Raw genomic sequence first — 278,211 nt, 5'->3', positions numbered from 1 at the left:
AAGGCTTTATGTTAGTTTTAACCGAGATGAACCTTGAAAAAGGATTCTTAGGATTCTGGATTCTTAGGCAGGAGTAACGAATGAGTACATTTCAGGGCATGGAACTGACCTATATGAAGGCACAAGAAATGAGATGTCAAGTATAATAAACAGTTAATTTGACAACATGTGGAATGCTTACCTGGACGTTAGATGAAATGGGTCTAGAAAGGTAGATTCAAGCCAAATCATGGGGGACTTGAAATGCCAGACTGAGGATTTGCATTTTATCCTTGAAGCGTCAAGGAACATCCACTGATGCTTTTAACTATTGATTTGGCAGCTCTGTGGAAGATAGATTGAAGGGGGAAGAAACTCGAAGCCAGAGATCCCAATTAGGAAACCGTTGCAAAACAAGAAAGAATTAGGGTGCTGGCCAAGTGAGTGGAGAGAAAGGGAGAATTGAGAGTTATTTGGGGGGCAGATTGCACAAGGCTTCGCAATTAATTGGATATGGAAGAGAGAAGGATATTTGGGTGACATCTTCATAAGAAAGAAACCTGCAAAAATGGTGGATTTATGGGGAAAGATGACCAGTTCTTTTTTGGACATACTGAGTTTGAGATGTCCACGAAGGTGAAGATGTCCAGCAGACTGGTGGACTGGACTCCAGTTCAGGAGAGAGATTCGGGGTGTATACCGTGGATGATCATTTAACTCACAGGAATGGTTAAGCTCACCAAGAGAAGAGAGCTGTGGTATATCGTAAATAGAGCACTGCCCTTGGAGTCACCAAAACCCAAGTTCAAAACCTGTCTCAGGTACTAGCCATGGGACCCTGGGCAGGTCATATAATACCAACAATAACAATAGCCAGCATGTATCTAATGCTTTAAGGTTTGTAGGCCACTTAACATATGTTATCTCGAGTTCCAGTCAAGATGGCGGCTTAAAGCTAAAGTTCAGATCTCCGGAAACCCCTTCCTTACCGATCTCAAACTGTATGCTCCTAGGACACCGAAATTCAAAACAAACAACAGGATAGATACAGAGAACCCCCCTCCTGGACCTGGACCAGGATCAAAAGGTACAGCCCCCCAAAAGCCAGAACCCGAGATCACTCAGATCTAGCAGGAAGGTCCCAGGACCCATCCCCCCCAACCCAAAGCGCTGAGTCCGAGGCAGCAGTGGGAACCTAAGAGCCAGCAAAAGGACCCCAGGGCCAGCTATTCTGAAGGCCGCACCCTGAAGACAACCTGAGCCAGTCGTGGGGGCACCCAGATAGCAGGGAAACAGAGAGAGACAGAGGGGAGCCTGTAGCGCCCTGGCTGGTTCCTTCCATCTGAGTCTCAGGGGAGGTCCCTGCTTTAAGACACACTCAATCCAACCCAGGGGAAATTAATCCTATCAGGAGCTCTGGGAAGCCTTGGCCCCTTCCCCCTCAGAGTGCAGGGTCTTCTGAGACAACAGTAACCCTCAGGGCCGGCTATTCAGAAGGCCACATCCTGAAAACAACCTGAGCCAGTCACGGGAGCACCCAGACAGCAGGGAAACAGAGAGAGACAGAGGGGAGCCTGTAGCCCCCTGGCTGGATCCTTCCATCCGAGTCTCAGGGAAGGTCCCTGCTTTAAGACACACTCGATCCAACCCAACTGAAGTTAATCCTATCAGGAGCCCTCAGAGCTCCGGGAAGGCTTTCCCCCCACACACACACAGAATGCAGGCCTCTCTGGCCCACAAAGGCTGTGAGATACCTCGGGGACACTGCAAAGACAGGCTCAGAGCGTGGCAGTAAGGCAACGAAGAAGCATCGGGAGGGAACTGAGAGCAGTAACACCCACAAATGGACAATTTGCCTGGGGCTAAAGCCTCTGAACACCAGACAGAGATAAGAAAACCTACACCTCCCCACTCAGATAGAGATGGCAAACAGCACAGAAAAGCCTCAACACTCCAAGAAAAACAAGAAGGGGGTGACTTTGGACACATTTTATGGAGCAAAAATACAAAATACAGAGGGGATAGAAGAGGAAACACAAGCAAATGCTCCAAAACCTTCCAAAGGAAATGGAAACTCTCCACAAACCCATGAAGAATTTGAATCTGAAATGATAAAAAAGATGGAAGCCTTCTGGGAGGAAAAGTGGGAAATAATGCAAAAGAAATTCACGCATCTACAAAACCAGTTTGACCAAACTGAAAAGGAAAACCAGGCTTTAAAAGTCAGAATCAGCCAACTCGAAGAAAACAAGCAAGAATTAATAAAGCAAAGCCAAAAGACCAAGAAATTAGAAGAGAACATAAAATATCTCACTGACAAGGTGACAGATCTGGAAAATAGAGGGAGAAGAGACAATTTAAGAATAATTGGACTACCAGAAAAGCCAGAAATAAACAGCAAACTCGACATCGTAATACAAGAGATAATCAAAGAAAATTGCCCAGAGATACTAGAACAAGGGGGCAATACAGCCACTGACAGAGCTCACAGAACACCCTCTACACTAAATCCCCAAAAGACAACTCCCAGGAATGTAATTGCCAAATTCCAAAGCTTTCAAGCAAAAGAAAAAATCTTACAAGAAGCCAGAAAAAGACAATTCAGATATAAAGGAATGCCAATCAGGGTCACACAAGACCTTGCAAGTTCCGCTCTGAATGACCATAAGGCATGGAACATGATTTTCAGAAAGGCAAGAGATTCAACCAAGAATCAGCTACCCAGCAAAACTGACTATATACTTCCAAGGGAAAGTATGGGCATTCAACAAAATAGAAGATTTCCAAGTTTTTGCAAATAAAAGACTAGAGCTCTGTGGAAAGTTCGATATCGAAAAACAAAGAGCATGGAATACCTGAAAAGGTAAATATGAAGGAAAGGGAAAAGGAGAAAAATGTTACCTTTTTCTTTTATTCAAACTCTCTTCTGTAAGGACTATATTTATATCAATCTATGTATATTAATATGTGGGGGAAATGTAATGTGTAAATAGGGGGAAAAAAAGGCCAAATAGAATAATCTTCCTCACACAAAGATTCACATGGGAAGGGGAGGAGAAGAAAACCCCTATAAAAAGGAGAGGAAGAGAGTTTTTACTTAAACCTTACTCTCAGGGAAATCAACTCTGAGAGGGAAGAACATCCAGATCCATTGTGATCTTGAATTCTATCTTACCTAACAAAGGTAGGGAGAAAGGAAAACCAAGGGGGGGTAGGTGGGGAGGGAACATAAAAAAGGAGGGAAGAAGATTGGGGGGAGGGAACAAAAAGGGAGGGGCTAGAAAGGGAAATCTATCAAGGGAGGGGACAGGGGGACTGATTTAAAATAAATCACTGGATTAAAAAGTTAGAGCTGAAGAAGAAAGGTTAGAATTAGGGAAGGATATCAAAATGCCAGGGAGTCCACAAGTGACAATCATAACTTTGAACGTGAATGGGATGAACTCACCCATAAAACGTAGATGAATAGCAGAATGGATTAGAATCCAAAACCCTACCATATGTTGTCTCCAAGAAACACACATGAGGCGGGTAGACACCCAAAAGGTCACAATTAAAGGATGGAGTAAGACCTTCTGGGCCTCAACTGACAGAAAGAAGGCAGGAGTTGCAATCATGATATCTGATAAAGCCAAAGCAAAAATAGACCTGATTAAAAGGGATAGGGAAGGTAATTACATTCTGTTAAAAGGGACTTTAGATAATGAGGAAATATCACTAATCAACATATATGCACCAAATAATATAGCACCCAAATTTCTAATGGAGAAACTAGGAGAATTGAAGGAGGAAATAGACAGTAAAACCATATTAGTGGGAGACTTGAATCAACCATTATCAAATTTAGATAAATCAAAAAATAAATAAGAAAGAGGTAAAAGAAGTGAATGAAATCTTAGAAAAATTAGAATTAATAGACATATGGAGAAAAATAAATAGGGACAAAAAGGAATACACCTTCTTCTCAGCACCACATGGCACATTCACAAAGATTGACCATACACTAGGTCACAGAAACATGGCACATAAATGCAGAAAAGCAGAAATAATAAATGCAGCCTTTTCAGATCACAACGCAATAAAAATAATGATCAGTAATGGTACGTGGAAAACCAAATCAAAAACTAATTGGAAATTAAACAACATGATACTCCAAAATCGTTTAGTTAGAGAAGAAATCATAGAAACAATAATTTCATTGAGGAAAATGACAATGGTGAGACATCCTTTCAAACCTTTTGGGATGCAGCCAAAGCGGTAATCAGAGGTAAATTCATATCCCTGAGTGCATATATTAACAAACTAGGGAGAGCAGAGATCAATCAATTGGAAATGCAAATAAAAAAACTCAAAAGCGATCAAATTAAAAACCCCCAGCAGAAAACCAAACTAGAAATCCTAAAAATTAAGGAGAAATTAATAAAATCAAAAGTGATAGAACTATTGATTTAATAAATAAGACAAGAAGCTGGTACTTTGAAAAAACAAACAAAATAGACAAAGTACTGGTCAATCTAATTTAAAAAAGGAAAAAAGAAAAGCAAATTAACAGCATCAAAGATGAAAAGGGGGACATCACCTCCAATGAAGAGGAAATTAAGGCAATCATTAAAAATTACTTTGCCCAATTATATGGCAATAAATACACCAATTTAGGTGATATGGATGAATAGATACAAAAATACAAACTGCCTAGACTAACAGAAGAAGAAATAGAATTCTTAAATAATCCCATATCAGAAAATGAAATCCAACAGACCATCAAAGAACTCCCTAAGAAAAAATCTCCAGGGCCTGACGGATTCACAAGTGAATTCTATCAAACATTCAGAGAACAGTTAATCCCAATACTATACAAACTATTCAACATAATAAGCAAAAAGGGAGTTCTACCAAACTCCTTTTATGACACAAACATGGTACTGATTCCAAAACCAGGTAGGTCAAAAACAGAGAAAGAAAATTATAGGCCAATCTCCCTAATGAATATAGATGCAAAAATCTTAAACAGGATTCTAGCAAAAAGACTTCAGCAAGTGATCAGAAGGGTCATCCACCATGATCAAGTAGGATTTATACCAGGGATGCAGGGCTGGTTCAATATTAGGAAAACCATCCACATAATTGACCACATCAACAAGCAAACCAACAAGAACCACATGATTATCTCAATAGATGCAGAAAAAGCCTTTGATAAAATACAACACCCATTCCTATTAAAAACACTAGAAAGAATAGGAATAGAAGGATCGGTCCTAAAAATAATAAACAGTATATATCTAAAACCATCAGCTAATATCATCTGCAATGGGGATAAACTAGATGCATTCCCAATAAGATCAGGAGTGAAACAAGGATGCCCATTATCACCTCTACTATTTGACATTGTACTAGAAACACTAGCAGTAGCAATTAGAGAAGAAAAAGAAATTGAAGGCATCAAAATAGGCAAGGAGGAGACCGAGTTATCACTCTTTGCAGATGACATGATGGTCTACTTAAAGAATCCTAGAGATTCAACCAAGAAGCTAATTGAAATAATCAACAACTTTAGCAAAGTTGCAGGATACAAAATAAACCCACATAAGTCATCAGCATTTCTATATATCTCCAACACAGCTCAGCAGCAAAAACTAGAAAGATAAACCCCATTCAAAATCACCTTAGATAAAATAAAATATCTAGAAATCTATCTCCCGAGACAAACACAGGAACTATATGAATACAACTACAAAACACTCTCCACACAACTAAAACTAGACTTGAGCAATTGGAAAAACTATTAACTGCTCGTGCATAGGACGAGCCAATATAATACAAATGAACATCCTACCCAAACTTATTTATCTATTTAGTGCCATACCCATTGAACTCCCAAAAAATGTTTTTACTGATTTAGAAAAAAAACATAACAAAGTTCATTTGGAATAACAAAGGATCAAGGACATCCAGGGAAATAATGAAAAAAAAAACACAAATGAGGGGGGTCTTGCAGTCCCAGACCTCAAACTATATTACAAAGCAGCAGTCATCAAAACAATTTGGTACTGGCTAAGAGACAGAAAGGAGGATCAGTGGAATAGACTGGGGGAAAGCGACCTCAGCAAGACAGTATACAATAAACCCAAAGATCCCAGCTTTGGGGACAAAAATCCACTATTCGATAAAAACTGCTGGGGAAATTGGAAGACAGTGTGGGAGAGATTAGGAATTGATCAACACCTCACACCCTACACCAAGATAAATTCAAAATGGGTGAATGACTTAAACATAAAGAAGGAAACCATAAGTAAATTGGGTAAACACAGAATAGTATACATGTCAGACCTTTGGGAGGGGAAAGACTTTAAAACCAAGCAAGACATAGAAAGAATCACAAAATGTAAACTAAATAATTTCAACTACATCAAATTAAAAAGCTTTTGTACAAACAAAACCAATGTAACTAAAGTCAGAAGGGAAACAACAAATTAGGAAAAAATCTTCATAGAAACCTCTGACAAAGGTTTAATTACTCAAATTTATAAAGAGCTAAATCAATTGTACAAAAAATCAAGTCATTCTCCAATTGATAAATGGGCAAGGGACATGGATAGGCAGTTCTCAGATAAAAAAATCAAAACTATTAACAAACGCATGAAGAAGTGTTCTACATCTCTTATAATCAGAGAGATGCAAATCAAAACAACTCTGAGGTATCACCTCACACCTAGCAGATTGGCCAACATGACAGCAGAGGAAAGCAGTGAATGCTGGAGGGGATGTGGCAAAGTAGGGACATTAATTCATTGCTGGTGGAGTTGTGAACTGATCCAACCCTTCTGGAGGGCAATTTGGAACTATGCCCAAAGGCGATAAAAGAATGTCTGCCCTTTGATTCAGCCATAGCACTGCTGGGTTTGTACCCCAAAGAGATAATGGGGAAAAAGACTTGTACAAGAATATTCATAGCTGCACTCTTTGTGGTGGCCAAAAATTGGAAAACGAGGGGATGCCCTTCAATTGGAGAATGGCTGAACAAATTGTGGTATATGTTGGTGATGGAATACTATTGTGCTCAAAGGAATAATAAAGTGGAGGAATTCCATGGAGACTGGAACGACCTCCAAGAAGTGATGCAGAGCAAAAGGAGCAGAACCAGGAAAACATTGTACACAGAGACTGATACACTGTGGTACAATCGAATGTAATGGACTTCTCCATTAGTATCAATGCAATGTCCCTGAACAATCTGCAGGGATCTAAAAAACACTATCCACAAGCAGAAGACAAACTGTAGGAGTAGAAACACCAAGGAAAAGCAACTGCCTGACTACAGCGGTTGAGGGGACATGACAGAGGAGAGACTCTAAATGAACACTCTAATGCAAATACTAACAACATGGCAATGGGTTCAAATCAAGAACACATGTGATACTCAGTGGAATCGGGCGTCGGCTATGGGGGGTGAGGAGGAAAAGAAAATGATCTTTGTCTTTAATGAATAATGCTTGGAAATGATCAAATAAAATATTATTTAAAAAAAACATGTTATCTCATTTGATTATGTCACTTTCTCAGCCTCAGTTTCCGCAACTGCAAAATGGAGATCATTATAGCACCTGCTGGACAAAAGTTTTTGTGAGGATCAAATGAGCATTGCGTAAAGCACTACTACCATGTGTTTATCATCATGGTTATTAGTATATCAATATTATTGGAGAAAAGGAAACAAGGCAAAGCCTTCCAGGAAAGGAGCCTGAAGGGTGAAATAGGTAGAAGGAGTTCCAAAAGAGAGAATAGCACCCCTGAAGCCAAGGGGGGAAAGAGTAACACTTCCAAGTACCTGCAAAGAGAAGACAAAAAAAAAGCAATCAAAAATGATTGTGTGGAAGCATATGTGAAAAGTGTTTTCTCCAAGGTAAGAGAAAAGTACCAAATGGCCCACAGTGTGACTGGTCTAAGAGGTGTAAGCCCTCAGAACCCAACTTTCCTCCTCTGAAAAACTGAAGTGCTGCTGCATTACTTAGCCCTGGGGAATGTTGGGAGAAAAGTGCTTTGTGAAAGTGCTATACAAATGCTGGCTCTTTTGTTTCATGGGCCCCAGCCTGGGCTTTGGGGCTGATGGGGAGGAACAAAAGGAAGCCTTGACAGATTGTCTTCCATTTCTGTTTCTCAGGGCCAAGCCTGAGGTTAAGAATAGAGCTGTAGCTGGGCCCTGGGGCTCCTGCCAACCAGTGACTCAGGTCCTCCAGGCAGAATGGGAAATAAGGATCAGGTAACATCCCTGTCCATACTGAAGGATCTCAATCTTCCCCCGGGGAAGAGAAAAAGCCTGGCATCCAGATGAATTTTTTTTTCTGATTGCAAAGTCCGTGTTCCTCATCTGTAAAGATTTAGCATCCCTTTAGGGCACCAATATCTGGTTTAATCTCAGTTACCTATGTTACCTGCCATCTGCAGCATAAATAACTGTGGTCTTGTCTCAGTAGGGAAAAGCTTTTTCTAAGGACGTTTCTTTCTGTGTGGGAGGATCTGGAATCCTAGAAAGAATCTTGGCCTTGGGAATAAAGAAAGACCTCCAATGGAATCCTACCCCTAACATCTGAAAAATGGGGGGACAGAAACGAGAATTTGTTAAGGGACCATTTATTATATACCTGGCAAATATTATCTCATTTGGTCCTCACAACCATCCTGAGAGATAAGTACACTTTACAGTTGAGGAAACTGAGGCAACCTGAGGTTAAGGGATTTCACCCAGGTGCACACAAAGCAAGTGGCTGAGGCTGAATTCTTCCTGGCTCCAAGCCCTGTTCTGTATCCACAGAGCTCCCTAGCAGCCCCTGGGGATCCTAATATCTGCTGTATTTACCTGACTGGGGTTACCTGAGCTCCTATCTACCCAGATCACTCAGTAAACATTGGAAGAGCTCTGAGTGTCTGCTTCCCAATAAGACCATTATCACAAAATCACAAGACAGACAGTTGGAAGGGACCAGAGCATCTGAGCCAATTCTCTCCTTTATAGGTGAGGAAACTGTATCCGTACAATCGTTGGCGAGCTACGTGAGGCCAAGACAATTTGTTTATTTCCAGGCACTACAATTAATCTAAACAGAGAAGCCGTAACTCTAGTATGTAGAACATCCGACTGGTTGGTAGCAAGACTTCTCACTGACTAGCAAGACAAAAACTCACAGTTTTCTGCCTCCATTTTATTTACCCATTGTTACACCCAACATTAGTTCCCTCGGAGTATTTTAGGATAATGATGTGTCCATAGAGTCCACTGTGGGGTAACCACTTCCATTTATATAATGCTTTAAGATCTCCAAGTGCTTTTTACAAGTAGTCTCATTTGATCTATTTTTTTCCTGCCAACTTAATGATCAGCAAACACAAATATTTCCAGATACAAAGAACAAGAAAAAGAGTTGCATGAGAAACCGATACAGTCTATCTATGTAGGTATACATATATTAAGTCCATCTATATCTTACCAACTTCATCACAAAATTACTCTTTTTGGGTCCCCTTCTGTGCTTTTTCTTCCTTTTTTAAAAATTTAAGTATTTTTCCATGGTTATACAATTTGTGTTCTTTTCTAGAGCTGACGAGCAATTCCACTGGGTTATACACATATCATCACTCAATACCTATTTCCATGTTATTCACTTTTGTAATAATCTTTTAAAAACTAAAACTCCACATCCAATACCCATATAAACAAGTGAAAAACCAAATGTTTTCCTTCTTTGTTTCTGCTCCCACAGTTCTTTCTCTGGATGTGGATAGTGTTTTTTCTCATAAGTACCTCAGAATTGTCCTGGATCACTGCATTGCTATCAGTAGCAAAGTCAATTAATATGATCATCCCACAAAATTTCACTTTCTGTGTACAATGTTCTGGTTCTGCTCCTTTCACTCCGCATCAGTTCATGGAGGTCTTTCCAGCTCATATGGAATTCCTCCAGTTCATTATTCCTTTGAGCACAATAGTATTCCATCACCAACAGAAACCACAATTTGTTCAGCCATTCCCCAATTGAAGGGCATCCCTCATTTTCCAATTTTTGGCCACCACAAAAAGCGCAGCTATGAATATTCTTGTACAAGTCTTTTTCCTTATTATCTCTTTGGGGTACAAACCCAGCAGTGCTATGGCTGGACCAAAGGGGCATAGTTCCAAATTGCCCTCCAGAATGCTTGGATCAATTCACAACTCCACCAATAATGCATTAGTGTCCCAATTTTGCCACATCCCCTCCAGCATTCATTATTTTCCTTTAGTTTCATATTGGCCAATCTGCTAGTTGTGAGGTGGTACCTCAGAGTTGTTTTGATTTTGTGTCTTTTTCTTCATATTTTGTTAAAACCTTACCTTCCATCTTAGAATCAAAACTATGTATTGGCCCCAAGGCAGAAGAGCAGTAAGGACTATACAATGATGGTTAACCGATTTGCCTAGGGTCGCACAGTTAGGATGAGTATGAGGTCGATTTTGAACCCATTTGAACCCAGAACCTCCTATCTGTAGGTCTAGCTCTTAATCCACTGAGCTATCTAGCTGCCCCTTCTTTAGTGAATTTTAAAAAATATTTCCATTCCAGGAACCAGCTCTGATGCTTATTAGCCTTTAAGTTGGGCTGGTCACTGAATCTCTAAATTCCCCAGTCTTCCTCTATAAAATAAGGAGAATCAGGACAGCCAGGTTCAAATCTGACCTCAGACATTTCCTAGCTTTGTGACCTTAAGTCACTTAACCCTGTTTGCTTAGCCCTTGCCCTTCTGTCTTAGAGTTGTTACCAAGACAAAAAGGAAGGGTTAAAGAAAGAAAGAAAATTTTTAAAAAATTAAAAGATAAAATGAGGACAAATATCACTGTAACTGTTGTCAGGAGAGCATCTAGCAGACCTTATGGGGATAAATAAATGTGTGTTCTCATTTATTTTTTATTTATTTTTAAATCCTTACCTTCCATATTGGAGTCAATACTGTGTATTGGCTCTGAAGCAGAAGAGGGGTAAGGGCTAGGCAATGGGAGTTAAGTGACTTGCCCAGGGTCACACAGCTGGGAAGTGTCTGAGGTCAGATTTGAACCTAGGACCTCCCATCTCTAGCCCTGGTTCTCCATCCACTGAGCTACCCAGCTGCCCCCTCTCATTTATTTTTGTAGTCATTCTATGGGCAGCTTTAAGGTTGGGTCAAAGTTCTATATTTTAAAATGTTAAAATTAAATTATTTATGCCCCTCCCCTTATTTTGCAAATAAAGAAACTGAGAGACCCCAGGAACTGAAGTGAGTTGTCCAAGGTCACTGTGTTTGAGTTTTGATGTTTTGTTTTGTTTTGTTTTAAATTTCTGAATGTCAGCCAGATATAGACATTTTAGGAAGAACAGCCAGATCTCCCTCAGTCTGAGAATGCACTTACGGAAAGTGAGCTCTAATTTTTTTTTTTTAATTGTGACTATTGATTGCCTAGAGTCAAGGAGTCAGAAAGAAGGAGCTCTGCACTAATGGAGGTGGGGAGGATCCCACCATCCATCAGGAGGTCTGACAGCCCATAAATGACTATTCTTTTATTTTCTAAAGCCCAGAGGAGGGAAATGTGATCTTTAACTACGCTCCCAGCCTAGAGGAAAAAGTCAGTCATGTCAGGCAACGGCTAATGAGACAGAGAATCTCCAGGAGTTGGGTTCCTTCAGGCTGAGTTTGGGGCTTTTTTTGTTTTTATTTTTTCTTGGTTTAAGAAAATTTAAGTTCTAAGAAATATAACGTTTATTTGACTGATTGCATGGGAGAAACTAGAGCTGGTCCGGTTGTACATCACAGCCCAGGAAAAGGACAAAGCCATCAGGTTCTGTGTTCTAGGACCGGGGCTTTAGAGTGTTGCCGAAGTTAACAGAATCAAAAAATGTACCAATTGCCCATCCATAGGAAGGGCCATGCTGGAAGTGATTGTAAATGATGGGGACCTTTAGGTGCTTTCCTGACAGCAACCCTACCAGGCGAGCCACATAATTATTATTGTCCCCATTTCACAGATTAAGAAATTGTGGATCAGACACATTAAGTGACTGGCGTAGGGCTAATAAGAATCAGAGCTGAAAGTTCAGAGAGGTCACCTCCTTCAGCCCCCTCATTTTACAAAGGGGGAACTGAGACCCAGACAGGGTCACTTGGTCCAAGCTAATGAATGGCAGAGACAGGATTAGCACCTCCCCCAGACTTGGGTACCTCTTCCTCCCAGCCAAAATGATCACATTATTTCATAATATATAAATGGAGATTTTGAACTCTAGATTTCATTTCCCAGAAGTCCTTGGTATTTCCCAGAATTCTCTGTAATCTCGCTTGTGTCTCCATGTTGGTACCTTTAAATCAACCCATCTATAACATGTATTGAGCACCTACTATGGGCTATATTCTGGGTTTACAGAGAAAGCTTGAATGAGGCAATTTCTGCTCTTGGAGGGTGTACATTCTGCCAAGGGAGACAAGCTGTATGTGCATGAGAAGTATGTGCAGAATAAATTTAAAGTGAATGCCAGAGAGGGAGGGCGGGCGCTAGTGTTTGGGAAGATCAGGAAAGGCAGTGTAGAAGGGGCTACTTAAACTGGGTCTTTAAAAAAAAAAGGAAGGTTCTAGGAAGTGGAGATGAGAAGGGGATGTGTCCCAGGCACTGGGGATGGGCAGAACAAAGCCATGGAGACAGATGATGTCATGAGTGAAGAACAAAGAGAAAAAGCCCTTTCGGTGGATCAAAGAATACAAGAAAAGGAATATTGTATAATAAAGCCAAGAAAATAGGTTGGAGCCAAGATGCAAAGGGCGAAACAGGGGAGTTGAATCTTTGATGCCATTGGGAGCCACTGGAGTTGATAGAGCTGGGGCAAGAAGTGAGAGGTAGTCAGAAATGCTCAGGAAATTACTTGGTTAGCTTGTGAAAAATCAAATGGAATAGGAAAAAGACATAGCAAGGAGAAGAATTAGGTCACTGCAGTAGTTCAGGCAAGAAGTGATGAGAGACAGACCCCAGTCAGTGGCCGTGGGACTAGAGAGAAATATGAAGATAAACATAGCAAGATGTAGCCATTTAGGGGGTAGCTGGGTGGCTCAGTGTATTGAGAGTCAGGTCTAGAGACAGTAAGTCCTGAGTTCAAATCTGGCCTCAGATACTTCCTAGCTGTGTGACCCTGGGCAAGTCACTTGACCCCCATTGCCTAGCCCTTACCACTCTTCTGCCTTGGAACCAATACACAGTATTGACTCCAAGATGGAAGGTAAGGGTTTAAAAAAAAAAAAAGATCTAGGCATTTATTTTGCTCCATGGGGCAAAGAAGAGTGAGTTTGAGGATTCTGACAATGTTTCAAACCTGGAGAATCGTTAGAATGGTGGTACCCCTCCCTAATAAAAAAAGAGAAATTCCGCTCGGGACACGTCGCGTTGGAGCTCTCTCCAGGACATCCAGTTTGAATGATGCAGTTGGCATTTGAGGACCCAGACCTCAAGGAAGAGGTTGACAGGAATGAGAATTGTGCAAAGGACTTTGGGGTTAGTCATGAGATCACTGTTTCAGTGGAAGGGTGCAGCCAGATGCCAGGCGGCACAATGAGTTGAGGAATGAGCAAGAGAAAGAAGGGCAATAGATTATTCTAGGAGTTTGGCTAAGAAAGAGAGCACAGATAGAGGGCGACTGCTTGAGGGGATGAGAGGGTCAAGGGAAGATTTTGTAAAGGGTGATGAAGACTTGAAATAGCCTTCATTAAGGAAACAGGAAGAGGCGGAAGAGGAGAGGGGAGAGGGACGATTGAGGGAGTCATCTTCTGGAAAAGACTAGAGGGGATCCAGAAAGGGGGTTGGCCTCGCCTCATTATCAGAGACCAGGGGAAAGTGGGGGAGCATGGGGGACCCCACCAAATGCATGGGGGAAGGAATAGAAATGAAGAAGAGCGAGCGCTCAAAGAACAGCCTCAGCTTTTTTCAATAAAGTGAGAGAGGAGGTTCTCAGCAAAAAGAGTGAGGAGATGGGGGGCCGAGGGGGCTGGAGAAGCAAAGGTATAGATTCTGCGGGGAGTCGTAGGCTACAGGAGTGGAATAAAGGAACGGAATAAAGGGGGTGATTTCTGGGGAGTACCCACTGAAGTTGGACCAGCAGTGGGAGTCATCCAGGGCTAGGATTTCACAACAAATGAGGGGTCCAGGGATTCGAGAGTTCCTCATCTTTTTAGCCAGAGGGCCCAGGGCACAGTAGCCGAGGACACAGTGGATAAGTTCGAATCTGGCCTCAGACACTTGCTGCCTTTGGAACCTGGGCAAGTCATTACCCCCATTTGCCTCAGTTTTCTCATCTGTAAAAATAATTTGGAGAAGGAAATGGCAAATCATACTAGTATCTTTGCCAAGAAAACCCCCAATCATGAAGAGTTGGATTCAGCTGAATGACAACAGCTAGGGAATAGGGAACTGTGTGAGTATTTGTATACCTAACAGAGACACGTGGTCATGTTCCACAGAGAGGGGGGTGTGAGGCGTGCAGGGAGGACCAGCCCCTGTGGGGTGAGGACTTGCTGAGACTTTTTCAGGCTGCTTGTCCAGCTTGGGTGTCTACTTGTCACCTAACTCTCACCTGTGGCTCCAAGAAGCTGTAGCGTTTGCAGTGGCCATACCTGGTAAAACCAGCTGGATAGATGGGCTAACTCATGCTGAGGGTGACCAACAGGCCTCAGACTCATGGGTGAGTTAGGGGAATGTCTACTCCAGGAGTGTAGAGACTTTTTGGCAGAAGGGTAAGATGGTCAGGAGTTTTCTATTTTGGGGGGGGGGGGGCGGTTTAGGCAGATTTATTTACCATTGCTTTGAATCAGATGCAGAGTCAACTTTCTACATTTTTTTAAACCCTTACCTTCTGTCTTAGAATCAATACTGTGTGTTGGTTCTAAGGCAGAAGAGCGGTAAGGGCTAGGCAGTGGGAGTGAAGTGACTTGCCCAGGGTCACACAGCTGGGAAGTGTCTGAGGCCAGATTTGAACCCAGGACTGTTCATCTCTGGGCTTGGCTCTCTATCCACTGCTGCTCCAATTGCACCTAACTGCCCCAACTTTCTACTTTTGAACTGAATTATTGAGTCGAGTTCCCTATCCCTCACCAGAAAATCATCTGAATTTCATTTTGACTTGTATATCCCCAAATATACAACAGCCTTATCACACTAAGGCAGAGGCTTATTTTTTTTAGATCTAGTTTATCTTTGTAAAATTATACAAGTCTAGCCGCACTCTTTGTGGTGGCAAAAAGATGGAAAATGAGGGGATGCCCTTCAATTGGGGAATGACTGAACAAATTGTGGTATATGTTGGTGATGGAATACTATTGTGCTCAAAGGAAGAGTGAACTGGAGGGATTCTATGTGAACTAGAAAGACCTCCAAGAAGTGATGCAGAGTGAGAGGAGCAGAACCAGGAAAACATTGTACACAGAGACTGATACACTGTGGCATAATCAAAGGTAATGGACTGCTCTACTAGCAGCAATGCAATGATCTAGGACAATTCTGAGAGACTTATGAGAAATAACCTATCCACACTCAGAGGAAGAACTGTGGGAGTAGAAACACAAAAGAAAAACAACTGCTTGATCACATGGTTCAATGGGGATATGATTGGGGATGTAGACTCTAAACAATCACCCTAGTGCAAATATCAATAATATGGAAGTAGGTCTTGATCAATGAAACATGTAAAACCCAGTGGAATTGTGCATCAGCTATAGGAAGGGGGTTGGGGGGGGGGGAAGGGAGGGAAAGAACATGAATCTTGTAACCATGGAAAAATACTCTAAAATAATTAAATAAATTTTTCCAAATTAAAAAATAATAAAAAAATAAAATTCACACACTTAGTTTTCTGAATGTAAATAAAATAAAATAAAATTACACAAGTCTAAAAACATAAATCTGAAATGAATGTTTAAATCACAATTTGCTTTGCTATTTTGATTTGTCCTTTTTCTTTTTTAAATCCAGGAATTGTGGCAAAGATGAGATTATGACTTGGCTAAAATGACATAATTTATTGTCTTTCCCTTCATCTGAAAATTGAATTTTAACTGGATTTATTCCTAGGCCCCATTTTCTTACCCAGATGCATGTCTTTGGGTTAAACCAATTGGGACATTAATTAGAGAGAGGCCTAACCATTTTCCCTCTCAATCTTATTAGCCACCAGCCCCTTCCCATAGTCCTCCCCTCCATGCCCTTTCACCTTAGTTCCTTTAAACCTGCTGCTCCCTGATGAATTTCTAGGAACAGCTGATCAAGGGAAGGAATTGAATTTTGTGCTAAAACATTTCTTCATTACAGAGAAGCCTATATTAGCATTAGCTGGGCCCAAAGACCACCTGCTCTCTCTCCTCGGGGATAAAGGAGACAAGGATAAAGAGCATTGAGAGAAAGGAGGGAGAGCACAGGGGAATCACATCACCCCTGAGCTACAGCTGTGTGACTAATGAGATGACTTCTCTTTGGTCTGAGGCTTCAGGAATTTAAGGGATGCTGTGTAATGATAATGACGGTGCTTGTTCCCTCAAAAAGAGATGAAAAAATTCATCTTTTCCCATTCTTCTGCAGAGGTGAGGGGCCACAGGTTGCATCTAATGTGAGATGTGGCCTGTGTGTTGGTTAGTTTTCTTGAATTTCTTTTGCCCCTTTTGTTTGTAATAAAAGATGGCTGCCTGGTCAGGAAAAGGAAAAGGGATACGTTTTGATTTGTTTGTTTGTTTGTTTTTCCCATTTCATATTGGTCTATTTTTTTTTAAGGGATATATTTTGAAAGGAATGTGATGGGACAGCAAGGTGGCACAGGTTTGGTGTCAGGAGGACCTGGGTTCAAATCTGGTCTCAGCTACTTCCTATCTGTATGACCCTGAAGAAGTCACTTAACCCCATTGTCCTACTGTCTTAGAGTTGTTACTGAGACAGAAAATAAGGGTTTAAAGAAAAATGTTTTTTTTTTAAAGAAAGGAACATGATATCGAAACAAAAAAAATCTATAGAAACGTTTTCAAGATTAGTATTTTGTCTGTTCTTGAAAATAATTTTGTATTAAATAGACCGATTCAATTATATAACATTTAAATGCTTTTACAAGAACAAAATTAATTCAGAATAAAAGAAGTTACTGAGTAGGAAAAAAAATCACCAATAAAAGTTTGATTCCAAAAGTTTTGATATATCATTTTGTATATGCATAAATATGTCTAAATGGCTATGTAAATGTGTGTTTATACATGCATACTTTTACATGTGTGTATATTCACATACATGTATGTTACATGTGTGTGTTTTAGCTATATTTCTATATTTCCTTCCTAGCTCTGCTCCTAATTTTCTGGACTTCAAAACTAGGTCACAGCAGCATTTTGGGATTTTCCTTAGCACTTGGGACCTCCTTAGCTTGGAACATCTAACCACTTTTGTGGCCTTCAAGCCCTAGAATATCCTTCCATCAGGCCAATCCCCTCCCTCCCCCCCCCCATTAGCAAGTTCTTCTAACATTTTGTGGAGTGGCTCAAACTGGCCAATCTACGTCCGTCTCCTGGCTCTGCTTCTAACTTTCCAGAGTTCAAAACCAGCTTCCTTGCTGCTAGTTTCATTTCCCACTAACACCTCCTTACTTTTCAGTTCTCTTTTGTCTGTGAGCTTCTATGGAGTAGCTTCTTGGGAAGGGGAAGGGGAAGGGGGAGGGGGAGGGGGAGGGGAAGGGGAGGGGGAGGGGGAAAGGGAAAGAAGGGTTGTCCTGTTTTTCTTATATTTGAATCTCCAGAATTTAGCAGTGTCTGACGGACACACAATTAAATGCTTAATAAATGTTTGTTGCTTTTTTCCTACCTTTCTTCCTTCCTAAAGGGAATTTACACAAGTAGAACAATTCCCAAGAACAATTCCCCCATAGAGGAGAAGTCAAAGGATATGAACAAAGTTTTCAAAAAAGAACTCCAGACTATCAACAGGCTCATGAAAAAGCATGCTCTAAATCACACTCCCTAGCGGTGCCCAAACCAGGTTAAAATATAACTGGGGAATATATTTAACAAACTAAAGACATCATACAAATTAGATCATGTTAATTTAATCATGTTAATTTAATTAATCTTAATGTTAATTGTGGTTTTCTAAGTGAAAATGTGGTCCTTGGGAATATCTTTTTAAACGACAAAGTAAAAGAAATTCACTTTAAAACAATTTTAAGTTGGAAAGAGTCAGTGTTAGACAGGCTAGAGGAAGATATACACTGTTGGTGGAACTGTGAATTAAGATAGCTATTCCAGAAAAAGGTGTAATTTTGTGAAAAAAGTGACTACACTCTTTATACTTTTGACTCAGATATCACACTTCTAAGCAAATATCCCAAAGAGGTAAATGAAAGAAGAAGAAAAAAAGGAAGAAAGAAGGAAAGGGAAAGAAAGAAAAAGAAAGAGAGAAAGAGTCATAAAATGAGAGAAAGAAAGTAAGAGAGAAAAAAGAGAGAGACTAATATATATATATATATATATATATATATATATGAAAATATTCATGGCAACTTTTTTTGTGGTAACAAACATCTAGAAGCAAAGTAGAATTTATTAGAAAAGGTCTAAATTAACTATGGTATATTAATTTAATTAAATATTTTTATGCAAAATGAATAATATGGAAATAGGTATCAAATGACAACATTTGTACAACCCATTGGAATTGCTTGTTGGCTCTGGGAGGGGGAGAGGGAAGATGGGAGGGAAAGAAAATGTATCATATAAACATAGAAAAATATTTTAAATAAAAAGAAATATTTTTATACAAGAAGAAATTGGGGGTTGAGGGGATATCTGGGTGACTCAGTGGATTGAGAGCCAGGCCCAAAGATGGGAGTCCTGGGTTCAAATCAGGCCTCAGACACTTCCTGGGCAGGTCACTTAACCCCCCATTACTGCTCTTCTGCCTTGGATCCAACACATGGATATTGATTCCAAGATGGAAGGTAAGGGTTAAAATAATTAAAAATTTAAAAAAGAAGAAATAGGAGCAGCTAAGTAGCTGCTTAGCACCAGGCCTACAAGCAAGAGCTTCTGAGTTCAAATCTGGCCTCAGTTTCTTCCTAGCTATTTTGCCCTGGACGGATCATTTAACCCCCGTAGCCTAGCTCTTACAAGCTCTTTTGCCTTGGAAGGTAAGGGTTAAAAAAAAAAAGAAGAAATTATAAATATGAGACATTCAAGGAAACCGGAGTCAGGCTGTATGACTTGATATAGAGGATAAGCCGACCAGAAAAACAACATGCTAAATGGCAGTGTCAGTGAGGATGCCACAATGAATTATTTTAAATTGTTTAGTATTATATTTATATATTTATTATTATTATTATTATTAAAATCAATAGTAATAATTAAGCCTAACTAATTTTAGGGATCCCTCCCCATCCTAGAGAAAGAACACAATGAGTGCTTCATAAATGCTTGTCAGTTTCCACCATTTATTCTCTTTCATTCTGTCTGGCACCATAGAAACCCTTAAGAAATAGAAATCATTGAAATGACCCTGAACATGAGTAGCATTAAAATGGTAAAAGCTAAAAAAACATTCTCAAAGTCAGGGCTTCCAAAGGGAGAGGAAGGGGTTGGGGAGGAGTCCAGACCAGCAGGGTTTTTCCGGAGTGCCGGGACCCCTCGGAAAGCCCCGGTTCCTCGGCCCCTGGGGCTTGGCTGGGACGAGTGTCTGTGAGAATCAGCTCTGTTCACAGCAAAATCAGGCCTCGCGGTGACCCTGGGCGACCTCATTCATCGATCGCTGTCCCGGCTGGGTAGGCATCAGAGCCATAAATACGTGGCTCCATTATCTCCGAGGGCCGTCAGGAAGAGAAGCAGCTTCCTCTGTCTTCCAGAAAGCCATTTCTGTTTCTAATGGCATCTCCAATCTTTTGACTGGCAGATATTTTGGCGAATAAAAAATAAATTTCTTTCTGTCCCAATAGGGCCAATTCATGGGTGAAGGTCAGAGGCCCTCCGAGGGCTCGGGCCTCCCACGTCGTAGTTTCCTTGGTCAGTGTTGACGCACGTTTTGGAATATTCGGTCCCTGTACTTGCTGCCTCTGGAAGCTCCAAAAGGGGGATATTACAGAACTGGACGGGATTTGAGCCGTGGAGCCAGTGAGAAGCTGACCCAAATAGAGGACAGGGGCTCGTACTAGGGAGAGAAAAGGGTGAGAGGGCTGGGAACGAGCCGTTCCTTCAGGGTCAGGACCATCTGGTGTGATGGGCAGTGCTGGCTTTGGAGGCAGAGGACCTTTTAGGTTTGAACTCAAGCAGAAACATATCCTGTGACCTGGTGATTTGGGACCTTATTTTGTTTGAATAAAGCTCCCAGAGGCACCCATCTCTATTCCTGGAAAAACCTCCCAGAGGGACGTGACCACTTTATTCTCTCTTCTGTACCACCACTAACAGCTGAGTTGTCTTTATGTATAGACCTGTTAGGTCATTCGTAGCTTACATTCATTTAATTCAAATTCCTGGCCCCGCCCTGGCATCCTCTATAATTTGGGCCCTTTCCAGCCTCATCTTCCCTCCTTCCCCACCATAGATTCCAGATGGCAGCCAAGTCCCCAGACATACTGGGATGGACTCTTTATGGCCTGTGCCTTTGCTCCCTCAACCTCTTTATCATCTTCATTAAAAATGAATTTGAAGAGGGAAGCTGGGTAGTTCAGTGGATTGAGAGCCAGGCCTAGAGATGGGAGGCCCTGGGTTCAAATCCGACCTCAGACACTTTCCAGCTGTGTGACCTCGGGCAAATCACTAACCCCCCATTGCCTAGCCTTACTACTCTTCTGTCTTGTTTGTTTTGTTTGTTTTCTCAAAGTACCAGCTTCTAGTCTTATTCATTAGTTCAATAGTTCTATCACTTTCGATTTTATTAATTTCTCCCTTAGTTTTTAGGATCTCTAGTTTGGTTTTCTTCTGGGGGGTTTTAATTTCTTCTGTCTTATAACCAATACACAGTATTGATTTTAAGGCAGAAGGTAAGGATTAAAAAAAAACGATGAATTTGAGACATTTTTAATTAAGAATTTTGGTCTTGAGATCAAAAAGTTTGAGAAGCACGGCTAATATATAAAAGAATACTGAAAAGGGATGGGGGGCAGGGAGTAATTGGGGGTGTTGTGGTGGCATTCAGAGAGCCAGAAGCAGAGCCAGGAGAAGTATAAGGAATGGTGGGGTCTAGCCCCTTCCTCCAAATGGAGATTCAAAGAAGAATTCCCTCATAGCGTAGAGAGACAGCCTAGTATGGTCCCAGGCATCCACAGAACTTCCTGGATGAGAGCAGCTAAATTGTGGGGAAGTCTGGAGCAGAGTCTGGAGAAGAATCCCTAATAGATGGACTCTTTTTCAGTGGAGAGATTGTTCCTTGCCTAAGGTCCCTGTGACTCTGAGAGAATGTATGGATATGTATTGATAAAGGGAAATTCCTTATCAGATGCTTCCTGATGAAATCCCAGGTCCAACCAATAATAATATGATATATAAATATAAATATGCTTATATTTATTTTACATTATTTATTTATAATTTCTATATTTCTACATATTATTTTATATATTCCACTAATATATAAAATAATAAACAAAATAATAAAATTATATGGTCTGGAATGGCCCCAACTAGCCATGCAGCCTGTGGCTGTTCCCATGAGACCCCCAGCATATCCTTCGGTTTCCACAGGCCTCATCAACACGATTACTTCATTGGTTCCTATTTGGAGGTGGTCGGAGCACATGATGCTTTCATGTGACTCTCGAGGCAAGGATTAGGGGTGATGTTTTCTTCTCTTTCTGGGGAGCCAGCAGTTTTTCTTTTATTTTTATCTAAGCCACTTGCAGTAGATATTATGGCTGCTGGCAGAGCCATTTCCCCCATGAGCCACCAGTGCCCTGAACCTCTCAAGGAGAACTTTGCCCCTTCTACTGAGCTCCAGCGAGTAATGTGCCTTGCCAGCTACTTTCTAAATTAGATGGCAACCCCATAGCATGATGAATTGAGGTGAAAAGAAGGCCTGGGGATCTGAAAAGTACGGGACCCTTTAAGTGTGTCATGAAATCTTGCCTGGCAGGGGCCATCCTTCCCCATGGTTCCCTATTTCCAGAGGCAGAAATTATTACGCCCATAAAAGGGGTCAGGCATAGTAGCTAGAGAGCAGGTTTGGGAGTCCTGAAGACCTGAACCTAAGAGCCAGCTGATTCAAGGGACCCTGGACAAGATATATACCTGCTCATAGCCCCAGACTTTAAGATATAGAGTAGATTAGCCAAGGGAATTTCTTCCACTAATGGAATTAGAGGTCTAGACAAAAACAAACAAACAAACATATAACAATGATAATAATAACTAGTATTTATATAACTCCATAAGGTTTGCAAAATACAAATATTCTCTCATTCATCCTCACAACAAGGAAATGATGCAATGATGATACCCATTTTACAAATGGGGAAACAGAAGGAAAGAGAGGTGCAGGGGTTACACAGCTTGAAAGAGTCTTTACGCTTGTGTGGTAATACATAAGAGCACCTGAGTTTTTGTTTCTAGAAATGAAAGAACATGAATGGTATGTAGGAGAAAGGTCTAAGCAACCTGCCTCACTGTTGTAGGGTTGGGACTTGGGCAATCTGGTTGGACTCCCAGGACTCATGGATTAGAATCCTGAGACATCTCAGGGCATCTTTCCCGAACTACCGTTCTTGCATGTGTGCTGTCCATCCCCTGTTAGTATGGGAGCTCTATGAGGGCAGGAACTGCCTCATTTTGGCATTCGTTCAAGGATGTGTAGTAAATTTTATAAATACTATTTTTTCATTCATTCATTTGTCATTCATTATATGTTACTATCACATTACAATGGGTCATGAATCAAAAATAAGTTTATTTTCTATAATCACTGAACTTATAGGATAACTTTATTTCAAGAAACTCTGAGCTTTGTCCATGTATCATGCCACATAACTTCAAACCAGACTCTTTGGTAATAGGCATAGTTATGGGAGCATGTGTAGATGGAAAACACGAGGACTCCAAACACTTTTCACCCTCCAATATGGCCCTGGGAAGAAGAGAGCCTGAGCTCACAGATCAAATGGAAAATCATTGAAAATGAATTCCATCTCTTTCATTAGGCTTGGACCTGAGTTTTTTGTTGAGCCTAGAGCTATGGAATAATTCTTAAATGATTAAAGAGAAAACTCTTCTGCCCATTCTACCTAAAATAAGAAATTCTGTGGTTGAACTAAGGCAACTGTCTTTAAAGAAACTTGGACCAGGAATTTCATTTTGAGGAGTTTAGGTGGCTTGGTAGATGGAGTGTCAGGCCTGGAGTCAGGAAAACTGGGTTCACATTCATCCTCAAAGATGAATGGTGTGACACTGGGCAAGTCACTTAATTTGCCTCAGTTTCTTCAACTAAAAAATGGGGATAATGCTAGCATCTGCTTCACAAGGTTGTTATGAGGATCAAATGAGATAATATTTGTAAAGCCTTAGCACAATGATAGGCACACAGTAAATGCTATAAATATACTTATTCATTTACTTTCTTTCTCACAGCTAAAGCTAATATTTGCCTCTTGTACACATGTCTTTGCCTACCAAAATCACCAACAATAAAACAAATGGAGAACTTTATGATCTCTATTTTGTAACAAGCTTATTCCTAGTGGTTAATAAAGCTGTGCATCTCTTCTAACAGTCTCCAATTTTCCATTCTGATAAAGATAGATTAACCAGAATGCTCCTACTACTACACCGCCATCTTGGCTCTGCCAAAGATAGATTAAACAGAGAATAACCATAATAATAGTAATGATACTTACATAGCACTTTGGTTGGCATATATTATTCCATTTGATCATCAGAGCAACCCTGAGAGGTAGGTGCTATTATTATATGCATATTACAGTTGAGAAAATTGAAACAAATAAGTTAAGTGACTTGCCCAGAGACATTGAGCTAGTAAGTATCTGAAGAGGAATTTGAACTATTATCTTCCTGACTCCAAGGTTCAACACTCAATCCACTTGGCCCCTTAGAAGCTAGAAGGAAGGCCTTTTATTCCAATTCCTAATGGACTTTTCCCTTCCTAGATGTAATTTTTATTGTGTCTAGAATGTTTTGTGACCTAGTTTTAGTTCTAAATGTCAAGGCTGTTAATGATTTCTGGGAATAATTCTTCAAATTAGTTTCAACAGCCAGAGTTTCAAAACCAATTCTGTGTCTGGGGTACAGTTTCTCCCTATTTCATTGTCATTATCCAATAAAAATTTCCGAAGTCAAGGCTTGGATGAAATGCTGTTTCCATACATCTAGATTAAAGGTCATAGATTTTTTTATTAGCTGAAAGAAATCTTAAAGGCTTTCTAATCTAATCTCTTTTTAAATAGATATGGAAACAGAGGCTTCAAGAGGTAAATGACTTGCTTAAGGTCAACCAGGTAGTATTTTCTCTTACCAACAGTGTGGTTCAGTGGATAAAGCAGAGGATAAGAGCTCTCTCAGTTTGAATTTGGGCTCTGCTTCTATAATACTCTTAAGGAATTGTGAAATCCTCCTACTCATCCAGTTTTCATGGGAGCCAGACCTACCTCAGAGAAATGTCTGTGGGGATGTAACTGTCATTATCTAAGTCCCTCTGTGCATACAAATGAGAGGCCAACATCCAGGATCCTCTCCAAAGCCACAAATCCATTCACCATTGGAAAATCCTCAGATGTGAGCAGCTCTGTTTCCTCCATTATCAGGGCTTCACATGTTTTATTATTCACTCTCAGGAGCTTTCATTCTCTAAGATTTTGCCTGATATGTCTTGGGAAAGTGGCATCAGACTCAAGATTGCACAGATGGCTACTCTGGATTGCTGGGAAGTTAGTAGGATGCCCATCAGAGGCATGTGATGTCTCTTCTCAACGAACTAACGAAGTGGCCAATGTCATGGCTTAGTTGTGGGTGAGGGGATGGAAGGGGAGGGTTGGAAGCCACAGGTAAGTAGGAGGCTTTTTCCTCAATGTCTAGAGATCCTTAAAAGGGCTCCTGTACTATATTGAGAGTCCCAAGATGGGCAGTTAGGTAGCTCAGTGGACAGAAAGCCAGGCCTGAAGACAAAAAGTCCTGGGTTCAAAATTGGTCTCAGCCACTCCCTAACTGTGTGATCCAGGGTGAGTCGTTTAACCCTAATTGCCTAGCCCTTCCCACTCTTCTGCCTTGGAAGAGATACTTAGAGTTGATTGTAAGACAGAGGGGAAGAGTTGTTTTTTGGGTGTGAAAAAGACTGGATTTGGAGGTAGAGGTCTGATGAACCCAGCTGTTTTGGGGGTAACCTGCATTTTTGTACATTTGTAGACAGCTGAGAGGGAAAAGCAGAACCTTAGCATGGCACTTTCTTGATGGCACAGTGCCTCATCATTGTTGTTCTGTGTAGATCATAACCTGCCAGTGCTCTCCACGGTGTTTTCTTGGCAAAGCTACTTGGAGAGGTCTGCCATTTTTTCTTTTCTTTCTTTCTTTTTTCATTTTATTTAATTGATTAATTAAGAAAATTTTTCCATGGTTACATGATTTATGTTCTTTCTCTCCCCTCCTTCTACTTCCCTCCCATAGCCAAAACGCAATTCCACCACGAGGTTTTACATGTGTCGTTCATCAAGACCTATTTCCATATTATTGATATTTGCACTAGGGTGATTGGTTAGAGTTTACATCCCCAATCTTCCATTTTCTTCTTCAATGAATTAAGGCAAACAGAGGTAAAGTGACTTGCCCAGGGTCACATACAGCTAGGGAGTATCTCATGCTGGATTTGAACTCAAATCTTTTTGACTCTACTACACCACCTGTTAGCATCTTGAAAGTTCCAAAGGAGGGAACAATGTATACCAGAACTCAGATCTGAATCCAGATCCTCTTACTCCAAATTCACTGTTCTTTTTATGGTATTCCTTGTTAAAATGACTTCAGATGGAGGGGACTGCTAAATCAGAGAATTCACTTGATTAATCTTGCTAGAAGATTTATGACTACCTACTCTGAAAGTTTAGCATGGTGGTTTCCTTTTTTTATTCATCTTATAAGACTCAAATGATCTGTTGGATATGATGGAAAATCAGGGAGCTCTCTGGGAGCATGGAGGAAAACAGAATTCACCCCAAAATCCTAACAGATCTGAGGTGCTTTGCTGGGCAAGAAAGGAATCCTTTCCTGACATAGAAAGTCCTGGACATCCTAGAAAGCTGTTCTTACTGCATGGGTCAGCACAGGCAAGAGGGATCCATGTTCTAGAGAATATTATTTTCCTGAGGGGGGCCCATTAGCTCCAAATCACTATGCATCCAGTGTTTATTTAAATGCCTACTGTGTGCCACATTCTGTACTAATTAAGAGGAATAAAAGGGCAAACATTTTGAAGTTCTTATCCTCAAGGAACTTATATTCTACTGGGGCAGCCTAATGTACACATAGAAGTAAATAGTATTTTGCCTTCTCAGTGGGCAGAGAAGGGGAGGACAAAGGGAGAAAAATATTTGAAACTCAAAATTTAAAAAGAAGTTTAAAAAATGTTAACATGTAATTGGGAAATATTTAATTAATGAAATAAATAAAATATGTATATTTAAACTGGAAAAGATAAGTAAATACCATTCTTTATTTTCTATTTCTGTAAAATTATTATGCTGGGATAAAATAGTACTCTAGTTAAATTAAGCCTTGCCCCCTGTAAAGATGATTTTAGAGTTGTGACTTAAAATCTAGATTTAATTGGTCGCCGGGGAAAATCACAAATAAAATACCCAAGTCAGTCTGGAAATTTATGGTAATTTCCAGGTAACTTAAGGAGAAGGAAGGAAGAGGATATAGAATTCCTCCTGCCTGGCCTGTGCCAGAGGAAGTTTAAAATCCCCACCTCTAGGTCTCTGAAGAAGATTAGAAGCTTCTAAGGGGATAAAGTTGGAAAAGTAAAGGAGGAAACAGCCAGAAACTCACCACCAAACTGGACAAATAGCTTGTAGTCATGCTAAGATCCCAGAAGACTCAGCACACTCCTCTCAGCTAACTCTCCACTGCCAATAAGGTGCCAGAGAGAGTAAAAATCCCAACTATATAGAACTTTCACCCTTGTGTCACCTCCTCTAAATTTTCACATCTACCAATCATATCAAAAGCTTTTCTCCAGGACTGCCCATACTTTTAATTCTCATCTTCTTTGATTTGATTATATCTTTAGAGTTACTTAGCACTTCTTTAAGTTCACCTTTTGTGAGTTACTTGACCTTTTTGTGATTAATTTAACCTTTATAGTTACTTAACACCTTTTTGTATTAAGATCTAAAAATAGACTTAGCTTAAAGTTCTAGCTTCACTATAAGGTGAGAACTAAGTTCCTTCATTGTTCAATCAGGAGATTACAATTTTATCTTCCCCTAAAGTACGGTCTAAGTAGGGTGGAATAATTTAGAGTTCCCAAGACATTCCTGATTTTGTTAAACTAAGTATCTTCATTGTTACAAAACAGGAAATAGCTAAATCCAATCTTCACACCCCTACAACTTGAAATTAATAGGAAACATTTGTTAGTACTTATTACTTTTTTTAACTTCTAAGATGTTTTATTAGTGCTTCTCCCACCTGCTCCCCACCTCTCTGTATCTGTCCACAAGCCCACCTTCTCTCTTGCTCTTCTAACAAATGTGGGTAAGAAAGCAACAGAAATCAAGATACTAGTCATATGGGAGAAAATATATTTGATTCTCCATCTCTGGTTTGCTTTTCCCCCTGCCAAGAGCCACCAGGTGGGTTTCATCACTGGACTTTTGAATCTTTCAGAGTCGTTGCCCTTCATATTCAGGCCATACTGTGAATTGTTCCTGTTTCTGCTCACTTCACTCTGCACTAACTCATATGTGGCTTTCTATATTTCCCTAAATCTGTCAGAGTCCCCATTTCTTATGGTACAATCAAACTCCACTACAATAATATGCCACAATTTGTTCGCTTGCTTGCCAATCAGTGGGTACCTTCATTGTTTCAAGTTCTTTGCCACAACAAAAATGACTGCAATCCATGCTTTTCTCCATCTAGTTCCTGTCCTTGATCTCTTTGGGGTATGTTCCTTTTAGTAATGCCTAGAAACATCTGACTCAAAAGGCATGGAGAGTGTAGTGACCTTTTGAATATAGTTCCAGTGATTGTATCCATTCAGCAGTTCTTCCAATAGAATTCTGATATTCCCAGAGGAATTCCCAGGCAAGGGAATTCCCACTGTCATCTCTATGATCATTTTTAGCATCTTTGTTAATCTTATGGATACAGAGTAAAAATGAACTTATTTCAATTTGTTTTTCTCTTTTTCTCTTCTCTGTTGACAGCCAACATTTCTTAATTTGAGAACTTGTCCTTGAACCACTTATCTGTGAAGATTTTAACTTTCCCCTGCCCAATTTTAGATTTAATCACCAGAAGCATATACACCCCACTTACACATCAGTGGGGGAGGTCTGTGACGCATGTGTGTGATAATGGGTGACAAATCAGAATCTACTGACTGCCCCCTGAGTAGTCCTAAGCAAAGCTTTAGCTGTAATTGGTACACGTAAAATGGAAGGAAGTCACAGGAAGTGACGAAAAGAAATGGTCTTCAAAAATGCCAAGAACTTCCTGTGAAGGAGTCTTTGCAGTCTTTCACCTTCAACTTGACTTTGGAGGAGCTCTGACTGAGGATCTCTGACCACTTCTCCTTTCCTTAAAACTATCACATGGGAAGAGTGTAAAAGGCTGACTCCTTTCCTGGATTTTCTGAAGAGACTAGCCTCAGGAGAAACCTACCCTGTTGAGAGAGGCTTCCTGCATCCTCAGGTCCTCAGCTCAAGGCTAAGGCCCCTCAGACTAAGGGCTAATTAGACCTACCTGGGTTGAGCCAGGGGTCAGAGCAAAATAGTGCCTAAGCTAGATATCTTACCCTATCCTCTCTGATTTTACTTTCACCCTTTCTATATTTTATAAATAAAAATAAATTAAAAATGTCTTTGGAACTTTTTCCTGGCGGCCCTACTCTTAAATAATCTAGTCCAACCTTTTATATTAACCCCTTACATTCTGCCCCTTACATATCTATTGAGGAAAACCATATGTATTTACATATACTTAGAGATACATACACATATATACAAATATATAGACGCATACATGTATAGATAAATACAGGTTTAGATATATACAGATAGGCATAGATACAAAGAATATTCAACATTTGTCAAAGAAGTTCCCAATTGTTTCCCCTTTGATTCTAGCTACTCATACAGATCTTTTCAATTTTAGGCAATGAATTGTTCATTTGATCCTTTATGATCATCTCTATCCCATGTTTAAGTAAGAATTCTGCTCCAGTCCAATATGAATTATTATTGGCCCCAAATATTTGGGGCTTCTTTGTGAAACTGGTCTAAGGAAAGGATGACTGAGACTCGGGACTGTTGTCTTCTAGCTCATCCATTTCATGTGCTTCCCTCCTACTGTAATTATTGGTGATTAAATTAAGCTTAGATTAGGGAAATAGGGGGAAGGTGTGGTGGGAAATACAGCTGACTCTTAAAGGCAGTAGAGGAGCTATTAGCATAATGCTTTGCAGAATACTCATGTAATAAGTGGTTGCTGAAGGAATGAATGAATGAATGAATGAATGTTGAGAATGTCCCAGCTATGAAGGTATGGGGAGCATTTATACCATCCATCAAAACCAGTCTTGATCAAGTGGGACTAAATAGCTCCACCTAGTGGTATAACTCAGTTTTGTTTGTGTTCAAAATGATTTATAATGCTTAAGGCTAAGTGTATCAGGTGGCCTTGAAGCTAAACCAACCAACCCTCCAGTACATTTTGTGCTTTTCATTAAATATAAAAATACTAATCACAACCCCTCTTTGTTCAGGGAATGGTAATCTAATAAGAAGAGACGCCTTTCCCTAGATGACTGAAGCCTAAGAAAGTGTGGCTCTTACTGGTATGGAGATATGTCGCTTTTTCACAGTAGCCATCCATGCCTGGGGAGCTCTCTGGGCTTATACTCTCATCAAACCAAAATAAATCTGCATATAATTTTCCTGTGTTGTGTTTTATTTCAAGAAAATTCATTATGAAAACTGTTTAAGCCCTCTTTCTTTCATTTTTATTCTCGCTTCTGTTCCATTCTCCATAATGAGAATATATGTAGTTCACTGAAGAAATTATTTTTCTACAACTGTAAAATTATCACAGTAATTTGGGGGTTCATTGGGCCCCAGTTCCTGGCACTGCAATCATGGAAGAGTCTCTCCCAAAATCTCTTTGGCTCCTTCCCCTGCCTAAGAATTCCTCGGAGAACTTCAGAATTCCCATGGAATTGTGTCTGTCTCCAAAACACCCCAAGCTCTATTGTAATACTCAAGCTTATGAGATATTGGCTCTCTAACAGGTCCTATTAACCCCCCTCCCCCCCCCCCGAAAATGGTGGAATGGGCTCAGATGGGACTCTAGAGCAGTGGTGGTGAAGCCGTGTCACCCGTGCAGAGCGGGCACTCTGGGAGCCCCTCTGATCCTCCTCTGTGGGCTCACAGACAGCTTGAATTTGCCCTTTGGGGCAAGGCTTCTTTAGAGTCCTGAGAACTCCCTGCAACTTTCTCCTCTGGCACACAGGCTCCCTTTTCTCCTGAGCCACACTGACCACAGGCCAGGCAGGGCCTTGGGCTCCCAGGGCCCCTCCTTGAGGCCAGATCTTGAATCCCTTTTTTCTCATTCTTGTTAAGGCTCCATGGGCCACAGTTCCTTGGGTGGATGGGTTTCTCCACAGAGTCCAGATAGCAATATGAGATATAAGGAAATATGAAGGTATTTTTCTAGCTCTAAAAGCTGTAGTTCTATATCTCTATCCCTGCCTCTTTGGAAAGGAGGGAAACAAGCATGTATTAAGTAGCAACAGTGTGCCATGAGCTGTGTAAAGGCTTTAAAAATGTTCTCGTTTGATCCTCACAACAACCCTGGGATGTATGTGCTCATGTTAGCTTCATTTTACATTTGAGATAACTGAGGCAGACAGAGGTTAAGTAACTTGACCAATAGTCACACAGTAAGTGTTTGCATTCAAATCCATTTGAACTGAAGCCTTCAGGACTCCAGGCCCAGGACTTTATTTTTTTTTTAAACCCTTACCTTCTGTCTTAGAGTCAATACTGTGTATTGGCTCCAAGGCAGAAGAGTGGTAAGGGCTAGGCAATGGGGGTCAAGTGACTTGCCCAGGGTCACACAGCTAGGAAGTGTCTGAGGCCACATTTGAATCCAGGACCTCCAGTTTCTAGGCCTGGCTCTCAATCCACTGAGCTACCCAGCTACCCCCTGGGGCCCAGGGATTTAGAGCTGCCTCTAGGAGAAGGCCAAAGACCTGGTACCTCATCCCATTTTCCCCTTTCAGCTTCCTTTTTTTTTTAAACCATCATAGTATAAGCTCATAAGGTCCATGAGAATGGAGACTGTCTTTTAGCTTTTCTTTGTATACCAAACATTAAGCCCAGTGCCTGGCACTGTCAGTTTTTAATAAATGCTTATAGATTTGTCAGATTAACTCCTCTGAGTAAAATAATCTCTGTGGACATCTTACAGATCAATATATTTACCCCTAGTTTCTCTCCTGCACTACAGTCAGGAATCACAACCTCCTTATTGTGTATTTCCAGTTCTGTGCCCCGAGCATCTCACATTTCATGGGGCTGAACTTCCCCAATATTGTGGAAGGAACCATCACCTCAGGTTACCCAAGTTTACCCTCTAGCTGTCATCTTCAGCTCCTCACACTTGCTGCACAGAGCCATTCTGCTGCCAGATCTTATCACTTCTAGCTCTGTATTTGTCCTCTCACTTGCACAACCACCGGTCTAGTTTAGGCCCTTGTCACCTCTTACTGGATTATTGCAATCACTTTTTAAAAAACTTTTATCTTCTATCTTCGGGTAAACTTTAAGACAGGAGGGCAAAGGCTGGGCAGTGGGGGTTAATTCACCTGCTCATGGTCACATACCTAGGAAGAGGCTGAGGTCGAATTTGAACCCAAGTCCTCCTGAATCCAGGCCCAGTACTCTATTTACAGTGCCACCCAACTGCCCCAGCAATGGCCTTCTAACTGACCTCCTTGCCTCAAGCCTCTCACCATTCTAACCCATCTTTCTTTCCCAAAGCTGCCAAAGGGATTTTTTCCTCAAGTTCAGATCATGTCACTAAAAACTGGTGGCAAACCAAAATATAATCTTTTAAATTAAAATATAACCTCTTCTGTCCAGCATTTAAAACCCTTCACAAGCTGTCCCTTCTTATCTCTCTCTGATCTCCTGCATTCTCAATGGTCACATACCCTGTGTTCCCGTCTGGCTGGCTGCCCTCTCTCTGAAGCGCTCTCCTGCTCCCTTGAAGATGCAGCTCAGCTTCTCTTGGAGGCCTTTCTTGGTCGGGCTTGGTGATCTCCACTGCCTAGCAACTAGTAACCTTATTCTTATTTTGTAGATGCCTCCTATTTACCTATATATGCACTCGGGTTGCTTTTTTAATTAATTTAATAGATAATAATTTAATTAATTAATTTAAGATTAATTTAAAATGGATCTTGCTCTTTGATCCATTGAATATAGTGAAAGTATAAGAAAATAAAACCAACCCAAACAGCCTAAGAAGATACCTGAGGGCGGAGACTGTTTTCACCCTTCTTTGTAGTCCCTCAGCCCTGAGCGTTGGGTGCCCCAATAGAGTGCCATTCCTGGAGCCAGGAAGACTCCTCTTCCCAGGTTCAAATGTGGCCATAGATACTCCCTGGCTCTGTGACCCTGGCCAAGTCACTTTTCCCAATTTGCCTCAGTTCCTCATCTATAAAATAAGTTTGAGAAGGCCGTGGCAAAGCGTTCCAGTATCCCTGCCAAGAAAACTCCTACTGGGATCATAAAGAGTCAGGCACGACTGAAAAACACTGAACGACAAAGGCCTTGGTGAAGCGTCTGACTTCTAAGACGACTGATTAATTGTCCGCATTCCACGTGAGGGCAGAAGCCACATGAAGGCAGAAGTCACGTGAGGGCAGAAGTCACGTGAGGGCAGAAGTCACGTGAGGGCAGAAGTCACGTGCCTTCTCATTGGCTGGCCCTGGACTTCCCCAAATCATCTATAAAGGAGGCACCTGAGATATAGTAGGGAGTGGAAAATATCAATAGCAGCATTTGTTCTGCTAGGGGTCAGCCCTGAAGGTGGTAGGAGAAAGCCCTGGATTCCGCTGCTGGAGCCTACGTCCTTCCGATCCAATCTCCAGCACTTAGTAGCTGTCGCCTCTAAGCTCTAGCTTCCTCATTGCGCAGTATAGATAGTGAAACCTGTTGTAACTTTCTCAGAGAGTTGTTGGGAGGGTCAAATTAAATAGTTTTAATAAAATGCCACTTAGTGGGCAGCTGGGTGGTTCAGTGGATTGAGAGCCAGGTCCAGAGAGGGGAGGTCCTGGGTTCAAATTTGACCTCAGACACTTCCTAGCTGTGTGACCCTGAACAAGTCGCTTTGTCTAGCCCTTACTACTCTGTCTAGGAACCAATACACAGTATTCATAGCACCTACCTTAGAATGCACAAATGGGTACTTGTTGGGAGAAACAAATGAGATCAACACCTCAAATTCTGCAAACTTTAAAAGATTTTATAAATGTGTGCTAATTGTTATTTATGCCATTGTGAGTTTCCATTTAAACATGAATTTTAATAATTTTTTATATCCTGCCAAGTTCCTGGACTAGAGGCAATGGGAAGATAGGATGGGAAAATGTTAAAAAAGACTAACTTCACCCTTTCAGGCTCTTTCTTAGTCACAGCTACATCCACTCTAGTCTATCTATCTATCTATATATATCTATATCTATTAGTAGGCTGAAGGAAGAAAACGTTTATAATCAAAGGCTTTTAAAAAGCCCTTATGAATGCCAGATACAGCATACTAATGCTATTTTATAATAAAGATGATGCCATTAGCTTCTAGTCAGCCAATAAAGAGAAGAGATATTTTATCTAATGCCTTTCAGGATACAGATATAAATATGTGTGATTTATATTTATATATAAGCCTAGATGACTTTCCATAGGCAAAACGAAAATGGAAGGTGTCCTTGAAGTCAAAAAGTGCTGACTTCAAATATTTTCTTTGACACATACCAGGCTTATAACCATAGACAATCTTTTAACCTCCCAGTGCCTCAGACAACTTTCTGAGAGTGTACTTTACAACTGAATTGCTATGGATAAAGTCACAGACCAGGCCACATCACTTCATTACTCAAAAATCTTCTGTAACCTTTTATTGCCATTTAGGATCAAATGCTCACTTGGTGTTTACAATTATCAGTTATGTAGACCTCCCCATCTACCCTTCAGACTTTGGCCACAACACTTCTCTTCACCTACTCTGTGGTCCAATCAAACTAGTTTATTAGCTAGCTATTCCCTGCATTTGATAAGCTATCCTGCATCTCGATTCTTTTGCACATGCTATTCATCCTTTGGGAATCTTATCTCCATCCTCTCTTAAGTTCAGGACAGGAGGTCCATCATTGCAACGAGCTCTTGTAGTGAGCTTTCATTTCAGGGCATTGGAGACTTTAGTGCCATGTGCTTTCAGTTATGGAACTGTGAAGATTGGATTTGTCTCTCCCTGATAGTAACAATGAAGATACTTATCTCTTCCTTAATTATGAAGATTAAATTGTAATCCCCTGTCTATTTTTAGATTTAGTCCCCAAAGTGTAAAAACGGGACTTAAAATTGAGTATAGAGATCTGTCTATTTTTAGATTTAATCCCCAAAAGTGTAAACATCCTACTTAAAATTGAATGGGAAGATCTGCCTTTTTTTAGATTTAATCCCCATAAGTGTAAACATGGTACTTAAAAGTTGAGTATGGAGATCTGCCCATTTTTGGATTTAATCACAGAATCCACTAGAAAAGTACTGGCATTCACATGCTGAGCCTTTGCTTCAGGGACTCACCTGGAGCCATTAAAAGGACTCCTAAAGTTCCCATTGGTAACCCAGGTCCCCACTGCTTCTGGTCAGTTTTGGTTTGAATTGCTGTTTACTGTTCTGTCAGAGGTGGATGGATAGATAGGTAGATAGAGATGGTACAGCTATAGAACTATAGAGATGTAGAAATACATGGCTAGAGAAAGAAATCCAGCTACTTATCTACTTAGATATAGCTACCTATAGGTAGAAATGATAGAGATGATGGAGATATACAGAGATATATAGACATCTAAACATTTCTACCTATCTATATCTCTATAGCTATATGTCTATATCATCTCTGTCATTCTACAGAGATAGTTATATCCTTGTCTATATAGTTATCTATCTCTATAGCTATATGTCATTTCTCTTTATAAAGATATCTCTATTTGGACAAGTCTCTATCTGCCTGTCTCTCTGTCTGTCCATCTTTCTATGTCTGTCTGTCTCTCTATATTGATCTATCTATCTATATCTGTCTGTCAATCTCTGTTTATATGTATCTCTGTCTAGCTCTATCTGCCCATCTCTATCTACCTGTGTCTTTCTGTCTGTCTGTTTATGTCTGTCTGTCTATATCTATATGTCCATCTATATCTATCTATCTATCTATCTATCCATCCATCTATCTATCTATCCATCTATCTATCTGTCTATATCTGTCTACCTAGTTAGCTAGCTAGCTATCTTGACTATATTAGTGCTAACTTTATTTGTTGGGTTTTACGTAACTCATGGCTCAAGCCTGGGCATTTATAGTAGTCCCCTCACTGGTGAAGAGACTTATCATTGGATGCTCCATGCCTAACTGAGGAGAAGAGCTGGTAAGAGCTTGGGAGAAGGTAGTTCTTTTGCTGACTTTTGGCTTTGGAAAAGGACTGGAGTTCTAGGCTTCTTTGAATATAACTTTGGCCATTCTTTTCCTGTTAAGGAGTGAGGCATGAACCTGAAAATAATTTTCTCTAGATTGTCAGTCTTTAGAGGAGTAGATAATTCCAGACCAGTATCCCCTTCCTAAGAGAGCTGAATGGTCCAACTTCAGGCCTTTAATCTCTTGCTCCTTTCTTGACAGGAATCAAAGTCTCAATTATCAATAATGACACATACACACGCATGTATGTATTTGTGTATAGATAACAATATATAGTGTGTGCATATTTAAACATATACACACATACATATATATTTGTGTATAGCTAATGAAGGAATTTGTTTTAACTATTCACATTTGTTATAAGAAATTTGTTTTTCTTTTCCTCTCTTTTTTTTCTCCCATTGAAGTGGCAAGTAGAAGGAGAGAAGATATGTATCTTTTCATTTAATGGAGATGTAGAGAATACTATAGATTGTATCTCCAACTGTTTGTCATACATTGCAAACTGAATGCCCAGTAGTCATCTTAAATTCAGTATGTTTAGGGGGAAGCTGAGTGACTTAATAGATTGAGAACCAGGTCTCTAGATAGGAGGTCTTAGGTTCAAGTCTGGCCTCAGACTCTTCCTAGCTGTGTGACCCTGGGCAAATCACTTAACCCTCATTGCCTATTCCTTACTGCTCTTCTGTCTTGGAAGCAATACACAATATTGTTTCTAAGAGAGAAGGTAAGGGTTTAAAAATATATAAATAAATAAATAAAAATAAACTAAATATGTTCAAAACTGAACTGATTATCTTTCCCCCTAAAGCATTCCCCATTCCAAACTTCCCTCTACCATCTTCCCATTCCCACAGGTTCACAATTTGATCTCACTCTCTTACACCCATATCTAATCTGATGCCAAAGCCTATCAATTTTACCTTTGCAATATCTCTGCAAGTTGCAATAACGTGGTTAGACTTAGCTACCTATGCATGTGTCTTCATAACCACACTGTAATAAACTTTTTAAGATCAAGGGCATGCTTTTTGTCCTCTGCTCCTTCCCTCCCTCCTCTCCCCAGGCTGCTAGTCTGGAAGACTTGCTTTCAAATTCAGTCTCCAAGCTTTTGGGGCAAAAATCCACTATTTGACAAAAACTGCTGGGAAAATTGTAAAACAGTATGGGAGAGATTAGGTTTAGATCAACATCTCACACCCTACACCAAGATAAACTCAGAATGGGTGAATGACTACAATATAAAGAAGGAAACTATAAGTAAATTGTTAAGGGTAAAATTAGGGAGTGGTTGCCAGGGATTAATTCAATCCCAATAAAATGCTCAAGTCAGTTTGGGATTTTTATGGTGGTTTAATTACAATAGAGGGAAGGAATTAAGAAGAAGAGAAAGAGAAAAGGGTATAAGTTTTTCTCTGGCCTCGCCTAAGCCAAAGGAAGTTCAGAGAACTCAGCCATGAGGCCTCCTCAGAAGATTAAAACTAGTTCCACTTCCAGCCATGGGGAAGGTCTACTCCGAGATGAGGTGCCTCCTAAGAGGATAGTGCTTTAGGAGTTAAAGGAAAAAGGAATCAGCCTAAACCACTCACCAAGCACGCTAAGAACTTCTCCCAATCACCTCACCAGCAAGCCACAAACTGCCAAGATGCCAGGATGCCCAGCATACTGCCACGAGCCACACAAGTTAGAAAGAGAGCCACATCACTGCAAGAGAGACCAAAGGAAGTCATGCGAAATATATAGACTGTTCTTTACATCATTTCCTGTGTCTCACATGTACCAATGGTAGCTTAAGCTTGACTTAGGACAGCTCAGGGGGTCTGTCAGTTGTTTCTTATTTGTCACCTGCTAGCACATATCTGTCATAGGGCATCCTGCTCAACACAATTCTTAAGTAGGGCTGTATACATTTCTGGTTGCTAGGATTTTAAAGACTAATCAGGGGGGAGAAAATCTAAAATCCACAAAATTAGGTGAACACAAAATAGTACTTGTCAGATGTTTGGGAAAGTAAAGATTTCAAGAGGACTTCCGGGTAAGCATGGCAGCCAGCTAAATGTGGTTTACTCACTCTTCTCAATATACACCGACAAGGACTACCCCAAAAGACCTTAAGAATCATTTTCAGAGGAGCAGAAGAGCTGTAAAGTGGGACTCAGAATTGAAGGTGCGTGGGATCAGGGCTTTACCAGCCTATAAGAGGGTGAAAGGGCTTCCACCCAAAGCAAGCTGACCCAGCCTCCCCAACCCACACCTACAGGGCCAGAGACAGGGTCAGTGAATGCTGAGACGAACGAGCAAGGGGCACCTCTGAAATGAGGAGAGGACACATCTGCACCCTTGGGAGCTGACTAGGACAGCAGAGGACCCCCACCCCCCAAAGGCAGCTAGGCAGGAAACACCAACACATGAGAGAGCGCAGAGGTCAGGTACCTGGAGCCAGCGTGCCCGCCGCAGCCAGGGAGTGAGCCAGGAGTGCCTCTGGAACGAACAGGGAGCATTTTGGGGTCCTTGGAAACTGACTAGGACAAAAGGGGACCCACCCCCAAAAGCAGCTAAACCGGAAAACCAAGAAGGCAAGAGAGTGCAGACACTGAGTGCCCACTGGAGGGAGGTACCAAGAAAAGCCTCAAAGGACTGTGGAGAATAGAGAACCTGCCTTTGCTCCTTAACTCCATACACAAAGAACTTGCCCAGCTGACTCAGATTTCTGACTAAAGAGGGAACTGAGAACATCCAGAAAAAATGGCTAACTATGCACAGGAGCCTCCAAATCCCTCTAAGAAATCAAAAAAGAAAGCTGCCACCCTTGAAAATTTTTATGGAGGAAAAGACCAGGCTACAGAGGAAATATTGGATGAAATTCAAACAAAGGTAAAACTGAAAAAACCCGAAAATTGTCCACAAGCCCTGGAAGAGTCTCAAACGGAGCTCATCATCAGAAAGAGAGAAGCCCTCTGGAAAGACAAGTGAGAAATGGTTCAAAAAGAAAATCAACAAATTATTTTAGATAACCAAAAAATTACAGCTGAATGCCAAAGGATTAAAGCAGAAAACCAGGCCTTAAGGACCAGAATTGAGCAACTGGAAACTAATGATCTTGTAAAACAGCAAGAATTAATAAAGCAAAGTCAAAAGACTGATACAATAGAAGAAAGCATAAAATATCTCACTGACAAGGTGACAGATCAGGAAAACTGAGGAAGGAGAGACAATTTTAGAATCATTGGCCTACCTGAAAAGCCAGAAATAAACAGGAACCTTGACACCATACTACACAAGATCATCCAAGAAAACTGCCCTGAAATTCTTGAATAAGGGGGCAAAATCAACATTGAAAGAGTTCATAGAACACCCTCTACACTAAACCTCACAAAAATAACTCCCAGAAATGTAATTGCCAAATTCCAGAGCTTTCAAGCTAAGGAGAGAATCCTACAAGAAGCCAAAAAATAGAAGAGTTCCAAATATTTGTAAGGAAAAGACTAGAACTAAGTGGAAAGTTTGACATCCAAACACAAAGATCAAGAGAAACATGAAAAGGTAATTATGAAAGAAAGGGAAAAGGAGAAAAATGCTTCTCTTTTTTTCTCTTCTTTAAAATTTTTTTTATTCAAATCTCTTCCTTAAGGGTTACAATTAGACCAAATTATATATATTACTATATGGGGAAAATGTTATGTGTAACTCTCAAAAATGTTTTCATTATTGTAGTAAATAGAAGAATCATTCATAAGAAAAGATTGGGGCATTAAAATCTATATAATGATGAGGGGGGGAAAGGGTGAGGGGGGATCGATGGTACTAAGAGATACTTTAAGAAATAAAATAAATAGAATAATTTTTATCACACAAAGACACACATGGGAAGGGGAGGGGAAGAATACTCTTATAAGAGGGTGAGGGAGAGAGTGCTAATAGGTGATACCCGAATATTACTCCCAGTGAAATAAATTCTGAGAGGGAAGAACATCTAGACCCATTGTGATCTTAAAGTCTATCTTACCCTACAGGGTAAGGAAGAAGGGGAAACTAAGGGGAGGGGAGGGAGGAGGGTACTTAACAGACCCTAAACAACAAGAAGGGAACAAAAACGGAGGAGCCAGAAAGGGAAGCATATAAAGGGAAGGGAATAGGGGACTGACCAAAAGTAAACCACTGGATTAAAAGGATATAGCACAAGAAGAGAGGTAAGAACTAGGAGAGGATATCAAAATGCTAGGGAATTCAAAAGTGACAATCATAACTTTGAATGTGAATGGGAGGAACTCACCTATAAAACGTAGATGAATAGGAGAGTGGATTAGAATCCAAAATCCTACCATATGTTGTCTACAAGAGACACATATGAGGTGAGTAGATACTCACAAGGTCAAAATTAAAGAGTGGAGCAAGACCTATTGGGCCTCAACTGACAGAACATCATCTGCAATGGGGATAAACTAAATGTATTCCCAATAAGATCAGGAGTAAAACAAGGATGCCCCTAATCACCTTTATTATTCAACATTGTACTAGAAACACTAGCAGTAGCAAATAGAGAAGAAAAAGAAATTGGGGGTATTAAAATTGGCAATGAGGAGACTAAGCTATCACGCTTTGTGGATGACATGATGGTTTACTTAACAAATCCTAGAGACTCAACCAAAAAGCTAGTGGAAATAATCAACAATTTTAGCAAAGTTGCAGGATAGAAAATAAACCCACACAAGTCATCAACATTTCTACATATCTCTAACACATCTCAGCAGCAGGAATTAGAAAGAGAAATTCCATTCAAAATCACCTTAGACAGTATAAAATACTTAGGAATCTATTTGCTGAGACAAACAGAGGAATTATGAACACAACTACAAAACACTTTCCACACAGCTAAAACTAGATTTGAGTAATTAGAAAAATATTAACTAGTCATGAGTAGGACGAGCCAATATAATAAAAATGAACATCCTACCCAAACTTATCTACCTATTAGTGCCATACCCATTGAACTTCCAAAAAACTTTTTTTACTGAACTAGAAAAAACCATAACAAAGTTCATTTGGAAGAACAAAAGATCAAGGATATCCAGGGAAATGATGAAAAAAATGCAAAGGAAGATGGTCTTGTAGTCCTAGATCTCAAACTATATTATAAAGCAGTGGTCATCAAAACAATTTGATACTGGCTAAGAGACAGAAAGGAGGATCAGTGGAATAGACTCGGGGTAAGTGACCTCAGCAAGACAGTCTATGACAAACCCAAAGACCCTAGTTTTGGGGACAAAAATCCACTATTTTATAAAAACTGCTGGGAAAACTGGAAGACAGTGTGTGAGAGATTAGGATTGGATCAACGCCTCACACCCTACACCAAGATAAACTCAGAAAGGGTGAATGACTTGAACATAAAGAAGGAAACTATAAGTAAATTAGGTGAACACAGAATAGTATACATGTCAGACCCTTGGGAAGGGAAAGATTTTAAAACCAAGCAAGACTTAGAAAGAGTCACAACATGTAAAATAAATAATTTTGACTACATCAAATTAAAAAATTTTTGTACAAACAAAACCAATATGTAACTAAAATCAGAAGGGAAGCAACAAATTGGGAAACAATCTTCATAAAAACCTCTGACAAAGGTCTAATTACTCAAATTTATAAAGAGCTAAACCAGTTGTACAAAAAATCAAGCCATTCTCCAATTGAAAAATGGGCAAGGAACATGAATAGACAGTTTTCAGTTAAAGAAATCAAAACTATTAATCATCACATGAAAAAGTGCTCTAAATCTCTTATAATCAGAGAGATGCAAATCAAAACAACTCTGAAGTATTACCTCACACCTAGCAGATTGGCTAACATGACAGCAAAGGAAAGTACTGAATGCTGGAGGGGATGTGTCAAAGTTGGGACATTAATTCATTGCTGGTGGAGTTGTGAACTGATCCAACCATTCTGGAGGGCAATTTGGAACTATGCCCAAAGGGCGACAAAAGAATGTCTACCCTTTGATCCAGCCAAAGCACTGCTGGGTTTGTACCCCAAAGAGATAATGGGGAAAAAGACTTGTACAAGAATATTCATAGCTGCACTCTTTGTGGTGGCCAAAAATTGGAAAATGAGGGGATGCCCTTCAATTGGGGAATGGCTGAACAAACTGTGGTATATGTTGGTGATGGAATACTATTGTGCTAAAAGGAATAATAAAGTGGAGGAATTCCATGGAGATTGGAACAACCTCCAGGAAGTGATGCAGAGAAAAAGGAGCAGAACCAGGAGAACATTGTACACAGAGAGTGATACAATGTGGTTCAGTCAAACGTAATGGACTTCTCCACTAGTGTCAATTCAATGTCTCTGAACAATCTGCAGGGATCTATGAGGAAAAAAACACAATCCACAAGCAGAGAACAAACTGGGAGTAAAAACACCAAGGAAAGGCAACTGCTTCACTACAGGGGTTGAGGGAATAAGATTGAAGAGAGACTCTAAATGAACACCTTAATGCAGATACCAACAACATGGAAATGGGTTCCAATCAAGGACACATGTGACACCCAGTGGAATTGCGCATTGGCTATGGAGGGGAGGGGGGAAGGAAAAGAAAATGATCTTTGTTTCCAATTAATAATGTTTGAAAAGGACCAAATAAAATAATGTTTAAATAAAAAAAAGACTAAGCAAGAGTTAGAAAAAAATTACAAAATGTAAAATAAATAATTTTGATTATATTAAATGAAAAAGGTTTTATACAAACAAAACCAATGCAACCAAAATTAGAAAGGAAGCAACAAATTAGGAAAAAATCTTTATAACAAAAACCTCTGACAAAGATCTAATTACTCAAATATATAAGGAGCTAAATCAATTGTACAAAAAATAAAGCCATTCCCCAATTGATAAATGAGCAAGGGACATGAATAGGCAATTTTCAGATAAAGAAATCAAAACTATCAATAAGCATATGAAAAAGTGTATCTTATAATTAGTGAAATGCAAATCAAAACAATTCTGAGGTGCCACTTCACACTTAACAGATTGGCTAAAATCACAGCAAAGGAAAGTAATAAATGTTGAAGGAGATATAGTAAAATTGAGACATTAATGCATTGGTGGAGTTGTGAATTGATCCAACCATTCTAAATGGCAATTTGGAACTATGCCCAAAGGGCTTTAAAAGACTGCCTGCCCTTTGATTCAGCCATACCACTGCTGGATTTATACCCCAAAGAGATAATAAGGCAAAAGACTTATGCAAAAATATTTATAGTCAGGCCCTTTGTGGTGGTAAAAAATTAGAAAATGAGGGAATGTCCTTCGACTAGGGAATGACTAAACAAATTGTGGTATCTGTTGGTGATGGAATACTATTGTGCTAAAAGGAATAATGAACTGGAGGAATACTATGGGAACTGGAATGACTTCCAGGAATTGATACAGAGTGAAAGGAGCAGAACCAGGAGAACCTTATCCACAGAGATGGACACACTGTGGCACAATCAAATGTAATGGACTTCTCCATTAGTGGCAATGCAGTGATCCTAAACAACCTGGAGGAATCTACAAGAAAGAACACTATCCACATCTAGAGGAAGAACTGTGGGAGTAGAAACACAGAAGAAAAACAACTCTGTGATCACATAGTTCAATCAGGATATGATTGAGGATGTAGATTCTAAACAATCACTCTAGTGCAAACATCAATAATATGGAAATAGGTCTTGATCAATGTCAAGTGTAAAACCCAGTGGATTTGCACATTGGCTATGGGAGGGGTGTGAAAGGAGGGAAGGGAAAGAACATGAATCATGTAACCATGGAAAATTTTTCTTAAGTAATCAATTAAATCAAAATTTTTTAAAAATCTAACCTCAGAAACTTACTAGCTATGTGACCCTTGGCAAGTCACTTTACCTTTATTGACCTTAGTTTCTTTGATTGTAAAGTGACTACTACTACTAATATAATAATAGAACATACCCCAAAAGGTTGTGAGGATCAAGTAAAGGGCTTAGCAGAGTACGTAGCACAGAGTAGGCTGTTTCCTTCCTTCCCTCCCTTTTTTCTTCCTTTCTTCCTTATCCCTCTTGCCCTACCATTGCACCTACAATAATTTCTATAGTATAATGATGCATAAAGAAGATATTTTTAAAAAAAACTTGCATAAATAGTTATAAGTAGTTATAAATAGTATAAATTAAATAAAAATAAATGTTTATTCAAAGCACTGTGCTAGATACTAAAGAAGATATAAAAATGAAGATAATGTTCCTTTCTTCAAGGTGTTTATACAAATAAAACTGGAGCTAAACAACTGAGAAAATTAATTGCTCCTGGGTAGGACAAGCTAATATAATAAAAATGACAATCCTAACTAGATTAATTTACTTGTTCAGTGCCATACCTATCAAACTACCTCAAGGTGTTTATAATCTTGAGAGGTATACACAAATAGCTCTAAAGATAAATGGCACATACATAAGTATGTTAGTGATAGAGCTAGGGATTAGGCCTGTGATTTCATTGGTAAGTAACAGAAATTCCCAGGTGAGGAGACTCATCTACGAATGCAGATTGATGCCTCCCTTGCAATTTATAGTTTTAAAGAGCCTAGAAGCATTGAGAGGTTGAATGAATGTATGTCATACAGCCAGTATTTGAGAGGTAAAAATAAAGTACAATATAGTACAAATAAAATCAAGTATAAAATTCTGAGGAAGGATATCTGCTGATTGAATGATTCATTTTTGGAAAGGAGTTCATGAGAAAACAAGTTATTGAAGAAATTCAGTTGTTTCTGTATCATTTCATACTTGGTTCTCTTCTGCATTATGCTCCTTTTTATATGATTGCTCAAGGCACATTTCTTTGTCTTTGTCTACGAGCCATGTTTCAAAGTTCAGCTCTCCTGCTCATCACTGTTCTAGTCTTGCCTCAAGGAAATCTGTTACCCTTGAAAGATGCAAGTGGACACCAGGGAATCTGGTCCACTATCTCTAACCTTGCAGGTGGGCTCAAACAACAAGCATTTCTTAGTCATAGCAGTTCAGTTTCCCCTCTCGGTTAGCTAAAAGAAAACTTGTTATCTCTCATACCCTCAGTTCCTGGAAAATTGCAACACATCTGCTGGTTATCTTTGAAGGCCTCTCAAGTGACCTAGTACATTTCCACAAGATATGCTGTCCAGCCTCTCCTGTCCTTGACAAGTAAGGAGGGGCTCCTCTTCCACCTAGGAGTCAGGGAGTCGGCTCTTCTGGCCCACTGTCCATGGTTTTAGGATGCAGGTGGCTCCCATACATCTACCAAGCCTTCCTCCAAGTCAGAGAGGGATAGTTGCTAGCTTTACACAAGTGCTAGGCTGCTCTTCTCAATGTAACCAATTCATGCTATGATAACTGCCAACCCCGTGTATAATTCAGCCCCTTCCCAGTTCTTTCCTTTGTTCTGCGCTTATAAGAAGATGCTGTGCTAAGTCACTGGCCATTTGACCACTTCATTAACAGGTTCGTGCCCCACTAATAAATTGATAAAACTCAGAATTCTGCACCTCAATTTACCTTTATTAAATTCCATTTAATATATTTATTATATTATTATTATATGTATAATATATAATATAATAAAATAATATTAATATATGAATAAAATCCATTTAATAATAAAATTCCATTAAATTCCATTGGAGCATTATTATTAGGTACTTATTTTAAAAAGCACTTTCCCAAGCGCTAGTGTAGATTAAGCCCCATCCTCTTACTTTCCACATTAATTCTCATGGATTCAGGCTCAAAGGCACTAAAAAATTGTCATTGTTATAAAGATTGGTGAGGAGCCCCTTCAGAAAAGCTTTTCAACAAGAGCCCAAACAAAAAGGCATTCTTCTTTTGGAGCCCTGGCTTATCCTTATATTTCTCACTCTTTCCATCTGCTCAGATCTTACACGTCCTTCGCTTCAGGTGGTCCGGGAAACCTTCCAGGCCTAATGCAACCCACTCAATCGGAGAATTGGAAATAGTCTCCGATATTTGCATAGAAATAATTTCTACAACCTATTTAGTGCCGTCTTTGATTAAAGAATTCTAGTGAGGATGGTACACATTTACTCTACACTAAACCATTTTTTGTCCACCTCTAATTGTTAGGAGGTGCATGAATCTTTCTCCTGCAGAGCTCCAGGCTGAAATACATTTCCTCCTTTTATTTTTCCCATAAAAACTTTAGCTTCTTTTAATGTTCCACACTATCCTGATGGTTAGTTCTTTCCCTTCTCAAATTACATTAGATTACTTATCATGTTGTAAAACCCCCGTAGACTATAAAATCCTTGAAGGTAGAGACTGTTTTTTGGTTTTATATTCAGTTTGCAGAACAGTGCCTTTAAGGAACTTAATAAATATTTGTTGAATTGTCATTTCATTCCCATAATGCTTATTTTAGAGCTTTAATTATATGCATTATTTTATAATACCTTTAACTGTGTAGTGGGTAAGTATTCCGTCTTCCCAACAAAATCTAAAGTTGAAGATATTGCCTCCATGTCTGATCTATAACCCCAACTGGGCAAAGATTGAAGTGCCTACTAAGTGAAGACTTGGGAAAACTGTGAGAAATAGAATTTTGATAAGATCCCTGCTTATGGAGCTTACAATGTAGGAAGGGCATATAACCTCCTGTTAGGCTTCAGCAAAGCAGCAAACAAAATATCCCATGGTATCTTTTTGGACAAGATAGAGGCGGGGAAAGTAGCTGAGATTTTAAAAAATACATTTGTTTTTACCCCTTTAAATTTTCTTTTTTATTATAAACTTTAACCAAACTTTCCCCTAGAGAACAGAAGAAAACATGCAATTTTCTCTTTTCTTTGGAGAGGGAAACTAGGGTCTATTAGGACATTATAGGTTTTTGTTGATGTATTGATTAGTTTTGCTAATTTTGTTAACACAATATTTATTTTTCTTTTTTCAAACTTTGGTACAAGGAATGACTGATAGGATGGAGATAAAAGGGGGATATACTCAGATAATGAAGGTGAAGTAAAACCAAGATATTAAGTAGACTAGAAATGCAGAATAAGACATTTTTAGATGCAGCTAACGTATTAGGTGAATTTTTTTCTTGACTTACTGAGAAGGGCTTTGAAAGAGTTCACAAGTTCAGAAGCATTTTTTCTTTGTATACTGATCTCTTCATGTTCATTGAGTGCAAAGTTCATAATAAAAAAGAAAATGAAAAAAGATAAAAACAAATATTTTAAATTATATTTATGACTATAAGTGATTCAATTTTGTTGTTTTCCTTCCCTTTTATATTGTTGTCGTCATAGTGCATATTGGGTAGATTCTTAACTTATTGACTGAACATACCCAAAGAGTTGTTATTAATGATTTGTAGTTAACTTGGAGGAAAGTGGAGTGTCCCAGGGATCTATACATTTTGATCAATAATCTGGATAAATGAATAGATGGCATGACCATCAGATTTATGTATGACAAAGTTGGGAAGGAGAGCTCACGTGATGGATGATAAGAGTTCAGGGTTCAGGCTAGAAAAATAGTCCAACCTAAAGGATGAAGTTTGGCAGGGATCTGTGTAGAGTTCTCCACTTGCATTCAAATAATCATCTTCACAAATGCAAAATGGGGAAAGTATGGTTGCATAATAATCCACATGAAAAAAGCTCTCAGCATTTGAATAGATTGGAAGTTCAATGAGCCAACAATACAACTTGAGAGATAAAATAAAAATAAACCCTAAGTGAATCCAAGTGTGCACTGAAGAACACAGTGTCTAGGATTAGGGGAGTTATGCTGTACTTTGCCCCAGTCAGACCATCCACACCTTTAATAGCATATTCATTAGACATTTATTAACTTCCTGCTATGCACTAGCCTCTACCAAACTTGGGGGTTACTTTGTGTAGGAAGTTACAACTGAGGTATGCTTTGAAGGGAAGTGGGGATTTTATTTTATTTCTTTATTTGAAAATTTTTATTTAATTAATTTAGAATATTTTTCCATGGTTACATGAATCACGTTCTTGCCCTCCTCTCCTTCCACCCCATTCCTGTAGCCAACAAGCAATTTCACTGGGTTTTACATGTGTCCTTGATCAAGACTTATTTCCATATTATTGATATTTGCACTAGGGTGATCGTTTAGATTGGAAGTAGGGAATTTTAATAGCAAAGGAGAGATGGGAATGCATTGGCAGAGAGAAAGTTGAGGCGAGGGAAAGGCCAATAGACTAGAATGATTGAGATATACAGATGAGAAAGGTAGGTGAGCCCATATTATTTAGACACCAGGCTGAAGAGTTATTTTTTTCTAGAGGCAAAAGGGAGTCCCTGAAGATTTTTTAGAACGGTAGTAACATAGTCAAATCTGTGTTGGTGGGGGGTGGCCGATACCTCAGTTATTTTCATTTGCATTTCTCTAATCAATAGTCATTTAGAGGAGGCAACTAGATGGTTCAATGGATTGAGAGCCAGGCCTAGAGATGGAAGGACCAAGGTTCAAATACAACCTCACGTATTTCTTAGTTGTGTGACCCTGGGCACATCATTTAACCCCCATTGCCTAGCCTTAGCACTCTTCTACTATTGATTCTAAAACTGAAAGTAAGGATTTTTTAAAAATCATGATTTATAGCATTTTTTTTTCAAATGTCTATGGATAGTTTTGATTTCTTCTTCTGGAGGTGGTCTTTTTCATACTCTTTGACTATTTATTAAAGAATGATTTGGATTCTTACAAATTTGACTCCGTTCTCTTATATTTTTGAGAAATGAATCCTTTTTCTGAGAAACTTGCTGTAAAAATTTCCTTCCAGATTTCTGCTTTCTTTCTAATCCTGACAGCATTGGTTTTGCTCATGTAAAACTTTTTTTAAAATTTAATTTAATAAATAATCAAAATTATATTCATTTTACATTCCATAATGCCCTCTCTCCCTTGTTTGGCCATAAATTTTTTCTAAAATTCTCCACTGGTTCCTTAATTTGATTATATCAACCTTTTTGTACCCATTTGATTTTATCTTGGTATATGGTACATGATGTTTGATATATGCCTAGTTTCTGCCAAACTTTTTTCCAGTTTTTCCAGAAATTTATGTGAAATTGTGATTTCTTTTCCTCAAATCTTAGATCTTTAGATTTGTCAAACACCAGATTACTATGATAATTTACTATTGTATATTGAATAGCTATTCTATTCCACTGATTCACTGTTAATTTTTTTTAGTCAATAACAGGCTATTTTCATGATTATTGCTTTATAATACAGTTCAAGATCAGGTACTGCTAGGCCACTTTACTTCAAATTTTTTCATTGATTCCCTTAATATTCTTGACTTTTTTCTTACACATTAATTTTGTTACTGTTTTTTCTAGCATTATAAAACAATTTATTGGTAGTCTGATATGGAAGTAAGTAAATCAATTCAATTAGAATTGTCATTTTTTATTATATTGGCTCAACCTACCCACAAGCAATTTATATTTCTCCAGTTGTTTGGATCTGACTTTATTTGTGTGAAAAATGTTTTATAATTATATTTATATGGTTTCTGGGTTTGTCTTAACAGAGAGGCTCCAAAGTAATTCATATTATCTGCATTTATTTTAAAATGGAATTTCTCTTTCATACTGAGTTTTGTTGGTAAGATATAGCAATATTGATGATTTATGTGGATTTATTTTATATCCTTCAACTTTGCCAAAGTTGTTTGTAATTTTAACTAGTTTTTCAGTTGATTCTTTAGGATTCTCTTAAGTATACCATCATATCATCTGCAAAGAGTGATAGTTTTATTTCCTCATTGACCATTCTAACTCCTTCAATTTATTTTCTTCTCTTATTGGCATAGCTAGTATTTTCTGTACAATATTGAATAATAGTGGTGATGACAGGTGTTCTTGCTTCAGGCCTAAGTATACTGGGAAGGCTTCTTCCCCATGATAGATAGTACTTGCTGATGGTATTATTCTCCTTATCATTTTAAGGAATGCTTCATTTATTCCTATGCTTTCTAATGTTTTTTTTTTTTAATACAAGTAAGTGTTGTATTTTGTCAAAAGCTTTTTTCTCTGTCTATTAAAACAATCAACACTTATTAGAGAAATAAGCCTATAGTTTTCTTTCTCTATTTTTGCTCTTCCTGATTTAGGTAGCAACACCATATTTGTGTAATAAAAGACTCTTCCTTGGCCTATTTTTCCAAATAGTTTATAAAATATTTGTTTTAGTCATTCTTTAAATATTTGATAGAATTCCCTTGTGAATCCTACCCTTCTTGGGCAACTTATTAATGGCTTGTTCAATTTCTTTTTCCAAGATAGAATTATTTAAGTATTCTGTTTCCAGTTTTGTTAGTCTGGGCAATTTATATTTTTTAAATATTCATCCATTTCACTGATTGTCAGATTTTTTGACATATAATTGGACAGAACAGCTCCTAATAATTATTTTAATTTCCTTTTCCTTGGTAGTTGCATTCACCCTTTTCATTTTTGATATTACTCATTTGACTTTCTTCTTTCTTTCAATTAAGCAATGATTTAACTGTTTCATTTTTTTCATAAATTGTGACTGTGAAAATGTGGGTTTCAAGACTGAATTGCCAAAACTGTAAAAATAATTTTAGTGTCTTGATTTTTATCAAAAATAAGTGGTCGCCATGGGAAAAATTCCCAAATATGAAATACCCAAGTCAGCTGGGTTTTATGGAGATTTTAATTAATATGAATGAAGGAATTAAGGGAAGGGAGAGAGACAGAGTAAGAGGAAATAGTAGGAAAAGGCCTAAGCCTTAGCCTTAAGAGAGAATAGTCAGTCTTTAATCACTCACCACAAGGTCGTTCCAAGCCAAACTCTAGTGTTCAGAGAGACCCTCAAATTCAGCTTCCAAACTCAACTCCCTAAATTCAGAGAGCCAGCTCCTCCATACTAACTCCAAAAACTCGAACCACCCAGAACTCTCACTCTAACTTCAGAGAGACAGCTCCTCCAAACTAACTCCAAACTCCAAACTAAGTTCAGAGAGAGACCAGCTCCTTTTAAAGAGAAATTTCTCTTATGTCACCTCCCTTAAATTTTCACATCTACCAATCACAGTAGATATTTTCCACAGGACTGTCCATTCTTAATTCACATCTTCTTTTGTTATCACCTTCCCTGAGTAGACTAAAACTTCACACCTCTTGCTAAGCTTGTCCTTTGTAAGTTGCTTGACATTTTAGTGATTAATTTAACCTTTATAGGTACTTAGTACCCTTTTGTATTAGATCTAAAAATAGACCTAGCTTAAGGTTCTAGCTTTACTATAAGTATGAGTTAGGGACTTTTCATTGTTCCATTAGGAGTTTTACAACTTCATCTTCCCCTAAAGTATGCCTGAGTATGGGTGTAGTAATGTTAAAATTCCCAATACATTCCTGATCAAGTAGCTCCATTGTTTAAATGGGAAATAGTTTAACCAAATCTTCTAAGGTATAGTCGGAGCAGTTTTAAGATGCACAATCCCCCTGTAAAAATAGACTTGAATCCAGGACTCCAATCCCCCAAATCCTTTTCTCCACATGCCCAGAGTGCTTTGTAATCTCACTGAATTCTCAGGTGGGCCGAGATTGAGAAGGGATTTAATCTGATTGCAAAGGCTTTTGTGCTCTTTCTTGGACTTCCATTTTGGAGCAGACAGGGCACTTCCATGATGTGAGATTATCTTATCTAGGCCTCTCTAGCCTAGGCACGTGTTTCTTATCCTGTATTTTCTTTAATCTTTAATCTTTAATAAACCTCATAAAAATATAATACTCCTTACAGAGAGAAACTAATTTCTACCTGCCTCAGTCTCCCCTAAATTTTAATCTTTCCAGTTGGTGACCTAATGGGAGAAAATACTCTCAATTGTCTGATTCTTTTCTGATCTTAAGTTCATCTTTTAATAGCTAATGCCTAGAAATTTTTTTGATTCACGTTTCTCTGGATGAGTTTTTTTTTTTACCCTTACAAAGCTGCTGCTCGTTCCAGCCATTAGATAGCTCACAGTCTTGCTCTGGACCTGTTGAGTTTTTCACCCACCTGGTTCCTGGCTGCTTCTCCCTGCTTTCGTGCATTCCTGCCTGCAGCCCTGATCCAGACCTATTGTGTTTGCCACCCACCTGGCCCCTGGCTGCTAAGTTCTGCCTGCCTGTTTCTCCTGCTGCTGCTCCTGACCTCTCTCTCACTCACCGGGTCCCTGTTTAACCCAGATCTTGACCCCCCTGGTGACCTGCCTGCCCAACAAACCCAGATCCTTGGAGCAGATCACTCAGGACTCATTTCTACCAGCTGGTAACAAAACAGGGGGTATTGGCTCCATGTGGGCGGCCTGGGCTCCACGTGGACTGGGGCAGGAGGAGGTATCAGAAGAGGGGAGAGAGGGAAAAAAAGGGAGAAGAGAAGACTTTTTCAAGCAGGAACTTAAAAACAATGGCTATTTTACAAGGATATCTTTTAATTGCATTGATTCTTTCATTGACTTTACCTGCGTGCCAGGAGAAAGATTCAGCCCAAAGATTCAACTTTGAAGGGGCAAATGGGTGGCCCAGTGAACTGAGAGCCAGACCTAAAGACATGCGGTCCTGGGTTAAAAATCTGGCCTCAGATACTTCCCAGCTGTGGGGTCCTGAGCAGATCCCTTAACCCCCATTGCCTAGCCCTTACCACTCTGCCTTCTGACAATAGGCATCTAAATGGATAATTAAAAATAACAAACAACAACAACAACAACAACAACAACAAACCAACCCCAAAGAACTTTGAAGAGACTAGAGGCTATATTCTAAGGCATTTCAGACTCCAATGGTTTATACAAATCTCTGTATTCTATTGCATTTTTCCTGATTGTTTTGTTTAAGGTTTAACTTTGTGATTTTAAGTTCATATATTACTGGATTCAATATTATTCTGTTATATTGTTCATTTAATGTACTGAGTTTTAAAAATTCTATTGTTTTCCCCCTATAACTGTGCTGAACAAATATTATTGTAATTAAGCCCATATTAAAAAAAACAGCCTTTCTATTTTGACTTTGTAAATTGTCACATAGAGGATAGATGGACTTTAGGACTGGTTATAATTGCATAACAACCTTTGGAAAATTTAATGTGCTAAATATCTCAAATGATTTCAAGGGTTTTTTAAATATGATTTAAAGAATTTTTTTTAACAATCTCTGGTTATTTTGCCTGCCCCTACCACGAGGTGTAAGGCTCACTCTAGTAGCTGAAGTGAAATACATTTTATAACCCCCAACCTTCCCGCATTTCTAAATATATGAATGGAAGTTGGGGCAGTTAATCTCAGGGCATTTGTACCCCTAAAAAGCCTCCAAAAAAGGAGCACCCCTTTATTTATACTCTTCAGCTCACTATTTTACTTCCACCAGAAAAATATATAGATTTCTTGATTATGTTCTTAACCCAACATGAGTTTTACTCTGTTTCAAAATATGTTCAAATATCAAGGTTGAAAGATTTGCTATGATTGTAAAAAAATGTGACAAATATCCATCAATTCATAGGTTTTTTAAAATACCATACAGCAACTTATGTGAAATATGAAAGTGTGTTTGTTTGCTATTGTAATTAATTGTGCTATTGAGAATTTTGGGGATATTGATATCTACATATTTATACTACTATTCTTTATTTTTTAAAAATGTTACCTTGTTCAATTCATTTGCCTTATATTCACAGTGGAGCATGGCCAGAGATTAAGAAGAAATGGATCTCATTTTTGGTGAGAAAGCCTTGTATTCTATATTTTCTTATCTGACACAGAGTGCCAATGATTATAAGCTACATTTTTGAATTTGTCTAAAGCTCTTTTATTATTATATTTTTCTTGCATGTGCAATATACTTTTTCAGTTTTTTTTAAATTTTTCTCTCTTTTTTATATTTGAAGCACATGTCACCAGTATTAAGATTTTCTTTAACCTTTTGATTTTTCAGTACTACAAGTTTAAGATACATTTGCTAATGCATGCCCTAAAAAGCTTGTGACTATAAAACCGATGCCACTAATTATTTAAATAAACTATGGGACTTTGCTTAATGATTCTGTCTGATTCCAGGACAAGATATACACAAAACAGCCATTGCACAGGGCCAAAGAAAAGCCAATCCAGGATGGATTGATGCACTTCTAGGCCAATACAAAGGTTTTGAACATAGTGTGAGACTTGGGGTTGCGACACTTGACTTATGTTAAGATGTAGGCCTTCCTTGTGTCCACACTCACTCTGAAAAATACTCACAGACAAGTATCCCCAAAACCTTGGCTCCTATAATCTGGTCCCCTTTTCTGCCTCTCATAGTGTGGTGACTTTCTGTAGTCCTGGCTACTGACTGGGTAAATGCATTATTGCTTAGATCATTTTGATTGGGCCCTGATTCAAGGACCTGTTATAGATTTATTTTTCTTTTACTTAGAATTTTTTCACATAAGACTTTGATAGTCTATATTTTTATCCAGAGTTTTCTCTTTTTTTCTTTGGATTTTTCTGATATCTTTTTAATATCTCTTACCAATTGGTTCATATACCTCATACCTCAGCCATGCATCCCTAAGTGATCCTTTTTCAATCACCCACAACACGGGGAAATGTAAAAAATATTATTTTAAATTGCAAAGTTTAAATTCCTTTTTAGAAGAATTTTAGGTAAAGAAGATGCTACTTCTCTGAACCTGAAACTGAACTGTTGGAGAAGCCACTATGAAGAAGCCTCCAGACCACAAGCTGCACAAAAATGAACTTTGGGTGTAGTTGATTGACCATTTATTTGTATGTATACTTTCATGCCAAAGGGGACTGCCCCCTAACTGGCTTTCTGTCAATGCATCCAGCAATTATTGGTTTTGTTCTCTTATCCTCAAATTATTGTAATCTTTAAATTGATTATGTTTTCATGATCCTTTGGGAAAAAAATTATTTTTTTTCAAATGATCACACGGTGAAATGTAAGAATAGACTTGAATCCAGGGCTCCAATCCCCAGAATCCTTTTCTCCATGTGCCCAGAATGCTTTGTAATCTCACTGAATTCTCAGGTGGGCCGAGATTGAGAAGGGATTTAACCTGATTGCAAAGGCTTTTGTGCTCTTTCTTGGACTTCTGTTTTGGAGCAGACAGGGCTCTTCCATGATGTGAAATTATCTTGTCTAGGCCTCTCTAGCCTAGGCACGTGTCTCTTATCCTGTATTTTCTTTAATCCTTGATCTTTAATAAACCTCATAAAAATATAATACTCCTTACAGAGAGAAACTAATTTCTACCTGCCTTAGTCTCCCCTAAATTTTAACTGTTACACCCCCTGATGATCACTGGGAGACTAGTCTCCCCATTGATCATTTAACATAATCATCTTGTAGTCCTAAAGCACTTCTAACTACAGATGTATACAATATTCAATTTTTCTAAAAAGAAATTATAGTAGTTAGGGAGGAATAGAAAAAAAGAAAACAAAACCAATGTTTTTCTAGGCGCATTGACAGAAAGCCAAATTAGGGGCAGTCCTCTTGGCATAAAAGTGTACATTTACAATAAATGTTCAATCAAACTTCAGTTCAACCAACCACACCCAAAGTTCATTCTTGATCTTCTTGATGTAATGTAGGTTTTCCGGCATCTTTATGCAACAGTTCATTCTCAAGCTTCTTCCTTGAAGATCCTTCTCGAACAAAAATTCAAAATCTTGGATTTTTATAAAAATACAATCTCAAACAAAAAATCAAAAATCTTGGATTTTAAATTAAAATACAACCCCCCCTGAAGTAGGTGTTAAAAAACATCCAGTTCAGTTCAGGATGCAATGTTGAGTTATGGGGGTGTATGAGTCAATTATCAAAAGAAGAGAAAAACAACCAAAAACATAAGGAAAGGAAACAAAAATTCAAAATAGGCCCTTATTTGGGTTTAATAAATTTATAACAGGCCCTTATAAAGGTCCAATTTAAAGAAATTTCTATCCCAGAAGTCTGTAGGACAGAATGTAGTAATATTTCACTTACCCATTTGCAGCTAAGACTACAGGAAGTTCCTTTAAGAAGGAAAGGAACTAGAATTCTATTTTGATAGGGAAGTGTCATTCCCTCATCTAATTTTTTACATTCTCAGGGATATAGGGAGCTAGGATGATAGTCAAATTTTGTACTTGTATGAGTACTTCACAAAGAGTGTAGATACAAGGAAGTCCTACGACTTAACATATGTCAAGTGTCACAACCTCGAATCCACATTAATATTTCCTGTGTGCTCTTTTTGGCACTATTCAGGTTAAGTCTGTGCTCCTTGTTTTTATCCCATTTCCTGGAATCAGACATAAACATTATTCACAGTCCCATAACATTTATCAATAAATGGCAGGTTCCCATAGTTCAAAGCCTTTTGGGTATGCATTGATATTATAGCAAGTATATATATTAAACTTGTATTACTGCAGAAAAAATAATATTAATTATATGTACCTTTAGTACAAGAAATGAGGAAAAGGGGGAAAAATCAATTATTCTAATCAAAATAAAAGAAAAGGCAATAATAAAAACAAGGAAAAAATCAGGAATTCAATGTGTTCTCGAAAAACAGCATCCATTTGTTTATGGATTACTATCTCCAATGCATGTGATAGGGTAGAGTCAATCAGTCTCAACAGAAGATGCTCTCTTCACATGTGAGCAATGAATCCAAGAGTCCTTCTCTTCAACCTTTATGGATGTTGGAGTGGTTAATAATATTTGGAATGGTCCTTCCCAGGAAGGCTGAGTTGCTCCAGTACACTTGAAATTCTTAATATATACTTTGTCTCCTGGGTTCAGGTCATGAAGAGAAAAATCTAGTGGTCCGGCTTGTACCGCAGCTCTGGATTCATGAAGTTCACATAGTTTGTGCTGTAATTCCTGTATATAGGAAGCAATAGTAATATCTCCCCCTAATAGCGATGTATATGTCGGCGAGAAAGGCTTAGCCTATATATAGGTGGATGTCCAATAAGCATCTCAAATGGTGAGATGTGTAAGTCTCCTCTAGGCCTGCTTCTAAGATAAAATAGGACCAGAGGGAGAATTTCAGGCCATTTTAAATGTGTCTCAGTGCATAATTTTCCAATCATAGTTTTAAGTTCTTTGTTCATTCTTTCCTACTATTTGGAGGGGAGACAAAATTGAAAAAGGTTAATTAATATCAACAAAATCAATAGAGTCTAAGAAGAACCACCCTCATTATGTTTGGGACATTCCTTGGGCACCCCCCTGAAGGGCACCTCCCTGAGGGGCATTAGCACCTCGAGTATTTTTTGAACGAGCACTGTTTCTTATATATTGTTATTGGATATTATTTTCATCTTTTTGAGCATTGTCATTATTTTCCCAATTCCTATTTCTAAAATTTTGGTTTCTAAAGTTCTTATTTCTATAGTCATTATAGTTATTTCCATAATTTCTAAAATTCTGGTTTCTATGGTCATTATCATCATTTCTATAGTTATTTCTAAAGTTGTTATTAAACTGCGTGTTCCTTCCAATAATCTTGAGAAAAATTCTACATTCTATCATTTTGTGGCCCTTCTTCCCACAGAAGTGGCAGGTTACTGAGTTATCTGTGGATTCCTGCAAAGGGGCTATGATTTCTCCCTTATTTTTCAATTGTGTGATCCTGGGGCCCCATAATATTTGAATTATTTCTTTATGGTTGCTTCCAATATTTTTTCCTTGAGTGGGAAGCTCTGGAGTTTGGCTAAATCTTGGTACTTTTAATTTTGGAATCTCTTGCAGGGCATGATCAGTGAATTCTTAAAAAACAAATTTTTTATTCCAAATTTTACAAAACCAAACCAAACAGTAATTTCCATATACAATCAAAACAAGATAATATACAAGTGAAATCACAAATATCCTATGTGTTTAGCTTACTTTTCTTCATTTCTATGTAATAAATCTTGACCACAAGTGTCTCAGCTCTTCCCCATTCTCCCAGAACCACAAAAGATAGCACTCCTTGGGTATATTTTCTAGGCCAGTTATTTTTCCGGTTCAGTATTTCAATGTACATTATTATCACTAGACTGACAAAGGGGAGGGGTACACCTAAAAAATGGTTAAGAACCCTGCCCAGGGTTCTCAAAAGCAACTCTGTCAATCCAGAGAGCACAAACTCTAGAATATTTAATTATGATGAAAGTTCCATATATGGGCACAGGGACAGAATGTGCTGATGTCCATGCACGACAGAGCCTAAAATGAAAGGTCATTTCCTGATAGTCACCAAGAGAAACATTTGTTTTTCTCTTTTAGCAACTTTGTGCCTCTGGTATCTCCTTTTGCCTGCTTCCCCTCCCCCCCAAAGTATCCAATAGTCCACAAGAGATACCGGTGCTACAGAGGAAATGGTGCTGGAACTGGAGTCAAAAGACATCTGGTTGGGAATTTAGACTCTAAATGAACATCCTAGTGCAAACAACACCATTGAAATAGGTTCTGATCAAGGACACAAGTAATACCCAAAGAAATTGCGCATTGGCTGAGGGAAGGGTGGGTGGAGGGGAGGGAAATAAAGTGAGTATTGTAACAAAAAAAAAACAAATGGGGTCCCTGAGGGGGGGAAAAAAGACAAGGTTTTAAATCATGGCTGGGCCACATCCTACTTGTTTCATCTTGGGCAATCGATCCAATAGCATTTATTCAATGTCTCTTAAGTAGATCCAAAGAGAGAAATGAAAGAATCACTTCTCTCATGGAGTCTCCATTCTATCAAGTTATTAGATCTCGACTTCCCTATCTGCAAAAGAAGGGAATTGGTCAGACAACCTCCCTGCTAGGTATAAATTTATTATCTAGAATTAAAAAGATAAAAACCCTTCTCTTCAGTCTTAGAGTCGATACTTTTGGTTCCAAGAGCGGTTAGGGGGAGGCAGTGGCGGTTTAGTGACTTGCTGAGGGTCACACAGCTAGAGAAGTGTCTGAGGCTATTTTGAACCCAGGCCCTCCCTTCTCTAGGCCTGGCTCTTTATCCACAGAACCACCTAGCTGCCTCATGATCGAATATTTAGTAATTAAGTTTGGAAAAGGTTTTCACAAAATTTTCTCCTGGAGGGGTGAACCTCAGAGACCCCGGGGTCCCAGGTGGATAAATCTAAGAGCCTTCTAAATAAGCCCTCAGGGGTCTGGGTGTGGCCAGCCCGAGGGATGACCAGCCCTAGCTCTCGAGGACTCTAGTCCCAGGGGCAGTGCAGGGAGGCGAAAGAAGGCGGGGCCACAAACCAAACCATCGCCACCACGCGGTATCCGAGATAAGGCGGCCGCCTCTTTGACTACACCCACGTCAAAAGCCGTCGCGGTCAGGGCTCGCGCCTGGGGGCGGGGGCGGGTCTACGGCGCAGGCGCAGTCTGTCCTGCCAGAACTGTGCTGCCTGCTCCATTACTTGCTAGTCATGGAGACCGAAAAGAGGCCATATCACTTGGTGGTCTTTGGAGCCTCCGGCTTCACCGGCCAGTTCGTGGCCGAAGAGGTAGCCCGGCAGCAGATGAGCCCGGTGTTCCGAGGCTCCTCGCTACCCTGGGCTGTGGCCGGTCGGAGTCGGGAAAAGCTGGTGCAGGTGTTGAAGAAGGCAGCGGAGAAATTGGGTAAAATGGGGGTGGGGCTTTTGTTTGGGGAGTATGATTTCCCGAGGAATTGAGATCCTTCTCGGACCCTGTCTTTTTCCATCGTTACTCTCAATTCGGAGGACGCGCATGCTCCCTGCAGATGGTGGAGGTTCTCCCCCCACCCCAACCCTCCCACAAGCCGGGCTCTCCTCGGGTTTGCCAGAGGAGAGGGGGGGGGGAAATGGGATCTTTCCGGGGCTCAGGTTTCTAATCGTCTCATCATATCTGTGTCTTATAAGTTTCCCTCATCTTTTCTGAAAGGTCTGGGGCGTATTGCCTTAGTTTCCCCCATTGTCATACCCGTGTACTGATTAGTTAATGAATTCTACCCTTCCTGAGGATGTATGGTGGTTTTTCCTTTGGCAGGGAAGGACGCGAAAAGAAGCCAGGGCCAGCTAATTAACAAGCATTTATTAAGCTACCAGTAATACCAGGCACTGTGCCTGGTACTAAGAGAAAGGGAGAGGTAGAGAAGCAAATCGGACAAAACTACTCCTTGCACTCCAGGAGCAGGATCCCTTTGGGGTGATAACAGTGGGAAGGAAGCAAGATTAAGGAAGGTCAAAAAAGGATTCTTGCAGAGGGAATTGTATTTGTGACAGATGAGAAGGGAGAGAGTTTATGGCCTAGGGGACAGCCAATGAAACCCAAAATAAAATGCAAGTTTAGAAAAAGGGTTTTATTAAAAATTTAATCATAGGGGGAACGTAGTCAAACCCTAAATGCTAAACTGTTAAGTTTACTAAAAGGAGGAAATTTACATTTTAACCAAATATCTTTGTATTGTGAGGTATTCCCTAATGATGTCTTTTCTATCTGTATTTTTATTATCAGGCTTTGTATATTTTTATTAAGTGGTAGTCACCTTTTTCTTATGTGAAATTCATGACTTAAAATCTTTAAATATTTCCTTGTAATTTTTTATGGTACAGCCACAGTTTATTTGAGCCCTCTCCCAGATTATTGGGCATACCGTATTCTGGTTTTTCACTATTACAAATAAAGCTACAACACATTTTTTGGTATAACTAGGTTTTTATGGTTTTCCTTAACTTCCCCATATTCTGATGGGATCACTGGGTCAGAGGTCATGAGCATTGCACATAACTCTTCAGAATTGATTACATCAGTTCACATTCAGCAATAGAATATTTTTTCTGTTTACTCATAATTAGTCCAATATTTTAACACTTTGAACTCTTAAAGTATTTGAATATGAGAAGGTAGCAGGGGTTCTTGACTTAAAGGATCCTGGAAATAGAAAGATGTCATGGGGACTGTGAGATTGAGTAGAGAAAAAATTACATGCTTATTTCTAATGCAATTGATTTCCTTTATAATCCCATGTTTTATGCATTTAAAAACATTCTGAAAATTCCATAGAATTGAATAAACTAACCAAAAAAAGTAAACCCCCGCTTAACATTTTAATTTACACATTTCTGATGATTACAGTTTGTACAGTTCTTCCAGTGATTATTAGTCCTTTGTTTTTCTTCAGAACTTTGAAATGGTTAGTATCCTTTAACCATTCATCTATTGAGGAATAAATGGGTTTTACTCTTGTAAACAAATATGTTTACAATATGTCAGTTGTTTATCTGTGTGTTGAATTTTTATAAGGAATGTTTGGAAATATATACTTTGAGGTAAAAGTAAGACCTTGGTTTAGATTTTCTGCTCCAACTCAACATGTTGATTACATGTTGTAGATTTGTTTCCCTCTTTCCCAGTTAACTTGTAATAAGTTAAAAATCCCTCCCTCTCCTGTGTTGCTGAGCAGAGACTTTTTGTACACCCTATATTGTGGGGCAGGCTTCCTTGCATTAAATTTAGCTCTCATCTACATTGTCTTCTTCATTCTTTCTGTCTTTTTAAAAGTAAATTTTCAAGCAGAACTGTGTTCAGTTTTTTTAGTTGTTGATAGAAGAGATTGGAAATCAGTTTTAATTTTTGTTATGTAATTTCTCAGTGCCCCTAGGCAGCTCTCTAAGACTAAATTGCAGAGCAGGTGCTGATTTGCTAATTAGTTGAGCTCTCTAAACCAAAGAAATCTCAAATTTGGCCCAGCCCAAACCATTTTAGTCTCCTCCTCTCTCCCCAAACTGTGAAGACTTCTCTAAGTAGAAAGTTAATAGATCAATCTGCCCAGCCTCTTGACCTCTCCTGCAAAGTTGTTATTATTTAGGGTTATAGATTTTAGTTATGCTGGTGCATTTTTTAAATTAGTGGTTTTTAAAAATAATTTTCTTCCCATTTCTAGGAAGACCAACACTCCCAGCTGAAGTTGATATAATAACCTGTGATATCCTTAATCCAGCATCTCTTGATGAAATGGCTAAACAAGCAGTTATTGTTCTCAATTGTGTAGGACCAGTAAGTAATCGAGCCTTTCTATTTATTGAAACAAAGCTTTCTTTGCTTGGCAAAATTGCTACTTTGTATTCTAAAGGAACATAAGATTGGAAGAAGGGAGACAGGACAGTTAGCATGGAGAACCTTAACTCTGCATCACAAGTTTTATAAGCCCTGAGAAGGAATGATGAGGTCCCAGTCATTCTTTTCACTTCTCTGTATAGTATGGGTCCATGCCATTTAACTCCCTTTGACAGTAAGATTGCAGGCTTAATTCTCTTACTGTTCAGCAACATTAAAGACGGAATCCCTTTTTTGAGACTGTAGACTACCTGTAAGCTGGTCATTCATGTTCTCACAAAAGCAAGATTAGTGGTTATAAAGGGAATGAAGTGAAACTGTAGAGTGAAAACATATAATCACTGCTGTTGATATAATGCAAGAGCCTCAGCACTACAGATGGTATGCCATTAATGCTTTACTACAACATTGCATTAGATCATGATTATAGGATAGGCTTACTAACAAGAAGAGATGTTTCTTTTCCTCTAACAAAATTTCCATTGTTAGGCAAGATTGAAAGCATTTACTTTATTTTAACTGCCTAAGAAGATAATTTATGTGTTTTTTATTTCCTTAGTATCGCTTTTATGGAGAACCTGTGGTCAGAGCATGTGTTGAAAATGGAGCTAGCTGTATTGACATTTGTGGGGAACCACAGGTATGTAAAATATGAAAGGTCTAAAATAAGATGCAATTAGAATAATTTGTGAATGTTCAATATTGTTTATAATTTGGGAGGGAGTTGGGTCAAGAAGTATTTATTAAATACTTCCAAAGTTCCAGGCACTATGTTAAGCACTGAGAATACAAATAAATACAAGCAAAAAGAAAGAATTCTCTGCTCTTGGAGTTTATATTCTAATGGGGGAAAACAGCTCATAAAAGGGAGCTGAGTGGGCAGGTGGGTGGCTCAGTGGATTGAGAGTCAGGCACAGAGGCAGGAGGTCCTAAGTTAAATCTGACCTCAGATACTTCCTAGCTGTGTGACCCTGGGCAAGTCACTTAACCCTCATTGCCTAGCTCTTGCCACTCTTCTGCCTTGGAACCAATACACAGTATTCATTCTAAGATGGAAGGTAAAGATGTAAAATATTGATTCTAAGAAGGAAAGGGTTTTAAAAAATGGAGCTGAAAAGTGAGAATTTGAGGAGAGTCCTGAGTGAGCAGAGCTGCAGGAGGAATGGGCTTGGTTGGCCAGGACACTTCCTTCCTCTGGAGGATTTTGCAGGAACTCACCAGGAGAAGGAGGTGGAGGTTCAGAGCTAGTAGGGGGAGCTTCCATGTTGAAAATGCTTGCTTGAATGTGATGGTAAAGTCGAGAGAGTTCAGATCAGTTGGATCAATGAAGGTGTGAGGAAACAGGACTTTAACTCTTTTTTTTTCCAAATAGCATGATTAAATTTCATTAATCCAGTCAATCTCATTTAGTCCATTTGTAAACAATCATCACTTTAATAAAAAATTCACAATAGGCTTTATAGTTCTAATTGAAAACAGTTACAAAATGAACAGAAGTTAGAAAGGAATGCAACCAAGTCAGCTTTGAATGTTGATTTGTCCCCTCCCATGAAAAAAAGAGACAAAAATCCTTAGGAAGAAATAAGCATAGATAGCAAGACAAATGTATACACTTGTCATGTCAAAATATATGTCTTAATTTACATTTTGTGACCTTTATTCTTCTGCCAAGAGGTGAGTAATAGCATGCTTTATTATTGGTTCTCAGTAGTGGTTTGGTCATTGTTTTGATCAGATTTCTTAAGTCCTTCAGAGATTTTTCTTTATAATGTTATTACTGTATAAAATATTTTCTTTGTTCTGCTTACTTTACTCTCAATCAATTCATACAAGCCTTCCCAAACTTTTCTGGAACCAATCCTTCTGTCATTTCTTAAGGTATAATATATTTCATTACATTCATATACCATAATTTTTTTTTATCCAGTCTCCAATTGCTAAGCACCATCTTTATTTCTAGTTCTTTGCTACAACAAAAAGTTTAAGGATTTGACTTACAAGCCATGATGGCTTCATGGAAATCTGTGAAAGAAGCACCCAGCTATACCTTTCAATCAAAATAACAAGTATTATGTATATATAATAAGGCTTTTTAAAAAAGTAAACCTTAGAGGCAGCTGGGTAGCTCAGTGGATTGAGAGCCAGGCCTAGAGATGGGAGGTCCTAGGTTCAAATCTGGCCTCAGAGACTTCCTAGCTGTGTGACCCTGGGCAAGTCACTTAATCCCCATTCCTTAGCCTTTACCACTCTTCTGCCAAGACAGAAGGTAAGGGTTTAATTAAAAAAAAAAAAAGGGTAAACCTTATTAAAATGCCTGGGGTCAGTGCAAATAATTGTTAACTGTTAGATGAAAAGTAATTCATGTAATTGTTGTTATAACAGCAATAGAGGTAAATTTCCACCACTGAAGTTTTATTGGTTTTAAAACAGTTTCATTTTTAAAGCAGTTCCCTATCTATAACTGCTCAACAAAGTTAATACAGTCCTTTATGTTGACTATTATAATCAGATTTTTTTCCCCTGTATTTTTCAGTTTCTGGAAGAAATGTATTGGAAATATCATGAAAAAGCTGCAGAGAAAGGGCTGTATATCATTGGAAGCAGTGGTTTTGATTCCATTCCAGCTGATCTTGGTGTATTATTTACCAGAAATAAGTTGAAAGGTAATTATTGATAATTCATTTCAATAGCAAAGAAGTTTGATATATGTATTTTGTTTAGATTCAGGTATAATGAATTGTCAAAAATTGTCTTTCAATAATGAAGCAGAATTCATTACATGGTTTAATTATTATTAAAACTGTAAAATTTTGAAGCCATGATAACTTTTTTCTAATTGGGAGGAAGAATTGAATATCTGAGGAAAAATGCAAAAAATAGGCATTTTTTCCTGCCTAAGGTTTCTCAATTTAAATGCAAGAGGCACTGTAGTTTAGTGGATTGAGGACTAGCATTGGTGTTAGGAAGACATGGGTTCAAGTCCTCTTTTGTAGTTACCTATTCAAGGTCAAAATAACAATTGTGCTTCAAATAATTGTTATAAATTGCTGATCTGCATTAGTTGAGGGCATTTCTACCCCCGAGAATTCCCTACACCATTGAAATCATTGGTTTAGACAAAAAATATCCAAAGTTACTTTTATCTTCCACAAGAATTTTATTGATCTCCACATTCCTGAGCAGTATTTCCTTCAAATTTTTCAGGAATCTTGCTTTTTTCCCTCACATAGTTGCTTATATTATTAGTTTGGACAATGTTTGGAGATGATTCTTATATGATACAAGCTATGCCAAGAATAATGGAAAGATCATGACAGTGAATCCTGGCCTCTGAAGAGTGCATTATCAGCTATGGGACCTTGGACGTGTCTTATAAACTTGGTGGTGGGGGCTTTCGTTTCCTCATCTGTAAAATGAAGGGCTTGGACTGGATAATATACAAAGTTTAATGACTTTTGGGCCAAAAAGTATGTGTGCACTTTCTTTTCCATTTAACCTATAAATTATTTTAAAATTTCTTTAGGACACAATTTACATATAGATATGTTGGGTAATCCTAAGTAATACAGTGTTTGGAAATTAATTCTTTAGTTGATTGTATTTTGTACAAGCTACAGCATGTATAAGTGTTTAAATATATCAATTCAACTAACTGTGAATCTTTCCAGTGCCTTTTAATTCTGCAAGCCTTAACTTCCTCCTAAAGTTGAATAAGTGGGTGATAACTGACATTTGCATTGTTATTTAAAGTTTATAAAGCACATCATAGACATCTCTGTTTTACAAAGAGGATGTAGAATGATAAAGTGAATGAGACAGTTGACGTGGAATCAGGAAGACCAGTATTCAGACTCCATTTCTAGCACTTAACTCGCTGTGTGACCATAGGGAATGTGTAATTTTGCTCCAACCTCAGTTTCTTAATCAGAAAAACAGGAATCCCCTTCTGTTAGGATTGTTGCGAGGCTCAAATAAGATGCTAGATGTAAAGGTCTTTGCAAATGTTGGTCATTATTATAGATAAAGAAACTGAAACTTTGGTAGGCTAAATGACTTGCCATAGTCAGTTAGAGGTGGGATTTGAATACCAGAATCTTCCTGACTTGAAGTCCAGTACTATCCACTGTCTCATTTGGATAACTCTTAAATTCAAGGAAAGTGGATTAGTGATATTCTTTCTTGGCTTATATAGATATTAAAAACATTGCAAACTGACAAAAATATGGCTCATCACTCTTAATTTAGATACATTTAAACTTCTTTATTTCAATTTTAAAAAGAGCATTTTTAGCTCCTATGTTGATCTTGTCATTCAGCTAAAAAAGAGCCAGGCTTCAATGACCTTCAAATTCGCAAACCTTTAAACTTGTGTTTAGACTATTTTTCTATTGTCTTGTTTTAACAGTAATAATACTTTTGTGTAATGCATTTAATTTTTCAAAGCACTTTGTATCTGTGATCACAGCTCTTAAGAATTCTATAAGCTAAGTCAGGTTTTTTTTTTTTTAAACTCTTACCTTCCATCTTGGAGTCAGTACTGTGTATTGGCTCCAAGGTAGAAGAGTGGTAAGGGCTAGGCAAAGGGGGTCAAGTGACTTGCCCAGGGTCACACAGCTGGGAAGTGTCTGAGGCCAGATTTGAACCTAGGACCTCCCGTCTCTAGGCCTGGCTCTCAATCTACTGAGCTACCCAGCTGCCTCCGTGCTGTCAGGTTTTATTATTACTATTTTATTAATGATAATGACAAAAGCACAGAGCTTAAGGACTTCTTCTCCAAGACCATCTTGTCACTTTAAAATTATAGTATTCCTACCCCATCTACATGCAAAAAAAGATTTCCTAAGTCTTACAAAATTAAACAGTATAAAATTGGGGTAATTAAAAACAGAATGGGACTGTCAGAGAAATTGAGTTGAGTTAGTGAATGCAGTTAAGTACAGATTTTGGTCCTAAAATTCTTGGCACCAAAGGTGAAAATGGAGTTTTTTCAGGGAACTAAGGTAATATGGTCTCCATATGTTGTTTTCCTATCTAATACCAATAGAGAGTTTAAGGAATAAATGGTTCATGGATGGCACACATCTAGTAGGTGGCCATAGAGCAAGTGTCTCAAGTGACTCGTTGCTAAGTAAAATTTGTAGTCAGTTCAGGGCTGAATTCTTTTAATATCTAAGGTGCCGTGTCCTTTGCTGTTGTCTAAAAAGTGATCTAGGAGTGGGAGGTGGAGTTATTACTTGGTGGTGACCATGTAGGAGCCCGACTTCTGCAAAAGGTCATGCCCAAATGGAAGAGCTCATTTTATGGACGTGGGTCAAGGTGGAGCCTGCAGTTAGGGCTGATTCTTCCCCCAAAAAAGGTGTCTTAAGTACTCAGATAACATTTAATTGAGACTTGAGAGTTCCTTGTTATATAACACATAAGAGAACGTTTTGTTCCAAAAAAATGTAAAGGCAGGTGTTCTGCCTCAGCCATAAAAGGACCACAGAGTGTGTAGTCAGTAGAACTAATGATTTGAGTAGAACTGCCTACTAAAGTGGCCTCCAAGGCAAGTCAGCTACAGAGTAGACCCACAAATAGCTAAGTGGTGGGGCTTTTAGTATTGCCATTTAAATGCTGGAGAAATTATATACAGTTATTTTAACCTTACACAGAATTTATGCTGAACTGCTGACAAACCCATTCTTTGCTAAAGGTAATAAAACAGTAGCATCCGCAAGAGAGAATGTATGTTTTCTATTCTCACGTATTTAATTGGTTACATAGCTGAGACTAAGAGTCCAGGACTTCTGACTCAATCAAATCAAAGTGTTGATATTAAAAGTGGATCAAAGGTAAAGAGGGGAGTAAATGGGGAAATTGAATTTCTCATGAATTATTATATTTTATTCTTATGTTTTACCGTTTCCTCCATTTTTAAGGTACTTTGACTGCTGTTGAAAGTTTCCTGAAAGTAAATTCAGGACCTGAGGTGGGTATTCAAACTTTATTTAAAGTTTTTAAAAACATCCAGAGAAAGATTTTCTGTTCATGCTATCCTTTTTTTAATGGGCCTAGTGTTCTAAAAGTAACTCTGACCCTTCTCCACCCTTCTGTTGTGCTGTGCTCCTTTCCCCAGTTCTAATTTACTTGTTTCTCAATATGACGCTTCTTCATTCTGTTTCGCTGTCCTCCCTTCCCCAGCTCTAGTTTATTCATTTCTCAAAACACATTAATTTGATGGTGGAATTTCAGGTAATAAAGGTTGACATTTTGGGCCTTCTTTTTGGCTTTCTTCTCCTTCCTGATCTCGAGCACTGACAGCCTAATTTCTGACTTATCAGTATAAGGGGGATATTTCTGTCACAAAGAAAACATTCTGCACTCCCTTAAGTAAGGTATAGCTCCTAGCTCCAGTATTTAGCCCATCCTAATTCCTTTCCAAAACTTGGGAGCATGGGCACTTGCCAGCATAAGGATTCTGAATTATGAGAATTTGAGGAAGCTTAACTACTGAGATTCTTCTGGGTGACAAATCCAGGGGTCTTCAGAGGGAGAGGAGTGAGTAAAGGAGGTGAAACTTCAGGAAACAGAGGCTTGAGACTTAGTGAGTTTTTCTATCAGCTCCTTAATTAACCCTAGAAATGCTTTTCTAATCTTATTTTCTATAGGCCTTCTCTTTGCAGATCCAGCTGAAATCCTCATGTTTTTAAAAATATATTTTTTTCTGGAGGTCAAATGTTCCATAAAGGCTTAAGATTTATGTTTTCTAGACTTTTACTCAAATGAAGAGAGTCTAACTTTTTTTTTTAAACATTATTTTATTTGATCATTTCTGAGCATTATTCATTGGAGACAAAGATCATTTTCTCCCCCCACCCCACCTATCCCATAGCTAACACGCGATTCCACTGGGTATCACAAGTGTTCTTGATTCGAATCCATTTCCATGTTGTTGGTATTTGCACCAGAGTATTCATTTAGAGTCTCTCCTCAGTCATATCCCCTCAACCCCTGTAGTCTAGCAGTTGGTTTTCCTCGGTGTTTTTACTTCCACAGTTTGTCCTCTGCTTGTGGAAAGTGTTTTTTCTCCTAGATCCCTGCAGATTATTCAGGGACATTGCATTGCCACTAATGGAGAAGTCCATCACCTTCGATTGTACCACAATGTATCAGTCTCTGTGTACAATGTTTTCCTGATTCTGCTCCTCTCACTCTGCATCACTTCCTGGAGGTTGTTCCATTCTCCATGGAATTCCTCCAGTTCATTATTCCTTTTAGCACAATAGTATTCCATCACTAACATATACCACAATTTGTTCAGCCATTCCCCAATTGTAGGGCATCCCCTCATTTTCCAATCTTTGGCCACCACAAAGAGTGCAGCTATGAATATTATTGTACAAGTCTTTTTCCTTATTATCTCTTTGGGGTACAAACCCAGCAGTGCTATGGCTGGGTCAAAGGGCAGGCAGACTTTAGCGCCCTTTGGGCATAGTTCCAAATTGCCCTCCAGAATGGTTGGATCAGTTCACAAGAGGGTCTAACTTAAACCCTGGCAAAAACCATCTCTGATCCAACCATAGGCTGGGTAGTACTTCAGCAAACTATTAAACCTGTTTCTTGGTAGCTAGGATGGGAACACAATAGCTAGTTGTTGACTGGGCTGGCCCTGGGCAAAATTAGGAAATAGGTAAAGTTTATTTTGAAGTCTTCTGACTTCCAGTATTACTTACAACTAATTATGATTCAGTACAATATTAATTGAATCTTCATTCTCTGTCTTATATGTTACTATATTAACTTTGCTGTCAGTTTTATGTGATTAACTTGATATTACCAAACTGTGCCTTAGAGTGACTGTCCAATAACACTTTTTAATTTATAATTTTATGCAAGCATAATGGAACTAAAGTATTAAATTATTGTTCAGTAGGACCTAACAGACTTGATTGGTAATGTAGGAGGCTAAGTTGTTATTCCAATAATAATACCATTTTTCAAAAGTTTTAGAATTCTTTATTTCCCTTAGACCTCATTTCAAGCTAAACAAGAAAATATATTCATTACTTTATACTCAGGACTTTCATTCCAGTGTACTTATATTTTATGTTTGACTAAACTTCTAAATAACTTCTAACTATTTCCAAAAATCAAATCAAATTCTCCAGAGATGAAGACCAGCCACTCTTTTCAAAGTTATTTACTGTATAGGTTCTCAAGAAAATTCCAGAGGGGGCAGCTGGATTTCAGTGGGTTGAGAGCCAGGCTTAGAGACGGGAGGTCCTGGAGTCAAATCTGGCCTCAGACACTTCCCAGCTGTGTGACCCTGGGCAAGTCACTTGACCTCCATTGCCTAGCCCTTACCACTCTTCTGCCTTGGAGCCAATACCAATACATAGTATTGGCTTCAAGACAGAAGGTAAAAGAAAATTCCAGAAATGTTTTGTGTAATGACAACCTTTGTTGAAATATGCACATAGTCTTCTAAAGTAACTTGTACTTTGAAAACTAGTCACATTGGACACTTCTTGTTTTGTGTAAATGGACTGTTCTGCAGACCCCTTATGTAAAGTGATTTTTACATAATGAGTATTTGGCTGTGAGTGTGGGGAAGGGAGAGAGGGAAAGAGGCAGGTGGGGGCTGCTTGCCAATGGGAGGGAAGGGGTCCATGCATTGTTCTAGGACTTGGGAGCCTGGGGTCAAAGAAGGAGGATCACCCGGGGGCTGTGGCCTGCCATGTGGGGCTCTAGCTAGAACTAAGAAGAAAACAATTGGGGGCTAAATACAAGCATTTGACAGAAGACTAGTGAAACACAGAGACAGGGTACCTGATTTCAGAAGGAGATCCAATGTTCTGGGCTGGATACATAGGCAGGTGGGCAGAGCAAGGTAGAGGTTTCCTGTGTCAGTGTTGGAGGTTTCAGACAGAGCCCCTAATCTTGCAGCCACTGTAGTTTCTTGATGTGTTGGATCATGTTTTCACGGGGAGAGGATTTTCTAGGAGTTTTTTCTGTTTGTTTGGGAGGGAACAGGGGAGTAAATTAGACATACATTGTATAAAACTTTCATTGTTTATTGTTCAGATAACCTGACTGCTCAAAACTTAGGTCCCAAATACCTGGGGAGGAAGCAAGAGATCATAGACTCATCCTTTTCCGTACAATGTTAGCTTGGCCTCCATGCACCAAAGATGGTGGGAATAAAGCCACCCCCTGGAAGCATGAGGTGATGACTCGTTCTTAATAAGCATCAGAGGAGAGGAGCTCTCTGATTTGGGTTTTCTTCATGTGTTGGGCTGATGTTACTGTTCTAGTCATCTTTTTTGAAGATTGGGATAGTGGGGGCTATGGTTTTAGTAGTAGATGGAGGTCAGTGTTTGAAGTTCCTCAGTAAGGGTCTTTTTACCTTCAGCCAGCTGCAGGCCAAGAAGAGACAACTTGAATTTCTAGGACTTTAAGATCGAACTAGCGTCAAGTAGACTGTACTGGTTGAAATGAAATACAAATTGAGAAGTGGAAAGACTTTGTCTTTTCCTATCATGAGATTACTACATAAAATTAAAGATTGCCACCCCTTTAAAAGTGTTGTAATACAAAGTATGGGGAGGGTAGATAATTTGGTACTGAGTAAAGGGAACTAATAGATTAACATGTTACTAGAAAATAGGCAAGTAAATAGAATGTTCTTTAAGAAAGATTATGAAAACTTGTGGGGAAATGTCTGAAGAAAATTCCAGTTGGCAGTAGGCTTGGGCAATAGGTTTCACTTTTCAGGAAGGAATATAATTTGGTGATAAAGGGAAAGAGTGGTACAGGGTTCCTGGAAAGAACATAAGTAGAGGCTATGGAGGAAGCAGATGGGTTGTCCTATGTCAGAGAGGGAATATGACAGTAAATATAGGAAAACCAGTGAATTCTGGTGGAAACCAACCAAATGATGAAAGAGACTGCTTCTTTCTTAATCAACTCTCTCAAATGACAACTTGATTTCATGTTATTTGGAGAGGAGTGTATATACATGTGTAGGATTTAGCACTTCAGAAATATTTTATCATTTGATATATTTCATTAGGGAATGTGTATTCATGATGGCACTTGGAAGTCAGCTGTTCATGGTTTTGGTGACCAGAAGCGTTTAAAAAGCCTACGAAAACAGTCAAATATGAAACCTCTTCCAGTTGTTGGTGCAAAATTGAAAAGAAGGTATGTCATCTCAAGATCTATTGATTGGACATCTCTTATCCCAAGCATATTATTGTTCATGTGAACATTATTCACTATAATTTGTGTAGGAATGAATTACTGTGTACTAATTAAAGCAATTATAAAATGTATGGGATCTGTGAACAATTAAAGTCAAAAGATAAGAAGAGAAACTTGAAACTATAACTATAATCACTCTAAAAAAGAATCTTTTATGTATAATAATACATTTAGAGACAAGGAGTGAAAATAATTTTGTAACAACTTTTATGACCTAATATGAAGATTAAATGTGAATTAAAATTTGTGTTAGAACTCAACCCTCTTAACATATGATACTCTTGGCTACCTCATGTGTCTTGTTGGTAACTTTTTTGTTGTGGAAAAAAATTTCACCCAGAAGCTATAAAGCTTTGTTGGCACATGCCACCTAATACTCTGTGAGTTTGCCTTTTACACGTGTATTCTTTAATCTAGAATTTTTTTTTGTCTGCTTTCTGAGGCTGTTGACAAAAAGAAATGATGGCATAGATTTTTAGTCCCCATTATGCTCAGAGCACTGTCTTATTTATTCTAGAATTTCTCCTTGTGGAGAGAGTAAGGAGAGAGGGTAAAGCATAGCTGACCTGAGATCCCATCTTCATCACTGCTGCCACCATGAGAGGGTCACCACAGTTTTCCCTGATTGTTTTGTTTTTTTAAACAATGTCGTTTCTAAACTGTCACTGTAATGGGAGCAGGAATGAGGAAAGCTGCCCTCATTTTGGATTTCTCTTTCAGATGGCCTGTTTCTTACTGTAGTGAACTGCATGAATATTCTATTCCATTCATGGGAGCTGATGCCTCCGTTGTGAAACGGACACAACGGTTCTTGTATGAAAACTTGCAGGAAACACCAGTATGTTTATATGACTGAAGTTTGTTAATGAATGAGCACCCTCTAGTATATTTTCTCTGATTAATTTTTCCTAAATAGAAATCATGTATTTTTAAGTAATAAAACAAAAGAGCTAAGCAATGCACATTTTGTTATTTGAATACAAACTAGAATCTTTAGGTAGGACCAGATGGTTTCCACAAAACATAATTTGGATTTTTAAAAATTATTATTATTTTTAAACTCTTACATTTTTCTTAGAATCTATACTAAGTATTTGTTCCAAGGCAGAAAAGCAGTAAGGACGAGGCAGTTGGGGTTAAGTGACTCGCTCAGAATCACACTGCTAAGGAAGTGTCTGAACTCTGATTTGAATCACCCAAAACTTCCCATCTCCAGGGCTAGTGCTCTATTCACTGAGCTTCCTAGCTGCCCCTGGATTTTATTCTTTTGGTTAAAGCTTAGCTTTGTGGCTTTTGAGTCTACAGTATCACAGTAGTGATGATTGGCTACTTGTTCATTGCTGTAGCCATGGGAATAACCCTTTCCCATACCTGATACTCCTGGGCAGCTCTTCTGCATCTTGAGCCTTGGAGTCCCATGCCAGGGCTTCATTTGGGGGATGTTTCTGGTGCCCCAAATTGGACCTAGGAGCAAATTCACTTAGAAACAATGTTAGTAAAGGTAGTGCTTCATACGATTCTGCAATATGACTTAAAATGAGTTTTCCTGGGCTATCCTAGGAATTGAAACAGAATTTATAAAATTATTTCTACTGATTCTGCCACCCCATCCATATGTAAGGACTGAGTGAGTTATAAGTCCAAGTATTTGTGTAAATTAGCATGGCCAAGATGCAGAATGTCACAGTCTGTACTCTTTTATTTAGGTACAGTATGCTGCCTATGTAAATGTGGGAGGCCTCACTTCTATTATCAAGCTGATGTTTGCAGGACTTTTCTTTTTATTCTTTGTGAAGTTTAACTTCGGAAGACAGCTTCTGGTAAAAGTAAGTATGGCTATCCATGCTTAAGTCTTAAAGAAGCATTTCTCTAATTGTTCTCTTAAAATTCACTGCAGGTATTTGGTTTTTTTTTCTTTAGTTTCCATGGTTTTTCTCCTTTGGGTATTTCTCAGAACAAGGACCAACACAAAAACAGGTAATCTTCTGTTTATAAAACATTTTCTCAAAATTGTTATGGATTATCAAACTTAATGGTAAGAGGTATAATAACCCTTAGTTTTTTTCTCACACATTTGTAAGGCATCCTTCCCACTTTTCCCTACTCATTAAATAACAAAAAATGAAAAACCATAAACCCTCATATTAAACATTCAGTGGTTCCTTAGTTTTTGATTGTTTTAAAACATTTTTCCATCTCTGGTTTTGCATACTGAAAATACAGTGAGGTTTTTAAACTTGTTTATATGCACATATATAGGTGCACATTCATGTGTGTGGTCCATAAATATGTATATCTTTCTATCTAGCTATATAATGTTTAACTAGACTGTAAGGTCCTGGAGGAAAAGGGCCATGGCTTATATTTTCTTTGAATCTCAAAATCACTTTTCACCCATGCCCTCTACATATTGGTTGCTTGATGAATATATGTTGACTACTTTGGGGACACACGTCATTTTCTAACAAAGGAAGGAACAGTGTTGTTTTATAGAACTGTAGGAAATGTAGTGTGAGAATGGGATGAATGGTCTTTTAGGCATTTTTATTCTTTCTGAAATAAGAACTTAAGTAGATTTGAAGCATTTTGATGACTTACTACTAAGGAATTTTTACTTGGAGAATCACTTTGAAAATTGGAAATATCCAAGAAGTTAGATTTATTTTTCTTTCCTAAATGATTGATATGATTTATCAAGTTGAGTCTTGGTTTTCATGTCCTGAAAATGGGGATTTATGGATTAGAGGCTTTCCAATAGTCAGAGAGGAAATGATATATTATATGCATGTTTCTTTGTTTTCTCCTTTGTAGATGGATGATTCCTCATTTACATTTACATTCTTTGGTCAAGGATATAGCCAGGACCATACTACAAAACATGGCAAACCTAATATTAAAATTTGCACCCAAGTGAAAGGACCAGGTATTCTTATGGAATTGAGTACAATGAACATTTCCTCCTTTGGACTTGAAACATAAAAATATTGCAGCCATTTTAAAATAGAAGTTAATTTTTCTTTCAGATTCAGTGATATAAATTACAACCTCTCTCCACCATTAAAGAGTGTTGAAATATTTTTGACCAGGGCAGCTTGTTCCTTCTGTAGTGGCCAAATGCTTTGATGATGAGTCTTTGCAAATTTAGGGAGGCTCATCCCCAGATAACACCCATCTAGTTTGTTGCTAGACTTATATTCAAGGCTTTTCCCTGTTTGAGTTTATACTATACTTTCATCGCTTTGGGGAATCCAGGATCACTTCCAAAATGAAGTTTTGGATTTAAGTTAAGTGGAGAAGCTGAATCATATTAAAAACACATTTGAGTCCTGGCTGTGAAATCCCTGGACAGTTGCCTAACCCTTCCCACTCTTCTGCCTTGGGCTGATACTTAGTATCCATTCTAAGACAGAAGGTATAGGTGTAAAAACCTCACCAGATTTGTATAAATTACACGAGTGACAATGAAATGGGGGATGCTCAGAGAATAAATGCGTTACAATAAAGTATAATCTTGTTAGCAGTAGCCGTCACAAATGTTTTTTTTTTTTAGTAAGATCAATTATTTAGCTTTATTCCAATTTGGGAAAAGTTAGGGCTCAAGTTAGCACTTTCATTTGAAAAGAGATAGTCAGCTTATAAAAGCTGATTATAAGAAATAATCTGATTAGAGAGAGAGAACTACATAGCCAGAGTTGCACTTGTAAAAAGTGACAGCATGTGTGTAGCGATGTCAGATAAAATAGTTTTTTTGGTATCCACCAAGCCAATTGACTATAAATGGGCAACCTTTTTTGATTCCAAAATGATTTTGTAAGGTAGGTTGGTTTCTCAGGCTCATTAAATAACAGGTTACCACTGACTGCAGCTTGTAACTTTTGATGCTTTTTTTTTAAGGGGGGGAAGAGAGGGAGAAAAGCAGGTTTATGACTTTGTAGGTGTCGGGGTGGGGAATCATTGATTGTATATCCTGTTTGAAGGTTAATAGCTTTAGTGCTTTTCCATTTTGTTAGAAATGGAGAGATAGGGGCAGCTAAGTGGCTCAGTGGAGAGAGCCAGGATTGGACACAAGAGGTCCTGGGCTCAAATGTGACCTCAGACACTTCCCAGCTGTGTGACCCTGCAAGTCAACCCCCCAGTTGCCTAATCCTTTCCCCTCTTCTGCCTTGGAACCAATACTATTGATTCTAAGACAGAATTTCCTTAAAGAAAGAAATATAGGAATGGTTTGAATAACCAAGTTTTTGGAAGGAGAACTTTGAAAAGGTAGATAGTAGGCAGCTTAGTATGTGTGGAGTAGTGTAGAGAGAGAGGGCTGACCCTAGAGCTAAAAAGATATGTTCAAGGACTCTGAGACTCATTCATTGCTAATTTGTATCAGCAGAGGGAATTTCCAGATATCTATAAAATCAAAGGTCTCATTTTATCCCTTATTTACTTTTAAAAAAAATCAAAGGCCCAAGTCTAGGTTTTAGGCTTCATAAGTAAGTTAGGTTTTGAAAGTTCTTCATGCAAAGTGACAAATTTTTCTTTTCATTATATGCCCTCAAATAAATGCTCTAATTTTTTTTTTGTCTTTCAATAAAATGTCTTCTGCAGAGCCTGGCTATGTGGCTACACCCATAGCAATGGTTCAAGCAGCTGTGACTCTTTTAAAAGATACTTCTGATCTTCCTAAGGGGTGAGTTGGTTTTCCTATATTTAGTAGAAGAATTAGCCCATCTATGACTGTTAGACTATTGCTGGTTTTGTGATGATTTTCAGTATTTCCAGTTCCTTTGGTCCAAAAAGGGATATTAAAATTATTTCATCAACTGGTTAATTCTCCTAACTACTTGATTTTAAAAATGGACATGGATTCCCAGGTTAAGTGAACATCCCTAAAATAAAACAGGAGCCCATTAGTCAGTTCTGAACTACTTTCTGTTGATGCTAATGGGAGTATTTAAGAAGGAATGGTATATAGTTTGATTTGAGCTAGATATTCATTTATTGAAATATGGTACTAGAGAATTAAACTGTTAATGGAACTCTTAAGTCAGCCCTGCAAAGTCTAAAGGCCCAGAGCCTATAAAAATAAATTAGACATAGCCTAAAAGTGTGAACCAATAAGTATTTATTAAGTGCTAGGGGTTGGGATGTGACAGTGTACACATAAGTTAGTCCATAGAAGACAGCAGAGTTATTTGGAAGCGAGCCTTGGGGGTTGAATTGGGCCAGGAAGGTCCTCTTGGAGGAGATGGTGCTTAGCTGAACCTTAAAAGAGATTCTGTGTATCCAGCATCTCGGGGAAGAGCAGCAGGCACGCTAGGAGGACGGGACCACGGAGTGATGTGCCCGATGAGACTAGCCTGGGTGGTAAAGAACCTTTATGTGCCAAACAGCTGTCTCATTCTGATCCTAGAGGGAAACATCGAGGCAGCAGAGCTTAGTGTGCAGGAGAAAGACGAGGGCTGCATGGATTTGGTAACCGTCTTCTTAGACATTATCATTTAATCAGAGCAATCCCAAGGACAGTCAAGCAGATGCCCTTTCCAGAAGCAAAGTTTTAATTGGTTTAATTACTATGTGTTTGGTGGTGAGGGGGACGCAGGAGGATGGCTCCACCCTCAAGTGAGTCCCTAACCAGAAGAGATTAGGTCCCTGCGGGTTTGATGTAGGTTATTAACAGGTCTAGATGAGGAGAAGCCTGGTGGCAGGGCAGGTGACATCAGCTTTCTTTCAGTAGAATAGATTCTTGTTTAAATAATACTTGAGTGTAGAAATGATCATAAAAACAAAAAGTTGTATCCTTTAGAGTTTAAGAATTCTGATGTAATCTACATGTTTGTTGGAAGCAGGATGCAAGATAATTCTGCAGCATGTTTAAGGCATCAAGACCTGGACAGTCTGTCATAACATCCCAATTTATTTGTTTTCCAGAGGTGGCGTCTTTACCCCGGGAGCCGCTTTCTCCAAAACCAAGCTGATTGAAAGACTCAATGATTGTGGCATTGAATTTAGTGTCATTAGCAGCTCTGAAGTATAAAAATTATAAATATTTGCAAAAGTGATAAAATTGCATGAGTTAACAGCTTCACTATTTGATGCTAATTTAAATTCTTAAGATAATTTGATGTGATCAGGGCAGAAAGGCTTTCATAAAAACTAGTTTGTACCAGACCAGGTACACACATTTATTTGCTTAGTTCTTAACTGATTTCATTGCTTGTCACTAAAGTACTTAAAATATTTCCTTTGGTTCAATGGGAAGTGTGCCTGCTCAGGTGGGAAGAGTGATCTCTGCAACCCAGAAGGCAGCTTTCCAGGGAGTTTTGCTGCTGCTTGTATGTGCCTTTGCTATTTGAGCTTGGTTCTCATCACCCTCTAACCAGCTTGGGGCATTTAATGATTGAAGAATAAGTACAGATGCTGTCTAGATAATGAATGTCTGTGTGTGTCTTGGCCTGCCTCTCATATTTCCACACAAGTAGAACTGAATGTGCTTCTCATGCCCCAACTTAGCTGTTAATAATAGCTAGTGACCGAGTCATCTTCTGGATGTATTTGTAAAGACTATACATCAGTATGCTGATGCAGATTTTCCTTGATTGTAGTGCCCCAAATACGTTTTTTCCTCATTCACATTGACTTTTAGGTCAAAACTGGGTTCTCTGTTGAAGTGTATTGTCCCTCACCAAAACTATGCGTGTGTTTTTAAAAACACTCAAGTGCCATTTGGCCTTGGAGTCTATTCTAAAGATGGGAAACATCTTTGTGTCCGTGATGTCTGGCCCTGGTGAAGGCACCTCTCTGGCATGAAGTTGCATTCACTTGCAGGATGTGAGGGACAGACAAATCCATTTTGGTTTGTGTGTCTGTTAGTTGCTTTGAATATGTTCTAGTATTGGCTTTTAAGACCAAACACTTATCATGCTATCTTGTTCAGAATTAAAGTCTGAATACATATAAAAAAGAATAGTCTTCTTAAATGTCCTCAGTGTAGTCACTGAAAATAGCTTTTGCTTTTTATAAGTTTCTATAGCTAATTATACAAATGATGTACATAAAACTTGGTTTAAATAATAGCATATAAATAAAAAATTTAGGGTTTTAAGTCATTTACAGTTTGTTCTCTAAAACCTACAGATTTCATTTTCAAACTACAGAAAATGTTTTGATCAGTAACTAGTCTTATTTAACCTCTTTTATGAAACTTAAATATTTAGTAAGCCAGTGTTAATGTTTTCTTATCTTCCTAGGAATTTGAAATCTACAATTCAGCTGATAGGTGTAATTAATAAGCTAATCAAAGTGAATTTTAAATGTTTTATGGGAAGCTGGAGCCTCGATATTTGGTATGCACTAAACTCTCTCTCTTCTTCTTAACTATAAGAGCAACATCATTTTTCAATTTCCATAGGCTGTCTTCAAGTAGTTCACCAATGTCCTTTAAGAGATGTGACTGTCTTTGTGTAAAAGGACGTAACATTTGATCATCATCCTGAAAAATAAATGAACCAAAATGTAAGACTCAGTGAATGTGTCCTTTTTTGTAATAATTCTTAAGGAGGTCCTGGCTTTGTCACATGGGACTCTGCCTAGGACTGCATTTCAATAGCTCATTTCTACTGTTACCTACAGAAGTTACTCTTTACATTTTGGACAAGCAAAAGAAATTTAGTGACTAATGCCTTCCAGGATCCTGCTAAATGTGTTGGAAGGAAAATCCGTTTACTCATAGAAAATGGAAGTAGCCGGCTACTCACAGGAGGCCTATAATGCCTTAGCTTGAGAAACTGTCCTCTCACAATGTTCATTCTTTGGTAGAAGACCTTGAGAGCTTTGGCAAAGTCAGCATCGTGGCTGGTCCGAGGAGAACACATTTGGGGAACATCTTTATGTGATGCCAGCTGTGTGATTATCCTGGGTTTGTTGGATAGTTGATGATCTGAAATAGAATGGAGGTGGAGGAGGGGGTCCTGTTAATCCATTCAGTTCTGTAGGTATAGGATAATTAGTTGTGGAAAAGGGAAAAATGTGTTTGAAAAAATTTCACCATCCTGTTGGGGGGAAATTTAAATAAAAAGAAAACTCTTCTGCAGAAGAACAAATAGATTTCCTTCCAGGGCTTGGTAGCTAGAAGAGGAACATTCTAATGGAAAGTATATGATTGCTGTCTTAACACAATCGCAGTTTGAGTGGATCACTGACCTTGTCCAGTACCACATCCCCTCAATGAGTCCTTGAGAAGCATGTTCTCTTCTCGTAGGGCTCTGTTCATGCTTCGGAGCAGTTCTGTTTCCTGTTCTAACTTCAGCAGTTTCAAATAAACATCTGCCATTTGGTTTGATGTAGCCTATAAAGCAATTCCAGCAGGTAGTAAGTAACTTAGGCTCCCTGGCTGTAAAAATAGATTCGAATCCAGGACTTCAATCCCCAGAAGCCCTTGCTCCACTTCCCCAGAATGCCCTCTAATCTCTCTGAATTCTCACCTGGGCCAAGAGCGAGATGGAGTATTTAACCTGGTTGTGAATAGGCTCAGCCCTCTTTTCGACTTCCGTTTTGGAGCAGACACATCTCATGATGTGAGGTTATCTTGTCTAGGCCTCTCTGGCCTAGGCATGTGCTTTCTTAGTCTGTATGTTCTTTAATCCTTAACCCTTAATAAACCTCATAAAAATATAATACTCCTTGCAGAGAGAAACTAATTTCTACCCTGCCTCAGTTTCCCTAAATTTTAATCTTTAGCTCTCTTCTGGGGATTATCACTTAGCATGATGAGAGGGGAAATGGAAGGCACTTACCCAGCTGGCTGCCTGAGCTGGTGAGGTTTTCATGTTGTCCACCATCACATAGCCTTCCCATTTAATAAGGTCTTTCTGGGTACAATTCAGTTCAGCACAGCCTTCTGTGTGGTAGGATACATGGACAGTCAAAAAGGGTCTGAGTGCCCTAGAACTAGAACAGACTGCTGACACTGCCTAGACTAGTCAGTCTGGATTAGGAGCTAGAAAGTTCAGTGAATGTAATGAGACTTAAAAAGAGCCAGTCCTCCCCCGGTCTGAAAAAAGTGACTCTTCCCTCTACCACCAAGGTACACAGACTTTATCTTAAAAGAGAACTTCCCCACAAAACCCCAAAAGTTACCTTGAAGACCCCATAAGTCAACAATTAGGGCATTTTTCTGCAAGTAATTCAAGAATTCATGGGATGCATTCAAAGCCACAAAATGGACTGTCTCTTCAATTTTGGCATTCACGGTTTTCCAGACAGACTTTGTGTACAAAGTGGTTTGGAGATCGTAGATTTTGTAGCTGAAAAGAACCCGAAGTTAGCATTATGACCAGAGTTGTTTTCATGAACAAGGATGGTGCTATTTCCAAGATTTATGGCCGTGTTCACTCTGGCCTTGTGAATTAATGTCCACCCTGGCACTTAAGAGGCAACTAAAGGTTGCTACCGTAATCTCATTAAGGATGCCTTGAAATGATACATCTCTTGAAGAAATCATTGTTTTATGTTTGTTTCCTATTGAGAACTTAATTACTTTTTCTTGTAGATAGAAGTTTTACTCAATTAAAAAAAATAAATATAGGCCTTATGTGTTCATTAGGAAAAATACTACTTAGGTGATGCTGGTGATCATGTTTTTTCAAAATATTAGGATACCAGTACTTCCAATTTTCTATATTAGATTTGGCATATGCTACATAGTCCTTGGGGATATTTATGCTTAAAGAACCTAAGGAGAAAGAGCTCATGGCTGAGTTAAACTCTATGTAACTTTATGTGTTTGCATAAAGTGTATGAATATATGTGTTGACGTATCGTTGAAGAAAAAGAAGCTAAAGAAAACAATTAGAAACAGGAAGGGCCTCTACCAGGCTGACGAGGAACATAGTTATCCGGAATCAATGGAGCATAATACCCGATCTGTATGCCCCTCCTTGCATCTTCCTTGAGCCATTTCACACCCAGGCATTTCAAAATCTGAATCTGGAAATCAATCCTCCTGCCGAGCAGCTCCAAAGGGTTGATAACCATATCGTCCTCACTGCAGGCCCTGTAAAACAGGAGAGAGCAAGGCATCTTGGCGTTGTCTGTGGAGATGCAGACTGTTGTCCTGAGGCATGGGGGACAGAAGCCAAGACATGGTGGTGCGTAACAGAAAGCTAATTTCATTTATGGATGACAGAAGGGCTCTGAGGGGAAGAGAATATACCACCTGGTCTGCTGGAATACTTGTAAGTCACCAGCAACCTCAGGAGCAGGGCTCGCCAAATTCTTACTTGGCACAGGTTGGGTTACACAGTAAACAATAAATGTATCTTTGCCATTCAAATACATTCATAATTATAAATTGCATATATGCACTACATTGATCATTCTGTGCATTGTGAAACTTATTTTTTTTAATTTTATTTAATTAGATGATTTAGAATATTTTTCTATGGTTCCAAGAATGATGTTCCTTCCCTCCCCTCCCCCACTCCCTCCTGTATCTGACACACGATTCCACTGGGTTTTACATGTGTCATTGATCAAGACCCATTTCCTTATTATTAATATTTGCACTAGGGTGATCATTTAGAGTCCACTTTCCCAGTCATAGCCCCACTGACCCATGTGATCAAGCAGTTGTTTTTCTTCTGTGTTTCTACTCCCACAGTTCTTCCTCTAGATGTGGATAGTGTTCTTTCTCATATGTCCCTCCACATAGTTCTGGATCATTGCATTGCTGCTAGTAGAGAAGTCCATTACAGTTGATTTTACCCATTGTGAAACATTTTAAATGGATGAATGAAAGAAGAAAATAGTTCTTGATCCTTGAGGCAATAGAGAGCCACTGCACTTATTGAGTAGGGGAGTGATGTGATTGGATTCTGTTTTAGACCTGGTAGCTCTCATGGATTAGAATGGGAGAGACTCAAAGCAGAAAAACTCATTAGCAGCCTCTACTAGACTTGAGCAGGTGCTGAGGACCAGAACTAGTGTGGAGGCTGTGGGAGTAAAGAGAAGGAGATGGATAGAAGAGACAGAGGCAGCCTCCATAAGACTTGACAACTGACTGGCTATGGAAGGTGATGGTGAGACGTGGAGGACAGCGCCCAGGTGGCTGAGGGTGATGTCTGGAAGGCGAATATGCTCCGACAGGAGACAGGTGAGCCTGGGCTGGTGGTGGGATAATTTATTGAGAAGTGTGATGCAGATCCCTCCCCATCTTCTGCGCCAACCCCTGGGGAAATGAAAATAGGGACGAGGAGAGGGAAGAGGATTCCTCCTGGCCATTGCCCAGGGGTACAGAACCTTCCCAGCAGGCCATGTTAAGGAGCAAGGTGTGAATTTTGCATGCTGTGAGAAGGTAACTCTTGGGCACAAGGGGCTTGGTAAAAGCTTGCATAGCCACAGGAAGCTTTGCCCTGATCAACAAGGAGAAACTCAGTACAAAGAGACCTTAAAAGCAATTTATTATGTCAGGGTAGCAACGCGTGGACAGGCTGATCATTTGAGATCACAAATGGCTTCAACATGGGCTAGCTTTTATTGGTAACTTTTGTCATGAGATAGATAATCTGAATAAGTTCACATCAACACAAGAGGTTGGGCTCCTGCATCTCGGGTACATGATTAAGAGTGGGAATTGCGGGGCAGCTGGGTAGCTCAGTGGATTGAGAGCCAGTCCTAGAGACGGGAGGTCCTAGGTTCAAATCTGGCCTCAGCCACTCCCCAGCTGTGTGACCCTGGGCAAGTCACTTGACCCCCATTGCCTAGCCCTTACCACTCTTCTGCCTTGGAGCCAATACACAGTATTAACTCCAAGATGGAAGGTAAGGGTTTAAAAAAAAAAAGAGTGGGAATTGGCCAGCAGGGCCCAGAACAACAGGTCATTAACTCACCCTAACTTTCCAATACTATCTATCAACCAGTCACCCCTTGGGGTCACGCTATGGCCTTCGCAGGATGCAGTGCCCCCATTTTGTAGACAACCGAACTAGACCACCTAGTTGGCCCCATTCAGTAGGCCAAAACTGGTTACCAAAGACGACGTGTCAAAGACATGGTATAAAAGGCACCAAAGACAAGAATGTTTAGAAATAGAGATGGAATGATGGAAAACAATTAATTTGGCTAAATGCTACTATGGTTTCCCCAGAATACTAAAGGAGCCAGAAGAAAACCTCCATCACATTGGAAGGATCTTCTGCAAGTCATTCATAACAAAACCACCAAGAAGCTGATCTAGGGAGAAAAAAAAAAGAAGCTGATCTAGCATCAGGACTCAAAGCACGCCTATAGCCCTTGTTCCATCATGCCGTGGGTGTGCTTGGTGGCCACGAAGGAGAGTTCAATCTTTAGTTTCCTGGAATATTTGGTAATTGTTAGATTGCTACAGCTGTGTACACATAGAGCCACCCATGGCTTCTAAGTGTCATATGGCCACTGCCTTAACTGGACAAGCTCATAGCTGTGGTGTAAAAAAAAAAAAATCAATAAGAAAACACTATTTTGGATTTCTGTAAGCATTTTGGACGGCTCCTGCTAAGAAAACATCTCAAGCTTAATTGACCTTTCCTATCCATCAAACACATCAAATTGATAAGCAAATACAGTCCTACTTTTCTCTCTATTAACAAGGAAATGGAGGCATAGACATTATTTGACATATCCAAAGTCATCTAATAAGTGACTTATAACAAGCATTTATACTTCTTTGTATTCCCCAAAGTCTCTGGCTCAGGACCAGATGATCAGTGACCATCTATCATGAAACACAACTCTAAGTCTGGCATCTTTACCAGTAGGATGTATTGTTCCCTGAGAATTTTCCAGATACTATTAGAACAGTTTCAAAAAGAGGAACAAAGAGAAGGGTGGAGGAAACTTACTCCCCTGTGCTGGAACATGGGATTATGTTGATGAGAACAACGGCCTCTTCTAGCCCTTCAGAGTTCAAAAGTTCTGCCTGTTCTTCGAGTTTCATGCAGTAAGCCAGAGACTGGAGCCACACGTGAGCAGACCCTAAATGAATGGCCTCCACAGGATCCCAGAATGGATCATCTTCTTGAGCTACACTGATATTTTCTCCATCCAGAAAGTGCCGGTAAATTTCCTCCATTAGGTATTTCCTGTTAATGAACTTGGCTTTAGACCATATCCACACCTGGAAATGTAAAATAAGATCAATATATTAATGATTCCATTTAGTACTTGGTAGAGCCCTGCTCTACAAATTCCTCATGGATCAACGAACCGGTATGAGAAAAATGATTCTGGGATAATAGGAGGGCCGAACTGACAGACTGACACAGGAATCCTCTTGCTGACCAGTGGCAAAGTTTAATGATTTGGGGTACATATTTTATAGGGAAAAGGACATAGGCTGAGGTATTAGGTAAGCCTTTTGCAGGAACAGTAGTTAGTAACGATTTATAAGACAGAGACAATGGATTTAGATTACTTCAGTGGTTCTAAATAGAGTTTTCTATAGATGATAATTCAATATGTCAGTGTGTAACCATCTAACAGAGTTTCTTGTATAATTCCTGCATCAGTAATTTCTTGGCAGGATATTTAGTATTTGGGAAGGAAATGGATTAAGTTCTCATGGGGCGGGTGCTATGTATCTGACTACTTTTAAACTATGGCTGTGATTTTATTGGGACCTACTCTCACTACTGGGGGCTACAGTACTTGGGATCAAACTATTTTGATTCTAACTGGATGAATATTGTATTCTCAGGTAAATGAGACCTTGAGAGTAAAGCACAAATAATTCTCTTTGAATTTAGCATTGAAGAGCCCCTAAACAGCTTTGTTGTTAACTCCTGGGATCTATTACTTATTTTTTTTCACTTTTGAATAGCCCAGTTTATTAATTTCAGCTACAGCAGAATTCTCCTATCTGGGCTTCTTGTTTCTACTCACTCCGTTCCTCAGAAGTTGGAACTCTGATCCTTTGACCTAGCTTTCCAATATCATCAGCTCCAACTCTTTGAATCCACCTGCTTCAGCCCCTTCTTCCTCTCATATTGGTTGAACCTTTCTGGTCATGAAACCTGTCTTGTTGCTATCATTCCTACTCACTCCCATTTTGTGTCTTACATGGAAGAACCATTTGTTTTGGTTTTCTTCCATCTTTGCCTTTGGGAGAGGGACTTCATATCTGGCTACCATCTTGCCTGCCTACACTATGTCTTCTGGAAGGGAAACATACTTTCATGGCAGTTAGGTCAAGATGGCAAGAGAGCACTTAGTATTTGACCTATTACTTTATTATTTTTTTAATTTTCAAATTTTATTTTTGTATATAATAATATAATATACAAAATAGTGATAATACATATGGTTTGCTTAAATATGTGACCTATTACTTTATTTTTTTTTTAAAAACCTTACCTTCCATCTTAGAATCACTACTGTGTATTGGTTCTAAGGCAGAAGAGCAGTAATGGCTAGGTAATGGGGGTTAAGTGACTTGTCCAGGGTCACACACTGAGGAAGTATCTGAGGTCAGATTTGAACCTAGGATCCCTCTCTAGGTCTGACTCTCAATCCATTGAGCTATCCAGCTGCCCCCTTGACCTATTACTTTATTATAATTTTTTTCATTTGGAACAAAAACATATTTATGAAAGAATCAGGATACATTTGATAAGTGATGATAAAGCAATTTCCTGGTGACATGTTTTCTTGCAATAGTTTATAAGTACTAACACTTGTGGAAAATGCAGCTTTCAGCTTGGGATTTGACCTATTGCTTTATTTTTTAATGTGTCAATTTCTTTTCATTTATGGACAGAGGAGAAAAGTAAACATTTGTGTTCCCTAAAGCAAAAATATGTCATTTGTCCACTGAGTTAGTTTTCAGAAGTGTAGCTACATAAGAAAAATTAATCACTTTGGAACAGAGACCTGAAAGCACCCTTAGAGATCCCTTAGTCTACCCATCTTATTTTAGGGGTTAGGACACTGAAGGCAAAGGGAGGGAAAATGATAAACCTATCATTCCTGAGATTTAGTGGTAGAGCTGAGAAAGAAACTGGAGTTTTCTTATTCCCCATTGTACACTTGGTTGGTATTGACTTGGTTGGACAGAAGTAGCCATTTTCACTGGCCACCCAGTGATGCAAACTGAAACTGACTTATTACTTTAAAATGACATATAAGGCAGGCAGCGGGGTGGCTCAGTGGATGGAGAGTTGGACCTGGAGACCAAAGGTCTAGGACTTAAATCTGGTCTCAGACACTTTCTGTCTCTGGGACCCTGGGCAAGTCCCTTAACCCTCTTTGTCTACCCATTATGGTAAGGGTTTATTTAAAATAATAAAATAAAATAAAGGATATATTAGGTCAGAAGCGAACTTGTGAGAGATAATAAAAATTTTAGAAGATGGAACCTACAAGGAAAAGTTTAAGGGATTGGCATTATTTTCTAGAAGAAAAGTTCAGGGTACAACAAGTGTAAATGACTTGTTTAGGGTCAAAGAATCATAGAATTAAATTTAAGAGACTGGCAGTAGATTAATATTTTTATTAAACCAAAAGTAGGAAGAGGAAGACAATGGAAAAATAGGAGAGTGATACAGAGGTACTTCACTTTCTAATTTGTGGCTGCCATTTTGGGCCCCCAACCACACCAACAGGGGAGAGAGCAGTCACCAGAACACATGGAAATCCATAAAGTGTGAGCTCCCCTCCTGCCTCAGTTTATCCAGGCTAATCTCCACCCACTAATGTGACATCTCAGGAACCAATTACAGCCTTCCATTTGGTCCCTGCAGTCCAGGGAAGATCATCCTGCCCTCCTGGTCTCCTGACATCCTTGACTCCATTGCTCCATTTTTCTGGCTGTTCTACCCTCATGATTAAATTTATCCAATGAGTTCTCTGGCACAGTCTCACTCCAGGTCCACGTAGTGAAAAGTGGGGAGGAAAAATTTCCTTTTCACAGCATTTGAGAACTGGAAGGGACCTCAGAAGTCATTTAGTCTAATTGCTATTTGACATTTTTTTTTAACCCTTAGCTTTCATCTTACAATCATATGTATTGATTCCAAGGCAGAAGAGGGGTAAGGGCTAGGCAATGGGGGTCAAGTGATTTGCCCAGGGTCACACAGCTGGGAAGTGTCGGAGGCCAGACCTCCTGTCTCTAGGTCTGGCTCTCCATCCAGTGAGCTGCCCAGATGCCCCCCAATTCCTATTTGAAAGGAATCGCATACCTGACAAGTGGTTGTGATCCGAAACTAGACGTGTTACACATAAGAAGCAATTTCTGTATTTTTAATGTTGGAATGGGTTGACTGAGGAAATTGCTCAATTCCCTGCCATCCTCACCTTCTTTTCCTGCTCTGGATGTCGGTGTTTTACAACTAATGACAACCTTTCAAACAGACAAAAGGTGAGGAAATTTGCTCCCAGGGAATCCTTTCCTTTTTTCTTTTCTTTCTTTTTTTTTCAAGGATAGGGTGAGGGGTGGAAAGCTTTCTTTACTGTTCTTATTTCTGAGATCTGGAATAAATTCATGTTTTTACTCCTTGTAAATCTGTCCTATGTTCTGAATGTCTAAGAAATGAGTTCTTTTCCCTTTTTTTTTTAAACCCTTACCTTTTGTCTTAGAATCAATACTGGGTACTGGTTCTAGAGCAGAAGAGCAGCGGTAAGGACTAGGCAATGGAGGTTAAGTGACTTGTCCAGGGTCACACAGCTGGGAAGTGTCTGAGGCCAGATTTGAACCCAGGACCTCCCGTCTCTAGGCCTGGCTCTCAATCCACTGAACTACCCAGCCACACCCGCTCTTTCCCTTTTGAGTAGACTCTTGTTTGACCTTTTTGTTCCCTTAGGCTCGCCTCCATTGATTGGTTCTCTTATTCTATGTTTCCGTGAATGAGGAGGACGTGTTCAGATGGGCTCCTACAAATGAGTGTTCCCTCCCTCCCTGCGCAGCCTCACCTCCCGAGTCTCTTTGTGGGTCACCTTCACTATGACTTCCTTTTGCAGATCGTAACCTTTGGAATCCGATGATGTCAGATTCTTCACTTTGAGCTCCAGTGTAAGCCCCTGAAATAAGGAAACACTTTTCAGAAGTGTTTTTCTAACCTCATTGGGCTTCTATCATCTTATCTTTCCATGAGGAGCTAAGAAACAAGCTTTAAAATTTTTTAATTTTTAATATTTATTAATTTAGAATATTTTCCCCATGGTTACATGATTCATGTTCTTTCCCTCCTCTCCTCCCTCTCCCCTCCTGGAGCTGATATGCAATACCACTGGGTTTTACATGGGTCATTGATCAAAACCTATTTCCATATTATTAATATTTGCACTAGAGTGACTGTTTAGGGTCTACATCCCCAATCATATCCCCATTGAACCATGTGATCAAGCAGCTGCTTTTCTTCTGTGTTTCTACTCCCACAGTTCTTTCTCAGGATGTGGATAGCTTCTTTCTCATAAGTCCCTCAGAATTGTCCTGGATCATTGCATTGCTGCTGGTAGAGAAGTCAAGAAACCAGCATTTCCAAGTATGCTTGAGGAATTAAGGAGGGTCTATCTAAACATGACAAACCCAAATGACAGCAAATCATGAATGTGAGCATAATTAATAAAGATAGACCAGAAAGGGGGCAGCTGGGTGGCTCAGGAGATAAGAGAGCCAGGCCTGGAGATGGGAGGTCCTGGGTTAAAATTCAAGCTTTGATGCTTCCTAGCTGTGTGGTCCTGGACAAGTCATTTAATCTCCATTTGCTAGCCCTTACTGTTCTTCTGCCTTGGAACCAATACTCAGTATTGATTCTAAGATGGAAGGTAAGAGTTTAAGTTAGATAGATAGACAGAAAGACAGACAGACAAATAGAGAGACAGACAGACAGATAGACAGACAGATGGACATACAGACAGACAGACACAAATAGATAGATAGATACATAGATGGATAGATGGATGGCTAGATAGACAGATAAATAGATGGATGGATGGATAGATGGATGGATGGATGGATAGATGAATGGATAGACATAAACACATAAATAAATAAAATGAGAGATTTTATTAAATGACTGGGCATCCAGATGGTGCAGTGGATAAAGTGCCAGGACTGGAATAAGGAAGACCTGAGTTCTAATCTGGCCTCATATCTTTATCAGCTGTGTGTGACCCTACGCAAGTCTGTTATTTCTACCTCACTCTCCTCATCTGTAAAAGGAATTGGAGAAGGAAGTGGTAAATCACTCTAGTATCTCTGCCAAGAAAACCCCAAATGGGACTTATAAGAAAGAACATTGTCCACATCCAGAGAAAGAATTATGGGAGCAGAAACACAGAATAAAAACATATGATTGAACACATGGTTTGATGGGGACATGATTGGGGATGTTGATTTTGAATGATCGCTCTATTGAAAATAGTAATAATATGGAAACAGATTTTGAACAAGGATACATGTAAAACCTAGTGAAATTGCTCGTGGGTTCCAGGAGGGAAGAGGGAGGAGAGGAGGGAAAGAACATGAATCATGTAACCATGGAAAAATATTTTAAATTAATTAATCAATAAAAATTTATAAAAATTAAAAAACAAACAAACTGTAAATAGGTTCCCAAAGAGTTGGACACAACTGAAATGACTGAAGAGTAAATGATCCCTAAGGTCTCTGCCAGCTCTAAAAATAGGAAACCAAGGATGCTATTTTTATATATGTATATATACATATATATATATATATTTAAAATTCCAAAACGCTTACCTTCCATCTTAGAATCAATACTGTGTATTGGTTCCAAGGCAGAAGAGCAGTAAGGGCTAGGCAATGGGGGTTAAGTGACCTGCCCAGGGTCATACAACTAGGAAGTAGGTCTGGCTCTCAATCCACTGAACCATCCAGCTGCCCCCCTCTCCCTCCCCACCCAAGGATGCTATTTTAACAACAATTTTAATTTAATCTTATTTTTTGAGCCTCAGTTTCCCTATCTTACCCAAGTAGAAGTTGCAGCAACCCCTGAGCTGCCTAGCCCCAGTGCTGTTTGTCACTGAAGCTTGGTCCTCCCTTCCTGGTCTAAGCCAGTCCATCCATCCTCAGGGTCAGCCAGGCGCCCCTCACCCCCATTCCTGGTGTCGGACTTAGCCCCATGGCTCCTCAGAGCCCCACTGCCCAGCTCTGGATAAAGTCATGGGAAAGGGATCAGACTCAGCCATGGCTCATCTCTGGAGGGTCTGCTTCTCCAGGGACAGCGGCAGAGACTGTCTTCCTAGAAGTCAAGAGCCCCTGAATCTCTGAGGAGAGTTTCTATTTCTGCCACTGCCCCATACTCAGTTTTCTCTAGTCTGCGTGGCTTTGAGCTGGCCTCTTTTTGGAGAGAGGAATCTTTATGGAGATCACAGGATCACAGGTTTGGAGTCAGAAGAGGGTCTTGGAAGCAATTGAACTCAAACCCCTTCATTTTACACGAGAGAAAACGGGGGCTAGTCCAGGTTAGTGAAGTGAATCGTCCAGAGTCACCCAGCAAGTCACACTCAGAAGATGACTAACCAAATCAAAAGGATGGTGTATTTGAAGGGACGCAGAGGGGCCCTGGCCTCGTTCCACTGGCATTGCTAGATTACCTTCCTCAACTCTTTGCTCATTTGATTGGCTTCTGCAACCAACGGTATCAATTTAATATAATCCTGGAATACCGCCAGGACACTGGGATCCACTTTCCCATCTCTATTATTTCCAGCACCTTTAGGAAACAGAAATTAAATGGAAAGTAAATGAACTTTTATTTAGCAAATTTTCAGAGTTTAAAATCCTTTTTCATTCATTCATTTATTCAAGTATGCCAAGAGTACCTGCTGAGAAAGACTCTCTGCCCAGGTACTCTCTGGGAGACAAAAGATATTGGTCCCGTGCTCAAGGAGTCTATTGTTCAACAGCAATTTTTGGATCAAAATACCATCTATGTCCCTGGTTTTAATGAGTGTTGTAGCTTCTCAATAAACAAAAAAACAAAACAAAAAAACAGTCCTCACCCCCCACAAAAGTTTAAGTTCTGTTTAGAGAAAGGTAAGTAAATGTAAGATAATTCTAAGAGAGTGAGAGAGAGCATGAGCATTTATATATTTATTTTATTTAAGTATTTATTTTTATTTAATATTTTAAAAATTATTTTTCATTTTTAAAATTAAATTAAAATTAAGTTAAATTTTTAATTTTATTGTTACAATTATAATCAAATATTTAAGTATTTAAGCCTTCACTAATTCCCCTCAGTTCCTATAGTGGAGATGACACCAGAACTGAGCCTTGAATGAAGGATGGTATGAAGAGGGAATCAAATTTTCTTTATCTATCAATCAGCAACTTTAAAATTAATTAATCAAGAACTTAAAGTACCCTTGCCAGTCACTAAGTAGGAGAGTCCACAAATCACTCTCCAGAGTGGGTGACAATTCCAGAGGCCACTGATCACCCATTGGGCAGTGCTAGGCAAATTAAAAGACTGCAATTGGTTCCCGTAAAGTAGAGGAAGGGACCAAAAGTGAAGTGGAAAAAGGACTATAAAAAGTTCTGAGCTCCCTGTTCTTCAGCTTGAATCTTTGACTTGAACCTTAAGCTTGGATCTTGGGCTTAAATCTTCTCCTTTGGACTGCTCCTGAGACTTCACCTTGGCACCTTCTCTTTTTGGACTTCTCCCTGGATCCTGTGTCAGAGAGCTGGCTGAGTAGTGGGCCTTCCTTTCCTGGCTTCTGAAGAGATTGGTCCTGGAGAGATCCTCCTTTCCTGGCTTCTGGAGAGATCAGTTCCAGAGAGGCCTTCCTTTCCTGGAGGAGGCTGCATTGGTGGTACCTTTGCTGAAGACACCACCTGGTCCTCTGGCTGAAGATTATCGAGCCCTGCTGGGGCTGAGTGCCACACTGGAGCAGCACTTAGGGTGATAGGCTAGATAATTCTCTACCTTCTTCTTATATTTTCCCACTTTCACTCTTTCCACCTCTTTATAAAGAAATCTACTAAAAGTCATTTTGACTTAAATTATAGTATCTTTAAATTGGTGGCCACAATATTACTATAGAAATCTCACAGTAGCATAAAAACCTAAATTTTAAAATTCTTACAATGGTCAGAAGGAGAGGTCAGAAGGAAGAAGATGGCAGAAAGGGGATATTTAAGTCCATGGAACTGTAAGTAGCATAATTAGTATGCAAAATAAACATGTGGCCCCTTCGAAGCAAAGAAAAGCAGAAAAAAACAAATCAGATTATTTTGTGAAAGAAAGCCATTTAGACGTAGGAGGGGAAAATGACTTTGGATGATTTATGAATTTTCTTTATTTGGAAATCATCTTATCTCTTTTACTCATGAATATGGGTGGCTCCAATTTACCAGTCAAACCTAAGGCTGTTTGTCTTCTTTTACAAAAGAGAGGCAATTTAGGATACTATATAAAAAGTTTTGGATCTTAAGCGAGTATGTATTCAAATTCTGGCTTTAGTATCTACTTTTAGTGTGTCCGTAGACAACTCACTTTTCTGAGCCTCAGTTTCCTCATCTATAAAAAAAGAGGTTGGCCAGTGGAATTGCTTGTTGGCTCTGGGAGGGGAAAGGAAAGGGGAGGGAAAGAAAATTATCATGTAAACATGGGAAAATATTTTTTAAAAATAAAATAATTTAAAATAATAGTAATAATAAATTTAAAAGAGGCTGGACTAGATCAGGGCTATGGACCATTTCTCAGAATAATGTTTTTAAATGCATAAAATATAATTGAATGACAAAGAAATTAAAAATTGGTAAAAACAATGCTACTTTTTCCCCCATCCAAGATCCTGGACCCCCCAAAATCTAAAAAGCCTGTATATAGTGTACAAATCTGACCTCCATTCTGGAAGAGACACAATGGAGGGGATGCCATTACAAAGCAACTTTTGGAGAAGAGATGGGGATACTCCCCACACAGACAATCATTCTCAAGTCATCACATTGGAATCATCAAAAACAGGATCCTTACCCAGCTTATCCACGCTAACTCCCTCTGCTGCTGCGAGTTCAGACTGAAAAAAGTCATAATCAAACTTGGTCACATCGTCATTGCTACGCTCAGAAGGAAAGCCAATGTAGAGGTAGGCGCTGTTGGATCCCAAAATAACTCTGTCCTAGGGAAGAGATGGCAGGTTAAAGGATCCAGCCATTCCCTCCTCAGAGTAGACATCCCTGTTTTAAGAAGGGTTTCTATTTCTGCCACTGGCCTAGAATGGGGATGGAACTCCCAATTTGATTGCTGTGGGTTGGAAATTGGGGAAACACCCTTGACCGACCCAAGTCACCACTTTCTTGTAAATTCTAGTCTTAGAGAATTGCCTGGAGTACAGAAACATTAAATGATTTATCCAGTATATATATGTGGAGGAGAGGCAGAGTGGTATAAAGGATAGAGACCTGGCCTTAGAATCAGGAACACCTGGGTTCAAGTTTTGTCTCATATATACACACATACACATTTGTTGATGAGTGTTTAGTCATGTCCAATTCTTGGTGACCCCATTTTGAGTTTCTTTTTAGCAGAGATACTGGAGTGGTTTGCCATTTCCTTCTATAGACCATTTGACAGATGAGGAAACTGAGGCAAACAGGGTGAACTGACATAGCTAGTAAGTGCCCAAGGCCAGATTTGAACTCAAGTTTTCCTGATTCCAGGCCTAGATCTACTGTGCCACCTATAGTATATGTATAAAAAATATATATGTGCATATATTTGTTTTTCTATGTACATAAATATATAAACACAGTATATAAAGTTTATGTAGCTAGAAGTGAAAACAAGGTATAACTTACTTCAGAATTAAATTATAACATAATGCCAGTGTTATATAGGAGAATAAGAACAAACTTCCCACTAACTAAAAAGATAATAATAACATGACTAAGGATAGTTAAGGAAAAAGGAGGTCAGGTTGGACCTTTGTAAGAGTGTCCCACATAATCTCAGAAGACTCTGTGCTTCTAAAAATAAATCACATGTACATAGTACTAAAGTTTTGCAAAGCACTTCCTGGAATCTCTCTCTCTCTCTCTCTCTCTCTCTCTCTCTCTCCCCTCCCCTTTCTCTCTCCTCCTTTCTCCTGTCTATCTGTCTCTGTCTGTCTTTCTGTCTCTCTCCCTCTCTCCCTTCTTTCTCTCCCCTCCTTCCCCTCTCTGTCTCTGTCTCTGATTCTCTCTCTCCATCATATTTGAAGACATCTGAAGCATCCCAAAACTTGACTTGGAAGAAATTTCAAGAGCATCTAATCCAACTCCCTAATTTTACAACTAAGGCCTTTGAGCCTTAGTTGAGGAACTAAGCCCAGAGAGATGATGAGGAAAATGGAGAGTCATCCAATGAGGTGTTAGGAAATTCAGAATTAGAACGCCAATCCTCTTCCAAGATTTTCTACAGCATCACTTTGTCTCTTTTTAATTTCTCTTTTAACCTCTTCCTGTCCAGTTTTTGGACCTTATCATTCCACCGAAACTGCTCTCTCTCAAGTTACTAATGATCTTAGTTGCCAAATCCAAAATCCAGAGAGGAGGGACTGTCTTTTCCATCTTTTTTGTATCCTCAGTGCTTTTGACACATAGTTGGTGCTTAATAAATGTTTATCACTTGAATAACTGACAAGGAAAAGTACAAGTGGGTCAATAAGCCTTTATTCAGCACCTTCTAGGTGACAATTGCTCTCATGTTACAGCTAAGGAAAATGAAGCTCAGGTGGTAGCTGGCCTTATCCAAGATCACCTGAGGAGTAGGAAGAGGGAAAAACTCAGACCTCCTCATTTACATCAGGTCTACAAATAAGAATATCCCTAAGGATACTGGCACCTCACACTCCACTTTAAGAATTCCCTATATAAAGTTCATGACTTTTGCTCAAAGGAACAAAATTAATTCTCATTTGGTTAAGATCTTCCTTTGCTAATGTAAACCTCAAAATTTCTCAGACTTATGAATGTTAGGGGTTTCCCCCATTGGGAAATCTTCTACTTAAAAAAAAAATTCCCTAGCAGATGATGAGAACTCTACTTGAGTGTGGGGGCTCCTAGCTATGGGAGTGTCCCTGCTCCACCCTACTTAAGACTGCTTTAGGACAGAAAACTGCTTGATAAACAATGAAAGTACTTTGATCCATGCTTATGGAAGGGACAGGAAGTTCTTTGAGTCATGACTGCTTTTAGAATTGATACAATGGGATGCTAAGTGCCTATAAAGGTGGGGTAACTTGTAAACTACTTAAACCTAAAAGGGTGATAACTTATTCAGAGGTTTTTTCTTAATGAAATTTGTCGACACAGCAGCATTTTTTTCTGACTTACTAAAGAGATTAAAACTACTCAGCTGTGAATTCAAAATGGGCGGTCCTTTAGAAACATCTACAGTGATTGGTAGATGTAAGTACTTAGGGGAGGTGACAGAGGAAATTTTGCCCTTAAAAATAAGAGCTTGGATCTCATTCAGGATCTTGATTTCTGACTCTCATTCTGAAGGAGAGCTCCTTGAGGAGCTCCTCTGAGGGGCTCTGTCCCTCTGGGGTAGGAGCTCTGGAGGCTCTTGAGAGAGAGGCCCTTTGAAACAATCTCTGGCTGGAAGACTCTTTGAGGAAGGACGCTGGCCTGGTGTCACTAGTATCCTTGTTTAGTCAGACCTTGTGGTAAGTGTTAAAAAACTGACTGATTTCTCTTTTAAGACTCAGGTCTAGGCCATATTGGCTTGAGGCCCTTCATACTTATTCCTTTCTTACTCTCTCTTTCTTTGATTACTCATTGTATTGTTAATTAAAATCTCTATAAAACCCAATTGACTTGAATAATTGGGAATATTTCCCTGGCGACCACCTTATATTTGATTTAAAAACCCAAGACACTGTAGTGAAACATATTTCTGCGGTCAAATTTACTCACCCTCTCTTATATCTATCGCAATTTATATCTTCCACTATTTTAATCACTACAGTTTAAGACCTCAACCATTTTAAATATCACACTAAACAATATTTTATTTGTAAGAAAGGTTGTAGCTACAGGGGCCTCTAACTGTCACTTCTGCTTTTGGCTTCTCGTTTCTGAAACACAATCTCATCATTCAGACCCAAGTTTCTCAAGCACACTTTTCCTGTTTTTCAGAATGTAAGGATGAAACTTAGTCCTCTCCATTTATGCATCACCTCTGAAAGCCTTTCTAGAATAAGAGTTCTTAACCTGGAATCCATGAACTTCTCTCTACATGACCAGTGAATAGATTACATGGAGTTGGTGAATTTTTGTTTTTTGAAATATTTTTAAATTTTTTTAGCATAATTGGCTTCCTTTGAAATCTTATGTATTTTTATCTTATGCATCTAAACATGTTTTCTAACTATACACTTGACTAGACTCCTGAAGGGGTCCACAACACAAAAAAAGGTTAAGAATTGCTCTAAAAAAATTAAAACTTCTGGTTTTCCACACATTCCTCATAGAAGAACAGTTAAACTGTAATTGGTAAGGATCCAAATTCTCTTAAAGAGACAATAACAATTTTCTTTCTTGTAGGAGACACAGTGAAACTAGTGTTACGTATAACTGTGGGGCCCTTCTCCCTGGCGCTTCGTTTCTCATCAATGAAATGAGCCTTACGTCACCACCCACCTTAAGAAGCAAATATAATAAAATATACCTAAAACAATATTCTTAAATAATATGCCTAATAATATCTTGCCACTGGACTTGGATGAATCTACAAGAGAGAGTGAAGCTGATGGCTTTATACAACTCTGCCTCGCTTAAATCCAAGTCAAGCTTAAGTCAGGATATCACTCTGTGATGTCATCAGACCTCTTTAAAAACAAAGGATAAACAATAACTCCTAGTAATAGAATATACCTAAATAATATGCCTGAAAGTATACCTAAAAGACAACATAACTAAAATAGAAATACCAGAGAGATGAAAGTCATGTATACAGGGAAGCTAAGTGGCATAATGGATAACACTGGATTTGGAGTTAGGAAGACCTGCATTTGAAACCAGATTCAGATACTTATTAGCTGGGTGATCCTGGCAAGTTATTTAACTTCCTTCAGCCTCAGTGTCTTTATTTGTAAAATGGGGATCTACCTTCTGAGATTATTGGGAAAGATAAAATGAGATAACATTTGTAAAGTGCTTTGCAAACCTTGAAGCTGCTGCTCTTATACAACACATCTCTTATGAGGGGCAGAAAACATGGTAACCTGGAACCTTGTAGATTTAGGTTTGCTTATCTATCTATTAATTTATTTAGCTATCCATGTATTTATCTATCTATCTATTCATTTATCTACCCATCCAACCATACATCCATCTATCCATCCATCTAGCTATCTATCAATTTAGCTATCTAACCATCCATCCATCTATCTATCCATCCATCCATCTAGCTATCTATCCATTTATGTATCTCACCATCCATCCACCAACCCATCCATCCATCCATCCATCCATCCATCCATCCATCCATCCATCCATCCGTCTGTCCGTCCATCCATCCATCCATCCATCCATCCATCCATCCATCCATCCACCCATCCATCCATCTAGCTATCTATCCATTTATGTATCTCACCATCCATTCATCCATCCATCCATCCATCCATCCATCCATCTATCTATTTATCTATCTCACCATCCACCCATCCACCCACCCACCCATCCATCCATCCATCCATCCATCCATCCATCCATCCATCCATCCATCTATCCATTTATCTACAGGTAGATAGGTTACCAAATGCTGTAGCTTTGTCTTTGTAACTGTCGGCACACCATTGACAACAACTCTGCACTTGCTCTGTGGCATCACTGTGACTTCTCCATCTATGTTGGTGAATGTGGCATGTTTATCAGAAATTCTGCAAGGACAAAAGATTATGGATCATTAATGAGTTGTCAATAAAAAGCAAATGAAAGAGAATCTTTCTTTTCCATTCCCCAGAGCAAATAAAGCCTATATGTTAGGAAGAAAGGAAATGTAATCATTATAACAACAACAATAACAATAATGACAGCTACCATTTATATAGTAATTTAAGCTTTGCAAAGCACTTTACAAATATGATTTCATTTTATCCTCATCCCTATGGGAGTTAGGTACTGTTATTATCCTCACTTTACTAATGAGGAAACTGAGGCAGACAGAGAGAGATGACTTTGCCCAGAGTTACACAGTTGGAAAGGATTTCAGACCAGATTTGAACTTAGATCTTCCAGACTCCAGGTCCAACACTTCATCCATTGGGCCCTTTCCTTGCCTACAATATATTTATTCTGTGATTCCTAAGGGTAAAGGCTACCGCTTGCACATGTAGAATGACATGTACATACAAAGTGGAAGGTTAAACAGGCATTAGTGCCAAGTTTTCAGTTTTAAGAAAAGGGAGAGAAACATTATTCTACTCATGGATGTGGAAACTCAACTTGGGTTCTTAAAGAGTTTGCCAGACCACAGAGAGTTTTAGTGATGTGCCTGGGTCTACACAGCCAATCTGTGACAGAGATGGGGCTTGAACCAGGTCTTCCTGGCTTCGAGGATAGTTCTCTACTAGGTCACGCTGCCTGTCCTTGCTTGGATATTTCTATTCTAACTAAAATTTAGTCTGTTCAAGAGTGAGAATTCCAACCCTTTCGAGCTGGGTAGGAACTGTCTGTCATCACAGATGTAGCACAGCCTTTGACAACTGATGAGACCTCAGAGGACTTTTATGGAGAATCCATGTGTGCATGTGTATGTATATAGGATTAGTATTACTAGATGGTAATTAGCTTTTTCCATCATCCCTGAAGACAGATAAAACTCTATCAGGACGGACTCTTGTTGGAGAAAAAGAACAACTTCCTGGTAGTTTGGGTTGGTGACTGTGGGAATAGGTCATTAGGAAAGGATATTGTAAAAATTAAATTATATTTCTACTAATAAAAATATTATATTTTAAGAGTTTTATTAAGGATTATTAGAAATCAAGGAATAAATAAGATACAAATAAAAAAAGGCATGTGCCCATGGCTGATTAGCCCATTCAAAATCACCACGCTTAACTTAGCTTACCACTATATTTCCTACATCATTGTAATGGCAGAGAAGAGGAGAGTATGGGAGGCGTTACTGCCAGTTAAATACTAATTGTGATCTCACCCAGATGGAGACTCAGGTGAGATTATAGGGAATTCTGGGAAACACCAAGGACTTCTGGGTATTGAAGTCTAGGGTTCAAAATCTCCATTTTTACAGCATGCAATCTCCTCCTTTGCAATTGTCTAGAAGGGATGGGGTGGAAGCTTGCATGAGGGCAGGGAGAGAGTCAGGATGGCTTCTCAGAGCCCCAATCTAGACAGAGGGAAAAAATACCTTTAATCCTGAATAAAGGCACTGATTCTGAGAAACTTACCCCAATCCTTGAAGGATCATTTTATTTGAAGCCGCCTGACCAACATTAGATGAACCTGAAAAATACAAAAACATCTCATTTTAAAATAATAAGAATATTAAAAAATAAAGAAATCTCTGGGCCATCATTCTCAGATGAAGATCCAAACTTTAATGGTGGGAATAAAAGCGGGAGGTCTCACCATGCCCCAGCCTGTGGCAAAGACCTCCTTTAGATGCTCAACGGTGTGATTTAGCATCTTATGATGGTTATCATCAGGCATGAGGCAGAAGGTACGTAGTATGTTGAGGAACATGCTATAATGTTTGGTAAAAAGACTCTGTAACATGTGATACAAACGAATAGATTCTAGTACAAGGTTAAGATGAGAAAAAATTAATTCATCCTTTAATTACTAGTCCAGAAGTATCTGGGAAGTGTGAGCTCAAAGTAGCCTGTCTTGGCCATAATATTCTGTTGTCGTTGGCCCAGATCTTCACAGGATCAAATAACATTGGGACATGCCAAGGTTGTTTTCCTCTGAGCTCATCAGGTCAGCAATCGGACTCACCAGTCCAAATGAGCCCAGCTTGCTTCCTACTTCCCTAGATAATGACACGGATCTGAAGTCTTTATTTCTCCAGGAGAAGCTCTTCATCTAGTTAGTTGCTATAATATTCTACTACACCAAATGATAGCCTTTCCAATACTATGGTTAATATTCTATTTTAATAATTGACATCTCATATACAGTGTAATAATTGGGTCTAACTCTTTCTAAAAATCATAGTGGCAGTTACCTAGCTCAACGTTTATATGTGATTTGCTTGGTTTATGATCAATAATATAAAAGCAATTAAAAAAAACAATTTTCCTTTCAGGTGGAAAAGCACAGTGGATACAGTGTCAGGCCTGGAATTGGGAGAACCTGGGTTCAAATTTGGCCTCAGACACTTCCTTTGTGACCCTGGACAAATCACTTAACCTCAATTGCCTAGCCTTTGCCACTCTTCTGTCTTAGAATTGATACTAAGACAGAATTAAGGCATATTTTAAAAAACTGATTGGGAACAAAGCAAGACCAAAAGAACAACATGTACAGTGGGCACAACCATCGGAAAGAAGATGCCTTGAAATGGCAACAATATTCAAATAAGAGACAGCAATGGTATTTTTAAAAACCCACAATGAGTAGAAATGCAGAAGAAAAACATGATTTATCATGTGGTTCTATGGCTATATGATTGGGGGTTTTGGTTTTAAAAGATCACACTATTATAAATATGAATAATATGGAAATAGGTTTTGAGCACTAATACATGTATAACCTAGTGGAATTGCTTATCAGCTCTGGGAGGGGGGAGAGAAGAGGGGAGGGAGAAAAACATGAATCACGTAACCATGGGAAAATATTCTAAATAAATAAATAAAATTTAAAAATAAATAAAATTTTTAAAAAATAAAAAGCCTCATAACAAGTTGTAAAACAAGCACTTTGACAAAAACAGAATCACTAAGGAATAAGATAAATATAAACATATAAATAAGTAAATATAAAAAAATACCTTTTTATAATTCTGTACTAAACTGTCTTCAGGGATTGTAAATTGTGGGGGAATCAACAGGGATTATGCTGGTGGTTGTAGAATGCGTTGAAACAAAGTTTGTCGATAACATTTTATAAAAGTAAAAAGAGAACCTTATGGTATTGCTATTTTCTACATTTGTTTTAGATTTTTTTTCTAATAAGACTAAGTCTACCCAACTCACACAAGTGGGAAGTATAACAGTCTCTCATAGCCAGGTCTCAATACTGATGAGTTTGGGAACGTTAACCATAGGAAGCCTAGTGGCCCTTTCCTCCTGGGGACACACCATCTGGGTGCCAGACCATGTGGATTCCTGATAAGTTTTAGGCTTATGACTCCTGAACACAATTGATCTATCAGCCTCAACCTTCCAGCATTTGCGAATCCCCAGCATGTGCCCTCGGTCCTGGCTACTTTTTATATTTTAAAAGGTTTTATTGATGCTTTTTATTATTATTATCTTTTTATATCACAGTCATTTGGAACTTATCTCAGAAAACAGTGTGAGATGTTGGTCTGTATCTAGTTCCTGCCAGATTGCTTTCTGGTTTTTCTAGCATTTATCATTGAACAGTAAGTTTGTGTCCTACCTACTAGAATCATCAAGTTTATTAAAAACTAAGCTATTATGCTTGTTTGCCTCTATATATTGTATACCCAGTTTTTTCAACAGAGGGACATTAGTTAGTCAATAAACATTTATAAAGCACCACTGTGTTTCAGATGGGGCAGCTGGATGGTACAAAGGATAAAGTACTGAGCCTGGTATCAGGGTGATTCATCTTCCCAAGTTCACATTTGGCCTTAGCTGTATGACCCTAAGCAAGTCACTTAACTCTGTGTGCCTTGGCTTCTTCATCTGTAAAATGAGCTATAGAAGGAATGGTGAACCACTCTAAAATCTTTGCCAAGAAAGCACCAAAAGGGGTCATAAAGAGTTAGGATACAACTGTAAAATAACTCAACAACCATGTCAAGTGCTAAGATGCAAGGAGACAATCTTGGCTCTCATATAGCTCACAGTCAAATAAGAGTTACAACGTTCAAACAACTTATGTGTAGACAAGATAAACTGGACATAATCAGTGTTTCATTTTTTGATACTGACAAAGAGTTGATTGTCTTGGACTGTAGATTTTGGGCCTCACCAATGTGGGAATTTGTTTTGTATGAATATTGATATTTTTATAAGGTTTTAAAAAAAATCTTCTCTCCAGTGGGTTGGTGAGGTGGGAAGGTGAGTAAACAAATTTTTGTCAAGTGGATCGTTGGCAACTTTGTGGTGAGTAGTTTCTGTTGAATCATGAGGTCATAAGCAAGATGCAAAAGGTTTAGAAGCAAGGGAGAAGAGAGGAAGTGGAGGCATCTAGTCTAGGTAGGTTTCTCAAATTTATCTGAGAAGGAGAGGAGATTTTTCCAAGTCCTTCCCCTTCATATATCCCTCCTCAAACTATCTTTGAGATTCATATTATCCAGCTATAATAATCTGATCCAGATCCAGGATCCAGACTTCTTGCCTAGAGGAGTACCTAAATCACAGTGTGCCTCTATATCCTTACCCTCATGTTTTAGACTTTTAATATAAATGCTGATATAACTTCCAATATTATCAGTTCAGAGCCTCTTAGTTCATCAACTTCTTTAATTTTTACATTCTATATTTATATTCTCTCTAACTCAGCCATCCATAGGAATAATCATGCCTTTAAGATTTCATACTTTCCCATTACTTCAAACTCTGAAATGTACCTCAATGATCACAACTTTCCCTTCTTCCATCCCTTTTTGTCCTCACCATGACCGTTAATCATTCCATATCTCATTGTTTTCCCAATTCATCACTTTTGTTCTGGTCTCACTTTCTATTTCTTTACAGACTTAAACCTCTATTTGGCCAGCTCAGACATTATACTTTCTTCTTGAATCCTTTGATCCCTCTTCCTACAGTCTTTCATGTTGTACCAATCCTCACTCTTTGAAGATTATAACCATTCACTTTCTTCCAACTTATTTCCGAGTTGCTGAATGCAACTGGAGAAATCCAAAGAACTCTGTCAACCTGGCCCACTACAAACTCACATTATCTAATTTCAATCCCTTCTTCCTTGATTATTAGCAGATTAAATATCTCCTCCTCTTTCTTCTCAAAGCCCAAGGCTACACATATTCTCCCCCTCTCTCACACATTACCCCTCTTCTCTCTCAGAAAATACTCCACTTCCCAAAACTATCTTTACTGATGAAATCAAGGTTATCAGTTTTGAGCTTTTTTACCTTCCTTACATCACACCTCAAAAACCTGTTAAATTATGACTGAGTCTGAAGAACTGGTCTTTCTCCTCATCAAGGCCAAGGTCAAAATTTTTACTTCTGTCTTTGTTCCTATTTTCCTCCCATCTTTTCTGGAAATTTGCCTCTCAATCATTCCAGCCTCAACTTTTCTATTGCCTACAAATATGTCTAAGTCTCTTCTATCCATTTCTATCACTTTGGTCCTTAATTTCACTTAACTTCACCCAATTCAACCATTGACCCAAGCTTTTATTCTGTAAAAAGGAATTATTTAATTTAACAGGGGACTCTTACCCTAGAGATGTATAGGGATTAACCAGCCCACAGTGACAGGAAGTAGGAACTGGGGAACTCCCTGCTGAGCCATTGTCAATGACAGGTGGTCAGTTGCTGACAGTTGTTGGGTCAGGTGCTAAGAGATAGGGCTGGAGTTGTGGAGAAGTTGGCTGCTGAGCGTGAGTTGGTTGTTGGGGGTTAGCTGCTGGTAGTGTGGGTTGGCGTTTAGTTGCTGGAATATAAAGGTGGGCCTGAGCTTACTGAGAGGGCTTTTGGCTTTAGCCTTTAAAGGACTTTTTGCCTCTGGGATCTCTACAGTAGGAGGTCTGTCTCATAGGTAAGAATCTGCTGTAAGTTGCCTACTGACAGTTTGGGCTGTTATAGAAAATTGATTGAACGAGTGAGTGAGTAGTAGCTATCTATTATTTTAGGGAGTTAATTAGTTAGTGAATCATTTATAGATAGTGTAGGTTAGATGGGCCTGGTGTTTTCCAGGCCAGAATAAGCTGTCCTCAGAAGACAGTTAGAGGTAGTTATTAGGAATTTTAGTTATATTTATAGGGTATAAGATTAGTAATCTCTCCTCTTTTCTATCTTTCTATCTGTACTTCTTTCTTAAATTAAAAACTAAATTGTTAATTGTTAAAAGCTGCTAGAAGTTTTCTTTTCTCTGGCTTAAAGGGATAATTTTCATTTACAACTCTGCTATATTCTCATTAAAACTTAAATTATTAAAAGCTGCTCTCTTATTTTGTCAAAACTCCTATTTCTCCTTCATATCATTGCCAAGTCCTTAGAAAGAACTGCTTGCTTACTTCCTAAACTTCTCTATCACCTGCCAGGTTTTAATACCTAACAATCTGGATTCAGAACATACCACTTGACTGATCTCTCAAGATTGCCAAAGATCTCATAAATACCCAATCCAATGTCTTTTTCCCTCATACTCCTCTTTTTATCTGATTACACTTTTTTTGGATCACCAATCCTGCTAAGTATTCTCTTCCCTTGATTCCATTTCTTCCCTTGGTTCTCCTCTTACTTGTATTACAATGCCTTTTCAGATTTATTACCATTATTCTTTTTCCTAAATGTGGGTACTGGCCAAAGCCCTATCCTGGTCCCACTTCTATTCTCCTTCTATCCTTTCTCCTTTGCTAATCTCATCACAGAGCATCATTTGCCAGATAACTCCCAGATCTATAGATCCAATTCCAATCTCTCTCTTGTACTCTAGTCCTACCTAGAATCACAGAATTCTGTAAGTTTATTTAGAGGCAGTGGAGAACCATTTAAGGTTTTTAAACAGGTAGAAAGATTATTTTGTCAACTATAGGAAATTTGTATAAGTATAAGCCTAGTACTTAATACCTTCCACAGGTTGGTTGGTTCCAGCCCATTTTTCCATTATTTCTCATTGATCCCTTTTACGTATTCTGTGTTTCAGGCAAAATGGATACTTCTCAAAATTGATATTTCATCTCTACACCTCATTTACTAAACAAGAAGGGAATGGCTATGGTGGAGAGGAAGACTATAGGTCAAATACTAAACTCACTGATGAAGAATGAAATGAGTAAAGCAGGAGAATAATTATAACATAACCGTGTAAAAAACAAGAAATTTTATATATTTTTCTTTTCCTTGTTATTTTTCAGAACATGGCTAATGTGAAAAATGTGCTTTGTGTGACTTCATATGCATAATGGGTATCATATTTTTTGCCTTCTCAAAGACTGGGAGAGGGAGTGGAGTGAGAGAATTTGGATATGAAAATAAAAATTAAATTTTATAAAAAATAAAAATAAAACAAGCAGCTTTGAAAGGTGATAATCATTATCAATCAGAGGAACAATGCTATACATGAGAGAGAAGTGATGGATTTAAGATGTAGAATGAATATATATGTATATGTGTGTAAATCTATATACATACATGTACTTGTATGTACATATATGCATATTTATATATGCATGGTATGCCTTTGAGGTTGAGTGGATTTACTTTCCTTGACTATACATATTTGTTAACAGGAATTTTTTCCCCCAATGGAATGAGAAGGGAGAGAAAAATCTGTTCATTAAAAAAATAGAAAGGACAAATGACCTGAAATCAGCAATGAGGATATGGATGAGGTAATATCGACTTCAGCTAGTAACTAAATGAAAGAATGTAGTTATTATGAATTGAGGGTTCTGTGGGAGTGTAGTACACTTGGCACCACCAGAAGAATATAAGGTAAGTCAAATACCAGCTTGAATGAAGTGCTTGAGAACTCCTGTGAGCTGTGGGTCCTCATTGACATTGAAGAGGTAAGGGAAAGCCTTCATCATCTGCCGTTCCTAGAAAGGAAACCAGGGTTAGTGGTTTCATCAATAAAACATCAGAATCAGGCTTCCTTTTCCATCTACTTTACTTGAAAATTATATTACTTATTCACGTTAGAGAATACAGGTCAACACCACAATCTAACCAAATTGAGAAGACAGAATAGAAAAAAGGTAAAATTAAAAAAAAATAGGGGTTCTTCTGGATAAGGAAACAGCATTTTGTTAAGCAATGATTTTTCTTAGACCACAATAAAAATTCACACTCTATCTAAGTTCATGGGAATCACCCCTTTAGGGTTAGTTCCTTGTCTGTTTCAGACAATCAAGAGTGAACATTATTTGATCACTTGAGGTCATGGGCCAGCCTATTAAAACTCATCAAATTAGACAGAGATAAATGATCATCTAGACTTTCTTCAGACAGTATTTTTTATGGCAAGATAGAGAAGCTTTTGCTCAGAGTGTGAGAGTACTGGATAAGAAAGACATCACAGCTGAGCCATGGGTGAAAAATAGAAAAAAAAATAGGGAAAAAAATCTTAGGAAAGGGTGAACAAAGTCTTAGGACATTGATTCAGAAATGAATTTGTTTGGTCTGTAGGCCAAGTTTTGTTTTCAGTCTGGTTCCTTCTGTCAGGCAACTATCTTGGGTCGCTCACATCCTTTGTTCTGGGGACCCAGCAGACCTTTCCCTATCAAGCTCTTGTCTATTTTCTAGCTCAACCTTCCCCTTAGACTCCCATTAGAACACTCTCCTTTGACCTCCTTCCTTTGGGGTCCTGCTGATAAACTAGTTGTTAGATTCTGATAATGACTTGTTATATTTACTATATTACCCCAAAAACATTTTGAAAGGGACCTTCTAGGCCAGCTATTTTTAACCTAAGATCCATAAATCTGCTTGTTTGTTTATTAAGATGACTGAATTGCAATATAATTGGTTTCGATTTGATTTTAAATTGATTTTATTTTAAACATTTAAGCATCATTCTGAGAAGGTACATAGGTTTCACCAAACTGGCCAAAGAATCCATGATACAAAAAGGGTTAAGAAATTCTGCTCTAGACCATAACCCAATTGATTAATCTAGGAATTTAAGGTAGCTTGGCATATCAATGGGGGGGATATATTTTGGGGTAAAGGAATTAGAAGTATAAGTGCCCACTTCACTGAGAGGGAGCATGGCACAGTGGAAGCAATAGTCAAGAAGCCAGTTGGAATTCTGGCTCCACCACTGTATGGCCTAAGACCCAAGTGATCTTCCCTTTCTAGACTTTCATTTTCTCAACTACAAAATGAGGGGGTTGAGTCACTAAAGTCCCTTCTGGTTCTAAATCTATGCTCATATAAGCCTATCACCTAAGGCTTAAGTCCAGCTTTGCTCTGAGAAAATGTCCAAATAAAGATTTTCTCCCTCTCTTTCCCCAAATACAAAATCTGGGTTAGTTTAGTCCAGTCTTGGATTATCCATTCACATAGGGAAAAAAAAATTCACGTAGTAGTGGCTTGTGTGCAAGACCCAGGCAACTCAGCGGTCACTGGACTAAATGCAAAGTTAGGATGTTTCATGTCACCTCAGAAGCTCTTATCTTCCTTTCAGTTGTCTCTGGTTTGGCATTTTCTGCAACCTATTTTAATAGTCAGTCTATCAAGCTGAACAGGTTATGGAAACGAGGGCTGGAAGAGACTGTAGAGGTGAGTCAATCCTGCTACCTTGGCAGGGGTGGAAACTGGGTCTGGGAGAGAGGAACCGATTTGGCTTCACCATTCTGTGTGGGAATGTTGGCAAGTCTAGAGCAATTAAATCACTTGCCCAGAGTCACACAGTAAAATCAAGATTTGAACTCAGATCTTTTATGTCCAAATCTAATATTTTTAACACTAGGTTCTCCCCCTCCCCATGCTACAACCACAAGGTCACTCAATAACTCTGGGGCAGATCCAGCCCAAGAGTCTCAACCAACTGATTCTCACATTTACTGTTCTTTCTGCTTATTGTTTTTCAGTTATTTATAGATGTGTCCAACTCTACTTGGCCAAGATACTGCAGTGGTTTGCCATTTCCTTCTCTGGCTCTGAGGCAAACAGGGTGAAGTGGCTTGCCCAGGATTCTCTGCCCTGTGCCACCTTGCTGCCCCACTCTTTTCACTATATACTATGTTTTTCAGTGTATATTGAGCCAAGACTTTAGGCTTTACTTCCTCCATCCATCAATGAACACAAATTTCTTCCCACCCCATTGGTGCAATATCAATCAGCTGCCATGAAAGCAACCACTCCTAGCAGGATTGCTCCCGTCTGGGATGGAGAAAATCTTGATAGGACACAAGATTCTTTAGGCTCATGAAAGGTAACTCGAGGGAAAACCAATTCATTTGAAAGCTCTCAGGGCCTGAAGAAAGTTCACCTGTGTGATAGTGCTGTATTGTTCTTCCCACTCTTTCCGAGCCTCTTCCAACTGGTGTTCCCATGTAATCTGGATGGTCTGAAGGCGTGCTTGGTTTTTTGCCAATAAATGCTCCAGTTCCCCTGGAAGGAAGGCCAAGTTTTAAAGATCAGGCAGAGAGCTTCAAAGTCTTAGTACAAAGTAGCCCCTTCAAAGCATACTGAATATTGCATACTTATATGTGATGTTATATGAATATAATGCATATACAAATTCTATCCAGGAAAGATATCAGGAGAATTAACTTGTAAATGAATGACATTTACTGCCCTTTTAAAAAATTCCTCCAATGTATTTACTTACTTGACCTATTCACTCACTCAGGCTAACATCTAACTCACTTTGTGAGCCTCTTTTGTTACAGAGAGTGGCCCAAAGGGCCCAGGGAGAAGTGATTTTTTAAAAATTATTTAGACATTTTTTAAAGTTTTAAAATATTTTTCCATGTTTCCATGATTCCTTTTCTTTCCCTCCCCTCTTCCCTCCCTGCTCCCAGAGCCAACAAACAATTCCAATGGTTTGTACAAATGTTGTCACTTAATACATTTCCATATTATTCATTTTTGCTATAGAGCAATTTTTTAAAAGCCTAGACCCCAAATCACATACCCATATATACATGTGATAAGTGATGTCATGTCTTTTGCTTTTGCATTTCTATTCCCATAATTCTTTCTCTCAATGTAGATAGCATTCTTTCACAGGAATGTACTCCTTACCACTACTCTGCCTTGGAACCAGAGAGGATTGGAGGGAAAAAGGAAGAAAAGAAGGAAGAGAAGAAGGAAGGTAGGAAGGAAAGGAGGAAGGAAGGAATGAAGGAAGAAAGGAAAGAAGGAAGTAGGGAAGGAAGGAAGGAGGGAGGGAAGAAAGGAAGGAAAAAGGAAGGAAAAAAAGAAAGAAGGAAAAAGGAAGGAAAAAGGAAGGAAAGAAGGAAAGAAGGAAGGAAAAAGTAAGGAGGGAGGGAAGGAAAGAAGGAAGGAAGGAGGGAGGGAGGCAAGGAAGGAAGGAAAAAGGAAAGAAAAAGGAAGGAAAGAAGGAAAAAGGAAGGAAAGAAGGAAAGAAGGAAGGAGGGAGGGAGGAAAGGAAGGAAGGAAGGAAAGAATTAAAGAAGGAAAGAGGGAGGGAAGGAAGGAAACAAAGAAAGACAGACAGACAGACAGACGTTGGAAAAATATTTAAAAATAAATTAAAAAATATATTTTTACCAATTACATGTAATATTGATTATCCATCCAAGTTTTTCTAAGTTGAATGATCTCTATTTCCTTCCCTCCCTCCCTTCCTTCCTCTTCCTTTTCCTGGTGCTGGGTTATACATGTATTATCATGGAAAACATCTTTCCATAGTGCTCGTTTTTGTGAGTAGTCTTATAACACCAGAACCCAAATAAACAATGGAAAAATGGTATTGGTATTGATTGGAATTGACTCCAGCAGTTCTTTCTCTGGAGGTGGAGAGCATTGTTTGACCTCAATCCCTCTGATTTGTCCTAGATCACTGGATTGCTGAGAGCAGCTCAGTCTATCCCATTTGATCATCCCACAATATTGCTGCTGCTGTGTACCATGTTCTCCTGGTTCTGCTTATTTCTCCCTGCAGGTGTGCAGATCCCAGGAGCTGCGTCTTACATGGAAACCTACTCCAGCCTCATTAGCTCAGTGCCTGAGCCCATTCTGAAACAGAGTCCCCCGTCCTCAGTGCGGGAAGCAGGCAGAGGAAAGATAAATCTGCCCCCACCACGAGCAAGCCAGCCCCTCCCCAAGTCCTGCCCCAGCCCCCCCTCCCCCCCTGTCCTCTATGGGTTGGGGTCAGGTAGGTGTCCTAGGATGGGTTGGCTCTGCCTCACGTAGGGTCCCTGCTGCTTTGGGGCTAAGCTCTCAGACCCACTTCCTGCTTAGATGGCCCAACAGGACTTGGCTAGGTAGGCAACCCCCCCCTCCCGCCCCCATTTCCCCAACACTCCCTCAGAGCTGATGACACCTACTTGTTTTATCTGCTACTCTCCTCCCTGAATTTCCCAGTCCTGCAAGCCTGGACAAGAGTCTGTTGTTTTCCGCCTTCAGTTGTTTTATCAGCTTCTCTGTGGGGCTCGTATTGATCACGGCTTTGTTTTTAATCTTTTTGGTTCTTTCCCAAGCAGAGGCCAAAAAAAGAAGAACACAAAAAGTTCAGACTCTGCATCCTTTCACAGTAGCATTCAATGCCTCTTCCAAGCAGCGTCAGCAGAACCAGACCCAGGTCCAGCCAAACTCCAACAGATGCAGACCCCCTCTCTCTCCCCTGGAGGACCCCAAACTCAGCCCCTCAACATCTTAACCCCCTTTAAAATAAATGCCACCCTCATGAGCTGGGGGTTCCGGGACTGAGCTGGGCCAGTTGGATCTGACTCGGATTGTTTCCAGGGTTTTGTCAAATTGTTTTGTTGAAATACCAGTTTTAGATCCAGCCACAAACTATGCAGGAGTTTCTGAAAGACTCTATGATGTGGTTTCCGGGGGTCAGGAAGGGTTGGCAAACAAACCATTATTTTCATGATATTCGGAGGACACAGGGTTAAGCCAAAGACTCTAGGAGGTCAGTGTTTCCAGAGCTGGAGGCCCTGGATTCAGATTCCACCACTGGCGCTTAGTAGGGCAAGTCACTGAACTTCCTCCTCTAGAAAATGGGGGAGGGTCGGATTGGATGGGCTGAAGGTCTCTTGCAGCTCTAGATCTTTTTCTGTTTCTTAAGAGAAAATTCAAAAAAAGAAGGAAAATATGGATACAGCGCAGTGTACCGAGGACAGGCTACCCCTTTCATTCTGAAAGTTAGGATATTGGATTACTTCGATGGTGTCCACTAAGGGAACAGTAAACAGCGCAGAGCTGTATGATGTTCTACGGCATGAGAAAGGTTTCCCCATCACTTAGAGACATGACTTTAGGGAGAGTAACAAATAGGGCAGCGGGGAAGCACCAGGCCCGGAGTGGGGAAGACTTGGGTTTAAATCTGACCAGAGATATGTCTTAGCTGTGTGAGCCTGAGCAAGCCACTCAATCCCAAGTGGCTGGCCCTTGCGCCATGTCTGTCGCTCTTAGAAACTTACTTAGATTGTTCTATTGCAAAAATGAATGATATGGAAATGAGTTGTATAACTCAGTGGAATTGCTTGTTGGCTCCAGGAGGGGGGAGGAAAGATGAGAGGGAAAGAAAATGTATTATGGAAACACAGGGAAAATATTTTTTAAAAAATTAAATTTAATTTAATTTAAAAAAAAGAAACTTATTTGGTATTGATTCTAAGACAGAAGGTAAGGGTTTGGTTTTTTTTTTTTGCTGTTGTTCTGAAGTATAAATGACAAAACAATATTAAATTTCTAAAGCCTTTTGGGGCTTTGCATCTGATACTTAATAATAGTGCTGTGAAGCTGGTAACATAAGCATTATTAGCCCTATTTTACAGATGAGGAAATTAAGGCTTAAAGGCGATTAGCTATCTTATCCAAAGTTACTTCCTAGGAAATAGAACTTGAATCTAGGTTTTCTGATTCCAAGTTCAGGGTTCTGCCTTCCTACATAAATTATCTGGCTTGTGAATAGTTTCTTAATATTATACATTTACTTATTATAGCATGCAACAATATACTCTAAAAGAATTCTTTACTGTTTTGTATTATACATGTTTAATGGAGATAGCTGTGAACTGCCATGGTACTTGGGGAAAATATTTGGTAGGTTAGTAGATTATTATTATATTAAAACCCTTATCTTCTGTCTCAGTATCCATTCTAAGATAGAAAAGTGGTAAGGACTGGGCAATTGGAGTTAAGTGACTTGCCCAGGGTCACACAGCTAAGAAGTATCATTGGGCCAAATTTGAACCCAGGTCTTCCTGACTTAAGGCCTGGTATTCTATCCATTGGCTACCTAACTGCCCCTAATTAGTAGATTATTAACAAGTTCTTGGTTTAACCATTTATCACTCATGTAGCAAAGATGGCAGACAGCTCTTTCGAACCCCCTCACGGAATGGCCGATGCTTCTTACTCTTGGTAAAACTCAGGAACAATTCTTCTCTATCCCACCACTACCATTTCCTAGTATTTCAGGGAAAGAGTACTAATATTGTTTCACTGAAAGGCAGCCAACATCTGAATGAGTTGTTTCTCATCAAATAGTTTTGGCAATGGTCTAACCCACCACTTCCTATAGAATTTAGTAGACATTTCTCCTCCCAAATAGAGATCCTCATAGAGATCTATAATTAAAAATTAATTAAATCCAAATAGAGACCCATAATTAATGATGAATTAAACCCAACTAGAGACCCATAATTAAAGATGAATTAAACCCAACTAGAGACCCATAATTAAAGATTAAATGAGCAGTCTTAGATTTCCCTCTATCCCAGTTTTTTCCCCTCATCTCTACTTTTTCCTTTCCCCCTTGAAAACCTGCCTTTTCCTCTAAAAAAAAATAAGTTAACTTGAGAGTTGTGATGCTGCATGAACCTGTTTGATTTTTTTAATCTGGAAAAGGGTTCATAAAATTAAATGTTCATAAAATTACCTTTCAGCATATCTTAAAGTTGACAAAGTTTCTTCATAACAGATGTCAGCAGGACTTATAGCAGCAATCTGTAAATATAGTCACCAAAGTTTTAATTCCATCTATTGATTTTATAAAAAAGTCTTTGTGGGGCAGCTAGGTAGCATAGTACATAGACTGCCAGGTCTGATGTTGGGAAGACCTGAATTCAAATCTGACCCCAGACACATCCTCTCTGTTAACCCCAATTACCCACCTAAGTCTTACCACTCTTCTGCCTTTAAAACAATACTTAGTATTGATTCTAAGATAAAAGGTAAGGGTTTAATTTAATTTAATTTTTAATTGATTAATTAATTTAGAATATTTTTCCATGGTTACAAGATTCAGGTTCTTCAAGGGTTCAATTCTAAAAAGAAAAATTTTTTAAAGAAAAAAAAAGGGTCCTTGTGCCAGGAACTAGATTGAAAGGGATCTCAATAAGAACTAAATATAAAATTTTAGAGACTGAGAGGTAACATGATATTGTAGAAAGAGGACAAGGTTTGGATTTGAGGATCTGTTTTCAAATTCTGTGGCCAAGTCTGGATTAATGAAAATAAGGAATACCCTGAAGTGGTTGCATTACTCAAATTCATACAGTCTCTTTCCACTGGGTTGGAAACAGTTACCATGTTCTACCTAATTCTGACTTCCATCACAGAATCGGTCATTTAACAAGTGGCTAAGTGGTACAGGGGTACAGAGGCTGAACCTGGGGTCAGGAAGACCAGAATTCAGTTCCAGCCTCCGATACTTTATGACTGGGTGACTCTGGGAAGATCATTGAATTTCTATCGACGTCAACTTCCTCATTCATAAAATGGGAACAACACAGGGTTGTTGTACAGATCAAATGAGATAATATTTGTAAAGCACTTTTGCAAAACCTGAAGAGCAATACAAATGCCAGCTAGTAGCAGTAGTCAATCATTTTTCACCCTCTGTGTATCAGGCTTTGTGCTAAGAGGAATCAAAGGAAGACAGAAAAGTTCTGACCTTAAAGGAGAGACGACATAAAAACAACTATGTACAAACAAGATATATACAAGATAAATTGGAGATAATCCACAGTGGGAAGTGTATTCTTCTAGATCCGGGGGTGACCTCCTCTGCACTGTGATATCTTTGGAATGGACCCGGAGGGTGGGAGTTTTAGATAAATTACAGTTTAAAATCTAAGGAAAACTGATGAGAAAAAAATATATACTCAGCCCAAATTTCAGTCAGTAATAATGGAATAGAATTCAAGAGACAATGGAGCATCGCAGAACATCTTAGACCAGGAAATTTCTAGACAAAGAGAACTACATTTAAACTAAATTCCTCGAGTCTTATACTCCTCTTTAACAAACTATATTTTCAGGGGGCAGCTGGTTGGCTCAGTGGATTGAGAGCCAGATCTAGAGATGGGAGATTCTGGGTTCAGATCCGACCTCAGATACTTCCCAGCTTTGTGACCTTGGGCAAGTCATTTAACCCCAATTGCCTAACCCTTACTGCTCTTCTGCCTTGGACACCACCTTGAGCAAGTCACTTAACACCAATTGCCTAGCCCTTACACTCTTCTGCCTTGGAGCCAAGTATTGGCTCCAAGACAGAAGGTAAGGATTTAAAAAAAATTACCAAAAAAAAAAACAACCCAAACAAACTATATTTTGTCACACAACTGGATTTTGAAAAGCTTCAATGGAATGAACTGCCATTATATTATTTTAGAACACATACAACATTGATTTCAAGTCATTTTAAAATTGCCTAAGAAATAAGAGAACTTTAAGATGAATAAAAGTTTCAGTCTTAGAGTGGAAATCATTCAAGTCAGATGAGATGATAAATAATCAATTTGTTTTTTAAAGAAAAATCTTAGGGTATTGGGGGGGGGAGAGTAAATCTGGGTCTCAGTGACCTACCATTCTCTCCTGGCCATATCGATAGGTAAGTACCACCTGCATTTGGAAGGAGATCCAATGAAGAAACTCCTATCTCAACTCCCTTCTCTTTTTGTAGCTCTGGTGGCAAAGTATGTGAGAAGAGGGGCGATCTCGTTTTAATAGAATAGAATAGAAGCCTCTTGAGGGGAATGATGGTTTTAGTTTTGTCTTTTCATCCCCAGCCATGAGCACAATGCCCGATACACAAGGAGAGCTGAACAATTGTGGGATTGGATACTTTTTACAAGTAGACTAGTTCAGAAGCATCTCGTTGGCATTCCACAAATGGAAGACAGTGGGCATTTGCAAATGGATAATTGTGCCACGTTCATGCTAGGACAGCCCATTTCACCCAGGCTTTAGCTTCTGCATCTGGACTCATGTTAATGGCCCGTTTTTGACACCCAGATAATGGATAAGGGGAAATTGACCCTTCAAGGGAGACGAAGTGAAATTGTTTATTCTATAACTAAAGTGCCTCGGCTATTAGAGCCTGTCGTTCTCATGGTTGCATATAACCAATGTGACAAAGGGTAGTATGATACAAAATCGTCCAATAAAATACAGTATTTTACCATAATGGTCTTACTGTTCCCACCCAAGGCTGACTGGAGGAGTCTGGTCAGAACAGAGTCTCTGTAGGGAATGTGCAGAACTCTCTTCCCTGTGGCAACATCTGCAAGAGCACTACGATAAAAAGAATATACAATAGGAGAAAGCAAAATAAATCTCTTTGTGACACGACAAGGGAAAATATAACTACCATTTAATCTGAGGAGAAAAAGCCGAGAAGATTCTTTTTGATGAACTGATTGGTTTTTGCTGAATTTTTTTTCTTCCCCTTAAAAAAAACCCAAAAACTCCCATTTTTTTTTTTATGAAGGAAACTTCCCTGGGAAGAGTGAAGAAGATACAAAAGGCTATGTAAAAACTAATGGGATTCAAAAAATCCATTAAAAAACAACACAGTACTGTGTTCCTGTCATGGAGGGAACAATATTTACTTTGTCCTCATGGATCCAGAATAAAAATTCATTCATATGACAACCTATGTATGTATGTATCTATTGTGGCCCTGGAAGGTTCTCTCTCAAAGAATGACCAAACTGCAAGGAATATTTAAAAATAGAGGAATTTTATGGAGTGAGTGGTTGGGAGGCACGTGGCAGTTGCCAGGAGAGTCTGCCTCCCTGAGAAGAAGGGGTCCAGAATTTTTATACCATAAAGGAACAGAGACTATGGGACTGGGAACAGAAGGTGGGGAGGGGGACAAACAAGGAGGATTAGGGTGACATTCCCGTGGGGGGGTGCCTTGGTGTCTGGGAGAGAAGCACAAGTGTCCTGATCACAAAGGAGGGTGAGCTGCATATCTCAGAGAATGTATTGATATTTGATATGCAAATGGAAGGTGCCTATCTGTGTTCCTCAGAACACTAGGGAAAATGCACCTCCATTTATCTCTCAGAGACTCATTTGAGCATCCCTTTAGTTACATCTTTTAGCCAGCACTACAGGAGTGCAAGATTGGGAAAGTCCTCATATCCTCTTTGACCTGGAATTCCTCTAGAGACTTGGGGTGTCCAGGGGACCCTGTACCCCCTACCATCTCTCCTCAGGCAAAGTGAAGTGAACAGTTACCCAAATTATTGACATAAATGAGCCAAGAAAAAAAAAATCCTCCCACACTGAGCCATGGTTTCATGGATACCATTTTGGATTAGGACACAGAAAATGTTGGTTTAAGTTTTGACTGTCGCTTACTAGCTGCACAACTCTGGGCAAATCCAGATCTCAGTTTCCCAATGTAAAATGAGGGGCCAGACTAGATATTTTTCAAGATTCCTGCCATATTTCCATCTGGAATATTCTGTGATTTCTTTCTACATTTCTCCTCAAGCTTTCAAATGCCCAAAAGAAGTAAAAAGCAGAAGAAATAGCCAAGTTAGACTACAGAAGGGCCAAGGGAAAGTCAGAAATAGTTGGTCAAATCCCTTTGAGGAGTTCCAGGGATTCATTTGGGGACTCTGAATCAGGGCAAGAATTTCATAGGGGCATTTTCTGTTAGCTTGACCCTAGTTAACCAGGAAGTGGGAAGAGAAACACTTGCCCAAGGTCACTGGCATTTTTGAAGCATCAGCATATACTTTGCATACTTCCACTGTGACCTGCCATCTTGTGATGAATCAAATATGGGAGACAAGTATAAACAGAATATTTCTGGATTATCAGTCATTGGCTAGATGATCACAATCTAAAAACCAATGAAAACAATTGCTGGAGGGTCTTATGCTGACTGACAACAGACACTGGTGAAAATGGAAAAGGGTAAATACCTCCCTACATTTTTATGTACCCCATAATAAATAATTTTAATTTTTAAATTAAAAAATTTAAAGATCCATTAAATTAAAATTCCTGTCATAATCTTACTTTAAACTGACAGTGTATATGGATTGTCATTGTATATATAAAAATGACATTAATAGAATGGACATTATTCAAAATGAAAATTGAGGATCAAAAGCTTCACATCATCTGTTGCCAACATTGCTAATGCCAACATTCAACACAGAAGAATGGCTCAAATGATCTCTTCATTCCTAGAGTGCCTTCCTTCTTTATCTCCACTTGTTGGCTCCTCTGGATCCCCCCAAGATTCAGCTCAAATTTCATCTTCTGTAGGAAGCATTTTTCTAGTCTCATCCTTTTCAACTCACTTTCCTCAGTTCTACTCTATATAAATCTAGTATAGGTGAGTTTCCTGAAGGCAGGAATGGTGTTTTTGCCTTTATTTGTATTCCCAACACAGATATGTACCACATATCTTAACTCTGAAAGTCAACTTTAAGTTTGTTTTCCTAAAACAGTAGATTTCATTTGTATATTTTGCATAATCTATTCATATTGTTTATAAAACCTAATTCTAATGTTCAAAATAAGTGAATTTTCAAACATCTTTATAAGCCATCTTGAATATCATCTAAAATTTTGCTTTAAAAAATGTCAGAAAGATTCTTCCAAGAAGATTACATTACCTGATTACATTGCCCAGTGTGGTTAAACTTAAGTTAACACGTGACCCCTCTCTCAATCTGTCTCCTTCAGATCCAGAGGATTTTTGCCTTTCACTACCTGCTAAATCCACCAAATTAATAATAGATTGCTTGGTGAGGTCTCCATCGAGAAAAACCTATTTAAAAAATGAAGCATCACATTACTTAAAAATTGTAGAAGTTCATACATTAAGTCAATCAAACTTTCCATAAAAGCAGATCATGAAAAATATTGTTTCCAAGTGGATCTAAGATCTGAAATAAGAAAAGGAAATTGTCACTGTGTATGGAAATACTTGATTAATATAGTAGAGATCATTAAAAATGAAAACTGAAAAACAAAGCAAAGAGACAAATGTTTTCTATCCTGAAATTGACATTCCACAACTTCCACAATATTTAATTTAATTATTTAACTTAAAAACACTGGGGTTTGAGACTGGAGGTTCTGATTAACCTCTTGTGAAGATTAAATTGTAATCCCCTGTCTATTTATAGATTTTAATCCCCCAAAATGTAAGCACAGTACTTAAAGTTGAGTATGGAGATCTACCCATTTTGGATTTTAACCACAAAAAGGTATGAACACCCATTTCATACATTGAGTGGGAGGCCTGTGACCCACATGCGAAAGAGTGGGCAGTCCTGGAGTGGAGTGTTGGCTGTGATTGGTAGACATAAAAATTTAGGGGAAGTGACACAAGTGACAGAAGAAAAAGGTCTTTAAAAGTGGAAACAGAGACACACACAGATACTTAGAGTGAAGAGACACACTTGGAGTGGAGAAAGATACTTGGAGTGGAGAGACATACTTGGAGTGGAGACTCACACTTGGAGTGGAACCTCCTGTAAGAAGCATTTTTAATGGAGTTGAGACTGATAAAGAATTTGCTGATTGAACTGACATGTGGTGAGTGTAAAGGCTGACTTCCTTTCCTTTGTTTTTCTGGAGGTTCAGTCTCCAGAAAGGCCCATCATCTTGAGACTCCTTTCTCCTGGCTGGGACCTTTGAATTCCTACCTGGCTCAGAGGAAGCTGGAGTGTGTTCTCGTGTTCTTGTGTTCTTTCTCTCTCTCTCTCTCTCTCTCTCTCTCTCTCTCTCTCTCTCTCTCTCTCTCTCTCTCTCTCTCTCTCTCTCTCATTTTCTTCTCTTTCTTCCTTAATATTTTCCCTCTATTGTAAAATAAACTACCACAAATTCCATTCTGACTTTAGTAATTCATTTTTGGGATTTAGTAATTAAATCCCTGGTGACCAATTAAATATATTCAATCCACCAAAAATTTTCATTAGCTTTTAAATCCACAAACTTGGCATGGTTTCCCCTCACAGGAGTTCTGAACCTGGACTGTGTGCTGGTGGTTTGTTTTTTGAAAACTGTCAATATAATTGATTTCTTTTGAAATCTTGTGGGTTTTATTTTACATATTTGAAAACAGTCTAATTAGGGAACTTCACTAGATTGTCAATATATAAGGTTAAGAACCCCTAATTCAACCTTATTTTATAGGCTGAAGAATAGCAAAGAGATAAGAGACTTTCCAAGAGAGATATAAAACAGAATTCTGTCCCAGTTGACTTCAATTTGGAAATGAGAACAGGACAACTCAGTTCAACTTTTATAGTCACACAAAGGCTTCAGACCTCCTTTCCATACAGTGAACATGAGCATCATTCCATTCAATCCCTCCCCATATTTCCTCAATCTGTCCCTAAACCCCTTCCACCAGGAGCACATTTTACAATCGGCACCCCCAACTCTACTCCACAACTTTATATCTTAGCAGTACATAGAATTCTTTTCTTCTTCATTCTTTTCCTTTGGTTCTCCTGACCAGTTCATTCTGGTTCCAGATAATCTAGAATGTTGCTGCTCTCCCTATAAAACAAGGGCTGGGGAGAGAATGGAAGAACAATTCTCAAAACATATTGTAAGTTACCAAGTTCATTTTCAGAATCTGTCCCAGAACCTGAGCTGGTTCTTGCCCAGGTCTACTTTTTAACCATTTAGTCTCTTGGCTACTTATAATGATGAGAACAGCTCATGTTTGAATATCTCTTTAAGGTGTAACTAAGTTCTTTCCACCCAACTACCCTGGGAGGTGGACAGTGAAGCCTTTTTATGACTTTTTATAGATGATGAAACTAAGGTAAAGTGAAGGAAATGAATTATTAAATGTCCGAGCGAGGGATTGAACCCACATCTACTGAATGAAGTCTTAGCACCTTCCATACCACCACATTATTTCATATTCCTGCTTCCTCATCTGAACATGAAAAAACAAATTCTCGTGTTATTTACTGACATAATAACTCACAGGGTTATTTTCTAATCATTTTCTAATCTTCAAGTTGTTACTTAAATGGGAATTATGATTTTCCAAAGCCATTTTCCAGGAATACATTGGATTCTATTGGGTTCTTTAGTAAATTTTCAACAAATAGAATTATAGAGAGAACTCTTGCTAAATGTCCAGGTTAAATTACAAGTAAGCAGAGAGAGGTGCTAATTCTCTCTCCCATACTTTTCTCCAAAATAACACATGGCTTTTTTGGTGGTTACTTCCTTTTGGAACAGTATTCTTAATCCAGAATCCATGGACTAGCCAAAGATTTCAGAGAGATTAATGAACATGAATTAGAAAAAAATTACATTTTTATTTTTTAGAAAGAAAAGGAGAGCCCCCACCATTATCCCAAATAGTAACCTGGAAAATAAGAAAATGTCAAGATAAGGTGAATTGAGACAATAAGTAGATCAGTACAGTTGTTTGTTTGTTTGTGGAGTTTTTTTGGACAGATATCCAAAGAAGAGATGGATTCTAGGAAATGTAGCTAAGTAATAGCAAACTGGGGAAAAATTTCCAAATACTTTGTATGAAAAGTGATAGTAAAGATACTCTTTGTTATCAATCTTAATTGGAATAAGATGTTTTAGTTTATCAAATATTCTGGGTTTGGTAAGAAGTTATACTTTTTATAGAGCTAATAATATCCATAATAAGCTATAATCACATGATAGTTAAAGCATTTGTAATATTCAAAGTGATTAGTAATTTTCAAGGAATTAGAACACAATGATCTCTTGGTTCTCCACTCACTTCATATATGTCTTGCTATTTTTTTTTCTGCAACTATCCTGTCATCATTTCTTAAAGCACAATTATACGGCATTACAATCATATGCCACAGCTTGTTCAACCATTCCCCAACTGATGAGTATCCCATCAATTTCTGATTCTTTGCCACCACAAAGAGTTGCTCTAAATATTTTTGTACCTATAAGTTCCTTTCCTTTTTCTTTAATACTTTTGGGGTACAGAGCCAGTATAGTGGTATTGCTGGATCAAATGGCATTTGTAAGTTTATAGCTCTTTGAGTATATTTCCAAATTGTTCTCCAGAATGTTTGGAACAGTTCACAACTCCAACAGTTTATTATTAGCATGCTAATTTTCCTGTCAGCATTTGTCATTTTTGATTGGGTACTAGGTAGTAACTGATGGTTCTTTTATTTTATATTTTGCTAAGTGATTTAGAGCACTTTTTCATATAACTATAGATATCTTTGATTCTTTTTTTTTAAAACTACCTGTATAACCTATATCAGACTATTTACTGCCATGGGGAAGGGGGGAAGAAGGGAGGGAGAAAAATCTGAATCCTAAAATGTCAGAAAACAATTGTAAAAAATTGTTTCTACGTATAATTGAAAAAAGGAAAAAAAAAGAAAGCTGCCTGTTCATATTCCTTGACCATTTAATGGTTGGAGAATGGCTTTTATTTTTACAAATTTGACTTGGTTTCTATATATTTAAGAAATGAGGCCTTTATTAGAGAAACTTGCTGGAAAATTGTTGCTATTACTTCATTGTCCATGGTAACTTTTAGCAAAATGCAGTTTCTCTGATTATCTTTTAATTAGTCTATTTTTTCTTTTCTTTGTCTGAGTTTGTGATTGTTACCTGTTATGTTTCAAAATTAAGGTAAACTGAGAGGTAATAGTCTGAACATGATCAATTTATTAATGGCTAGCAGTAATCAATACATTGGGTCAATGGCCTCTCTCAATGACCAAAGACCATGAAGTAGGCAGGGTTTGCTAGTGTTCCTACCATTTGGGAAGTACAAGACACTTGGGTACATGGGGAGAACAATGCAACTGGTTACATCAAGGAAAATGAGCCAGCACTCCCACGTCAAATGAGGAATGGTAATTGTTTTATTGGGCTCATCTGCATCTTGAAATCTTTGCTAGAAGATCAAAACTACTAAACTTGCTGTCTCCTTGGAAGACATAAAAACTCTCCTAATAGCACAAAGATAGGCAAAGATAGACTATATCTTTTGGGGATGGTACCAAATTGACTTATGGGGCTAAAAGACAACAAACATGTTCTACAAATATCCCAGGGGATAAGGGTTTGATAAATAACAGTTTTTCCCATTACTTATAACTTTAAGCTAACTTAGAGGGAAATCCAAATACTGAAGTTAACTCAAGGACATAAAAAGGCAGTTTTAGGATATACAGACTCAATTATAAAAATCAACACACCATAAAGTCAGTTACATTGTTAGATACTAATCCATTTTGCGATCCCATTTTCATTCAGTTATGATTTTTAACTGTGTATTTTCCTCCATCCTATTTTTTCAATTTTTCTCTCTTTTTAATTTTATCCCTATTTAAAAGTCTATTTTATTTCTGACTGCTGCCTTGCTTACTTTAATCTCCCTTTTATCAATCCCCTACACTATCTCTCTTATCTTCTTCCCTTCCTATTTCCCTCTTGGATAAGATAAATTTCTATCTTTTTACATGCTTATATATTCTTCCCTCTTTGAACCAATTGTGATGAGAGTAAGGCTCAAGCATTGTCTGCCATCCCTCTTCCATTTCCCCCTCTACTATAAAAGAAAATCTCCCCATTCTACCTGTCTCTCCTTCCTTCTCTTAGTGCATTTTTCTTTTTCCTGCCATAATATTTTTTCTTTTTGGAGCCCAACTCAACATAATCAATGCACACTAATGCCCTCTGTCTCTGTATACTCCTCTTAACTGCCCTAATAGTGATAAAGTTCTTAAGAGTTACAAGTTTCATCATCAAGTGTGGGAATATAAATAGGTTAACCTTACTGAATTCCCTTATGATTTCTCTTTTTAAGTTTCTCTTGAGTCTTATATTTGAAAATCAAATTTTCATCTTTGGTCTCTTTATCAGGAGGCTTGAAAGTCCTCTATTCCATTAAACATATATCCCCCCCTCCCCCGAAGAATTCTATTCTGTTTCATTAGGCAAGATTCTTGGCTGTAATCCTAGTTCCTCTGCATCTGGAATATCATTTTCCAAACCCTCTATTTCTTTCTTGTGGAAGCTTTTAGATGTTGTATAATCCTGTGAGTTGATAATATTTGAATTGTTTCTTTCTGGCTGTTTGCAATATTTTCTCCTTAACCAGGGAGCTCTGGAATTTGGTTATAATATTCCTAGGAATTTTCATTTTGGGATTTTCAGGAGGTAGATTCTTTCCATTTCTATTTTACTCTTTGGATCTAAGATATCAGGGCAATTTTCCTTGATGATTTCTTGAAATGTAATTTCTAAGCTCTTTCTTTGATCACAACTTTCAGGCAGTACAATGATTTTTAAGTGATCTCTCCTTAGGACAGCAAGGAGGCTCTATGTTCAGAAAGCTAGACCAGGAGATGGGGGGTCCTGGTTTCAAATATGGCTTCAGATACTTCCTAGTTAATTGACTTTGGGCAAATCAATTAACTTTAATTACTTAGCCCTTAATGCTCTTCTAGCTTGGAATATTTAGTACTGATTCTAAGATGGAAAGGAAAGGTTAAAAAAATCTATCTATCCTTGACTTCTTTTTCTAGGTCAGTTCTTGCAGTGGGATATTTTACGTTTTCTTCTATTTTTTCCTTCTTTTCACTTTGTTTCATTATTTCTTGGTGTCTCATGTTGTTGTTAACTTCCACTTCCCCAATTCCAATTTTTAAAAGATTATTTTCTTTTGTGACCTTTTGAACCTCTTTTTCCATTTGGCTAATTCTGCTTTTTAAATAATTCTTTTCTTCAGTGAATTTTTGTGCCTCCTTTTCTATTGAACCTACGCTGCTTCTTAAGGAGTTCTTTTCTTCAATGACTAAAAAAACAAACCCTTGCCTTCCACCTCAGAATCAATACTAAGTATTGGTCCCAAGGCAGAAGAGCGGTAAGGGTCAAATAACTAGCTCAGGTTTACACAGCCGGATTTAAACCCAGGACTTCCAATTCCAGTCATGGCTCTCTATCCACTGTGCTACTTAATTGCCCTCCCTTTATTGATTTTTTTTGGGTCTCTTTTGCCATTAAGTCAATTCTGTTTTTTAAGATGTTATTTTCTTCAACATTTTTTGGTGTCTCTTACAAAGCTGTTATTTTTTCATAATCTTTTCATAATTTTTTTTGCATCATACTCACTTCTTTCCCCAGTTTTTCCACTTCCACTCATCACTTTCTTCAACTATTTCAAGAATTTTTGTTGGGCTTGGTTCCAGTTAGTATTTTTCTTGGAGGCTTTGCTTGTAACAGTCTTTACATTATTATTTTCTTCTGAGTTTATGTTTTGGTCTTTCCTGCCACCATAGCAATTTTTTGTAATTCTTTTTTTTTCATTTCTCCATTTTATTTCTTGACTTTGAACTTTATGTTAAAAGTTGGATTCTGATCATTTGGGGGTGGAGAGACACTGTCTGAAGCATCAGGTTTTTAATGCTGCTGTGTTTGGAGTTACTTCTTGGGATCTGTATATTTTGGGTGATTTCAAAAGTGTGATCTGGTGCCATCTAGAGAGAAATGGGATCACTGCTCTCCTGGTCTTAGCTCTTTTCTTTATTCAGGAAGGGACCCTGTTCCCTGATAGCAGCAAGCACTACCACTGCTCCTCTTGCCCTGTATGCATGATTAGGTCTCCTGCTCTGCGGTAGCCACAAGCTCTTCATACCCCTGGGACTGTGACTAGGGCACCTCATCTCTTGGGACCCATCACAAGCTCTCCTAGGGATTCTGGAACTGTGATCCAGGACTGCTTATGGGCAATAGAGTTGCCAAACAGCATGAACTCCACACAGTGATAATAAAGGGTATAATCTCTTTCTGTCTGGGCTGACAGGTCCTAAAGCTGCTACTGCTGCTTCTATCATCAGCACCACTACCATCAAGGCCCACTGCTTGTGCGTCTGCCCCATTCTGGTCCAGGCCCCCATTCTGCTGCGACAAACCTCTCTTGCCAACATTTTGTGTTATCTAAGGCTGGGAAAATGTCTCATTCTGATCTTTTGTTGGTTCTACTGCTCCAAAATCTGATTTGAGGAGTTACTTTAAAGTTTCTTGGAGGGGAATATTGGGCCCCAACCTGTATTCTGCCATCCTGGCTCTCTCTCTCTTATTTTATTTAACAAATAATAAATTATTAAAGGAAAAGTATATGGTGGCATGTAGCATCAGTGACAATAACATTTTTTGCTTAATTCATTTCAGGGAACTCACTTTGTTTTTAGTTTATTGTAGTTGTTTGTGGTATATAAAGCAAAATTTAATAGTAAGCATTTTCTTTAAGAGTTGCTTTTGTGAAAGAAAAAAAATAAATCTGAATTCACTGGTGAGGATCTTAGGTTGGTTCTTGGACGACAAACTAATAGTCTGCTACCAGTCCCCTACTCTGAGCTTTTCTGTGCAACATGAACTCTTAGGACTTAGTATTCTGCTGGCATAAACTTTGAGAACCCAAGATTATCATCAGTGGACATCAAAGTAGGATGTTGGTAGAGGCACAAATGCTTAACTTTAAAGACATAATAGAATTTTATACTTCTTTGGTGATTCAGAAGCTTTTTAAAGATTTTTAGGGTGATTATTTTTTGGGGGGGAGTGAAGATTTTTATTATTTAAAAAATATTTTTCTATGCTTCCATAATTCAGCTTCTTTCCCTTCCCTCTTCTCTCCCTCCCCCCAGCCCCCCGAGCCAAGAAGCAATTCCACTGGGTTATACAAATGTTATCACTTATACCTATTTCTGTATTATTCATTTTTGGCCATAGAGTAATCTTTTAAAACCAAAACCCCCAATCATATATCCATATAAACAAATGATAAGTTATTTGTTTTTCTTTTCTTTCTACTCCCACTGTCCTTTCTCTCAATGTAGATAGCATTCTTTCTCATAATTGGGATTGTCTTATAGTAGCAAAGTCCATTAAATTGGGTTGTTCCACAATGTTTCACTTTCTGTGTATAATGTTCTCGTTTGGTTCTACTCATTTCACTCTGCATCAGTTCCAGGAGGTTCTTCCAGTTCATATAGAAATTGTCCAGCTCATCATTTCTTAGAGTACAATAGTATTCCATCACAGGATGATTATTTTGAGCAATAGTTATCCCTGGAAATACAGAGCGTTAGTCGAGTGCTTCCAGGTGTTAAAAGCTGGTTTATTTCAGTGTCCTAATCCAGAGTAATTCTCAGTATTTTAGACTATGCTACCAGTAGAACTTAAGAGCCTCTTTCCAGAGTTATATATGATCACACACAGTTATATATGATCAACAACACATGTAAAACGCAGTGGATTTGCTTGTTGGCTACAGGAGGGGAGGGAAAGAACGTGAATCATGTAACCATGGAAAAATATTCTAAATTAATTAATTAAATAAACTTAAAAAAAGAACTTAGAGCCTCTTTCCAGTTATATATGTGGGAAAAGACAATCTCCAATACCAGATGTGGAAGAGAGAAATGCTAAAATGAATGAAAAGACTGGATTTTAAAGACTGGAGAAAGCTTTTGCGAAATCCAGTCTTTTCATTCATTTTGGCCTTTCTCTCTTCCACACAGGTATACTTCCCCAGTGCTAGGATGTATCAGTGACCCTATCCCTTATTAAATCACTATGATGGGGCTCACTTACTCTTAAGAGATATAGTGAAGAGGGAAGAATTGGCTTTTCCTTTTCATCCCGCTGTACCCCCCCCCCATTCTTTCATCTGCAATATTACCTATAGATCATGCCTGTCTGGGCACTTAAGGTACCAGTATATACAATCATCTTCAAAGTATTGCACTTGATGCCCCTTGGTTATAGATGGAAGAAACGAGGTTGGAGTCATACCTGTTTGAATTGGATGGTGATGACCATGTGGGACCGGCTGCTGGTGGCATTCATGCTTGTTGCAGCTGTGGTTCTGGCTTTAATGCCTTGTTCCATCAGCCTCTCAATGTGTGCATAGCTGTCACAGGGTACAGAAGTCAAGCCGTCGACATAAAAGCCTTGGTGCTGATCTTCTCTTACCTTAAGTCCTCTGGGCTTCTTGGTTTTAGATAGTAAGTCCCTAACCTATGAGAAAAAAAATGACAAAGGGTTACATTAAGTCTTTATTTCTAGTTTCTGGATATAAAATAATTGTAGAATTTTTTTAAAGAACGAATTTGATTACTTTCACATACTTTTAGGAGTTGGATAAGCTAATAAATGGGAAGATGTGGGTTTTCATTTGGTGTCTGCAATTAACTAGCTACATAACCTGGAAGGAGTCGTTTAAATTTTAGGGACTTCAGTTTCGTCATATGTAAATATGAGTAAGTCTAGACTAAGATTTCTAATATTCCTCTACTCTAAAATTCAGGTTTTTATGACCATGCCAGTCATTAAGAAAAAACACGGAATAGGAAACAAATGCATCAAGTTGGACAATAAGAACTTGAAACTTCTTTGCTTCTTCCTGTCTTATACGAGGGTTAATTTGTGGCTGGGGACAAACTTACTGCCTACATGAAAGAGTAGGTAAATTACCAAAAGAAAATGATAGGCTGGTGTGACAACCATAGGATTCAGAAGGAAATACTAGTGTCTGAATAAATTATTGACTTCCACTGATAACCAGAAGTTTTTTCTATTATAGAGACAATATTCTTCCAGTGATTTTATATAACTTTAAGTCATGGAAACAGTATAGTAAAATCTCTAAAATAAATAAATAAATAAATAAAGTTGAGGGGGGCAGCTAGGTAGCTCAGTGGATTGAGAGCCAGATCCAGAGACAGCAGGTCCTAGGTTCAAATGTGGCTTTCAGATGCTTCCTGAGAAAGCCACTTAGCCCCCATTATCTAACCCTTAGCATTCTTCTTCCTTGGAACCAATACACAGTAGTGAATCTAAGACAGAAGGTAAGGGTTTTATAAAAAGAAAATAAATTTGAAGTCATTCGAAGGGCAATGGAGAGACACATGGTGGTGTGAGGGGTTTGTAACAGGTTATAAATGAAGGACAATACAGAAATAACATAAAATATATCATTGCCAAAGAAATATATGATTGAGTCAGATGGCTGAGACAGTGTTTTATTGGTGACGTAATGTCAAAGAGAACTGGAGGAAGATCCAGTGGCATGATGGGGAGGATCATGGAGGATCATGGACAAAGACATGGACAAGACTTGCACAAGAGAGTCAGGCATAGATGTGTGGGAATCTACCTTGTTGGAAGAAATAGCCAAAGGGATGTGATTACAAATCTACTGAAATATGGAGATATGAACTTGGGAATTTGAGGGATCTCTGATTTCACTGGTATGAGCTCTTCCAGTGATGGAACTGAAGCCTTTCTATGTTCCTCATCCTCTGTGATTCTTGTCTATGGAGAAGTCTGGGAAATGGAGTGGTGGGCCTGAGACCAGGCAAGATAAGGAAAAGGCTCATTGATCAGAGCCCAGGGTGACAGGGTGGGACCTTACTTAGTAGGTCAGATTAAAAACTTCTTTTACACTTCCTGAAGATATATTTTCTAATGGTAAGGAAATCATGTTAGGCAATACGGATTAAAGGAATTGCACGTAATTGCAAAATAATAAATAATGTATATGGTTTAAAAAAACAAACTTGTATAGGTTATTGCCCCAACTAGTAGTGTTGAGGATGAAGAAAAGAGAGCTCAGGATACAGCCTTGAGGGACAATGTAGGTCAGTAGATTCCCAAATAAAGACAAATATTGTCTAGGTACCATATTCTTGTAGGGATGCTATTTTGCCATCAGTCAGAGAATACCAGTCTCTGAAGAATTAAACCTCAGGGTCACTGAAATGATAATGGGGAGATGTATGATGAACAAAAGCATGCTTCAATATATAAGAAGGGACAAGAAACATGATGTAAAGCATGAGATGTGCAAGCAAAAAAAAAAGTGAGGCTGGTTATATGATAAAAATGAGGGATAACCAATTGTCAGCCCACATCCATGCAGTGCACAGGGAGCCACAGGAAGGTCCTCTAAACATTAGGTGGACCCTCTCTGGGAGATTTATTGTAAGACCTAGACAAGAATTGTACGAGATAAAAGAGATGGATGGGTTGTGAAGCATGCTTCAATATATAAGAAGGGACAAGAAACATGATGTAAAGCATGAGATGTGCAAGCAAAAAAAAAAGTGAGGCTGGTTATATGATAAAAATGAGGGATAACCAATTGTCAGCCCACATCCATGCAGTGCACAGGGAGCCACAGGAAGGTCCTCTAAACATTAGGTGGACCCTCTCTGGGAGATTTATTGTAAGACCTAGACAAGAATTGTACGAGATAAAAGAGATGGATGGGTTGTGATCTACATCATCGGAAGGAGTATCCACATCACCAATCCCAAAAGCCCTTGAAGAATCAAAGAAGAGAAATTAGTAGATTGGAAACAAAAGAGTGACATATGGGGTACTAGAATGAGACGTTCAGAGTTTATTCCCATCTCTTAATATTTACAGTTGGGGAAACTGAGGTCCCAAGGGATTTGTTAACACCAGGTCATACGGGACTTATAAAAGTGAAAAGAAAATGAAATAACTATAATAGCCAATGACAAGGAAAAATTGAGTATTGATTCAGTCAGAAAGTATTCATTGAGCAACTGCCATGTGCAAGTTACTGTTCTAGATAATGATGATTAAGACTTAATTTCTTCCATCAAGGAACTTTAGAGTTTGTTAGGTGGCACTCAGAAAGTATTGGAAAATGCACTTATTTTCACCTCTTCATTGTAAATTTCCAGCATACTGAATGTCACCTGTCAAGAAAAAAGTATAAAATAAAGTAAACATTTTCATTAATCTTATTATCTTTGAAAATAGTCAATCATTTCAGAACAAATGTAAAATTGAGGCAATAGGCTTGGTCTTCAAATTAAGCCATGCCAAGGTAGCTGGTTGGCACAGTGGATAGTGTGCCTGGCCTAAAGTTGGGAGAACCTGAGTTCAAATTTGCCCTCAGATAATCTGTGACCCTGGGCAAGTCATTTAGCCCTGTTTGCCTAGCCCTTGCCTTTCTGCTTTAGAATGGTTAATAGAACAGAAGGGAAGAGTTAAAACAAATTAAACCAAGCCACCTTGCTTTAGGTCTTTGAATGAGCTAGCTAGTCATTTCTTTCACTAAAGATCAAAGGATGTATACTTAGAAGAGAATCCAGTGACCATCTTGTCTTTTTACAAAATATGAAGACAATAAGATGCAGAGAAGATTCAAGTGTCTTCCTCAAATAAATAAAAGGTGGTCCAGGATATTAATCCAATTCTTTTGACTTGAATTTCTATTTACCACACAGCATCTCCTATGGCTCACGAATGAATGGTTTATCTTTCTTTTATTTTCTAGAAGGGAAATACAGAATCTGACTTCAACGGTTAAATTGGAAGGAAAAAAAGAACTGCATTTCTTGGCCTCTCCATCATCGACCTCAATCCTGGCTGCTGTGAGGAAGAAGCAGAAGGACTGTGTTGGTCAGTTGATTTCTAATGTCAAAATGTCACCAAACATCATTTTATAACAGGGTCTAAAATGCAGGCTTATACTTTAGAATCATGCATTCTAGTTAGGATGAAAAACAGAATTGCTGAGCTTTGGATAAGAAAGAAAAATAATCCTTACTTTGCCAAAGACTAGCAGTGTGACCTCATAGAAGTTACTTGACTTTTCTGGTCTTTACTTTTCTCACCTTTAAATAAGGGCCCTGGGATGGTGAATAGAGTACTGGATTTGTAATCTGGAAGAACTGGCTTTGAATATCCCCTTAGATAATTATTAGTTATGTCTAAATAACCCTGGACAAGTTACTTAGTCCCTTTCCAATTGGTAAAATGAAAGTTTAAACTTGATGACCTCAAAGGACCCTTCTAGCAATGATCCTAGGAACACGTAAAACAATGAATTAGATGAATTTCCACCATTCAAAGGTAGAGAGGGAGAAGAATATATTAGAAAAGAGAATTAAAAAATACATTATTTACAAGAAGCATACTTGAAACAAAGACTTGAGAGTTGAAATGAAGGGCTATAACAAAATTTATTGTTTTCAGTGATGTCAAAAAGACAAGGATTGCTATAATTATTTCAGACACAACCATGAGTAAAGGAATAAAAAAAATTATACTTAAAGATAGATAATAAAATAATATCAATATTTAATATATATACACCAAATGGCAAGGCATCTCAATATTTTAGGAAAAAGTTTGTTGAATGACAAGGTAAAATAAGAGAGCAAAACTACAATAATTATGAATCCTACACAAATCCAAAAAAGATAATAAAGTTAAGGAACTGAAAAAATTTAGAAAAGTCAGATGTGATAGATCTCTGGTAAATACAGAAAATGAGTGGTTCTGGGCAACATCACTTTATAACTGCTAGTGGTTTGCCACAAAATCAACTTTCTATTTAACAATTTAATTTCTAAAACAGTCAGTCTAATTGATATGTAATATTATTTTTACTTGGAACACGAAAATGGTCATCATTTATTATTTCAGAACTTTTGACATGAAATAAAATTTCAGGAAACAGGAAACTTCAAAATTCTGGATGGCACTTGTAGAATAAATCCTACCTGATACTGCTGGTTTTTCTCTTTGTTTTCAGTGGCTTTAAAAAGTTCTTCGCACACATTTGGGATTATGCCCTTATCAGCACCATAACCAATCATGGAGTAGCTTTTTCCAGAGCCTGTCTGGCCATAGGCCAGAAGGGTGGCGTTATAGCCCTGCCAGGCACTGTCCAGAATTCCTTGGCCAAGATCGCGAAAAACATCTTTCTACAAAGATCACAGGTGGGAAAATTTAGGAAATGGAGAACAATAACAGGAAGCATTAAATAATTAATTAATTGATTGATTCATTAATTAATTAAGCCAGTTCTTTCAGGACTCAGAGATGTGGTTCTGTATCTGACACTCTGAATTTATCAAGGGAAACGAGATGCTTCTCTAACTATTTTCCTTACACATTTTGGTTACCAATTCTCCATTAATTATTTTTGCTCTCTCTTTTCTAGTATGAAAATAGTTCTCCTTGGCAGAGAAAAGAGAAACAAGAGGGGAATTGAGCAATATTGGCTTCTTTCTGTTTTTAGTTATTACTGTCATTCCTTCTGGAAAATGGTTCTTTTCCTTTTTTGATCTTTTTATTTTCTGCAACAGAAAAATTCCAGTTCATCATGTGCTTTAGCATCTCTGACATCTTTATAAGATTATGCCACACATATTCATTCTCTTACCTCATTTTTGCTTCTGTCTTCTCTACATATCTTTTTAAAAATCTGACTGAGGGGGCAGCTGGGTAGCTCAGTGGATTGAGAGCCAGGCCTAGAGACAGGCAGTCTTGGGTTCAAATCTGACTTCAGCCACTTCCCAGCTGTGTGACCTTGGGCAAGTCACTTAACCCCCATGGTCTAGCCCTTACCACTCTTCTGCCTTGGAACCAATACAGAGTATTGATTCCAAGATGGAAGGTGAGGGTTTAAAATAATAAAATAAAAAATAAAAATCTGACTTGGTTGGTAAATGTTATGCATCCTTTTCTTTCAATGGATGGCAGTGAGGAAAACACACCCTATGATCCCAAGGTCTTTGGTTCATTCCCTAAACTTTATAGCTGTGGTGAACACTTTCAAGGTTTCTTCTGGAATAGCATTTGTGACCACGTGAGTCCAGAAGCTGATAGTTGCCATCTGTTTTGATAAGCCTTGTGAAATTGTTACATATTGCCTCAATGTTCTGGGAAGACAACAGACAACTCTATTGTTATTAGGTTGTCAAAGAACAGCCTCAGTACTGTTGTATCATCACACATTCCTTTTCTTCCTCCCTGTCTTCACTCCTACTAGATGATAGCTTCAGTGGTTCTACTTTATCATTTGGAGAACACACAGAGGTTTCCTTTTCAGAACACTGAGTTCCCTCTTCTTTATGAAAAGCCTCAAGTTTGCTTTTTTTTTTTAATCTCCAAGGACCACGTCCTTCTCCTTCCCATCCTCTTCTGTGAAACATTCTCCCATTCTCCAACCTCCTGACAGGAGTCATGGTTCTGCCACTTAGAATCCTTTCCCCCACCTCGTCTTTGTTTTTTAAAGAATATGTCGTGTCTCTCTTAATGTGCAGTGTGAACAAGTGTCCCTTCACTCCCCCCTTTGGAAGGTTGATCAGCTTGTATGTGTAACATAGACAGCAGTTACTTGGGTGCAGCTGAAATACAAACAACATTCAACACAAGGCACTGCAAAAATTTCTTTATACCAAATGAGAATTGTGGCTTTCCCTTCCTTCCTTCCTTCCTTCCTTCCTTCCTTCCTTCCTTCCTTCCTTCCTTCCTTCCTTCCTTCCTTCCTTCCTTCCTTCCTTCCTTCCTTCCTTCCTTCCTTCCTTCCTTCCTTCCTTCCTTCCTTCCTTCCTTCCTTCCTTCCTTCCTTCCTTCCTTCCTTCCTTCCTTCCTTCCTTCCTTCCTTCCTTCCTTCCTTCCTTCCTTCCTTCCTTCCGTCCCTCCCACCCTCCCTCCTTCCTCCTTCCTTCCTTCCTTCCTTCCTTCCTTCCTTCCTTCCTTCCTTCCTTCCTTCCTTCCTTCCTTCCTTCCTTCCTTCCTTCCTTCCGTCCCTCCCTCCCTCCCTCCTTCCTCCTTCCTTCCTTCCTTCCTTCCTTCCTTCCTTCCTTCCTTCCTTCCTTCCTTCCTTCCTTCCTTCCTTCCTTCCTTCCTTCCTTCCTTCCTTCCTTCCTTCCTTCCTTCCTTCCTTCCTCCCTCCCTCCCTCCTTCCTTCCCTCCCCTCCCTCCCTCCCCTCCCTCCCTCCTTTCCTTCCTTCCTTCCTTCCTTCCTTCCTTCCTTCCTTCCTTCCTTCCTTCCTTCCTTCCTTCCTTCCTTCTTCCTTCCTTCTTCCTTCCTTCCTTCCTTCCTTCCTTCCTTCCTTCCTTCCCTCCCCTCCCTCCCTCCCCTCCCTCCCTCCTTTCCTTCCTTCCTTCCTTCCTTCCTTCCTTCCTTCCTTCCTTCCTTCCTTCCTTCCTTCCTTCCTCCCTCCCTCCCTCCTTCCTTCCCTCCCCTCCCTCCCTCCCCTCCCTCCCTCCTTTCCTTCCTTCCTTCCTTCCTTCCTTCCTTCCTTCCTTCCTTCCTTCCTTCCTTCCTTCCTTCCTTCCTTCCTTCCTTCCTTCCTTCCTTCCTTCCTTCCTTCCTTCCTTCCTTCCTTCCTTCCTTCCTTCCTTCCTTCCTTCCTCCCTCCCTCCATCCTTTCCTTCCTTCCTTCCTTCCTTCCTTCCTTCCTTCCTTCCTTCCTTCCTTCCTTCCTTCCTTCCTTCCTTCCTTCTTCCTTCCTTCCTTCCTCCTTCCTTCCTTCCTTCCTTCCTTCCTTCCTTCCTTCCTTCCTTCCTTCCTTCCTTCCTTCCTTCCTTCCTTCCTTCCTTCCTTCCTTCCTTCCTTCCTTCCTTCCTTCCTTCCTTCCTTCCTTCCTTCCTTCCTCCCTCCCCTCCCTCCCTTCCTTCCTCCCTCCCTCCTTTCCTTCCTTCCTTCCTTCCTTCCTTCCTTCCTTCCTTCCTTCCTTCCTTCCTTCCTTCCTTCCTTCCTTCCTTCCTTCCTTCCTTCCTTCCTTCCTTCCTTCCTTCCTTCCTTCCTTCCTTCCTTCCCTCCCTCCCTTCTCTCCCTCCCTCCCTCCCTCCCTCCTTCCTTCCTTCCTTCCTTCCTTCCTTCCTTCCTTCCTTCCTTCCTTCCTTCCTTCCTTCCTTCCTTCCTTCCTTCCTTCCTTCCTTCCTTCCTTCCTTCCTTCCTTCCTTCCTTCCTTCCTTCCTTCCTTCCTTCCTTCCTTCCTTCCTTCCTTCCTTCCTTCCTTCCTTCCCTCCCTCCCTTCTTTCCTTCTTTCTTCCATTAACTTCCATCTTGGAGTCAATACTGTGTATTGGTTCTAAGGCAGAAGAGTAGTAATAAGGGCTAGGCAATGGGGGTTAAGTGACTTGCCCAAGGTCACACAGCTGGGAAGTGGCTAGGCCAGATTTGAACCTAGGACCTCCCATCTCTAGGCCTGGCTCTCAGTCCATTGAACTACCCAGCTGTCCTCTGGCTTTCCTTTTAAAATGACATTGGGGTGCTTATACATCACCTTCCACACCCTTTAACCCACTTTTATAATTTCTTAAAAATTTGATAGAAATAACCAGTGGTATTCCCTTTGGGAAGAGAATGAGGCAAATTGGCTAGCTACTGGGATGCTGAAAAGAGAAAAGTACTCAATTCCTTTCACGTTTCCTTAGCAATTTTACATATTTTTCAAAACTGCTCTTGATAAGGTTCCCAGAAGTCTCTTCAATGCCATGGACTGTTCTGACTCCTTATCCTTCTTGACTTTTCTGTAACTTGTGGCCCTGTAGAGCTTCTGGAATCTTGTATATCCCTTTAGTTTTTAGAACTCTGTTCTGTTTCTGCTGAAAAAAGAGTTTCTTCCTGGGAACTTCATTTCATGAAATGCGGAGGCCATCCACGTTCACCTCTCTCCTGGTTCCACGCCTGGCTCTATAGACTTTTTCATTTTGCTCCTGACTCTCTTGCTACCCTTCCCCTTTCAGCTCCCTTTAATGTGCTCTTCCTCCATTAGAATGTAAACTTTTTGGTGACATCTAGATGACTCAAGTACATTGAGAGCCAGGCCTAGAGATGGGAAGTTCTTGGGTTCAAATATGGCCTCAGACACTTCCCAGCTGTGTGACCCTGGGCAAGTCACTTGTCCTAGCCCTTACCATTCTTCTGCCTTGGAGCCAATACAGTATTGACTCCAAGATGGAAGGTAAGGGTTTTATTTTAAAAAAAAAAGTGTATTGACATATCAGAGAACTGTTAAAAAGACAATTTGGGAATGAGATATCGATTAAATAACAATAAATATTTATGCAGCACCTTCTCTGTGCAAGGTACTACGTTAATATGTTTTTTTAAAAAAGTCCCTTCTTGCTCTCAAAGAATTTATATTCTACTGGAGGTGGATGGAGGGGTATAAAAGAAATAAGACTCACTTAATCCAATAAACCTCTTTTAAAATTCTTTTCAGAGTCTGTTTGGGAGCTATACGAAGAAACAAGATTCATTACTTTCTAGAAATATCCCCATTAAAGAAAATAGTTATTTTTCTGTTTGATCATCCATATTTTCACCATACTGAATGCTAGGAGTTAATTTTGTATGTTTTGAAAAACAAATCAATCCTCAAATGATGATTTGCTGCCACTGAAGAAATCTTAAAACACAAATTGCTATAAATTCTATGAAGGGAGGGGCAACATTATTATTTTTTCCATTTTCTCCAGGGCCTGGAGTAGAGCTTTCCATAAGTAAATTTTTAATTAATTCTATAACTCATCTAATTATATATGTAATTTATATAATTACAAAAGAGAGGATCCAAAAACATGGAGAACCATGTCAATATCACTGGGATAAAGATTTATACTTTAAAGGCAATTTCTTTGTAAGGTACCATTTTCTTTGGATGAAGAAAATATTCTTACCATATAGCATTACCTCCATATTGGTACAATTGTCACAATCTATTTTTACCTTATATCAACATAGATGTTAAAAAAGACCCCAACACAAATGAATTTCATTTAAAGACAATTTACCTGGCCTGCAAAGTCGCTGTTCGAGCCAGTTGAAATAAGCGCACCATCTTTGTCCCTTTGAAAACCACTGTGAGACCAATAGGCCAAATCAAAAGTAAAGCTCTTCATATGTTCTGGGTTCTTGGGGTCATGGATAATGGTGGTGGTCCCAGAATGCATTGAAATCACACATCTGCTGCCTGCATTCTTCTCTCGCTAAAAGCAAATCAGAAATAGTTTTAGAATCATTGTAGATGGCTTTTATGACGTAATTATATTTATTTTTGTGGTTGTCAATGCAATAAGCTGGAAGTTGTCATAAGCCTCGGCTACTTAACAATAAATGGGGTCTTCGCAAGATGTGTTCTTTTCTGCTGTTCTAGAAGATGGGATGCTTCATGGTGGGAGTCAGAGTGGGGACAACTCCACAAAGGATGCGAATTACCTTGAGTAAAAGGCAGACGAAGCTCTGGCGTTCCCTTGGGAAAATGCACCCTGGGCCATCTCTGGCACTGTGCCTTCTTTGTCCTGTTTTTATGTGATATCTGAGTTGGTTCAGGGATTTATCCTTACGTATCCCTCTCTAGAAACCATGGTGGTGTGCACAGCCTTCTTTCTTCGGGGCTCAGGATTCTCGAGCATCTGCCACCCTACAATTGGTGTTATCAGGGCAGAGCAGATCCTGCATAGTTACAATTGGCATCGTTGGTTCATACATTTGTGCTACCTTAAGAGTCTTAGGAAGTTTTTCTTTCTTGCTTATGAATTTGTAGACAAGGAGTTCACTAGGTATCACCTACTCCTTCGACTCACCCATTTTAGGGATATTAACATTGGGGCTTCTTCAGTTTTCAATTGCAATTTAAGGACAGAATCACTGGATTTTAGGGATATTAACATTGGGGCTTCTTCAGTTTTCAATTGCGATTTAAGGACGGAATCACTGGATTTTAGGGATATTAACATTGGGGCTTCTTCAGTTTTCAATTGCGATTTAAGGACGGAATCACTGGATTTTAGGGATATTAACATTGGGGCTTCTTCAGTTTTCAATTGCAATTTAAGGACAGAATCACTGGATTTTAGGGATATTAACATTGGGGCTTCTTCAGTTTTCAATTGCAATTTAAGGACAGAATCACTGGATTTTAGGGATATTAACATTGGGGCTTCTTCAGTTTTCAATTGCAATTTAAGGACAGAATCACTGGATTTTAGGGATATTAACATTGGGGCTTCTTTAGTTTTCAATTGCGATTTAAGGACGGAATCACTGGATTTTAGGGATATTAACATTGGGGCTTCTTCAGTTTTCAATTGCAATTTAAGGACAGAATCACTGGATTTTAGGGATATTAACATTGGGGCTTCTTCAGTTTTCAATTGCAATTTAAGGACAGAATCACTGGATTTTAGGGATATTAACATTGGGGCTTCTTCAGTTTTCAATTGCAATTTAAGGACAGAATCACTGGATTTTAGGGATATTAACATTGGGGCTTCTTCAGTTTTCAATTGCAATTTAAGGACAGAATCACTGGATTTTAGGGATATTAACATTGGGGCTTCTTCAGTTTTCAATTGCAATTTAAGGACAGAATCACTGGATTTTAGGGATATTAACATTGGGGCTTCTTCAGTTTTCAATTGCGATTTAAGGACAGAATCACTGGATTTTAGGGATATTAACATTGGGGCTTCTTCAGTTTTCAATTGCGATTTAAGGACAGAATCACTGGATTTTAGGGATATTAACATTGGGGCTTCTTCAGTTTTCAATTGCGATTTAAGGACAGAATCACTGGATTTTAGGGATATTAACATTGGGGCTTCTTCAGTTTTCAATTGCAATTTAAGGACAGAATCACTGGATTTTAGGGATATTAACATTGGGGCTTCTTCAGTTTTCAATTGCGATTTAAGGACGGAATCACTGGATTTTAGGGATATTAACATTGGGGCTTCTTCAGTTTTCAATTGCGATTTAAGGACGGAATCACTGGATTTTAGGGATATTAACATTGGGGCTTCTTTAGTTTTCAATTGCGATTTAAGGACGGAATCACTGGATTTTAGGGATATTAACATTGGGGCTTCTTCAGTTTTCAATTGCAATTTAAGGACAGAATCACTGGATTTTAGGGATATTAACATTGGGGCTTCTTCAGTTTTCAATTGCGATTTAAGGATAGAATCACTGAATTTCAGAATTGGAAGGCATCTCATGAAAATCTAGTTCAACTGAATCAAGAATTCCCTCTATTAAATACCTTAAAAGTGATCATCCTGACTTTGCTGGAAGGCTCCTAGTAAAGACTTAAACATAGCTATCACACCACGCTTTCCGAGCCCCCCAATTTCTCTTGTTCAGTTCCTTCAGCCTCTCCTCTGTTAAGATTAAAATTTTGGAATTTGGGGAGACTGAGGCAGGTAGAAATTAGTTTCTCTCTGTAAGGAGTATTATATTTTTATGAGGTTTATTAAAGATTAAGGATTAAAGAAAATGCAGAATAAGAAATACGTGCCTAGGCCAGAGAGGCCTAGACAAGATAATCTCACATCATGGAAGAGCTGCGTCTGCTCCAAAACGGAAGTCCAAAAGGAGAATACCTTCTCAATCTTGGCCCACGTGAGAATTCAGTGAGATTACAGGGCATTCTGGGGATTGAAGTCCTGGATTCGTGTCTATTTTTTACATTTCTCCATGTGATCATTTGAAAAAAAATAATTTTTTTCCAAAGGATCATGAAAACATAATCAATTTAAAGATTACAATAATTTGAGGATAAGAGAAAAAGAAAAGGAAAAAAAAGAATAAAACCAATAATTGCTGAATGCATTGACAAAAGCCAGTTAGGGGGCAATCCCCTTTGGCATGAAAGTATACATACAAATAAATGTTCAATCAACTACACCCAAAGTTCATTTTTGTGCAGCTTGTAGTCTGGAGGCTTCTTCATAGTGGCTTCTCCAACAGTTTAGTTTCTAGATTCAGAGAGGTAGCATGTTTTTTAACCTAAAATTCTTCTAAAAAGGAATTTAAACTTTGCAATTTAAATAATGATTTTTTTTTTTACATTTCCCCATGTTGTGGGTGATTGAAATATACAGGATCACTTAGGGATGCATGGCTGAGGTATGAGGTATATGAATCAATTGGCAAGAGATATTAAAAAGACATCAGAAAAATCAAAAGAAAAAAAGAAAATATTGGATGAAAATATAGACTAGCAAAGTCTTATGTGTTAAAATTCCAAGTGAAAAGAAAAATAAATCTATAACAGGTCCTTGAATCAGGGCCCAGTCAAAATGATTTAAGCAATGATGCATTTACCCAGTCAGTAGCCAGGACTACAGAAAGGTACCACACTATGAGAGGCAGAAAAAGGGGACCAGATTATAGGAGCCAAGGTTTTGGGGATACTCGTCTGTGAGTATCTTCAGAGTGAGTGTGGACACAAGGAAGGCCTACATCTTAACATAAGTCAAGTGTTGCAACCCCAAGTCTCACACTATGTTCAAATCCTTTGTATTGGCCTAGAAGTGCATCAATCCATCCTGGATTGGGTTTTCTTTGGCCCTGTGCAATGGCTCTGTTGTGTATATCTTGTCCTGGAATCAGACAGAATCATTAAGCAAAGTCCCATAATTTTTAAAATAATTAGTGGCATCATTTTTATAAGTCACAAGCTTTTTGGACATGCTCTGACAAATGTATTTCAAACTTAGAGTACTGAAAAGTCAAAAAGTTAAAGAAAATCTTAATGCTGGTGACATGTGCTTCAAATATAAAAAGGAGAGAAAAAATTAAAAAAAAAACAAATAGTATATTGCACATGCAAGAAAAATATAATAATAAAAACCTTTTAAAAATTCAAAAATATAGCTTATAATCATTGACACTCTGTGTCAGCTAAGAAAATATAAAATGCAAGGCTTTCTCACCAAAAATGAGATCCATTTCCTCTTCATGTCTGGCCATGATCACTGTGAGTAGAAGGCAAATGAATTGAACAAGGTAACATTTTTTCATTTTTAAGGAACAGTAGTACAAATATGTAGTTATCAACATCCCCAAAATTCTCAATAGCCCAATTAATTACAATAGCAAACAAACACTATCATATTTACAGGAGTTAATGTATAGCATTTTTTAAAACCTATGAATTGATGGATGTTTGTCACAAGTTTTTTACAAACATAGCAATCTTTCAACCTTGGTAATAAACATTTTTAAACAAAGTAAAACTCATCTTGGGTTAAGAACATAATCAAGAAATCTATATATCATTCTGGTGGAAGCAAAATAGTGAGCTGAAGAGTATAAATGAGAGGTGCTCCTTTTTTGGAGGCTTTTTTAGGGGTACAAATGCCCTGAGATTAACTTCCCATGTGGTAAGGTTGGGGTTTATAATTATATTTCACTTCAGCTATGGGCCTTACCTCATGGTAGGGTCAGGCAAAAATAACCAGCGATTGTTAAAAAAAATTACAAAAATCATATTTAAAAAAACCCTTAAAATCATTTGAGATATTTAGCACATTAAAATTTCCAAACGTTGTTATAGCAATTGTATCCAGTTCTGAAGTCCATCTATCCTCTATGTGACAATTTACAAAGGCAAAACTAGAAAGGCTGTTTTTTCATATATGGGCTTATTCAATAATATTTGTTCAATAGTTATAGGGGAAAAACAACAGAATTTAACAGTAGTTAACTCAGTACATTAAATGAACAGTATAACAGAATAATATTGAATCCAGTAATATATGAACTTAAAATCACAAAGTTAAAACTTAAACAAAAAATGCAAGATTTTTTATAAACCATTGGAGTCTGAAATGCCTTAGAATATATAACCTCCAGTCTAAGTTCCTTAGGTGTGTTTTTTTTTTTAATTATCCATTTAAATGTCTATTGTCCGAAGGCAAATTGGTAACGGCTAGGCAATGGGGGTTAAGGGATCCATCCAGGGCCCCACAGCTGGGAAGTATCTGAGGCCATATTTTAAACCAGGACCGCATGTCTTTAGGTCTGGCCCTCAGTTCCCTGAGCCACCCATTTGCCCCTTCAAAGTTAGTTGAATCTTCTCCCTGACATGCAAGTGAAGTCAATAAAATTACCAGAACAGTCAAAAGGTATTCTTTTAAATAGCCCATTGCTTTTAAGTTCCTGCTTGAAAAAGTCTTCTCCTCTCCCTTTCTCTCCCCCCTGCTATGATCCCCCACATGGTCAATACCCCAGTTTGTTTGTTACCAGCTGGTCGATCTGCTCCAAAGATCTGGGTTTGTTGGGCAGGCAGGTCACCAGGTGATTGCAATCTGGGTTAAACAGGGACCCGGTGAGCGAGAGAGAGGTCAGGAGCAGCAGCAAGAGAAACAGGCAGGCAGAAGTTAGCAGCCAGGGGCCAGGTGGGTGGCAAACGCAACAGGTCTGAATTGGGGGCTGCAGGCAGGAATGCACAAAAGCAAGGCCGGGAGCCAGAGCGGGTACCCGGGGTGGGCAGGGCTGGGACCAGGTGATTGCTATTGGATCAAGAAAGTCCGAAGCAGATGGCTGGCAGGAGCTGATCAAGATGGTTTTCTAAAAAAGCATCTTGGAGAAACATGGCTTAAAAATTTTTTTTTTCCCTAGGCAGTAGCTATTAAAGCTGAACTAAAGATCAGAAAAGAATCTGAAGATTGAGAGTCTTTTTCTCCCATTAGGTCACCAACTGTTAAGATTAAAATTTTGGAATTTGGGGAGACTGAGGCAGGTAGAAATTAGTTTCTCTCTGTAAGGAGTATTATATTTTTATGAGGTTTATTAATGATTAAGGGTTAAAAAAAATGCAGGATAAGAAATACGTGCCTAGGCCAGAGAGGCCTAGACAAGATAATCTCACATCATGGAAGAGCCGCGTCTGCTCCAAAACGGAAGTCCAAAAGGAGACCAAGCCTATTCACAACCAGGTTTAAATACCTTCTCAATCTCGGCCCACGTGAGAATTCAGTGAGATTACAGGGCATTCTGGGGATTGAAGTCCTGGATTCGTGTCTATTTTTTACACCTCACATGGTATAATCTTCAGGCTCTTCACTCTCCTGATCATTCTTTCCTGAACACTCAAGTTTATCCAGGAGGTCCTTCCTATACTATATGTAGCTTTCAGAAATCAACATACTCCAATTGCGGTCTGAGCAAAGTCGAGTACAGAGCGACTGTCAGCTTTCTAGAGTTGGAGCCCATTTCGTTCAGGCCGAGATGACCTTAGTCTATTGGCTGCTGTATCCAGCTTGCTGAGCTTTCAGGTCACTGGACACCAGATCCTTTTCAGAAAAACGGCCACTTAGTCACACAAACACCCGTTTTACACTTGTAAAGTTATTTCTTTTTTAAGCCAAAGGCAAAACTTCGCATTCCTCCTTATTACACTCTACAGTTTTATGCCTTCCCTGTGTCAAGATCTTTGGGGATCATGGCTTTGTTACCCAGTGCGTTAGCGATTGCCCTTAGCTTCTGCCATCTTGGTTTGTTTTCGATGCCTTTACTCAAGCTAGAGAATCACAAAATTTGGAGTTGGAAGAACTTCGTTCTCTCCATTCCCATCCCTGAAAGGAATTGTGACAAATGGTCATCCGGCTTCAGCGTCAACAAAGCTGAGATTTCCTTGGCCTCTTGGGGCCCTCGAGGCTACTTTTGGCCTCGGAGGTTTTCCTGGAATCACGCCTATCCTCGCCTCTCCACAACTCGTATTGATTTGCTTGTTTCCCCCTGACATTAGAGGACAAGCACCAGCCCTTTTCCACTGGAGGTCATGGCTCTAAAGCACCCCCTGAAACCTAGAACCCCCCGCATTTCACAGGCTCCCATCCAAGTACGAACCAGCTTCTCCCATCAGTCACATTCCCAGGTCGTACAACTGTAAATCATAGACATTTGATGGAAATGTTAAAGGGTCAAACATTAATTGCCGAGTTATTTGGTGCTTTAAAATTTAAATAGCCCTTCAACAGGGCAAGGTTGTTCTCTTTATGTTACTCTCTCCATTTGATTGGTGAGGAAACTGAAGCTCAGATGTGACTGAGAAGAGGAACAACAGGGAGAGGCAGGAAAAAGCCTTTAGAAAAGACAGGAGGTGAAAGCTCATCAGTCAGGGCCAGGGGGCGGGGCCTTCATTCTATACAAAGAAAGCCCAAGTGCGAGCCGTATGGGCAAAGTGCCCAGCAAGAGAAGGTAAGGGCTCACAGGTCACGGATAGAAGAGCAGCCATGCTTACTTACTAAGGGAATCTTTTCTGATGGCGAGGAAGTCGTGATGGATCACACTTAGGGAATTGATATGCACAAAGCACATCTACAAAAACTTGTGTAGTGATTGCCCTAATATAATTTGAACCCATCTTTCTCCTAAATAACTTCCTACTTATATCTATCCAAAAACAGAAAGGCAACGAGGTGGCACAGGAGGGGGTGTTAGGCGTGGAGTTGGGAGGACCAGAGTTCAAATCTGGGTCATCACATCCTAGCAGTGTGACCCCAGTACAAGCTACTTAACCCCGTTTGTCCTAGCCCTTGCTTTTTAATACAGAAATTAAAGGTTATTAAAAAAATGTTTAGAGGGAAGGACGTCATTGGGGCAGCAAAATACCAACTATGTTAGCATCTATTGTTCGACCCATCCATCCCCTCAGTTTTCACAATAAGGTCCATGATTACCTTTACTAGAGCTTTACTATACTATTTTTGAGTGTGTGAATAGAGCCCGACTACTCTTCAATGAGCAGAAGCACAGATAATCACCCACCTGTGATTTGATATTCTTAAAATCCTTGAAGGCAGGGGGTCTTTTGCCTCCCTTTGTATCCCATTCAGCAGTCCCTAGAGCACAGAAAGTGCCTAATAAATGTTTGTTGATGAATAACAAAAGCTGTTTTAACAGCATCCGAGGTTGGTAGGGGAGGCCGCATGGTAGAGCTGACCTCGGGGAGGACAAACTGGGCTCATGTCCGTCTCTGACATTTGGCGGCTGGGTGGCGTCTCAGTGCTGCAGACAACTCTACACGTTCTGAAGTGCGCGGGTAGGAAAGGCTCCTCCACTGGAACAGAAGAGGTTTGCAAAGCCCTTTGCAGAGTGCGCTGTAACAGTTTATTGGACTTGGGAATCAAGGAAGGTCTAAGTTTGGATTCTGTCACAAACACCTGCCAGCTGCGTAACCTTGTGCCCGTTACCTCTTTAGAACCTGATCCACAGGGCTGCCTTGAGGATCAAGTGAGACATGCTTTGCAGATTTTAGAGTGCTACTAAAATAGGAAGTATCCCCATTCTACAGAAGAAACAGAGGATGATAGATCAAGGACCTTCATCAAGGTCTCATAGACATGAAGTGCTTGAAAGAGGCTCCAAATGCAGGTCTTCTTATTCAGTGCCATTGTTTATGCAAAATGAGTCATGGAGGAATTTGGTTTAGCAGTTTAGAAATACTAATTATTTGGCCAGGGTTACCCTTTTCCTAGATTTTTTCTTAAAATGCCTTTTATTATATTGGTATATACTTTTCTACATCTCAAAGGGGTTACTCTTTATGACCAAGGGGAAGAAAGGACAGTTCAGAACAAGTAACCAACACATAATAATTAATGATCATTCTTGCTTTCAAAGATATTCATTGCCTCTTCTAAACAATTTATCAGTTCAATAGGTCAGCAACAAAGTATCATATGATGACTAAGACATTAATAAAACCAATGATTAAAAATGTAGTTTTATGAAAAAAGCTATTAACAACTTTTTACATGGAAAAAGAATGATTTTATTCATCATTAATATATTCTGGCCCCAAGTTGGAAATTTGCCAAATTTCAAAAAAGCAATCTTTTCTAAGGATAATCTTTTTAAAAGCATTTAAAGTTCTATGATTTATTAAAAGTATATAAAGTTTAAAGCTGGGTAATCTGATTGTATATAATCCACTTCTAGACTGAAAAAAAAGCATGGCAAGAAAACCACATTTTCATTCAATTTTATTTGCTAAATCCTACTTTTAACATATGAGAACGAGTGTCTTAAGATATTTTCATTACATCCAAAAGATTTAACTTGACAAACTGACATTAGATCACTTTCTACTCATTGCTTTTTTTTGGGAATACACCTGTTTGAATAAACTACAACATCAGAGAAGTGGAAGAGACCTTAATGGTCACTGGGTTCAACCCACATACCTAAAAGTAAATGTTCACCATAATATACCTGATGGTCATTCAGCCTCTGCTCAAGGACCTCCGTTCCCAATTTCCTGGAGGGAGCCCAGCCCATTTTTAACAATTCTGATTTTTAGCAAGTTTTACCTGTCATTAAGGTTAATTTGATGCTTCTGCTACAGCTACGCAGACAATGTGTTTAAACAAGAATCTAGACCATCAAAAATCAGTATGACATTTTTGAGTGCCACAAAGTACTTACCTGATTGAAAGGCCGAACTCGAACTGCAACTTTTACACTGTCCATGTTGGACATTTCCATTATATTTTCATTCTTTTTTTGGTATTTGGGAGAAAATTACTGTTAAGAAAAGCACTTCTAATTTACACTAGCCTAACCTGAAACTAAAATGTCTACTAACTTTCTAGATAATTAATTTTTAATGTTGCCATTATAAGCTATCAATTACCTGCTATAAATTTTTTAGGCAATCTTCTATAACTCTAGTTTATTTATGAATCCTGGGTCATGTCACCAACTAAAATTTGCTTGAAGATACATTCTAGGGACAAGGTGTTTGTTTTTTAAAGAACTTAATTTCCTGAATTCTCTATTTGAACAATCAACATTTTTTAGCTTCTTCTACTATGCCCACCAGCACCATCCTACTCCTCCTTTAACAAAGGACTAAAAAATCCTAGCCTTGGCAGCTCTGTGAGGATAAAGATGACATAAGCTCCAAGTGTAGGGATAATGAAATAAGTATCCATCAAAATACTTAGAACAATGCTAGGCATAAAGTGTTTAATGAATTGTTATTGACAAGTGGGAAAAACTTATTTCAAACCAGCTTCCTCACTCTTTCAAATGTATTCTTCTGGAAATGCTAGTGATCAGTCAACTAGCTAATTCAATAATGATAACCAGGATCTAAATGATAGAATATTTGAAAATGTAAAGTCCAAGTTTGTTGAATTGGAAATGCCATTATGTATAGTAAGTGATATATCACTTAGGAAATTATTTAAATATGTTAAATGATAAAAGGTTAACAATGATCATACCTTAAAACCAAAAGGTATAAATAATTCAAATGAGATAATTTACTAATGACTTTTTAACTACTCAATCCAATGGCCTCTCGGTCTTCATCCTTACTGAGCCAAATGACTGTCCCTAAACTAAACCAATAGTTTAATCATTCTCATTAAAAAAAAATATCAAGTACTTGAATCCCATGAAATCATAGCAGCACACATTCAACTTCTCAAAAATATGACAACAAAGTATTGTGAAGTATACAGTTTATTTAACATTCCAATAATAAGCTGTATTTACATATTATATAAATGTATGAAGTCTTAATATAAAATAGAAAAAACTGCATGTGACTGAAGGAATCACACTCCATATGGAGTTACTTTACTTATTGAAGACCATTTATTTATGAAAATTTACAATAATTTATATAAATTATTTTTTTCCAAATTAGATGATTTTTAATAATCCACACAATTCTGATGACTTTACAAACTGGGGTGTACATTAAAAATTTGAAAAAAAAAATTACAGCATCTTCCTGCGTAAAACTTGCTTTGGAAAAGAAGACAGTTTTCTTCTGCTCCTTCCAAGAGTTTTTTCTGTTGCTTCTGTAGCCTTTCTTGATTTATTCTTGGTTGCATCAACTGGGGTTGCCAAGGGAGAAATCAGCTTGATTTCCACAGGGGGAGGTGACCAAGAACCTTCTTTTTCTGTGGTTCTGTCAGGAGAAAGGAGAGTTTTAAGTATTATTAAGTATTAAAATGAAATAGCTTACTTACTAAATAAAACTGTCAAGTGAAAAAAAATCTACACTTTTGGATTATGTGGTTAATTACTGAATTTACCTTTTGTTTCCTAAAATTTTATTAATTAATCCTATCATATATTCAAAGATTCACTCAATACCCTTCATTACATAATTAAGTAATTAGCAGCACTGGTATTAAATCCAGAACCAAAAGGAATTTATTAGAATAGGCCTAACAAATGTCTAATAGAACCAAAATGTCTACTGAATTTTGCATATTCTATTTTATTTACAAATATTTATATACCATTTGAATATTTCCCATATGCAGAAATCTCTATATTAGAAATATGGAAATAATAAAAAATATGCCATCTTTGGAATGGCACTATAAGGAGGAAAGGAAAACCTGAAGACTCCAGAGGCAGATGTATTAAGGCCAGATGGCAAATGTGGTACTTTTTCCTGAAGCAAGAGTACAGGGATATAGAAGGCAGAAAATGACACAGTGGGGACCAGAACTGGATTAAAAAAGACTTCAATTCAACTCCTGTCTCAGATACCTATTAGCTGTGTAACCCTAGGTTAACCATTTAACCTACCCCGAGACTGTTGTGTGGATCTCCTCCCAAATGTGAATGTGTAAATATGAATGCTAAATAATTATTATTACAAGATGACACTGGTGAAATGTTGGAATCAGAGTGCAGATCAAAAAATGCCAGTCTTTACTTTACTTCATGAGTTTTTTTTTTATTATCACTTATATGATGTGTCTTTAGTCATGACAAGTGGAACACAGAAATACATATTGCATGAAAGCAATGATATAACCTATACCAGATTACTTACTACCATAGGTAGGAGGTGATGAGGGAGAGAATCTGAATCAGAAAATGTGAGAAACAATTGTCAAACATTGTTTCTACATGTAAATGGGAAAAAAAGAAGAAGAAAAAAGACAACACTGACCAAACAAACCTTAAAAAGGAATGACTTAGGACACAAGTATTCTTAAAGCTTTTTCAATCTGAAGGTTGTATTTTTGGAAGAAAAATATGAAAAGAGAACGGTTTGTTTTTGTAGTTGCTGCAGAAAATTTTTAAATGGATTTTTTTTTGGGGGGGGACAATGATTTCAAGATTAATGATAGCCATGTAAGGACCAAAAAACAACATAAAAAATGGGGAAAATGTGACATTTTACTAAAAACATTCCAAGAATAATTAAGAGGACTTGATAGATAAGGAAGAAAAAAACTTAAGTAAAACTTTAAAACCTAGTATTATAGTGGGGAATCTAATAATTCAGATGAGTGTGGAACCAAGGTCAGGAAGAACACTTTATGTTCACAGATCTATCTCTACAGGAGAGCGCATAATTTTTAAAGAGGATTTTAGTCATCACAAGGTAACATTCATCTTTAAAAATCCAGCCTGGGGATAGAACAATAATAGTATGGCAATTCCACAGGATTCAAATTCTATTAATTCTGACATTGCATAAACGTATAACAATTGTTATCCTCAATTATTGCAATGAAATGCCTAATCTTTTCCTCCTTCCTCCCACTAGGATTTCATTCCTTACTAACCAACCATATAAATCCAGGTACAGTATTGCTGTACACATTAGCCCTCTTCAATTTGTTCTCAGGAATGTCTGTCATAAATAAATTTTCCTTCAATCTTGATCTCTATGTCTTAGACCACAAACTTGTGCTTCCTCTGAGGAAATCACATCATTGGCAAACCATTACTATTTTTGTCAGCTTCACTGGTGACTTTCATGTTTGTAATTTTGGTGTTATGTTTTACTCTTGGTCATAGTCATATAATTATGCACCCTATTGATTCCTTTTGAGGTATCTCATTTAAAAATATTTTTAAAATTGTTATTGTCTTGATCTTTTACATGATTAATAATCACTTGTTACTTCTCATAATAATGGAAAGCAGAAGCAAAACTAACCAATAAAATACTGGTTAGTGTCTCTGTGGCTGACCGTATTCTGAATCCATTCACCAAACTTCAAGGATTCAATATTGGTCACTACATTCATTCAAAGTTCAAAGTGCCTTTTTGTGTTTATTTAATTTATATTGTCACAGCAATTGTGCATATATTGTGTTCCTAGTTCTGCTTATTTTACTCTGGGATCAGTGTATATAAGCCATCTCACTTTTTTTTTTTTAATTCCACATTTGCTGTCTAATAGCAAAATATTTATAAACTTTATTCAATTAATTTCCCAATTGATGGATACTTACTTTTCTTTCCAATGTTTTGTAAACATAGAAAATTCTACTATGAGTATTTTGGAGCATAATTAAGACTTTGTTTTTTACTTCTTTGGAGATGACATATCCATCCAATAGTAGGGTTGCTGGGTCAAAAAGCACAAAAGACTGATTTTTTGGAGAGTTTTTAAGTTACTTGGTTTAGTTAGAATTTTATTTCATGCTTTTCTAGTTTGTTTTTTTAAAAGTTCCATTCATTCTTTTCTTTTAGTGACAAAAATGTTTGGAGACTTTCTTCCTTAACAATTGTTTCATATTATTTTACTGTCATTTTCTTTGCCAAATTATGCATTATTTCTGAGATTTGTTCTTTCTTTAAGATTAAACTGGTCTCCATTTAAATTTGAATCCTTTCTTCAAAAGATCTTTTTTGATTGTAACAGTTAAGTACATTGTAGCTAGCAAAGAATGTTTAGTATTTCTGACTTTCTGAATGCATTTTTGATGATTTTATGACTTACCATACACACAATTTTGTGAAGGTGCCAACTTACAGTTGAGAAATGTGTACGTGTGTAATATAGTTATACATTCTCCTTTCGTTTATCATTCAGTTATAAGTAGAGGGCTGTTCTATATAATGTTTCTAAAATTCTAGTCAGTTTCTTCTTCTTCTGTTAGATCTGACCCTATCTAAATTCTTTTTGTCACTGGTTGATTTTTCCTTTAAATAACTTGGATGCTTTGCCATTTGGTGAATAAGTATGGATATTATTTCATTTTATCTATGATATCACCACAGTGTAATTTCTCTGCTTTTCTCTTCTCAAGGCTATTAATTTTGCTTTGCCTGAGATTGTGGTTGCTATACTGCCTTTTTCTTTAGTTATCTAAAGCAATAATTCTGCTCAGATCTGTTTTAAGTGGATTTCTTATTAACAATTCACTGTTAGATGCTCTCCCCCAACCCTTCTTTTTATTAAAGTAGATAAAGAGTTACATTAGCTATCTATTACTGATCCTATTCCCTTTCTCTGCTTCTTATTGTCAACTTCAGACTCTGAGCTCCCATTTTTAGTCACCTTTTAGAAAATTCCTCCTTTTTGAACCACTACTGAAAGTTAATGTTTACATGGCTTTTGACTATTCCTTCCCTGTACGTATTCTATCAAAACCTCTCTTCCTGTACTTGCCCAATTCCTTGATGAATATGTATTTCTACACCAAACAATGTGCCATCTGTCTTTTGTATGACTCAGACAGTACTGAGGGTTTATGAGAACCCCATTACCTCTATCACTTCTTTTTTGGTATATTCTTATCCATTCTAACTGTGTGAATTGCAAGTTAGTTCCTTCCTCATTTTCCCTCATATATAGATTGAGCTATAAAAAAAATTTCCCCTCTTGTCTCCTTTTAAGACAATGGAACTTTAAAAGTATATTTGTTTCTTTTTTCCCATTTAAAATGTAAGCATTTGACCAGCATTTAAGACCCTTGCAAATGCTTAAACCACTGTTGTCTTGTGTTTTGCATTTCAAAGATTTATCTTGTAAAAGTCCTGTGCTTAGAATAATGAAATCAGCTGCATAAATACAAGATTGAGTAAATATGGCTCAAAAGTGGTTCATGTTAAAGAAAAAAAGAAAAATTAGGCAGAAAATTCAATATGAATTAGTAATATGCTTATCAAATTAGCCATCTTTAAATTGTGCCCAGACCAAAGTAAGCACTTCTATACTTTTCTCTGATTAAACAACATCTGGAATGTTTTGCTCTGTGGAGCCAAAATTTTAAGATATAATTACAATAGCTAGTAGGGAAACAAAAATGAAAAACTCAAAATAGTACTATGAATCAGATGGAGATTTTTTTAGCTTGGAAAAACTCAAGATTTGTGGCCATGGGAAGGATATGATAGCTAGCCCCTATTAGCAATATGTTAATAATGGTGCTATTAATATGTCAAATAATAATACAAATATTGATAACAACAAATCCATAAGCATTTAAAAACACTTGCTATATACCAGGTACTTTTAGGTTCTGGAGATTCAAAGACAAAAATAAAAGATAGTTGACTGTTCACCTAAACATCAGATTTAACATCAAGCTGTTGTTTTATACACTTTATAGTAGGTAATTATGATATAATAAAAAAAATGGCTTTTAGAAATCCATCTAGCAAGATTTATGGACGGTAAAAAAATCTTACAGATTCCCCAAATTAGAAATTTTCAGTTCTTACTAAAATTTAATTCTGAAAACAGATGTTATAAAAGAAAAAATTTTCATACTTGCTTGCTTTTGTTTTTGTTGTCCTGATTCGTTTTACTTTTCGCTTGTCCGTGGTTTCTACTGATTTTGGATCATTTTCAATGGGTAATTCCTTTGGATTAAAAAACAAAGAAACAAGCTTAAACCATTTCAAGTACATTTAATGCAATGTGAAAACTGACACAACACAATATAGAGAATTAATTTCTAATATCACATTTATAGCTCTCGGTAAAATGTCCAGCTATTTGGCTTAAAGAGGCAGAATTTTCCAATAAAAACTGAGGCAGCTTTATGTTTTTTAATATACATGTGACTGCTACTTAAACTGATACTGGAGACATGCCTCTAGAGGGAAAAAAAAAAGTAATTTCAAAGAATGAAAACCACCAGCAGCATAATTCTTACCAGTTCTTTCACAATCCGAGAAAGTTCAGATGCTTGTTTTCGTGTGGTCCTCACAGTAGGGGGTGAGAAGACAAACTGAGAGGACAAATCTGACACTATGCCCTTCAACTCTACAGTAGTTTCTATTTTTTGAGCTTAAAAAAAAAAATCACACACACAGTTAAATTTAAGTGCAAAAATCTATGAATAGAAAAATAAATTTTAGAGCAGATGGTATATGTTACAAAGCTGCAAGCACCTCCACCTATACCTGAAGCTAGCATTTATCCAAATGTATATTACATTTTTAATCATTGTAATAACCTCTGGTGGCCAGAGGGGAGCAGAAGTAGAAATCATCCAAGAGGCAGTGTGATACAATAGAGAGCACTGGATATGGGTTTAAATCTGTTATACTATTACCTGTATGACCTGAGCCAAGTCCCCTAAGCTTTCCAGGTCTTAATCACAAGAAGGGATGCTCTAATTTCCAAGGACCCCTTTTCTTAATCTTTAAGATCCTTTCCCAAAGTCAATTCAATCTGATTGAATATGAATGTTTACAAATATATAATGTTTCAAACAGAATGCTATTCTAGAACGTTGTTGAAATGTTCTATTCTGTTATTTTTGTTCTCTGTTCCTTACTTGGTGTTTGGCATCAATAGTACCTACCTAACATCTTACTAGTTTGTGGGTATTACAATTCATGCCTTCTTGGGAATAAGACTAGATCAGTGTTTTGACATAGTTAAAAACATAAAACCTTTACAACTCATTCTGAACTTTGAGACTGTAATTCAGTTAAAAAGAAGCAGAAATGATGATGATATCAACAAAGGGGCTAAGCAAAAGATATGAATGTGCCTCAAAGAAGCTAAAATCAAGATTTGTCATGGAGAAATCAAAATGGAATAACTAAGAACTGGATCTCTTTTGTACCTATATATAGACATTGTTATTGCAGAATCTGATCTGTAGCCTTTTCCCTTATATTCATGAAAGGGATCTCCGACATTAATACAAGTATTTCAGAAGGATGTTCATTTTAAACCTGTGGAAGAAAATTCTTAAATATACATCGTGATCATTTTGTGTATCTTGAGGTGATTTTTACATATTAAGTTTTGAACTTCTCCCCCACAAATTAAATGTTTAAAAAGCCACTAGTAAAATAATAAAGCCTGGACTTAGAAGGCTGAGTTTTCTTACTTCTTCTTGCGTAGTACTCATGACAATAAAAACTGGACATTTATTAAAACTGACAACCAAAACTAGCAAGAGAGCTTTTACATAACAAAACTGTTTTAAGAATATTAATAAGTAGAAATCTTGATTTTACATAAAGCTCTTATATTTATTTCTTCTCAAGTTACTTGTGTGACAACTCTCCCAATTATTTCAACTTAACTAAAAAGATGTATCTAACTTCAGAAACCACCTAAGAGATTCTGAACTAAACATTTGGCTTTGCCTTAAACTAAAAACTCTTTAATCACTGGATGACTTATCTGAATTTAATTCACTGACTCAAAGAGAAGATAAGCAAATTTTATAATAAACACTATCTTGGAAATTCAGAATGCACATAAAAATATGGGAAAGTTGATATAACTTTTATTCATTAAACATTTCCTTCCAAGAATAACTATACTTTCAATCATATTTTAGGAATAAAAATTTGAATAATTAACCTCTCTTCTGTATCCAGTATGGGACATAACTGACATTCTGACATTAAGAAGGGAACTTACACTGTATCAACATGGGACCATAATAGGAAACAAACTGCTTGAAACTTTTTTTGATTGTACCATCTATAAGGTAGCAAATTTAATCAATTTAAAGGGTAATTTAATGGAAGGACTTTTTCTATATACAAATATAACTGTCTATTTGTATGATAGAAATTAAACTGTCTTCGGATTTCAGGAATTAGACTAGGCTTGAGTAATGTCCCGTAAGCTCATTGATCAGAAATGTTTTTATACTATTATATTTTAATTAAATTTACCACTAATTTAAGATATTAGTTACATAACCATAACATGAATTTGGTCTGTTAATTTATCCCACCTAAATACTCACACACACAAGGCTATTTACTTTAAAACGAATAGCCTTTAAAAGGACTGGCAGTTACAACAATAAGTAACTTCCAGATACTAGCTGATCAGGAGCAAACAAGAGACTATGTTTTTGAAAAGAAAAAGCTTTACAAAAAGAAAAAAGTCCATCTTTAGATGATAAAAAGCAGCCTCTCAAAATTTTAGTTAAGGGATAAGGAGAAGTGAAATGATGAATTATTTTCAAGCCTTTCAAAAGAATATTTTGGGGTACTGTCATTGGAGAGGCTGAAAGTAGCAGTTCCCAGGAATGGTGTTTTTGAGGAAAATGCTAAATAAAGCCATTTAATCAGCAATATGAAGGGAAAAAAAGCATACCTCTTGTCTTCCTTGTAACTTTTGAAACAGGTGAAGAAAATAAAAAGGACTCTGTTTGGGGGTCAGAAAAGTTAGGAAAAACAATAGTCTTGCTGGATCTAGTCCTTGTATTCCGAGACTTGGTCAAATCACTATCAGCATGCAGTATTTCTTTGCTTTTGGAGTTTTTAAGTATAATTTCTTCATCTGTGCTTCCTTCTGATATTGAATGTAGTTTAGTTTTTCTCCTTTGATTTTCAGTCACTTTTGTCAACTTCCTCTTAGATCTCAATGTTGTAGTTAGCCCTTCATCTGGTGATAAAGGATTGTTTTCTAAAGTTAGTTTCCCAAGATTATTATCATTTTTACCTGAGGTGATTCTTGCAGATCTTCTTGGGGTAAGAGGAGTTTGTTTCTCTTCGGGGGTAAGAGGAGTTTCTTCAATTTCTTTATCTAATGTATTTATTCTTCTTGGTCTGCCACGTTTCTTAGGAGTAGCTGGTGTCTTAAATTCTGTTTCAAAAGTCAATTCAGATAAATCAAGTTTAGAATGTTCTGTAGTTTCAGAGGTATTATTCACTCTCCTGCTTCTTTCACTCTGCTGGACAGGGTGCTTTTCACTAGACTCAGTATCTGGATTAGGACCTACATTTTCAGTGAGTTCTATATTAACACTTCTCAATTTCCTCCTACTTCTGGCAGGACTGGCTGCTAATTTAATGTCCTGATCATTTACTATTTCATTACTCTCTAGCTCCTCTACAGATTTTTTTGTTCTCCTTGAAGTTCTTTTTGTAGCAGAAGCAAGTTTAACTTCTTTAGTGTGAGAAGTTTCTTCATTTGATGATTCAGAGAGTTGAGATGATCTCGTCCTTAATTCTCTCCTTGAAGGTGTGGAGTCTTGTAACTCCTGTTCAATAGCTAATTTTAATGTATCCAGATTAATTTTTTTTTTCCTTCCTCTTCTAGGAGTAGAATCCAGGGATACCTTCTGAGAAGCTGCGTCAGTTTCAGTATAGGCATTTTCAGATATCTCAGACTTTTCTTTTGTTTTCCTTGTACTTCTCTTTATAGTAGAAAGTTCTAGTGTGTCAGGTGTTGAAATAGCCGAGGACTCTTCCTCAGGTGCTTTGGCCTTTAGATTTTTGATGCTTTGACCTCTTGTTCGGGTTCTGGAAGGTGTCATGTCATTGTCTTGGCTATCATTTAAATCCACTAAACTTGTATCCTCAGCCTTGGTGGATCGCAATACCTTCTGAGTTATTAAAGGCATGGTTTCAAGGATGGTTTGTTCTACTGTATCTGAAGCAAATTCTTTATTCCTTGTGTCTTTAATGACATCTAATAAATTTTCAGCAATAGCTACCTTAATTGGTTCTGGCACATAAGGTAATGTCTCTACAACATTTTGGGACTTCTGATCATTTATTTTGACAGATGCCAAATTTTTAACATGTCCATGATTAACACTGTCCTCCTTATAAACTTTCTCTTTCCCAGCTGCTATATTAGCTGTTTTAGTTGATGCATCAGATGTGATGCAATCTGTCTCAATTTCTCCTTCTTCACCTTCCAATATCAAGGTAAAGTTGCTCTGAGCCACGAAAATTTCTCCATCCACTTCTGCCATGTCACATTCAACAGAGTCTTTGTTTTCAGGTAAGTCACAAGTGAACTGCTGCTCAATGGTATCAAAGTTATATGGAAGTTTTAGAGTCCTTGAAGGATATAACTCATTCAACGAAAGTGTCCCAGACTCTTCTTCTGAGGCCAAGGGTTCAACTTTTTCATGTTCAATCACCTAAAGTATATTAAAACATAAAATCCATAAAGAAATGTTTCCATAAATAATTTACTTCAGACTTAAAAAGGTTTTTATTTAGTGTCAACTTCACCCTAACTTCTAAATCACAAAGTAGATGAGGATATATGTTATAACAAAAAGATGTACCTATAAAACACATAATCATTCTAAAATAAGGGATTTGCACTTTTCAGTCAAAATAGCTAACTAGAAAATGTTTTGTTTTAGCAGACAGATCTGAATTAGAGGCATAAAGGTCAGATTTTCTCTTTTAGAGATAGCTATCAAAGTCTAAAAGTTTTGGAATACTAATAATTATGAGAATGAAGAATGCTTAAGGATATTATAGTACTTGAGGGAGGAGAAAAGGGTTGGGGGGTAGGTGGCAAAGAAACTTGGGGACAAAGTACTTTATTTCATTAATTTAAGCAACACTGAAGTAAGTACTATGCTAGGTATTGGGAGAAATACAAATAATAAATAAGACCATAATCCCTGCCCTCACGGAGCTTATAATTTAGTAGAAATATGATACATAAACAAAGGGCTCTAATATATAATGTGAACATAAGGGGTAAAAAGTACTACTATAAAAATTCTCAGTGGGGAAAAGAGAAAATATTATTTCTAAATAAACCCCAAATGACTTAACTATCCATATTTTCTAAATAAAATGATCCCCATAAAATTGAAGTTACATACACTCCCTTGGGCTAGCCTCAAATCATGAAATTCCTAAGGTTTTCAAGTTGAGTAGCTCTTTTGTAAGGGTTTGGTGGAAGAAAAAAACGATCCTTAACATTTTCCTTTTGCTAAGCTAAGGAAAGGGGTGAGAAAAGTGGAAGTAGAAACAGTGGAGATCTCCTGACCTACTTAAGTAGGTAGAATATTATTACCCACCCCCGATAACACTGCTAGTTTCTCATTTCCCAAATACTCATCTATGGCAATTCTTAGAAATAAAAGTTCTCTCCCATTCATGCCAACATTATTTTATTCACATTCCAATTTAAAGGAATGTAGATTCAGATATTCCTTATTGCTAAGAAATAAAATTAGGCTAAGGAATAAAATTAGTGCACAGTGCCATGAATGTGGCTAGTCAGGGTACCATGAATGTGAGTTGAAAAGTGATTTAAAAAGAATTTTAGAACATTATATATTGTATGTTTTTTATCAGAACAACAAAAAATGATTTTCATATAAAATGCTTTACCCTGGAATGTCATCAATGTCACTATTGTCCACTGACAAAGAATGGCGTGGTAGGATTCCTAAAACTAAAAATCACAAACAAATTTCTAAATTAAAAATAAAAATAAACTAACAAAAATAATCCCTGAAAAACTTGTTGATGTAAATACATTCAATTACATTTGAATATTCTGAAGGCTACAACTTTCTAGTAAAAATGTTTAATATTAATATTTTTAAAAAATCTACTTTCATTACCTAATTACTTATAAACATGTCTTAATTAAATGACTGGCCAAGGAACAATTTGTTATTCTGAAATCTTATGCTTCTCTTCTGTTTTAGATTATATCTAAAAAATGGGACAGCAAGGTAGTTCAGGGGATTAAGAGCCAGGCATACATATGGTAGGCCCTGGAGTTCAAATCTGACCTCAAACATCTCCTAGCTGTGTGACTGATTAAGTCACTTAATTCCCATTTACTTAGTTCTTATCATGCTCCTGCCTTACCAATATACAGTATTGATTCTAAGACAGAAGATAAGGATTTTTTAAAAGATCGTCTAAAAAATCTTCAAATCCTAATTGGGTACCAAGAAAACAATTCCTGCAAGATGCTGATTTTGTTATTAGATAGCTTCTTAATTTTTATAAAATCAAAAGCTTAACAAAAATGATGGTATAATTTTTCTGATCAGTATGAATTACTTACAAGGTTGATGGTCACAATATGAAAACAGAAAACACATAATAATCATCAAAGCTAAGGTGGAAAAAAATGGACAGTTTAACTGACCTCAGAATATAGTTCAAAATGTGGGAAACATTTTCTTACATTCATTTCTTGAGATTCAAAACTGTTAGAAACTGAGGGTTTTTCTTCTGGTAAATCAGCATTTTCTTCAGGAACATCAACCTCTATTTCACGATCTTCCTTTAAATCTAAGGCTATTTCTTGTATAACTGAATTTTCAGAGGTTGCAGGAGTTTCAGAAGTACTGGACAAAGAATTTTCACTGGAATGCAGGACACTCATCATAGCTGAAAGACATTGATAACCATTAATTTTCCAAATGGATGAATTTAAGCCAGGGAAAGCAAATAGAAGAAAACAAATTATACTCTGCTTAGAACCTATACTGATTTACTAATTTATTTTAAAAACTATTACATAATGTTTAAAAGCAAGTTAGTACTATGAATGTTATCATGTTATCATTATATTGACCTATTTTATATCACTGATAAGACAGGAATATCTTTCAGTTGTTTTAATTGCCCACATTTCATTTCTACTTTAAGAAAACACTGAAGTACATATTTTAATGTTTTAAATATTAAAAAAAACATTTTCAACTACCACTTTTAAATTGTAATACCTTTTTCCTTCTTGATTCAAATAATATTATGGCCTGTGGACTAAGTTAACTCGAATGCCTATCCTTTAATCAATCAATGAATTCAGCAGTTAATTCAGCAGATCACTTTTGACAAGTAGATACCCTGATTTAAGTACTCTAGTAGATTACACAAGGTTCACCCACAACCTACTGCTACAAACAGGCACCACAGATCTTATTTTCTTGGCACTTCCTGTCCTAAAGTTATTAGAGTTTTATACTCTCATAACTCTACAAGGATAAAGTCAGGTTTCCTATATTTTTCTCCCTACACAGCCATAGGTGAAACAAAGGATAGAATAACTGTCACAGACTAATGAGCTGGTCGGCTTTCCTGTACCTCAAGAGGGGCAATGTTTACAGGTACCGAACCAAAACAATGTCCACCAAATGCTATGGCTAATATTGTGAAAGCAAATGGATGTGACCTACAATACTTTTAGCAATAGTACCAGATTCCTCTCCCAACTATGCCACCCTACAATGGAAGGACAGATGTAAAAGGAGAAAATAAAATGAAAATACCATTATTTCTCACTTTTTCCTCTGCTTTTGCTTCCTCATTCCAAAGAAAATGAAACCTAAATTTCTAAACAATATTAGAATGCTTCTGACTCTAAACTGAGTATTATAAACTGCACAATACATACGTTCATTACTTGCTACTGTACTTCCAACTGAAGTAGTACATATTTCATCAGATAACTGCTTTTCATCCAAAAGCGGCAACTTGGGCTCCTGGGTGAAGATTTCCCTTTAGAAAAAGAATCATAGTTGTACTGTGTTATCCCATATGTTTATGGATTTATATTGGTTTTGTTGATTTCATGTTCAATAATAAAAAAGGGGAATAGAACCACAGCATGTGAGAAAAGGTAAAAGAAAGTTTAAGAGATCAAAAACTTCATTTTACAACTGAAATGCAAAAGACAAAAATTATTAAATTTCACTTACTATATAAATTGTAGAGGGAATAATGTATATATATATATATACACACATATATCTCTATATTTTCACTTGCTCTTGATTTACTTTTGATAAAACTTACTAATAACAGTAATATCAACAGTTATTCCGTTTTCAAATAAAACAACACATTCATTAGGTCTAGAGTAAAAAAAAAACACCAAAAGTAGCAATATTTTTAAAATGTCATTACTGAACATCTTAAAAATTGATCTATATTAAGGCTCTGATGTAAACTACATATTTAGGCAATCTTAGAAATCCATGGCTAATTCTGAAATATATTAGACAGGTGTTTAGAACACCCTGCACAAGACTTTGGGAGAAGAGAATAAATGGTCCCTGTTGATAAGAAACGGTGAAAAAGGTTTTGAATCGATAGTTTTAAGGGCCTGAATACATAATTCAATTCTCACCACCTGTGAGACTTTTAAATGAAAGCTTAATGATTTAGTTAGAAATCTATGTATGACCCTTTGAACATATTGAGGTAAACACAGCAACACAGAAAGATCAGTGATGGTCTTAGAACTATGAAACCTGAATTTGAATTTTAGTTCCATCATTTCCATCAACCTTCTGGATCATCGTCTGGAAAAATATCTTCTATATTTGCTTTGCAAAGTTGTTTTAAGGTTCAATTAAGAGAACATATTTAAAATATCTTACAATCATAAAGCTCTATATAATCTAGTATATCTTGTTTTGATCAATATCATTTCACATAATTACTATACTATAATCACAACTACTATTGTGATGTAATTAAATTTGCATTTTTATAAAATTAAATTTAGAACTCTTTCTATGAAACTGTTCCCTATGATATTGTTTTGCCTCATGAGGTATTTTCTAGCAAGAAATTAACAAAATTAGGAAATGTATTAAAGGTTTCTAAGGCAATGTCATATATAGAAATGAGTAATATGTTACTAGAAGTAAAAAAAATTGTATATACTTAAATACTATAGAAGGATCTAAGAGGCTATGGATTAGGAGGCTGTATTTCTGGGGTTCATAGGAACAAAGTATAAATAGATCTAGAGAACATGCTAAATAGAAAGAATACTATTACCAAGGACTAAAAAATGGTTCACAGGACAGAGATGAGAGTCTGAGCAGGTTAGAGTGGAAGGTTTTCCTTAGGGGAATGGTGGGAGATATTGGCTGGGAACAGAGATCCTTTGATCACCACAAATATAGAGCTGAAAAGGCCATGGTCAAAATGGTCATGGAGAAGTTGAGCTGGGATTTGAATAGCAAGTTTTCTAGTTCCAAATCCAGTAATTAAACTCCATTTTTGCATCTTTATATTTTGTGAAGATTGGATTTGCCCCCCCCAATTGTAACAATGAAGGTACTTAGCTCTTCCCTGATTGTGAAGATTTAAATTGTAACTCATGTCTATTTTTAGATTTTAATCCCCATAAGTGTAAATACCCTACTTAAAAGTTAAGTATGGACACAAAAAGTGCAAACACAAGTACTTAAAAGTTAAGTATGAAGATCTGCCCGCTTAGATCTAATCACCAAAAGTGCAAATATCCCACTTAATCATGAAGTGGGAGGTCTGTGATAGTGGGTATTGAATCAGAATCAACTAACTGCCTTCTGGGCAGATCTAGAGCAGAGCTTCAGCTGTGATTGGAATTTAGGGGAAGTGACCCAAGAGAAAGTGCTACACAGAGTTGGGGATTTTTGGATTAACTTGAACTTCAATTTCTGCTGGAGTTCAACTCTTCATGCTTTCAAGTTGATCTGGTGAAGAGGGGCAGAAGAATCTGCTGACTAGATTGACACTTGGTGAGTGAAAAGCTGACTCTTAACTTGCTGGATTTTCTGAAGAGACTTCTTGGGTCCTCAGCTTTGCTGAGGCCAAATGAAACTAATTCTCCCTGCCCAGAGGGGCCAGGAGCAAATTACTTAGGGCTCAAGCTAGATATCTTACCTTATCCTCTCTCTTGATTTCTTGCTTCACTCTTTCTACATTTTGTAAATAAATTGTAAATAAAATCTCTTTGGAATTAATTAAATTCCTGGCGACCAAACTCTTAAGTAATCAAAGTCCATCCCTTTTTAAAAAAAACCCCTTCCTGCTTTACCATTTAGAACTATTTCTAGAAACATAATCTCTTTTGTTTTTCTTCTAGACTGACTCTGCTGTTCCCTAACTAGCATGAGCTTAGGCAACACAAGTTAATTTTAGAATTTGTCTCATTAAACTTGGATATGGGGCAGCTAAATGGCAGCAGAGTAAATAGTGCCAGGCCTGAAGTCAGGAAAACTCATCTTCTAGAGTTCAAATCGTCTCAGACATTAGCTATGTGATCCTGGGGCAAGCCACTTAATCCTGTTTGCCCAAGTTTCCTCATCTGTAAAATGAAGAAGGAAAAGGCAAACCAATCCATTATTTTTGCCAAGAAAATCCCAACAGGGGTCATGAAAAACCATACATGATTGACATGACTAAATAAAACTTGGAAAGCAGCAAAGTGTAACCCTGAAAAATCCATTAGCCTGTGTCTCTAGAACCTCATATTTACTAAGTCAGAAGCTAACTGCTGATCTACCTAGGAGGGAGATGTTTCCATATCCTTCACCATTTGGAATCAAAGCATCCTATTTGTGTATTAAGATCTAAAACAACTGGATAAAGGGAATTCCCATAGATATTTCCTGTTTTAGTTTATAAGCAAATAAAATTAGGAAATAATGAATTTTAAAGTGATATGTAATAATTTTGATATCTGTATCAATTTTTCCTTGTCCTTTAGCATCTACTAACGGAATTATTTCTTAACATAAGTTTCATAAAATATTTAAAAAATCTTTTAACAAAAATGGTCTATATTTACACTCATAGATAGCCATAACAACTTATTATTAGTTAGACTTTTTGAATAGCTGTTATAAGTCACAATTTTTTAAATTAAAAAAACTTCTAACTTATTTCAATTAATGAGCCACTCAATTTAATACACAATAAAAAAACAAATTCCAGTACCAAACAATAAGACAATTTTGATAATCTTATGCTATTAATTGTAATGTATATTTTTATCTTGAAATAACAACTCAGAGTACCACTTCTTCTACAAAGCCTTCCCAGTTACTCCAATTCAGTGATCTTTCTTATGTAAATACCTAAAGCATACAATTGAGCATGTTATTATAGACAAAATATGATTAGTAATGACATTGATTTTTACTTATGCCTTGGGGCATCAGTCTCACTAATGTTCCAGGTCATACTGTGTTACATTCCTATTTTTATTTATTAATTAGTTTATTTTTTTGAAGCCCATACCTTCCGTCTTGGAGTCAATACTGTGAATTGGCTCCAAGGCAGAAGAGTGGTAAGGGCTAGGCAATGGGGGTTAAGTGACTTGCCCAGAGTCACACAGCTGGGAAGTGTCTGAGGCCAGATTTGAACCTAGGACTTCCCGTCTCTAGGATTAATTCTAGGCCTGACTCTCAATCCACTCGGCCACCCAGCTGCCCCCCAGTTCTATTTTTAAAGAGCATCTATACATCCCACTCCATTCCCATCCAAATAAATGATAGAATGTGAATTCTATGTATTTTGTTCCAAAAGGGATTCATGGGAACTCCAAAATATTAGCCACAATCAAAAAGCAAGAACAAAAAATACTTTCCCATAAAAAGTACCAATAAGAAAACTGAGTTAATGGGTTCCTTTGTAGAGATGGACAAACCTCTATTTACTCAGAACTTAGGTCATCCACTTTAATCTGTTCAACATTTAATTAAGCCAGTGAAAGAATTTTAATTTAGGAAGATACTAATTTTAGAGCCTTGGACAAACGAAGGGTTAATAGGAACCTGAGATACAGGGGAGTATGCAGGCAGTGAGTAGAAACAGATCTAGGCACCAATTACTTATTTCCAAAGGAAAATAAAACCAGGTTTTTACTTTCCTAAGTCACCTTTTTCTCTATGGCCATCTTTCTTTTCTCTCCAATTATATTAACATCTGGAAACTGTGAATTACAAGGACTTCCTATATAATAGAATTCTAATATAATACACCCAAACCTCTGTCTTACATTCCAATCCTGTTGCATCAGCAGGTCAAGTAAAGGGTAAAAAGAGCCATCTTTTGTACTGTGACTGTACTACTATACTATTCATTATGCCATGCTATACTGGGAACCATATGAATATTCTAATCAAAATCAAATTAGATCAGTATCGAGTTTGGGGAAGGATATTAATAACAGTGGGGATCAAAAATTGTGCATGTAGCAAAAATTTGATCATGGCTCCTGTACTGTTACCTAAAGGTCACTGCTGAACTCTCATTTTATCCTAAATTATACTCTGAGCAGATCTGAATCAGTTTTTTTTCAGTGTCAAAACAGAAGAGGCCTAAGAAATGAAAAGACAAAAAATTATCAACTACTTTTGGGAAGAAAGCTTTGTCTTCATATAAATAATTGTATCATAATTTGAGTCATTAAGAGAAAACTTATCAAAATAGAAATATCAAAGAGTTAAATAAAGTATAATGGAAGCAAAGATTTTAGAATAGTCTTTTATGTTTATCATCTTATTTACAAGATATCCTTCCTAAATTTCCTAATCACTTCTTTTTAAAGTCATTCATTTACCTTTACCCTCCCCAAAACTTACCTTTCCTGTTCAGATAAGGCACAAGGTGATGGTTCAGAAACAGAGCTTGAGGGATTTAATTCTGAAGTTTCAGATGATAAAACTGAAGCCAATTTGTTTTCATCCTCTTTCAAAACATCTGTGAGTTATAGATGAATAAGAGTTACATATTTCCCCTAATTACTTATCCTAAAACTTTAAAATGTTTACTTTTATTTTCTTTTGAGAGACAATATGTTAAGAGTCAAAGAGAAAGGGAGTAGAAATTAGGAAGCATTGATCATGGTCCGGCATCTGTTCCTAGACAGCTAAAACTCTGAACAAATCATATAATTTTTTTTACTCCAGTTTCCTCATTTTTAAGGTGAACTAGTTAAACTATATGATAGGAAAGGTCCTTTCCCAGTAATAGCCATTTGTGATTTTATTAAATAAAAAAGAAAAATAATTTAAAATGATAATAACAATACCTCATCATCTCAATGATCTGGCATCATTTTCTAAAATACTAGAGTCCTTTTTCTTTAAACAAAAAGGATGATCTTTCTAAAATATATACTTCATTGCCTAATTAAAAAAAATTAAATGAATACTATTATTTAACCTTTCCAGTATCTTGCTATAATTAGAGCTACAATAAAGTGTGGAAGACTGATCTTTCAAATTAAAAACCAGTAGACTTTAATTTTTAAGTTATTCTTTTCATTTTTTTCCTGTCTTTTCCTTTACTGTCAGGTAATAACATGGAACTATTATTTCCTGTTGCTTCCAATAGCTCCTTTTTAATTTCTAATTTGCTGTTTATAATCTACTTGTGAGGTTAATATAGATGGCTACACATATTATATATATATATATATAAATAAATAACACTATATAATTAGTCATGTTAGAATTGTAGATCTAATAAATATTATGTTGAATTGTATACAAGGTGCTGTGAGGTCCATCATCAAGTTCTTTAGAAAATGATAACAAAAAATTTCCCCAAATCCATTAGTATTATATTTATTATTCATAATGCTTTCTTTAGGACCTAAGCATAATGGGCAAGTACTCTATAATTTCTATGTTAGGTATTATATAATAATATACAAAATTTGAAAAACAAACAAAAAACATACTGATTTGCTGTTCTGTGTCTGTAGATATTACTTTTGGCTCAATATCTTCTTTGCCATCCTCCTTTTGCTCTTCTAAATTACCATTTAAGTTAGCTGAAGTATCTGCTGGCTTGGAAAAAATGAAAATAACATCATCTTCATCTTCAAAGTCATCTGGCAATGGAGTATCCTCATCCTCTAAGGTAGTTTGGGCTAATTTAACAGAAATACTGCTGTTCTCTTTAGTCACTTCTAATTTCTCTGTGTTTTCGGTAGGTGCATTCTGTGCTAATTCAATTGCTTCTTCATGCTCCTCTTTTCCACCACTAGAGACCAAAGGTGAAGTCTTATTTTTGCTCTTCGGCCACACATTCTCTGAATGAACTCCACATTTATGTAAAGGCGAGGATACAATTAATTTTGCTTTACTTTCTTCTGTAACCTTTTAAATAAAAAATTTTAAAAGGAGTTAAATTTTCAAGTAAAATTAATTATAATCACGCCTAAAATTAGATAAAATTGTACGGTAGTTCCCTTTTCAGTAAAAACCCAATATTCCATACTTTGCCTACCATTATACCTTTCATCTCCTTTCACAAGTAATATAGCTGCACACTTGCATTTAGGCATCTTTAAAGAAGCAATGATTTATAAACTTAAGAGAGTAATTTTAATATTGGCAATTTCAAAAAAATGAGAGGATATTTTTGGATAGGTAGGCTTTATAGTATTCTTGAAATCATACTGCAATGGAAACTATTAAAGAAATTAGAAGTGAGAGATCTTTAATTTAGAAAGATAACCACTGAAAGAGTTCTGGGGATAATTATTCCATAATATAAATGTAAATTATTAACTTCCTGGGTATATGTAGAAAAGATAAACAGTACCATCTATAGGGAAATCTTTCTATTGGCTGCTGTTTTGAGACATGTTGGAGAAAATTTAAGAGTATGAATATGGTTTTTAAAATACTTAAACTGAAAATTTTCTATACAATCAAAATTAATATACCAAGGATACGAAGGGAAGCTGTTGCATGAGAATAAATGTTAGGTGTATATAGAATAATATTAAAGAGAGAGAAAAAAAATTCTCCACTAGAGAAGTGGTCAAAGGCTATAAAAAAATTATTAAGTCATATAAAACAGTGATTTCAGGCCACTAATAAGAGACATTAAAGTTAAAACAATCCTTAACACCTTCAGACTGCCAAAGACAATAAAAGATGGAGATGGTCATAGTGAACTATTTTTGGAAATTCCATTTTTAATTATGAAAATAAAATGTCCATAACCTTTAACCCAGAGATCCAGTACTAGGCTTATACTACATGGAAGTCATTGAAACAGTCAAGGAAGTTCCCATAGACACTCAAATTATTTACAACAGCACTTTTTAATGATAGCAAAGAATTGGAAACAAGAACATGCCTATCAATTGGGGAAATGGCTAAACAAATCATACATAAATATAAATATAAATATAATGCAGCATCACTGTGTGAAAACCATGATTAGGCAAAGGACGGAAAATCTGCATGAACTATTGAGAAGTGAAGCCAAAAAGACTCCAATATAAACATGACTACTAGTCTAGTCTAGTCCAGCTACAATGGTCTGGACACATCATCCGCATGGACCCACAGCGAATACCAAGACAGGTATTCTATGGTGAACTGTCAGCTGGACTCAGGAAACAAGGTCGACCAAAGAAAAGATTCAAGGATCAGCTAAAGTCCAAATTGAAGACAGAATAAGCAAAAAGCACCACACAAAAAAGTAAATGTTGCAAATTATGAAGAATAAGTATAGCTCAAAAAAAGAAAAAAGAAAAGAAAGAGAAAAAAAAGAAAAAGAAAAAGAGATAGGAGACATTTTGAACCTACCACAAAAGTAGGGGAAGTACAAGAATGTGGCAGTTTGCTTTATATTTTCACTTTCTGATGTATTGCTCAGTTACTCTGATTTTTCCCTTTTAAAAAAAATTATTGGGGGCAGCTGGGTAGCTCAGTGGATTGAGAGTCAGGCCTAGAGACAGGAGGTCCTGTGTTCAAATCTGGCCTCAGACACTTCCTAGCTGTGTGACCCTAGGCAAGTCACTTGACCCCCATTGCCTAGCCCTTACCACTCTTCTGCCTTGGAGCCAATACACAGTATTAACTCCAAGATGGAAGGTTAAAAAAAAAAGTATTTGTTACATAAGATAGCTATTGGAGGGTAGGGAAGGGAAAAGGGGGACACCACTTTGATATTATATATAAAGATTTTTTTAGAAAGACAAACAACTATTGAGAGGCAGTATGGTTTAGTAGATAAGAGTGCTAGAATCTTTGACACATTCTGACAGTGTGAACCTGAATTCATTTAGCCTCTTAGTACCCTAGGAAATCTTTAAGATGATGACCTGAAATGGAAAGGAGTTTTCTCATCTGGGAGTTCTCTAAGCCAATGAAATGCCAACTTAATTCCCAATAAATTATCATGTAAAAAGCATGTGATAATGTGAAATTCATCTTTTCTCTGTATGTATATATGGCCCTAAATGCAAAACTTTTCCTTATAGGAGCATAGCCAAGAAACCAAGTTCTATTCCAAAGTTTCTGAGAGAGCTGCATAGTAGATATTAAATCCTACTTCTGACATTGGTTAGCATAACCAAGACAACTTTAACTGAATTTTAGTGGTCATTTGTGAATTGAAGATAAAAATATTACTTTGCATGAATGTTATGAATTTCAAATGAAATTTTATGTAAAGCACTTTGTAAATTTTTAAAGGACATGTATCTAAGCAATATGATACAGTAAGGGGCAGGTTGTTCTCAGAGCCAACAAGAAAGAATACGAATTAAAATCCTTTCTCTGAAATAGTTTTGGGTTGCTAGATCTCAATGCCCAAGCAACTCTCTAAAGTAAGATTACAGTTGAAATGCCTATCTAAGTAATGGGACTCTACATTAAAAGTTCCAACACCATTGAAAACCCAAGTCTAAATTTTGTAAAAAATTCTTTCTTTAAAAAATTCATTCTTGAGGTCAATTCTAAGCAGCAGAAGAATAGGAAGGTAGTCAATTTGATAGCTCAAGGCACATGAAATAGGCTTATATTCCTCTACTAAATTCAAACATTCAGTTTCTTAGGTCAGTTTCTCTATGTTTTATATATCAGGTCTTTTACTCCACTGAATAACAAACATTCCTATTATACAATTTCATGACTAAGACTAACTTTATCAGTCACAGAATATAAGAACTGTAAGGGATCTCATTAAGTTCTCTACCTCAACCCAAAGCTAAACAAAACTTCCTACTATGATATCTGAACAACAACCCTGATTTGAGACCTCTAGAGAAGAGAAACACTTTATTTCCTGAGAGCCCACTCCACTTTTGTACAGATCTAACAGTAATGAAATTTAAAAGGTGCTAAATTTCCCCTATGCAGCAATTATTTTCATTTTGATTTGCTTTAGTTTAACTATTTCTCATTTTGAAAAGTATTGTTTTCAGGCTTTCCAGGATTATCCTAATGAAATTTACATTAAGAAGATGACAATGTTTCAATATATACAGAAGCAAATCAAAACAAATTTTTAATGAAAAATGTGATGACAAATTAAGAGATAATGTAACAGGAATGGTATGACAAGGATTTCATAGATTGATTTAAATTTTATTTGATTGGAAAAAGTTTTGAGTTAGAATTTGGTTTTATTTCTGATATTGACATAGTTAGATAGAAGTGTGATACAAAATTATCTAACACAACTCTTTCACTTAATGTCAAGCATTTTCATTTAGATGAGGAAAACAAAACTCAGGCTAGATTTAGCAAATGGCATAGCTCTATCACACTGTATCTTCTATGTCTGTTACATAAAATAACCAAACTGATCATAACAGGGTCATGTATTAAAACTATCCAGTTCAATTCCCTTACTTTAAAGATAAGGAAACTAAGTGATCAAAACTAGAATTACTTTGAGTGTGCCTAGAATTCCAAAATAAATTATATTTTCTGACCTGGTACCATTGAAAAGCAAGTATTTGTCTCAATATATGACAAAATTAATTTCCTCAGCCATTTTTTATAGAAAACAAAATAATTAAGGGGGGGAAATTATTGTTTCAAACAGACAACTGAGTTGGAGGTGCAATGGACTTGTGTTCTATAGTTTTGACTTTGTTACTAGTTCTGCTGCCTTGGTCAAATCACTTAACCTAATCAGGCTGGAGTTTCTGCATTTGCAAGTTGGTTTGGATCATCTTTATGATCTCCTTTTAGATTTTATTAAAGACTGCATGTAAAGGTAGCAATAATCCACTATATTGTATATAGTGGTGTATACCACTGCTATAACTTCAACAGGTTAGTAAGAAAGGAAGGACAAGTCATTATATTTCCATTTTTTGTTCCAATCAGAATATACTGGAAAGAACACTTAATTTGGCTTGGTTCTACTTCTACCTAGCTCCTGCACATTTAAGCTATAATATTAGGACAATTATTTCATTTTTCTGAGCAGTTTCCTTATCTATAAAGTCACAATAATATTTACTTTACCTGCTTTACAGTTATGAGGAAAACTATATAAAATGCAATGCATTAAAAGAACATAAGCCACCAAACTTACTCCAGTATTCCATTTTGTTGTTACATCTTCTTCCATGAAGGAGATTCTAGTTTCTTTTGGACGTGGGGGAGGGGTAACAGATCTTCCAGGTGACCCAGAGGGTGATGCTAATGGTGTACGAAGACTGGACCTTAGTATGGAATGAGGAGTGAACTCAGGATATCCAGAAGTGGCAATAGATGTGGCCAATGCTTTAGCTCGCTATAAAAAAGGAATGAATGGAATTTTACTTTGAAATGCATTTAATCTGAAGGTGGTTTGTTTGAATTCAAATTTTCAATTTTTTAAAAAAATCAGTCAAAAAGTTTTAATCTTAGAATGTTTTAGAAAAATTGTGTTACCTTTAAGTACCTATTCTTATTGTTGTTGTTAGTACTAGGATAATTTGAACTAGGTAAACAAATTACTGCCTAAATTTCCTTAAAGAATTGTTGTACTGAATAAAAATTATAATACATATAATTTATAATATATACTCTTTAAAAAAAAAGTACTTCTAAAATACATGAAAATAATTTATTTCCTATAGCATTTTAAAACATTCTTCCTATAATCATCTTTAAAGTATTAAGTAATTTGGCAAACTCTGCATGGTACAAAAGATAAACTTCAGGTGTGGTCCTAACCAAAAACAAACAAACAAAAATTTAAATAATTATGAATTAATAAGGTTTGATTAAAAAAAAAACACCTAAAAATATTTAACAAAATTTAAGTAAGACTTTCAAGGATTATTAAATCTTTAACCTTAGTTTATATAAAATTTAAGCATTTATAGCATAATAGCCTACACTTAATTTCCTTCCCTTTAAACTATCTAATAAACAGAATAGGTAAAATGATTGTACTTTTGAGAATAAATTAGGAGTATCTCCAAACTAAAATTAAAATAAGCTTTTTGAAGTCAGAGACCAAGACTTATTCTAGGAGAATTTGACTCGAAAGAGAAAATCTCCCAAGAGACATAAAAACTGGGTTTTTTAAAATGGTGCTTTATAGTGCAGCATTTTCTTGTCCACAATTCCACTGACCATTTTGGTGTACCAATGCTTACTTATTTCATGTAAAGATGAATTAAAGTCACTGTAATAAAACTGAGCAGGGTAAGAGATCATTAATAATTTTTAAACATCACATAAAAGTTCAAATAAAAAAGAAAAATGAATGCCTTAAAAATTGAGGTATTCTAATAAAATTTAGGAAACAAAAAAAAAGTCCAATTTTATAAAAAATAAAATAAAAATTTCTGCTAGTATTTATAAAGGCCTAATACAACATACTTAATACAATGGCATATAGTAGACATATAATAATAATAATTATTATAGTATTATAATAATGCTTATTAATTGTTAGTACCATAATTTTAGAAAACTGGTAGAGAATCCATCCTTTGCTCTTCCAACTTCTCAAATTCTATTGAAGGCATCACTCTTCTTCTAGTCTCCCAAGCTAATAATTTTGGCATTATCCTAAACTCCTTACTCTCCCTTAATCTACATATCCAATCTCTTGCCAAACTGCCATTTCCACCTCTACAGGATCTCTTGAATTTGAATCCTTCTCTTTCCTCACACAGCTACCACTTTAATTCAATTCTTCCTTACTCTTTATCTTTGATTATTACAACAGCCCCCTAAGAGGAAGAGCTCTTTCCCTCAAACTCATTTTATAAATGAGGAACTATGGCAAATAGGGGTAAGTGACTTGCCCAGGGTCACACAGCTAGTAAGTGTCTGAGGTTTTGAACTCAGGAAGATGAATCCTTCAGCTAAGAAATATCAGAATAAGAAGTTAAGTGGCAGAGTGAATTCACTTAGGCTTGCTACTAAGACAGAAAATAAAGAGTTAAAAAAAAAGAGAAAGAAATGACTGAATGAACCAATTTACAAATATTCACAATCTTATTTAGAAGCAAAGGCAGCAGACATTTTCCTTAGGCTTTCAAGCTGTAGAGTTAAATGGGTAGTGTGTTTCTACTCACCTTCACCACAAGAGGGGTTTCGAGCAAATTTAATTCAGAGGCCCTGGTAATGTTATCAGGGAAACCTGTGAGCTGTGCTGTTGATGGCAATGAATTAGATGTTATATATACCATTGCTCTTGCTGGTGTGACTTGATTATATTCCAAATTTGGAGAGGCTTGAGGAATAGGACGAACAACCAAATCCAATAGTCTACACAAACAAAAATAAGTATAAAACGACAACTCAAGTTAATTAGTTTGTTAATAATTAGAAAATTATCAGACATAATGTAGCATAACCAATTACATTACATTTAAATAAATTTAATTTTGATGTATAAAATGCCATAATTAGTCACTTCTTTTAAGTTTCCATTATCATTCTTGGTCCATTCATTCTCATTCAATTTCTCTCTTAATTTGATTAACATACACTGTGTTCTTCTATTTGTCTTTTTCACTTTGCATTATTTCATAGCTATCTTTGTATTTTCCTCATACTCAGTCTTTATTTCACTAAAATTCCATTCCATTAATGTACAATTATTTACTTATGACTAAGCATTTCTCTATCTCAGAAAGAAAAAAAAAAAACCTGGTATAAAAATCTCTGAAGGGCTAGCTTTCTTTTCCTTTTGTTGGGGGGGAGGTAGAGGGGGGGTTGGAGACCAGGGGGCATAGCATTCTCTAGGTATTTTCCCAACAATGGGAATTAAACTACATGATTGATTTCTAATTAGTTCTCAATTCCACCAGTAATAAATGGGTAAATCTATTTCTAAAGAAATTTGATAGTTTCAACAGCTTTTAATCATTTCCCCTAATTTTAAGACTAACCAAAGGGTAACTCAGAATTACTTTTATCTGCATTTCTTTGATTAATGAGGCAGAGAATCTTAAAACCATTATTAATAAATTTATGTTTACTATAGAAAACTATTTATATGCTCTTTCTGTGATCAAGCATATATTTTCTTATTTAGAAAAAATAATTTGTCTTAATAAGAATAACAACTCTAAGACAGAAAGGCAAGGGCTAAGCAAATGGGATTGTTATATATAAAATTATGATTCTTAATCATAAATTTGAGTAGTTTGTATTGAAGTAGATATATAACTTTGCTATTACTGTGATTTTTACTACATTAATCCTAATTATGTCCTGCATTAAGGGAGGGTGTGAAATGGAAATCAGCATTTTTCAGGTAAACCTTTGTCTGAAACAAAGAGATGTGTTGTAAACAACTGTTTTGAAAAAGGCTAGAAATAACCTTCCTATTGTTTCATCAAGGATATCCTTAACATACAAGTAGATCAAGCATAAAGATGATAAATTTAGCAGATGGGTCACAGTTATAGATCTCATTTGTCTTTCTTGGGAATTAATATGATCTATGTTTTTCCCCTAGGACTTGACATAACAATGTCAGTATTTTTCAAGACTGCCTCCTATATGAGGGATTTTCTTACAAGAAAAACAAATCACATTTAATTAAAAATGATGCGGGAGACTATATCTATAGATAGAATTAGACTATTCTAATCTTATCTAAGTTCTTGGTCATTATTTCTCTGAGAAACATTAGGAATTTACTGAGTAATAACTCTGTCCCCTAAAGAGTACAATAGCATATGTCATTAAAAAAAAAACTGACACAATAAAATATGAAGCACTATCTCACTTCATTGAAAGGCACTATGACAGTTATGAAAGTAATCTTAAGTCACCTTTCATGAAAAGTTTTTAAAAGATCATTTGGAAAGAAGAGTTAATTATTAAGCATTTATTGACTTGGAGTTGAGAAAGTAGAAGCTTCTTAACAACAATGACTAATTCAGTTTTGGTTAGGTAATTCAAAACTATTATACATATATAATTTACATTTAAAATATCAGACAGCTTAAGATGAAATACTCTAGGAAAAGAGGGAATATTTTGAAAAAGCAAAGAAAAATTTCTTCAAATATAACACTTTAGAATAACCAATCATCATTTAAAGTTAGCCAAGAAACTCTTCCTTCTAAATACTCAGCCATGCACAAGAACTACATACAATTATTACAATATAAAAATATCTGACAGGCTGTTTTAAGATGAAATTGATAAATTATCACAAACATTAAAGCTAACATATCAAAATTTTGAACCACACAAGTCCAAAATTGTATTTTCATCCTATTATCCATCCTCTGAGTTTATTTACTCTTATAATCAATTATCACCTATAAAGAGATACTATTCCTACCTGGGTTATAAACCAATTAACATTTATACTGAAAATGCCAAACAAACGAAAGTTATAAAATCATTTTCCACATGCCACATTAATGAGAGGATACTTCTAGAACTAAACAATTAAATGTATGTTTATGTCCTAGAATATAAAAAGAAAGACAAAATGTCTTTTAAGGAAGGGAGCACAATATATTATAAAGCAGTTATTAGCTAAACTCGTTGGCACTAGATTAAAAAAATAAGCATACGGTAAAATAATAGCACATTAAGATGACTCATCAGTACCAATAAGATAAACAAGATCCAGAAGGTATAGTACATAGCAGTCTAGTGTTAAAACTAATAAAACACTATGGGACAGAAGATTGAGGAAACGGAAAAGAGTTTGATAAAAATTGATTTGGATCAGTTCAGTGCCACAATGATATAAATGTAGAGGTTCCCTCAGGCCATACGTAAAAAGAAGGCTCCTTTCCAAAGTGTGTTCATGCCCTCATGTGGAGCAGTTCAATGGCTGGAGATCAATAAATTTAGGACACTAGCTCCTAAGGGGGCAGTGGATGGAGTACCTGTCCAGAGTTATAAGGAAGGTTCCCACTTCTTGAGTTCAAATTTAGTCACAGAAACTTACTAGCTAATACTAGCTAGTGACCCTGGGAAAGTCACTTGATCCTGTTTACCAATGTTTCTTATATTAAAAAAAAATTGGAGAAGGAACTGCCAAGAAAACCCCAAATGAAGTCATGAAGAATCATAGACATGACTAAAAGAACTGAACAACAACAGTGAGGCAGATAATGAGAAAGATTAGCAGGAGGAAAAGCACTGGCAGAAAGGGCCTCTTCAAAAGAGACTGGGATTCATCACCTGCTGTTATACTGGGTATAAGTGCCAATAAGATGACACAGCCAATAAGCAGCAGCAGCACAGAATTGTCAAGAAACTTAAACTAAAGAACATATATATAATTGGGGGAAATCAATAACTTGGAGAGAAGGTTATCAAAAACTTGCACCAGTAAGGAGGATTTTCCTCTTACTAGAAAGGGAAATTGATCAACCTCAAATTTCTATCCAAAATATATGGGAAACTGATACAAATGTGTTAAAGACAAAGAGTGGTTTCCCCAAAATAAGTAATCTGAGAACATGAAGAGTTGTCAGAAAGAGTTGGAAAATGGAGAAAAAAATGCTATAACTCATTAATAATAAATCAAATGCAAATAAAAAAACACTAACAAAATGGCAGAATGAAAAATGATAGAAGTAGTTAATGTCGTATGTAAGACTAGAATTAATTGTTCTGTAAAACAATTTGTTATTAGGCAAATCACTCAAGCATTCACACTCAGCAATACCATGATTTTGCACATATCCCCTCCAATGGGCTGAGAAGAAAACCTTATATATACCAAAATGAAGAGGTAGGTTGAAATAGTAAAAAGAAGTCCAGCTTTGGAAATGGGAATTCCTACTGTCCAGTCTGGCTTCAAACATATATAGCATCTGTAGGACCATGAGTAATTCATTTTAATCTCTTCTGTACTCTGGGTAACTTTCTAAGACTATATAAGTCAGGTTCAAGAAATAAAACAAAACCAAAAAATATTCTAACCTGTTCTTTTGAAAAAAGTAGACATGAATATGTTTTTTAAAAATATGAGGAATTAGGAGAAACATGTGGAAAATGTACTATTGAAATAAATCAAGTAAAAGCAGAACATAAACAACATTACTTTAAAAGTTGAAAATGTTTGAAAAGTTGGGTATCCAGTAACGTATTATAGACCAAAGGCTTCTTCAAAGAAGAACAAAGCCCAGGATCAACCTCAGAAGCTTAACATGAAAGGATAGGTATCTTGGTAGATTTTGAACTCACCCAAGTAATGTAGTCTCTAACTCTTATTCATTCAATTTTAAGTCAGCTAGTTAATAAAATTTATTAAGTGCCTATTAAGTATCATTTATGACTTATAATAGATTTATATTTTATTGTGACATTGACCTAAACCAGGTTTTCATCAATTTAAAGCACTGGAGATACAAAAACGTCTAGTTTGGAAATCATTAGTTTTGTTTGTTTGTTTAAGTTTCCTAGTGTTCTCAGTAATTTAGTAATATTTTTTACTTAAAAAAGCTATGCTGGGAAGCAGCTAGGTGGCTCAGTGGATTGAGAACCATGCCCAGAGCTGAGAGGTCCTGGGTTCAAATCTGACCTCAGATACTTATGAACTATGTGATCCTGATCACTTACCCCCACTCTCTAGTTCTAAGGAAGAAGGTAAGGGTTAAAAATTAAAAAACAAACAAACCAAAAAAACCCTACACTGAGAATACATGCTGTTTTTGCACTTTTAATCTATAGAGGTACTAATTCCCCATAGGGTAAGGGAACAGTATACTGTTCTACTTCCTCCCTCAATGTTGGATAAGATAGGAAAATTTGTATTCATATTCTTAATATTTAATATTGGGTTATTCTGTTATTAAGAGTTAGATATTTGTCTTATTAGAAAGTACTTATTAACAGTGGTAGGATTTAAAACATGTTTTGTTGATAATGATGAGAAAGTTACTATTTTCCTTTTAAGATTTGACATATCTGTCTATGCTTTTCAGTATGTTTAGGGATAAGCCCCCCCACCCCCATTTCTTCTTTAATTTTATAATAAAGTCAGTAGAAAATGACCAGAACTCACTTTTCCATCAACACAGCAGGAAGGAACACTGTTGCCATTTTTAAAAAAAAGAATGCTTATACACAAAAATTATATATAGGAGAATCATTTAAAGTAGTGCATTCTTTGGGTAATTAGTTCAAATCACACTTCTCACACACGCTTTCTGTCACTAAAATAAGGAAAAGAGAAGTGTTACACTGAATTATGCAACACAATTCACCCAGGAATAGATCTCTTATAAAATATGAACATTTCCCCAGAATGTTGGAAGTAATAAAAAGTATAAAAAGGTGAAAAATGGAGATCTTAAGGATCTACATGATACCAAATGAATGTTCTATCTCCATAGTAAAGTTCAAATTTAAAAAAAGTTTGTGGTATAACTAAAAATATTAAGTTAAAAAATAGCAAAAACTACTGATGAGAGTCCCCAACAATGGTGAAATTTTGAAAAAAAAATGATTACCATCCTCAACTTGGATCCTGTTAAATTAAACTTAAAATCCGTTCACATAAAATGGGGACTTTTAATTTGGCAGTGGTCCAACAAAGACTTTTGAGTGAACAAAGTCTAGAACCAAAAATAAAAGATTGATGTGACTCAAACAGGTTCACAAATACATCTATAGGGAACTTGATTATTGCCAAATGGAAGCAATTAACTGTAGATGTGAAAAAGGTGGTTTAAAAAAAATTGGTTCTATTAATGGGAAAATAAATGGATGCCAATAATAATACAAATGACTTCCACTTAAAATTACCTTCTTATGAAGCTCATTAAAGGGAAACAACTTAACTAAACCTAAAAAAAGAAAAAATAAAATCAATCTTTGAAAGTTTGGCAGAATATATGCACATCTAAGTGCATTCTATAAAAGGAATACTTGAATTAAATATACATCACTCAATCTAATCTGTCTTGTATATTCAGAGTTTAAATAACTATTTCTAATAAAAATACTGAATTTATCATTGAGAAGGCTGAACGCATTACAAATTTAGATCACAAAATCTTTAGAAAATTCTTGAAGATAGAAACAAAATCAAACAAAAGATATTTGAGTCCTTTGAGAATAAGCAGAAAATGGTCACTGGCATGTTGAAGACAGAAGTTTATCTCCTGTACTATTGAGGATAGGGGATCCTTAACTGTTCATAGAACAGTAAAATGAGGCATAAATTTACAGAATTATAGGATCTCTAATTTTGGAGACTTTAGACCACGTGGACAAATCAAATATGAATAAATATTCCTTTTACTATATACCTAACAAATGGTCATTCAATATCTGTGTTAAGACCTCCAGAGAGGGAGGAACCACAACTTCTTAAAAGGTCTCTGTTCAACTTGCTTATCTAAACCTCAAAATTCTTTGAAGAAAAGCAAAACAAATCAAAGTCCACTTTCACAAGAAAGCTTTAAAATACAGCTATGTTTCCAACTAAGTCACTTCGCCAGACTAAAAATATTCACTCACATGGCATAGTATCAAGGTTGCTCACCAACTTGTCCTCTTGATATACTACATCTTCTTATTGTCCTTACTAAAAACAACAGTTCTATTATCTACAAAGTCTTGTAAATAAGTATTTTTTGATGCAGATTAAGATCACATTAATTTTTTTGGTTACTTTATTAGAATTTACTCATACTGAGCCTCTATAACTCTCAATTTCCCCCCCAGACAAATGGAGACTCTCTCATATCTACCCTAATCTTATACCTATGTTCTAATTTGCCAAGATTCTTACTGTCAGACAATGTGTGCTATCTCTCCCTTGCTGAGTGTCACCTACAAATTTGATAAGCAATCACCAAGGCCAATACAGTACAGGCTTAACCACACATACACGGGACACTCTAGGATAGGCATCCTTTCCCATTGATAAGGAATGATTATAGTAACTACTCTAAGTAAATGCGATTCCTTTGTTCTGTATTGTCATTCAACATGTGCCATCTCTTCATCTACAAATTTTATGTCACTGATTAAAAACATCTAATAGCACAAGGTCCAAATTAGCTTCCTCCAGTACTCTAAGAAAGGCTTCTACTTAATTTGATATAGAACTATTTAATAACTCCTCTGCAAGTCTATCTGTTTAAATGTACTTAATTGTATTTCTCCACCTTTCCCACAAAAAAGCATGATTTTTAAAAGCTTTGCTAAAATCTAGATAAACTAAAATATACTACATTCTTCTTGATCAGCCAGTTCAAAAATTCCTTCACCAGAATAACGAGGCTATGACAAGACACATTCTCAATGAATGATTCCTTTTGTAAATGTTTTCCTGTATGCCTTCATACTATATTGAAGACTTTTGCAAGGATATGAATTTAAGTACAGTGGACTATATTTTTCTGATTCCACTTGAATTTTCTTTTTGAAAACTGCGAACAATTTCCTTTTGCAGTTCCTATGCCATCTCTCCCATTCTCCATGAACATTCAAAAGACACTGACAATTCATCCAAGCACTCAGAGATCCATGAAGTAGTTCAATTGGGAAGTAGATCATGTGGGCTACCAAAGTGGAATAGACAATCTAGAAAGGTAGCACACTCCTTGCTCAGAAGTCTCCTGGATTCAATGACCACATTATCAGGTCAGCAGACAAGCTTAGTGGTGTCAGACAAATAGAACTGCACATTTATAAATTTCTTTCTTATTAACACATCAACACATTAAAATTACATAAGAACTATATTTTAATCTGATTTGGGTTATACTCAGGAGAATTATGGGCCTCATGCAGTCTATGAGTCACATGTTTGACATCTTTGGATTATTTAGATGACTCTTCCAATCCTAAAATTCAGTGATTCTATGAGGCTTTCATTGTCTTCTTCCTTATCTTTATCCTTATCAACTTTTATCCTTTTTCAAATACCTATTAGTCATTTTTGTTCTATCCTTTATACTAGAAAGATCATTTTCCTTGGGGAAAAGTAATTCTGTCTTCTCTCCACTGCCAATTATTATCGACCAAATGAATCTCAGTAAAGGTCTTTTCCTTCTGTAGAGTATTACCTTATTTTATTGTTTCCTTGTCAATCTTAGTTGAAAATATATGTGAGGAGCAACTATCTTAGTGGAGTCAGGCATGGAGACAGGAGGACCTGGGTTCAAATCTCCTAGCTATCTGACTCTGGGAAAGTTACTTAAGTCCAACTGCCTAACCTTTACTACTCTTCTGCTTTGGAACCAATTCTTAGTATTCCAAGATGGAAGGTAAGAGGTTGTTTGTTTTTTTTTAAACTTAAAAAAAAAAAAAGAGGGGGGCAGCTGGGTGGCTCAGTGGATTGAGAGCCAGGCCTAAAGACAAGAGGTCCTAGGTTCAAAGTTGGCCTCAGACACTTCCTAGCTCTGTGACCCTGGGCAAGTCACTAAACCCCTCATTGTCTAGCCCTTACCACTCTTTTCTTGGAACAAATAAACAGTATTGATTCTAAGATAGAAGGTAAGGGTTTTTTTAAAAAATGAAAATATTCTTGAGATATTTATGATAGGTGGTAACTCAAAATATGCAGACTATTTTTGTTGATATTCTTGCATAAAACCAAATTTTTTTTAAAGAAAGGTTGGACCAATCTCATACCTCAACCAATAAATTCTAGAACTACTCCAAAACAGTTGAGTATTTTCAGCTTTTCTCATTTTTCCACTTTTGAGGGTAGAGAAAGACATTAACTTCAAAATGCTTTTTAATACTAATTACATCTATTATTATTGATCAGGAGGGGTTTTATATGGGCATAGTAATTTTATTATTCATCTGAATGCTATTTGTTCATATCTTTTATTAAAAATCATATAGGAAATGATTTTTCATCATATCTGTGTTTCAATTTCTTATATATGATAGATAAAAATTGGTCATTTTTCTAAAGATTTCCAACTTGATCATTTTTAGCTGATTTTGATTTGTTTGTGCAAAAACTTTAATTATGAATTTAAATCATCCATTTTATATAATGATCAACTCTAAGTATTCATCTCCTCTCACACATAAGAGAGCATATACACACTCAAAATTTGATGCTTTTTGTTTTCTGCTTAATTTCTACCATCCCTTCTAAAAGGTTAACAAGACTGTACTTTGAGATTATCTAAGAATTACTTCTGCCAGGGCACCAAGAAAACATTATGTACTATATATACACCACCCACATCTCCTTGCTCTCCATATTTCCTAGAAACAAGATCTTTAGTCCTTTATTTTCCTTAGTTCATGCTATTCACTAGTGGCAATATTCCTATAAAAAATCCTCTTTACCTCATTTGCACCTGGACAGTCACACCTAACCTTTTGCCCTGTCCTTCAAATCACATCCTAATCAGATTCAATCTTGGGCCTTCTTCAAAATTCCCAAAACTTTCAAACAGTTTTCTTCGTAATTCCCTTGGTTCCTCCCACTGAGAGAAGTGGAATTATTTAATGTAAAAGCTTCAACCTTCCATAGTTACTATAATAATTCAAATTCAGCTATTCATAATTTGCTAAATTCATAATCTTGGCAATATAATTAAAGAAATTTGAAAACTATGAGACTATCTAGTCTAAGGCAAACTGTATTTAAATGAGAATTAAGCATGAAATAAGAAGCAGGTGATATCCTAATGGTCATAGAATAGGGAGGCAAGAGAACTACAAATTTAACAATCATCCCTAAAATAGAACAAATCTAAAAAAATTCTGAGTTTATAAAACATTGATATAAAAAATTGATAATAATCCCCACACTAACAAATTTATATGAAATATTTCCTAGATTTGCAATGTGTAACATTCTAAATGTTAAGCAAAAAAAAAAGTAAAAAGTAAAATCAAATGGTATATTTACAAAGTTAAAAGCTCTTTAGAAGTATATTTAAATTACTACCTATATTACCCCCTTTAACATTTTGAATTCAAAATATCTTACCTGGAAACTTTTTCTGATGCTTTTGTAATTGGTGTTCCAACAAATGCATCAGGCAAATCTGTATCGGGGAGAGAGTATACTACAGGAGAAATTTCTTCAATTTTAGGGCTATACAAAAAAGAAAAACATTGCAATTTTAAATACATTCGATGTTAAATTTAAGAAATTAATCCATTGTACAAAATTTGAAAGGAAAACTCTTAATTCCTCAATCTATAAAGAATATAATATATAATCATACTTTTAAAGAACTAGTGATTATATAGGTATGAGCTGTTAATTTCACCAATGCAAATCAAGAGCACTCTGTACCTTACCAAATAGTCTTGAAGAGTTACTATGGTAGAATCAATCTGAAGTCAATGCAATGATAAACCTATCCAAACTTAATACTAAGACAATGATATTAGTTTCACTCTGAGCATGGATTAATTCATTCTTTGTATCTGCATCCAGCATAGTCCCAGGCCTAATAGGAACTTAATATGTATTTGTTAATTGATTGACTAAAGCAGAAATTGTGCTCAATTTAAAATTATAAGATCTGTGGTCAAAGTCCAGATCTACCACTTACTATCTATCTATGTGACACTGAGCAAGCCATTTAATTTCTCAGTTCCTCTTTTGTACAACAAAGGCATTAGAGTAGATGTCTTTTAAGGTCCCTTTTGGTTCTAAATACATGACCCTTTTATTATCTGCTTCATCCCGGGACTTATATTAAAAGTTTTATCAAGCTTAGCAATTGTGTTCTGCTGGCATGTTTTTAAGAGTTACAATTCTGTGCCTTAATAAGGCAAAAGAGTAGAAACAAAGTAGAATTATAATGTAAACAAGGAGAAGCAATGGAGATGGTTGCATAGGTAGAAACAATAAAGAGTGAGGGACAGGGAACCAGCCTTGGGAGTCACAAAGGCTTAGTTAGAATTCATCTATTTCTGACACTTTGGCTGTGCCAATCATGACAAATCATGTCATCTCTCAATGGACCTTCCAGGCAATTATCTAAGTTGCAGAAAGTTGCTAATCTATAGTTTTAAAGTAAGATTTCTCATCTTAATTTAAGTCCTACTACTCTGTCCTGATCTTAAAATATTATTATTAAAAGGATTAAAAAACTAAAATATTACTTTCAGATAATGGTTCTAGTTGCATTCTCCAATAATACTGAATTCTAAAAGAAGGCTGGCCTTGCTGAAATAACTACTATACTTTTAAGAAGTCTTTCCTTAACAAATAGATAAATTGCATAATTAGAAGCAGTGTTTAAAAAAACAAACAAACCAGAAATATACTTACTTACCTATTGTAAGGGGATAAGTTATTTTTCAATTCATTTCCAACCCAAACCTCTCCAATTTTTGATAACACATTATTGATGAAGGCTGCTCTTGTAAGTACTGTTCCTGTTGTAGTTTGTTTTGCAACAGTAGATAGAGGCTTGGGTCTAGAAACTAAAAACAAGATTTAAGAGTTGAAAAAGACCTAAGAAATTAACTTAGTTCCGCCTCTAAATAAAGCACATTATCACACCTTGAAAATGGATACAATACTTCTATTTGAAGACTTCTTACATCTAGATTAACATTTAGCTGCCAAAATGATTCACAAAGCCAACAAAATTAGCACCTTGAGGAATGTGCTTCATTTTTTCTTTGTGTTTTTAGCTCAGAGTAAATGTTTAATGTTTGTTAAATTGAAAAATCAAGAGTTAAAAGAAAAAAGAGTAGATAAAATAGGAATCATTAAGAGGAAATAAATGATATCATAGCTGAGAAAAGGGGGAAGAAACACTTATAATGAACATACTATATACCAGAAACAGTGATAAAACAACTTACAAATATCTCATTTGATCCTCAAAACCATTCCAGTAGGCAGATTCTGTTATTATCCCCATTCTTTAGTTGAGGAAACAGATGTTAAGTGACTTGTGCGGGGGACATGATTAGTATTTGAGGCCAAATTTGAACTTAGGTCTTCTTGACTCCAAACCCAGTACCAGTATTCCTAACTCATTATACTTGGTTGTCCCCCTTTTTGTTAGAAAAAATTAACAAATGATGTAAGTAAATTAAAAGTTATTATGAATAAGAGGCAATATCCAGAGTGTAGAACATAAAGAGTTAGGAAAAGATCTCTCTAAGCAGAATATATATTCCTCAAGCCAAGCTTCAGTTTCCTCATTTGTAAAATAGGTACACATGCATACGCATACACAAATATTTAAAGAGAAAGAGAATAGTAAAGGGAATTGTAGACCAGATAGAGGTGATGAATGATTAAGTGTTTTGCTATTAAAAGATTATTATTGTTAGAGATGCTAACCATCTCCTTTTATCTACCTGGCTTAAATGTGAAGGCTAGAATAATTTAAAAGTGATATAAATATTGTGACAGCAAAACTCTGAATGGGTCGTTAGAAGTTTACTAAAATATATTCATTTTAAAGATTTGTTTTGTTCACAATATTGTTAATAGGGATAAAGAAATCAACAGGGTTTATATCCTATTCAAAAGAATTTCTTATAATCCACCAAAAGAAAAATTTCCCATGCTAATCTACAAAACTGTGAAACTAGTAAAGATTGCCCAATTTATTTATATGTTGTTTAAAAACAAACAAACAAACAAAAAATCCCACCAACTTTTCCCTTCTGTCTTATTATAATTCTAAGCCAGAGGAGCAGCAAACATTAGTCAATCAAGTTAAGTGACTCACCCAAGGTCAAAAATCTAGGGCATGTCTGAGGTCATATTTGAACCCAGGCCCTCCTGACTCTAGGCTTAGCATTCAATCCACTGTATTATGTTGCTTTCCTTTCATTTATATGTTCTTAAAAACTTTTCTGAGGCCAGTAAGAAGAAAAAAGCTTTGGAAATGCTATATTTGAACATGATATTTACAAAGCTAGGCTAAATGTCAGTTTGGGATTATAAGACTAAGTCAAGCAAATGAAAACTTACCTTCTCGAAAAACTGAGGATGACAAGTGATATGGCTTAGCTCGTTCCATGGCTAACTTTCGCTGTACTCTAGGAAGTATCTTTCCATATTGGTCTAATATGGAATTTCTAGCAACTGATCTCTCTCTCAAACGAGGATCACGATCATTCTATTTAAGACACAAAAACACACAAACATGCAAAAAAAGTAAAAAAATCAATCCTGAAAAATCTACAAAGGTCTTACCATAATATATAAAGGAATGATGTTAAGAAATGTACTATGAATATTTACAGAAATCAGGTCTTCCTTATATACCCTTTGTCTAACAAAAAATAACCCCTTCTGTACTGAACTCCAATGTCCTATCTTTACCTTTCTACTTAATCTTCAGTTCCTTATACTGTCTTTAATTGCCACTTCCTTCTCATTTTTTCTATAACAAAGTGAAACAAAGATAGGTAAAATCTCCCCAGTTATTCTGAAAATAACTTGTATATGTAAAGATAGATTGATAGTAGACGTTTTACACTTTAACTTGGTTGAGATTTCATTAACGTAACAACTACAATGATTTTATATTACTTTCTTGATCTTTAAAACTAAGAAAAATTTCAAATTCTCTTTATTATCTTGCTGCCTCTAACTGAAATTAAATCTTACCATGAGATTAACTTTCAGAGACTGATTCAGCTGCAATGCAGGGATATAATTGGCTCGTTGCAAATGGTGAATTAAAAGTAACTCATGATTCTGAACACCAGCATTGGACTGTAAAAATTTCACTAAACATTCCTAAGAGAAATAAAAATGTATTAGCAACTCATCAAACTAATTCCCAAGTTTTGAAAACTTTATTCTGATGAGAACATACTTGTTCAGTTTCTGTGAATGGTAATTTCAGCAAATCTTCCATTAAGCCCATTTCCTGACAGGCTTCATACATGTGTTTAAGTAATTCCTCTACATTTAACCGGTTTGAATGTTGACGTAAGAGACTCCATGCCTCAACCATACACCTGCAATTAGTATTTGATAATTTCATTATTCCATACAAAAACTCCCTAGAATGGTGAGAAACTTTATCCTTTAAAGAGCTCCTAAATATTTTCACATAATAGCTCATATCACCTTTTTATTAACTGTCTTTAAATCTACAAATTGTCTACAAATCTACAAAGCTCATTCCTCACAACAACCCTGTGAGGTAGGTAGTAGACTTATACTACCACTTAGCAAATACAAATTTAATTTAAAAAGCTACAACTTTCCTTGATGAGATCTTTTTCCTTTTTTCTTTGTATTCACAGGCCAATTAACATTTCTGGCACCTTTTAGCTTCTTTCTATTTGTGGCTTCTCCTGTTAAAATGAAAGTTCCTCAAGGACAGAGACTGTATTTACTGTCTTGCATTTGTACAACTCATGCTTATTTAGCATAGTAACTGGCACAGAGTAGTGAATAATTAATAAATGTTAGCTGGTTAAGGTGAGTGGGAATTTTAAAAAATCATTTCATCAAGTATTGAACTGAGCTGAAATTGACTAAGCAATGTGTTGGGAATTATGTGGAGCCACAAAAATTAAAAGCAAAGGGCAAGTTTCCTTCCCTGAATGAATCAATCATGTACCTAGAAAACAAGACAGAGAAGAATCAACTGGTAGCAAAGCATGGTATAATGAAAAGATCACTGGACTAGGAATCTCGAGTCCACTCTTCAGCCTTAGGTAAAAAGAGAATGGGATAATACCTTTTACCTATTTTGCATTATGTCGATTAATGATATGTGAATAATTGATAGCTATTACTCTTTACACATTGACATACTATAGTGTGTTAAAGTGTCACAACAGGCAATACAAACCAAAAGCCCTATAGGAGTTCAAAGCAGTGGTTCAACATATTTAAAAATCCTTTTCTCGAAACCCTTCCTTTTACCAACTTCCTTATTTGTAGCAAAGCCATCAGTATTATTTTTGTCTTCCCATATTTGTAACCTTGGCATTATCTTCAATTCCTCATTCCCTCTCACTGCATGTAGCCAATCAATTGCCAAATTTTATCACTTTTATCTCTACCATTGTTGCATTTAACTTCTTTTTTCGACACAGGCACCACCCCCAATTTTAATTTTACATTTTGTCTGGACTATTGAAATAGGCTTTATGATAGCTCTCCCTTGCCCCAAGTCTCTTTTCTACATAGCTGCCAAAGTACATAAAGTTCACACATATATATCTGATTCCCACACTCGCTTCTTCAATAAATTCTAATCGCTTTTTGGTTGATTATCTAGGATTCTTTAAGTAGACCATCATATCATCCACAAAGAGTGAGCTTGGTCCCCTCATTGCCTATTTTAATATCTTCAATTTCTTTTTCTTCTCCAATTGCTACAGTTAGTGTTTCTAGGACAATGTTAAATAATAGAGGTGATAATGGGTATCCTTGTTTCACTCCTGATATTATTGGGAAGGCTTCTAGTTTATCCCCATTGCAGATGATGTTTGCTGATGGTTTTAGATATATGCTGTTTATTATTCTTAGGAAAGGCCCTTCTATGCCTATGCTTTCTAGTGTTTTCAATAGGAATGAGTGTTGTATTTTGTCAAGGGCTTTTTCTGCAGCTATTGAGATAATCATGTGATTATTACCAGTTTGCTTGTTAATATGGTCAATTATGTGGATGGTTTTCCTAATATTGAATCATCCCTGCATTCCTGGTATGAATCCTACCTGGTCATAGTGAATAACCCTTGTGATCACTTGCTGGAGTCTTTCTGCTAGTATCCTATTCAAGATTTCTGCATCTATATTCATTAAGGAGATTGGTCTATAGTTTTCTTTCTCTGTTTTTGACCTGGATGGATTTGGAATCAGAACCATATTTGTGTCATTAAAAAAAAATGGTAGAACTCTTTCTTTGCTTATTCTGTCAAATAGTTTGCATAATATTGGGATTAGTTATTCTTTGAATGTTTGATAGAAGTCATTTGTGAATCCATCTGGACCTGGAGATTTTTTCTTAGGAGTTCTTTGATGGCTGGTTCAATTTCTTTTTCTGATATGGGGTTGTGTAGGTAGTCTATTTCTTCCTCTGTTCATCTAGGCAATTTATATTTTTGTAAATAGCCATCCATATCACCTAGATTGCCATATTTATTGCCATATAATTGGGCATAATAATTTTTCATGATTTTCTTAATTTCCTCTTCATTAGAGTTGAGGTCTCCCTTTCCATCTTGGATACTGTCAATTTGGTTTTCTTTTTTCCTTTTTCTTAATTAGATTGACCAGTACTTTGTCTATTTTATTTGTTTTTTCAAAGTACCAGCTTCTAGTCTTATTTAAATCAATAGTTCTTTGACTTTCAACTCAATTTCTCCTTTGATTTTTAGGATCTCTAATTTAGTCTTCATCTGAGGATCTTTAATTTGTTCACTTTCTAGTTTTTTAATTTGCATGCCCAAATCACTGCCCTCTGCCCTCTCTAATTTGTTATTATATGAACATAAGCATATAAATTTCCCCCTAAGTATTGTTTTGGATACAACCCATAGATTTTTAAAGGATATCTCATTGTCATTTTCTGCAATGAACTTAGTAATAATATAGACTCTAAATGAACATCCAAATGCAAACAAGAACATGGAAATAGATTTTGATCAAGGACACATGTAAATACTCAGTGAAATTGCTATTCAGCTACCAGAACGGTGGGGGAAGGGGAGGGAGGGAAATAACATGACTCTTGTAACCAAAGAATAATTTTCTAAATTGACTAAATAAATTAATCTTTAAAAAATTCTAATGGCTCTCTAGTGCCCCCAGGAAAAAATAAACCACTCTTGCTTTGAAAAAGTTCTTCATAATCTAGCCCTAAAATATTTTTTCAGGCTTATTATATGTTACTCCTTTTACACAGAGCTTTTTTTATTACACATTTCAAATGTGAAATTCTGTGTGCCATTTGCATTGGCTGTCCACTAAATTATTTTCTCATTTCTCCCTCAAAAATTTCTTATATTAAACTCTGTGGCTCAAAGTCCCTTCTATGCCAAGTCTTTACTGATCCTCCCAAATGTTAGTGCCTCCCTCCCTCCCTCCCTCCCTAAATATAGAGTATTTATTTAATCTATGCATGCCTTACACCTAAAGAGAATGTAAGCTTTCTGAGAATAGTAATTGTCTTGGTTTTTTTTTCTTCCTCTTTGTTTGAACACCTAGCATATAGTGTTTAAATGTTTATAGCAGAAGACTGTTGACTTGTTGAAAGAAGGAAGAGACCAATGTGAGAGATCAGTTGAGGAGAATTTGCTAGAAGAGAAATGTGATTTGGCTATCTACTGGCAGACAAAAAGGAGTTTGTTAGTAAGAGAAGAGGCAAACAGCAGGATGCAGGAAAAGGAAAAAAAAATCTGAAGTCACCAGAATTAGAATCTTTGCTCTGCCAGTTACCAACAGTATGATACTAGGAACACTGCACTTTCTGGGACTGAGTGGATTTATTTATAAGATATGAACGATTATCTATGAAATGAAATGAAGGATCCTTTTCTATATCTAAAGCTATAACTCTAGGGATAGTATAATCAATATAGCTAATGAATGGAGACTCAAACTTGTCAGAATAATTAGAACTAAAAGAATAAATTGAGGGGCAACTATGTGGCTCAGTGAAAAGAGAGCCAAGCCAGGAGTTGGGAGGACTTGTGTTTAAATCTTGCCTCAGATAACTTTACAGCTGTGTGACCCTAGGCAAGTCACTTAATACCAATTGTCTAGCTTTACCACTAGTATCAATTCTAAAACAGAAGATAAGCGTTTACAAATGAAACGAAATGAAATCAATAGCCTAAGGATATATGTATGAAAGTAAATATAGAACAGAATTCTGAGGAAGGCAAAAACAAAATAAAACAAACAAAAAAAACATCTGCAATGAAGCCAATAGAATAGGAAACATGGGCAAAAGAAGCAGGGATTGACTTTAAAGACTTTTTAAAGCGATATCTTTTTTTCCCCAGGCATAGGACAATGTTTTACTATTTTAGAAAATGTAGAAAGATTAATCTAAATATTGGGAGGCCAGGACCATTACTGCCACTAAACTAAATGACCATAATTTTTAAAAATCAATCTTACTCATTCTTGAATTTCTAGCATAGTTAATGAATATAAATACTATTATTTTTAACCAATAATAATTAACAACCAGAAATACTAAGCAATTACACTCTGAAAAGACTTTAAGCATAAAGCTTTTAGCATAAAAATTATAAAAGAGACATGAAGAATCTAGGAACTGACAAAACTTGTTTTATGAAACCCCAAATTTACCCTTGCCCCATGGGAACTTGCCTTCAGGAAAGTCCCTGACTAACCCCAGTCCCAGACTGAAGAATAGTCTCTCAAAGAACCCTGGAGAGAAGTGGTGGATGTAGTCAAATCTTAAATACCCTTCTTGTCCTCTTGGTTTCTCTTATTTAGACCTTTCCCAGGTACCCAAGATTTGGGTTACAACCTCTTTCCCAAGGCTCTATATAAATAGTCAAGTTTTCCTTAATTTCATATATTCCCTATGTTATAAATATAACTTCAAGTTCTTTAGTTCAACAGACATTCCCATTCTTGGTGTTTTTTCCAGAAGCCCCTGGCTCTGTGTGGCAAGCGGGCCATAAAGAGCCTTTATCCTGATTAACGATTTGTTCTTTTGTAACTTGTTCGGTGATTCTGTGTTTTTACTACTATAACATCTTCATTCCTGATTATATAAAAGTTGTATTAAAACAACTACTTCATCCAGCAATGTAAAATAATGTCAGAGTGATTAGAAAACATTTCAGCTATATAAAGCACAGTGAAGAATTACAGTTAAGATGTACAGAAAAATGGGTGATCTGATAAAATAACCCTTTAAAAATATCTAAATTGGGTCTCTCTTTTGATATTAACCAACAGAGTTGAAAATGACCTTAGAAAAGCCATTAGTCAGTTGCCTACCTCCTAGTTTTAGTAGATACAGTGAACAAAAGGCAATTTTTGCTGATGACTGAGGGGCATGACTGACACCAAATACCCTATCGATGTAGGGTTATTCCTAGAATTGGGATGAATTTGTATTAACCAAAACATACCCTGGAACTTGTTTCCTGGTACAAATCCCTGATATCTTGTTTTCTTGTCATAAGTCTCTTTTTCAAAAAAGTAGAGTGCAGAAAGTACAGCTGCATGACCTCTTGTGCAATGTGACATGGCTGCCTTTCTGCAAAATTAATTGATCAAAGGCTAATAAAGCAGTTTTCTACCAAGTTGTTTTTCTTTGTCCTCAATAAAAATTGTCACTGTCTTTATTAGTGTCCTTTGACATGTCAGCAGCATTCAAAACATTCACTAACTTAAGAATCAATAATCAAATTAACTCTCTAGTTTTTGTAAACCCATTCTCATTTCTCTTTCATAATTAAGAAAAATCTACAGCTCTGAATAATTTTTACCCTATTTTGATCTTAAAGCACTTCATACTTTTGTAATATTTAACATGTCTTACCTCTCTTATAAGTCTGTTAACTCCCAAGGGGAAAGAAGAATATCTTATTTAACTCTATGGCTCTAATAATAAAATAATGTGCTCATTTGTTGAATGACAAATGAAACCTTAGAGATTTTAGGATACGGCACCACTGTGCAACAATAGGAATGCCTGCCATTTTAATTGTTTAGTTTTTCTGCTATTGTGATTGTTCGGAGTACCAAATAACTGAGGAATTTTTAGACTCCTTAATAGAAAGCACACTTACATAGTGGAAATTTGTAATATAGAGTCTAAGACACAGGCATAGGCTAAGGAAACTAAAAATTTTTTTCATAAGTAGTATGAGAACGTACTAACCCCAGAAGATTGTTAAAACAGGATAAAACAGAAGCATTGCAATAACCCCTCTTAGATGAAAAGAGCAACTACCTAGCTCCCCCAAAATCATGCTAGAAGCCTAATCTCTACTATAAATTTTTTATCCTGGACTATCTTACTTCAAAAGAGGTCTTATTTCTATTTCAGTTATTTTTCAAAAACCTGCCATTTCTCATTGCAATTCTGAAAATATCTACCAGGTAAAATATTTTGGCAAAAACTTTAGCTCAGTCTTCTAGATTTATACAGTGGGAACTGGCAGTGTGATTAATGGTTTGGTCATTAGATCAATGACGAGTAAAGGAAATGCTATATTAAAAAATTTTGTAATGGTAAACAATAAATACAATTAAAAGGTTCAAAGGAAAGTAAGATACACAACTACATTCTAGTAGTATGATCTTTGTCCCATGCTGTTTTATTAATACATAACTGAGTAAAAACTCATGTCAGAAAATTATATTTCTACCATTCATGGCAATACATTACTATGTACACATTCACAAAAACCATGAATGAATTATGGTTAATGTAAGAAAGAAATACTATAAATAAATTAATAAATGTTTGAGAGCTCCCAATCACTAAACTTCCCATAATAAGCCAATTACTATTTGGTATGAATTTTCCTTGAGTTGCCCCTTAAGCTAATTTTAAAGAAAGACAAAATGAAAATTCATACAGAGAAATGTGATGATTAAATAACTAATATTAGTGACAATAATATATGCTATAATCAATACACAAAGCTAAAAAAAAAAGAAGAAAGAAAAATCCCTAGCCCTAATTAAAATAGTCAATTTGTGATTATCCAAGTTATGGATCATTTTAAGCCAGTTTCTCCTTACATCAATAACGCTCCTGGTCACCTAGCCATTTCATCAATTAATGAGCATTTATGAAATGTGAATTAATTTTAATACCAGATTAAACAAAATAGAAGGAAATTTCACAATAATATACAATACAGGTCAAATAACAGAGAAGTGTTTTTTCAATTATCTACTCCACTGTTTCCTTTTCATTAACACAACTAATCAAGTATTTACCTCATAATCAAATACTCTTGTTACTTACCTATTGAAAAGCAAAACAGTGAGGTGAAGCATAACCTCATTGCTACTTGACACAGATGGTTTCATAGTTTGAATGTATCTAAGGGCTAGTTTATGTTCACCTTGGCACATGAAGGCCTGAATAATCTTTGTATGTTGCCATGTCATAGACTTGATTGTAGCTGGATGAAATAAGAGATCCAAAGCACTCTGTCAAAATGACACAAAAATAGTCCTCTTAATTTAATATATTCAAGATAATCAAGAACATTGTTTCAAAAGAAATACTATGTAAATATTAAAAGTAAATGAAGTAGTTAATCTTAATAAATCTTTAAGAAATAAAGGGCTACTAGGTGACAATGGGAAATGTAAATTATTTGCATTCTCCCAAATTAGTTTATTCTCCCCATTAGATAAATTGTAATGAATCCAGCTTAAATAAGCCTGTAACATTTGCTAAATGTTTCAACAATCCATCCTGTCCTTTACTGAGGAAGTTAACATTTTAGCTTTCACAAGTTAAATAAGTACCACGATCTCTAAATGAATAGAACATCTAATCCCTAATCAAATAATATATTGGGGGGGGGGGGGTGCGCTCTAGTGCCTCCTAGAGATATTTTTAAAATCTAAATTAAGCAATTAATCTATAGTCATTCATCACTGAATGTCAACCACCCATCTAGGTTTTCTGAGCCATTGCTACAAGCCAAAAATCCTCTTAAAGAAAAAGTTGAAGGGGAGTATAATCAATTTTTCATGATTGATTTCAATCAATATTGAAAGAAAACCTAGTGAATTTCTACCTGTCGGTATTCCAGTAATTATCAATAAAAGCAGTTTATCATATTGCAATCTGTTTAGTAATTGTGTCTAATTTCCTAGAAATTTAATTTCAGATAACCCAAAGGAAGAAAATTATATGCTTACCTCATAGTCATTATGATCTATAAGCCAAAAACCTTGAATAAGCTTAACTAGGCCCCAAGGGATTGCAAAGGCAGTTGGAAACGATTCAACTGAAGTATCTGTCTTATTTGGAAAAGAATATATGATATCAAGCAGCAAATAAATGGTCTTAAAAACATTTGATTAAGGCTAAGAACATAAAAAATGGAAATTTCCTACAATTCCTTAATTTGGCTATAAACAGGAAGCAGTACCATACAGACTTAAAAGGGACCTCCTTTTTAAGGAATTGTTTTTATTGCTTCAGAAATCCATCACAGTATATCTAAAGTCAATCAGTGATCTTATCAGGAGTATCTGGATATTAATGCTTTAAATGTCTTGTCTCTCCTCCTTTTTCCTCATTAGTATGGATTATTAAAATAGAGGAGCTCAAAAGGAGCATAGACTAAGATACTGTCTTCCTGATGTTAGCTTGTTTAAGAAATGTAATAAAAGGGCAGCTGGGTAGCTCAGTGGATTGAGAGTCAGGCCTAGAGAATGGAGGTCCTAGGTTCAAATCTGGCCTCAGACACTTCCCAGCTGTGTGACCCTGGGCAAGTCACTTGACCCCTATTGCCTAGCCCTTACCACTCCTCTGCCTTGGAGCCAATACACAGTATTGACTCCAAGATGGAAGGTAAGGGTTTAAAAAAAAATGTAATAAAGAAAAATGTGTCAAATTCTTGTTACCCAGTTAAGCAGTGCTAACTAAATTTGAAGACTTCCCTTACTAAGCTAATAAGCTTAAACACAATATACAAACAAGTTCTTGAAGTCATTCTAGCTCAATTTCTTATATAAATGTGTCATTTCATGTGTCATGCTTAAAACAAAGTTATTTATCTATAATATTTAATAATATTAAAAGGATACAATAGCATGTTTATTTGTTTCATCAATGTTTTCCAGAAGATATACATCAAGAAGTGCCTATAAAATAAAGAATTAAATTTTAGTGTGTATGTCCCAACCATAAATGCTTTTTCTTTCTTCCTAGTGCAATGCTTAGGCACAGGAAATTTAGTCCTCTATCACATGCATGGCTGTGTCAAGAAACTAAAAAATTACTGCAGAAACTTACATGTAGGCTAGCAGGAGGATATTTTCCTGTGCCTCCTTCATCCCGTTGCCATAATTTCTCAATTCGATCTCCTAACTGGGAAAGCATTCCATCAATCATCAAACAGTCAGCGTTCCACTTCCCTCTGAAATGAGGACAACATAAAAGACAGTTAGTTGATCATAACATTCTGGTATACGGGTATGAACAAAATGCCTCAGGAAGACAGAGGTCTAAATCAATTCTTTGCCAGAGCCAGGGCTGAGACTCCAAATATCCAAGGGGAAGGAAATTCTAGATACAGGGTCCACATTTTCTCCAGCTAAGCAATAAGCATTCAGGGTGGAAAAGAACTTTTGGTGAATTTAGTCAATGAAAGTAATGCCTGAAGTCACATGTTCTTAGATTTATAAATCTCAAGAAATTCCCTATACATCACAGAAATAAGACCTTTATAGAAAAATCTAAAAATATTTTTCTGCTCATTTGCTGTTTCTCTTCTAATTTTAACAGAAGAGGTTTTATTTCTGCAGTAACATTAATTTTATATAATTTTAATTTACCCATTTTATCTTCTGGGAGCTTCCCTTTCCCTTTTTTGGACAGGAACTCTTTTATCCATAGATGTGAATTTATTATTTAATTTATGTATATTATATAATTTATTCCTAGATCCTCCTAACTTGCTCATCATGTTCATCTTTGTTTGGAGCTTATGTTAGTATACAATGTATGTTGGTCAGTATCTAGAGTTCTTGCTACACTGCTTTTTAATTTTCCAAGGAATTTTTGTTTGAAATTAAGTCTTTCCCCCAGTAACTGCTGTAGGCTTTGAGTTTTTTGAACACTATGCAAAATGAGATCATTTGCTTCAGTATATTGTGTATCTAATCATTCCACTAATTTACCTTTTTATTTCTTAACTAATGCCAAATTGTTTTGATGATTACTGCTTTGTAATAGCTTGAGATTTGGCATTGCTAGACATTCCTCCTACTTGAAATTATTCTTCCAGATTCAATAAACATGTATTAGGTACTTACTAAGTACTAGGTACTGTATTACGTGCCAAAGACACAAAAAGGGGCAAAAGATAGTCTCTGCCCTCATGGATCTTATAATCTAATGATAGAACTGGATAAATTTCATTAAATTTTCTAGCTTTTTAAAATAATCACTTGGTTTGATTGATATGGCACTAAACAAATAAATTTATAGTCTTGTCATTTTAATTACATAAGACCTGACTACCCAGAGGCAGTTAAAATTTCTCCCATTATGTAGATGTTAATTATTTGTGAAAAATTTTTTGTTATATTCATATAGTTTCTGTATGTCTAGGCAGACAAACTCCCAAATATATCTTAATACATTCTGCAATCCTGCTGGGTTTTGTTGCCAACATATAGAAATGCTCATAATTTATGTGGTTTATTTTTTACCATGCAATTATGCTAAGAAACTGCTTTATTAATTTTAAAAATTGGTCATAGTATCACTTAAGCAAACTATCATGCCATCTGCAAAATGAGGTTATTTTATCTCCTTTTTGCCTATGTATATTTCCTCATTTTCTTTTTCTCACCTTATCTCTATAGCTAGCCATTTCTAGCACTATATCAAATAGTAATGATGATAAGAGACACTTGTTTCACCCAATTCCATGAGAAAGGCCTCTATTTGTCCCCATAATCAATAATACTAGATATTGGTTTAGATATGAACTCACGTATCATGTTAAGGAAAAAAAATACATTTATTCTTATACATTCTGGTGTGTGTTTGTTTTTTAATAGGAATACATATCTTCTCAAAAGTTTCTTCAGCATCTTAAAAAACATCACATGATTTTTTTGTTCCTATTAACATACTCTATATTATGTTAATAGTTTTCCTACCCTGGTATAAACTGATCATCATAGTATATTATCTTTGCTAAATATTTTAAATTTTGGCATCACTATTTATTACATATATTGATCGATAGTTTTCTTTCTTTTTTGTTGTTGTTTTTAAATTTCTTTTAAGACATTTGATTTTACCAATTACATGTGATAACAATTTTCCACATTAGTTTTCTGAAGTTATATGATCCAAATTCTCTCTCTCCCTCAGAGATGGTAATTTGAACTACACTTAATATGTATTATCATGCAGAGCACATTCTTTATAGTTCATTTTTGTAAGAGAACATTCAGAAAAAACCAAAACCCCCTAATAAAAACCCAAATAAAGGATGGAAAATCACATTCTTTGATCTGTATTCCAACTCCAAACTTCATCCTTTGGAGGATAGCATTCTTTTACATGAGTCCCTCAGAATTGTCTTGGATCACTATATTGCTGTTAGTAGCAAAGTCTGTCACATTTGATCATTCCACAATATTTCAGTTACTGTGTATAATGTTCTCCTTGTTCTGCTTATTTCACTCTGAATGAGTTCAAAAAATTCTTTCCAGTTCTTTCTGAAAAAATACTGTTCATCATTTCTTCCAGCACAATATAGTATTCCATCACCATCATACACCACAATTTGTCCAGCCATTCCATCTTTCGTATCAAGATCATATTTGTGCTGTAGGAAGAATTTGGTAGGATCTCTTCTATTTTTTTTTCAGTTAATGTAATATTAACTTTCTTTTATTGTTTGATAAAATTTGCTTTCAAATCCATCTGATCTGGGATTTTTTACTTGTTTGGAAGCTCATTTCTGGGATAGGGAAACACTAGATAATTTTGTTACTACCCGGTTAAATAAATTAAAACAACAACAACAAACTCTTACCTTCCACCTTAGAATCAATAACATATATAGGTTCCAAGGCAGAAGAGCAGCAAGGGAGATAAGCAATGAGGGTTAAGTGACTTGCCCAAGGTGACAAAGACTAGGAAGTATCCGAGATCATATTTGAACCCAGGACCTCCCCTCTTCAGGTCTGCTCTCAATCTACTGAGCCATCTAGATGCCCCCTACTTGGTTAAATTTAATAGATGAACATTACTAATTTTTAAAGTAGTTTCAAAAATTTTCCATTTTAAAATGCTAGTATGTGTTTTTTTTTAAGTTTTTATCCTTCATTTCCTCTTCTTTTTTGATATGGTAGCTGCTAAAGTAGGCTAAAAAGGACTTCACTTAAAATCATACATCTTGTAAACAAAACCCACAAATTATTCATCATAGTAATCAAATTCTTCTGGTCTTTGTAGAATGAAATATTAGATACAGTCACATTCTAAAATGGGAATTCTGACCATATTAGCCCAATAGACCAAAGCCCAATCCTCTTTCTATTGCATAGATAATATTATATTTAAATTATTTAATAATTTAATTTAATATTGATTATTTAAGATTTTAATAATAATATAAAATAACAATTTAATAAACTAAAATAAAAATTATTTAATAATTAAAATTTAATGCTATTTATATAATAGAAAGAGGATTGAGCTATGGTTCAGGACAGAAGACCGGATTCTATCCCTTCTTGTCTTGTCATTTCAGCACATACTTTGTGGCAGGTACTGTGCTAGGCACCAGAGATATAAATACAATAAATGAAATAATTCCTACGTAAGAAATATAAATTAAAATATATGCAATAAGAATATAAGCTAATATAGACATATAGGCACATACATACACATGTATATGGTCTCTCTCCCTCGCCCTCTCCCACTCCCAGCCACCAACAAAATAAAACAAGTTTGGAAGGGAGAAAACTGGAAACTGGAAAAATGGGGCAAAAGGAAATAGTAGTTGGCAGGCAAAGGAAAGGGAACACACCATTAAGATGTATAGCCTTCAGCAAATTATTTACTCTATAAAACAAAAAAAGAGCTGGAATTTAAAGATTCTAACTCCATAACTATTAGTACTGGCAGTAAAATAAAAATCTTTCCCCAGAAACATGTTTAAACAGTAGTATTTATCAGTATTTCCTGAATCATGGGGGCAGCTAAGTGGCACAATGGAATGAGAACCAGGCCTAGAGATGGGAGGACTGAGATTCAAATATGACCTCAGACATTTTCTATCTATATGACCCTGGGCAAATCACTTAGCCACCACTGCCTAGTCCTTACCATTCTTTAGCCTTAGAAATAATAATACAGTATTAATTTTAGGATGGAAGATTTTTTGTTTTTAAAGAAAGAAAATTTTCCTGATTGCAAAGTACCTTGCAAGACGCTGAAGCTTCTGTCGACGACTAGTGTAGTAGCTCTGAATTACAGGGTAGTTGTACCATAATCTTGACAACTGCATAGGATCATCTACATATTTTTTAAAAATAGTTTTAAAAAAAGTTAATGTTTCTACAAAATTCAAACGATAGGTATTTTCTACAACATTCATCTAACATTTTTACTAAAAGTTTTACCTCATGCATTTCATAGATCATTTTAAGGAAAAAGGGAATACAGTAATTACTTTTCAATGTAAATATCTAAAGAAATTAAATCTATCATGAAAACTTATAGAATAACTTATTTTAAACACTATAAATCTGGTATTCTTTAAAATGGTTCCATAACCCATTAATATTTCAATTTGCATAATTTAAGATTTGAAACAAATGGCGGAAACTACTAATTATGAATATATTTAGCAATAAAAGCATTTAGCAATATGAATACAAATTTACATGTTATTAGAATATGGGGAAGGTTGACAGGGGTGGGGGTGGGGAGAAAAGGATTAGTAAGTACAATGTAATGGAAAACTGGGAAACTTGTCAACAGCACTTGAAAAACCTGTTAAGAAAACGCTAATAGCATAGCTCTACATTAGTATCTATCTTGCAGAGAATATTTTCATTTTACTTTTAAGTAAAAAGGTTAACAACCTTGAATAATAAACCATAAAGGCATTCAATCATAGGTATATAGATTTCATCACCTAAGTTCAACCCCTCATTTTGTAGATTAAAAAAAAAAAACTTAGTCCAAGAAAGGTTCAGTGATTCACCCAAGATCACCTGGCTAGTATGTGGCAGAGAGTTTACAGATTTGCCAATACTAGTGACTGTATATAGGAACTCTTAATGAAGAGATAAACAGGTTAAAATCTTTTAAAAGAGCCTACATTATTTACCCTAAATTATTATAATGATGATATTGGTACTTCAACCTTTAAAAAAGAGGTTTTTCCCATACCAACCTTGAGGGAGCCAGTACATGTATTTTTACATATTTAACAACTAAGGAAACATTCAAAGATGTTAAGTGACTTGTCTAGGAGTAACACACCAAGCAATTATCAGAGCCAAGATTTGAACTAGGACACTTTACACTATCCTGTATTATTTCCTAAAAGACAATTCACTTGGTATTAATTTTCAAAATCCACTTTTTCTCTGTAAGAACATATTATTTAAACAAATAGTTCAAGTTAATATATTACATGCTGCATGAATTACCTAAAACATTCATAAATTTATTGATAATAAATAAATAACTATCCAAAAAATATCTTACCTAAACCTTCTGGTAGGAGACCAGAACGAGAAAACCAAAGAACCACTTGTGCATATTGAGAGATAAGGTTAGTAACCATCTGCTTATTGGTTAAATCCACCAGACCTGTAAAGATAGGTTCATTTGAATGAAATACTTATTTAGTGGTTAATATAATTGGTCATGCTAAATTTCTCAAATACACATTAACTGGTTAAACCCTTTTGGAAACAAAACAAAACAATTTCAGCAACATATATTTTACCAGGAATGTGATAAAGATAAAATACGTTAAAAAAAAAGAAAGACAAAAGTCCTAAATCAGTGAAGCCAGTCATAGACAAACACTTTAATAATAAAACATCATTTAATATCTAGGACATGGGAAATCAATTAACTCCTACAAAAAGCAACTCCTCTAAATAGATGTTCATGCTGAGAGAAAAGATGAATATGATGTATACACCAAAACATGGAAAGCCTTTTTACATGACTCCATGTGAAGTAAACAGTCAAGGAAAAAAGTATCAAGACTATATATAGCTAGCAGTACAAATGGGAAAATGATCTTCTCCAAAAATTCAAAAGCATATATTGCAGAAATATAAGAAATAAACACAACTAAAAAGATAAGAAAAAGACCTCATATTTCACTGCTTTTTCAGAGCAACTAAGTTTAACCTAAATGGAATACTATAAATATTCTCAAGACTTTTTTCTAGGGGTTGTTCAATTTTGCCAAACAACTTCTCTTCCTCTTCTTTCTTTTATTTTTCTTTAAGTTTATTTGTTATTAGAAGAGATGACTGTGGGAGGGGGAGGAAGGAGTGATACAGGGAGAAATGAAAGGCATCAATAAAAATAGATTGGGTAAAAAAGGTATGAGAAAGGGAAAGAGGTACATCTGGATATTTAGGCTATGTGGGGAACTCGATTCCTTTCACTGTCACAAAAACTAACATATCTTATGAGATGGTCTTTGAAAAGTACTGTGGCTGAAAAATTTATGACCCCACAGTCAACTTGTGGGTTAAATCACTCCAAATTTAAGTAAACCACTTTTTAAATAGATAGCATAACACCTGACGGTTTCTAGTGTGTTAGGACCTCCTAGAGGCAATAATAATATCTCTGAGAATAGCCTTTTAAGAATGGAAGATCAATTCCAAGCTATGATGAGGCTTTTGTTTTTTTTTTTAATGTACTAGCTATAAAGTCAGACTGTTTGTAGCCTTGTTATTTATAGCTATTTTTATTATGTATTAGAAACAAGGTTAACTTCTAAATACATCTACATATTAATAAAAATGAAAACAGTCTTAAAAAAAATCCTAACTAAACTTACTAATTTAGAAGTCTTCCAATGTCACTTTCTCCTTTAACAATTCAATCATATTCTAATAGAAGTCAACATGAATAAAACTCTTAAAGTTGCCTTTAACTGAGGATATCTAAAGACATCAACCTTTTATTATACTCTTTTAAATACTCATTTAAACCAGTTAATCAAAGGGACATTTTTGTGTGCAATATGCTTAAAATGAAATGTGTAGGATCAATTATGCTGTAATGTATTATGATTTTACCATAGCCAACAATAGTGTTGTAGTAAGCAAAAAATGTTTAGAAAAAAAAATTACATGCTAGAGGTTTTTATCTTCCCTTATAAGTAGACTGCAGTCCTTAATATTAAGAAAGAAAATAAGATCTTTTGCAAGTCAAGATATTACAGTTAAAAAACTTTTCAGAAGAAAAAGTGAACAAACCTCTCTCGGTGAGCTCTTGAGCCTCTGATAAAAAGCAGTTTAAGACTGTGCTAAGGTTGCTAAAAAGCAACTGACAGTGCTGAAGAGACTGGATAGTTTGTGGATCAATGAAATGACAAGAACCATCAAATAATGAAGCACCTATTGAGGTAAAATTGAGGGTAAAAATAACAAAACTGGCATTAGTATGAATCAATAAAGTTGGCAAATTTAAGTATCACAAAGGCGATTTGGCATCAATTTTGATGATGAATGAAAAAAAATCACAATTGTAAAATGTGACCTCTTAAATCTAGTGCTACTAGATAAAAAGGACCATGGATATAAGAGCTGGATGAGATCTCTGAGGTCATTCAGTTCACCTTTTCATTTTACCAATGAGGAAACCCAGGCTCCAGAGTTTAGGTGATTTGTCTAAGTCACACAGCCTTTAAGGAGTATCTGAGATGCAGGTCTTTCTGACTCCAAGTCAGGTAGTCTAAACCCACCACTCTGCTGTTATAAAATAGCTATTCTATCTAGTTTTAATGACATCACTATTTTAATTCTTTTTTTCTGAAGCCATCAATATTTCTGTAACAGGACAATGTTCTCAATCCAGCACTGCCAAATTTGTTAATGGAGGGATGGGAAAGAACAGAATGGACAGCTAATAGATTTAACTTGGAATTCACAAACTGATTCCACATCCAGGTGTTAAAACTAATTCTCTAGGCACCTAGCTCTTTCCTATTCCAATTTGAGAAGTGCTAAGCATTATCCAAGTTGTAACCATAAATGGTTGCAATGACCTAGACCAGTGTTGGCAAAGGACTGGCATGTGTTCAGAACCAGCACTCAGGGAACTGCCCCGCTTCCCCTCTGTCCAGTCCCCCAAATGAGGACTTCCTCCCTCTGCTCTTTGGGGTAATGAGTAGATCTCACAGGCAGCTTGAAATTGCAGTGTAGGCCCGAGAACTTGAAAATATTCACCAATGTTGACCTAGAATTCTATTTAGGTTATACTGAGTCCTTCGACATGTGAGTGTAGTATCAGAGAGAGGGAAGAAAAATCCAGAGAACTCCCCTCCCAGAGAAGACTTTTGGGTTTGGGAATTCATATCAGTAGGCAAAATCTTGAACTAAAGGCATTCTAAGAAGTGGTGCTTCTTTTTGGGTAACAAATGTAGATTTTTAAAAATAGATGCTTCTCAATTTATTACATTTTATTGCTATTCTAAAATAATCTGGTCTTACTTAATACCATTCTAAGATAATGGATGAATTAAATAAAAACTAAAAAACATGGAATATTAATTGTTAATGCACAAGTGTTTAGATAATTTAAATGTTACTACTCAGTATAGCTCTTTTATTTCACAAACTGCATTCCTCCCTCATCAAAACAAAAAGCACCTGAAAAAACTATGGAAAGAATATTATTAATATTATCTTCATGTAAAGAAATCTGGATTAAGTGACTTGCCCAAGGTTACATGGCTAGCAAATAACATTACCCAGATTCTGACCAAGAAGCTCTTCTGAGTTCAAGTCCTTTTCACTACAATATTTTATTTTACTACTCTTAAGTTATAGAGACAAAGTAATATGAACACAACTGTGTAAAAATTGCCAGTTATTCCTTTTGGAAATAAATATAAGTTAAACAGTTTTAACATAAGCCATGGTTAATAAAATGCATTCTTGGAAACTAGTTTCAGGAACTATAGACAATGGAATTATTTTAAGCAAGTTTTTTTTGTTTGTTTGTTTATTTTAATAAAAACCCTCACCTTCCATCTTAGAGTCAACACTGTGTATTGGCTCCAAGGCAGAAGAGTAGTAAGGGCTAGGCAATGGGCGTCAAGTGACTTGTCCAGGGTCACACAGCTGGAAGTGTCTGAGGCCAGATTTGAACCTTGAACCTCCCGTCTCTAGGCCTGGTTCTCTCAATCTACTGAGCTACCCAGCTGACCCCTTAACCACATTTTCACAAAATAAGGGAACTCCTTAAACTATTTAACATATTTTTATAGGTAAATGATGATTAAAATAACTTCTTTAGTAATTTAAACATTTCCTAAGGGACGTAAATTAGATGACCTCTTAGGTCCCTCCTAGAACCCCTACCTTACTACCCTCTATGTACTCTATTCTCTACTACTCTGCAATGCACAGGGATTATAAAGGCAATGATAAAAAATGGACTATGTGCTTACATTATTTTACTAACAAAATCAAATGTTATTAAAACTTGCATTTAAAAGCTAAATGTGCAACATACGAATTGTATTTTCAAACCAGAATCTAAATTCTACGCCAATTCCAGGCTTGAGAATACTTACATATTCGATCAAATTCTTCTTTTGTAAAAACCACTTTATTCCATGTCCACTCAAGAACGAAGCGCAAATTAGCAGCAGAACTCGGTTGCTCTTATTTAAAAAAAAGGGGGGGGGAGGGGGGGAAACTATTAATATATTTCTTCAAAAATACAAATATAATTGACCATATCAACAACCAAACCAACAGTAATCACATGATTATCTCAATAGATGCAGAAAAAGCCTTTGACAATACAATACTCTGTTCCTATTGAAAACACTAGAAAGTATAGGAATAGATAGGCCTTTCTTAAAATAATAAACAGTATACTTAAAACCATCAGCAAACATCATCTGCAATGGGGATAAGTTAGAAGCCATGTCAATAAGATCAGGAGTGAAGCACGGATGGCCCATTATCATCTCTATTATTTAACATTGTACTAGAAACTATCAGTAGCAATTAGAGAAGAAAAAGAAATTGGAGGGATTAACAGGCAACGAGGAAACAACTATCACTTTTTTTTTTTAATCCCCTTCCCTTCCATCTTGGAACCAATATAAGGGCTAGGCAATGGTGGTTAAGTGACTTGCCAAGGGTCACACAAGCTGAGAAGTGTCTGAAGCCAAATTTGGACTTAGGACCTCCCATCTCTAGTCCCGGCTTTCAATCCACTGAGCTACCCAGCTGTCCCCCAACTATTACTCTTTGCAGATGATATGATGGTCTACTTAAAGAATTCTAGAGAATTAACTAAAAAGCTAGTAGAAAAACTACTTTAGCAAAGTTGCAGATTATAAACCCACATAAATCATTAGCATTTCTATAGATTTCCAACACAACTCAGAAGCAAGAGTTAGAAAGAGAAATTCCATTTAAAATCACCCTAGACAGAGAGCAACTGGGTGGCCCAGTGGATTGAGTCAGACCTAGAGTTAGGAGGTTCTGGGTTCAAATCTCACCTCAGACACTTCCTCGCTGTGTGACCCTGGGCAACTTACTTAACCCCCATTGTCTAGCCCTTACTGCTCTTCTGCCTTGGAACCAATATACACTATTGAATCTAAGATGGAAGGTAGGGGCATAAAAAATAAATAAAATCATCCTAGACAATATAAAATATTTAGGAATCTATTTGCCAAGACAAACACAGGAATTATATGAACACAACTACAAAACACTTTTCCACACAATTAAAACTAGATCTAAATAATTAGAAAAATAATAATTGCTCATGAGCAGGAAGGGTTAACCCTAACCCTAAATATAATAAAAACGACAATCCTACTCAAATTAATTTACTTATTTAGTGCCATACCAAAAAACTTTTTTATTGAATTAGAAAAAACATCAAAGTTCAACTGGAAGAACAAAACACTGAGAATATCAAAGGAACTAATGAAAAAAATGTGAAGGATGGAGGTCTAGCAGTACCAGATCTTGAACTGTACTATAAAACAGTGGTCATCAAAACAATATGGTGCTGGCTAAGAGACAGAAGGATCAATGGAATAGACTTGGGGTAAAAAACCTCAGCAAGATAGTGTACAATAAACCCCCAAATCTCAGCTTTTGGGACAAAAACTGCTAGGAAAATTGGAAAACAATATGGGAGACTAGGTTTATATTAACATCTCTCATCCTATATGAAGGCAAATGACTTAAATATAAAGAAGGAAACTAATAAGTAAATTAGATGAACATAGAATAGTAGACCTGTCAGATTTATGGGAAAGGAAAGATTTTCAGACCAAGCAAGAGAGAGAATATTACAAAATGTAAAGTGAATAATTTTGATTACACTAAATTTAAAGAGTTTGTACAAACAAAACCAAATGCAACCAAAATTAGAAGGGAAGCGACAAATTGGGGAAAAAATCTTTATAATATAAACCTCTGACAAAGGTCTAATTTCTCAAATCTACAAGGAGCTAAATCAATTGTACAAAAAATCAAGACATTCCCCAGTTGATAAATGAGCAAGGGACATGAATAGGTAGTTTTCAAATAAAGAAACCAGAACTCTAAATAAGCACAAGAAGCGCCCTAAATCTCTCATACTTAGATATAAATGCAAATCAAAACAACTCTGAGGTACCATCTCACAACTAGCAAATTGGCCAATATGACGGCAAAAGAAAATAATAAATGTTGGAGGGGATGTGGCAAAATTGGCATACTAATGCATTGCTGGTGGGGTTGTGAATTGATTCAACCATTCTGGAAGGCAATTTGGAACGATGCCTAAAGGTCTTTAAAAGACTGTGCCCTTTGATCCAGCCATAGCACTGCTGGGTTTATACCAGATAATAAGATATAATATAATAAGAGATAATAAGGAAAAAGACTTTTACAAAAATATTTATAGCTGCGCTCTTTGTGGTGGCAAAAAACTGGAAAATGAGGGAATGCCCTTCAACTGGGGAATGGCTGAACAAATTGTGGTATCTGTTGGTGATGGAATACTATTCTGCTCAAAGGAATAATGAACTGGAGGAATTCCATGTAAACTGGAAAGACCTCCAGGAATTGATGTGGAGTGAAAGAAGTAGAACCAGGAGAACATTGTACACAGAGACTGATACACTGTGGAACAATTGAATATAACAGACTACTCTACTAGCAGCAATGTAATGGTCCAGGACAATTCTGAGGGACTTATGAGAAAGATGCTATCCACATCCAGAGAAAGAACTGTGGGAGCAGAAATGCAGAAGAAAAACATATGATTGATCACGTGGTTTGATGGTGATATGATTGGGGATGTTCACTTTAAATGATTGCTCTATTATTACAAACAGTAATAATATGGAAATAGATTTTGAACAATGACATGTTTAAAACCCAATGAAACTACTCATTGGCTCTGGGAGTGAGGAGGGAAAGAACATAAATCATGTGACCATGGGAAAATATTCTAAATTAATTAATTATATAAATAAATTTAAAATAAAAAACTGCAAGGCAAAAATAAAGTAAAATAAAATACAAAGAGAACATTAATTTCCTGGAGTAAAAAGCTTTACCTTCTGTTGTCCATCTTTTAATGCATCCAGTTAGGAGTCCTAAGGAACTTGTCTGAACTGCTGCAGACAATATAGCTTCTAACTGTTCTTCCTAAAATAATTTTTTTAAAAAAAAAGAGAGGATGTTGAAATTAATGAGAAAGGTTAAAATGCCCAGTTTTAAATTCAACAATTTAGGGTAATTTGCTTATCAATGGTATTAAGTCCATCAAAACTCACTAAACATTGACAATAGATAAGGAACACCCAAGTTCTAGATGGATTTACAGATTTCTAGATTTCTTCTAGCCCTAAATCACTCATCCCTTAAGGCCCAGAATAAATTACGGGACCAAACATGTTTTCTTCCAAGTCTTGTCCCTACCACTTTTTAAAAGTAAATAGAAGAGGAGACAACTGGGTAGTACAGTGGACTGAGAGCCAGGCCTAGAGACAGAGGGTCCTAGTTTCAAGCCTCAGATACTTCCTAGCTGTGTAACCCTGGACAAGTCACTTAACTCCTATTGCCTAGCCTTTATCACTCTTCTGCTTTGGAATAAATAGTATTGATTCTAGGGTGGAAGGTAAGGTTTAAAAAAGAAAAAAAAATTAAATAGAAGATATAAAGGAACTTCAAATATCATGTTCCACAGAATTGTTCTAATGGTCACTATTTGAGTATTGGATATTTAGTAACTTATGACTAGGAATTAAACAGCTGAGAGTTGTATATCTGGTATCATTTTATGTCTGTCACAAATTTTTCAAAACATAATATTAATTAACCTGACTTTAACTCTAAGCTATTATCTTTTTAAGATGTTTCCATTTTAATCTTTCAGTCAAGTATCTCTATTATTATTTTTATACGAAATAGTTTTCTAAAAGTCCAACTACAAAATGAACACAAATGGGATCTCAGAACTGAGCACTAGAATACCTTTTAGACATAAATCGTCATGTGAAAAATGACATGAATTAAAAATACTATAGTAGCAGGAAAGAACAAAATTGAGACTCCTAAACAATTTAAGATTTTCTTTAAAGTAAAATACTTAGTATTAATAATACTTCTTTTGCACAAACAAAATCTTTAAAACTAGGATAAAAGAGCTTGCTGTGAGGGAAAGGGAGGGAATTTGAGGGAATTTGATAAGGTAACTAAAATAACAAACAAAATAGAAAAGTTGATATCCTAGGAAAAGAACCCCTTCTCAAGCAAAGCAAAAGTTTTCTATCCAGAGGCAGCAAGCAGGAGCAGAGGGTCCCTCTGAAAAAAGTCAGAGGATGGGAGCAACTAGGTAGCATAGGGGATAGAACACCAAAAAAAGCAGGCAGTACTCCTGGAGAGCAGGAATTTATTTCAGTGCCCAACACATTCCTGGCTTGACTGATTTTAAGGTGGGGGAGACAGGTTGGATCTTTGATGGAAAAGGTATAGGGAGAATCCAATGAGAAAATACATTCTATTGGTGCAATTTGGCAACTGTTTTGCTTCTTTTGGTTGCCTATGCTACTGAGATTTTTAACAAGTTGCCAGGCACAAACCCTAGGTTAGAATTGGGATGTGAAACCAGGTCTTCCTGATTTAGACTTGAACACTAGACTACCAGCTCTTTCCTAAGAGTAAATTATAATTTCCCACATTCTGCTGCTCATTAAATTAATTCCCATTAAGAAATGTCATACTCACTGCAAAGAGAATACTTAAATATTTTATACTGAACCGAAAACATTTAAAAATTTTATTTATATTCTATCTACTTAATTATAAATATATTAGATAATTCAAACCAGAAAGTGCTTTTTCCAAAAATGTTTTGGGAAATAGCAAGTCATACCTTTTACTGCATGAGAAGCTGTTAGATGCAAAAAAAGAGAAACAAAAGATAAAAGAATACAGACATTTTAATAACCTCACCTGACTTAAGCTGGAAGGTTGTACATCAATAAGTCTTGGAGAAAGGAGGCCAGCCACAAGACATCTATTATAATTATCAGGAATGGCTTCATTCAAAGAAGGTCCTGATTTCTTTAAAAAGGTCAAGGTCTGAAATAGTGATTTTTAATAGGTTCTTAAATAATTATTCACTTTAAGTAACTTGGTTAACAATCATTTTAAGTAATCCAAAAGATGGCAAATTAACCACTATCATAATTACTCAAATGAGCTAAAATTAATTTGTTTATCATTTTGAATATAATTCTCCAGATGTTCTCACTAATGAGAGAATTCAATGATGCAGAGGAGAATCCATTTGTCTTTCTCAGTTAAGGCATTCATTAATTAATTACCTCAGTGAGCCTATTAATTTTATGTTCCCTTGACATTTCATTAATAGTGTATGACCAATCAATTTTTTTCTAGCCATACACTTTCTGCAGATATGTCTTGTAGTGCTCTTCCTGGACACTTATTTTTTTTTTTTTGAGGTAGAATACTATATATATATATTGTCAGACATTGTTGATTGTTGATGTTGAACTTTTTTCTCATTCTTTTTTTTAAAATATATTTTATTTGATCATTTCCAAGCATTATTCATTAAAGACATAGATCATTTTCTTTTCTTCCCCCCCACCCCCCATAGCCGACGCGTAAATCCACTGGGCATTACATGTTTTCTTGATTTGAACCCATTGCTTTGTTGATAATATTTGCATTAGAGTGTTCATTTAGAGTCTCTCCTCTGTCATGTCCCCTCAACCGCTGTATTCAGGCAGTTGCTTTTCCTCGGTGTTTCCACTCCCATAGTTTATCCTTTGCTTATGAATAGTGTTTTTTTCTCCTAGATCCCTGCAAATTGTTCAGGGACATTACACCGCCACTAATGGAGAAGTCCATTACGTTCGATTATACCACAGTGTATTAGTCTCTGTGTACAATCCTGAACACTTATTTTTAATATATTGCAGCCTGTTAAGAATCTTGTGTGATTTTTGCATACCTATCGGAGATAACTTGTAAAGAGGAACTTTCTTCAAGGATACAAAATTTTCTGAATTTTCAGTCACCAAACAACGAGCACTGAGGATCCCTATATTCTCTATCAGTTTTAGCCAGTTATATGATTAAAAATAAGCAATTTTCAATTCTTTTCTTGAAAAGTATTTGTTTACATTCATTAGACCACTTAAGCATTGAGGAATGGATCTTAAGTCTTAAACATTTAAATCAGTTACTTATATATCTTCTATGTCAATTTATCAAAAACACCTGTAGATTCTCCCTTCCCACTAAACAGCAAATTCTCTTATACTAGTTGCTAAGATTTTGTTCCTGAATTTAATTTCGCTTAATTACGAATTATCTTTCTTTGGATATGGATGTACACAGAGACAGATACACTGTGGCACAATCGAATGTAATAAGACTTCTTTACTGCAATGATCCAGGACAATTCTGAGGGGCTTAAGAGAAAGACCACTATCCACATCCAGAGAAAGAACTGTGGGAGCAGAAACATAGAAGACATTTCCTTGATCACATGGTTCGATGGGCATATGATTGGGGATGTAGACTCTAAACAATCCCTCTAGTACAAATATTAAAATGGAAATAGGTCTTGATCAATGACACGTAAAACCCAGTGGAATTGCTCATTGGCTCTGGGAGTAGGGGAGAGAGGAGAGGGGAAGAATATTAATTATGTAATCATTGGAAACATTCTAAATTAATTAATTAAATGAACTTAAAAAAAAAGAATGATCTTTTATGATCACCTTTATTTCCATCTCTTAACTAGATGACTTTTGAGCTGCCTTTCAGCTTCTAATTGTTCCAAATCTATTTGGTTAAGAATCTTCCTCTCATACCAACAGCATGGAAATGGGTTCGAATCAAGAACACTTGTGATACCCAGTGGAATCGCGCGTTGCCTATGGGATGGGGGGGAGGGGGGGAGAGATTGGGAATGATCTTTGTCTCCAATGAATAATGCTCGAAAATGACCAAATAAAATGTTAAAAAAAAAAAAATCTTCCTCTCATGGGGCAGTGAGGTAGCACAATGGACAAACATTGGGAAGACCTGACTTCAGCTCTCAACTCAGACACTTGCTAGCTTTGTGACCTTGGGCTAGTCATGAGCTCTTACTACTCTTTTAAGAATTGTAGAAGGTAAGAATTAAAAAAAATCCCCCCTCCAGCCATTGTAATGAAAGATAACAATATAGATCTCTCTTTTTTTAAGTTGACATGACCTTAAATATTCAAGTCACATATTCATTGAGTTTACTGTGGCATATGCTGGAAGATTCTGGTCTGTAACTAATTTTCTAACAGGATGCTTTCTGATTTGTCTAAAAGATACAGTCAAATAGGGATTTCTTCCTCCTTAAACTGGGCTATTTCTTCCATTGAATTACTTTTTGGTAATATATTCAACACATAGTCATAGCAGCACTTTTCTTTTGGCAAGAAAAGGTAACAAATTGGAGACCAAAATCCATCAGCTGGGGAATGGATAAACAAACTGTAGTACTCGTAACTGTAATGAAATATTGTTATGGTTCAGTTATTTAATATTGTCGCATGCTTCACAAACACATTTGGTATTTTCTTAGCAAAGATACTAGAGTGGTTCTCTAGTATCTTCTAGTACCTTCTCTAGTACCTTCTAGTTCTAGTCCCTTCTCTAGCTCATTTTAGTGATGAGGAAACTGAGTCAAACCTGGTTAAGTGCTTTCCCCAGCATCACAAAGGAAGATTGCATCTGAGGACAGATTTGAAATCAGGAAAATAAGCTCTCCTAACTTCAGATCCAGTGTTCTATCCAATGAATCACATAGGAGACCATAATGGAACATTACTGAACACTAAAGTGAATATGATATATAATATGAAGAATTTTGAGAATTGTGGGAAGCCTTCATGAACTGATGCACAGCAAAGTAAATGGACCTGAGAAAAATATGTATATTACTACAACCATATAAATGTTAAAAATAAAACAAAATGACAGTGAATGGAAGATAATTTTAATGACCAAACATGCCTTATAAAAAGATATAAAAAAATGTGTGTTCCTTCTGGACAAAGGTAAGGGTTATGTGGAACATTACACATATAATCAGATTAGTTAGTTTCCTGAACTACCTTTCTAAAGCCTTTCTTTTTCATCCATTGATGAGGAGAGATATGTAAAAGAAATTAATAAAATTTTATATTAAGCAAGTAGATAAAAAGTATAGTTTCAATTTATGAGTGTAGTTTCTATTTAAGGATAACTGTGGCATAATCAAGAGTAGATTGCATCTGAAGAGATAACTACAAATATTGATTCTCTAATTACTAGCTCTATTACTTATAGACAAGTCTCTTGGCCCTCCCTTTCATACAAACAATAATATTCACATAGCCTGTCTCATGGGGTTGTTCTTTGTAAATTTTATCTCTCTATAAATGTGTACAATTTAAAAAACAATCAGCACAATCATCTATGTAACTAAGAATAACTATATAACTATAACTGAGTGAGAAATGTTAAGTTCATTTCTCCATATTTTGCGCTGAATATTTACCTACCTCCTTCTGAAAGCCAGTGCAAGTCAGGTGAATAATTCCCGAGTTTAACAAACAAGTAGCATCTAAAAAAACAACAAAAATCCATTTTAAAGGTTTAATGAAATTTAATAATAAAACTTAACTTTTTAGAAAACTTATTACCAAATTATCTAAATAAAGATAAAAAAACTGATTTATATACATTTTAAGAGGGGGGAGAAACACAGTAGCTAGGTGGCTCAGTGGATTTGAGGATTCCTATAGACAGAAGTTTCTGGATTTAAAATCTGGCCTGGCTATGTGAATCTGAGAAAGACACTTAACCCCAAATGCCTGGGCCAGTAATGGTGAACCTTTTAGAGATGGAGTGCCAGCCCCTCTCAAGTGCCACGACCCTTCCCCCCACCAAGACTGAGTGCCCATACCACCCCTGACCCCTACCACATGCTGGGTACATCCCACCCCCTCTTACCCCATATAGGGGAGGGAGAAACTGCTCCTATTGGGCTGCTGGGCAGAGGGGTGGGTGAAATGAGGAACATTCTCAGCAATTGTAGAGAGGGGAGGGGATTGGCCTGAGCTCTTTATTCTCTTCCAGCTCTTCTTCCTGTGAGCCCCCAACCTTACCATCTGTGTGCTTCCATTGGGCTGTTGGGTAGAGACAAGGAGGTGAGGCAGCAGCTTCACCCAAATCCCTCTGCCTTTCTAGTAATGAATTCTGGGGGTGGGGAGGAAGGGTGGCTGGGTACCCACAGAGAGCATGCTGCATGCCATCTTTGGCACTCACACCATAGGCTCACCATCACTGGCTTAGGCCAAACTGCTCTTCTGCCTTGGAACCAATACTCAGTATCAATACCAAAATGGAAGGTAAGGGTTTTGAGAAAAGAAAAAGAAAAAAAGAGCATACTAATCTGAGATTATACATGTGAATTTAAACAAGTCACTCAACCATGATGGGCACTTAAGTGTTGAGAGTAAGACAGCTGCTAAGATCTCTTCTATAGTTGTAAATCCATTATTCTATATGAAGTAAATTATCTGAAATACTTCCCCCTATAATTATAAGATGATAGAGTAATAATCATCAATTCCATATAAAATGTACACATCACAACTAGATACTAATTTAGTTCCTTAATTATCCGATTCTCATCGTGATTCAGCGAGGTATGAAAAATGAAATCTGTGAAATACTCATAAAGACAAAGGAAGTTATGATTCAATTGAAAAGAAGTAAACTTATATTTTTTATTTTACAGGGAAATTTTTTCAGGAAAACTTTTCTTTGATAAACCAAGGCATACTTTATACATTTAACTCAGAATTGAATTTTCCAGTAAGCATAGTTGTTAACAAAATACATACCAAAATTGTAAGTACTAGGATTAAAAAACTGCTCAGGTGGTGGGTATGAAGGAGGAACACCTCGATTCAAACTTCTTTCATGTACTGAGATATCCAAAATGCAATTTGGAGAAGTCTTACTCACTACTGAATCCAAGGACCACAGTGCAAAATAAGAGCAATTGTGAAGAAATTCTCCTGGCCTTAAAAATAGTAAGAAAGGAGAAGGCAAAAGTAGTAATTTACTGCCTCATAATCAGAAGACAAAATCAAGGAAAACTTTAAAATCACTTCAAAAGTAGTCTTACCTTAAAGAATCTGGCATTTGTGCATGATACCAACGATTTATATCAAAAAGACCCAAATATGTGGATGGCTTTCCTTGGCCATATGTATTCACCTGCCAGCTAAAGACTGAAACACTGGTGTCAGGAGACAGAACTGGGAAGAGGAGAGAAAAGAACACCACATATAGACACCGAATAAAGTAGTGTTAAAACGCTTATTGATCAAGGTTTAACTTAAGGTATTAGCAACGATTTCCCCCCCACCCCAATCCTCTGTCTACATTGCTCCCACAATAGCTTCCCATAAGCCTAGGTCTGATCACACTTATGCTCCAAAAGCTTCATTGGTCCTTTGTTGCTTAAGATAAAATCATTTCTTCATTAAATTCAAGCTCTAATAAATACTACCTATTTAACTTTAGGCTAAGTTACCAAACCCTCTGGAGTCATCTCCTTATTTTATAAAATGCAGACACTGGGCTAGATGACGCTTTATACTCTTAAATCTAAGCTCCTACTACTACCTCAAAGTTTATATTTTGGTAGACTAGAAAAAAGATGCCATTATTAATAGGAATGAGCAAGGAGCACTGATTTAAGGGGTGGATAATTTTGATTTACAAGTATTAATTATAAGGTAAAAGCTAGGGAAAACCAGAAATTATCAATAAGACAGCTGAAGAAAATACAGGACCAGAAGGAAGCTTAATGGGAAGTATCAACAAAAAGATCACTATCAAGCCAAAAGAGCAAGTAAGAGTAAGAGGCCATAGCCAACTAGGTTATTCTCCCAACTATGGGGTGATTACTGAAGACACCTCATAAATGGTTCCAATTCTCTCTCCTCTCTCTCTCTCTCTCTCTCTCTCTCTCTCTCTCTCTCTCTCTCTCTCTCTACACACACACACACACACACACACACACACACACACACACACACAGAGACGTACGTAGTGTGGTATAGTGGAGAAATGGCGGGAGTCATGGAGACCTAGTTCAATTCCAACTTTGGGCACACAGTTCTCAGCAAATCATTTAAACTTAAAAAGACAAAGATCTGCAATGGCTTTAAGTTAAATAAAATCCCATGGAGAAAATTTCTCTTATATGGCTTGTGGGTTAAAGAAGATTGACAGACCAAGTGGTCTGATCCTATAATTAATCCTCATAATGTTTAATTTTCAGGAGAATTTCTATAATTTATCTTTCAGTCATAAATTTCAAACAAAATACATACTTACTATAATGACATTTTACAAACCTTCATTCATGCTTTCCTCCCTGTCGACATGGCTTCGAAATTTCTCTATGCTCTGGCATCCCAAGAGTTTGGTATTGCTAGTCTGACCTCTCAAAGGAGATATACCCCCTGTGAGGTCTAAGCTATATCTCTCTTCACAGTATTCTAACCCCTGAAACACATATGCACATAAAATTTTAGTTGGTTTTCAAAATCACAAGCAAAGTCATCCTACAGCTAATACTCTTGGGAATACCATCTAAATTATAAAATAAGAAATATTGCTAGAAAAAAATGCCTCATTACAAAAATAGTTATATATATGAATATATATAAACAATAGGAACATTTTTCTACAAACTCAAGAAATGAAAAAGAATTTTTTTGACAAAGTGAATAAAAACATTGCCACTGGGAAAAAAAACTTGTTAAAAAAGCAGAATATAAGTATACTAGATTTAAATAAAAGTTTATATTAAGTCATAATTATTATTAAAGTCAAAGATACACCTGTTTGGGGAGTTTAAAGAGATAGGTCATATGAAGTTCACAAAACTTACTGGCTTCCTTAAACCTGAACTGCTAAAATACAAGTTTAAAGTAGGGGTCTCCAAAGTCTAAATAATTATTATGGAATCCTCCAATCTAGCCAAAATCTGGATGATGGAAGAAACAAATACCTTCATTTCTTAGGATAACACACTCCCTAGAATTAGATATTTATTTGTGGCAGTTAGGGCCTAGATTTAGAGTAACTTAAAGTTCCTCTCAGAGATCCCCACTGAACTGAGGAGTAGAGGAAGAATACAATTGACATATGGCTAAAAAACTGTTCTAGAACAAGCCCCCCCAGGCAGAATTATGGAATAACCTTGTTGACCTTTTACAAAGAGGTAGATAAAATAAGACAGACAAATAGCACTATTCTCATTTTCAGAAATAAATCATCCAGCAAAAAAGGTCAGTGCCATACCTGTTAAACAATCCATTAAACTAAAACTTGAAAAAAAAAAATCAATAATGTACTTCGCATTGAGAAATATAGATACAAAAGTCTCTTAGAGCTAAGCAGGAACTAAATTTTTTCTTTTCAAATTTTTTAAAATAAGGACCTAGCTACCTGACTGCTGATGTAGGCAAATGATACCTACACAACTTAAATTACTTGCCCAAGGCATGTATACCCAGTTTGTAGTTGAACAAGATTGGAGCCTAGGTCTCATGACTCCCACTCTAGTGTTCTTATATCTATATAAGTATACAGATCTGACATGTATTTTACATGACATCAGTTTTTCAATGAAAAAGTCAAAACATTTAGAATACTTCAAATAAATTGATAATGTGCTGTCATTTTTTTTTACCTCATATAGGATTTGTCCTGATGCCAAACACTTTCTATCACCAAAGGCCAGCTGAAGCAAGTGCAAACTCAAAAGGTCTCCTTCACTGAAACCACATAAAAATTAGCTATGAGAACCTTACATTTAAGTTTTATATACTAAACACTTCTATTGTTGATAAAAATTTCACAAATAACCTCATTTATCTTTGTGTATATGATGAACTGACAAAACCTAATATTAGGTTATAAAAAGCTTGATTTGTTGCATTTTGAAAACATGACAGTATATTCAAATGTAATTAATGATATTTAGTTAACATAATACAAGAAAATAAATACACATAGTTTCATTCAAGTTCATTTCATAGAATAAATGAAAAAGTTATAAAATTTGCTCTACAAATAAAAACAAAAATATAAAAACAAAACTAGTTATAAATTAAAATTCTTATCCTAAAGAGGTTATTTTGTTATGAAAGGTTTTTTTAAACACAAAAGATAACTGAAGTTTTATAAATAAATTACTTCAAGGACACAAAAAAGTGATAATAGCTATAAAAAGTGATAATAGCTATACAAAAGTCTTTTCTTTCATGTATTCATTCACTGACAGCCAGAGACCTCTAAAATTCCCTGTAAAATACCAAATTCCTTACAGAAAGTAGTCATTCCCAACAACATGTTACAAACGTGGCCAGTTATTGAGTCTTTTTAGTTACTTTTAAATGATAAATTAAAACTCACTACTATTATACTGAATATAAAAATATATTTTATAACTAAAAATAAGCAGGACACATATAATTTTGATTGTACATAAAAAGTGGCACATAGCCCACTTTTAGAGGGCAAAAAATTCCATATGATCATCTAACCAAGGGAAAGAAAACAATTCTTTCCCAAGAAAATTCACCAGAATTGAATTAGGGTAGAAATGGTACTTGTAAGGCATCTTATTCAACAAGCAAAACATTTTATTGGCATGAATCAAAGTATAGGCATCTTAATATTTTTTAAAGTCACAAATTGCATTCCAATGGGAAAGAAGATGAATCCACAACCACATATTTTGAGAACAAACACCGTGTCATGATATAGATCCACCAACGTTCTAAAAACTGTAGTAAGCAACATTAGTGGAAATACCATCATAATTCTTCAAACTTAAACCAAAATATCCCTTAACTACACTCCAGAAAAGGGATAGATATGGACAAAGAAATGTATTTATAAAACAAAGGACTTTAAATGATTGGTTATCTCCAAAAAAAGAGGAGAGGAGGGCAGTCACTATAAAATATTCTGAGAATTCAGGATAAAGATTTAAACCACAAAAGGATCAAAGTATTCAACTTAGTCTAGCCCAGTCACTTTTGCAGATAAATGAACATTTTTTAAAAGCACAAAGCTATAATATGTTAAGTTCAAAGAAGTAGCAAGAAGCAGAGTGAAGATTGACCCCAACTCCTATCAACTACAAATCTAAAAGCATTTACATATAACTTATGGTCCAAGGATTCTAAAAGCTAAACGCTGGCTATCAAGAAGAATGTCAGAAAAAAAAACCAGTTCTCTTTAATCATACATAAAACTATAACGAATTCATGCCCAAATATTAAGTAAAGTTCTAGACATCACACCTCAAAATTAATATACAATAGAAAGAGAAGGGCAACAATGACAGGATAGTGAAAAACAGAAAAATAGATCACGAAAAGAAAATAGATAAAATACCAAATTATTAAAGAGTTCAGTGTTAGAGAAAATGAATTACAAACTACTGTAGAAAGATTCTCTTAATTTGAATAAATTGCTGAAAAAGCTGAAAGAGTGTGGAAGAAATTAAGCTTAGATGATACTTGGACCAGTATCAATAAAGTCCACATTGAGTAAGTGACCAAAATTCAAAGGGAAATAAAATTTTAAAGAAAATTAAGAGAACAGAAGTAGATGGCCCTCAAAACTAGGAGGAAAAAAAAAGCTAGGAAGAAACTGACAAAGATGACAGAGGAACTAAGCTGGTAGAATGTGTTATGACTATAAAGTGAAGAGACTCTAATAGGACAGAAAGAGTCACTGATGACTATTAGAAGAGATTCCAAGAAGCAAGAAGATTGAAAATAAGGCCTTTGGATTTATTCACTGGAAGCCTTATCAGAGTTCTAAGGGAGTTTCAGTAGAATAGTAAAGAAGGTTCCCTGAAATCCCTACAAAGTGTATTGAAGGAACTATTCTCACCTTTATCAGCTTTATCAGTCTTTAAACATAATACATTCTGCTGGCTTAGTTCTGCTTCTGCCTTCTTTACCAGTTTATCATCAACTTAACTTCTTAATGTGGGGATTTCCCAAGGAGCTTATCTTTGTATTTCATCTCTTGTCTCTCCACATTGTATTTTGATAATTTCCTCCACTCCCAAGATTTCAATGACTAGCTCTGTGCAATAGATGCCAATATTTGTATCTTTAACTATTCGTTCTTCTGAGCTGCAATCTTGCATCTTAACCTATTTATAAATATTATGAAAACATGGCCTTTTTCCTATTAAGTTCTTTGGGAGGGGGTATATAATCTAACAATGGAATAGTCTGAATCAAATATGTAAATTATTCAATATTTTTTTACAAGTTCAGGCTGATACCAGCAAAATTATTATTTTCCATATCCCTTTAGTGCCATGATTTTCAAATTAGAAAAGAGATATTTTGTCTTTTAGGAAAAAAAAAGACAATAGGAAAGGGATTAAAGATCTTCTTGTTTATGACCAGCTATTTAAAAAAATGCTAATTAAATTACACATTAACTCTTGGCTGGTAGGTAATATTATTCTCCCTATTTTACAGATGAGGATGTGAAAACATAGAAATTAAGTGACTTGCCCAAGGTCACACAACTAGTAAGTATCAGAGGCTGAATTGGAACTCGAATTCAGAACTTTATCCACTGTACCACTTGCTCCCTGTTATCAACTATCATGTGAAAAATTGCTCCAAATCATCAATAATTACATGTCCATGATCACACAGCTCAGAAATGTCTAAGGCCACTGACCCACCCAACTGCCCCTGGGCTTACTGTTATTAGCCACAACATCTGGAATAAACCACCTAAACTGTTTGCCTGAGTTTCCTCAACTGGAAAGTAGATTTAATAATAGCATCTACCTCTATGGGTTGTCATGAAGATAAAAAGACATCATGACATATAACAGGCACTAAATAAATCGTTCTTTTTTCCCTTTTTCCAATCCTTTAAATATAAAACCCTGTTGCTTTTTTAAAAGCCTTTAATAACCTGACCTCTTCCTATCTTTCCAGTCATCCTATTCCCACCCACTTCTTCCTGCCCCACACTATACAACACAGTAATCTTAGGCTTCTTCTATTTTCATTGCCAAAGACACTATGACTATGGCTTTTTTCTATAATTGGAATTCTCTTCTTCATCACTGCTTATTGGTTTTCCAGATTTCTTCTTTCAACTCTCAGCTAAAATACCATCTTTAGCATGAAACTCTTGTCAATAAAGCTAGTGACTTCCCTTGGAGATTGCCTTGAAAGGACTCTGAACAAATTTATTGTCCATCCTCCATGCCGGAAATTCTCAGCCCCCCACCCCAGCTTCTCTTAGTCCTATTTTCTTCAAAGACTTTCCTAGTCCTCCTTAATGTTAATGCCTTTACTCTGAGCTTATCACCAATTAATTCGATATTTTGTTTATGTTAAACAATGAATTCCTTGAGAAAAGCTTCTTTTTTCTTTGTATCTCCAGAAGCACAGCGCCTATAGCATAAAGTAGAAAATTAATAAAAGCGTACTGACTGCTGATAATACCCATAATACTTGCATCTCAGGGGGTTCCTGTGAGAAAAATATTTTTGGAACTGTAAAACACTTTACAACTGTGATAAGCATAGGCCAGAAATGCATATTTTAAAAATATTTGCCCTTTTATGTTACAGAAAGTTAACTTAGCCTATCTTCTATAGGAATGTTCATTAATTGAATTTCAGAAAAAACAATGAGAATATTGAGAAGCAATGATTTTCATTAGTAAATGTTTCATTTTTGTATTTTAGAAGCTAACATATACTTTACTTACCAATCTTGTGTAGACTGAACAGCCCATAAGTAGCAGCAATTTCGAGGATCATTTTCAGGTTCTTGGAAAGTAACAGCATAGACAGGTACTCTTCCTCCCTCTAACTGGGCATAATACCTATGAAGGAAGATAGAATATTAATAAATTTTACATATATTAAATCATAACCTTGTTAAAAAACTTCCCCAATTTCTTTAAACTTATCTGAGAAAATATATAGTCATGTCATGTATTATTTCATGATCCTAATTTCTTAGACCATAGATCAATCCTCAATATGGTAAGCATGGATTGTTTCAACATAACAAGCCCTTTCTATTTCAATACCTATCTATGAGAAATTATTGAGGGATTTTATAAATAAACATCAACTAAAAGAACAAAAATATTAAAATTTAATACCATAAAAGGATAAGTACTGAAATGTCTAAGTGCTCATGGTACAACTCATTAAGTTTCAAGAATTTCCCCTATATTTCAAATAATATTTGTAATCCAACTCCCTCCTCAAGGGTAAATTAAATGTCACGATAACTTTTAGCTGGTAAAATGGCTGATTCTAAAGAATCAAGCAATACTAATATAAAAAAAAACACACATAAAATTACTTTTTCGGGTCAAAATAGTACTTTAAAAAAATCCTGACCCTGCATGCAAATAAAATTCTCATCTGAGATAAAGTTGACTGAGGATTTACTTTTCTGATTAGGAATTTCATATATTTATTTTTAAAAATACTAACACTAAAACTACACTCAGCATGAAATTCATCATTCACTAATTTAAAATATACTTAGAGATATAGCGATGACTTAAAGTACTGTGAATCAGTTATTAATATACAATATACATATAGATTTTATATATAGCATTATAGATAGCCTTATACTCAGAAATTACACCCATATTTTCATTAAGATGTACAGAAAATTAATAAAGGTTGGCAGTTGAAAGAATGTAAATAGAGGTTCACAACATATGATAACTTAATATACTCATGTAACCTTTTTAAAAAGTCTTATAAATCAGTTACATTTAGTCACTGGACATAAAACCTCTCTAATTTTATGGAAAGCCATAAGTTCTGAAATTTGAGAGAATCAGGAAGAGTCAAGACTTACTTATGATTTCACTGTAGCAGGCAACTGCTCTATTAATAAAGATAAGCATCTCTTGATCTACTGAAGAGTTACCTGGAACCTCTGAGAAGTTATAAGTTGCTCAAAGTCACAGAGGTAGCATGAGTCAGAGGTGGTATTTGAACCCAGGTCTTCCTGATACCAAGATTGGCCCTCTGCCTCTAAACATTTATTAAACAAAACCACTCTCACCAATTTTAGTAAGTGCTCATTCTGGATTATTGTAGTTAAGTACCAAGTAAAGTTAGTCTCAGTATTCAAATAATGAATTTATATCGTTAAAGATAAAATGTGCTATGAATAGTACATTAAAAGTTGAATTATCTACTACCACAAAGCCTAGAAAAGGATTTGTGATAACACAAATCTTTACACCATTAACCAAGCATAACGCTGTTAGTAAAATTTAATTAAAACAAGTATTAACTACAAGGCACTGGGGATACAAATAAGACAGTCCCAGCCCTTGGGAAGCTTACATTCTACTTACATTATACTCTGAGCTTAAGGCAGCACACAGACATTTATACGGAGATATTCTATGGACTGTATTGGGGGGGAAATCCTTTAAACAGTGGGAGATACGGGGCTGTCAGAGGTGAGAAGTCAGGGCTGGAAATGAAGAATTGGGAGTCATCCAAGTACAGGCAGAAACTGAAACCATGTAAGCACATCAACAATCCAGAGGAACTAATACAGAAAGAAGAGCAAAGGGTTTATGACCATGTGGAAGCCTATAGAGGTAATAGGGGAGTGAAAAGTTGTCAAAAGAACACACATACAAAGCAAAATATAAAAAAGTAGGAGAGGGCAGTGCTCCAAAAGCCAAGGAACAAAAAGTTCTAGGGGATAGAGGATTGCCAACAGCAATGAAAATTCAAAGAGTCAAGAAGCAAAAAGTCTATTTCTACAACTTTATAGTGTCATCAATGTTAGATTTATATGTAGTGAATAAAGACTTGAAAAGGCTAAAGGTCAATGACATCATCATATTCGACTATAAAGGTAACAGGGAATTCCTGGAATTTAGTGGAAGGGTAATATTTAGAACAGAATTAAATTTATTTTGGTGGGTATTTGGGGGATTGGAGTGGGAACAGATTTGAGGCACAAGAACAAATTAGGAAGGTTTAACAATATTTCAGACACCTGATGAGAGCCAAAACTAGGGTGGTATAGATGAGAGACGGTTGTGGTGGCAAAAACATTATTTGTCAACTGACTGAAGACATATGGTAAGGAAAAGTTTATCAAGGAGTCAAGAAAATATCCAGATTACAAATCTAATGACTGCAGGATAGTTTCTGAAGAGGATGAAGTTTTTTCAAAATTACAATGATAACTTCTGTTTTGTTAAGTTAGAGATGCTTGAAGAATGTCTAATAAATATTAAATAGGCAGTTGGGGATATGGTACTAAATGCCAGCCTATTTTAGCTTATGTGAGGTGATGAGATCACCAAGTAAAAGAGAATACAGAATAGTCCTGGAGCTGAAAAACAATAAAGAGAACTAGACTTCTGAGAGACAGTTCAAGTGGCTTAAAAATAATTTTGCAAATAGAATAAATGCAAAAGTTGAATTATTTTTTCCTTGTTGCTTTCTCCCTCCACTACTCTTAGAAGTAATCCAAAGTACACTTTCCAACTTGATTTAGCTATTGTTATTTTAAGATCAAACAATATTCTAAGTAGTACTAATTGCTTGATCATACAGTGATAGATAGCCCTTAACTATTTATTGGAAATATTTACTATCTATACCACATGCCCCCAATATGCTAATTAACAAAAATTTTTAGCACAGCTAGATGGCTCAGTGGATAGAGAACCAGTCCTGTAGTTGAGAAGACCTGTATTCAAATCTTGCACCAGATACTTCTTAGCTGTGTGACCCAGAAAAAAGTCACTTATTTCCTATGCTTCTTTTCAAGTTATTCATTAAGGCAGAAAGGTTAAAGTTTAAAAAACAAAACAAGGGGGCAGCTGGGTGGTTCGGTGGATTGAGAGTCAGGCCTAGAGACCGGAGGTCCTAGGTTCAAATCTGGCCTCAGATACTTCCCAGCTGTGTGACCCTGGGCAAGTCACTTGACCCCCATTGCCTAGCCCTTACTACTCTTCTGCCTTGGAACCAATACACAGTATTGATTCCAAGATGGAAGGTAAGGGTTTAAAAAATAAATGAATAAATGAAAATAGAGTGGGATAAAAATCATTATCTAGCATTTTGAGAAGAGTGAACTAAAAGGAAGTTCATTTTGTCATTCCTATTCTTATTACGGTGCAAAATTAAGGCAAATGTGAATAAAAAACTTCCATAGCACCAGTATTCACAAAATCATCCTGAAACAAAAATCTACTTTCTGACCCCTTACAATAATAGGGAAGGAAGGGAGGGAAGGAGGGAAGGAGGGAAGGGAGGGAAGGAAGGAAGGAAGGAAGAAAGGAAGGAAGGAAGGAAGGAAGGAAGGAAGGAAGGAAGGAAGGAAGGAAGGAAGGAAGGAAGAAAGAAAGAAAGAAAGAAAGAAAGAAAGAAAGAAAGAAAGAAAGAAAGAAAGAAAGAAAGAAAGAAAACCTTTCAACAAACACCTTACCTCCAGAATAGTTATACTATCCTCTACCTCCAATACCTATCTAAAGATTTGTATTAGACTCAAAAGAAAAATTTCTCCCATAGAACTTGTCCATTTTTATTGTGTTATGGTAGTAAAGAAAATTCTTGTTTCTCATACCATACTCCTCATTCAAAATGAAGCTAGGTATAGGCATGCTCTTGAGGCACATACTCCAAGTGCTCAAAAGTTTATTTTGCCCAATTATACTCAAAGAGTGTATTCTAATTGTTAAATTAGATGGTACAAAGAAATGACAGTGATACTAGTTTTTTTTAAGAAGTATCAATAAAAGATTGGAAAGAAAATCTTCCAACTTGGAATTTAATGATCCTATTACTGTACTGAAAAAGTTTTAACAACCCAACAACAAAGCTTTGCTCTGCTTCCATCAAAGAATTCCACTGTTGTTTTCCTTTTCCTCAATGAATTTGGGATTTGGGGTGCCTTGATAAACAAATCTATGCTGTTTCCTTTATTAAGTATCAGTTATTCAAAAGAATAAATTAAATGATGTATCTCTCCCTATCTAGTCATGTAAATCATGATTTAAAGCCAATACCCTAATTATCTTTTATGTTTTAATAAATTTACAAAAAAGCTCAAAGTAGCAGTAATCACCTATGGAAGGCAAAAAACACTGAATATACTCACTCCTTTTTCAAAGTTTTCATATTCCAAAGGGCTAGACAGCCATCAGAAAAACCTGCAGCAAGTTGGTTGGTCCTGCTTATATAGGTAAGGGCTGAAATTGCTGTTCCTGATGGGCTTAGTAACTGAAAACAGAGATGTCTTCCCTCTCGGGTTACATCTTCTCTGATGTGTGGTACTTCAGTCGGGATGCCAGTGATAACTTCAAGATCTAGATACAATAATTAGTGATGAACAAGCTTATGAAGAATATAAAAACAAAAAAATCATCCATTATTCAGGCCCCATAATGGAACCTTTCCTAAGAGTATAAAAAATAAAATTGAACCTTGAAGACTAAAAGCATGCTTTAGCTATCAATGAATGACACACAAACAAAATATCAATCTTTTAAAATATTTAAAACTTAAAAGGAAATATGCTTTGATATATTCTAAATATTAAACTATTTTTTACAAGATAGAATTTTAAAACAAGTACTTTTCAGAAATTACTAAGTACAAACCTTAGAAACCTAAAGAAATCTCCCTAAATTCTGCTAATAACAATTCCAACAACTCTGACACTTTATAACAGGATTGACTGCCTCATCCCACCTGATGCTCCCTCTTCCCTTGGGATTTATGAATTCATATTCTCCTGCTCTCTGATCCCTCCCTCTAGAGCTTCCTCTGAAGCTTCTAACCTTTCTCTTAGTCCTGTTCTCATCTTGCTCTAGACTCTTTCACTTGGCTACTTCACCTACTCCCACAGCTTCAATGATCTATTCAATGCATATGAATCCCAAGCCCATATATGCAGAAATAATTATTTCTAATGAACTCCAGCCTGGCTTTTCAAAACAGTCAGCTAGGCTGCTCTACCTGGAATACCCTATTAGCACCTTAAGTGAAATAATCATCTTCCCTATACTCCCTCATTTTGTTTTGTTTTTTCATTTAACTTTTCAAGATATTTCATTAACTTGTTTACACTCTGGTCACACTGGGATTTAAACCTGAAAATCATTTTTGATACTTCTTTCTCCCTCTTTACACAATCACCATACTAGGTTTTCTCATTACTTGTCATTAAACTACTATAATAGCTTAAATAATACCCCTCTGTCTCTTCTCTCCAAACAATCCTTCACATAGCTAACAAGATAATCTTCCTAATATGCAGGTCTGGCCATGTCCCTCCCCTTTTCAAAAAAGGGATGGCTCCCAACTGCATATATAATAAAATATAAATTCCCTGATCTAGCATATTAGGAAATTTTTATTTTGAACTAGATCCAAAATACCTTTCTAAGTTCATTTCATTTTACCTTTGTAACACATTTATGTTCTGGTCAAAATGGACCACTGGCTATTCTGGAATCTTGGATTACATTCTTCTACTTAGATTCACATTCACACCTATAATGCACTCTCTTCATCTGTGTTTTGAAGTCCTTTTCTTTCTTTCAATACCTACCTGTTAGGTGCCACTCTCACCACAAAGTCTTTCCTAATGCCCTGAGCTGTCCAGTCCTCAAATATTTCTAAAAAGCACTGTGGCATGAATTTCTCTTTTATCCCCATCATCACATTCTACCTTGTATTATATTTAGTTATCTACTCTAAGGGAAGAAAAGACAGGAGGCAATATATGCCAGGCAAGTCAAACTACTCCCATTTTGGCCACCATCTCTTCCTAGACTGATGGAAAAAGATCAGAAGGATACTGAACTCAGGACTCTTTGGACTAGTAGTATCCCCTAAATTACTGGACTTGCTTCCAGCCTAGCTCCAACACATATCATTGAGGGAAGAAATCATTGTGGAGAAGGGGCCCACCTTCCGTATCACCACCAACACCTGCTGACCAACTGCCACCAGCACCCCCCAGAACACTGGTCCTGCTTGCAGCCCAGCCCTAACAGCCATCATCTGGGTAAGCAATTCCTGTGGAGAGGGGGCCTAGGTGAAGCAGCAAGACACCTAGAGAGACAGGAAACAGTATGTGCTAGGTAAGCCAAACCACCACCACCACCTCCCTTCAGACCCTGTTGGAAATAGCCTAGTACCCGGAACTGCAATATCCATGCTTCCAGTCCAGGACTCAAAGTCATCATCCTTAGAAGCAATCCTTGTGGAGATGCAGTTTGGCAAATGCTCCAACAAGTGCTACAGACACAGCTATTAAAGACCAGAAAAAAAAAAGAAGTTCTTGCTACCAAAGTCCTTAGCACTGTCAAATGGTTCAACATGAGAAACTGATATGATTTTATTAATGGGAATGACATTAAAGAGGCATTATCATTTGCATTGCTTTTGCACATTAAGGATTATAGGATCTTTTTGACTATCTTGAAACTGAAACTTTCTATGTAGATTGTCTCCTCCATTACAATGTAAGCTCTGTGAGAGCAGGGACTATCTTACCTTTTCTATTTATATCACTCGAATCTAGCACAGAGTAAGCACTTAATGTTTTCTTTTTTTCATTCATTCATATTAATTATAACCTTTTTTATGAGACCAGAATCTTAAGATCAGGAAATGTTTTTATTGTATACCTTGTATCTAAGCACATTGCCATGAACAAAGAAAGCATTTTGTGTTTAATTTGTTGAATTAAAGTATGCATGTTTTAAAACCAAGGATTCATTTCTATTTAATTATTTTAGAATTTTCAAGCATTCATTTTTCCCCTGATAAAAATATTACCTGATGCCTCTATCTCATTTTGACTGCAAGACAAGTCATCCAAGCACAGATCAATGAGAAGGACCTGCCCAACATCAGTAACCACAGCTGCCACACCAAAAAGCCATCGGAGACTCTGGTGCAAATGTTGAGTACTTGCACTGGCTCCTCCATGATTAATTATTGGTTCAATGGCAGTCACCTAAAAATAGAACATAAGATTTTTTTCCCCATTTGTTCAATATAAAAATTTTTAATAAAAATATACTGTACAAATTGTTAAAGTTATCTCAGTTATATTGAATTAAATACTTATAAACCACTCACATACAGCATAATAAAAAGATACCAGGTAACTTAAATCTTACTAATCATAAGTATACTGAAGCCCTTTAGAGTCACACAGAATTATAAACAACAAATTAATCACATAAACTCTTAAGGCCCATGCTAATTCATGAAGGAAATGAAGCAAAAAAAAAATCATTTAAACTTACCTTAATAAGACAAAAAATTATGTATTTTCAAAGACAGTGTGTTTAATATTACTTTAATTTCTCAAATTATTTCCCCTCCCTTCAGAGGCAGGAGCACTGGATTTTGGTGGCAGTTAAGCAGAGTAATAAAAGGGTTTGCCAAGTAAGGGATGTAAATTATTCTAAGAATAATCATGCTGATGTTAACATTTCAAATTTGTATAGTGCTTCAGCATTGTAAAGTATTTATTAAAAACATTTCTATCAAAATAGGACAGCAAGTTTTATCTTCAGGTTACATATAATAGTTTTATTGAGGGAAGTGCAACAAATATCCCTATTGAATTGATGAAGATGTGATTTGCCCACTATTATACTGGAGATAAGTGAAAGAGTAAGAATTCTAACCCTAGTCCTCAGGCCCAAATTCAATATGCAGCACAATACCAAAAATAATTTTCATCATTACTTGTGATCAAATTGTTTATTCTTCATTTTTGAATTGGATTAATGACATCAGGAGAGTGATATCATGACCTACTAGTGAAATGGATTTAAGTGAGGCTGAGTTACACAAAATCACCAGCCTCTTCCAGAGCTGTCAAAGATCAAGGGTAAGACAAAAGTCAGTTCAAATGGTGAAGGTCTGGGATGAAGTGGATGACCTTGGCACCCCCACAGCACCTGTTTCAGCCACCTTTATGGCTCTCTTGAAACAAGTTATTCTCAGATGCCTATTCCATTCCATCAGGGAAAGTTTTCATGTGCTTAATGTAGATCTCCCCCAACTCTTCAATAGATTAGAGGCCTATCAGTTATCCTCAACAAACCTATGATTTTCCATCAACAACAGCCTGAAAACCATACATTTCTTCCATTTTGTATTCATTCTTAGTCGTGTTCTCCCCCAAATTCATCAGGAGCTCCAACATACTGGAGACATTCATTTCCTTGACTCTGTAATCTTGATGTTGTTTTGTAATATATTGTTCAAAGGAACTTAAAATTTTAAAGCTTTTTAACACTGGTTTTCATGGTTAACACAGAAATTTTAAAATAAAGGTGTGTAGGAGTCTAATATTTTCATCTATAATGTGAACAAAATAGGATGTGTTTATTTTAGTTTAACCAGGGCAATGAAAGAGGCCTTAAAATTTCATTTTATTGTTTTTGTATTCATGAAATTTTAAAAACATAACCTCATCTCTCTTATACTTTAAAAATCTTAGCACTGAAAGGATATGGAAAACAATAATCTTGCTCATTATCAGCTTGAATTTGTAAGAAAAAAAATCATTAATAGCATTTGACTGAGAGATTCCAATGCTAGATATGTGACCCCTCCCCAGGGAGGTCAATAGCAAAAACAAAATTTCAAAATATTTATAGTAGTTTTTGAAGAATAAAACAATTGGAAACAAAGTCAAATGCTTATCAAATAAGAATGGCTAAATAAATTATAGTATTAGAACGTAATTAAATAATCCTATAGTCTAAGGAGTAAAGAATAAAATGAATACAGACAAGCATGGAAAGACATGAAATGATAGAAAGTGAGGTAAGCCGAACTAAGAAAACAATATGTGGAGTGACTAGAATAAAAAGCAATGAAAACTCAATGCTGAAAAATTGTAATATTAAGCCTGAACCCAAAGAAGAAAGCTAAGAAGACAAATTCCTGCTTATCAGCTACAGGAATGGAGAAGGGAGGGAAGAGAGGAAGTAGAGAACATGAATCATGTAACCATGGAAAAATATTTTTAATAATAATAATAATAATAAAAGTATATATATTTAAAAAGACAAATTCCCTGTTTTTCTTTCTTGGAACATCACATGAGGTATTACTTTTTCACTTTTTGGTTAGTTTTGCTGAATTTTCTTCCTCTTTTTATATTTTCTTTTATAAAAAATTACTATGGTAAAGAAGAAATGGCAAATGCATTTGGTAAAAAATAAAAGATTTTAATTTTTTTTTTAAAGAATCAGGATTAGATCAAGTACATAACAATGAAATCCATTCTGGAGATAACATAATCTGGTGAAAATTAAGGGTTTCTATAGTTAACTCAGGGAAGTGAAAATTCCATGAGAATGGAAACAATGGACACGACTACTACCAAAAAAGTGTTATGTAGATCACAGACCTAGAAACAAATCAAGGATTCCCTGTGATAAAAATGTAAGGATAGACATGTAAATATATGTCTATACACAAGGAAATATAAACAAAGATAAATATATAAAGATATAATGGAACACAGGCTTGTGTAATTTTCTAAAGCAGACCACCACATCTATCTAAGCATATAACTGATAAATCAATAAAGCAAAATTTAACTTGATCTCTTAAAAGCTTTCCTGAAAAGAACTACTTTGTTTTTGTTTTTTTTAAAGTAAGATTCCTTGAAAAATGCAACCACAGAAATAACTTCAACATTTGACAAGCAACATAAAAACAATGTATAAAATAGGGAAATGTGTTTATCACTGTCATGGAGGAATATATGTGCAGAATCTCTTACTTTGAATACAAAATGGATGAGAGCCTAAAAAAATTCCTGTGTACATGGACAGGGATGAATTCTACTAGCTCCAGAACACTGAACTGCCTTCCTAATATTCACACCACTCAAAAAGAATTGATTTAATAAGTCATACAGAAAAAATTTAGTTAAAAAAAAATGCTAACTGTCCTCTAACATGCAGTTGAAAGAACAAATAAATATGTGTGTCTGGATAGGTACTGTAAATGGACAATGAGATGGTTGAGAAAAGGAAAGGAAGAAAAGAAATGGCAGATCTACTGTAATTTCCAGATATCTGGAAAATTGCAAAGTACTTTTAGGAGCTCTCATCAGAAAAAAAAAAAAGGCTTTCTTTTTACATCCTTATAACACTATGATAATCTTGGAACACAACACTCTCCAAAGAACCAAATTTTCAACTGGTTCCAAACTCAAGAAACCCATGGCAAGTGAAAATGGACTTTGGCACACTGCCAGTGGCATTCTATTCATAACAAATGATGCTAAAGAAATTTATGATTCAAAAAGGGGTTTGCTGGTGATTTATCAAGAACAAGAGAAAAGAAAGTTGTACAAAATTCCACATCATTTTATAATAAGAAATTCCTTCAAAATCTAAAGGGGAGGCTAGACTTGGTTCATATCAATTCTGTTTTGTTTTTTTTTAAATATTAAATTACCTTGAATTTTCAACTGGATATTGGGTGAGAATAATACAACTTTTAAAGAGAAAATTTATGCAAATAACTTTTGATTAACACATTGAAAAGTTATAATGGTACCATATACCAAGAGTTCCACTATTCAATATATACCATTATTTAGCATAGATCTGATTTTCTACAAAGAAAAAACTTGAACAATGGTTCTGTAGTGTAGTGGAAAACAGTAGTAGATAATGGTTTCAAAAGACTGGATTCAAATTCTGATACCATCCCCCATTGGCTGTATAATGTGAAAGTCATTTAACCTCAAGAGCCTCAACTTCTTCATCTGCAAAATGAGGAGTCAGACTAGAAGATATCTTTTCAGTATTACTATTCTGTGCAAGAAAAAAGTCCTTCAATGGATTTCAAACTCCTCTTCTACTTCCTAGCAATGTACATCACTCCATTATTAAATTACTTTTTTCTACTTTCCTCATTGTGAAGAAAATTTAAGCTATATAGAGAGCCCCGTAGCCGTGGGTATACATTTGAACACCTACCTAGGATGTCTGAAACTGTGGATATAAGTGTACACTTGCTGATTCCATATATAGTTCCTCTCTCATAGCTTCTGCCCATTGGATCAGTGGTCCTCAGTCTCTCAACCCCCACCCCCTAAATAAGTGAAAGTGAAAGCAGAAATGCCAGCAGGTGCTGAAGGGCAGAGGGAGGAAGTAGAATATAGAAAGAACCTCCTTCTCTTGACCAGAGAAGGGTCTGTATTTACTTTTTAAAGCTGAAGGATATTGTACATAACTATCCTGGGAAATTCCCTTTAAAAAAAAAAGTAAAGAAAGCTTTGGCCCCCTTTATTTAGGGTTCAAATACTGCTTACATATGTATATTCTCTATTCAAAGAAAAGTTTAAACCTAGGGAACTGCTGTGGCTAATCCAATTTAGAGTGAAATTCTTTGATTCTGCCAATATAAGATCCACACTAAAGCCCAACTAACAAAACAAAATTTAAAAGTCCAATTAAATTGTATGTTTTGGAACTAAAAGTAGGTTTTTAAAAACAATCCTTTAGGACCTCCAATAAACAAGAATGAGAAAAGTAAGAGTATTACTTTTCATTTCATAAGTAATGAAGTTTCACTTCACAAGTAATAAGTATTATATAAATAAGTATTATTTCATAAGTATTAAAGCCATGGGCAAGTAGCTTATCCTTTTCAGGGTTGAAACTGATGAACTTTTAGTTCTTTCTTGCAGATTTAAATCTATGACCCTAAGAACTCTTTTTATATCCCCTTTATATTATGGAACCTGAGAAACAATACAAAGTCAACATGAAAGTTTAGGTTAAATGGGAAAATGAATATTTAAAACCCTCCATTCTTAAGGAATACATACCCTTCCAGGAAGAACAACTGCTTTAACTACTCTTGAAATCCCAAGGTCATAAAGACAGAGAACACTCCCTTCGGTTTCTTCCAAGCCAATTAACAATCCAGTTCTTTTCTGCCAAGAGAATTCTTTCACCACAAGGACAGTGGGAGGCTGTTCATTTATTCCGCTAAATCTATAAGCAGACAGCCGCTCTCCAGTAATAGAGTTCACTACTTCAAGTTGTGGACCACAAGCCAAGCAAGCTAATCCGTTTCTCCCTAAAAGAGGAAGAAAAATAGATCAGTTTAATATTGTTAAACTACACATAAAGCAGAGAGAGGGGTTAGATGCTCCCAATCAACCAACGTACACTTCATTAAGCACTTACTACATAGGAAAAGTTATGATAGGTGCTGTGTAGACAAAGAGAAAAGTAAAACCATCCCTGCACTCAAGAAGTTTACATGCCATAAGCTAACATATACACATAAGTATCTAAAAAATAGATACAATCCTATTTTGGAGGAAATGATCTAGCAGCTGAGGAGAATCAAGAACTTATATTGAAGGTGGTTTTTGAGGTAAATTGTAATAGAAACTAGTAATTCTGGGAGATGGAGTTTAAATAGAGAGAATTCCAGGCATAGAAGAGAGCCAGCACAAAGACACTGAGTGTCCTGTATGAGGAACAACTATAGAGCCAGTCTTACTGAACCACAAGGAGTAATATGTAATAAATAAAACTGGCACAGGAGGCAGAAGCCAGGTTATCAAACACTTCAGAGAAATTTAAATTTAATTCTATACATAGCAGGGGCTGGAGTGCTTTTGTTTGTTTTTTAAAGGGAGTGGCAGTAAAAAACTATGCAGTTTGGCATCCCCTACCTCCTCAACAACCACAGCTACTAAAAATTCAGAAAAAAGAAGCCCTTAATACTGTACACAAGGTAAACATCAGAAAAAGATATAGTTTCTAACTATGGAAATAACATTAAAAATGCATTACCATCTACTTTGTCTCTGTACCCCAAGAACCACTGGGCCTTTCTATCAACCCTGTAATTAAACTCTCCCATATGTGTCATCTCTATTGGACTGTGATTTTCTACATGTATTCCCTAAACCTGGCACATCATTTTTTTTTATTCATTCATCCCAATAGTTATTCTACTATGACATTTTTTTTAAACATGTTGAGCTTGTGGTATATACTGTTCCAATAAACATCTGATTATAAAATACAAGAGAGATTAGGAGTGGATATATCGAGAAGTTATTTGCATAAAGATAATTAAATTTTTACTTGGGAATACTATGTTCTTCAAGGCACCAAAATACAAATAGGGAAAAATTTAAAAACAGAGAGTTAACTTAAACTTTTAAATTGAACTAGAAATGAATTTTTATTATAAAGTTACTTTCTACCAATTACATGTAATAACAAATATCCACATATATTTTCTAAAGGTATAATATAATCCAACCTCCCCCCCCCAAAGCTGGCAAGCAATTTGATTGGGGTCATACATGTATTATCATGTAAAACATTTCTATACTGTTTATTTTGTAAGAGAATACTCATATAAAACCAAAACCTTAAAACAAAAACCCAGCTGAACTAAAGTAAAAAATTGCTTTGGGGGCAGCTGGGTGGCTCAGTGGATTGAGAGTCAGGCCTAGAGACAGGAGGGTCCTAGGTTCAAATCTGGCCTCAGACACTTCCCAGCTGTGTTACCCTGGGCAAGTCACTTTAACCCCCATTGCCTAGCCCTTACCACTCTTCTGCCTAGGAGCCAATACACAATCTAAGATGGAAGGTATGGGTTTTAAAAAAATTAAAATTAAAAAATAAAATAAATAAAAAGAATTGCCCTTTAAGAAAATCACTCTAACAGAACTGAGGAGAGATTGCAGAGAGGATATATACTTGAGCAGGGAGACTAATTCAGAAACTAATGCAACATCCCAGCAAGAAATGAGAATAATAGCTAGCCTTACTTATAGTGGTAGCCATTACTATAGTACTACACAGTGAACAGAATGTTGAACTTGGGAGTCCACAAGACTCAACTTGGGAGTCCACAAGACTCTGAGTTTAAATACTGCCCCACACACTTCTTATGTAACCTTGGGTAAATGACTTGACTCCCTTCAGCTTCAACTTCCTTATGGAAAATAGGCACAGTAATATACCTTCTGGAGTGATACAAGGATCAAGAGTTAACAATTGCAATGTGCTTTTACAAATCTTAAAAAAGTGCTACCTGACTAAAGGGGTCAGAAATAGACATGACACAGATACAATTTTTTGTATGGTCCTTTAGTACTTATTATCATTAGGACCTCTGATAGGTCTCTTTAATCTCTTTTCCATGCCTAATTTCACCCCCTTCTCTCCTACTTTGTTCTTCTATAAAGCAAGGATCAAAATAAGATAATCTGAGCTAGGCTCTTTGCAAATCTTCAATGAATAGAACTGCTAGTTATTAAACAGCAATAAATGTGACTGAGTCACTAAATTCTCAAAACATTAAATTTACCTGCAGTAAATCTTCCCCGAAGTACAGACTCTAGTGTTATTTCATCTTCTCCAAGGGCTTGAATAGTCACTTCTGGAAACCGCAGCAGACTGCTGGTTACTTGTGCAGTTAGGTCTCGCATACTTCACTGTAAATACACACAATACCACAATTAAACATACATTTTTAAAAAATAAAACTATGCCACATTTTTTCATCACATTAAAAACAAATCAGATTCTAAGTAATTCTAAATGAAAATGCAAAATTACCAGAATATTAACTGCACTGAAGATAATTGACAAAAACAAGAGAAAACTTGTAAGCAAACGCAGTATGACAAAACCAGAAGAAAAACAATATATATAATAATACTGTAAACTAAACTAACAAAAAAAAAGCTGAACTCAAGTTTCAGAGTTCTCTCTTACACACACAAAAACTTGTCCAGTTTGGCTTTGAAATCTCTTCACAATTAACATCCAGACCATTTTCCCAGAATGATCATTCATTCTTTCCTAACATTCTAGATAGTCCAAACTATCCCCTCTTAGTGTACCCCCCTAAATGACATTTCACTTCCACCTCCTTGCTTCTATATAAGCTTCTCCCTAGTCTCTCACACCTACATGACTATAATGCTCTCTCTCATCTTCACTCATCTTCACTTTTGGGAACCACTACTTCAAGGGGCTTTCAAGGTCTAGCATGCCAAGAGGCTTTTTCTAAATTCCTCAATTTAAGGGATCTCCCAAATTATTTTACATCTTTATGTATATTATTTTTCCTCAATAAAATTAAGCTCCTAGAGAACAGTATGTCTCATTTTTCTTAACTAAAATAAATTACATTGATCAATCTTTGAACTTGCACTGACAGTCCCTTTTCCTTAACTGTTTGTTTTGGGAGGGGGAACTACAAGGATTAGGGATCGAAAAGGAATCAATATAATAGTTTTTATTGTTGTTGAGCCCTATAATATCTTCTGCAAAGGGACCTGATGGAACAAAGAGGTTAAAAAACTTGCCCAAGGTCACACAGACAAAGGCAGTACTCCAACCCAGGTATTCTGAATTCTTAGTTAATTACCTCACTCCTATACCAGTGAGCCCTCTATCCACCATGACCCTAAATACAGAGAAATGCCATAGTTAAGAAACAAAACCAAGAACAAATACATCAGAAAAATCTTTTAAAAAGAAATAAGCCCAGGCAAACTCAAAGCAAAATCGCAGTTATGAAATAATTATATGTTACTTTCTAAAAATCAATTATTAGGATTAGATATATTACTATTTTTCATTAGTTCAGAGTATACTGAAAAGTTAAACACAATGAACTATTTAGCAATCCATAATACTCATAGTATCATAATAATAGGCAAAATAAACAATTCATTATATCTCCATTCACAAAATTTTTAAACAGCCCAATAAGTAGCACCAAAATTTATCAAAATTTCCCTCCATAGCTTCAAATAAAATTTCTGGGGAAAAATATTAATGAGCAAAGAAACTGTACTGGCAGAAAATTAGAGAAATAAATCATCCTGATAATCTACAAAATGATCCTGATAATCTACAAAAAGGATAATTTCAATGTACAAGTTAAACTATTTCAAAATACAAAAAAAAAAATCTATAATGGATAACCTGATAGGCTTTCTTTTCTTTTCAAAATAATTTTAAATTGAGTATATTCCTAAGTATCTCAGACCCATCCTTACATTATAGATGGTATTAACAAAAAAGATATGTATATATAAATTATGCCTTTCATTTTTCTATGTTTCTCTCTAGAAATAGATATTCAAGTTATTCTTCAAATATTAAGTTGGTAGCTATATATAATGTTCTTTTGGTTCTATTTGTTTCATTCTTCTTTACTTCATATGTCTTTCCAAGTAATTTTTTAATTATCCTGCTCATTGTTTCTTATGGTGTAGTAGTGTTCCATCACAATCATATACCACTATTCAGTCATTCCTCAACTGATGGACATTCCCTCAATTTCTAGTTCTTTACATAAAATTGAAAAGATTTTCTATAAACAGAATCAAATGCAGTCAGAACAAAAGTTATTCCCTAATTAAACTGTGAAAATGATCCAACGAAATGAAGAAAACTTATATGAATTGACAAAAGAATCAGGATAACAACATATATAAATCAACTACAACACTGCAAAGAAAAACTTCATTTCTCTGATCCATACAATGACCAATCACAACAACAAAAGGCTAATTAAGTCATGTTTCCCATGTCATGAATAAGACTAGAAGAAATTTTAAAACAGAGTGTGAATTTTTAAGAACTTTCTTTTGGGGGGGTTGGAAGTCTAGGAGGAATGTAGGAAGATGGTAATAGTAATATTTTTTAAAGAAAAAAAGAAATCATTAAAAAAAATAAAATGAACAGAAGTTTTGAAGAGCATCCACTCAAAACAGGAAGCAGCATTAAATATGGATATCATCATAATTTGAATTATATTTAAAAATTCAAGTTTAGTTTCATTCCTTTCCTGTTTGTTTTTTACTTAGTATATGGAAATGTTCCTGTTGTTTATTAAAACAAAAAAAATTAAAATAAAATAAATTAAATTAAAATAAAATAAATTTAATTTAAATTTAAAAAAATTTGGTAAGAAATACCATCAAAACTAGAGCATGTTCGGGGGCAGCTGGGTGGCTCAGTGGATTGAGAGCCAGGCCTAGAGATCAGAGGTCCTGGTTTCAAATCAGGCCTCAGATACTTCCCAGCTATGTGACCCTGGGCAAGTCACTTAACCCCCATTGCCTAGGCCTTACCACTCTTCTGTCTTGGAGCCAAGACGGAAGGTAAGGGTTAAAAAAAAACAACCAAAAAAAAAACAACAAGAGCACTTTAGACCAGAAGACTGATACACTGTGGTACAAATCGAATGTAATGGACTTCTCCATTAGTGGCAATACAGTGACCCTGAGCAACTTGGAGGAACCTACAAGGAAAACCACTATCCACATCCAGAGGAAACACAGTGGGAGTAAAAACACAGAAGAAAAACAACTGCTTGAATACATGGGTCAAAGGGATATGGTTGGGGATGTAGACTCTAACTGAACATCCTAGTGTAAACAACAACATGGAAATAGGTCCTGATCAAGGACACAAGTAATACCCAATGAAATTGTGTGTTGGCTGAGGGAAGAGTGGGTGGAGGGAAGGGAGGGAAATGTGATTATTGTAACCAAGGAATAATGTTCTAAATTGACTAAATATTCAAATGGGAGAAAAAAAACAACAAAAAAACAAAAAAACAAAAACAAAAAAAACTAGAGCACTTTAAATACAAAAAATGTCAGAATTTGGGACTAACTTCTCTTGTACCCCAATTCCTAATTGAGTTAATCAAATCTATCAAAAAATGTTATTAATGATACCAGACAGGGGGCAGCTGGTGGGTCAGTGGATTGAGAGACAGGCTTAGATACAGGAGGTCCTAGGTTCAAATCTGGCCTCAAACACTTCCTAGCTGTGTGATCCTGGGCAAGTCACTTAACCCCCATTGCCTAGCCCTTACTGCTCTTCTGCCTTGGAACCAATACTTAATATTAATTCTAAGACAGGAAGTAAGGGTTTAAAAAAAAAAAAGATACAAGGCAGGCACTATGGGCACAAAAGACAAATTAAAAACTCCTTCACCTTAAAGAGTTTACACTTCAAAGAAAAGACATGTACATATAAATGTATCAACAAGATATATACAAAACCTTTCAAGGAAAAAAATTTAAATGTACAGCTGTACAGCTTCTGGACCTTGTTACACAAGTGGTTGCTATACACAGTGCAGTAATAGCAGTGAAAATGGTGTATATGTTACAAAAAAAAGAATGAACAAAAAAGAAATATCCTCTTCCTTAACTAACCATTGAGCTATGCCACCCACAAGTTTTAAATATGCTTATTAAATAATGAAACTGCTTGGAGAGTGAGGATGATGATACATTTGTGACTGTCTATCTGAATCTCTCTTGACTGAGGGTTATTGGAAAACCCCACCCAAACTTCTCTCTCCCATCCCCCACCGCTGTTGCTCTGCCTTGGGGCAGAGGTCTCAACTCCTTACCCCCAATCCCTATAACTTTTGGGTCATTTCTGTGAGAATATTAATATAAAATACAGAAATACAACACTAAATCTAGTCTGAACATCACGGAACACTCAAAATGTTAACTCAAGACCCTGGAGTGTTTCAAGCTCATCATTTTAAACATCAATTCAATTATACAGTACTTCAGGAAATCTTTATAGGATTAATTCAGTAATACTAAACTTAAAAAGGTAAATATCAATTACCATGTCAAAGAAGAAAACAGCAGTACAAACTGGGAAAAGGTTCTAATGAGGAACAATGAATGAATATCTGAAGGATACATAACTAATGAATTGTCTATAAAACTAAATGAAAAACAAAAACCACACAAATCACCTTTAAAAAAGTGGCCTAACACAAGACTATAAAAATGTGGTCTAATAGATGGGTAAAGTAAATAAAAATCCTTTAGGTCCTGGTTTTTGTAAAATCTTATCACTTTCAAGGGTCTTTTACTAAAATGTTTCTTTGTTTTAAGGAAGATTTCAAGTTGAATTAGAAAAAGTTATTAGTAAAAAGGAAAAAACAAAAATTGAGCAATAAACCTACTCTCAAAATATTGTACATTCATTTCTATATACATAAGGATTACTGATTTTAAAAAGTCTCTTCTCTCTCTAATCCATCCTTTATACCCAAATCATAGTAATCTTCTGAACATACAGGTGTTTTATGTTACTTCTCTAGCCACTTCAGTGGCTCCAAAATCGTTAAAGTATAAACTCCTTGATAAAAGGATACAACAGAGGACAGCAAAATTTGGCTATAACCCAATTTTCTAGACCCATTTCTTAACTATTCCTCCTTTAGTCTAACCAAATGGAAGGACTGTTATCTGAAATAAATCCTCAGGTTTCCCCTTTCATTCCCCAACATACTCATTTGCCACACTGCCCCACCCCTTCAAAGGTCAGGTATCACACCTTGTGTGATTACCTATCCAACTATTCCTGAATTCCTCTACTAAACCTCTCCAACGTGTTTTTGGTATTTGAACTTATAATGATACTAATAATACAAATGGACAGAAAAAGATTATAGGGGGTCCTTTGCTGGCACAGGATGCTTGGACCCTGTGACCCTACTGCAGTGCATATATGCAGTTCTGGGTTGCAGTTCCAGGGTGAAGAAGAGCTTGTAGTCATAAAGGATAAGAGCCTGTGGTCATAGAACCAAGGCAGAGAAGAGCACTTGTGGTCTCTCACAAGGGAGCTGGGGAATAGGTTAAAAAAGGAATTAGAGAAGGGTGAAAGAGGACTGATAGAAGAAAGGGCAAATTAAAGGTGACAGTGGTTAGAATCAAAACAGACTTGGAGAGGGGAGACAAGGTAAAAAGAGGAAGAACAATAAACAGGGTTTGGAAAAATAGGATGGAGGGCAAATACACTAATAATAGGTATGAATGTGAATGGGATGCATTCGTTATAAAACAGAAATGGGTAGAAGAATAGATTAGAAAATAGAATCCAACAATATGCTGTTTACAAGAAACATTTGAAACAGAAATACACACAAAGTAAAAATAAGGGGATAGTAAGGGTAGCAATCATGATCTCAGACAAAGCAAAAGCAAAACCAGACCTGATTTAAAAAGATGAGCAATGATGTTCAAGGACCAACTGGATGACTTAACTTATCATCAACAAGGCAAGGATACGGACAACTCCCAGGGACTCCTAATAATAAAGACTATCCACCTCCAAAGAAGGAACTAATGGAGTCCCAATAGTGACTGAAGCATACCAGTCTTCACTTTATTTTCTCCATGAATTATTTCCTAGTATAAGCATTAAGTCTCGTTTCATAACATGAAGAACATTATAAAATGGCATACATATAACCGATACCATATTAGCTGCCTTCATGGGAGGGAACATGGATTACAAAATGTCAGAAAATGATTAAACATTGAATTGACATGTAACCAGGAAAAAAGGGGGGAAGATTTTGTAAATACCATAGGTAGGAGGTGCTGATACCATGTAGTATCATGGCAATGCCAGAGAAGGAGGCATAAAGAAGAGATGTCATGAAGGTAAAAATCAAAAGGACTTGGACAGATTTGTTATGGCATGAGAAGTCAAAGATGACATCTAGGCTCCAAGCTGAGGTGACTTGAGAGGTTGGTGGTGTCCCTGACAGTAATAGGGAAGTTAGGAAAGGAGGTCAGTTATGACAGTGAAATATGAGTTGTTTAGGATATATTGAGTTTAAGGGGGATAGCCTGTTGGAGTTGTTTAGTGTGTTTGGAAGTTTGGTTTTGAGCTAGATAAAGCAAATTAGAGAATCAAAAGCTTAGAGATGATCATTGCAACCTAGCAGTTGATGAGGTTACCAAGTGAAAGTGGCCAGACCCCAAGGGTCATCCACCTCAACAGGCCTGATCTGAACTAACGGCATTTTTTTCTCTAACCCCAAGTCAGAAGATAGTACTTGATGAAATGTTGTTTCTCCTCTTCCCACAAAAGGAAGGAGACCCAGAGTAGAAAATGGAGTAAATTTGTTCAGCTGGGCCCCAGAAACCCAAATGGAACAATGGAGGAATACTGCAAAGAAACAAATGTAGAGGAAATTCTTTCTAATATTTAGAGCTGTCCCAAGGTAAAACAAACTACCTCAAGAAAGTATCTTCCATCACTGGATATTTTCAAACAAAAGCTGTATGACTACTTTATGGAGTAAACATCTTAAGATCAAAGATATGTAGCTAATGAGACCAAAGGAACAATCAATTAACCTATAAGTATTTATTAAATACCTACCATGTACTCACTACACACTTGTGAGAGGTGCAAAGTTGTACAAGTACAAAGAAACAATTCCTACTCACAAAAGTCGAAATGAAGTATGTTTCCAGCTTAAATGTAAAATTAATAAGCACAAAGAGGTTAAATATAAGAATAAAAACAGGATCAATAATTTAGAGTTAAATATCATCTAGTTCAATCTCCCTTGTCCCATATTACAGAGAAGAAAACTGAGGTTTCAAAGAAGTTAAATCACTTGCCCATGGTCCCATAGCTAGTTAGCAGTAAAGATAATTCAAATCCATCTCCTGAGTATAATATTCATTCCATCACACAATCCTAAAGCTGTTATTTCTACTCAATGTCTTTATAATCTCACATATTCAACTCATTGAAACATCAAGTTTCATAAGCAATGTAAGTCCATCATTTTCTATTAATTTTTACAAAAAAATTCCAAGGATGGCTTCTTAAAAACCATTTTTACAAACAAGAAATTACAGAATTTATATTGTTATTCATTGTCAATCTAGAAAACCTGCAGTTAAATCCAGAAACTAAATTTGAGTGTTCTAACTCCATTTCCAACAGTCCATTCATATATATTTTTAAATATCTTTCAATATCAACATATTTAACACTATACTTTCACTTAAGAAAGATTTAGCTAAGGGGCAGCAAGGTAGCCCAGTGGATAGAGTGCCAGGACTGGAATCAAGAGGATCTGGATTCAAATTTGGCCTCAGATGCTTCCTAGCTATATGACCCTGGGCAAATCAAATTCCATTGCCTAGCCCTTGCTGCTCTTCTGTTTTAGGATTAAAACTAATACAGAAGGTAAGGGTTTTAAAAAAAGGTTTTTAAAAAGTATTAGCTACTATTGCTCCTTGTGTCTGTGATTGACAAAACCAAAACTTTTACATCCTACAAATTTATGCAAATACTGGTTTCTGATTGATAAGGACAGAACACGTAGCTGGTTAAAATAGTCTTCACTTCCACAAAATTTATTATGTAATCTATGTAGAGAGTAAAGAATCCCAATTCTGTGACACTGTACCCATGGCTTAATAGTATACAAATTTCTAATGTAGGCAAGTTTTTATTACAGGTAACTTCTCAAAAACAGCAAATATGTAGACGTTTTACTTAAGACCTAAGCCAACTCTTCTAAAAAGCAAAGATAAATGAAAACAGATTTTTATATGGAGAGAATTTTAACTATTGTATTTTAAAAAATGAAATATTAAATTTGTTTGGAAGAGAAAAAATTTAATTGGAAACAAGGCAGTTCCGTATGTTTGGTCCTTTAAAAGGAAACCTCTAGAACTTACAATAAGGAAAAAAGTGTTAGTTTTAGTTATTCTTTAGAACAAAAAAATTATGAAGTAAATTCATGAAATAATTCTATGAAACAAAATCTTAGAATATAATATTTAATTCTCCTTAATTAAAACTATAAAAATTTGACATAAAAAAATTTACTTATTATATACTTCCTAAGATTGCTAGATACAGAAATGTAAATAGTGAATTAATTACCTCAATAAAGTAATAACTTCTATTTTTCTACTAAACATGTAAATTTGTGTTGTATTTACTAATTTACTTTAGGAAATCTTTTTTTTTTTTAAACCACCCTTTTAAAATCACCTGCCATCACCAGAAGGGAGAAAGGGAAGAAAAGGAGGAAAATAAGTTCAATCATATAACTTGGGAAAACTTGTGTAGAAATTACATGAAATTGGTTTAAAGAAAAAAAAAAGAGGCCAGGAGGAATAAGGCTAAAAAAAATTTAATTAATTAATTAAATATATATACCTACATACATATCACCTATGCAAAATTTATCACTACTTTCACTGATAGTTGCTGAAAATATTTTAATTTTGTCCTTCAGCTACTTTTCCAAATATTTTCATAATAAAAGGCAAGGAGGAAAAGGTAGAATCATAAGTTCAATGACTTGCATAATTTCAACCAGACTGCTTTTTAGGGGCTATCTGGTACAAATTGTAGCTAGCTAAATTACTAAATTATTATGAAGGGGTTTTTTCCCCCCTTAAAAAACAAACAAACAAACAAACACAAAAACAAAAACAAACAAAAACCTGTACCTTCTGTCTTAGTATCAAGTAAGAATGGCAAGGGCTAGACAATTAGGGTTAAGTGACTTACCCAGGGTCACACAGCTAGGAAGTAACTGAGGCCAGATTTGAACCCAAGTCCTCCAGATTCCAGGCCTGGTACTCTCTCCACTGTGCTACCTAGCTGCCCCAAAGGATTTTTTTTTTCCAACAACCTGTTTCTTTCCCCAGTAGGAGCTAATGGGACAAACAAAACAAAACAAAATCTCAAAATATAATTTAAAAGTTAAATTACTTTCATATACATATGAAAATCTAAATTCCATGAGAAAAATAACCGTTCATTTCCAAAATAATCTTTATTCAATTAGGAAAAGTAACCGGGTAAATACCAAGTAAGTTACTGTTCAAATAAGCAATAAATTTTACTTTCAGGGGCGGGGCGGTTTAATTAGTTTAAGACCAGCTCATCACCAAAACATTCCCCTCAAGAATTTCCCAATCTCTATTTGATCAAACACATTTAATCTCAAAAGAGTTTAAGCTTAAAATACTAGCCTTTAATATTCTTAGACTAACCATTTTCATCTAAGCAGATGGTAACACAAAATAGAACTGATATCAAATTTTTATCTTCCACCTAAAAAAACAAAGTAAAAAACAATGAAATCACCACCACTCTAACAAAGATCTAAAAGAATACCACCATACTTCAGAAAGCACCAACTGAAAGGATTTAACATACTCTTCACTGAATAGCCATTCTTAATTTATGCTTCCCTGTAGGAGTCAGAAAATGGAAATTTAAATGATTTAAATATAAGCAATCAATTCATGAAAAGAAACAAAGGGGTGGTATTGGAATCAAAAAGATTTAGGTCCTGACTCTGTAAAATGGTCAAGTCACAACTTCTTAGTACCCATATCCTGAGTCAGGTCAATAAGCATTTTTTAGCTGCCTACTAAGTTCTAGGCCAGTGATGGTGAACCCATGGCACTGGTGCCAAAGATGGCATGCAAAACACTATCTGTGGGGACACTCTCCCCTCCCAGTTCATTTCTATAAAGGCAGAAGGACCTGAGTGGAATTGTTCCCCTCCCCCTCTCCACCAGGCCTGATGACATTTTTTCACATCCTCCACCTCTCAGTCTAGTAGCCCAAAGGGACTGCACAGGGGGTATGGTGGGCAGCTCACAGGTGGCTTAGCTGGAGGGGAGAGGGGCACTCAGGCCACTCTCCTTTCCCCTCTCTACACCTGCTGAGAAGATTCCTCACTTCACCCACCCCTGCACCCAGCAGTCCAATCAGAGTGTTTCTTTCCTCTCTTATATAGGGTAAGGGAGCATCCCCAGCACTCAGTGGAGTAGAGGGTGGGGTGTATGCAAAACTTGAGGGGGCGGAACAGAGCACTTAATCTCAAGGGTGGGTGGGGGTAGGGCCCTGCACTCCAAAAAGGTTCACCATTACTGTAATCTAGTCACTTGCTAAGTGCTAGTAATACAAAGAAAGGCAAAATGTTAAGTGCCCTCAAGAAGTTCAGTTTAATGGGAGAGGCAATATGTAAATATGTACAAAGAAGATATATACAAAATAAATTAAAGATAATCTCAGAGGGAAGGTACCAATATTAAGGAAAACCAGGCAAGGTTTCTTTCAAGGTTATATTTCAGACAAAGAAAACAAGGAAAGTATGAGGCAGAGATAAAGAAGAATTCTAGACATGGGGATTAGTCAGTGAAAATATAAGGAAAGAGTAAAAAGGACATTACTGGATGGTAAAGGAATACTGGAAAGGTTAGAAGGAAACGAAGATCCAAAAAGCTTAAGTGACTTGCCCAAGGTCACAGAAGTATACTTGAGCAGGACAAACCAACCAGATCCTTTGACTTCAAATCTAGCACTCTTCTACTATATTATTTATGCACAGACATATTTCTTCCAACGAAAACCATAAGCCATCCATTCTATCTCAATCTGCATAATTCTTTGGTCCACCAAAAACCTCTTGGTTATTACTCAGTCTAATAATAAACATGTGACTTGGCAGATCTTCCCTTTTTTTCCTGATCATACATCTCAGTGTTCTTCATAGCATTTCTTTTAGTTATGTATAGCACCTTGCTTATGCCCACTATATACCTCTCTCTCCACTGTCCTTTGGTTGACTCTTCAACTTGTAATTCTTCAGAGACTAGGGAATTACATAACTCACAGCAGTAAATTCCTAGAAGAACATTGTTAATGAAAGTGAGTTCCTACTCCCCCTGGAATAAAGGAGATCATTTAAAGACTGTACAATTTTCAAAAGACAATCTTGCTCACTTTCCTCTTCCTGTTTAATTATGGACAGAGTTCAAAACATATTGTTTCTGCCCAAGAAATACACAAACACACAGAATGCCCCCATAGATTAGACTACTCTATGCAGTTAGAGAGAGCTCTAGAATAGTCTGGTCAATGGGCAATCTTCACCAATCAGTTTTTCCCATGTAGATAATTGGATCACATTATTTTGCACAATGTCATTGCACAAACGAAAAGGAGGACCTGTATAACCTTACTACCTATAAGCAAACTCTCTTACACCTGGGACTTTGAATTGGACTACAAAAAGATGGATAAACTGTTTGATGACCGCATATTTCCTTTTCTATGCCTTGTTTGACTAACAATCTGGTACAAATAAAGTTATCTTTGTTATATCCTTCAAAGAATCTTGTATTATTCTAATAAACACAGGAGACAACTTGGAAAAAATGATGTTACTCTGCTTTACAGAATCAAATGTAGTTTTATAGTCAACATTAAGGGGGACCTTTTATACTGACCTCTTTCTCAACAGTAGGACCAGAAAACGATAAATGCTCAAAAAACCCACACAAACTTAGATGTATAAAGAGCAAATCAGAATGGATATCCGTGTAACCTTTTGCAGTAGTCATGGAAGACAATCAAAATATACCTTACTGCCCTGAACAGAATATGCTCAATAAACATTTGCTAAATGAACGATATGACCATAAGATAGTTGGACCTTAAGCCTAACCCACACACGGCAATTTTTATCTTCTCAAATCATATGTATAATATGATCAAGAAACCTAAATATCCTTACAAAGTATTTTCCCAGAATTTCATCTGGGAGCTTTCCTAAAGTCTCATGGTTAAAATGTTAAGCACCATCTCCAGGATTTTGAAGGATTATTTAAATAAAAAGTATAACAGCAGCTAGCATTTATATATGCAATGTATTTATGGGTAGGATATCAAATGAAATATATAACAATAACCATAATAATAGCTAGCTTCGCAGTGCCTTAAGATTTGAAAAGTGCTTCCCAAATTTATTCCATTTTATCTCCACAACAACCTTGAGATATAGATGCTTATTGTCCCTTCTTACAGATGAGGAAACCAAGGCAAAAAGAGGCTAAGTGATTTGCTCAGGATCACATAGCTAGTGTGTCTGAGGTTGGATTTGAATTTAGGGCTTCCTGATTCAAAATCCAATGTTCTGTGTCACCTAAATCCTATCTTCTCTACCTATTACTACCCTAACATGGACACTCATCATTACGTGTTTGAACTACTTCCCATCTGCCCACCTCACACTTTTATCTATTCTTTCCAACAACATTAGTTTTCCTCTTGTACACATCTGATTGGAGAACTACTTTCCATTCTAGACTGTTTGCGTAATACTTGAGGAAAATTAAAATTTCTTAATCTAGCAATCAAAATCCAGAACTACCCCCTCCTTTCCCACTCTATTCTTCATAACACTTACCTTAAGGTCAAACTAGGCTATTTGTCATTCTTGTAACAGGCTGTTTCAATTCAATTCAATAAGCATTAAGTAATGTTGTACCAGGCACAGAGGATACAAAGACATAATATCCAGAGAGCCCTTAAGGAGTTCATATTAAACTGGAGGGAGTAAACAGATAAGTATAAGATCATTTGAAAAGGGAAAGGAGTAATGACAACTAGAGAAACTGGAAAGGCTAGCACTGAACCAAGCCTCCCCTACAAGCTTCCAGTTTCCAGGTCTTTTCTCAGCATTCCCTAATCCTAGAATACCACTCCAACTCAAAACTTGAAGTGCAATCCACAATTAAGGGCCAGTTCAAATCCTCCTGGCTTCCCTCAAAGTCCTAGTTAAACCTTTCCCAATCCTCCTCAATTTTGTGCTTTCTCTGTGTTGATTAATTCTTATCTACTCTGTATATTTACCCTGTATATAGCCTATTTTTGTTTGCATGATGTCTCTCTCCCCTATTAGCCTGGGAGCCTGTGGAGGCCTGGGATTGTCTTTGCATCCATAGTGCTTGCCACATAGTAGGCACTTAATAAATGATTGACTCCCCATAGCTTTCTGTCTAAAGAACTTTCCCTGACCCACCTCTGAAATATCACATAGCATTTAATTTGCATTTCTCATGCACTTATGAAATAAAACTATAATATAAAATTATATACTGCACACCCCCATAACAAAGTCAAAGTTACATGAAAGCAATAATATTTCTTTTACTCATCTCTTAACATATTGTATTATGTAGCTGACTAAAAGTTTCTTAAGAACAGGTATTATTTTGGATTTTTCTGTTTTTAAATTTCCAGAGCCTACAACAGACCCAACGACAAAGCAGATGCTCAAGAAGCACATGAATGTTGAAAACACACGAGTGACCCCTAACAACGATGGAACTTGGGGATCATGTTATACAGCAAAAGTTGATGTTCAGCACATACATTTATTAATTACCTATACTGCGCACTATAGCATAAGATACAAAGACAAAAACAAAAGTAGTCTTTGCCCTCAAGGAAATTAAATTTATGTAGCAAAAATAACATGTTAACAGGTAAGATAAAATCACACTAACAGATAATAGGGAGAACTGGCAAGAGCTAAACGTTGATGGGAAGAGGAGGCAGAACATTCTAGGCATGAAGGTAAAGGCACAGATAGAATGCTAAATTTGGTAATAACAAACAAAAGTTTGTCTAGAAAACAAAGTAATGTGAAATAGATCTGGAAAGATAGGCTGTATCAGGCATTGGATGCATTTTATTCTAGAAGCAATTAGAATTTCGGGGCAGGAAAATAACATGGCTAAATGTGCTTTGGGAATAATATTTTGGTAACTATATAGTAGATGGATTAGGGAGGTGAAGGAATTGGAAACGAGAGAATAATGAGGAAAATGTTATAATAATCAAGGCAAAATATAAAGAGATTCTGAATTTTGGTAGTAGTTCTTTTGAGTAGAGATAGGGACAGATAATGAAAAAAGTAGAAGTAGATCTGATTAATAGTTTTTTTTGTTTTACCTAAAGTAGATATGGGAGAAGAATGGAGGTTGACAAGATTGAAATCCAAGTAATTATATTTCAACAAAAATATAGTTAGGAAAGGGAATGTATTTAAAGATTTAACCTAACAGATGAGTTCTGTGGTTTTCTGCTTTTATGTCCAGACTTAGCTATGCTCAAGAGTACAAGAATGGGTAAGGGAAAACTCACCAATGCCATTTTAAAAATAACTCATCAATAAGTAACTGCTAGATACACTAAAAGGCTAGGTAGATAGGACAAAGGGCTCTGTTTGTTTTACTTAAATACCAGAGTTATTACAAATTTAGTAAAATCTTTTAAAAATTCCACAACAAAAGTTTTGAATTTAAAATTATATATTTCAGATCAGCTTTCCCTTCCCTAAAGTTAAGAATCAACTTAATTCAGAAAAGTACCATCTTGTTTTTCTTTTTTAATTCAACTCAATAATTAAGGGCTTACTTTAGCAGAGATTCTTAACTTGGAATTGTTGAACTCAATTTTTTTTAATTTAGCTATTTTGTAGTTGGTTTCCTTTGTAAAATAATGTATTTTATTAATTTGAAAACATGGTTCTACTGTGGGAGTAAAAACACAGAAGAAAAACAACTGCTTGAATACATGGGTCAAAGGGATATGGTTGGGGATGTAGACTCTAACTGAACATCCTAGTGTAAACAACAACATGGAAATAGGTCCTGATCAAGGACACAAGTAATATCCAATGAAATTGTGTGTTGGCTGAGGGAAGAGTGGGTGGAGGGAAGGGAGGGAAATGTGATTATTGTAACCAAGGAATAATGTTCTAAATTGACTAAATAAACTTATTCAAATGGAAAAAATAAATAAATAAAATTAGATCTTGATCACTTTTTCAAAACAAAACAAAACAAAAACATGGCTCTAAGAAAGTGGTCCCCAAAAGACAAGAACTCCTGCTCTAGAACATTGTGGTAGGCAATGATAAACTTAAAAAGACAAGTTCTTTATACTGTCAAGGAATTTATAGTCTAATATGTAGATAAAAAACATACATAGAGCAAGGCCTGGAGATGGGAGAGCCTGGGTTCAAATTTGACCTCTGACACTTCCTAGCTAGGTGACCCTGAACAAGTCACTTAACCCCCATTGCCTAGCCCTTACCACTCTTCTGCCTTGGAACCAATACTTAATATTGATTCTAAGACAGAAGGTAAGGGTTTAAAAAACACAGCTGTTACTCTAATACAAGTATATTAGAGAAATACAACAATAATAATAGCCTAAGTATATAATGCTTTAAGATTTAGAAGTCATTTAACATATTCATATGCTTTCACAACTCTTTGAAGCAGGTATCACAGGTATTAACACTAAGGATGATGAAACAGAGGCTCAAAGAAATAGAGTGATTTGTCTTAAGATTATGGATCTTAAGTTCCAGAGATATGGTTCAAATCCAGATTTCTCCTAACTCCAAATCCATCTTTCTTCAAAACAAAGTGTTAAATATTATTAAGTTCAAGAAAGGGATAGTCTCATAGAGTGAAGTCAACAATTAGTGTTCCTCACAAATAAAATGGTGTTCCAACTAGTTGACCTCTGAAGGTCCCTTCAGACTCTAAAATTGTATGACCTCTAAAATCTTCAGGGTACAACCACAGAATGTTTTAAATACCATCTTAACACATTGAAGTCTTATAAAGACATTCTGATGAATAATAGCCCTTTTGTCATTTATACTTACCCCAAGAATGTTTAGAATATTTTACACTGCACATTTTTCAAGTATTATTTATACTAATTAAAAAAATTTAACACTAAAATATTAACTACCAACAAACCCAGTGATTTCTAACCTTTCTGGAGTTGTAATAACCAACAATTCTTCCTTTGGTTCAACTACATTTAAACATTCCCTAAAAAAATGGTTACGTATATTGATTTTTAAACTAACAAATCCTAATTTTCATTTGATAATTTGTCATCTTGATTATGAATATAGAGGAAAGAGCTGGGTACGAATACCATGCTTTGAAAATAGCATGCAATGTGCTGAACAGAATTAAACAGATAGGTTGACAATGGTAAACAAACTTTGAAAATTAGTGCCAAATTTAAATACTTTCCCTTACTGACCAAAAATAACTGGTATTTTGGCTCAAAAGCCCCATATTTCCCAGGCCTGCTCTAGAAAGCTTAAAACCTAAGATACAAAAACTAGACAAAAAATGAACAAATATGAGCTTCTTTCTCTTTAAACCTTTCCACCTCCAAATTTCCTTAAATTCCTTAGCTGGTTGGTTGATTTTTTTACACCCTTAACTTCTTTCTGTCTTAGGATCAATAATAAGTATTGGTTCCAAGACAGAAAAGCAGTAGGGGCTAGGCAACTGGGATTAAGTGTCACACAGGGTCACACAGATAGGAGTGATTGAGGCCAGATTTGAACTAAAGCAGCCTTTTTCTCCCCAGACCTGGCTATCTCTCCACTGAATCACCTAGCTTCCCCCCTACCTTATTACTGTTAAGGGCCCTACTACCATCCTTCCAGGCTCAAAACCTAAGACTTAATCTCTCATCCCTCATACATCAATATCTTACCAAGACCTGTTGATTTTGCCTTTACAACATCCTTAGAATGTGTCCCCTTGTCTGTACCCCAAAGAGATAATGGACACAAAGACTTGTACAAAAATATTCATAGCTGTGCTCTTTGTGGTGGCCCAAAACTGGAAAACGAGGGGATGCCCATCAATTGGGGAATGGCTGAACAAACTGAGGTATATGTTGGTGATGGAATACTATTGTGCTAAAAGGAATAATAAAGTGGAGAAGTTCCATGGAGACTGGAACAACCTCCAGGAAGTGATGCAGAGCGAGAGGAGCAGAACCAGGAGAACATTGTACACAGAGACTAATACACTGTGGTATAATCGAACGTAATGGACTTCTCCATTAGTGGGGGTGTAATGTCCCTGAACAACTTGCAGGGATCCAGGAGAAAAAAACACCATTCATAAGCAAAGGATAAACTATGGGAGTGGAAACACCGAGAAAAAGCAACTGCCTGAATACAGAGGTTGAGGGGACATGAGAGAGGATAGACTCTAAATGAACACTCTAATGCAAATACTATCAACAAAGCAATGGGTTCAAATCAAGAAAACATCTAATGCCCAGTGGATTTACGCGTCGGCTATGGGGGGTGGGGGGGAGGAAAAGAAAATGATCTATGTCTTTAACGAATAATGCTTGGAAATGATCAAATAAAATATATTTAAAAAAAAAATGTGTCCCCTTCTTTCCTCTAATATTGCCACCACCTTGATGCAAATCCCTGTCACCTCATATATAGCTTGTCTCAAGTCTCTTCAATCCATCCTCTACACAACTGCCCAAATGATTTTCCTACAACTAAGTGATTTTCCTTAAACATAGATAAAACCACCCCCAACTGAAATATATATTCCAATAGATCCTTGTTATCTCCTGGATAAAATACAAAATCCTATTTGTTCTTCATAGCCTATTTCAATCTCTCATTTCCCAATCTTCTTAAACTTTACTTTTCTTCACATACACTTTTGATCCAGTGACACTGGCTCCCTTCTTCAAACAAAACATTCAGTCTTTAGGTTTCAAAAATTTTCTCTGGCTTTCTCCTTTATTGTCTACCTACTACCTATTTGGCTTCCTTAAAATCCCAACTAAAATCCCATTTTCTACAGGAAGCCTTTTCCAACTCCTCTTAATTATAATTGCTTCTCTATTAATTATCTCTTACTGATTGTCACTTGTTCATATAAACAAGTATCCCTTCTACATCAAGTTTTCTCCATCAGTTTAATATATCATGGTTCACATAAGAAATTAAATGAGAATTTTGCGAGTTTTATGAAAGCTGCAGATCACACACAATCAATCAACAGATGACCCAGAAAAAGTTTAGAAATTATAGCTTGTGATCAAGTATTTAATCCAAATTTTACAATAAAGTACTATAAAGACCTCATAAAAGAAAACTAAAAAATTCAGGCCTTCTCTGGTACAATTCAGACTTCTTCTCTGGTACAAAGGGAGGGTCAAAATATTTTAACCATACTTTAGGGGTCCCACACCCCTAACCCCAGTGATGTGACAAGGATATTTTAGGACTCTCTTGCCTTTTCTTGTATCCCCAGAGTTAAATTTTAGTACAGTACCTGGCACGTAGTAGGCAAATTTAATAAATGTTTATTGACTATGGGCAAAGTACATTTTTTTAAAATCCTCAAACCTTTCAACATGAAATATCTATTTTAAATAAAATCTTTTCAGAACAAGAAGCAAGAATGAGATAAGTATAATTACTACATAAGAAATATTAAAATACCATTTTGATACACTAAACACCTACACATCCAATATTAAGGTTGTTTAATGCTTCTTACTCATGCTTACTTACCCTAAAGATATTTAGATTATTTTACATTGTATACTTTTCAAGCATTATTACTAATTTTTGGAACAAACACTAATGTTACCAACAAACCAGTAATTCCTAGCCTTCCTGAAGTGGAGACAACCAACAATTCTTTCTTTGGTTCAAGATAGGCTTATACCTCACCTCGCCTCCCCCCCCCCCTTATTTCTTTTATTGATTTTTTAAAATAATGCAAATCCTAATTTTCATTTGAGAATTGTCACATCTTGATTCGAATACAGAATTAGTAATTACTATAGTGGATGAAAAGGATTGTAAGTTTTCTGTACAGTATGTAGCACACTGAAGCCAGAGTTATCAAAAATACCCAAACAATACTTAAGTTTTCTCCCTCCTCAAACAACACCCTTGCCATCCAATAGTCATATAGTATCTAGTGTACCAATTTTAAAGCTGAAAAGAACTACTGAATTCAACTTACTCATTTTATAGAGGATAAAACCAAGGCACAGTAGAAGTTAGATGACTTGGCCAAGGTCACACAAAGTTATCATGCAGCATGGCAGCACCATACTCAAGATTTCCTCACTCTAGATCAAAAGTTCTTTAAGTCTCACAAGTTCAAAAAACAATTCCACATTCTTAGAACAAGGAGTCAGAATAAATAAAATAGTTTCTAAAACCAAAAAAATTGGATCAAAACGATCCTAGGTTTAAAAAATAAAGATAAGAAATCTATGAAAGATGGCAAACAAAACAAGCAACTATTCGTTTAGTTTATAAGATATGCAATAATTTTACCCCCTTAAAATTTTAATGTTAGCTTCTTCCATACATATGGTGGCACAGTGGATATAGTGCCAAGCCTGGGGTAAGAAAGACTTAAATTCAAATTCTGTTTCAGACAGGCTAGCTTTGTGACCCTGGGGGCAAGTCACTTAACCCTGTTTGCCTCAGTTTCCTCATCTGTAAAATGAGCTGGAGAAGGAAATGACAAACTACTCCAGAATCTTAGCCAAGAAGGCCCCAAATGGGATCACAAAGAATCAGACACAACTGAAAAGATTAAACAATCACATACAACATACACATGCATTGATTTTCCAGTTGAAAGCAAAATTAATTCGAAAATGTCTCAATTATGTTTCATGGCAGTGGGGAGGAACTTAACTGTCCCTGTTCTCACCCCTTTAACACTGTTTCTCCAGCCTTTCTGAAATTTCCTCACACGTTTCAGATCATACAAGTCAAAGGACGATTATTTTCCCCACTACTCTCGACATGACAAGTGTCAGATTGTCTACCCCAAACCCAAACGATTTTCCTCTTAGATGGGCGCACACGAGGTAAGAAAAAGGAGATTTGAGTAGAGAAGATGGGTCCCCGTCCCCGATCTCTCCCGGAGGACGAGAGAATGCTGGCAGGCATGCATGCAGGAAGGCAGGCAGGCACGGAGGGGTGGATACTGCTGCGCCACACCGCAGCCATGTGCCGCCGCCGCCAAGCCCAGGGGAGGAGGAAAGGAGGTTATATAATAATAACTCACCCTCCGGGAGAGCCCCAAGCCGGGAGGGTTGGGAGGGGGGCGGCCGCCGCCTCTGCCTGCCAGCCTGGCGCGGTGCTGGTAGATGGGTCCCGGCTTGCTCCCCCCCCAACCCCCCAGGAGAGGCCTTTTCCAGCTCCAAAGGGTAGCGGCAGCACTGAAGAGGGGGGCAATCGGAGAACCAGGGAGGAAGGGAGGCCTGGAGGCCGCTACCTTCCTCGGCATAAAACCGGCCTAGGGCGAGGAAGCGGGGGATGAGTTGAACTGCATCTCAGGGGGCCCAGGCCGCGCCGACTCACGCCTCCCTCCACTACCTTCACCTACTCGATTCTCCTCCCTTCCCCCTCTCGTACCTGGGAAGGGCGGGTGACCCAGCCGGTGGCCGCCAAGTCCAGTGGGGCGCGAGGCTGGGGCATGAGCGGCTCCCGCGCGGCTCCGTCAACGTCACAGCATCGCCCGGGAGACCCCTCCCCCCTGCGGCTCACGACTCATAGGAGCCGCTCCCTCCCCTCCCCCAACCCCGACTCGCGATCCCCACCCCACCCCACCCCACCTCACTTCACTTTGCCTCCAACCTCCCAGCCCGACGACTCAGCGGTTAAAATACAGGAGCGAACCCCGCTGCAGTTCCAGAGACACCCCCCCCCCCCGCCTCCTCACTCTAAAGCTATGCCGACTGCTTTTTGCGTATTACCTAGAATCGCCGCCGCCACAGCCGCCGCCGCCGCCGGGCTGAGTCTCACACACGGGGAAAGGAAGGGGGCGACGGGGGGGGGTGACGGGGGAATTGGAGCTGCGGAGTGGAAAGACCCGGAGATCACGGCTGCTAGGCGCCGGGAATCTCGCGAGAGCTTAAATCTCCCTATCTTCTGTCGCGGGAATTTTCAAACTCTCGGGTTTAGAGAAAGGCTCTGGAAAAGTGGGAGGCGGGGCTGGATGAGATAGAGTGGAGTTAAGGGTAGGGGTGGGGAGGGGTGAGTTAAGACGACCTCACTGACGTAAACTGGCGTCCGCTCGTTCTCACCCTAGTGGGAAAGAAGACTACGATTCCCAGAATGGCATGCGTGTTTAACTGTACCGCGTCCCGACTGCTGCGCCCCCTAGAGCTGAGAGGGGCGAATCGGTAGTGGTAGTTTTTTGTTTAAACCCTCCTTCCTCTGCGGAAGTGTAGGGGTAAGCCCTGTACCTCCTTTGGTTTGCGGGGAGAACCTTCCCGATTTCAGTCAATGCTTGCGATTGTGGTCTCTCGGATCACAAAAACTTGGTAAATCATTATCTTCTCTGATAACATCCTTGCTGACCTTCAGTATGTTTGACTGGCAATTGATTTTTACCCGCCCGGGTTTCTCCTTCCAGCAGTTTATAAAAGACGTGTGCAGTATCCAGCGCTACACATCACAGACTTGCAGTTAGTTACCCCCAATACTGCTTTTCTGGCATAGGTAATACTTTTCCCTTTTGCCAATACACAATTATTTTCTCGTGTACTTAATTTTACTTGCTTTTTTTTTTAAAGTATCCGTATTTTTGCAGTTTGCAAATCTAGTAGAATGTTAGTAAAGTTCGAGAGCAATGGAGTGTTTCCCCTGGGATTTTTTTGTTTGTTTGTTTTGTTTTTTGTCTTGGAGCCCCAGCTCCTTAGGAGCATCCTCGTGTAGTAAGTAAAAAAATTAAGGTTGGCTTTGGTGTCGGGAAATCAGGGCTTCAAGCTGTCTCTTGAGACACTAGCTGGGCAGCCATGAGCAAGCCAACAAGCATTTATTAAGACTTATTACGAGCCATGCAATATGCAATTAAATGGACAAGCTGCTTAACCTCTCAGTGCCCTCAGACACCTGACTAAGACTGTAATAATTTACCAGTTTCTCATTACCTTCTAAGAAAATGGCGATCTCACAATAGGAGTTTTAAACACCTACGACAAGATAGGTCTGATGAAAACACAAGTCCAGGAGACCAAAACCCATTAGGCTTCGTGTAGTGCTTTTGGGTTTAGGAGATGCTTAAATTCTTTTCCAGTAAAACTCTTTAAGTACTTTAGAAATAAGTTATGAATTCAGTTGGAAGCAATATTCAAATTACTTGTGTATCAAATGTTTGCGAAACTCATATGGTTACCCTAAACAATATGTTCACTTGTACTTTTAAAACCATTGACTTTTTAAAGGTCACTTCCCTTTTTTTGTCATTCTTTTTTGTCAAGTTCGTCATCACCATCATTGGAATTTACAAAATGCCATAATTTAATTTCCTCTCAACAAAATTCTAGACAGTACTTAGCACATAGTAGGCCTTTAATAAATATTTATTGATGATACATGTAAAACCCAGTGGATTTGCACTTAGGGCTACGAGAGGGGAGGGAAAGTACATGAATCATGTAACCATAGGAAACTATTCCAAATTAAATTTCCAAATTAAAAAAAAAGGTTAGTGATTAAGTCAATCAACGGTCACACATCCATTAAATGATAAAGCTAAATCTCAGATCCAGCTAGTAATCTGTACCATAAGCGCCCAAGTTATAAACTCCTGAAGGACAGTGTCCTTTTAGTTAATAGTGACTAACAGCAAGATTATCAGCATGGTTCTGGACACAGGTTGTCACTGCCCCTGGGAAAATCAGCCAAAGACAGCCAGATATGGTCAGGGTTAAGGGCTGTTCTTTAGGAATTCCAAGTTGTGGCTGAAAGAGAAAGTGATTAAAAAGAAAAAAAATGAGAGTCTCTTTTCTTTAGAAAGCCTTATATTCCAGTGAAGTGTTCTGTAATCTATGCACATATATACATACATATGTATGTATTCTAAACCAAATTTACTGAATAGATTTCCAAGCTTCCCTCCCTCAATAATTTTGTTCTAATCCCATTGGTTTCCTATCAGTAAAGAAAATAGTATTCATATAGCACATTGAGCTTTCAAAGTATTTTAAATGATTAATCAATACAATATCTTATTATGATTTAAGTAGGGCTTTAATAGAGGCTTGTTGTTATGTTGGAAACTATTGTAAATACAAGGACTCCCATTAGACTGTGAGTTCCCTGAGAGATGGAAATATCTTTTGTCTTTATTTCATCTGTGCTTAGCAGAGTCTCTAATGTTGTAGATACTTAATAAATGTTTATCAACTGCTGGATAGTGTAAAGAACATAGACTTTGTAGTCAGAAAACCTGGATTCAAATCCTGTGTCAACTCTGAAAGTCACTTCACTTTCCTGGGCCTCAGGTTCTTCATCTGTCTGATAAGTGGATTGGAAATTCAATGGGTCTGAGATTTCTTCCATATCTAGCTCTATGATGCTATGAAATGAAGACTTTGGTTTGACTTTGGTTTGAAATGTCATAGTTATAAATATATGTATATATGCATATATATTTTATATATTATATATTGACTTTATAAAACAAACAAAAAATTAACTTGTCTGTTGAACTTTAAATCATCTTATTGATCATGACAAGAAACAATTATCCTGATCAGCCACTAAAATGTTGAGTTGCCCATTTCATTTTACATTGCAAATGTACTAGAGTTTGTAAGGCCCAATCTTTTGTTTACTACCTAGGAAGCAAAGGGGGCTTTGGCATCCTTTTAAACAAAGACCAGCCTTTGCCTTTATATTATAAGTACCTTGAAGGATAGACAGCTCTTTGGGCCTCTATCCCCCAGACTTCTTTTGTTCTGATCTTTTCCAATCTCCTTATTTCAAGAGTGCTAAGAGAAAGAATTTGGCAAAAACTGCAGTAAACTAACTAAACCTTTGTCACAGATTGTGGCAATACAAACATAATGTACTTTGTAGTGACTGCAATTGAGAAGATATATTGCACAGTACTATATCCTATTATAGATTTCCATAGCTTTATTAAAAAAATATGTTAGGAAGAGTTTTGGATTTCTGAGGTAGAGGTGAAGGAAACAGTAAATATGACATCTTTTTAAAAATTATTCCTCTTTCCCTTGGATTAGACATTAAAAAATAAAAAAGAGAAGAAAACACTAATGCAAAAGTTACACATCAACAGTATCTGATAGCATATATAACTTTCTACATCCATAGTCCCTCACCTCTGCAGTGAAGACAGAGAAGACCATTAAAATTATTATTATTATTATTATTATTATTGGGCACGCTCCACAGATTTCAGAGTTTTGAAAATTATTATTTTTTCATTTATATGGATGTATTTATTGTATATATTATTTTCTTGATTCTGCTTATTTCAATTACTGTCTTTCCTTGCTTCTCTGAATTCTTTAAAGACATCGTTCCTTGTGGAACAATACTATTCAATTCTATTCACATTCCATCACATTCTCAGTTGATGGACATCTACTTTGTTTCCAATTCTTTGCCACCAAGGTAGCAAAAAAAGTAATACTGGAAATATTTTCTTTCTGTCTTAGACCTACTCCCTTTAGGTATATGTGTAACAATGAAATCTCCAATTTTTGTTACTATTTTATAATGTTTAAAATTTATTGCTATTAGGTGAGTAGATAGAGTGCCAAGCCTAAAGACTATAGGATTCAAATCTGGTCTCATTTCCTGGCGGAGTGACCCTGGGCAAGTCACTTAACCCCCATTGCCTAGCCCTTACCACTCTTCTGCCTTGGAGCCAATACACAGTATTGACTCCAAGACGGAAGGGTTTAAAAAAAAATCATACCAATATATTTTTTAAACCCTTACTTTCCATCTTAGAATCAATACTAAGTATACTAAGTAAGGGCTAGGCAATGGGGGTTAAGTGACTTGCCCAGGGTCACACAGCTGGGAAGTGTCTGAGGCCAGATTTGAACCTAGGACCTCTGATCTCTGGGCCTGACTCTCAATCCACTGAGCTAACCAGCTGCCCCCTGATTTGTTTTTGTATCACCTTCACTGTCAAAAATTTCCTTCTTCCTTTCTCTACTCAGAGATTCATCCATTTTAACCTCCCCCTTCCCACAAAAAGAGGAATAAAAGCAATTCAGCTTTATTAAAAAAAAAAAAAACCGACCCATATCTTCTTAGTATCAGTTCTAAGAAAAAGAGGTAAATAATCAGGATTAAGGGATTAATATATCTGCTGAGTCTGACAGTATATAAAATACTATATACCCGTAATTCTTCACCTCTGCAAAGAGGGGATTCAGTAAGCATTTATTAAGCACCTATTATAAGTCAGGAACAAGTACTAGAGTCATTAAAAAAAGGGGAAAAGTGGTAGCTGCCCTCAATGAACTCATGTTTTAATGAGGGCAACAACATGCAAATTCATGAAGGATACATAATTAGAAACAGATGAATAGAAAGAAAAACATTTATTAAGGGTTTGCTATGCTAAACTCTGAGGATACAAATTTAAGCAAACAATAGAGTTCCTGACCTCAGATTGCTTACATTCTTTTTTTTTAATCTTTACTTTCTACCTTAGAATCAATACTGTGTATTGGCTCCAAGGTAGAAGAGTGATAAGGGTTAGGCAATGGGGGTTAAGTGACTTGCCCAAGGTCACACAGAGAGGAAGTGTCTGAGTCCAGATTTGAACCATAGGCCTGGCTTTCAATCCACTGAGCTACCCAACTGCCGCCTGATGTCTCACATTCTAATGGTATTAATCAACACAAAAAGGGAATCTGGAAAGGAGAATATTCATGTATACCCCTTTTGTGTGGAGATGATCAAGAAGTAAGAAATTTAGATCTAGGCAAGTAATGCAAAGTACTATTTACCAGAGCCTAGAGTGGTTTGAAGGATTTAATTTTTAATTTCTTTTTGTTGTTGTTTTTTTCATTTACAATATTGTAATCATTACTTGTATTATTTTCCTGATTCTGCTTATTTTACTTTGCTTTAATTCATATAAACCTCATTTCTATTCTTCATGTTTATCTTTTATAGAACATGTTTATCTTTTAATAGAACAAAAAGTTCTATTAAAAAAAAAACAAACCCGACCCATATCTTAGTATCAGTTCTAAGAAAAAGAGATAAATAATCAGGATTAAGTGATTTTCTCAGGGTTACACAGCTAGGAAGTGTCTGAGTTCAGATTTAAACCCAGGTCCTCCCAACACCAGGCCTAGCATTCTATTCACTGTGTTATCTAGCTACCCCCAAAAGTAATATTATTAACATTTTAATATATATGCGTCTTTTCTGTCTCTGACCTGCTTAGGGTGTACACCTGGCAGCAAATTTTCCAGGTCAAAGGATATGGATATCTTAGTCACATTCATAGCATAATTACAGGTGCTTTACAAAGCATTTGGACCAATTTACAACTCCACCAATAATGTATTAGAGTATATATATATATATATATTCTATTTCCATGACCCCTCCAAACATTGACTAATTGACTATTTTCTTCTTTGCCAGTTTCCTGGGTATAAGATGAAACCTTGGCATTCTTTTGATTTGCATTTCACTCAGTGATCTGAAATAACTTTGATTGTTAATATTTGTTATTCTTTTGAGAACTTTTTTTCATATAGAAAAACAAGTATTATCTTATGGAATACATAAGATATATCCTTTGACCACTTATCTATTCATGGAATGGCTCTTGGTCTTAAATATTTATGTTTGTTGTTGGTTGTCTCTTGAACCGAGGATGACGATTGTCTTTGTGCGTTTTTGTGCACAAAGACACCTGTGCATGAAGATTTAAGTGGAAAAGTCAATGCACAGAGACAGTCCCACTCTCTCGGCGTTGGAAGCCTGGGTCCAATGGCATGAAAAATCATTACACCTGGAGACTTCCTCAGCTGCATTGGATGGCCCTGTTGTCTTTTGTGCTCCAACACGCCCTAAGCACTCCACAGTGCCTTGCTGTGTCGCCATCTCAGACGTTGAACCTTCTTGTTGGTTTCTGCCGCCTGTTCCGCAGAAGCAGTCTTCACATGCTGGGTGAGCAAAGCCCTGGTTCACCAGGGGTCTTCGACCCGATGGCTACCCTCACAAGGTTTAGCTGACCTGTCGAAGCCGTTGCCCCGGGGTGTGACAGCTGCCGCATGCTAGCAGCTACTGGGAGCCACAAGTGAGAGCTGGGTGTCAGGTGAGGGTCAGTAGCTGGAGAGCTGCCCTAGAAAGGCACGACAAGCCCTCCATACCAGAGATATTACCCCTCCCTGAGCACCCCATACACCCCAATATTTATGTTACTTCTCTATAAATGTTGGATTTCAGACCTCTATCAGAGATTTACTTTCTTATCCTGCTTCAAATGATTTTATTATTGTAAAAGCTTTCCATATAGTCAAATATATCTTATATAATTGTACATAATCAAAATCATCTTACCTATTGTAATTTCCTTTATTCATTATTTATTTAAGAATTCTCTTCTAGGCATGGCTTCATTTTAATTTTATTCTAGACAAGTTTTTACTGCCTTCACAAGGAACCCATCTTTTGAAAATGACATGATTAATATTTAATGGCAGGGAATACAAAGAGACTTGCTTATTGCAGGGCAAGTAATGAAAACCTTTTCTATTTGAAAAAAAAGAGGGAAACATCAACTATAACTCACTATTCATTATAATAAAAAATATTAGAAAAAGATGACAAAATTCATTCAAATTAAGAATGAAAATTATGAGGATTTCTTTAAGAGGTAAAATATGAGAGAATCATTAATGAATAAAGTCATTAATGGTTAAAAGCCTATAGGAAAGAAACAAGAGAAATGGGTATTCATGTTAGTTTGATAGTCACTTAGCAATTAGATATAGAGGATACATTTCAACAAACTAGTCAGTGACTCTTTGAGACTGAATTCACAAAAGTTTACTGTATCTGCAGATTTGTTTAAATCTTTTTTCCTCTATTATAATATTTGTTTTTATACAGCAAGTGGTCTAAGTATGTTCTTGTTAAGCTCCTAGAAATAAAAGGAATTGACAAATAGGTCATTATCTATAGAAGTGTCTCAAGATTACTTTCCCACTTCAGATTAGCTGAACTACTCCCAGGTTTCCAATCCCTAAAAACAAAAAATCCTAGAAATAGACTTTGCCCTCCTGACCGACATCTAGAGTGTTATGTATTACATGGGATAGCTTCCAAGAACAGGGAAAGAAAGCTTTATTAGTAGCACATGTATTCACTTACACAACCAGCTTTTTGTTGATAATGTATGTACTTCCTACTTGCTGCAGTTTAGTTAAGCATGTCACAGAAGGTAATGTGTTACTTTGACACTTTGAATGAAATGTACTGTATAAAAGTCAACAAATCATGATGTCACAGCTCTCCTGTAATGGGGTAGGGGGGAGATGTGGTGGTGCTAACTGGCAGATTATTTTGAATATCAATCTATAAAGTATATAACTTGATATTGAGTATGGTACATATGGAATCTTATAGTGAAAAGGGATCTTAGAGGTCATCTAGTTGAGAGGAAATGTGATACAGTGAAAAGAACGTGGAATGTTATCTTTAGAGTTAGAGAACTTGAGTTCAAGTTCCTAATCTATCCCTTACTGAATATATGACCTTAAGCAAAACAGGGCTCTCTCAGTCTCAATTTCCAAATTTGTGAAATGAGAAGACTGGGCTAGATGCCTTCCAGGTCTAAATCTGATCCTAATCCAATCCCTTCATTTTACAAATGAAAAAACTGAGATCTGGAGATGTGAAATAATTTGGCTAAGTTAATGGTAGAACCTAGGAGTAGCTTATCTCATAGTTCAATGATCTTGATAATAGACTAACACAAAAATTTACAAAATCTACAAAAATCTAACAAAAATGCCCTTTATATATAGGTACAAATGAAATGTATTATATATTTCAAAATATTAACAATGGTTTTGCTACAGGAACAAAATAGAGTTAAGCAACAAAGATTAAAATATGAAACATGATAATTATAGACTTAGAGGAAAATAAAAAAGTCATAATGTAATTACTGTTAAGATCATGTTGTTCTGTCTGCAGTTTCTGACAGTTAAAAGAAACCTGATCATCAGAGGAAATGACAGAATGCAAGAAAGCACTTATAGCTGAGATTATAATATGCCACCAGACAATCTTGAATTATTGCATCAAGATGTGTCTTCAATAGGTAAACTACTTGCTATCAAAGAGTCTATCTTAAAGCTAAGGCAAATCAACATGAATTTATTAAGCACCTACTATGTGCCTGATACTGGGTTAAGTGCTGAGAGTGCAAAGAAAAGTAAAAATAGTCCATGTCCTCAAAAAGCTCCCTATCTAATAGAGGAGACAACATGCAAATAACCAGTACACAAGAGATGAGTGTTAAAAATTCTCTAAATGATAACTAGGAATCATAAAACAATAATTTCAGAAGAATTACTGTTATGAATAACTAGAAGTGCAGTGGAAAAATGGATAAGTATCAGTAGGATAAGTGGCATAAAAGATACTGAAAGCATAACTAGAGAATGAAGAAACCCGATTGTTGCATTGGTATCCAAAAGATACTAAAAGAATCAGAAGACCTCCAATGTTTGGGATGGATCCCCTATGGAACATTAAAAGAAGACATAGAAAAGACTTATGGGAATGTATGTAGATCAGCATCAGGGATGGAATGGATGAAAAGGTGTAGATTAATGTGTTTCAATCTGTACCAATAGAGATCACTCCACCAGTATTTCACAGAACCAGGGCTTGAACCTAGGGTTTCCTGGATCTAAGACTAGTTCTCTACCCATGACAGTAATTGCCATTATTAGCTGATGAGTTGTTTTTTGTTTTTTTATGGAAGAGGATATTCTAGAATGGATTCTTAACCTAAAGCCTATGGATAAAGTCTGGGATCTATGAAGCTATGTAAGAAAAAAGAACTGCATCTTAGTCAAATTGAGATGTGGCAAAATTGAGACACTAATGCACTGTTGATGGAGTTGTGAATTGGCCCAACCATTCTGGAGGGCACTTTGGAATTATGCTCAAAGGGCTTTAAAAGAATGCCTACCTTTTTACCCAGCCATACCACTGCTGGTTTTGTTCCCCAAAGAGATAATAAGGAAAAATATGTGTATAAAAATATTTATAGCTGCGTTCTTTGTGGTGACAAAAAAAAATGGAAAATGAGGGGGTGTCCCTTCATTTGGGAATGGTTGAACAAATTGCGGTATATGTTGGTGATGGAACACTATTGTGCTCACAGGAATAATGAACTGGAGGAATTCCATGTGAACTGGAACGACCTCCAGGAATTGATGCAGAGTGAGAGGAGCAGAACCAGGAGAACATTATACACAGAGACTGATACACTGTGGTACAATAGAATGTAATGGACTTTTCTACATGCAACAATGCAATGATCCAGGACAATCTAGAGGAACTTATGAGAAAGAATGCTAACCACATCCAGAGAAAGAACTGTGGGAACAGAAATGCAGAAGAAAAACATATGATTGATCACATGGTTTGATGGGGATATGATTGGGGTTTAGGCATTAAAAGATCACTCTATTAGTTGGTGGGGAGGATGTGAGAGAACAGCCCAGAGCTCTTGCCCTGAAGTCTTTAGGGAATAGCAGCAGTATCTCCCACTTCTACCTCTTTCCACTCTGGTGGAGGCAGAAGGACTCCTCACTTTCTCCCCCTCCATCTCCTAATATTTTTTTCTGAACTCCTTGTTATCCCCATGCCCCCAATTTGCTCAGATCACTCTGGGGTGAATATTTAAATGAATAACCATTTGGTGTTTTCCTAAGAACAAACTCAGGGACAGGAAATCTTTTACTCAACTAGGCACCAGTAAATAATAAAAAAGGTAGAACAAATCCCTCTGATACTAGGGGACAGACACAAGCCATTTCCCTCCCAGATACATCCATCCTTTAGGTGAAGAATAATTATCCTGAACACAGACTAGGAGTCACACACACACACACACACACACACACACACAAATCACTCTATTGCAAATATAAATAACATGGAAATGGATTTTGAACAATGATACGTGTATAATCCAGTGGAACTGCTTGTCAGCTCTGGGGTGGGGGAGGGAAAAGGGGTGGGAAAAATAATCATGTAACCATGGAAAAATATTCTAAATAAATAAATAAAAAGAAAAAAGAAAATGAGTGATTACATCTTACTATCCTTAGCTCAGATGATGGTAGATCAGAGCTACCCTTTGTATTTGACCTTAAGAAAGGAGTCAGTTGAAATGATTAAAGAAGAAGTAGGAACAGTTGGACAGAAAATATTGTAACAGATATAATAATAGTTCTGAACCTAGAGAAAAAAGGGGAAATGCTGTATTTTTAGGCAGCAGGCTTGGTTTCTAATCTCTCTCATTTACTACCCATGTAACTATGGGCAAGTCACTCATTTGTAAAATGAGAGGATCTAAATGATTTTGAAAGTCCTGTCTAATCCTAAATCTATGGCCTCATACCCAAGAATACTAATAGAAACTTTGGAAAAACAGGGGCAAAGGCATGCTTTCAGGTAATCATCCTTTAGGCAAGCTGCTACAGTGGCAGTTCAAAGCAGTGGTGGGACTTCTTAAGCACATCACCTCACTAAGACTGGAAACACTTGACTCAGTCTCCAAAAGAGTGTTAAAACCAAAGTTCCTCACTAAAATTCAGGCTTAAAGAAAGAAGAGAGGAGGCAGTAGATAGCTCAGTAAACTGAGAGCCAGGCCTAGAGATGGGAAGTTGTGAGTTCAAATTTGGCCTCAGATACATCCTAGTTGTGTGACCCTGGTCAAGTCACTTAACCCTCATTGCCTAGCCCTTACCACTCTTCTGCCTTGGAACCAATACACAGTTTTGATTCTAAGAATAGAGGTTAGGGTTCAGAAAAGTAGGGAAAACCATCAGATTATATAGGTATGACCTAAATTGTCCTTTATGAATATGAAGTGGAAGTGATGAATAGATTTAAGTGATAAGATCTGGTAGATTGCCTGAAGAACTATGGACAAAGGTTCACAATATTGTACAGGAGGCAGGAACAAAAACATCACATAGAAAAAGAAGAACAAGAAAACAAAATGGCTGTCTGATAAGATTACAAATAACAGGAAAGTAGGAAAGGGAAAGAGAAAGGAGAAAGGAAAGATACACCCAATTGAATGCAAAATTCCAGAGAAGAGCAAGGAGAAAGGTTTTCTTACATGAGCAATGCAAAGAAATAGAAGAAAACAATAAAATGAGAAAGATAGTGCTCTTCAAGAAAATTAGAGATACCAAGAGAATGTTTCATGCAAAAATTAGGCATGATAAAAAACAAAAATGGTAAGTGATTACTAGAAGTAGAAGAAATTAAGAAGTGGCAAGAATATGCAGAGATATACAGAAAGATCTTGATGTCATCAAAAAGCCAGAATGGTGTAATTATTGAACTAGAGCCATATATCCTGGAGAATGAAGTCAAGTGGGTCATAGGAACATTGCTAACAATAATGGAAGTGGAGATGATAAAATTCCAGCTGAGCTACTTAAAATCCTAAAAGATGATGCTGTGAAATGTTGCACTTGATACACCAGCAAAGTTGAAAAATTCAACAGTGGCCACTAATTTGGAAAAGTTCTGTTTACATCCCAATCCTAAAGAAGGACAATGCCAAAGAATTCCTCCAAAGTCCTGGGAACCTTCTCCAACAGACATTTATTCTCTAGCCTTTTATTTGTTTGTTTTATTCTCAGAAGTTTTTCTAGCTGGGAATCCTTAATCTTGTCCATGAGGATTTCCTAATTGCAGTCACCTTTTGACTTGATTATATGTATATGTAGCCTTTTTTTTTTATTATTACCCCAGCTTTATAGAGCTGAAGAAGATCCTTTCATCTCTGGGTTTTCCTCTAAATGTGACAACAATGTCTCATCTGTATCTAGACCCTTTAACTTCTCTTTAAAAGCTTTTGCTCTTTCGTTTTCCTTTTTTTTTACCAGGTTCCTTTAACATATGGTTCCCATCTTTTCAACCTTCTCATGCCATTTATTCTATAGTTCCTTTTAATGTCTTTGAAGACTTTCCTCTCTTACTTAGATTTTGGACTTTTCTTTCATCATTCTTATTTATTTGATCATAATATATTACTTGTAACTGATTATAACATATTTATGTGTTGCATATTGTAATATTTTAGTATAATATTTACTGCTGCAAATAATTCACATTTATATAATATTTCAAGGCCTCAGAACAACCTTTCTCTAGTCCAAATATTCTTATCTTCATTTTGCAGGTGAGTAACCTGAGGCTAAAAGAGCTTAAATGATCTTCCCAAGATCATATACCTAGTTAGTTTCAAAATTGGAATGGAACCCTTCATCTCTCCTGATTCCAAGTCCATCATTCTTTTCAACATGTTGCCTCTTCTACAACAAAAATGTTGTGAATTTTATATGAGGTGTGAGCAACTAGAAGACTGTCTTTCCTAAACAGGTAGGAAAATGCATTGAATGGTTTTGAGAAGGCACGTTTATCCAAAATAAAATGATAAAGATTCCTAAGTTTGGTTTTTGGATTCATCAATTTCTACAATTTCTTGTTCTGAATTTTCATGAATCTCAGTGCACTTTTGGGGATACATAATAGAAAGGTTCTTCCCCTAATTTCCCACTTCAGAGGAGATACAAAAATTCTCTATTCCCTATAGGCAAAGATGACAGAAAAATAACAACTTCAAGAGGGGCTAGTGAAAGGCAGAGACACTAATACATTCCTGATAGGGCTGTGAATCAAGTGGTTCAGCTTTTCTAAAAAGCAATTTGGAACTGCAATAAACCCTGAAAGTCACTTTACTGTGACTTTTTTTTTTAACCAGCAATTTTTCCTAGCAATTCTACTTCTGGGCTTATAGTCTAAAGAAATAAAATAAAAAGGGAGAAGAATCACATGATTTGTAGATCCATATGTCCAACATATTGGGTGGATTCCTTGTGAAGGATTTATGGGAGGTCAATATAAGTGTCACATAGATGAGAAGAAATGGATAGGTTTTTTATTGACATCTGTGAAAAGAGTACTTACATGGATGAAATCACATTTCTATATCAAACTATGTCTATGAAAAACTCTATGTATTGTTTACACATACCCACAAATGGGTATGATATCACAATGGTACAATAAGATAAATTAACTGGCCTACTTTGTCCGTTTGATTAATTTATTTGGGCGGGGGGGGGGAATAGTATTTTTACTGTTTTCTTCCTTCATATTGTTTATATTTTTTACATTATTTATTCTAAACAACAATTGACAAACAAAATGAACAATTTCAAATACCACTAGAGTGGGTAATTAAGAATATACCCAAACCCTAAAACTTTTATATGGAACTTGTTCTTCTTTTTAAATATATAATAAATTTGATACACTTTCAAAATTATCTGCTTATATTTCCTTCTGATTTTTCTGTTAACATCTATACACTTAAAAAATACTTTGATGATACTCTTTTCTCCTTTTTGTTTACATTATTACTACACTCTTTCCCCCTTGACTTTCCCACATGTAAAAAACAAACAAACAACCTTGTAACAAATGTACATTATCAAGCAAAATAAATGCATGCATTGGCCATGTTTGAAAATGCGTTATTCAGTATGTTGACACCATCACCTTTCTCCATCACCTTTCTCTCAGGAGGTAGGTGTCAAACTTCATCATTGGTCTTCTGGAGTTGTGACTAATCATTTTATTAAAAAATTTTAAGTCTTTCAAAGTTGTTTTTTATTTACAATGGTCTTGCTATTGTGTTAATAATGCTCTCTTGATATCACTCTGTTGACGTAACTTCCCTAAAGCCATCCCTTGCATAATTTCTCATGGGACAATAATGTTCCACTACATTCATATACTATAATTTGTTCAGTCATTCCCCCAAAATGGGCATCCATTTAGTTTCTACTCCTTTGATTCCACAAATTGAGATACTATAAATATTCAAAGCAAAACAGATTAATGGAGTATGGGTGTCATCTGAAGGAAAACCCCTGCTCCCTAGAAGTTTCTATCATCAAATTTGCCAATCTATTCATAAAAATGGTCACTTTGGCACCCAGGGAATTGTGGACTCTATTAAGAAAATATGGATAGCCCCTGGTATAACTACCATAGCCTCTAAAGTGTGTTCAGCCTGCTCTATCTGCCAGGCATATAACCAACACACCTTTCGTGGCAAAGCCTTTGGTGGGCTATTCTCTGGCTTACACACCTTTTGAGCGCCTACAGATAGATTTCATAATAATGCCGAAGGCCGGACATTATAAATTTTGTCTAGTCATAGTAGATCAACAGCCAGCCAGACCAGACAGCCAGAAGCATTTCCTGTGACCAGAGCCACAGTGGCTTTTGTTGCTAAGGTGCTTTTAAAAGGAATTATTCCTCACTTTGGCCTGCCAGCATGTATTGATTCAGATAGAGGAAGTCATTTTACTGATTCTGTCCTAAATCAAATATATTCTTGCTTAGGGATAACTCTCAAATTCCATGTTCCATATCATCCCCAGAGCTCAGTCCAAGTTGAAAGGATGAATAAAGAACTTAAAACTATGATTGGGGGGCAGCTGGGTAGCTCAGTGGATTGAGAGCTAGCCCTAGAGATGGGAGGTCCTAGGTTCAAATCTGGCCTCAGACACTTCCCAGCTGTGTGACCCTGGGCAAGTCACTTGACCCCCATTGTCTAGCCCTTACCACTCTTCTGCCTTGGAGCCAATACACAGTATTGACTCCAAGATGGAAGGTAAGGGTTTAAAAAAAAAAACAAAACAACTATGATTGGCAAATTATGCACTGAAACCCCTTTAAAATGGCCTGAAATTCTCCCTTTGGCCCTATTTTATCTTAGAAGCAGGCCTAGAGGAGACCTATACATCTCACCATTTGAGATACTTTTTGGACATCCACCTATACAGGCTAAGCCTTTCTCCCCAGCATATGCATCACTATTAGGGGGAGATGCTACTATTGCTTCCTATAATACAGGAATTACAGCACAAACTGCGTGAACTCCATGAATCCGGAGCTGCAGTACAAACTGGACCACTAGACTTTTCTCTTCATGACCTGAACCTAGGAGACAAGGTGTATATTAAGAATTTCCAGTATACTGGAGCATCTCATCCTTCATGGGAAGGACCATTCCAAATATTGTTAACTACTCCAACATCTATAAAGATTGGAGAAAAGGACTCTTGGATTCATTGCTCACATGTGAAGAGAGCATCTTCTGTTGAGACTGATTGACTGCATCCTATCACATGCATTGGAGATAATAATCCATAGACAAGTGGGTACTGTTTTCAGGAACACATTGAATTCCTGATTCCCCCCCCCCTTATTTTTGTTATTGCTTTTCTTTTATTTTGATTAGAATATTTGATTTTTTTCTTTTTTCTCATTTCTTATACTAAAGGTACATACAATTAATATTATTTTTCTGTATTAATATAAGTTATATATATATATATATATATATACTTGCTATAATATCAATGCATACCCAAAAGCTTTAAACTGTGGGAACCTTCTTAAGATTAAAATTTAAGCTCTGTCAAGGAGTATTATATTTTTTTGAGGTTTATTAAAGATTAAAAACTTAAGAAAATACAAGTGAGAAAGCTTGTGCTTAGGTGGGCTGAGAGGCCCATTCAATTTCACTTTCATCATGAGAGACGCTTCTGCTTCAAAGAGGAAACAGGAAAACTGCCAGTAGGCTTTACAACAAGTTTAAATAGAAATTTTTTATCTCACCCAGGTGAGGATCTCAGTGAGATTACAAAGCATTCTGGGAAATGGCCAAGGACTTCTGGGGATTGGAGTCTGGGGTTCAAATCTCCATTTTTACAATCTGCCATTTATTGATAAAATGTTATGGGACTGTGATTAATGTTTGTGTCTGATTCCAGAAATGGGATAAAAACAAGGAGCACAGACTTAACCTGAATAGTGCCAAAAAGAGCACACATGAAAAAATATTGTGAGACTTGAGGTTGCGATGCTTGACATATGTTAAGTTGTAGGACTTTCTTGTATCTACACTCTTTGTGAAGTACTCAGACAAGTACCAAAGTTTGACTATCATCCTGGCTCCCTATATCCCTGAGAATGACAAAAAATCAGACCAGGGAATGACACTTCCCTATCAAGAATAAAATTCTAGGTTTTTTTTTCTTTCTTATATTATGGCAACTTCCTGTAGTCTTGGCTGCAAATGGGTAAGTGAAATATTACTGTATTCTGTCCTACAGAGTTGTGGGATAGAAATTACTTTAAATTGGACCTATATAAGGGTATGTTAGAAATTTATTAAACCCAAATAAGAGCCTATTTTGAATGTTTTTCTTTTTTCTTTCCATTTTTTTCCTTTCCTTAAGTTTTCGGTTGTTTTCTCTCTTTTTTTAATAATTAACTCATACAACCCCATAACTCAACATACAACCCCATAACTCAAGCTCATCCTGAGCTGAACTGGATGTTTTTTGACACCCACTTCAAGGGGGATTGTATTTTAATAAAAATCCAAGATTTTGAAATTTTGTTTGAGAAAAGATCTTCAAGGAAGAAGCTTCCTAACTTCTAAATCCAGAGAATGAACTGTTGCAGAAAGATGTCAAAAAACCTACACTACATCAAGAAGATCAAGAATGAACTTCGGATGTGTTTGATTGAACTGAAGTTTGATTGAACATGCATTGTAAATGTATACTTTTATGCCAAAGGGGACTGCCCCTAATTTGGCTTTTTTGTCAATGCACCTAGCAAAACATTGGTTTTGCTTTCTCTCTTATCTATTCCTCCCTAACTATTGTAATTTCATAGCTGGTATGTTTATAAGACCCATCAGAGAGACTAGTCTTCCTTGGGCCTCAGGGGGATATTATGAATTTTTAAACTACTCCACCCTACTCAGACGTACTTTAGAAGATTTGATTTAGCTATCTCCTGATTTTAACAATGAAGACACTCTCTTTAACAGAATCAAAAATGTCTTGTAGTACTTTTACATTACTTCACCTTACTTAGACATACCTTAGGGGAAGATAAGCTCACCTTATAGTGAAGCTAGAACTTGAAGCGAAATTTATTTTTAGACATTACTACAAAAGGTGTTAGGTAACTATAAAGGTTAAATTAATCACAAAAGGTCAAGTAACTAACAAAAGGTGAACTTAACAAAGTGTGAAGTAGCGCAAAAGATATAAACTAATCAAAGAAGGTGAGAACTAACAGTATGGGCAGTCCTAGAGAAAGCCTTTGATGTGATTGGTAGATGTGAAAATTTAGAGGTGGAGACACTAGAGTGAAAGGTCTATATATTTGGGATTTTTTTCATCTCTCAAAACCTCTTTCCCTGGAAAGTTGGATCTGGCTGATCACTTCCTGTGAGCAGCCTGGGCGCCAGTTCGATCCTGGAACTCAGCTTAGAGGAGCTCACTCAGATAGCTTCCTTGAGATGGTCTCGTGGTGAATGATAGGACTGACTTCCTTTTCCCTTGGGCTCAGGGAGGCCCCTTTGGCCAAGGTCTTTAACTCTGCCTGGGTCAGCCTGAGCCGGAGCAGTTTAAATTAACTCTTTTTCCTCTCCCTCTCTCTTCTCCTTAAATTCCTTCCCTCTATATTAATTAAATTACCATAAATTTCCAGACTGACTTGGGAATTTTATTTGGCGACCATTTAAATCTGGATTTAAAGTCACAACTCTAAATTCATCTTTACACCTCCTTCCTTATTTCTACATAAAGACAGTTCTCATTTTGCATAAATTCACATTATACAAATTTGACTTTATGTAATTTTTTTCTTGTAGTGAAAAGATGGATCCAAATTCATCAAAAATTTTGAGAGTTCAAAGACTAGTTGAAGATAATATCACTTGCTATCTTTAGATACAGGAGGGGGGAAAAGAGTCACTGTCCAAAAATTCTCAAATAGTTGCATCAAAAAAAATTGCATAGCCAACTATCAGTGATAAAAGTTAGATGCAGTGAATGAAAAAGAGACAACATATTATACATTTATGTTCTTCTGTACTGTACTGTGAATACTTTATCATTAACTTTACCTTTCATTTCATAATTTTAACTATTATGGTATAGTACTTAATATGTGCATTTTAGTATATTTTATGACTTGCATAAAGGTGTATGCATTTATTATATAGACTAAGTAAAGAGAATGGATGAGGGCAAATTCACATTATATAAAAATCACTTTATGTAGAGATCTGGAGAAAGGTCCACTTACATAATGTGAGAACTATCTGTATTCAACTTTGTTCTAGCAGCCTCAAATTGGGTGGTAGGTACCCAGAGTGTTTGAGCCAAAGTGGCCTCAAGGTAGAAGAGATGCCTGTCATCTTCTTCTTCCTCAGATTTTTGTGAAGAAGTACACTCCTTTCAGGGACCATTTGTTGACCTCTGCATTCAGCCACACCTGAGGCAAATCCCCACTTGCTTCAACCTGGGTTGGTATTATTACACAGTGGAGAAAGTACTGATTTGGGAGTCAGAGCATTTGGGTTGGAATCTTGCCTTTGACACTTATCTACATTTCCATGGCCTTATCTATAAAAATCATATCTATAAATACAATCTATAAAACAAATTAAAAAATAATCTATAAAAGTCATGAAACTAGACTAGATGACCTCAAGGTCCTTTTTAGCACTAGAACTATGATCCTGTGACTTTTTACTATCTCTGGTTCTTTAGCTCCATGACTATTCTAGGTCAAATACTCAACTTGCTGGGCTCAAGCAGCATGAAGAACTCCTTAGCCAGATTAAAATATGATTGATAACTGTTTAATAAAATAAAACTATAATATGCTACAGATAATGTTAATTTGTGGTTTTCTGAGTCAATGTGGGAGCAAGATGTGTTTGTATTTGAGTTTGACATTGCTATTCTAAATTATTACTCTTGTTTATAAATATGACAGTTCTGCCTGCTTCAGGCTAAGGTCCATGGAAGTTGTGACCTTCCAAAGTTTATAGAGCTATTTCCTGGCATAACTGTGACTCAAGCATCTCCTCTTCCCTTAGGCCACTTAAACTTAACCACTCTGGACACCTATCACAGGATCTGTGGCTACTAGAGAAGAGTTGGATTTGTAAACACAAAGAAAGGGATGAAGCCCTGGGGAAATGGTTTGCCTCATCTTAG

The 278,211-nt window shown here is 36.6% G+C and overlaps 3 protein-coding genes and 1 long non-coding RNA gene across 10 annotated transcripts; 2 read left to right on the top strand and 2 right to left on the bottom strand.

The window, feature by feature from the left end:
- The first annotated feature begins 59,157 nt into the window (after positions 1 to 59,157).
- Positions 59,158 to 79,806, top strand: SCCPDH (saccharopine dehydrogenase (putative)). Its single transcript, XM_001377243.5, has 12 exons — positions 59,158 to 59,600; positions 61,885 to 61,997; positions 62,617 to 62,697; positions 64,591 to 64,720; positions 67,976 to 68,025; positions 72,109 to 72,239; positions 73,020 to 73,137; positions 74,006 to 74,125; positions 74,220 to 74,276; positions 75,111 to 75,222; positions 76,896 to 76,977; positions 78,219 to 79,806. The coding sequence occupies exons 1-12, from the start codon at positions 59,408 to 59,410 to the stop codon at positions 78,322 to 78,324; spliced, it is 1,293 nt and encodes a 430-aa protein (XP_001377280.1). The 5' UTR covers positions 59,158 to 59,407; the 3' UTR covers positions 78,325 to 79,806.
- A 51-nt stretch (positions 79,807 to 79,857) lies between these two features.
- KIF28P (Kinesin-like protein KIF28P) lies at positions 79,858 to 139,001 on the bottom strand. The gene is made up of 21 exons (XM_056816050.1): positions 138,104 to 139,001; positions 133,069 to 133,272; positions 131,218 to 131,253; positions 128,318 to 128,542; positions 119,140 to 119,294; positions 116,680 to 116,791; positions 114,153 to 114,220; positions 111,589 to 111,731; positions 109,563 to 109,684; positions 107,076 to 107,166; positions 100,689 to 100,743; positions 99,032 to 99,155; positions 94,265 to 94,409; positions 91,878 to 91,996; positions 89,229 to 89,336; positions 85,166 to 85,440; positions 82,207 to 82,341; positions 81,426 to 81,592; positions 81,083 to 81,186; positions 80,490 to 80,634; positions 79,858 to 80,226 (listed from the first exon to the last, which is right to left on the bottom strand). Exons 1-21 carry the CDS (start codon positions 138,260 to 138,262, stop codon positions 79,910 to 79,912), a joined length of 3,009 nt encoding a protein of 1,002 aa, XP_056672028.1. The 5' UTR covers positions 138,263 to 139,001; the 3' UTR covers positions 79,858 to 79,909.
- On the top strand, positions 120,987 to 137,818 carry LOC130457156 (uncharacterized). The gene is made up of 4 exons (XR_008916236.1): positions 120,987 to 121,088; positions 131,838 to 131,962; positions 133,101 to 133,287; positions 137,533 to 137,818. It is a non-coding gene; the product is annotated as an uncharacterized LOC130457156 (long non-coding RNA).
- A 9,552-nt stretch (positions 139,002 to 148,553) lies between the features above and the next one.
- On the bottom strand, positions 148,554 to 259,096 carry AHCTF1 (AT-hook containing transcription factor 1). 7 transcript variants are annotated; one of them, XM_056816046.1, is made up of 37 exons: positions 258,796 to 258,937; positions 246,904 to 247,049; positions 237,869 to 237,995; positions 235,353 to 235,606; positions 230,309 to 230,489; positions 227,619 to 227,826; positions 223,216 to 223,332; positions 219,134 to 219,218; positions 217,791 to 217,941; positions 216,551 to 216,683; positions 216,264 to 216,445; positions 214,917 to 214,978; positions 211,312 to 211,440; positions 209,412 to 209,502; positions 206,406 to 206,495; positions 204,082 to 204,222; positions 202,337 to 202,441; positions 201,040 to 201,133; positions 196,880 to 197,003; positions 196,672 to 196,728; positions 195,778 to 195,924; positions 194,867 to 195,054; positions 187,751 to 187,895; positions 187,540 to 187,671; positions 186,898 to 187,045; positions 185,234 to 185,384; positions 183,931 to 184,038; positions 174,104 to 174,296; positions 172,120 to 172,320; positions 167,507 to 167,927; positions 166,404 to 166,521; positions 161,432 to 161,535; positions 160,217 to 160,422; positions 156,404 to 158,183; positions 153,981 to 154,114; positions 153,593 to 153,684; positions 148,554 to 149,025 (listed from the first exon to the last, which is right to left on the bottom strand). In XM_056816046.1, exons 3-37 carry the CDS (start codon positions 237,987 to 237,989, stop codon positions 148,833 to 148,835), a joined length of 6,786 nt encoding a protein of 2,261 aa, XP_056672024.1. In that variant the 5' UTR covers positions 237,990 to 237,995; positions 246,904 to 247,049; positions 258,796 to 258,937; the 3' UTR covers positions 148,554 to 148,832. The 7 variants fall into 7 exon arrangements, 6 of the variants coding, with proteins under 6 accessions (XP_056672024.1, XP_056672026.1, XP_056672025.1 ...); XM_056816048.1 differs by lacking the exon at positions 258,796 to 258,937 and adding an exon at positions 258,455 to 258,693; XM_056816047.1 differs by lacking the exon at positions 246,904 to 247,049 and having other exon boundaries at positions 258,796 to 259,096.
- Positions 259,097 to 278,211: the final 19,115 nt, after the last annotated feature.

This window comes from Monodelphis domestica, chromosome 2 (assembly GCF_027887165.1).
Source record: "Monodelphis domestica isolate mMonDom1 chromosome 2, mMonDom1.pri, whole genome shotgun sequence".
NCBI classification, from domain to species: Eukaryota; Metazoa; Chordata; class Mammalia; order Didelphimorphia; family Didelphidae; genus Monodelphis; species Monodelphis domestica.
Note: the sequence above shows the minus strand (reverse complement) of the source record. Positions and strands in the feature narration are given on the sequence as shown.

Coding starts and splice junctions, on each gene's coding strand:
- SCCPDH (XM_001377243.5), top strand. CDS start 59,408: ATGGAGACCGAAAAGAGGCCATATCACTTGGTGGTCTTTGGAGCCTCC. Junction 59,601..61,884: donor GAAGGCAGCGGAGAAATTGG/GTAAAATGGGGG, acceptor TCCCATTTCTAG/GAAGACCAACACTCCCAGCT. Junction 74,126..74,219: donor GAAGACAGCTTCTGGTAAAA/GTAAGTATGGCT, acceptor TTTTTTCTTTAG/TTTCCATGGTTTTTCTCCTT.
- KIF28P (XM_056816050.1), bottom strand. CDS start 138,262: ATGCATTCTGGGACCACCACCATTATCCATGACCCCAAGAACCCAGAA. Junction 109,685..111,588: donor GAGAGTAGCAGATAAAACAA/GTAGGTGTCATC, acceptor CCTTCCTTCCAG/GGGAACTGGAGCATTTATTG. Junction 91,997..94,264: donor AGTTAGCGTGGATAAGCTGG/GTAAGGATCCTG, acceptor TGTTTCCTAAAG/GTGCTGGAAATAATAGAGAT.
- AHCTF1 (XM_056816047.1), bottom strand. CDS start 237,989: ATGCGAGACCTAACTGCACAAGTAACCAGCAGTCTGCTGCGGTTTCCA. Junction 223,333..227,618: donor ATGAAAACTTTGAAAAAGGA/GTGAGTATATTC, acceptor CTTCCTTCATAG/GTATTATGCCCAGTTAGAGG. Junction 195,925..196,671: donor AAACAAATAAACATGCTATT/GTATCCTTTTAA, acceptor AATGTTTTTAAG/ACCATTTATTTGCTGCTTGA.